General features: G+C 42.8%; 3 protein-coding genes, 1 long non-coding RNA gene and 5 pseudogenes across 22 annotated transcripts; 4 read left to right on the top strand and 5 right to left on the bottom strand.

The window, feature by feature from the left end:
- The first annotated feature begins 77,736 nt into the window (after nucleotides 1–77,736).
- Nucleotides 77,737–78,675, top strand: OR5AN1G (olfactory receptor family 5 subfamily AN member 1G). The gene is given in 1 exon segment (NM_001391202.1): nucleotides 77,737–78,675. A coding segment is annotated over 1 exon segment (939 nt).
- A 31,535-nt stretch (nucleotides 78,676–110,210) lies between these two features.
- Nucleotides 110,211–111,689, top strand: LOC138916658 (olfactory receptor 5A1-like; annotated as a pseudogene).
- Nucleotides 111,690–116,688: 4,999 nt separating this feature from the next.
- Nucleotides 116,689–126,752, top strand: LOC138916660 (src substrate cortactin-like). Of its 4 annotated transcripts, none has more exons than XR_011423962.1 (6): nucleotides 116,689–116,869; nucleotides 118,714–118,824; nucleotides 120,347–120,457; nucleotides 120,991–121,101; nucleotides 123,456–124,970; nucleotides 125,115–125,234. XR_011423962.1 is itself a non-coding variant. In XM_070229725.1 (6 exons), the coding sequence occupies exons 1-6, from the start codon at nucleotides 116,704–116,706 to the stop codon at nucleotides 125,220–125,222; spliced, it is 663 nt and encodes a 220-aa protein (XP_070085826.1). In that variant the 5' UTR covers nucleotides 116,689–116,703; the 3' UTR covers nucleotides 125,223–126,752. The 4 variants fall into 4 exon arrangements, 3 of the variants coding, with proteins under 3 accessions (XP_070085826.1, XP_070085825.1, XP_070085827.1); XM_070229725.1 differs by having other exon boundaries at nucleotides 123,456–123,511; nucleotides 125,115–126,752; XM_070229724.1 differs by lacking the exon at nucleotides 125,115–125,234 and having other exon boundaries at nucleotides 121,992–123,572.
- Nucleotides 126,753–126,897: 145 nt separating this feature from the next.
- LOC138916657 (liprin-alpha-1-like) lies at nucleotides 126,898–229,068 on the top strand. 16 transcript variants are annotated; one of them, XM_070229723.1, is made up of 30 exons: nucleotides 126,898–127,288; nucleotides 127,622–127,691; nucleotides 167,980–168,081; nucleotides 168,423–168,587; nucleotides 169,232–169,306; nucleotides 169,667–169,768; nucleotides 169,997–170,218; nucleotides 171,894–172,040; nucleotides 173,429–173,563; nucleotides 174,733–174,807; nucleotides 175,187–175,270; nucleotides 177,213–177,344; nucleotides 178,652–178,714; nucleotides 179,771–179,850; nucleotides 183,799–183,934; nucleotides 187,074–187,297; nucleotides 189,968–190,199; nucleotides 195,392–195,543; nucleotides 196,531–196,703; nucleotides 197,097–197,190; nucleotides 203,235–203,316; nucleotides 203,424–203,624; nucleotides 205,252–205,314; nucleotides 205,815–205,841; nucleotides 210,728–210,903; nucleotides 210,991–211,088; nucleotides 221,979–222,154; nucleotides 223,121–223,189; nucleotides 224,081–224,246; nucleotides 226,704–229,068. In XM_070229723.1, the coding sequence occupies exons 1-30, from the start codon at nucleotides 127,122–127,124 to the stop codon at nucleotides 226,760–226,762; spliced, it is 3,747 nt and encodes a 1,248-aa protein (XP_070085824.1). In that variant the 5' UTR covers nucleotides 126,898–127,121; the 3' UTR covers nucleotides 226,763–229,068. The 16 variants fall into 16 exon arrangements, 12 of the variants coding, with proteins under 12 accessions (XP_070085824.1, XP_070085815.1, XP_070085817.1 ...); XR_011423961.1 differs by lacking the exons at nucleotides 174,733–174,807; nucleotides 205,252–205,314; nucleotides 205,815–205,841 and adding an exon at nucleotides 206,354–206,508 and having other exon boundaries at nucleotides 169,994–170,218; nucleotides 226,704–226,771; nucleotides 227,687–229,068; XR_011423960.1 differs by lacking the exons at nucleotides 174,733–174,807; nucleotides 205,252–205,314; nucleotides 205,815–205,841 and adding an exon at nucleotides 221,097–221,198 and having other exon boundaries at nucleotides 127,125–127,288; nucleotides 226,704–226,771; nucleotides 227,687–229,068.
- On the bottom strand, nucleotides 190,335–192,402 carry LOC138916661 (uncharacterized). The gene is made up of 2 exons (XR_011423963.1): nucleotides 192,221–192,402; nucleotides 190,335–190,964 (listed from the first exon to the last, which is right to left on the bottom strand). It is a non-coding gene; the product is annotated as an uncharacterized lncRNA (long non-coding RNA).
- Nucleotides 229,069–235,098: 6,030 nt separating the features above from the next.
- LOC138916659 (olfactory receptor 4D11-like) lies at nucleotides 235,099–236,030 on the bottom strand (annotated as a pseudogene).
- A 6,795-nt stretch (nucleotides 236,031–242,825) lies between these two features.
- LOC138916492 (olfactory receptor 4D9-like) lies at nucleotides 242,826–243,570 on the bottom strand (annotated as a pseudogene).
- A 34,052-nt stretch (nucleotides 243,571–277,622) lies between these two features.
- Nucleotides 277,623–278,557, bottom strand: LOC138916840 (olfactory receptor 4D9-like; annotated as a pseudogene).
- An 8,166-nt stretch (nucleotides 278,558–286,723) lies between these two features.
- LOC138916491 (olfactory receptor 4D11-like) lies at nucleotides 286,724–287,552 on the bottom strand (annotated as a pseudogene).
- Between the last annotated feature and the right edge of the window lie 806 nt (nucleotides 287,553–288,358).

Here is a 288,358-nt window from a genome sequence, read left to right as displayed (position 1 = left end):
ATGGATTGTTGCTATGCTGGGAAGAATATAGCAGACGTCAATATGCCTAAAGGTTCTACCTGTAAAATGGGGACAATTTCTCATCTGCTAACTTTTCATGGTAATTGAGCCAAATCACACCTATGCAATGTAACTATATGAAGTATAAAATGCTGTATAAACACTAATGTAATACGTAAGTAAATTAGTCCATAAACTCTTGCCTGAAAAATATCTCTTTTCAAATTTTCCTGAAATTCTCCTGGTTGTGCTCTGGCTTTCCATGGTACCCCCCGACATTAGCTGGCTCTGCTGCACCCTGGTAAAACTTAAGGCCTTGTAATCCCTGGGACTTTCAGATCTATGGGCTTCCGACGCTGCCTCCCAAGACACATCACACCAGCCTTAATTTCTGAGGTCTCTTGGAAGCTACCATGGAGCATGTCCCAGGCCACCTATGCCCAGAAATTGATGACTTTGATTTCTTTCCAGCCTCTGAGAATCTCCCCAAATCTTAACCTCAAAAGTGTGCCTTCTTTCTACCATTATGTTTTCCCATCTCTTTTTCACAATTCACTACACAAGGAGTCTCGAGGAGTAAGTTGGAGGAAATAACAATGTTATTTTTAAATATGCCACACCAGTCTTTCCCCTCCCCTTGCCTCTTGTCTCCTCCCCTCCCATCTCCTTTCCTCTACTTCCTTTCTCATTCTCATTATCTTTTTCTGTCTTTGTACTTTTGTTTCTATCTCTCTCTTTTTGTGTCTCTCCCTGTCACACACTCTTTCTCTTTCTCTCACTTTCTCTATTCATGAATAAGACGATAAAGTATACATTAGTAAATTATTTTCAATTTAACATATTTAATTTTGCACATCATTTTATTTTTATTCAAATATATATGAATGCTTAATATTTGAAAATAAATAAAAGACATTTTAAAAATCCTAGAGAAAAGAAGCATCTATGTGTCTTTGTATGTTCTTGGCATTTCTGTACATATACTATCTATCAAAACCTGTACTCACAAAACAGAGAGTTTTATCTAAGTGAGTCTAATCATGGAAAAAGGCTTTGTAAACTGAATTCAGTGTTTATGATGTTGCCTCAAACAGATCACATGGTCATAGTAGCTAAACATAATGGCACCAGGAATCAAGAAAACCAGATTTTAATTTCTGCTTTTTACATAGATATTCTTGTGACATACAAGAGGTCACTTAAATATTCTAAACCCTGTCTTCATTATAGGGGAAATAATACCTGCACAAATATTGTTCCTAGTGAAGTAAATTGTTTGTCCTCTTTACCATCCTCTTGACAGCCGCTTTGATCTCCTTGCTACTCAGACTATAGATAAGAGGATTTGACGTGGGGATAAGGGTAAGATAGAATACTCACAGTACCTTGTCCTGCTTTTCAGAGTGTCTAGGGCTAGGATGCAGGTACACAGAGAAGCCTGTGCCGTAGAAGACTGTTACACCTGCCAGGTGGGAGGCAAAGGTATTGAAGGCCTTGGCAATAGATTTTATGGAGGATATTAACAGGGTGGAAGCTGCAATGGGTGGAAACCATGGATTAAGAGGATAAAGAGAAAAGAACCAAGGGCAGTAAAACAACTAGCAGAATATCAGTCTTTTGGATGATGAAAGGATTGGAGTGAGGCAAGGAAATAATTTGAGCTATATCACAGAAGAAATGTGGAATTTTATTGAGTCCACAGTAGTAGATATGAAAGCTAGGGCCTGTTTGAACTAAGCTACTAGGGAAAGCACTGCCATAGGCCCCAGGAACCATCTTCTGACAAAGGCCAGAATCTATGATAGCTGAGTACTGCAGAGGCCTACTGATAGCAACATATCTGTCATAGCTCATCATGGTTAAGGAGAAGGACTCAGTGAGACATATCCAGCACCCAGTAAAATACTGGGTGGCACAAACAATGAAGGAAATCCTTTTTTCACCCTTCAAGACGTCTCAAAGCATCCTTGGTTTGGTGGAAGAAGAATAGCAGATGTCTATAAATGACAGGAAACCGAGAATAAAGTATATAGATGTGCGCAGGTGGGAGTCCATCCTGATTAGGATGATGAGACCCAGGTTCCAGACGAGGGTCACAAGGTAGATCCCCAAGAAGACTGGAAAGAGGGTAATCAATGTTTCTCATGTACAATCAGCAACCTTAACTGAAAAAATCCTCTATGATTAATATTGCCATTCTCTGTGGGAACAGAATGAGCAATAGGCATCATTAGTACATTATCCCCTAAAATATCTTAATTTCCTGTTTTCCCATTCCAGAGTTTACACATATATGAGAATTGGAAATAGACTACATTAGGAAAATAGTGCCATTTCTCAATATGGTGAAAAAAGAATGATTCTTCTAAGGTTTGGCTCTGATATAAATTCAGTGCTTGAGGAAGTCCCCAAATCATGCTGGACCTCATATGCAAGATGAGATTGGTGAAGTAGGTACTCTTTGAAATCTCCTTGGGAACTAATATTCCATTAATCTCTAATGAGGGAAGGTGGACAATTCTGTAACTCTCTTTCTACTTTCATAAACCCTGGATAAATATAGGAGCAATGTAGTGGGATCATGGGAAGAGTTACACACCCAGAGCAGCTTGGAAATGGATATGACTTACCCAAGTTAACGACACTAGGAAGGCTCCTGAGAAGTTAGAAAAGACAGGGTTGTAATAACCATTATGCTCTCTTCGTTAAAAGGGCAGATTTTTTTTTTTTGAGGAAGATTAGCCCTGAGCTAACTACTGCCAATCCTCCTCTTTTTGCTGAAGAAAACTGGCCCTGAGCTAACACCCATGCCCATCTTCCTCTATACATGGGACACCTACCACAGCATGGCTTTTGCCAAGTGGTGCCATGTCCACACCCGGGATTGAGCTGGCGAACCCCGGGCCACCGAGAAGAGAACGTGTGAACTTAACCACTGCGCCACCAGGCTGGCCCCAGGTGCAGATTCTTATTTCCTCAAATCAGATATTCTTACGAGTTAAATTTTCTAGGACAATGATCCTTGATCTTATTTGTGTCAATGATACTTTAGAAATCTTTTGGAAACTCTGGACCTTCTACCAAGGAAACTGGAACCACTTACCGCCTTTCTATATGGTTTTATTGGATTCTCAATCACTGTCAATTCTATTCATAGTTCCTAGGCTAAAGAATTCTCCTATAAAGTGGAGTGACTTGAAGTCAAGTAAGGGTTAGGATGTTTAGGCAATGCACATGGAGATTAGAAAGCTGAGGCAAGATTTCTGGAAGTTCTTTCTCTTTTTATCACTGGAGCTAGTCTAGGGAAGGAAAACACTAAGTATTCAGGACAAATCATAAATAACCAAAATAATATTTTGCATCTGGCACTGTATGACATCTGTAAGATACTAAAGCTGCCACCTCTTCAGGTGGTCATTAGATCATCTCCCAACACAAAAACATTTTGTTCAGATGAACTCAAATAAGAAAGTAAATCATGAAATGCTATGAAAGGTAGAAACTAGATGCCAAATGTAGTCTAGGAGTTGTCTATATGAATAAAAGTGAAGTCTTGGAGATTTCCCAGAGAAAGGCTGTGACATTACTGAAATAAACTGTGTCTATGAACTACAAATATTTGTCAGCATTAGCCCTCCAGAGTGTCTTCCTTTTCCTCAACCATTTCTAGCCTCCTAGGTCCAAAAGAAAGAATAAAAATGGAAAATCCCTTTAGAAGCATAAAGCTATAGCCAGAGAAGTAGGTAGAAGGGTGCAATTCCCAAAATCATATCTAGACTACTCAGCCAGGTAATACATGCTGAACAGCAAGGGGTATTGAAGGGTCATAGTTCCTGCTGTCTGCACTCAGGATTTCAGCAGAAAGTTTACTCATGTGCCTCTAGGAGTACTAAAACCACACCTCTCCACACTCTGAAGCTGGATCCTTGGTACTTGTCTGAGGGCACAGTGAGAGTAAATCTGGTAAACTGAGTGCTCTGAGCAAAACAGACCAGGATCTGTGGGCAAGGGAGAAATCACAAACATGAGCTGTAGTGCCACATTCTGGAAAAAGGAAAAGACATTTTAGCTAGCAGATCTGGTTTCTGGTAAGAACCAGAGAAAATGCAATAGCTTATGAATACTGCCAGAAGAGAGAGCAAGAAGAGTTGAGTATGTGTACCCACATAAAGGCAGAGACATTCCCAGCTATAACCCTACTAACAATAGTATACTCCATCTAAAGGGAACTAGTAAAGGTTTAAGGAGATGTCTGTCTCTTCAAATGCTGAAGCAGCAATACAAACCTGTAAGAAACATCAAATATTAAGAAAACATTCCTCACCTAAAAATAACAAGAATTCTCCAAGAACCAAGTTGAAAGGCAAAGAATTATGTGATCTAGCCAATAAAGAGTTTAAAACAGCCATTTCAAAAACACTTAATGAACTACAAGAAAAGTCAGAAAAAAAATTCAATGAGATCAGGGAAAAAAGAACACAACGAGATATTTACCAAAGAGATAGAAATTATAGAAAAGAACCAAATAGAAATTCCAGAGCTAAACAATTCAATGAATGAAATGAACAATGCAATAGAGAGCATCCTCAGTAGAGTAGAGCCAATGGAAGATAGATGAGTGAGCTAGAGGACAGGAAGTTTGAAATAACCCAGTGAGAGCCAACCAAAGAAAAAAGAATGAAAAAGAACAAAGATAACCTACATTATCTATGGGTTAATTGAAGCTCAGAAGGAAAATAGATGGAGAAGGGGGAACAAAATGTATTTGTTTTGAGGAAGATTAGCCCTGAGCTAACTGCTGTCAATCCTCCTCTTTTTGCTGAGGAAGCCTGGCCCTGAGCTAACATCCACACCCATCTTCCTCTACTTTATATGTGGGACGCCTACCACAGCGTGGCTTGCCAAGTGGTGCCATGTCCGCACCCGGGATCCAAACTGGCCAACCCCGGGCTGCTGAAGTGGAATGTGGGCACTTAACTGCTGCGCTACTGGTCCAGCCCTGCAAAATGTATTTAATGAATAATCCTGAGAACTTCCGAAACCTGAGGAGATATTTAAACATCCAACTTCATAAAGCTAACATATCATCCTATTATATCATGCCAAAGCACCTTCTCCATACACTTTATATTAAAAATGTCAAAAACAAAGAAAATGAGAATACTAGAAATAATCAAGGTCAAAAGATTATATCCTACAAATGAATCCCCTTTAAGCTTTCAGCAATTTTCTCAGCAGACATTCTACAAGCCAGGAGAGAGTGAATGACGTGTTCATTGTTGAAGGATAAAATGGCCAGCCAAGAATACTCTCTCTCACAAAGTTGTACTTCAAATATGAAAGAGAAATAAAGACTTTCCTAGAAACACAAAAGCTGAGGTTGTTCATCACCACAAGACCTGCCTGGCAGGAAATACTAAAAGGAGTTATTTAAGCTGAAAGAAAAAGACACTAATCAGGGACATGAAAACATACGAAAGTATAGAAAAGAGTGATAAAGGTAAATATACAGTTACATATAACAACCCCTAATTCTGTAATAGCATGGTGTGTTAATCACTTCACTATAGTATAAAAGTGAAAAGTGAAGAGTATTAAAAATAATTATAGCTACTATAATTTGTTCAAGAATATACAATATAAAGGTAAAAAATTACATAAAAATATAAAAGATGAGAGTAAAACAGTACAGTTTTTTTTTATGAGGAAGATTCACCCTGAACTAACATCTGTTGCCAATCTTGCTCTTTTGTTGTTTGGGGAAGATTAGCCCTAAGGTAATATGTATGCCAATATTCCTACATTTCTGCCCGACATTCAGGGCACTGAGGCAGAGCATGATGAACTTAACCACTATACCAGGGTGCTGGCCCCAAAAGGGGACAGCTTTTGTAGACAATTGAAGTTAAGCTGGTATCAGCATAAAATGGACTGTTTTCTCTATGAGATGTTTATGCAAACCTCATGGTAACCACAAAGCAAAAATTGAGAGTAGATTCAAAAAGTGGAAGAAAGAGGAAACAGAGCATACCACCTCAAAAAATCACCATTGTACAAATGTAGGCAGAAACAGATGAAAAAAAGAAAGAAGGGAATTAAAAGACAACCAGAAAGCAGTGAATAAGATGGCATTAGAAAGTTCTCGTGAATGAGTAATCACTGTAAATGTAAATGGATTGAATTCAGCAACAAAAGGCAGAGGACTGGGGATGCATAGAAAAACAAGACCACCTACAAGAGAATCACTATAGCTTTAGGGCACACATAAGTTCAAAGTAAAGGAATGGAAAAGATATTCCATGAAAGTAGAAACAAGAACAAAGCAGACATTTTATATCAGACAAAATAGACATTAAGCAAAATATGGAAATAGGAGACAAAGAAGTTCATTATATAGTGATAATGGGGTCAATTCATAAGAAGATAAAATAAGTGTAAATATAAGAACACCAAAAATCAGAGCACATAAATATATTAAGCAAATACTCACAGATCTGAAGGGAGAAATAGGTAACAATACAATAACCGTAAGGACTTTAATAGTCCACTTTCAGCAATGGATACATCATCCAGACAGAAAATTAACAAGGAAATGTTGGACTTGAAACATACATTAGACCAAATGGACCTAACAGACATTTATGGAACACTGCCTTCAATAGCAGTAGAATACACATTCTCCTCAAGAGTAAACAAAAATTTCCAGGATAGATTATACAACAGGACACAGAAGATTCTTACAAAATTTAAGATCAAAATAATACAAAGTACCTGTTTTGACAAAATAGGTGAAACTAGAAATCCACAAGAGGAAAGCTGGAAAACCTAAAAATATGTGGAAAGTAAACAACACACTCCTGAACAACAAATGAGTCAAATCAGAAATCAAAGGAGAAAAGAACAAATTAAGCTCAAAATGAGTAGAAGGAAGGAAATAACAAAGAGCAGAGCAGAAATAAATGAAATGGAGAGCAGAAAAACAACAGAAAAAAATCGACAAAGAGCTGGGTTCTTTGAAAAGATAAACAAAACTGACAAACCTTCAGCTAGACTAAGAATAAAAGTTAGAAGACTCAACTAAATGAAACCAGAAATGAAAGAGGAGACATCACAAGTGATAGTACAGAAATATATAAGATCATAAGAGACTACTATGAGGAATCATATGCCAACAAATTGAATAATCTAGGAGAAATTAATGATTTACTCCAAATAGACGTCCTATTAAGACTGAATCAGGGGCAGATGTCATCAAGATGGCGGCATAGGCAGACTCTGAACTCATCTCCTCCCATGAACAGAACCAGGTTACAATCATTTTTGGAAAAATTACCCTGGATAGAAAACTGAAAACTGGATAAAAAGAACCCTCACAACAAGGGACAGTCCTGACTAAGGCAGAAGGGGCAGAAATTCCTGCTGGAGAGGAAAAAAGCCACCTTCAGAAGCAGCAGAGTTTCTCATCCAGCCAGGCAGAAGGCACCCTAAGGTAGGCAGCCCTCCCTGGAAGAGTGATGTCTGGAGCGGGGGCCTGATACTGCTATAAGCATCCTTCAGACTCAGCACAACTGAGATGAGGGTCTTACTATCTGGCTTTGCCGGATATTAACTGCCGCAGGGAATACCCCCAGAAAAGCTATTGGATGAAAGCTGAAAAGACCCAGGTCTTAAGGGGCCCATGCACAAACTCACTCTTCTCAGCAACCTAAAATCACCAGAGAGAAGGGTGACAGACCTTTGGTGAAAAGAGACTCACCTGGTGGGCTTTGGAGGCATCTCAGTGAGAGGAGAAATCTCTCCAGATACTGAGACATTAGTGGTGGCCATTGTTGTCACCTATAAGTATCAGAGATACTTAAGAGTTAAATTATCTAAGGCCATGATCCATGATATTCTTTGGGTCAGTGATACTTTTGAAATCTCTTGTAAACTTTGGGACCTCTTCCCAGCAAAATGCAACCGCTTTCCACCTTCACGAATGGCTTATTGGATTCTTAATCACCCGCAATTCTATTCATGGTTCCTAGATTCAAGATTTATCCTACAAAATAGAGTGACTTGAACTCATGTAAGTGTTAAGACGCTTAGGCAATGGACATGGCGATTATGAAACTGAGGCTGCATTTCTGGAAGTTCTCTCTCTTTTTCTCATTGGGGCCAGTCCAAGGAAGACAATCACTAAGTCTTCAAGACAAAGGGTAAATAACCAAAGCAATATTTTTGCATCAGGCATTGTGTCTCCTCTTCTAGATGCAATAGCTGTCATCTCTTCAAATGGTTGTTACAACATCTCCCAACACAAACACTTTTTCATTCAGATGAACTCAAACTAAAAAAAATATCCTTGGAAGCCATGAAAGTAGAAAATAAGTGTGAAAATTAACCTGGGAATTGTGTATGGGTAAAACTAAAAGTCTTAGAAATTTCCCTGGAGAAAGGCTGTGACATTAATGGAATAATCCCTGTCTAAGAACTACAAAAGATTTGTCACCATTAGCCATGGAGAATATCCTCCTTCTCCCCAGCCATTTCCCAGCCTCCTAGTTTCAAAAATATATGAAAGAGAAAATCCCCATAGAAGCGTAAGGATATAGCCTGAGAAGGAATGTAGAAATTCCCAGAAATTCCCAAAATCAGATCAGTCATTGCTTCATAGTGCACTCTTTTGAGAATAACTCTGAAGGAATGAAGAGATGAATTAGAAAAGAATATTAAGCTGTTTGCCATCAACATGGAAGGAGAACTAGTCACAGACAGACTACGTATTTATCATCCCACACTTTGATGTGGTTCTGTCCACAATGAGACTGAATGGAGGGAGAATTTTGTGAGAACAGAGCAGGAAATTCCATTCTTTATCATCACTGCCATCATCATTATAATAAACAATCATGGCAACGAAAAGATTTATTGAGTAGCTACAATATATACTGAATTCTACTCATGGAAATATTCCCAGGTTTCTTTAACGTCTATTTGTTTGGTATGGTAAGCTTAAGCATGCTGTGATGTCTGCTAAACACAGAGAGTACTCTAAAAATTGCCTCTATATGTCTATTATATGCCCATGGAATTCCAGTTAGATGTATGTTGAATCTTCTAGCTCTACCCTGTACATCACTGAAACATCCATTATTTGTGTTTATCTACTTTGTTTTGTTTAATTTTTCAGATCCTTCTTGCAGTAAATCAGAAGTTGTGCTAATTGGGTGTTTAACTCACACATTGAATTTCAAATTTCAATCATAATATTTTGTTTTTTCTCTAATATTCTTTTTGTTCTTTTCCCAAATATTCAGTTTTGATAGTCTCAATGTTTTTCATAATTTCTATAGTATCTTTTACTTAAACATATTCAACATGCTTGTTGAAATTATTATTATTTAATGATGTAAATGCATAGTTTTGCAAGTCTGACTCTCTAATTTAATGTTATTGCTTACTCTTACTCGAGGTGCCCTGTTTGTGTGTTTAGTGATTATTTTTATCTTAAGTTCATGTTTCTTTAAAAGTTATCTATGGGAACCACTGACACTTGAGTTTAAAATTTGTTTCTTCAGTAATGATTTATATTATATTGTGAGATGCCTTGGGGGCGGAACCAGCCCACAATCCCTTTAAACAAAAATTTTGATTTTTTTTAAGTGTCAAAATAGTGAAAATATTTAGGCTGCATATTTACAGATGCAGATATATAAAAATAAAAACTACCAGAGGAATGAATTACATCAGTGTCATTGCGATGAAAGACAGTCCTCCTTTTTGTCCCCCTTTTGTAGCAATGAATTGAACATCCATCCATGAACAAAAGAGCTTTTGTGGTATCTAGCATGATATGCCAAGGGATGTGGAAGGAATCTCGCCCCACGGGTGCATCCAATAATAGGCAGACACACCCTAGCATGGGCTACAGAGCCAGCAGGAGACAGAAAAATAGCCCCAACCCGTCTTGGTCAGAGTCCTGTAAAGCCTGCAGAGGGCTGACTTGAGCAGACACCCATGAAGGAGAGAGACTTTGTGGAAGTCCAGTCTTCCTGAGAAGGTATTCCAGTGTACTGCTGGAGTAGAAAAATAGGTGTGAGATTGGTCACAGTGGAGACAGTGAAAGGAGCTTTCCTAGCACCAACCACTTCAAGGTACACTGCAGAAGCTGAAGCATTTAGCAGTGGCAAACTCTTCTGGTGAGGAAAAAGATCAGTGAGTTAGTACCCACCTACCCCAGGGGTGCTGGAGGCAGCTAGAAAATCCATTTCTCTCTAGAAGTACAGAGATTACTGTGGTGAGTTGACCATGACTAGAAAAAGAAGGGAGATCAGGAAAGAGGCAGTTGAGAATATTAAAGGGGCACACAGGCTCAGGATTTCAGGAGGAAGTCCATCCATGAGCATTGAGGAGTAGCTCACCAGAGAATCTCCCCACCAGGTCCACCAGAGCCCTCAACTTCCCAGTGCTAAACAAACACCTCTTACCCCTCTGCAACTGGCTCCTTATGCACATTCCTGAGTGTAGCAATAAGAGCAAATCTGGTAAACTGAGTCTCAGAAAAACAGACCTGGTCTGTGGACAAGGCAGAAACACAAATGTGAGCTCTAGTGCCACCTTCTGTAAAATGGAAACAAAGGGTTCCAGGAGCCAGCATGGTGAGTGACATAAACCAGAGGAGACACAATAGCTTAAGAAGGCACAGCAAAGGAAACCATCAACAAAATGAAAAGACAACCTAACAACTGGGAGAAGATATTTGCAAACCATATATCTGATAAGGGGTTAATATCCAAAGTATACAAAGAACTCATACAGCTCAACTGCAAAAAGACCAACAGCCCAATTAAAAAACAGGCAAAAGATCTGAACAGAGATTTCTCAAAAGAAGATATACGGATGGCCAACAGGCATATGAAAAGATGCTCAACATCATTAGCTATCAGGGAAATGCAAATCAAAACTACAATGAGGTATCACCTCACCCCGGTCAGAATGGCTATAACTAACAAGACAGGAAACAACAAATGTTGGAGAGGGTGTGGAGAGAAGGGAACCCTAGTACGCTGCTGGTGGGAGCACAAACTTGTGCAACCACTATGGAGAGCAGTATGGAGTTTCCTCAGAAAATTAAGAATAGATCTACCATATGATCTAGCTGTCCCACTGCTGGGTATTTATCCGAAGAACTTGAAAACACAAAGGCATAAAGATACCTTCACCCCTATGTTCACTGCAGCATTACTCACAATAGCCAAGACTTGGAAGCAACTTATGTGCCCATCAAGGGACGAATGGATAAAGAAGATGTGGTATTTATACACGATGGACTACCACTCAGCCATAAGAAATGATGAAATACGGCCATTTGTGACAACATGGATGGGACTTGAGGGGATTATGCTGAGAGAAATTAGTCAGAGGGAGAAAGTCAAATAACATATGATCTCACTCATAAGTAGAAGATAAGAACAACGACAAACAAACACATAGAAGTGGAGACAGGAGTGGTGGTTACCAGAGAGGAAAAGGGGGGAGGGCAAAAGGGGTGATTAGGCTCACATGTGAGGGGATGGACTATAATTAGCTTTTGGGTGGTGAACATGATGTAAGTTACGCAGAATTTGAAATATATTATGATGTACATCTGAAAGCTATATAATATTATAATCCAATGTTACTGCAATTAAAAAAATAGATATGAAAAATTTTAGATACTTAATTTAAAAAGTAGACAGTACTTTCTTTAAAAAAGCCATGTTGAAAAGCGTATTAAAAAAATCACTATTTATTTGAAAAAAATAAAAGAATTCAGCCACAAGAGGGAGCAAGCAGAGTGGAGCATGTGTACCCATACAAAGGCAGAGAAAACTCCAGACCCCTTACTTAAACTACTCATGAAACTTAACTCGAAGTGAATTAAAGATTTAAACATAGACATAAAACCATAAAACTCTTAGAATGAAACCTAGAGGAAAAACTTGTTGACATTGACCTTGGCAATGAGTTTTTGGATATGACATCAAAAGCACAAGTAACATCAGCAAAAATCAACAAGCGGGACTACATCAAACTAAAATGCTTCTACACAGCAAAAGAAATAATCAAAAAAAATTAAAGGCAACCTACAGAATGGGAGAAAATATTTGCCATCCATACATAGGATAAGGGTTTATAATCCCATGTATTTAAAGAACTCACACAACTCAGTAACAAATATCAAAAATTTGATGTAAAGAAATGGGCAGTAGAACTAACTAGACATTTTTCCAAAGAAGACATTCAATGTCCAAAAGGAACACAAAAATATACTCAATATCACTAATCATTAGGGGAATGCAAATCAAAATCACAATGAGATATCTTCTCACACCTGTTAGAATGGCTATCATCAAGAAGACGAGAGAGAACAAGTTTGGCAAGGATGTGGAGATAAAGGATCCCTCATTCACTATCATGGGATTACAAATTACTTCAGCCACTATGGAAAAAAGTAAGAAGTTTCCTCAAAAAAATAACAATAGAATAACAATATTGTCCAGCAATTCCACTTCTGGCTATTTGTCCAAATGAAATGAAAAAAGGATATCAAAAAGATATTGCACTCCTATGTTTCTTGCAACATTATTCACAATGGCCAAGATATGGAAACAGCCAAAATATCTGTCAATGAATGAATGGATAAAGACGATGTTATACACACATACACACACGGTGGAATATCAGTGAGTCACGAGAAAGAAGAAAATCCTGCTATTTGCAGCAACATGGATGGATCTTGAGGGCATTACATTAAGTGAGATAAGTCAGATAGAGTAAACAAGGCTGTATAATATCACTTATATGCGGGTTCTAAAACAGTCAAGTTCATAAAAACAGCAAACAAAATGGTGCTTATCAGAGACTGGGGATGCAGGAATTGGAGATATTTTGTTTAACGGTACAAACTTGCAACTCCCAGATAAATCCTACAGATCTAATGCCAAGCATAGTGATTATAGACTACAATACTCTGTTATAAACTTCAATATTCATAAGAATAGATCTATTTCCATTATTGAGGTAACATTGGTTTATAGCATTATATAAATTGCAAATGTACATCACTATATTTCAAAATCTGTACAGGCTGGATCTTAATTGTTCCAACCACAAAAAAAGAAATCTACCTATGTGACATGACAGAACTGTTAGCTAATGCTAGCATGGTAAGCATATTGCAATATGTAAAAGTTTCAAATCAACACGCTGACTCTCTTAAACTTACACACTGTGATATGTGAATTTTATCTCAATAAAAATAAATTTTACAAAAAGAATTATCAGGGAAGGCTTTTTTACTTTTTTTTTAAGAGTGGCAGCTGAGGTAACAGCTGTTGCCAGTCTTCTTTTTTTTTTTTTCTTCTCCCAAAGACCCTCAGAATATAGTTTTATATTCTAGTTGTGAGTGCCTCTGGTTGTGTTGTGTGGGATGCTGCCCCAGCATGGCCTGACGAGTAGTGCCATGTCCGCGCCTGTGATCTGAACCTGCAAAACCCCGGGTGGTCAGAAGTGCAGTGCACAAACTTAACCACTCAGCCACAGGGTCAGCCCCAAGGCTTTTTTACTTTTTGTCTTTCTTTCACAATAAAGCTGAGAGAGGTGTGCATATCACTATCTCATTTTGAGTGTAGGTTTTTCCTAGTTTGACAACTGAGAATGTTACCCTTTGAGAGTTCATGTTTTCAGCGGCAGTGGGGGAATGAGTTGTTGTCTCTAAGCGAATCTCACACATTGTCTTTTTCTCCTACCCTTCATACATTGGCTTATTAAAACCCAGGACTGAGCATACCAGAGATTAATAGATACTCATGGGAAAATAATGGCCCCATCTTACTGCCCTCTGAAGTTTGTGCTTTTTCTTGTCATTTGAGTACGTTGATAAATTTATTTGCTTTCTCACTGGCTTCTGCATGAAAAAGCATATTTTATCTACTGTTAGTAATTTCTTTGAACATATGATCCACCATATTACCAGAAACACTTTTACAAAGAATACTTCTATGAAGTTTTGGTTACTCTAGCTTATCACTGGCCATTTGTTTTTCTAAAACCCCAAGCTACTTGATTTGCTTTTTTTTTTTTTTTTTTGGCTTCTAAAGTGATTGCATTTGCCTGAAAATTAAGGTGTGGTATTAGTTAGCTAATATTTATTGAGTGTGTACTATGTTCCAAGAGCTATTCTGAATACTTTCATGTTTTATCATATTTTAATTTTCAACAACTTTATGAGGTATGTGTTCTTACTAGTCCCATTTTTCAGATGAAGAGACTGTGGGTCAGAGTAGTAAATAGCTGAAGGTGACACAACTCACAAAGGGCAGAACTGGGATTCAAACCCAGGCAATGTAGCTCCAAAGCCACATCTTAAATATCTGCACTGAACTGCACATCAAAATGTGTTCATTGCTGCATTAATCTTATTTCTAAACACTGTAAAGCACTATCTTTGTGTTTTGGATGATGTAAATCATCCAATAAGGAGCCTACAGCCCAGGAAGACAGGTGATAAATGGACCCATAGAGACATAATGTAAAACAAGAGATGATGTGTGGCATGAGAAAGATGGAGATAAATTCTTGTGGGTGATCACCAGCTGGATGTGGTAAGAAGTCAGAGACCAGGGAAGGCCCATACATATTCTTTGACATACCTCTCTTCTTTAAGATATTTCATCAATAATCCTTCCTAATATTTACACAGTTGACTTTGGAAAAATTCAACATATTTATAGGACAGGAAACAAAATATGCAGAGCTTTATTTATCAGGAAATATGACAGGGTCAGTCTCAGAAGACCAAGTATTACAGTTTTTCTTGACGGGTGGTCCTCCAATTCCTCAAGACCCAAAATGTTCATCAAAGATGCATTGAAATCACTCAATTTGGGAGTCTTCTGTAGACTGCTCAAATGTGACTTTTATATGGAACAAACCAAGTAGCATAGGCCCCTCAAAAATTACCCACAACTTTTCCTTTGGGCCTGTGTTTTCTCCTTTTAAATATTAATCAAAGGTGTCAGAGGTTTTCCAGCTCCCCATTTTGTACCACAGTATATTGACACAGCCTACATATTTAGATCTCCCTCTACAGAATGCTTTTCAGGCTAAATGAGTTGCAATGGAAGAGGGACTCATAAAACTTAGACTTCAAGGACAATGATATTGAGCTATTTGTAAAACTATGAAATTTTTCCCGGGTCCCAGGCCCTCACATTCCTCAGAGCAGAGCCCCTAATGACTCACCTAAGAGTTCTGTAAAGCTTTACTCTCCTCTGTTCTAACTCTTTCTTCTTTGTGGTTTACCCAAGTATTCAGAAATAGCCAAAAAATATTTCAGCTTCCAGCTTCTGAGAGTATCCCACTCTATCAGAATTCTGAGATGAGTTCATGATTTTTATTAGTAATGTTTTGCTCACTCAGCCTCCCTCAGAAATGATCTAGCTGTGGGAGAAGAGGACCTTGAAAGCTTATGAGGCTTCTTTCACATCTAAGAGAGGACTTTGGAGCACAGATCCCAACAATGAAGGAGCAATTAAAATCATGCAAGCTGTAAATAACCTCCGTCCTGGGTGATAGAGGGGAGACCAACTCTCTTAATTGGTCCCTTGTTTATTTTCCAAGTTCTTCCTTCGGCATGCTCATCTTTTGAGACATTTTTATGTCAAGGAAAGCTCCATTCACCCTGGAAGGATAATGGGGATAATTTAAAAAACACTTCCAACCTTGTTCTCTATAAAATAAATTATGTCATCAAAGCATATGGACAATCATCAGAAACCTCTATCTGGGAAAGACACCAAGAAGTGGTGAATCTCCAACAATGCTGAGTCAGACCCTGCAATAGAGGGAATCTCAGCTCTCTACCTTCTTATTTTGGACCAGTTTTTTGTTTTCTTTTACTTTTGTTTTGTTTTGGTTTTTTACCTTTAGATGGGACCCAAGCATGGGTCACATTCAGGAAGACCTTCCAGAAGTTTGGAGTAGGGAAGAAGAAACAGAAATTGATCTCTTCTTCTCTTCCATGGCTCCATCTTCTTATTTTAAAGGAAGAAATAAGTAGAAGAGAGAAAATGAGAGGAGACAACAATTGTATGAAGAATGGTAGAGACAAGGAGGAAAAGAGGAAGAACTGGGCAAAGAGCATAAGGAACTTTGAAAAGAGAAATAACATTCAGTCTTCCCAAAACATGCACCAAAAAGGAACTCTTGCATCTCCCTCCACCCTACTTTGCTATCATCTCTCACCAAATGTACAAGAAGCAATTCTTTATTTGGGGTGTTTTTTAAAAAATTTATTTTATTGGGGTCACATTGGTTGATAACATTATATAAATTTCATTTTTACATCATTGTATTTTGATTTCTGTATAGACTACATTTTCTTCCCCACCAGAAGGCTAGCTCACCATATTTATGTGCCCCTTTACCCCTTTCTCTCTTCCCCTCTGTTAACCACCTATCTGTTCTCCATATCTATGTGTTTGTTTGGTTATCTTCCACATATGAGTGAAGTCATACAGAAATTGCCTTTCTATTTCTGACTTATTTCACTTAGCATAATACCCTCAAGACCTACCCATGTTGTCAGACATGGCACAATATCATCTTTTTATGACTGAGTAGTATTCCATTATTTATATATCTCTATGTGTGTGTGTGTGTATATATATATATGTACACACACACCACATCTTCTTTATACATTCATTCACTGAGAGAAGCAATTCTTGTTTTGCACCCAAGACACTAAACCCTTGTCCTCTGGTCCTCAAGGTCTGAGTTTTCCTTCTCCATATGCTACATGGAAAGAATAACTTAGGGGAGATAGAAGAGGCCATGCTATGGAGAATGTCAAGCAGTCAGTGACAATATGTTAGAAAATAAGGTCTGTTCATGCTTCTAATATGTCTTTAGTATCTTGTCAAATCCCCATCCAACCTTCCTTTTTAAATTTTTCACTTAGCTGTATGTAACAGCTAATAGAAAATATTTTTGTAATAATATTTAGCTTTTTACTTAATATTTCCTTCCTCCTATCTCTGACCATTCCTCTCTTTCAGTCAGGCAAGTTGTTATGTTCTCAAGCCTCAGAGAAAGGATGTGACAGCAAAAAGAATTTGAAACAGAGATCATGTGCCCAAAAACATGAGTGAGTCTCCAGAATGGCTTTGAGATACCACAACTATCAAATAAGTTTAGACACACCAAGAACAGAAGAGCCATACCAAAAGATGGTTAGGGCCTGTTTTGGCAGACAGAAACTTCGGAAAATGTTTTCATGGAGGTCCAGGGAGACAGCCACTGGGCACTTAGGGCTTGAGCTCTACAGAATTTCCTGTGCCAGAGTATAGGATGGGAATAACAGAACAATTCCCATTCAACTAAGACCGTTCACGAGTAGCAGAGTCACCAGACCTAACAGTCTTTAGGATGCGGATAAATGGAATTCAGCAGTAACCCAATTATGATTTGACATCTTGGGATCTGTTGAGGCAATAGATATCTCAGGAGATGCTGCTGTGGAGAGAGATCAAGAGCCCAATAGCTCCTTTGCCCTGACATCATTCAGTCCTCTAGAACTTAGACACAAATGTAGGGAAAAGACAGAAGGACTCACAAATTGACTAAGTTTCTTCCCAGTGAAGAAATAGAGAGCGCAAAGTAGAAATTGTGTTATGGAAAGTTAATGAAAATAGTGTTTCCTGAATACCTGAATTTGTAGATTGATTGTCAAAATCTTGTGCCTGCAGTGTAAGTGTTACTTTCTGGCATGTGTATTTTAATGAGCCAACTGGCTATATCTCACTGTATTTAACTATTCTTTTCACGTAACATAGAAGTTGTTTCCAAGTTTTCAATGAAAGTTTTTGAATATATTTACTCTGAAGCATTTCTAACAGCTGAGGGTGATAGGCAGCCTTGAAGATCGTCTCCAATGACCCTGGCCTTCTGGTCTTCATGGGCTTGTGCAGAACCCTCCTACATTTAGTAGGCCTAACCCATGTAAGAAGTATATTACCCTCCTTCCATCAAACAGCACCAAATTGCCAGCAATGCGAGGCATCTATTTTAGAAGTAGATCCTCCCACCTTGATCTAGCTTCAGAGGACTCCAGCCCTGACCAACTACTTGAGTGCAACCTCATCAGACCTCTTAAGCCAGAACCACACAGCCAAGTTGCACTTGAATTTCTGACCCACAAAAACTATAAAAGGTAATAAATATCCATTTTTGTTTGAAGCCACAAAGTTTTGTACCAATTTGTTGTACAAAAATAGGCAAATAATATACAAATAATAGAGAACACATTCAAAAAATCACATTTTTGTTATTCTTGGTATATATTACAAAATGATTTTCAGTAGGAATCTTTCATCTTTTATGACAGAAAAAGTATGAAACTGGTCAAACAATCAAGTGAATCTGTTAGCTCATAGAACAGAAGTAATCAGAGAAAATTTGATCCAGTGGCTGAAACAATATTATAAATGTCCAGTTTTTTCTTTTTTGTTTAATATGCTGTGGAGACTAATTGTTCTATCCTATGGATAATTTCTCTTATGGTAGAAAAATTGTATAAATTCTAGAGATCACAGTCTTACTTCACACCATCTAAAAGAAGAGAGTATCTCTTCTGGTAGCTTCCACAGAAGAGAAAAAGATTTTCTTTCCCAGAAGCCCCAGCAATCATCTTCTTGCATCTTTCTTGAATTAATTTGTTCATATCCCTCACTTCTACCCTAAGCTAGTTGCAATAGCTATTGGATATTTTCTAATTGTCTTAAACCAATCTGGGTTCAACCCTGAAACCCAGAGTTGAGACGAATCTACTGAAACAATGATGTTTAACAACAGAAAAATCATCCTCTCCATATATATATTTCAGTATATTTCTCAGAGAAAGAATGATTATGAATGTTAGAGAGCAACAAATAAGCCACCACTTTTTGTAATTTAACTATTAATGTAATAAATTATACATAGTTATAAACAGTTCCATACATATATGCAATATATGTGTAACAAATATTTATAATGGAAATATATTTATAATGGAAATTTTTGTATTTTGTATAAAAGTATATTTATAAAAATTTGAAATCTGTATGATTTCACCTGGAAGTGGAAGATAAAAACCATAACAACCAACAAAATCATAGAAATAGATATTACAGTGGTGATTACCAGAGGTGATGGGATTTGGGGGGAGGGTGAAAAAAGTAAAGGGCACACGTGTATAGTGATAGATGGTAATTAGTCTTTGGGTGGGGAACATGATGTTTTCTACATAGAAATCAAAATATCATGGTGTACACCTAAAATTGATATAATGATGTAAATCAATGTTACCTCAATAAAAAAAATAGAAGCAAAATAAAAAAGAATCCAATGACTCTTCAAGGATAATATGTAAATGTAATTATATCTTTTTTACATTAGTTTATTCAAGTCTGAGAAATCTGGTAAATCAACAGTCAGTGTTGTTAGGCATCTTGATCTATTTTTTAACTATACCACAAGGACCACAACTTTATGTCTTACTTCAGACAGTGAAAACTGGTCAGAGTTGAGAACCCTGCCTATCCCACTATCTATTATCACTCCTGGCCCTTGAGGTTTCCCAGAAAATACGAGCATTAAAGTCACTCAAACCATTCTACTCCATCCATTATATCACCCCAAACAATCGTAAATCTCTAGGACTTAAAATGTTGAACACAAACAGTAGGAAGGAATGTAGACAAGTTTTCCATATTTCCTCTTTGTCCCTGCAATACTGAATATCCAGTAACTCTATTATTATAATGAACTCTCACACAAGTCTTCTTACCTAACATGTTCAGATGCTTTAAATATCAGAAATTATTTGGTAGTGTGATCCCATTGTCTATGTTAACCAAGGACAAACTTTCTAGATTGAATGGAGGATAGAAAGAGAGGTTTGGATTTCATAATATCAGAAACTGCTATTGGCTGTGACATGGATTTTTAATATCATTTCCCAGCAGAAATTCCAACTGGACACTAGATGCAAGAAACTAATTCCTCAGAATCATAAATAAATGGCACTGAGTGGAACAGATGCTTCATTGATTCCTTTTATCATTTAAATCACCTCATTCCTTAGACCAAAGCTGGTGGAGACTAGGATGTAACCAAAAACTTATTAGATGATTAGCTTTGAAAGAGACCTTAGACAAATGTTAGCTATCTCAGACTGGTCTTCCATGAGGCACAACCAGGCCAACTCTATAGCTTTGTTTCTCTCTAAAGGCACACCCCCTCTCTCTGTTCATTCCCATTCTGTTCAGAAACACAGACCATACATTGGTCACCAACATGTTTAGATAATGCTGCATCAAAATATTTGGGAGACAAAGTTAGTACACCCCCAGGGGCCTATGTCGATTATCTCTCCTTCAATGCCAGAGGCCTGCAATTGGACAGAGGTCAATCTCAGTAGCAAAAAGAAGCAACAAGTTTTTAAACTTTAATGTTTCACAAATACTTTCAGAAAAAATAATAAATGATGAGGCCACTCCTCATGTAAGATGAAAGTAATGAACCTCCAGGACCTAAAGTTATAGTGTTTGTGTGGCATTGAGTCACCTATTGTTCTATTTCCTCATATTATCTGTGTTAAATTAAGCCTTCTTTGCCCAAAGGCAATATGAGTTTTGTTATAGTGCAGTAGTGTGCATACTTTTGTGGATTAAAGTGATTCTGACAAGATAAATTGGTCAGAAATCTTATACTCCGTGACTTCAGGAACACTCTTCATTGCAAACCTCTTCAAGGTGTCTTTGATTTCCTTGTTCCTCAGACTGTGAATCAAGGATTCAACATGCGAATCACCACAGAGTAGAAGACTGATGCAAATCTATCAAAGCTGGGGGAGCTACTAGAGCTGGAACTCAAATAGAAAAAGATATTTGAGGGCTAGAAGAGGGTCACTGCTGTAAGGTGAGAAGAATAGGTGTTGAAAGTTTTGGACAGTACTGTAGCTGAAGTGTTCTTCATAATGTAGATGACAATATAGCCATAAGATATCATAATAGCTACGGCATTTATTATCCCAAAGATCATTGCTAATATAGCAGTCATGAGTTGTACAAAGAAAGTGTTAGTGCAAGACAGGACTAACACTTGGGGCATGTCACAGAAGACGTAGTTGGTGACATTAGGCTCACAGAAGTGGAGCTGAAGCATGACACACAATTGGGATATAGAACCAGAGAGTCCATCCATATAGGACCTCAGTACCATCCAAACACAGAGGGTGGGTGAGTAGATGATTGAATAGAAAAGTGGTCTACAAAAGCAGCATATTGGTCATAAGCCATAGCTGTCATGAGACAAGACTCACTTAGTCCCATGGTTGAGAAGGCAGAGTCATGAATAACACAACCCACAAAGGTGATAGTTTGCTGCTCCTGGAAGAAGTTAGAGAGCATCTTGGGAACTGTGGAGGTCACATATAGATATCATTAAGGGCAGAATACTGAAGAAGAAGTACGTGGGTGTGTGGAGGTGGGAGTCCATCCTTACTAAGAGGATGAGGCACAGGTATCACATTAGACTCATAACCTAGGTCAACAGGAATACAACAGAGAACGCTACTATGATTTCAGGGAAATCCAAGAATCTCAAGAGGATGAAAGGGTTGATATCTGTAATATTTCCTCCACAAACCATTGACTTGGTGTTTCTAAAATCAGAAAATAGACAATATTCAGGTAAATTGGTAGCTTTACAATTTTCATTCATGCCATTTTTTTCCCTCCATTCATCAGCGGAAAGGGGGAAATACTTCACCGTGCTGATGGAAAGACCCCAGTTTTTCATATTGAATATCAAAAAGTACCTGCCTTGTGCTACAGGTTCTCAATTATTTCATGAGGTCATGAAAATTAAAAATTATATTTGAAGATTTACTGATAACTATTCCAAAGGGAAGCTATTACAACTAACTATTGACCCCAATTCTTTTCTCAATTTTAGGATATTTTGTGTCTTAGTAAACAGAAAGTACTGTGGTTAAGGGTTCAGACCTTAGAGTTTTCATTCCTAGTGACATCATCAAGACAGCAAAATAAGTTGTTCTTGACTTCAGTCAGCTTTACCAGAACAACTGGTAACTATTCATAGAAAAGATATCGTGGTGAAAATCCTAAATGTGCTTATGAAGCTGAAGCATCCCCATGGACCATGTAAAATGAGAAGGACCACACTAGAACAGTAGAGGAGTAGCAGCACTCTGACCCTATTGCCCTGCCCCCTGCTCACACAGTGCCAAAACAAAAGGACTCCCCTTGTCCTATGGTTTCTTCCAAAAATGAAACAACCTAGAAGAAATAGGTAAATTACTAGAAACATACAACATAGAAAACTGAATCATGAAGAAATAGAAAACCTGAAGAAACCAATAACAAGTAAGGAGATCAAATCAGTAATTGAAGCCTCCCAACAAAGAAAAGCCCAGGACCAGATGGTTGCATGGGAATTCTACCAAGTATTTAGAGAAGAATTAACACTAATCCTTCTCAAACTCTTCCAAAACGTTCAAGGGGAAGAAGCATTTCCAAACTCATTTTATAAGTCCAGCATTGATACCAAAGCCAGATAAGGACACTACAAGAAAAGAAAACTATAGGTCAATATCCCTGATGAATACAGATTTTAAAATTTTCATCAAAATACTAACAAGTAAATTACTCAGCTCATCAGCATATGAAAAGGATCATACACCATGGTCAAGTACGGTTCTTTCCTAGAATGCAAGAATAGTTCAATATACAAAAATTAACAAATGTAATACATCATATTAATAGAATGAAATATAAAAATCATATAATCCTCAATAAATGAACAAAGATCATTTGACAAAATTCAACACCATTCGTGATAAAAACTCTCAATAAATTAGGTATAGAAGGAGCCAACCTCAACATACTAAAGCTCATATATAACAGGCTGATACCCAATAACATACTCAATGGTGAATAGTTGAAAGTTTTTTTGAAAGATCAAGAAGAAGACAAAGGTGACCATTCTCCTCATTCCCATTCAAAATAGTAATAGACCCCAGCCACTGCAGTCAAGTCAAAGAAAAATAATATAAGGCATCAAAGTTGTGGAAGAAAAGAATTGAAATTGTGTCTATTTGCAGATGACATGATTTTATTTGTAGAGAACTCTAAAAATGTCACCAAAAAACTGTTAGACCTAATCGATGAAATTAGTAAAGTTTCAGGATACAAAATAAGCATTCTATATACTTACACAAATTCTAGGAAAATGAAATAAAGAAAATCCTATTTACAATAGTATCAAAAACAGTAAAATACTTAGTAGTAGATTTAACCAAGAAGGTGAAAGGTCTCTTCACTGAACCCTATAAGACATCAACAAAAGAAATTGAAAAAAAATACAAGTAAATGGAAAGGTATCCCATGTTCATGGACTAGAAGAATTAATATTGGTGAAATGCCCATACTATCAAAAGCCATCATATATCCAATGCAATTTCTATCAAGATTGCAATGATATTTTTCACAGAAATAGAATAAACAATCCTAAAATTTGTATGGAACCACAAAAGAAGTTGAATAGACAAAGCAATCCTGAGAAAGAAGAATAAAGCTGGCCAAGAGATATTACCTTTCCTGATTTCAAACTATATTACAAAACTAGAGTAATCAAAATCATATGATACTGGCATAGAAACTGATACATAGACCAATGGAACAGAATCAAGAGCCCAGAAATAAAATTGTGCATATATGGTCAACTAACATTTGACAGGAGATCCTAAAATACTCAATAGAAAAAACACAGTCACTTCAATAAATGGTACTGGGAAAATTGGATATTCACCTGTAAAAGAATGAAACTGGATCCCATTCCCACCACCACCCCCCCACCAAAAAAAAAAAAAAAAACTCAAAATGAATTAAAGACTTAAATGTGAGACTTGTAACCATAACACCCCTAGAATAAAACATAGGGAAAAAATGAACATGGATTGGGTATGATTTTTTGGATATCACATCTAAACCACAAGCCAAAATAATCAAAAGTAAACAAGAGAGATTATATCAAACTAAAAGGCTTCTGCATGGCAAAAGAAGTGCTAAACAAAATGAAAAAGCATCCTACCTAATGAGAGAAATTATTTGTAAATCACCTATCTGACAGGGTCTTAATATCCAAAATATATAAGGAACCCATACAACTCGATAACAAGAAAATAAATAATCCAATTAAAATTTTGGCATGGAATCTAATTAGATATTTTTCCAAAGAAGACATCCAAAATACCAACACATACATGAAAATGTGCTTAACATCACTAATCATCAGGGAATTGCAAATCAAACTCAATAAGATATCAACTCACACCTGTTAGAGTGGCTATCATCAAAAAGACAAGAGATAATAACTGCAGGTGAGAATGTGGAGAAAACAGAACCATGTTTACTGTTGTGAGAATGTAAATTGGTGTGGTTACTATGGAAACCATAGTTTCCTAAAAAAATTTAAAACAGACCTGTCATATAATCCAGCAATTCCATACCTGGGTATATATCCAAAGGAAATGTAATCACCAAAATATATGTGCACTCTCATGTTCATTGCAGTATTATTTATAATAGGCAAGACATTGAAACAATCTAAGTGTCCGTTGACAAATGAATGAAGAAATCATACTATAAATATATAAATAATATGAATAACAAGTATACGTATAAATATGTATAAATAACATAAATTATATGTTTAACAATGGGATATTATTCAGGCTTTAAAAAAAGAAGGAAATCCTGGCATTCGTGATAATCTGGACAGACCTTGAGGACATTATGTTAAGTTAGGTCAGTCAGACAGAAAAAGACAAATACTGCATGATCTCTCTGTATATGGAATCTAAAAAAGCCTAACTCAGAAACAAGGATCAGATTTGTGGTTGTCACAGGCAGGGGCCAGAAAGTGGGGGAAATAGGTGAAGATGGTCAAAATGTAAAATTTTCCAGTTATAAGATAAATTCTGGTAGTGTAATATACAGCATGATGACTATAGTTAACGATATTCTATTGTATATTTGAAAGTCAGTAAGAAAGTAGATCTCAAAAGTTTTCGTCACAAAGAAGAATACTGTAATGGTGTGAGATGATGGATGTTAACTAATCTTATTGGAGTAACCATTTGACAATATGTACATATATAAAATCATTACGTTGTACACCTTAAACTTATACAATGTTATATGTCTATTATATCTCAATAAAGCTGAAGAAAAGAGTTTCAGTTCTGATGTTCTCTCACTCTATGAACCTGTCTCAGTGGCTTATACCCACTAGGTTCGATTTACTCCTAACAGATTTAGGGCACCAAGAGCCCCTGAAACAGAAGGTTAATGGGAGGGTTATATGAGGAGATCCATGCCAACACTCAGCACAGTCTGGTACACATTAATTGTTTAATAGATGTTGGATATTATTATCAGTGATTGCTTACAGATAACCACAAATAACAGCTGTACTCATGAATAGGAATGCCATGGGTACTAGAGTTTTATTGATTAATTTGGGGAAACTTCTGAGACATCATCAGCCCTGCAGACAGTCAGGCATCATTACCTCTGGGCAGCTGTAGATTCAGACCTAGTGTCCAGGCAAGTCAAACCACCTGGAGTCATATAGACAGAAACCACATAAAAGATTTTCTATGCAGTTTGCTTGAATTCAGGTACACTTGGATCAATTGACAGCCAGCATCAAGCTATGATGAGACGATGTCAAGAAAGAGTCAAAGTAGCTATTTCAATTCCCTAAAACAACGAAGATATATTTCATATATTTGTTGATACGGTCAGCAAGTTAGAGCTCACTAAGAGATTCAGAACAGATAACACCTATTGGCTCCATACCCAAACTGATCTTCCTTGAGAGGAAAGAGTAAATCAATGATAATGGCCAATAAAATTGTGAAAAAGATTAATAATTAGAAAGATTTGGACTTTCAGATGTTCAAAAGCATTATAAACATTGATAATTGATTATTCTTGTAAAAATAGACGTGTCAAAAGAACAAATACAATTTAAAAAATAAATTGAAATACTGATAAGAATTAAATAGATGATAAATTTAGTATTTTCAACTGATAGAAAAGAATAAACTCTTCCCTAAAGGGTCTATGAGACCTAGCTTACTATAAATAAAAAGCGTTAGAGGAATCAATACATACACAGGTACATAATCTTGGGATGGGAATGCAATTTCTGAAATATAACATCAAGTAAGAAACCATAAGAGACAAAATATGATATAACAACTTAAACTTGATTATGGCTGAAAACCCGCTTATATAAAACACTTTTGAAATACGATTGATGAACTGGGAAACCTAGTCACAAAATATATGAATGCCAATGTGGCAATGCCTTTAATATAAAAAGCGTAAATCAATAAGGGATAGGCACTCATGTATACTGCTGATGTTTGCAAAACATGGTTCTACCTTTCTAGAGGAAAACAATTACTTTATATAATCAATCTCTCTCTCTCACAGACACACACACACATACACACAAACACACACACACACATCATGTGAACCAATTACAATTGACAAATGTAATAAGGGGTATGATTTTGATTTTCTTCTTTATTTTTATCTGTATTTTTATTTTCTACAACTCCTATATTTATAATAAAAAGTTATTAAGATATAGAAATCCTTAATAGTTAGCACAGTGAGAGAGAAAGAGGGAGAGAGAAAGGGAGAAGGAAAATAATGGAGAGAGAATGAAAGAGGGAGAATGACAGAGAGAATAGATTGTCAGACTTTCCTTACATTTACTCACTGGCTGTGTGATCCTAAGCAAGTTATTAACCTTTCTGTGTCTCAGTGGAGTCATCTATAAATGGGGCTAATAATATTTACCACTTCATATGGTTGTTTCAGGAACTGAATGACACAAAGGGTTTAAAATAGTAAGGGCTCAATAAATGTTAGCAATTATCATTCCTTTCTGTGAAAGAAAAATAAGGCAGAACTAATACTATAGCATCAAGGAGCTCTTCATAAAATTCTTTGCTAAATTAGATGCTCTCTAAGCTAAGATTCAAGAATATCGGTTATATGATTACATTTATCTCTATCTTGTATTATTCCGTTATCTTCCAGTCAGCAGGATTGTAAACACATGGTGCTATTGTTCATGTTCCACCACCACCAGGTCCTCTTGAATTGATGATACTCTATTATAACAGTATATGGGCTAGTGGAGATGTTTTCCTATTTAGTGATAAGCATCTCATATACTAACATTTATATAACTCAGTAAATATATGCTGAAGATGTTCGTGAACGGTTCTTTCACCCAGCTTTGGAGGAGAAACTGAAAATATATGATTTTCGTTTCATTTCAATTATGGTTTTATGAATGTTGAAATCTTTCTGTTTACTCTTAGAATAGAGTGCTGTCTATATAATTCATCACGTTTTATCCAAGATGAATTCAATTCAATGAAAATATTTTGAAAATATAAATTCACGCACAACATCCCTGAAACAACAAAATAATTGATCAATTCAATGAAAGTGAATCAAGCTTTTGATCAATTGGTTGCACTAAAATTCACTTTTTTGTTACATTCTGTTAACAGAGTCAGCCGTAACTAAATGTATTCCATGTACCTCATCATTCCCAGAAAAAATGTGATGAGTCGTGGATTGTTTAACTTGTTCATGAGAAAAGTTATCCTAAAAATGTATGTTTTTAAAATTTGATAAGCCAGAAGAAAAACAAAATAAAATCTGAATATACTTACTCTCTTTGATTATCTTTTTGCATGTGTTTGCCATCTCCCAAGACAGTTTGTAGAGGAAAAGATAACTGAGGTAAATATTGGTTGGCGATATTGCTGTGGAGATACAGTTAATCAAAACCTTTTCCAATCTGATCTTCTAAGGACATGGCCATTTGCAAGTTTGTGCAGGGTAGAAAATCAGGTTAAGAAATCAATCAGGTTGAGGAAGCCAGGAATGTTGCTGAATGAATAACAGCATAGTAAAAGAAGGATAAAAGGAACAGTTAGATCAACACTGCCTGTGCTTGCAGCGAGGCATCTCTGATTTCTGTGTCACCCGTGCTCCGGACCACCAGGGTTTTCAAAGATGACAATGCACAACTATATGGATTATTTCAAAAGATCAATAGATTTGTACATGAGTACTTTATTATATAATTATGAAATGACCAGCTTGGCTTTGCTGCTCAGAAATAATGAATAAAAGGTGTATACTGAAATGGAAATCAAATTAATTATTATTATATGAAAGCAGAATTCTCAAGGGAAAAATTAAATTAAAAGAGTCATGGAATGGCTGAAGTTGGGAAGCACAGGCAAGTCGGTTTTACCTTAGTTAATTCCCCTGAAATTCAACAAATTATTATTTTTGATTCAGAGCACAATTATTAATTTCTACAATCTATTAGGCTTTATAGGTTTTGTCTCATTAGATTCTAGATGATTCTATTATCCCCAATTTACAAAATAAAAACAGAAATTAACAGACTTCAAGATCATATACTTAAGAAATTGGGAACTAGAATTAGACATCTATGCCTCACCACAGAGTAATACCTGAAATTTCAGTTTAGAAAATATTCTTTTCACTGAAGTTCAAAGAGTTTGAGTAAGGGGAAAGAGAACCTAAGGAAGACCCCTAAGCGAAGGGTGTAGAAATGAGAGAGAGGGAAAAGTTAAAGTCTAGGAGAGACTGAGAACCATAACCCTTGTGCTGTGTAGGTCCTAAAGGAAGAGTAACATAGATATAGAGATACACAGAATCCACTGTTCTCTATAAATCTTCCCTTATGAGCTTGGCCTAGATCCCACATGAAGACGGAGTTCTTGCTAAAGATTGAAATTGCTTATTTCTTTTCCAAAGGAATTTTTCAGGTGGGCCCTTGCACTCCAAGATGTGCACTTTTGGCCATGTGATTGGCTTTCCACTCACCCCCAGAGAGATGCCCACAACTAGAGATCCTCTTAAATGAGTTATTAGGTCAGAGGTGAAAGGAGAAAAGACAATCAGGGAGAAAACTCTCCAGGTACTTGCTCTCTGGAGTCACGGTTGTCATGGAGTTTTTTCCATGCTAGTTTCACACCCTACTTTGCCATGTCCCTTCTGATTCAATTCCTCACTTCATCACGGTCCTATTATGGTCTCATGATTATAGTTTTTCTTTTAATGAACTTGGAGTCATTTGAGCTGGAAAGGACCTAGAAACCATCTAGTCAAATGCGATCAATTTCCAGGTGAGGACCTGAAGCCAGTGGAGCTAAGAGATTTGCCCAAGATGACACAGCTGGTTGGCAATATAGACTGACAACAATAAATTAGATATGTGGGCACTTACCAGTTTACAAAGTACTTTCATTTCAGATATGTACATACATACATTTTCTCAAATACCTGACCTGAGTCAGTAATCAAAGCAGCCCTTCGAAGCAGACATGGCATGATTTCCTAAACATAAGTGAGGAAATCAAGGAAATAGGGAAGAAATAAAACTAATTCGTGACAGGGGGATGAGTTACCATGGTTACAACCATGGGCATTGGTATCAGCCAGTCTGGGATGAATACCAGCTTTCCACTTGTAGGTTGTATGAACTTGAGCAAATTAACCTCTCCAAACCTCAGTACTATCACCTATAAAATGGGGCTGATAATAGTAGATACATCTCAGAGTAAATTTTCATAGAAAGAATCAAATTAGTTAACAGTTATCCAGCACTTACCACAGTATGTAGTACAAACGATGACTTCTATTATCAGAAGGTGTAATTCATGTGTTCTGAATTGGAGTTCTTTCCAACATATTATGCTGCATTACTAATCCTTCATTAAAAATATCTACTTAAGATAATCCCCATAAACTTTTGTGTTTTGTTTTTGAAAAATGGAGCTCACCTATCCTGCAATTCCTAGGAATACAGAGATATTTTCAGAAGGTCTCCTTCTTGGTTTGACCTAGTTCAGCTAATCTTACTTTTAGGGAGAAAAGGATGGATGGGGAAATAAATTATTTCTTTGATTGAACATTCACTAATTGGTTAGCAGTTACATATTCCCTCTGATAAGAACTATACTAATTTAATCTTTTAAACTGAATAGATTCTTAAGATAGTTTAAAGATATAACAGCAAAAGTATAGAATTTGGGTTCCAAGGCTAAGCATTGGAAGACGTGCTTCTGGCCTATAGGAACCACTTATAATCCACACATGAAAATTTGTGAGACTCACCGTGGATTGTTGCCACCCTGGGAAGAATGTGGCAGACCTCAATATGCCCAAAGTTTCAATCTGTGAAATGGGAATAACTGCTCATCTGCCAACTCACATGGCAATAGAAATAAATCACATCTGTACAATGTAACCATATGAAGTATAAAGTGTTGTGTAAATACTAATGTAATATGTATGACATATAGTACACAAACTTGTCTGAAAAAAAATATCTATCTAAATTTTCTTTAAATTCTCTTGATTGGAATCTGAGTCTCTAAGTCAGCTGGCTCTGCTGCTCCCTGATCAAACTTAAGGCCCTGGAATCCCTGGGAGGTTCATATCTCTGGGACTTTGACGCTGTCTCCCAAGACACATCACAACAGCCTTAATTTCTGAAGTCTTGCTTTGACTCTGGGAAGCAACCATGGAGCATGCTTCAGGTGAACTACGTCAATAAATTGATAACTTTGACTTCTTTCTAGCCTCTGAGAATCTCCCCAACTCTTGACCATAAAAGGGCCCTTTCTTCCTACCATTCCTCTTTCCCACCTCTTTTTCACAAGCCACTACACAAGAAGTTCTCCAGGAGTAAGATGGAGGGGATAGAAACATTATTTGGGAATACACCAGACCAGTCTTTCTCCCTCTCCTCTCCTGTTGTCTCCTCTCCTCCCTTCTCCTTCCCTCTGTTTCCTTTCTCACTATCATTCTCTCTCTCTATCCTTCTTTTTCTTTCTCTCTCTCTGTCCATGAATAAGATGATAAAGTGTGCATTTGTAAATTATTTTTAATTTTCACATATTTGTAAATTATTTTTAATTTCCACATATTTAATTTTATACATTATTTTATATTATATTTATTGAAATATACAAATGCTTAATGGTTGAAAATAAACAAAAGACGTATTAAAAATCGTAGAGGAAAAAACAGTCTATGTGGCTTCCTAGGGTCTTGACATTTCTGTACATAAAATATCTATTAGATTCTCTGTTCTTAAAACGTAGGGTTTTATGTACCTGGGTCTAATCATACAATCAGGTTTATAAAGTAAATTCAATGTTGGTGACACTGTCTCGAACAGATCACCTGGTGGTGGTAGCTAAGAATAATGACAGGAGGAATCAAAGAGCAATGATTTCACTTCTTCTTTCTACCTAGAAAGAAGACCTGTGACCTACAAAAAGTCAAATACATATTCTAAACTTTGTCTTCATTATAGGAGAAATAGCACCTGCATAAATATTGCTCTTAGTGAGATAAATGTGTTGTCCTCTTTACCACCCTTTTGAGGGCCTCTTTGATTTCCTTGTTCCTCAAACTATAGATAAGAGGATTTAACATGGGGATAAGGATAACATAGAACACTGAAAACACCTTGTTCTGATTCTTGGAGTGGCTAGAGCTAGGATTCAGGTACATAAAGAGGCCTGTACCATAGAAGATTGTCACAACTGCCAGGTGGGAGGCACAAGTATTGAATGCCTTGGCACTACCTTTGGCAGAGGATAGTTTCAGAATAGAAACTGCAATAAAACCATAAGATAAGAGGATAAAAAGAAAAGACCCGAATCCAGTAAAAAATGCTACCAGAAAAATAATCATGTGGATGATAAAGGGATTGGTGCAAGACAAGGAAATAATCTGGATTATGTCACAGAAGAAATTTAGAATGATATTGGGCCCACAAAAGTGGAGATGAAAACTAGGGACTGTTTGAACTGAACTACAAGGAAACCACTCCCATAGGCCCCAGCAACCATCTTCTGACAGAGGCCAGGAGCCATGATGGCTGAGTACTGCAGAGGCCTACCAATAGCAACATATCTGTCATAGGCCATGGCAGCCAAGAGACAGCACTCAGCCTGACCCATCCAGCACCCAACAAAATATTGGGCGGCACAGGCAGTGAAGGAAATTGTTTTTTCATCTTTTAAGAAGTCTGAAAGCATCCTTGGGCTGGTAGAAGAAGAATAGCAGATGTCTAAAAATGACAGGAAACTGAGAAAAAAGTACATAGGTGTGTGCAGGTGGGAGTCCACCCTGATTAGGATGATAAGACCCAGATTCCAGACTAGGGTCATAAGGTAGATCCCTAGGAAGATTGGGAAGAGGACAAGCTGCCACTCTTTTTCATCTGAGAGTCCCAGGAGAATAAACATGGACGCAGAAGTGTAATTTCTATCCCCTTCCATGGACATGCTTGGTGCCATCTGCTGAGAAAATGATTAGAAATGGAAATAAATTCATTCTCAAAAAATAAAAACAAACATTTTTTTCTGTTCACACAGCTGACTAAATATCAATCTTAAATCCTCAATGTTGAGTTAATATAGTCTTAAATGTGAAATTACAAGCCTTAACTGAAAAATTCCCTTGGATATTGTCATTTTCTTAGGGGACAAAAGGGAGTAAATGGACATTATTTTTACATTATCCTCTAAAATCTTAATTTCATGTCTTAACATTCCAGAGTTTACAAATATATGAGAATTGGAACTAGACCAAATTATAAAAACTGTCGTCTCTCAATATGGGGAAACAAAGATTCTGCTCGGTTGGATCCACTATTAATCAGTCCTTTCAGAAGACCCTGAACCATGCTGGGTGTCATCTGTCAAATAAGGATGCTGGAGTAGGTGCTCTGTAAAATCTCCTTTGGAACCAACGTTCAATTAATCTGCCATCAGGGAGGGTGGACGATTTCGTAACTGCCTTTCTACTTTTATACAGCCTTCAGAGATATAAAAGTAACGTAATTAAATGATGGAAAGAGTCACACACCAAGATATAGATTGGAAATGGGTGTGACTTAACCAACCTCATGACTCTAGGAAGGCTCCTGAGAAGTTAGATAAGACAAGGTTGAAAGAGCCATTATGTTCCTTTCCTTACAGTTGCAGCATTTTCCTTTCCTCAAATCAGGGGTATTATAAGTTAAGTTATCTAAGACAGTGATTCTTGATGTTCTTTCCATCAATGATACTTTTGAAAATCTGTTGGAAACTCTAGAACCTCTACCCAGCAAACTGCAACCACTTGTCACCTTTGCATATGGTTCTATTAGATTCTTAAATCATCCTGGAGTTTATTCATGGTTCCTAGCTTCAAGACTTCTCCTACAAAGTAGAGTGACTTGAACTCAAGTAAAGGTTAAGATGTTTAGTTAATGGACGTTCTTATTATCAAACTAAGGCAGAATTTCTGGAGATTCTTTCTGTTTTCCTCTTTGGAACTAGTCCAGAGAAAGAAGGCACTAAGTCTTCAGTCCAAACAGTAAATAAGCCAAAGATTATTTCTGCATCAGATACTATATGCCCTCATCAAGATGAAATAGCTGTTCTCTCTCCAGATGGTCATTAGAACATCTCCCAAAAAGGTATTTAAATTAATATGACTCAAACTAGAAAGAAAATCATGGGAAGGTATGAAAGGTAGAAAATGTATGTCAGAGATGGCCTGGGAGTTGTATATGGGTAAAAGTAGATGTCTTGGAAATTTCCCTGGAGACAGGCTGTGACCTTAATGGAATAACCTATGTCTATCAACTACAAATATTTGCCAGCATTAGACTTCCTGAATGTCTTCCTTTTCTACAATCATTTCCAAGCCTTCTAGTTCCAAAAATGAATGCGAATAGAAAATCCCCATAGACGCATAAGGCTACAGCCTGAGAAGTAAAGTAGAAGCATTCATTTCTCAAAATCAGATCAGTCATTGCTCCGTGTTGCACTGCTTTAAGAGTATTCTGAAGAAATGAAGTTATTAATTAGAAAAGAAATACAAGACTTGCCATCAATATGGAAGGAGAAATGGTAGCAGACATGCTGCACAGTCACGCACCATGTAACAACATTTTGGTCAATGAAAGATCACAGATACAACATTGATCCCATAATATTAGTGCCATATAACATAGGTGTGCTGTAGGCATAACATGTATGTTTGTCTAGGTACACTCTATGATGTTTAGACAAAGACAAAATAGCCTAACAAGGCATGTATAAATGTATCCTTGTAATTAAGTGATGCATGAATGTATTAACATTCCCAGACTTGAATGTGGTTCTGTCCATAGTGAAACTGAATGGAGGGAGAATTTTGTGACAACAGAGCAGAAAATTACATTCTTCATCACTGTTACCATCATCATCATAACTAACAATCAGGACAGCAAAAAGATTTATTGTGGAGCTACAACTTATACTGTTCTTCCTCTACTCATGGACATATTCAAAGCTTCCTGTAATGCCTAGTTGTTCAATATGGTAACCTTAAGCCTCATGTGCTGTCTACCAAACACAAATAATACTCTGAAAATTGCCCACATATTTTTATTATATGCCTCTGGAACCCCAATTAAATGTATGTCACTGAATCTCCTTGCTCTATCCTCCACATCACTAAAACATCCGTTATTTGTATTTCTCTATTGTCTTCCGTATAATTTTTACAGACCTCTTTTCCAACAAATTTATTCTAACATGAATTGTGCTAATTGGCTGTTTAACTTATCCACTTAATTTCAAATTTCCATCATAATATTTTATTTTCTCTCTGGAGTTCCCATTTAGTTCTTTTCCCAAATGGTCACCTTTGACAGCCTCTTATTCTTTCATCATACTCTCCAAGCATCTGGTATTTAAACATATTAAACATATTTACTTCTCATTAATAACTAATGATTTAAATATATAGTTTTGCAAATCTGATTCTATAGTTAGATGTCATAGCTGACTCTTAGTCAAGATGCCTTGTATATTTCTGTGCTTAGTGAATTTTTTTTAACTTAAGTTCATGTTCTTTAAAAATTTGTCTGTGGGAATCTTTGATGCTTGTGTTTAAAATATGTTCTTTCAGAAATGATTTATATTATTTCTGGAAGATACCTTGAGGGCAACACCAACACAGACTCCCTTTAAACAAGAATTTTGACTTTGTGTCTTTTGGTGTCAGAACAGTGAAAGATTCAGGCTGCATATCTATGTAAGTCAAAGTATGAGACTAAAAATTATCAGGGGAAGGAGGAACGTTAGCATCTTAGCTGTAAAAGACAGTCTTCCTTTATGTCCCACTTTTGTAACAGTGAATTGGACGTTCATCCATGAACAAAAACACCTTGTGGGAGTTGTGGCATCCAGGACCAAAAACCAAGGGAGCCAGGAGGAATCTTGCCCACCTGTGTATCTGGTAACAGGCAGACAGACATCAGAATGGGCTACAGGGCCAGCAGGAGACAGTGAACTTAACCCAAGCCACCTGGGTTATGATTGGTTAAGCCTGGAAAGTGCTGACTTTGGCTGACACCCATGAAAGAGAGAGACTTTATGGAAGCCTAGCCTTCCTGAGAGGGGACTATAGCACATTATTGGAGGAGAAAAAAAATATGAGTTGGTCACAGCAGAGAAGGTGAGAGGAGCATTCCCAGCACCACCTGCTCAAGGCAACAACGTACAGACTGAAGATTTCAGCAGTGGTGAACTATCCCACAGGGAAAAAGAGCCACAAGTGAGTGCCCAGCTACCATTGCAGTGCTGGAAGCATCTGGAGAAACCTAAGTCTTCCCAGAAGTACCTAGTGTACTGAGACAGGTAGTCAGTGATTGGAGGAAGAGGGAAGAGCAGGAAAGAAACAGTTGAGAATATTAAAGAGCTTTAAAGTGGCATAGTTTCTTCCTCCTGACTCAGGATTTCAACAGAAAGTCCACCCATGAGGCTCCAGGAGTACCTCACTCAAGAATCTCCCCACCAGGTCGGTGGGAACCCCTAAGTTGCCAGTGCTAAACCCACACTTCTCCCCACTCTGCAACTGACTTCTTTTGTATATTTCCAAGGGCAGCAGCAACAACAAATCTGGTAAACTGAGTGATCTAGGAAAAATAAACTTGAGTATGTGGGCAAGGGAAAAAAGACATACATGAACTGTAGTGCCAGCTTCTAGAAAACAAAAAAGAGTCTTCCAGTAGCCAAATTGGCGATTGGTAACAACCAGGGAAGACACAATAGCTTAAGAATTCTGCCACAAGTGAGAGCAATAAGAGTGGAGCACATTTACCCATATAAATGCAGAGAAAACCTCAGATATAACACCACCAATAACAGGATACCCCATCTGAAGGCAACTAGCAAAGATTTGAAGAGGTGTTTTCTATTTCAAGTGCAAAAGCAGCAACCAGAAGCTATAAGAAACATGAAATATCAAGGGAACATGTCATCATGTAAAGTTCACAAAAATCGCCAACAACAGAATTTTAGAAGCACAGAATTTTGTGACTAAGCGAATAAAGAATTCAAAATAGCTTTTCGAAGAATCTCAATGAAAGAAAATAAAAGGCAAAAGAAGATAAGATAAGGAAATAAAGACACAAAATGAGATATATAACAAGGAAATAAAAATTATAAAAAAGAACAAACAAATTCTGGAGATGAATAATTCAATGAATGAAACGAAAAATACAATAGAGAGCATCTTCAGTAGAGTAGAGAACCCGGAAGACAGGAAAGTGAGCTAGAGGGTAAGACGTTTGAATTAACGCAGTCAAAGCCAAGGAAACAAAACAGAAGGAAAAAGAGCAAAGAAAGCCTACGTGATCTATGGGATTTCATCAAAACAAAATTAGAAGAATTGAGGTTCAAAAGGAACAAAGAGGGAGAAGGGGGCAGAAAATTAATTTAGGGAATAATACTACAGACTTCCAAAACCTGGAGAGACTTAGACAGGTAAGCTCACAATCACAGATCACCCTATGTTCTCATTTCAAAAGACGTTCTCCAAGACAAATCAAAATAAAACTGTTAAAGATCAAAGACAAAGAGAGAATCCTAAAAGCAACAAGGGAAGAAAAGATTGTACCTTCAAGGGAATCTCATTAGCTATCAGCAGTTTTCTCAACAGACATCCTATAGGCCAGGACAGAGGGGAACGGTATATTCAGTGTTGAAAGAAAAACTGCCAGCCAAGAATACTCTATCCCACAAAGTTATACTTCAGATACGATGGAGAAATAAAGACTTTCCCATAAAACAAAAGCTGAGATTATTCATCACCACTAATCCTGCCTTAAAAAAGTTTTTCCCATTGAAATAAAAAGACACCAACCAGCAACATGAAAACATACAAAAGCAAGTAGCATAGCATAAAGGTAGGTATATAGGCAGGCACAAAAAACTCTGATTCTGTAATAGGATGGTGTGTTAACCACTTAATTCTAGTATAAAGTTTAAAAATGATGAGTATTAAAATGTTTATAGCTAGAATAATTTGTTAAAGAATACTTGATGTAAAAAAAGGTAAATAACGACATAAAAATATAAAAGAGAGGAGTAAAGGGGTACAGCTTTTGTAGAAAATTTAAGTTGCTATCAGTTTAAAATGCAGTGTTTTCTTTATAAGATGTTTATGTAACGCACATGGTAATCACAAAGAAAAGGCCTAGAGTAGATTCACAAAAAGACAAGAGGAAACACAGCATACCACCAAAGATACAAAGTCAGGCACACACAAGGAAAAAAGAGACAATGGAAATACAAAACAATCAGAAAACAATGACTAAGATGGCATTAGTAAGTGCTTATATATCAAAAGTAACTCTACATGTAAATGGATTGAATTCACCAATCAAAAGGCAGAGTCCTGGATAGATAAAAACAAGACCCAACTATATGCTGCCTACAAGAGATTCACTACAGCTTTAAGGACAGCCACAGGCTCAAAGTGAAGGAATGGAAAAAGATATTTCATGCAAGTGGAAACCAAAAGAAAGCAGGAACAGCTATCTATATCAGACAAAATAAATTTTAAGCCAAATATGGAAACAAAGAAGGTAACTATATAACAGTAAAGGGGCCAATTCATCAAGAAAACATAATAAATGTAAATATACATGCATCCCAAATCAGAGCACCTAAGTATATTAAGCAAATACTAACAGATCTGAAGAAGGAAATAGAGAGCAACACAATAATAGTGGGAGAACTTAGTATTCCACTTTCAGCAGTGGATAGATCATCCAGGAAAAAATCAACACAGAAATGTTAGACTTGCATCCTATTAGACCAAATGGACTTAACAGACATTTATACAACATTTCATCTAATAGCAGCAGAATATATATTCTCCTTAAGTGCACATGGAACATTTCCAGGATAGATCATATGACAGGATACAAACATATTTTAAAATTCTTAAGCCTGAAATCATACCAAGTATCTTTTCTGACCACATTGGTATGAAACTAGAAATCAACTTAGGGAAAGCTGGAAATTTTACAAATATTTTCGTGTACAGAAAATATACCAAAAAAACCCCCTGAACAACCAATAAGTCAAATAAGAAATCAAAAGAGAAATCAACAACTATCTTAAAACAAATAAAAATAGAAATATAACACACCAAAACCAATACCATCGTAAAAAAAATCAGTTCTGAGAAGGAAGTTTATAGCAATAAATTCATATATTAAGACTATAGAAGAATCTCAATAAAAACCTAACATTACACCTCAAGGAATGAGAAAAAAAGAACAAATTAAGACCAAAGTGAGTAGAAGGAAGGAAACAAGAATGATCAGAATGAAAATAAATGAATTAGAGACCAAAAAACAATAAGAATAATCAATGAAGTTAAGAGGTAGTTTTCAAAAAATAAACTATTCTGACAAATCTTTAGATAGGCTAAGAAAAAAGTATACTGAAATAAAATCAGAAATGAAAGGGGAGACATTACAAGTGATATTACAAAACTACATAAGATCATAAGAGACTACTATGAACAACTATATGCCAATAAATTGGATAATCTATAAGAAATGGATAACTTCCTAGAAATATGCAAGTTATCAAGATTGAATCAAGAAGAAATAGAAAATCTGAACAGAAAAAAGATGAGTAAGGAGATGAAATCAGCAATCAAAAACCTCTTGATACAGAAACCCTCAGAACAAGATGGCTTCTCTGGCAAATTCTGCCAAATTAATGCCAATCCTTCTTGAACACTTTCAAAAAATTGAACAGGAAGGAATAGTTCCCATCACATTTTAGGAGGCCACTATTACACTCACACCAAAGCTATGACCAAGTGGGATTTATCCTTGGAGAGGAAGAAGGTTCAAGATGTCCAATTTAATAAATGTGATACACCACATTTAGAGAATGAAAGATAAAAATCATATGATCATCTCAATAGATGCAGAAAAAGCATTGAACAAAATATCACATCCTTTCATGATTAAAACCCTCAAAAATTAGATATACAAGGAACATACCTCAACATAATGAAGGCCGTATAAAACAAACACACATCTAACACTATGCTCAATGGTGAACAACAAAGTTTTTCCTCTGTTAGGAACAAGACAATGGTGCTCGCTCCCACTACTCTTATTCAATTTAGTACTAAAAGTCTTAAATAGAGTAAACAGGCTAGATAAAGAAATATAAGACATCCAAATTGAGAAGGAAGAATTAAAATTGTCGTTATTTTCAGAGGATATAAACTTGGATGTAGAAAATCCTAAAGACTCAACCACAAAAGGGTTGGAAGTAATCAACCAATGCAGTAAATTTGCGGGATATAAAATCACTGTTCAGAACTCAGTTGTGCTCCACGAGCACGAAATTTCATTCCATTTGTTTCTATCTTCCTTGAATTATTTCAACACTGTGTTATAGTTTTCTGTGTACAAGTCTTTCACTTCCTTGGTTAAATTTATTTCTACGTATTTTATTGTTATTGTTACTATTTTAAATGGAATTATATTTTTTATTTCTCTTTCTGCTAGTTCATTGTTAGTGTATAAAAAAGCAACTGATTTTTGTACATTGATTTTGTTCACTAAATTTTACTCTACTCATTGATTATTTCTAATTGTCTTTTCATGAATTTTAGGTTTTCTTATACATATAATTGTGTCAACTGCAAATAGTGATGTGTTAACTGCTTTCTTTACGATTTGGATACATTTTGTTTCATTTTCTTAACTGCTCTGGTTAGAACTTCTAATACTATTTTGAATAAGAGTGGTGAGAGCAGCATACTTGACAAACGTTTTGATATTAGCTAATTTCTCTGAAATTGAGAAAATTGTCATTTTTGATTCAGTGCTCTACTATTATCTTCTACAGCGTCTTAGGCTTTATAGATATGGTCTCACTACATTAAAGATAATCCTATTATCCCCATTTTACAAGTGAAAAACAGAAGTCAACAGAGTTCAAGACCACATAATTAAGAAATTGCAGAAGTAGAACTCAACATCCGCCTCTCACTCCAGAGTAATACCTGATATTTCAGTTTAGAGATTCCTCTTTTCACTGAAGGTCAGAGAATTTGGGTGAGGAGAAAGAGAACACAAAGAAGAACCCTAAGTGGAGGGTGTGGAAGTGAGGGAGAGGGAAGAGTTAAAGAATGGCAGATAACATAAATCTCATGAAACTTATGAGAACCATAAATCTTACTCTACCTAGGTCTTACTGGAAGAATCACATGGATGTTGAGATAGGACAGAATCCACTGTTTTCTATAAGTCTTGCCCTCTCACTTTGACCTACATCCCCCTGGATAAAGAGTTCTTGCCAAAGTTGAAATTTCTTATTTCTTTTCAAAAGAATTATTTAGGTAGGCCACACTGCACTCCAAGATGGGGACTTTTGGCCATGAAATTGGCTGTCTACTTACAGCCAAAGAAATGCCCACCACTGGGGATCCTCTCATATGTGTTCTTAGGGCAGAGGTGAAAGGAAAAAAGACAGTTACAGGGAGAAAACTCTCCAGATACTTGCTCTCCGGACTCATGAATGTCATGGAGTTTTTTCCATGCTAGTTTCATGCCCCAATTTGCCATGTCCCTTATGATTCAATTCCACACTTCCCCATGGTCCTATTATTAGCTCATGATTATAGCTTTCCTTTTAATGAACATGGAGACATTTGAGCTGGAAAGGACCTAGAGATCATCCAGTGGAATACCATCATTTTCAAGGTGACTACCTGAGGCCAGTGCAGTTAATAGATTTGCCAAAGATGACACAGGTGACTGACAATACAACTTGATAACAAAAATTAGATGTTTGGACACTTCCCTGTTTACAAACCGCTTTCATTTTAGATACATATATTTTCTCAACTCCCTGACTTGAATCAATAACAGCAGCCATGTGAGGCAGACATGGCATGATTTGCTACACGTAAGTGAGGAAATTGAAGCAATAAGGAATACGATAAAAGCAACTCAAGACAGAGTCACAGATCATCACGGTTAATACCATGGGCATTGGTATTAGCTAATCTGGGTTGAATTCCACCTTTCTATTTCTTGGTTATGTGACCTTGAGCAAATTAACCTCTTCAAGCCTCACTATTGTCACCTGTAAAATGGGCTCATAGTATCAGCTATTCATAGAGTAGCTCTTCATAGAATCAAATTAGATAATGCTTATAAGGCAGTTATCAGAGAGTGAAGCACACAGCATGCCTTCTATTAAAATAGGTATAATATATTTACACTGAATTGGAGTTCTTTCTGACATATTATGCTGTATTACTAATCCTTCATTAAAAATATCCACTTCGATCATTCTCACAAACTTTTGCTTTTTGTTTTTTTGTGTTTTTTTTTTTAAATGGAACTCATCTACCCTGCCATTATTAGGGATACATAGATGTTTTAGGAAGTTCCCACTCATGGTTTGATGTCCTTCAGGTAACCTCACTTTTAGGGAGAAAGGTATTGATGGGTTAATGACTTAATTATTTGATTTAAAACTCGATAATTGGTTAGTAGTTATTTATTCACTCTGATAAGAACTTTAAAAATTTAATGTTTTAACCTGCATAGATTCTTAAGATAGATTTAAATATGTAACACCAAAAGTGTAGAAGTTGGGCGCAGGGACAAGCAATGAAGGACATGTTTCCTGTCAGTAAGAACCATTTATGTTCCACACATGACACTTTGTGAACTCAAAGATGGATTGTTGCTACCCTGGAAGGAACGTGGCAGAACAAAATATGCCCAAAGGTTCTATCTGTGACATGGAGATAATTTCTCACCTGCAAACCGCACATGGTAGTAGAAAAAAATCACATCTATACAATGTAACTAATTAAGTGTAAAGAGTTGTGTAAATAATAATGTAACATGTACGAAGTTTAGCCTACAACCTCTTGTCTGAAGAAAAATCTCTCTTTAAAATTTTCTTTAAATTCTCTTAGTTGGACTCTCCAAGGCTGGTGGCTCTGCTTCTCCCTGGTCATACTGAAGGCCCTGGAGTTCCTGTGAAGCTCCCATCTCTGGGACTCAGGCTCTGCCTCCCTAAACATACCATAACAGCCTTCGTTTCTTAGTCTTGCATGATCTTTGGAAGCTACCAAGAAGCTTGCTCTAGGCTACCTATGACCAGAAATTGATGCCTTTGACTTCTTTCTAGCCTCTGAGACTCTCCCCAACTCTTGACCTTAAAATTGCCCCTTCTGGGAGCCAGCCCAGTGGCATAATGCTTAAGTTCTGTGCATTCTACATTGCAGCCCAGGTTCACGTGTTTGGATCCTGGGCATGGGCATACCGCTCATCAGCTGTTCTGAGGCGGCAGCCCACACACAAAATAGAGAAAGACTGGCACAGATGTTAGCTCAGGACTAATCTTCCTCAAGCAAAAAATGAAGAAGGCTGGTAATGAATGTTAGATCAGGGTGAATCTTCTTCAGGAAAAAAAAAAAAAGCCCCTTCTTTCTACCATTCCTTTCTCCCAACTGTTTTTCACAATTTACTTCACAAGAAATTTCGAAGAGTAATATAAATGGAACAAGATTATTTGGAAATAAAGCCAGACCAATTCTTCTCCCTCTCCTCTCCTTTTGTCTACTCTCCTGCCTTAACCTTCCAGCCTCTCTCTTTCCCTCTCTTCCCTTTCTCTCTCCTCTCTTTCTCTCTGTGTATGTGTCCCTCTCTGTTTCTTTTTCTCTTTCCAGCTTTCTCTTTCTGTATCACTCTCTCTAATGCTGACTTTCTCTCTCTCTGTTTAGAATTAAGATGATAAAGTATTCACTTTAAATTATTTTTAACTTTCACACATAAAAATTTATACATTATTTTATTTTCCTTTTATAGAAATATAAATAATGCTGAAAAATTGAAAATAAAAGCAATCATAAAAACTGTAGAGGAAAGAATCATGTGCATGACTTCCTAGGTCTTGTCATTTGTCTGCAATAGTGATAACAGCTATTGGAAGCTGTGTTCTCAAAAGAAAGCTTTTCATCTACTTGGGTCTAACAAACTGATTTCCATGTTGATGACATTGCCTCAGACAGATCACTTGCTGGTGGAAGCTAAATATAATGGCAACAGAAATCAAGGAGTCAGGTTTTCACTTCTCTATACTTAGTCTTGTGACCTACAAAAGTTTACTTGAATGTTCTTACCACTGTTTTCCTTCTTAGGGTAACACCTGCTCAAATATGTTCTTACTGAAGTAAATGTTTTGCCCTCTTTATCACCCTCTTGAGGGCCTCTTTGATCTCCTTGTTCCTCAGACTATAGATAAGAGGGTTTAACATGGGGATAAGGATAACATAGAACACTGACAGAACCTTGTCTTGTTTCTCAGAGTGACCAGAGTTAGGATGCATGTACACTGAGAGGCCTGTTCCGTAGAAGATTGTCACAACTACCAAGTGGGAGGCACAGGTATTGAAGGCCTTGGCACTACCTTTTACGGAGGATATTTTCAGGATGGAAGCTGCAATGAAACTATAGGATAAGAGAATAACAAGAAAAGAACCGAACCCAATAAAAAAAGCTACCAGAAAAAGAATCATTTGGCTGATGAAGGGATTGGAGCAAGACAAGGATATGATGTGGGTTATGTCACAGAAGAAATTTGGAATGATATTGGGCCCACAGTAGTAGAGATGAAAGCAAGGGATTGTTTCCGCTAAGCTACTAAGGAAACCACTCCCACAGGCCCCAGCAACCATCTTCTGACAGAGGCCAGGAGCCATGACTGCTGAGTACTGCAGAGGCCTACCAATAGCAACATATCTGTCAAAGGCCATGGCAGCCAAGAGACAGCACTCCGTCAGACACATCCAGGATGCAACAAAATACTGGGTGGCACAGGCAATGAATGAAATCATTTTTTTCTCTTTTAGGAAGTCTGAAAGCATCCTTGGGCTGGTGGAAGAAGAATAGCAGATGTCTATAAATGACAGGAAACTGAGAATAAAGTATGTAGATGTGCGCAGGTGGGAGTCCACCCTGATTAGGATGATGAGACCCAGGTTCCAGAGGAGGGTCACAAGGTAGATCCCCAAGAAGACTGGAAAAGTGGCGGCTTATTTGTTGCTCTCTAACATTCATAATCATTCTTTCTCTGAGAAATATACTGAAATATATATATATACGGAGAGGATGATTTTTCTGTTGTTAAACATCATTGTTTCAGTAGATTCGTCCCAACTCTGGGTTTCAGGGTTGAACCCAGATTGGTTTAAGACAATTAGAAAATATCCAATAGCTATTGCAACTAGCTTAGGGTAGAAGTGAGGGATATGAACAAATTAATGCAAGAAAGATGCAAGAAGATGTTTTCTGGGGCTTCTGGGAAAGAAAATCTTTTTCTCTTCTGTGGAAGCTACCAGAAGAGATACTCTCTTCTTTTAGATGGTGTGAAGTAAGACTGTGATCTCTAGAATTTATACAATTTTTCTACCATAAGAGAAATTATCCATAGGATAGAACAATTAGTCTCCACAGCATATTAAACAAAAAAGAAAAAACTGGATATTTATAATATTGTTTCAGCCACTGGATCAAATTTTCTCTGATTACTTCTGTTCTATGAGCTAACAGATTCACTTGATTGTTTGACCAGTTTCATACTTTTTCTGTCATAAAAGATGAAAGATTCCTACTGAAAATCATTTTGTAATATATACCAAGAATAACAAAAATGTGATTTTTTGAATGTGTTCTCTATTATTTGTATATTATTTGCCTATTTTTGTACAAGAAATTGGTAGAAAACTTTGTGGCTTCAAACAAAAATAGATATTTATTACCTTTTATAGTTTTTGTGGGTCAGAAATTCAAGTGCAACTTGGCTGTGTGGTTCTGGCTTAAGAGGTCTGATGAGGTTGCACTCAAGTAGTTGGTCAGGGCTGGAGTCCTCTGAAGCTAGATCAAGGTGGGAGGATCTACTTCTAAAATAGACGCCTCACATTGCTGGCAATTTGGTGCTGTTTGATGGAAGGAGGGTAATATGCTTCTTACATGGGTTAGGCCTATTAAATGTAGGAGGGTTCTGCACAAGCCCATGAAGACCAGAAGGCCAGGGTCATTGGAGACGATCTTCAAGGCTGCCTATCACCCTCAGCTGTTAGAAATGCTTCAGAGTAAATATATTCAAAAACTTTCATTGAAAACTTGGAAACAACTTCTATGCTACATGAAAAGAATAGTTAAATACAGTGAGATATAGCCAGTTGGCTCATTAAAATACACATGCCAGAAAGTAACACTTACACTGCAGGCACAAGATTTTGACAATCAATCTACAAATTCAGATATTCAGGAAACACTATTTTCATTAACTTTCCATAACACAATTTCTACTTTGCGCTCTCTATTTCTTCACTGGGAAGAAACTTAGTCAATTTGTGAGTCCTTCTGTCTTTTCCCTACGTTTGTGTCTAAGTTCTAGAGGACTGAATGATGTCAGGGCAAAGGAGCTATTGGGCTCTTGATCTCTCTCCACAGCAGCATCTCCTGAGATATCTATTGCCTCAACAGATCCCAAGATGTCAAATCATAATTGGGTTACTGCTGAATTCCATTGCTCCGCATCCTAAAGACTGTTAGGTCTGGTGACTCTGCTACTCGTGAACGGTCTTAGTTGAATGGGAATTGTTCTGTTATTCCCATCCTATACTCTGGCACAGGAAATTCTGTAGAGCTCAAGCCCTAAGTGCCCAGTGGCTGTCTCCCTGGACCTCCATGAAAACATTTTCCGAAGTTTCTGTCTGCCAAAACAGGCCCTAACCATCTTTTGGTATGGCTCTTCTGTTCTTGGTGTGTCTAAACTTATTTGATAGTTGTGGTATCTCAAAGCCATTCTGGAGACTCACTCATGTTTTTGGGCACATGATCTCTGTTTCAAATTCTTTTTGCTGTCACATCCTTTCTCTGAGGCTTGAGAACATAACAACTTGCCTGACTGAAAGAGAGGAATGGTCAGAGATAGGAGGAAGGAAATATTAAGTAAAAAGCTAAATATTATTACAAAAATATTTTCCATTAGCTGTTACATACAGCTAAGTGAAAAATTTAAAAAGGAAGGTTGGATGGGGATTTGACAAGATACTAAAGACATATTAGAAGCATGAACAGACCTTATTTTCTAACATATTGTCACTGACTGCTTGACATTCTCCATAGCATGGCCTCTTCTATCTCCCCTAAGTTATTCTTTCCATGTAGCATATGGAGAAGGAAAACTCAGACCTTGAGGACCAGAGGACAAGGGTTTAGTGTCTTGGGTGCAAAACAAGAATTGCTTCTCTCAGTGAATGAATGTATAAAGAAGATGTGGTGTGTGTGTACATATATATATATACACACACACACACATAGAGATATATAAATAATGGAATACTACTCAGTCATAAAAAGATGATATTGTGCCATGTCTGACAACATGGGTAGGTCTTGAGGGTATTATGCTAAGTGAAATAAGTCAGAAATAGAAAGGCAATTTCTGTATGACTTCACTCATATGTGGAAGATAACCAAACAAACACATAGATATGGAGAACAGATAGGTGGTTAACAGAGGGGAAGAGAGAAAGGGGTAAAGGGGCACATAAATATGGTGAGCTAGCCTTCTGGTGGGGAAGAAAATGTAGTCTATACAGAAATCAAAATACAATGATGTAAAAATGAAATTTATATAATGTTATCAACCAATGTGACCCCAATAAAATAAATTTTTTAAAAAACACCCCAAATAAAGAATTGCTTCTTGTACATTTGGTGAGAGATGATAGCAAAGTAGGGTGGAGGGAGATGCAAGAGTTCCTTTTTGGTGCATGTTTTGGGAAGACTGAATGTTATTTCTCTTTTCAAAGTTCCTTATGCTCTTTGCCCAGTTCTTCCTCTTTTCCTCCTTGTCTCTACCATTCTTCATACAATTGTTGTCTCCTCTCATTTTCTCTCTTCTACTTATTTCTTCCTTTAAAATAAGAAGATGGAGCCATGGAAGAGAAGAAGAGATCAATTTCTGTTTCTTCTTCCCTACTCCAAACTTCTGGAAGGTCTTCCTGAATGTGACCCATGCTTGGGTCCCATCTAAAGGTAAAAAACCAAAACAAAACAAAAGTAAAAGAAAACAAAAAACTGGTCCAAAATAAGAAGGTAGAGAGCTGAGATTCCCTCTATTGCAGGGTCTGACTCAGCATTGTTGGAGATTCACCACTTCTTGGTGTCTTTCCCAGATAGAGGTTTCTGATGATTGTCCATATGCTTTGATGACATAATTTATTTTATAGAGAACAAGGTTGGAAGTGTTTTTTAAATTATCCCCATTATCCTTCCAGGGTGAATGGAGCTTTCCTTGACATAAAAATGTCTCAAAAGATGAGCATGCCGAAGGAAGAACTTGGAAAATAAACAAGGGACCAATTAAGAGAGTTGGTCTCCCCTCTATCACCCAGGACGGAGGTTATTTACAGCTTGCATGATTTTAATTGCTCCTTCATTGTTGGGATCTGTGCTCCAAAGTCCTCTCTTAGATGTGAAAGAAGCCTCATAAGCTTTCAAGGTCCTCTTCTCCCACAGCTAGATCATTTCTGAGGGAGGCTGAGTGAGCAAAACATTACTAATAAAAATCATGAACTCATCTCAGAATTCTGATAGAGTGGGATACTCTCAGAAGCTGGAAGCTGAAATATTTTTTGGCTATTTCTGAATACTTGGGTAAACCACAAAGAAGAAAGAGTTAGAACAGAGGAGAGTAAAGCTTTACAGAACTCTTAGGTGAGTCATTAGGGGCTCTGCTCTGAGGAATGTGAGGGCCTGGGACCCGGGAAAAATTTCATAGTTTTACAAATAGCTCAATATCATTGTCCTTGAAGTCTAAGTTTTATGAGTCCCTCTTCCATTGCAACTCATTTAGCCTGAAAAGCATTCTGTAGAGGGAGATCTAAATATGTAGGCTGTGTCAATATACTTTGGTACAAAATGGGGAGCTGGAAAACCTCTGACACCTTTGATTAATGTTTAAAAGGAGAAAACACAGGCCCAAAGGAAAAGTTGTGGGTAATTTTTGAGGGGCCTATGCTACTTGGTTTGTTCCATATAAAAGTCACATTTGAGCAGTCTACAGAAGACTCCCAAATTGAGTGATTTCAGTGCATCTTTGATGAACATTTTGGGTCTTGAGGAATTGGAGGACCACCCATCAAGAAAAACTGTAATACTTGGTCTTCTGAGACTGACCCTGTCCATATTTCCTGATAAATAAAGCTCTGCATATTTTGTTTCCTGTCCTATAAATATGTTGAATTTTTCCAAAGTCAACTGTGTAAATATTAGGAAGGATTATTGATGAAATATCTTAAAGAAGAGAGGTATGTCAAAGAATATGTATGGGCCTTCCCTGGTCTCTGACTTCTTACCACATCCAGCTGGTGATCACCCACAAGAATTTATCTCCATCTTTCTCATGCCACACATCATCTCTTGTTTTACATTATGTCTCTGTGGGTCCATTTATCACCTGTCTTCCTGGGCTGTAGGCTCCTTATTGGATGATTTACATCATCCAAAACACAAAGATAGTGCTTTACAGTGTTTAGAAATAAGATTAATGCAGCAATGAACACATGTTGATGTGCAGTTCAGTGCAGATATTTAAGATGTGGCTTTGGAGCTATATTGCCTGGGTTTGAATCCCAGTTCTGCCCTTTGTGAGTTGTGTGACCTTCAGCTATTTACTACTCTGACCCACAGTCTCTTCATCTGAAAAATGGGACTAGTAAGAACACATACCTCATAAAGTTGTTGAAAATTAAAATATGATAAAACGTGAAAGTATTCAGAATAGCTCTTGGAACATAGTACACACTCAATAAATATTAGCTAACTAATACCACACCTTAATTTTCAGGCAAATGCAATCACTTTAGAAGCCAAAAAAAAAAAAAAAAAAGCAAATCAAGTAGCTTGGGGTTTTAGAAAAACAAATGGCCAGTGATAAGCTAGAGTAACCCAAACTTCATAGAAGTATTCTTTGTAAAAGTGTTTCTGGTAATATGGTGGATCATATGTTCAAAGAAATTACTAACAGTAGATAAAATATGCTTTTTCATGCAGAAGCCAGTGAGAAAGCAAATAAATTTATCAACGTACTCAAATGACAAGAAAAAGCACAAACTTCAGAGGGCAGTAAGATGGGGCCATTATTTTCCCATGAGTATCTATTAATCTCTGGTATGCTCAGTCCTGGGTTTTAATAAGCCAATGTATGAAGGGTAGGAGAAAAAGACAATGTGTGAGATTCGCTTAGAGACAACAACTCATTCCCCCACTGCCGCTGAAAACATGGACTCTCAAAGGGTAACATTCTCAGTTGTCAAACTAGGAAAAACCTACACTCAAAATGAGATAGTGATATGCACACCTCTCTCAGCTTTATTGTGAAAGAAAGACAAAAAGTAAAAAAGCCTTGGGGCTGACCCTGTGGCTGAGTGGTTAAGTTTGTGCACTGCACTTCTGACGACCCAGGGTTTTGCAGGTTCAGATCACAGGCGCGGACATGGCACTACTCGTCAGGCCATGCTGGGGCAGCATCCCACACAACGCAACCAGAGGCACTCACAACTAGAATATAAAACTATATTCTGAGGGTCTTTGGGAGAAGAAAAAGAAAAGAAGATTGGCAACAGCTGTTACCTCAGCTGCCACTCTTAAAAAAAAAGTAAAAAAGCCTTCCCTGATAATTCTTTTTGTAAAATTTATTTTTATTGAGATAAAATTCACATATCACAGTGTGTAAGTTTAAGAGAGTCAGCGTGTTGATTTGAAACTTTTACATATTGCAATATGCTTACCATGCTAGCATTAGCTAACACTTCTGTCATGTCACATAGGTAGATTTCTTTTTTTGTGGTTGGAACAATTAAGATCCAGCCTGTACAGATTTTGAAATATAGTGATGTACATTTGCAATTTATATAATGCTATAAACCAATGTTACCTCAATAATGGAAATAGATCTATTCTTATGAATATTGAAGTTTATAACAGAGTATTGTAGTCTATAATCACTATGCTTGGCATTAGATCTGTAGGATTTATCTGGGAGTTGCAAGTTTGTACCGTTAAACAAAATATCTCCAATTCCTGCATCCCCAGTCTCTGATAAGCACCATTTTGTTTGCTGTTTTTATGAACTTGGCTGTTTTAGAACCTGCATATAAGTGATATTATACAGCCTTGTCTTACTCTATCTGACTTATCTCACTTAATGTAATGCCCTCAAGATCCATCCATGTTGCTGCAAATGGCAGGATTTTCTTCTTTCTCGTGACTCACTGATATTCCACCGTGTGTGTATGTGGGTATAACATCGTCTTTATCCATTCATTCATTGACAGATATTTTGGCTGTTTCCATATCTTGGCCATTGTGAATAATGTTGCAAGAAACATAGGAGTGCAATATCTTTTTGATATCCTTTTTTCATTTCATTTGGACAAATAGCCAGAAGTGGAATTGCTGGACAATATTGTTATTCTATTGTTATTTTTTTGAGGAAACTTCTTACTTTTTTCCATAGTGGCTGAAGTAATTTGTAATCCCATGATAGTGAATGAGGGATCCTTTATCTCCACATCCTTGCCAAACTTGTTCTCTCTCGTCTTCTTGATGATAGCCATTCTAACAGGTGTGAGAAGATATCTCATTGTGATTTTGATTTGCATTCCCCTAATGATTAGTGATATTGAGTATATTTTTGTGTTCCTTTTGGACATTGAATGTCTTCTTTGGAAAAATGTCTAGTTAGTTCTACTGCCCATTTCTTTACATCAAATTTTTGATATTTGTTACTGAGTTGTGTGAGTTCTTTAAATACATGGGATTATAAACCCTTATCCTATGTATGGATGGCAAATATTTTCTCCCATTCTGTAGGTTGCCTTTAATTTTTTTTGATTATTTCTTTTGCTGTGTAGAAGCATTTTAGTTTGATGTAGTCCCGCTTGTTGATTTTTGCTGATGTTACTTGTGCTTTTGATGTCACATCCAAAAACTCATTGCCAAGGTCAATGTCAACAAGTTTTTCCTCTAGGTTTCATTCTAAGAGTTTTATGGTTTTATGTCTATGTTTAAATCTTTAATTCACTTCGAGTTAAGTTTCATGAGTAGTTTAAGTAAGGGGTCTGGAGTTTTCTCTGCCTTTGTATGGGTACACATGCTCCACTCTGCTTGCTCCCTCTTGTGGCTGAATTCTTTTATTTTTTTCAAATAAATAGTGATTTTTTTAATACGCTTTTCAACATGGCTTTTTTAAAGAAAGTACTGTCTACTTTTTAAATTAAGTATCTAAAATTTTTCATATCTATTTTTTTAATTGCAGTAACATTGGATTATAACATTACATAGCTTTCAGATGTACATCATAATATATTTCAAATTCTGCATAACTTACATCATGTTCACCACCCAAAAGCTAATTATAGTCCATCCCCTCACATGTGAGCCTCATCACCCCTTTTGCCCTCCCCCCTTTTCCTCTCTGGTAACCACCACTCCTGTCTCCACTTCTATGTGTTTGTTTGTCGTTGTTCTTATCTTCTACTTATGAGTGAGATCATATGTTATTTGACTTTCTCCCTCTGACTAATTTCACTCAGCATAATCCCCTCAAGTCCCATCCATGTTGTCACAAATGGCCGTATTTCATCATTTCTTATGGCTGAGTAGTATTCCATTGTGTATAAATACCACATCTTCTTTATCCATTCGTCCCTTGATGGGCACATAAGTTGCTTCCAAGTCTTGGCTATTGTGAGTAATGCTGCAGTGAACATAGGGGTGAAGGTATCTTTATGCCTTTGTGTTTTCAAGTTCTTCGGATAAATACCCAGCAGTGGGACAGCTAGATCATATGGTAGATCTATTCTTAATTTTCTGAGGAAACTCCATACTGCTCTCCATAGTGGCTGCACAAGTTTGTGCTCCCACCAGCAGCGTACCAGGGTTCCCTTCTCTCCACACCCTCTCCAACATTTGTTGTTTCCTGTCTTGTTAGTTATAGCCATTCTGACTGGAGTGAGGTGACACCTCACTGTAGTTTTGATTTGCATTTCCCTGATAGCTAATGATGTTGAGCATCTTTTCATATGCCTGTTGGCCATCCGTATATCTTCTTTTGAGAAATCTCTGTTCAGATCTTTTGCCTGTTTTTTAATTGGGCTGTTGGTCTTTTTGCAGTTGAGCTGTATGAGTTCTTTGTATACTTTGGATATTAACCCCTTACCAGATATATGGTTTGCAAATATCTTCTCCCAGTTGTTAGGTTGTCTTTTCATTTTGTTGATGGTTTCCTTTGCTGCGCCTTCTTAAGCTATTGTGTCTCCTCTGGTTTATGTCACTCACCATGCTGGCTCCTGGAACCCTTTGTTTCCATTTTACAGAAGGTGGCACTAGAGCTCACATTTGTGTTTCTGCCTTGTCCACAGACCAGGTCTGTTTTTCTGAGACTCAGTTTACCAGATTTGCTCTTATTGCTACACTCAGGAATGTGCATAAGGAGCCAGTTGCAGAGGGGTAAGAGGTGTTTGTTTAGCACTGGGAGGTTGAGGGCTCTGGTGGACCTGGTGCGGAGATTCTCTGGTGAGCTACTCCTCAATGCTCATGGATGGACTTCCTCCTGAAATCCTGAGCCTGTGTGCCCCTTTAATATTCTCAACTGCCTCTTTCCTGATCTCCCTTCTTTTTCTAGTCATGGTCTACTCACCACAGTAATCTCTGTACTTCTAGAGAGAAATGGATTTTCTAGCTGCCTCCAGCACCCCTGGGGTAGGTGGGTACTAACTCACTGATCTTTTTCCTCACCAGAAGAGTTTGCCACTGCTAAATGCTTCAACTTCTGCAGTGTACCTTGAAGTGGTTGGTGCTAGGAAAGCTCCTTTCACTGTCTCCACTGTGACCAATCTCACACCTATTTTTCTACTCCAGCAGTACACTGGAATACCTTCTCAGGAAGACTGGACTTCCACAAAGTCTCTCTCCTTCATGGGTGTCTGCTCAAATCAGCCCTCTCCATGCTTTACAGGACTCTGACCAAGACGGGTTGGGGCTATTTTTCTATCTCCTGCTGGCTCTGTAGCCCATGCTAGGGTGTGTCTGCCTATTATTGGATGCACCGGTGGGGTGAGATTCCTTCCACATCCCTTGGCATATCATGCTAGATACCACAAAAGCTCTTTTGTTCATGGATGGATGTTCAATTCATTGTTACAAAAGGGGAACAAAAAGGAGGACTGTCTTTCATCACAATGACACTGATGTAATTCATTCCTCTGGTAGTTTTTATTTTTATATATCTGCATCTGTAAATATGCAGCCTAAATATTTTCACTATTTTGACACTAAAAAAAAAAAATCAAAATTTTTGTTTAAAGGGATTGTGGGCTGGTTCCGCCCCCAAGGCATCTCACGATATAATATAAATCGTTACTGAAGAAACAAATTTTAAACTCAAGTGTCAGTGGTTCCCATAGATAACTTTTAAAGAAACGTGAACTTAAGATAAAAATAATCACTAAACACACAAACAGGGCACCTCGAGTAAGAGTAAGCAGTAACATTAAATTAGAGAGTCAGACTTGCAAAACTATGCATTTACATCATTAAATAATAATAATTTCAACAAGCATGTTGAATATGTTTAAGTAAAAGATACTATAGAAATTATGAAAAACATTGAGACTATCAAAACTGAATATTTGGGAAAAGAACAAAAAGAATATTAGAGAAAAAACAAAATATTATGATTGAAATTTGAAATTCAATGTGTGAGTTAAACACCCAATTAGCACAACTTCTGATTTACTGCAAGAAGGATCTGAAAAATTAAACAAAACAAAGTAGATGAACACAAATAATGGATGTTTCAGTGATGTAGAGGGTAGAGCTGGAAGATTCAACATACATCTAACTGGAATTCCATGGGCATATAATAGACATATAGAGGCAATTTTTAGAGTACTCTCTGTGTTTAGCAGACATCACAGCATGCTTAAGGTTACCATACCAAACAAATAGATGTTAAAGAAACCTGGGAATATTTCCATGAGTAGAATTCAGTACATATTGTAGCTACTCGATAAATCTTTTCGTTGCCATGATTGTTTATTACAATGATGATGGCAGTGATGATAAAGAATGGAATTTCCTGCTCTGTTCTCACAAAATTCTCCCTCCATTCAGTCTCATTGTGGACAGAACCACATCAAAGTGTCTGATGATAAATACGTAGTCTGTCTGTGACTAGTTCTCCTTCCATGTTGATGGCAAACAGCTTAATATTCTTTTCTAATTCATCTCTTCATTCCTTCAGAGTTATTCTCAAAAGAGTGCACTATGAATCAATGACTGATCTTATTTTGGGAATTTCTGGGAATTTCTACATTCCTTCTCAGGCTATATCCTTACGCTTCTATGGGGATTTTCTCTTTCATATATTTTTGAAACTAGGAGGCTGGGAAATGGCTGGGGAGAAGGAAGATATTCTCCATGGCTAATGGTGACAAATCTTTTGTAGTTCTTAGACAGGGATTATTCCATTAATGTCACAGCCTTTCTCCAGGGAAATTTCTAAGACTTTTACTTTTACCCATACACAATTCCCAGGTTAATTTTCACACTTATTTTCTACTTTCATGGCTTCCAAGGATATTTTTTTTAGTTTGAGTTCATCTGAATGAAAAAGTGTTTGTGTTGGGAGATGTTGTAACAACCATTTGAAGAGATGACAGCTATTGCATCTAGAAGAGGAGACACAATGCCTGATGCAAAAATATTGCTTTGGTTATTTACCCTTTGTCTTGAAGACTTAGTGATTGTCTTCCTTGGACTGGCCCCAATGAGAAAAAGAGAGAGAACTTCCAGAAATGCAGCCTCAGTTTCATAATCCCCATGTCCATTGCCTAAGCGTCTTAACACTTACATGAGTTCAAGTCACTCTATTTTGTAGGATAAATCTTGAATCTAGGAACCATGAATAGAATTGCGGGTGATTAAGAATCCAATAAGCCATTCGTGAAGGTGGAAAGCGGTTGCATTTTGCTGGGAAGAGGTCCCAAAGTTTACAAGAGATTTCAAAAGTATCACTGACCCAAAGAATATCATGGATCATGGCCTTAGATAATTTAACTCTTAAGTATCTCTGATACTTATAGGTGACAACAATGGCCACCACTAATGTCTCAGTATCTGGAGAGATTTCTTCTCTCACTGAGATGCCTCCAGAGCCCACCAGGTGAGTCTCTTTTCACCAAAGGTCTGTCACCCTTCTCTCTGGTGATTTTAGGTTGCTGAGAAGAGTGAGTTTGTGCATGGGCCCCTTAAGACCTGGGTCTTTTCAGCTTTCATCCAATAGCTTTTCTGGGGGTATTCCCTGCGGCAGTTAATATCCGGCAAAGCCAGATGGTAAGACCCTCATCTCAGTTGTGCTGAGTCTGAAGGATGCTTATAGCAGTATCAGGCCCCCGCTCCAGACATCACTCTTCCAGGGAGGGCTGCCTACCTTAGGGTGCCTTCTGCCTGGCTGGATGAGAAACTCTGCTGCTTCTGAAGGTGGCTTTTTTCCTCTCCAGCAGGAATTTCTGCCCCTTCTGCCTTAGTCAGGACTGTCCCTTGTTGTGAGGGTTCTTTTTATCCAGTTTTCAGTTTTCTATCCAGGGTAATTTTTCCAAAAATGATTGTAACCTGGTTCTGTTCATGGGAGGAGATGAGTTCAGAGTCTGCCTATGCCGCCATCTTGATGACATCTGCCCCTGATTCAGTCTTAATAGGACGTCTATTTGGAGTAAATCATTAATTTCTCCTAGATTATTCAATTTGTTGGCATATGATCCCTCATAGTAGTCTCTTATGATCTTATATATTTCTGTACTATCACTTGTGATGTCTCCTCTTTCATTTCTGGTTTCATTTAGTTGAGTCTTCTAACTTTTATTCTTAGTCTAGCTGAAGGTTTGTCAGTTTTGTTTATCTTTTCAAAAAACCCAGCTCTTTGTCGATTTTTTTCTATTGTTTTTCTGCTCTCCATTTCATTTATTTCTGCTCTGCTCTTTGTTATTTCCTTCCTTCTACTCATTTTGAGCTTAATTTGTTCTTTTCTCCTTTGATTTCTGATTTGACTCATTTGTTGTTCAGGAGTGTGTTGTTTACTTTCCACATATTTTTAGGTTTTCCAGCTTTCCTCTTGTGGATTTCTAGTTTCACCTATTTTGTCAAAACAGGTACTTTGTATTATTTTGATCTTAAATTTTGTAAGAATCTTCTGTGTCCTGTTGTATAATCTATCCTGGAAATTTTTGTTTACTCTTGAGGAGAATGTGTATTCTACTGCATTGAAGGCAGTGTTCCATAAATGTCTGCTAGGTCCATTTGGTCTAATGTATGTTTCAAGTCCAACATTTCCTTGTTAATTTTCTGTCTGGATGATGTATCCATTGCTGAAAGTGGACTATTAAAGTCCTTACGGTTATCGTATTGTTACCTATTTCTCCCTTCAGATCTGTGAGTATTTGCTTAATATATTTATGTGCTCTGATTTTTGGTGTTTTTATATTTACACTTATTATATCTTCTTATGAATTGACCCCATTATCACTATATAATGAACTTCTTTGTCTCCTATTTCCATATTTTGCTTAATGTCTATTTTGTCTGATATAAAATGTCTGCTTTGTTCTTGTTTCTACTTGCATGGAATATCTTTTCCTTTCCTTTACTTTGAACTTATGTGTGCCCTAAAGCTATAGTGATTCTCTTGTAGGTGGCATATAGTTGGGTCTTGTTTTTCTATGCATCCCCAGTCCTCTGCCTTTTGTTGCTGAATTCAATCCATTTACATTTACAGTGATTACTCATTCACGAGAACTTTCTAATGCCATCTTATTCACTGCTTTCTGGTTGTCTTTTAATTCCCTTCTTTCTTTTTTTCATCTGTGTCTGCCTACATTTGTACAATGGTGATTTTTTGAGGTGGTATGCTCTGTTTCCTCTTTCTTCCACTTTTTGAATCTACTCTCAATTTTTGCTTTGTGGTTACCATGAGGTTTGCATAAACATCTCATAGAGAAAACAGTCCATTTTATGCTGATACCAGCTTAACTTCAATTGTCTACAAAAGCTGTCCCCTTTTGGGGCCAGCACCCTGGTGTAGTGGTTAAGTTCATCATGCTCTGCCTCAGTGCCCTGAATGTCGGGCAGAAATGTAGGAATATTGGCATAGATATTACCTTAGGACTAATCTTCCTCAAACAACAAAAGAGGAAGATTGGCAGCAGATGTTAGTTCAGGGTGAATCTTCCTTATAAAAAAAACTGTACTGTTTTACTCTCATCTTTTATATTTTTATGTAATTTTTTACCTTTATATTGTATATTCTTGAACAAATTATAGTAGCTATAATTATTTTTAATACTCTTCACTTTTCACTTTTATACTATAGTGAAGTGATTAACACACCATGCTATTACAGAATTAGGGGTTGTTATATGTAACTGTATATTTACCTTTATCACTCTTTTCTATACTTTCGTATGTTTTCATGTCCCTGATTAGTGTCTTTTTCTTTCAGCTTAAATAACTCCTTTTAGTATTTCCTGCCAGGCAGGTCTTGTGGTGATGAACAACCTCAGCTTTTGTGTTTCTAGGAAAGTCTTTATTTCTCTTTCATATTTGAAGTACAACTTTGTGAGAGAGAGTATTCTTGGCTGGCCATTTTATCCTTCAACAATGAACATGTCATTCACTCTCTCCTGGCTTGTAGAATGTCTGCTGAGAAAATTGCTGAAAGCTTAAAGGGGATTCATTTGTAGGATATAATCTTTTGACCTTGATTATTTCTAGTATTCTCATTTTCTTTGTTTTTGACATTTTTAATATAAAGTGTATGGAGAAGGTGCTTTGGCATGATATAATAGGATGATCTGTTACCTTTATGAAGTTGGATGTTTAAATATCTCCTCAGGTTTTGGAAGTTCTCAGGATTATTCATTAAATACATTTTGCAGGGCTGGACCAGTAGCGCAGCAGTTAAGTGCCCACATTCCACTTCGGCAGCCCGGGGTTGGCCAGTTTGGATCCCGGGTGCGGACATGGCACCACTTGGCAAGCCACGCTGTGGTAGGCGTCCCACATATAAAGTAGAGGAAGATGGGTGTGGATGTTAGCTCAGGGCCAGGCTTCCTCAGCAAAAAGAGGAGGATTGACAGCAGTTAGCTCAGGGCTAATCTTCCTCAAAACAAATACATTTTGTTCCCCCTTCTCCATCTGTTTTCCTTCTGAGCTTCAATTATCCCATAGATAATGTAGGTTATCTTTGTTCTTTTTCATTCTTTTTTCTTTGGTTGGCTCTCACTGGGTTATTTCAAACTTCCTGTCCTCTAGCTCACTCATCTGTCTTCCATTGGCTCTACTCTACTGAGGATGCTCTCTATTGCATTGTTCATTTCATTCATTGAATTGTTTAGCTCTGGAATTTCTATTTGGTTCTTTTCTATAATTTCTATCTCTTTGGTAAATATCTCGTTGTGTTCTTTTTTTCCCTGATCTCATTGAATTTTTTTTCTGACTTTTCTTGTAGTTCATTAAGTGTTTTTGAAATGGCTGTTTAAAACTCTTTATCAGCTAGATCACATAATTCTTTGCCTTTCAACTTGGTTCTTGGAGAATTCTTGTTATTTTTAGGTGAGGAATGTTTTCTTAATATTTGATGTTTCTTACAGGTTTGTATTGCTGCTTCAGCATTTGAAGAGGCAGACATCTCCTTAAATCTTTACTAGTTCCCTTTAGATGGAGTATACTATTGTTAGTAGGGTTATAGCTGGGAATGTCTCTGCCTTTATGTGGGTACACATACTCAACTCTTCTTGCTCTCTCTTCTGGCAGTATTCATAAGCTATTGCATTTTCTCTGGTTCTTACCAGAAACCAGATCTGCTAGCTAAAATGTCTTTTCCTTTTTCCAGAATGTGGCACTACAGCTCATGTTTGTGATTTCTCCCTTGCCCACAGATCCTGGTCTGTTTTGCTCAGAGCACTCAGTTTACCAGATTTACTCTCACTGTGCCCTCAGACAAGTACCAAGGATCCAGCTTCAGAGTGTGGAGAGGTGTGGTTTTAGTACTCCTAGAGGCATATGAGTAAACTTTCTGCTGAAATCCTGAGTGCAGACAGCAGGAACTATGACCCTTCAATACCCCTTGCTGTTCAGCATGTATTACCTGGCTGAGTAGTCTAGATATGATTTTGGGAATTGAACCCTTCTACCTACTTCTCTGGCTATAGCTTTATGCTTCTAAAGGGATTTTCCATTTTTATTCTTTCTTTTGGACCTAGGAGGCTAGAAATGGTTGAGGAAAAGGAAGACACTCTGGAGGGCTAATGCTGACAAATATTTGTAGTTCATAGACACAGTTTATTTCAGTAATGTCACAGCCTTTCTCTGGGAAATCTCCAAGACTTCACTTTTATTCATATAGACAACTCCTAGACTACATTTGGCATCTAGTTTCTACCTTTCATAGCATTTCATGATTTACTTTCTTATTTGAGTTCATCTGAACAAAATGTTTTTGTGTTGGGAGATGATCTAATGACCACCTGAAGAGGTGACAGCTTTAGTATCTTACAGATGTCGTACAGTGCCAGATGCAAAATATTATTTTGGTTATTTATGATTTGTCCTGAATACTTAGTGTTTTCCTTCCCTAGACTAGCTCCAGTGATAAAAAGAGAAAGAACTTCCAGAAATCTTGCCTCAGCTTTCTAATCTCCATGTGCATTGCCTAAACATCCTAACCCTTACTTGACTTCAAGTCACTCAACTTTATAGGAGAATTCTTTAGCCTAGGAACTATGAATAGAATTGACAGTGATTGAGAATCCAATAAAACCATATAGAAAGGCAGTAAGTGGTTCCAGTTTCCTTGGTAGAAGGTCCAGAGTTTCCAAAAGATTTCTAAAGTATCATTGACACGAATAAGATCAAGGATCATTGTCCTAGAAAATTTAACTCGTAAGAATATCTGATTTGAGGAAATAAGAATCTGCACCTGGGGCCAGCCTGGTGGCGCAGTGGTTAAGTTCACACGTTCTGCTTCTCGGTGGCCCGGGGTTCGCCAGCTCAATCCCGGGTGTGGACATGGCACCACTTGGCAAAAGCCATGCTGTGGTAGACGTCCCATGTATAGAGTAAGATGGGCATGGGTGTTAGCTCAGGGCCAGTTTTCTTCAGCAAAAAGAGGAGGATTGGCAGTAGTTAGCTCAGGGCTAATCTTCCCCCCCAAAAAAAGAATCTGCACTTTTAACGAAGAGAGCATAATGGTTATTACAACCCTGTCTTTTCTAACTTCTCAGGAGCCTTCCTAGTGTCGTTAACTTGGGTAAGTCATATCCATTTCCAAGCTGCTCTGGGTGTGTAACTCTTCCCATGATCCCATTACATTGCTCCTATATTTATCCAGGGTTTATGAAAGTAGAAAGAGAGTTACAGAATTGTCCACCTTCCCTCATTAGAGATTAATGGAATATTAGTTCCCAAGGAGATTTCAAAGAGTACCTACTTCACCAATCTCATCTTGCATATGAGGTCCAGCATGATTTGGGGACTTCCTCAAGCACTGAATTTATATCAGAGCCAAACCTTAGAAGAATCATTCTTTTTCACCATATTGAGAAATGGCACTATTTTCCTAATGTAGTCTATTTCCAATTCTCATATATGTGTAAACTCTGGAATGGGAAAACAGGAAATTAAGATATTTTAGGGGATAATGTACTAATGATGCCTATTGCTCATTCTGTTCCCACAGAGAATGGCAATATTAATCATAGAGGATTTTTTCAGTTAAGGTTGCTGATTGTACATGAGAAACATTGATTACCCTCTTTCCAGTCTTCTTGGGGATCTACCTTGTGACCCTCATCTGGAACCTGGGTCTCATCATCCTAATCAGGATGGACTCCCACCTGCGCACATCTACATACTTTATTCTCGGTTTCCTGTCATTTATAGACATCTGCTATTCTTCTTCCACCAAACCAAGGATGCTTTGAGACGTCTTAAAGGGTGAAAAAATGATTTCCTTCATTGTTTGTGCCACCCAGTATTTTACTGGGTGCTGGATATGTCTCACTGAGTCCTTCTCCTTAACCATGATGAGCTATGACAGATATGTTGCTATCAGTAGGCCTCTGCAGTACTCAGCTATCATAGATTCTGGCCTTTGTCAGAAGATGGTTCCTGGGGCCTATGGCAGTGCTTTCCCTAGTAGCTTAGTTCAAACAGTCCCTAGCTTTCATATCTACTACTGTGGACTCAATAAAATTCCACATTTCTTCTGTGATATAGCTCAAATTATTTCCTTGCCTCACTCCAATCCTTTCATCATCCAAAAGACTGATATTCTGCTAGTTGTTTTACTGCCCTTGGTTCTTTTCTCTTTATCCTCTTAATCCATGGTTTCCACCCATTGCAGCTTCCACCCTGAAAATGTCCTCCATAAAATCTATTGCCAAGGCCTTCAATACCTTTGCCTCCCACCTGGCAGGTGTAACAGTCTTCTACAGCACAGGCTTCTCTGTGTACCTGCATCCTAGCCCTAGACACTCTGAAAAGCAGGACAAGGTACTGTGAGTATTCTATCCTACCCTTATCCCCACGTCAAATCCTCTTATCTATAGTCTGAGTAGCAAGGAGATCAAAGCGGCTGTCAAGAGGATGTTAAAGTGGACAAACAATTTACTTCACTATGAACAATATTTGTGCAGGTATTATTTCCCCTATAATGAAGACAGGGTTTAGAATATTTAAGTGACCTCTTGTATGTCACAAGAATATCTATGTAAAAAGCAGAAATTAAAATCTGGTTTTCTTGATTCCTGGTGCCATTATGTTTAGCTACTATGACCATGTGATCTGTTTGAGGCAACATCATAAACACTGAATTCAGTTTACAAAGCCTTTTTCCATGATTAGACTCACTTAGATAAAACTCTCTGTTTTGTGAGTACAGGTTTTGATAGATAGTATATGTAGAGAAATGCCAAGAGCATACAAAGACACATAGATGCTTCTTTTCTCTAGGATTTTTAAAATGTCTTTTATTTATTTTCAAATATTAAGCATTCATATATATTTGAATAAAAATAAAATGATGTGCAAAATTAAATATGTTAAATTGAAAATAATTTACTAATGTATACTTTATCGTCTTATTCATGAATAGAGAAAGTGAGAGAAAGAGAAAGAGTGTGTGACAGGGAGAGACACAAAAAGAGAGAGATAGAAACAAAAGTACAAAGACAGAAAGAGATAATGAGAATGAGAAAGGAAGTAGAGGAAAGGAGATGGGAGGGGAGGAGACAAGAGGCAAGGGGAGGGGAAAGACTGGTGTGGCATATTTAAAAATAACATTGTTATTTCCTCCAGCTTACTCCTCGAGACTCCTTGTGTAGTGAATTGTGAAAAAGAGATGGGAAAACATAATGGTAGAAAGAAGGCACACTTTTGAGGTTAAGATTTGGGGAGATTCTCAGAGGCTGGAAAGAAATCAAAGTCATCAATTTCTGGGCATAGGTGGCCTGGGACATGCTCCATGGTAGCTTCCAAGAGACCTCAGAAATTAAGGCTGGTGTGATGTGTCTTGGGAGGCAGCGTTGGAAGCCCATAGATCTGAAAGTCCCAGGGATTACAAGGCCTTAAGTTTTACCAGGGTGCAGCAGAGCCAGCTAATGTCGGGGGGTACCATGGAAAGCCAGAGCACAACCAGGAGAATTTCAGGAAAATTTGAAAAGAGACATTTTTCAGGCAAGAGTTTATGGACTAATTTACTTACATATTACATTAGTGTTTATACAGCATTTTATACTTCATATAGTTACATTGCATAGGTGTGATTTGGCTCAATTACCATGAAAAGCTAGCAGATGAGAAATTGTCCCCATTTTACAGGTAGAACCTTTAGGCATATTGACGTCTGCTATATTCTTCCCAGCATAGCAACAATCCATCTTGAGTTTCACAAAGCATGATTTGTGGAACACAGATGGGTTATTACTGACCAGAGACATGACTACCATTGCTTGCCAGTGGTATGCAGATTCTATACAGTTTTTAATCAGGGGGAACATATGACTCCAAACCAAATAGAAAGTGTTAAATCAAATTAACTCATTGCCGCATCCATGCCTTTCTCTCTAAAATTAAAATTGCCTGAAGTAGATCAAACTGTGATTGGGACTTTCCTAAAGCATTGCTGTATCCCTAGTAATGGCAGGGTAGATGTTTCCATCTTAAAAAAAAATACAAAAAACAAGAAAAAAAAGTTTTCAGGAATCAACTTAAGTAGATATTTTTAATAAAGGATTAGTAATGCAGCATAATATGTTGGAAAGAACTCCAATTCAGAACACATAAATTAAATCTACTGTTAATAGAAGGCATTCTCTGTACTTCACACTCTTATAAGAGCTTTGTAATCATTATATAATTCGATTCACAGTATGAAAATCTATCTGTGAAACAACTACTACTGTCGACACCACTTTAAAGGTGATAACAAAGAGATTTAAAGAGTTTAATTTGCTCAAGTTCACACAAACAGCATTTGGAAACCTGGAATTCTACCCATACTGGCTAATACCAATGCCCATGGTATTAACTACAATGATACGTGGCTATGCCATAAATTAGTTTTATTGGATTCTTATTGCTTCAATTTCCTCACTTATGCACATGGAATCATGCCATGTTGACCTCGTAGGATTGCTGTGATAATTGATTCAGGTCAGGTGGTTGAGGACATGTATGTATCTAAAATAGAAGTGGTTTGTAAACAGGGAAGGGTCCACATATCTAATTTATTGCTATCATGCCATATTAGCACCCAGGTGTGTCATATTGGGCAAATCTCTTAGCTTCACTGGCTTTGGGTAGTCACCTGGAAGTTGATGTTATTGGACTAGATGATCTCTAGGTCCATTGCTGTTCAAATGACTCCAAGTTTTATAAAAGAAAAGCTGTAATTACGAGATCATGATTTTTTGAGGAATCTACATACTTTTTTCCATAGTGGCTGCACCAGTTTGCACTCTCACCAGCAATGTTTGAGAGTTTCCTTTTCTCCAAATCCTCTCCAACACTTGCTATTTCCCGTCTTGTTAAATATAGCCATTCTGACAGGTATGAGGTGATATCTTGTTGTAGTTTTGATTTGTATTTCCCTGATAATTAGTGATGTTGAATATCTTTTCATGTGCCTGTTGGCTATCTGTATAACTTATTTGCAGAAATGTCTGTTCAGATTTTTTGCCCATTTTTTAATTGGGTTGTTGGATTTTTTTGTTGTTGAGATGCATGAGTTCTTTATATATTTTGGATATTAACCCCTTATCAGATATATGGTTTGCAAACATATTCTCCCAATTATTAGGTTGTCTTTTCATCTTGTTGATGATTTCTTCTGCTGTGCAGAAGCTTTTTAGTTTGATGTAGTCCCATCTGTTTATTGTTTCCCTTGCCTGGTAAGACACGGTACTTGAAAATATGCTGCTAAGACCAATGTCAAAGAGTGTATTGCCTATCTTTTATTCTAGAAGTTTAATGGTTCCAGATCTTACATTCAAATCTTTAATCCATTTAGAGTTAATTTTTGTGTATGGTGTAAGATAGTGGGCTATTTTCATTCTTTTGCATGTGGCTGTCCAGTTTTCCAAACACCACTTATTGAAGAGACTTTCCTTTCTCCATTGTATGTTTTTGGTCCCCTTGTGAAAAATTAGCTGCTCATAGGGGCCAGCCCGTAGACGTGTGGGTTTATTTCTGAGTTCTCGATTCTGTTGCATTGATGTGTGTGTCTGTTTTTGTGCCAGTACCGTGCTGTTTTGGTTACTATAGCTTTGTAGCATATTTTGAAAACAGAGAGTGTGATACTTCCAGGTTTTTTCCTTTTTCTCAGGATTCCTCTGGCTGTTTGGAGTCTTTTTTGTTCCATATAAATTTCAGGATTCTTTGTTCTTTTTCTGTTTAAAATGTCTTTGGAACTTTGATAGGAATTGCATTGATCTGTATACTGCTTTAGGAAGTATAGACATTTTAACTACATTAATTCTTCCAATCCAAGAGCATGGAATATCTTTCCATTTCTTTGTGTCCTATTTCTTTCAACAATATTTTATAGTTTTCAGTCTACAAGTCTTTCACCTCTTTGGTTAAGTTTATTCCTAGGTATTTTATTCTTTTTGTTGCACTTGTAAATGGGATTGCATTCTTAATTTCTCTTTATGCTACTTGGTTGTTAATGTATAGAAACCCAACTGATTTTTGTATGTTGATTTTGTATTCTGCAACTTTAGTGTATTCATTTATTGTTTCTAAAGTTTTTTGTGCAATTATTTAGGGTTTTCTATATATAAAATAATGTCATGTGAAAATAGTGACAGTTTCACTTCTTTCTTTCCAATTTGCATCCATTTTATTTCTGTTTCTTGCCTGATTGCACTGGCTAGAACTTCCACTGCTATGTTAAATGAAAGTGGCAAAAGTGGGCATCCTTCTCTGGTTCCTGTTCTTAGAGGAATAGTTTTCAGTTTTTCTGCATTGAGAATTATATTAGCTGAGAGATTTTCATATATGGCCTTTATGATGTTGAGATACTTTCCTTCTATACCCATTTTATTTAGAATTTTTATCATAAATAGATACTGTATCTTGTCAAATCCTTTCTCTGTATCTATTGAGATAGTCATATGGTTTTTATTCTTCCTTTTGTCTATATGGTGTATCACATTGATTGATTTGTGGAGGTTGAACCATCCCTGCATCCCTGGAATAAATCCCACTTGGTCTTTTTGATGAATTGTATTCAATTTGCTGGCATTTTATTGAATATTTTTGCATCAATATTCATCAGTGATACTGGCCTGTAATTTTGCTTTTCCGTGTTGTCCTTGTCTTGTTTTGTTATCAGGATAATATTGGCTTCCAGAATGAGTTAGGAAGCTTTCATTCCTCTTGACTTTTTTGGAAGAGTTTGAGAAGACTAGGTATTAAATCTTCATTGAGTGTTTGGTCAAATTCACTAGGGAAGCCATATAGTCTTGGACTTTTGTTTTTGGGGAGGTTTTTGATTACTGTTTTGATCTCCTTACTGGTGATTAGTCTATTCAAATTTCTATTTTTTCTTGATTACATTTTGGAAGGTTGTATGATTCTGAGAATTTGTCCATTTCTTCTAGATTATCCAATTTATTGGCATATAGCTTTTCATAGTATTCTCTTATAATCTTTTGTATTTCTGAGGTGTCCATTGCAATTTCTCCTCTTTCGCTTCTGATTTTTTTTTATTTGAGCCTTCTGTCTTTTTTATCTTGTTGAGTCTTTCTAAAGTTTTGTCCATTTTATTTATCTTTTCAAAGAAACAGCTCTTGGTTACATCAGTTTTTTCTATTGTTTTTGTTGTCTCTATTTGATTTGTTTCTGCTCTGATTTTTATTCTTTCCTTTCTTCTGCTGATTTGGGGCTTGGTTCATTCTTCTTTTTGCAGTTCCTTTAAGTATACTGTTAGATTGTTTATTTGAGATTCTTCTTGTTTGTTGAGGTAGGCCTGTATTGTTGTAAACTTCCCTGTTAGAACCACTTTTGCTGTATCCCATGAATTTTGGCATGTCCTATTTTCATTTTCATTTCTCTCCAGGTATTTTTTGATCTCTCCTTTGATTTCTTCATTGACCTAATCATTGTTCAGTAACCTTTTGTTTAATCTCCACATATTTGTGGCTCTTCCGATTTGCATTCTGTAGTTGATTTCTAGTTTCATACAGTTGTGGCCAGAGAAGATGCTTTGTGTAATTTCCATCTTCTTAAATTTATTGAGACTTGTTTTGTGGCTTAATATGTGATCTACCCAGGAGAATGTTTCATGTGCATTTGAGAAGAATGTGTATTCTGCAGCTTTTGTTTGGAATGTTCTATATATATCTACTAAGTCCATCTGGTCTAACATGTCATTTAAGGCTAATGTTTCCTTATTGATCTTCTGTTTGGATGATATACCCATTGGTGGAGTGTTAAGTGGAGTGTTACAGTCCCTTGCTATTATTATGTTATTGCCTATTTCTCCTTTTATGTCTGTTAATAATGGCTTTATATATTTAGGTGTTTCGATGTTGGGTGAATAGATAATTAGAAGTGTTATATCATCTTATTGGATTGTTCCTTTTGTGATTATGCAGTGCCCTTCTTTGCCTCTTGTTAACAGTTTTGTTTTACAGTGCATTTTTTTCTGATACAAATATTTCTACCACAGCCTTCTTTTCATTGTCATTGCATGGAGATTCTTTTTCCATCCTTTCACTTTCAGCTTGTGAGTGTCTTTAGGTCTGAAGTGTGTCTCTTGTGTGTAGCATATATATAGATCTTCTTATTCTTGTTCAGTTGGCCACCTTATGCCTTTTTATTAGAACATTTAGCTTATGAATATTTAATGTATCTATTGATAAGAGTGTACTTATTGCCATTTTCTAACTTTTTTTCTGAATGTTTTAATTGTTTTTCTCTGTTCCTTTCTTCTTCTCTTGAATCTTCCCCTGTGGTTCAATGTCTTTCTTGAGCATTATGTTTCAGTTCCTTTCTCTCTTTTTTGTGTATTTATTATAGGTTTCTGGTTTGTGATTATGATGAGGTTCACATACAGTCACCTATGTATATAGCAATCTATATTAAGTTGATGAACCCTTTAGTTTGACCTCTTGCTGAAAATGCTACTCTTTTCTTCCTCTCTTCCCATATTTTATGTTTTTGACATCCTAATCTCTTTTCTTTTTGCATGTGTATCTGTTACCTTCATCATGGAAATAGATAACTGTAGTACTTTTGTCTCATGTCCTTTTGATTGATCTGCTATCTCTATTGTATATTTGCCATTACAAGTGATTTGACTCCTGTAAAATTTCTGCTGAGAAGAAAGCCAATAGTCTTATGTGGTTTCCTTTGTATGTAACTTGTTGTCTTTCTCTTGCAGCTTTTAGGACTGTCTCTTTATCTTTAATTCTTAACATTTTAATTATAATGTGTCTTGGTGTGGAACTCTTTCAGTTTACCTTGTTTGGTGTTCTCTGTGCTTCCTGTACCTGGATGTCTATTTCTTTCCTTAGGTTAGGAAAGTTTTCAGCTATAATTTTTTCAAATAGATTCTCTCCCACTTTTTCTTTCTCTTCTCCTTCTGGCACAAATATAATATGGATATTAGTGTGCTTGCTGTTGTCCCAGAAGTCCCTTAGACTGTCCTAGTTCTTTTTAATTCTTTTTTTCTTTTATGTTCAGCTCGAGTGATTTTCTCTACTCTTTCACCCAGCTCATTGATCTATTCTTATGTATCACCTACTCTGCTATTGAGTCCCTCTAATGAATTTTTCATTTCCAGTATTGTATTCTTCACATCTGATTGATTATTTTTTATATTTTCCAATTCTTTGTTGAAGTTCTCACTGAGTTCATCCCTTCTTCTCCCAAGATCAGTGAGCACCCTTATGACTATTAGTTTGTACTCTTTGTCAGGTAGATTGTTTATGTCTGTTTCATTTAGCTCTTTTTCTGGGTTTTGTCCTTTTCCCTTATTTGGAACATATTCCTTTGTCTCCTCATTTTGCTTCTTTCTCTGTGCTTATATCTATGTATTAGGTAGGTCACCTACATCTCCCAATCTTAGACAGGCGGCTTTATTTAAGAGATGCCTTGAGGTCCATCAGTCTTTTTTCCCTCTTGTGACTAGTTCCAAATGTTTCAGGAGTGTCCCCTGTGGGGGCTACATGTGTTCTGTTGTGGCAGGGTTGCTCTTGCTGCAGGTGCCTGGGGAGGCTAGGCTGTCCCCCTGGCTGGCTGGTTGTAAGGTTCAGTTTCATGTTGCTGCTATGGTCACCTTAGTCAGTTTATCAAGTGTGGGGAGCCCCAGAACAGTTGATTGAAACGTCTCATATCATGTCCCTATTGCACTTTTTCTGTTAAGTGAGTAGATCCCCTTGTGTGGCTGGTTGCTAGACTGAGGGACTGACAACAGCTATAGGCCTATGACTTGCAAGGCTATTGCCAGCTCTCTCAGGATTGCAGCTGAGTTGGGCCAGCCCCAGGCATGGGAGCATCCAATTTATTCAGGCTTTGGAAGATGGGGCCGATCCCCTATGTGGTTGTTTGATAAGCACAAGTCTGCTGCAGCTGACAAAATCCACCACCCACAGGGCCACATACATCATCAACACAGTCTTGCCATGTGCGCATGCCCCCACCCACTTAAGTGGACACAGTTGCATCACTGCAGAGGCTCCACACACTCTGCCAATGCAGACCTGCTCCACATGCATGCCCTGCCCCACAGAGATAGACCCACTCACCTGGCAGCAGAGGTTCCAAGCACCCCACATCTGTGGAACCACAAGTTGTCCAAGGGTTTGCTGTTAGATGGTGCCAGTCCCAAGGGCACGCTGTCTGTCCTGGCTGAACTGGATTAAATCAGTGCTCTAGTGGGGGGGGGGATGGCGCAGACCCCTGTGCTAACAGGCCAGAGGAAGAATTCCAATGGCATTTGGCAGCTTCTGTGTCAGCTTGCCTGTACTAGATCATAATAATGCCCACTGCCAATGTCTCAGTCCCTGTGGATGTCTCACTTCTCAGTGAGATCCACCCAGAGCCTATCAAGTGATTCTCTTTTCACCAAAGGACTGTACACTTTTCTTTCTGGTGATTTTAGGTTGCTTTCCAAAATGGGTGAATTTGCACATGGGCTCTTTAAGAGTAGGCTTTTGTTCCCCTTATGTCTGATAGCTTTTGGGGGGTATTCCTTATTGTAGTTAATAGCCAGCAAAGCCAAAAATTATGACACCTATCTCATTTGTGTTGAATCTAAAAGTTGCTTATGGCAGTAATCTTCCCCTACTCAGACAGCCCAATCGTCCAGAAATGGCTTCGTACCTTAGGATCACTCCCTCCCAGCTGAGAAGTGTCATAGCTTGAAGGTGGCTTTTTTCTCTCCAGTAAGGAATTTCTACCTCTTCTAGCTCTGCCAGCACTGTCCCTTGTTGCCAGTGTTCTTTTTATTCACTTTTCGGTGATCTCCAAGAGGTAATTGTTCCAAGAGTAGTTGTAAATTTGTTGTGTCCATGGGAGGGGGGGAGTTTAGAGTCCACCTACACCTCAATCTTGATGCCTTCTTCCCAGTAATGCAGCATAATATGTGGAAAAGAACTCCAATTTAGAACACAAAATTAAACCTATTAATAGAAGGCATACTGTGTACTACACAGTCTCAATGCTTTATAAGCATTTAACTAATTTGATTCTCTGTATGACAAACTACTCTATCAAGGAGCTACTACTATCAGCCTTATTTTATAGGTGAAAATTCTGAGGCTTGAAGAGCTTAATTTGCTGAAGTTCACACAATCAGCTAGTGGAAAACTGGCATTCAAACCAGATTGGCTGATATCAATGCCCATGGTTGTAACCATGATAAGTTATGATTTTGTAATAAAGAAGTTCTACTGTATTCCTTATTGACTTGTTTTCCTCACTTGTGCATAGGAAATCAGCCCTATCTGCCTCACACTGCTGCTGTGATGATTGATTTAGGTCAGCTATTTGAGAAAGTGTACTTAAAATGAAAGTACTCTGTAAACAAGTAAGTGTCTACATATCTAATTTATTGTTATCAGGCTGTATCATCAACCAGATGTGTCATCTTGGGGAAATCTCTTAGCTCCACTGGCTTCAGATCCTCACCAGGAAATTCACGGTATTGGACTAGATGATCTCTAGGTGCTTTCCTACTTCAGTGACTCCAACTGTATTAAAAGAAAAGCTATAATCATGAGATCATAATAGGACCATGGGTAAGTGGGGAATTTAATCAGAAGGGACATGAGAAAGTGGGACATGAAATTATCAGGAAAAGAACTCTATGTCTCAAGAGAGCAAGTGCATGGAGAGTTTTCTCCCTGTAATTGTCTTTTCTCCTTTCACCTCTGTCCTAATAACATATTTAAGAGGACTCCAGATATGCGCATCTCTTTGGCTGTGAGTGGACAGCCAATTTCATGGCCAAAATCACACATCTTGGAGTGTAATAGGGTCCAGTTGTAAAATTCCTTTGGAAAAGAAATAAGCAATTTCAACCTTTGGCAAGAAGCTTGTCTTCCTGGAGGATCTGGGTCAAGGTCAGAGAGCAAGATTTATAGAAAACAGTGAATTCTATGCTATCTCAATTGCTGTGTGATTCTTCTAGTAGGAAGAGGAAGTACATGAAGCATGGGTTATGGTCCTCAATCTCATTCATTCTTCAACTCTCCCCTCTTTCTCACTTCCACACCCTGCACTTATATCTCTTCTGCAGGTTTTCTTTCACCTTACCCAAATTCTATGGTATACAGTGAAAAGAATAATTTCTAAACTAAACTGTCAGGCATGGATGTTGAGTACTGGTTCTCAATTTCCTAAGTGTATGATCTCAAACGCTGTTAATTTCTGTTTTTCACCTGTAAATTGGGGATAATAGAATCACCTATAATATAATGAGACAATATGTATAAAGGCTAACACATTGTAGATATTAATAATTGAGCACTGAATCAAAATAATAACTTGCTGAATTTCAGGATTAACTAAGATAAAATATGCTTGTCTGTGTTTCCCAACTTTATACAGTCCACTGCCTTTTTTAAAATTTTTATTTTATTTTTTTTGAGGAAGATTAGCCCTGAGCTAACATCTGCTGCCAATCCACCTCTTTTTTCCTGAGAAAGACTGGCCCTGAGCTAACATCCGTCTCCATCTTCCTGTACTTTATATGTGGGGCAGCTGCCTCAGCATGGCTTGATGAGCGGTCCCATGTCTGCACCTGGGAACCAAACCAGCAAACCCCAGGCCACCAAAGCGGAATGTGCAAAATTAACTGCTTAATATCTACAATGTGTTAACCTTTATAGATATTGTCTCATTATATTATAGATGATTCTATTCTCCCCAATTTACAGTTTATCAATTGTATTTATATAAGTAGGTTTTTCACCCATAGCCAAGTTTAAATTGTTGTATCATATTTTTTTCTCATAGTTTCTGGCTTCATGTTATAGTTTAGAAATTTCTTTCCCATCCTAAGATTATATAAATGCATATCTATTAATCCCTCTAATGCTTTTTACTGATAGTGAGCCAGGTTTAAGCGATCACTTCGGGCAGAGATTATCCTTTTTCTATCAGTTTAAAATACTACCTATATCGTATGTTAAATTCTTACCAATGTTAAAATTTACTTGTTAAATTCTATTTCTTCTTTTGACATGTCTATTTTTACAAGAATAAGGAATTGTTAATGTTTATATTATTTTTTAAAGTCTGAATCTCCAAGTCTTTTTAATTATTAATCTTTTTTCAAAATTTCCTTGGTCATTAATATTGATTTACTCTTTCAACTCAAGGAAGATCACTTTGGATATGGAACATAGCCAGTTGTTGTTATCTGCTATGAATCTATTAGTGAGCTATAACACACTGAATGTATCAACAAACATATGAAATATACTTTTGTTGTATTTGGGAATTGAAACAGTTGCTTTGACTCTTTCTCGACATCAATGCTCATCATAGCTTGATGATGGTTATCTGTTGACTCAAGTGTACATGAACTGAAGCAAACTAAACAGAAGATCATTTCTGTGATTTGTATCTTTATGACTTCAGGTGGTTTGATTTGTCTGGATGCTAGGTCTGAATCTACACCTGCCCAGAAGTAATGATGCCTAGCTGTCTACAGAGCTGATGATGTCTCAGGAATTTCCCCAAGTTAACCCATAAATTCTAGCACCCCTGGCATTCCTTTTTACAGGTACAGCTGTCATTCATAGTTATCTGTAAGTAATCAATGATAGTAATAGCCAACATCTATTGAACAATTAATGTGTCCTGGATTGTGTGCTGAGCAGTGTCATGAATTTCCTCATAAAACCCTCCCATTAACCTTACAGTTAAGGGGCTCTTGTCCTCACTTTGTTATGAGTAAATCATTTCTAGTGTGTTAAAACCACCAGGGTAAGTTCAGAGCATGAGAGAGTATCAAAACTAAAATTATTTTTTTCCATTTGTATTGATATACGGTTGATATACAACATTGTATAAGTTCAAGGTGTACAACATAATTTACTATATATATATATATAATAAAATGATCACCACAGTAAGATTAATCTTCATCACCTCACATAATTACAGTATTCTTCCTTGTGATGAGAACTTTGAGATCTAGTCTCTTAGCAACTTTTAAATATATGATACAGTATTGTTAACTATACTCATCATGCTGTACATTATATTCACAGATCTTATTTACCTTATAACTGGAAATGTTTTACTTTCTGACCACCTTCACCCAATTCCCCTACCTTCCACTCCTTGCCTCTGGCAACCACAAATCTGATCTTTGTTTCTATGAGTTTGTTTCGTTTTAGATTCCACATACAGTGAGACCATAATGTGCTTGCCTTTCTCTGTCTGATTGATCTTACTTAGCATAATATCCTGATGGTCTATCCATATTGTCACAAATTCCAGGATATCCTTCTTTTTTATGCCTGAACAATATTCCTTTATGATACATCCTATTATTTATGTTATTTATACATGTGTTATTTATATTTATAAATATATAATTTGACTTTTTATCCATTTATCTGTTGGTGGTTGCTTAGATTGTTTCAATACTCTGGCTATAATAAATAATCCTGCAATGAACATTGGGATACAGGTTTGTTTTAGGGGCAGTGATACCATTTCCTTTGTATATATATATATATCTCCAAGATATGGAATTGCTGGATCATATGGTAGGTCTATTTTTAATTTTTTGAAAAAGCTCTATACTGTTTTCCATAGTCACTATACCAATTTAAATTCTCATAGCAGTGCACGTTTCCCTTTTCTCCACATTCTGGCCAGGAGTTGTTGTCTCCTTTTTGATTATAGCCATTCTAACAGTTGTGAGTTGGTATCTTACTGCGATTTTGATTTGAAATTCCCTGATGATTATGATGTTGAGCACATATTTATGTACCTGTTGGCATTTTATATGTCTTCTTTGGAAAAATATCTATTCTGGTCCTATGAAAAATTTGAATTGGATTATTTATTTTCTTGCTACGGAGTTGTATGTGTTCCTATATATTTTAGATATTAACTCCTTATCAGAGATGTGATGTGCTAATATTTTCTGCTATTCTGTTGGTTACCTTTTCATTTTGCTTATCATTTTCTTTGCTGTGCAGAAGCCTGTTAGTTTGATATAATCCATCTTATGTATTTATTTATTTAATTATTTAATTTCACTTGTGCTTTAGGTGTGATATCCAAAACATCATTTCCAATCCATGTTCAGAAGTTTTTTCCCTATGTTTTCCTCAAGGAGTCTTATGATTACAGGTCTTAAACTTAAGTCTTCATTCATTTTGAGTTTTTTTTTGTGAGTGATGTAAGATCAGGGTCTAGTTTCATTCTTTTGCATGTGAATATCCAATTTTCCCATCATCATTTATTGAAGAAACTGTTTTTTTCCATTGAGTATTTTAGGCTCTCTTGTCAAATGTTAGTTGACCATATATACACAGTTTTATTTCTGGGGTCTTGATCCTGTTCCATTGGTCTTTGTGTCTGTTTCTATGCCAGTGGCATACTGTTTTTATTTCTATGGCTTTGTAGCATAGTTTGAAACATTTGCCAGCTTTATTCTTCTTTCTCAAGATTGCTTTGTCTATACGAAGTCTTTTGTGGTTCTACAGGGATTTTAGGATTGTTTGTTCTATTTCTGTGAAAAATGCCATTGGAATTTTGATAGAGATTGCATTGAGTCTATTGGCAGATTTGTGTAGCATAGACTTTTTAATAATATTAATTCTTCCAATCCATGTACATGGGATACCTTTCAATTTACTTGTACCTTTTTCAATTTCTTTGGTCAGTGACTTATAGTATTCAGTGAAGAGATCTTTCACCTTCCTGTTTAATTTTTTTCTACACATCTTATTGTTTTTGATGCTATTGTAAATGGGATTGGTTCTTTATGTCTTTTTCAGACAATTTGTGTTAGTATATAGAATGCTTATTTTGTATCCCAGGACTTTAGTGAATTATTTGATTAGATCTAACAGTTTTTAGTGAAGATTTTAGGATTTTCTATACGTAAAATCATGTCATCTGCAAATAGACACAATTTCAATCTTTTATTTCCATTTATGAGGCTTTATTATTATTATTTTGACTTTATTGTGTTGGCTAGGGCTTATTGTCGTGTTTTAGGAATAAAGAGAATGGCCATCTTTGTCTTCTTCCTGGTCTTAGAAAAAAATCTTACAACCATTTACCATTGAGTATGATCTTAGATGTCACTTTGTTAAATATGGCCTTTATTAAGTTCGATTTAGTTCCTTTTATACCTAATTTATTGAGAATTTTTATCAGGAATGTATGTTGAATTTTGTCAAATGCTTTTTGTGCATCTATGGAGAATTATATGATTTTTATATTTCATTTTATTAACGTGACTATCACTTTTGTTAATTTTTGTATACTAAACCATCTGTGCATCCTCAGAATGAATCCTACTTGATAGTGGAGTATGATCCTTTTAGTATGCTGCTGAATTCTGTTTGTTAGGATTTTTTTTTGAAAATTTAGAATCTGTATTCAACAGGTCAGGGACATTGACCTGCAGTTTTCTTTTCTTCTAATGTCCTTATCTGGCTTTGGTATCAGTGCTGGCAGGGGGAGGGACCATGGAGTCAGAGTGTAGCTGTTCCTCTAACTTTCTAACAGGATTCTTCTCATTCTCTGTGGCCCATGGGGATATTTCAGCCTCATCCCCGTGTTCTAGGATTTTCAAAATGATGTGTTGTTACGAGTCGTTGCTAGTTTTTTCTGGCAAGAGTGACAAAGTGCATGACCTATTTTGCCATCTTGATGACGTCATTCAGAATAAAAACTCTAAAGTCTGAACCCTTAACCACAGTACTATGCTGTTTCCTAAGATGCAAAATATCCTACAATTGATACAGTAGTTGGGGCTAATATTTGTACCAGCCTCCCTTAGGAATAGTTCATATGAAGACTTCCCTAAGAAGACTTACTTCATAACTTTATTGGGCATACATGCTATCCCCCAAGAAAATATCAGGATTATAAATTATGATATAATTTTCCAGGCCATGTTGAAGGTGTTGTATTAAATATATTTGTAAAAAGTTTGAGAAGTTATTATAAACAGGGTAATTTTTCTTATGTGTAAAAGAAGAAAATTTTAAAAATCTACCTGGATGAGATCTTGGAGAGAAGAGCTATTTCAAGTTTATTCTGGAATGATGCCAGTTTTACCTCACTATTATTAAGCAGCAGTTATGTATTGAATTTTCAAAATTCCTATAAAATCTTACAGTTTTACAATGATCTCTCTCATATAATTATAGAGTTTCTATTGCTTTTTAGAAAATTTTTAAAATATTTAATATTTCATCTCCACATACCCATGTACTTCTTCCTCCATAATGTGTCGTTCATTGATATCTGCTACGTGACCTCCACAGCCCCCAAGATACTCTCCAACTTCTTCCAGGAGTAGCAAACTATCACCCTTGTGGGTTGTGCTGTTCAATACTTCACCCTTCCAAACGTGGGACTGAGTGAGTCTTGTCTCATGACAGCCATGGTTTATGATTGATATGCTGCCATTTGTAACCCACTTCTCTATTCATCCATCATGTCACCCACTCTGTGTGTTCAGATGGTTCTGGGGTCCTATATTAAATATTTAATTTAATAAATATTTAATATTTTTAAAATATGTCTTTTAATTTTTCTGAGACCTCATCAGGTAATTGGGAACCTGAAACACTGAGAAGGTCCTATTTGGCACTTAGATGGAAACTGTAGTCTTTCTTCTAGGACGGTAAAGCGTTTTCCATTTTTCAGTGCTCAGTGAAGGGAAGAAAATGGCAGATGTGAGAATTATAATGTTGTCATTTCACGTGAGTCAGTAATGCATTCTTTTGACTCTTTTCTCATTTTAGGAGCACCAAGCCAATGACTCAAGGAGGAAATATTACAGCTATCACCCATTTCCTCCTCTTGGGATTCTCAGATTTCCCCGGAATCAGAGCAGTGCTCTTCGTTGTATTCCTGTTGGTGTACATTATGACTCTGATTTGGAACCTGTGTCTCATCATCTTAATAAGGATGGATTTCCATCTCCACACACCCATGTACTTCTTCCTCCATAATCTGTCCTTCATTGATATCTGCTACGTGACCTCCACAGTCCCCAAGATGCTCTCCAACTTTTTCCAGGAGCAGCAAACCATCACCCTTGTGGGTTGTGCTGTTCAATACTTCATCTTTTCAACCATGGGACCGAGTGAGTCTTGTCTCATGACAGCCATGGCTTATGATCGATATGCTGCCATTTGTAACCCACTTCTCTATTCATCCATCATGTCACCCACTCTGTGTGTTCAAATGGTGCTTGGGTCCTATATGGCAGGATTCTCTGGTTCTATATCCCAATTGTGTGCCATGCTTCAGCTCCAATTCTGTGGGCCTAATGTCATCAACCACTTCTTCTGTGACATGCCCCAACTGTTAGTCCTGTCCTGCACTGACACTTTCTTTGTACAACTCATGACTGCGGTATTAATAGTGATCTTTGGGATAATAAATGTCTCAATTATCATGATATCTTATGGCTGTATTGTCATCTCCATTATGAAGATCACTTCAGCTAAAGGCAGGTCCAAGGCTTTCAGCACCTGTGCTTCTCACCTGACAGCAGTGACCCTCTTCTATTCCTCAAGTATCTTTGTCTACTTGAGTTCCAGCTCTGGCGGTTCCTCCAGCTTTGACAGATTTGCATCAGTCTTCTACACTGTGGTGATTCCCATGTTGAATCCCTTGATTTATAGTCTGAGGAACAAAGAAATCAAAGACGCCTTGAAGAGGTTGCAAAAGAAGGGAAAGTATTGCTGAGGTCACAGATTATGAGATTTTTGACATATTTATCCTATCAGAATCACCTTAACCCAGAATAATATGCACAAGAATGCACTATAACAAAATTCATACTGCCTTTGGAAAAAGAAGACTTAATTTGACACAAATAATATGCCAAAATGGACCAATAGGTGACTCAATGCCATGCAAACACAATATCTTTAAGTCCTAGAGGTTCATGAACATCAGCTTACATGAGGAGTAGATTGATCATTTATTTATATATCAATCTTTCCATCATTTATGAAACATCAGGTTTAAAAACTTGTTGCTTCCTTTAGTTTCTGAGATTGAACCCTGCCCAATTGCAGGACTCTGACATGAAAGGAAAGGTAACAGACAGAGGTCCTCTTGGATATAGAAACTTTGTCACTCAAATATTTTGATGCAGCAGCATGACTAAGACACAGAAGTGACCAATGTTTGTTGTGTTTCTGACCAGAATAGGAAGGAACAAAGAGAAAGGATGTGACTTTGGACAGAAACAATCCTGTGCAATTGGTCTGGTTGTGCCTACTGCAAAGACCAATCTTACCTAGCTAGTGTTTGTCTAAGGCCTCTTTCAATGCTAATCATCTAATAAATTTTTGATTACATCCTAGTCTATACCACCTATAGTCTAAGGAAGGAGGAGGTGATTTGAATCATAAAAGGAATGGAAGGAAGTATCTTGTCCCTTCAATGCCATTTATTTATGAATCTGATGAGTTAATTTTTTGCACATAGTGTCCAGTGGGGATTTCTGATGGGAGATGATATTCAAAATCCATGTCACAGCCAATAGCAATTTCTGATATTGTGGGACTCAACTCTCCCTTTTTCTCCCCCATCCAATCTGGAAAATTTACCCTTGGTTCACATAGCCAATGGGATCACACTACCAAATCATTTTTCATATCTCAAACATCTGAAACTATTTGGTGTGAGAATACATGTGACAGCTCATCATAATAACAGAATTACTGAATATTCAGTATTGCAAAGACAAAGAGCAAATATGGAAAATTGATATACTTTCTTTCCTATCATTTTGTTCAACATTTTATGTCTTAGAGATTTATGGTTTTTTGGGGTGATATTATAGATGAAGTAGAATGGTTTGTGTTACTCTAATGCTGATATTTCCAGCAGACTTCAAGGGCCAGGAAAGGAGATAGATGGTGGTACAAGCAAGGTTCTCAACTCTGAACAGTTTTTGCTGTGTGAAGTAGGAGAGAAAGTTGTGGTCAGGTTAAAAAAAAGATGTGTAGCAACACTGAATGTTGACTTTCGAGATTGCTCTGACTTGAACAAACTGGTACAAAACATGTCATTACATTTACATATTATTCTTAGAGTTTCATTGAATTCTTATTTTTGGCTTGTTATTATTTTTTTTTTTGAGGTAATGCTGATTTAGAACATTATATCAATTTCAGGTATACATCATTACATTTCAAATTATATGTAGACTACATCATGTTCACCCCCCAAAGAATAGTTACCATTTGTCATTGTACTCATGTGCCCTTTTACTCTTTTCACCCCTTGCCCCACAACCCATCCCCTTTGGTAACAGCTGATCTAATCTGTATTTCCCTGTGTTTGTTTATTGTTGTTACTGCTTGTATCTTCCACTTATGAGTGAAATCTTACGATATTTGACTTTCTCTGTCTGACTTTTTGCTTACATAATATAGTCAAGGTCCATCCATCTTGTCGCAAATGGTAAAATTTCATCTTCTTTAATAGCTGAGTAGTGTTCCATTGTGTATATATGCTGCATCTTCTTTATCCATTCATCCACTGATGGGCACTTAGGTTGCTTCTGTCTTGGCTTTTGTGTATAATGCTGCAATGAACATATGGGTGCATATATCTTTTTGAATTAGTGTTCTTATGTTCTTTGGATACATACCCGGGATTGGACTAGTTGGATCATATGGTATTTCTATTTTTAATTATTTGAGAAGTCTCTATACTGTTTTCCATAATGGCTGTACCAGTTTGCATTTCCACTCGCAATGTATGAGGTTCCCTTTTCTCCACATCCTCTCCAACATTTGTTATTTTTGTCTTGGTAATTATAGATAGTGTGACAGGAGTAAGGTGATATCTTACTGTAGTTTTGATTTGCATTTCCCTTATGATTAGTGATATTGAACATCATTTCATATACCTGTTGGTCATCCATATATCCTCTTTGAAAAAAATGTCCGTTCATATCCTCTGCACATTATTTGATTAGCTTGTTTGTATTTTTGTTGTTGAGTTGTATGCATTCTTTTATATATTTTGCATATTACCCTCTTGTCTCATACATGATTTGCAAATATTGTATCCAAGTTGGTGAGTTGTATGTGTTCTTTTGCATATTTTGCAGATTACCCCCTTGTCTCATACATGATTTGCAAATATTTTCTCCCAGTTGGTGAGTTATATTTTCCTTTTGTTGGTAATTTCTTTGCAATGCAGTTTTTCAGTCTGATCAGTCCCATTTGTTTATTCTTGCTTTTGTCTCCTTTGCCCGAGTAGACATGGTATTCAAAAAGGCACTGCTAATACCGATTTCAAAGAGCTTACTGCCTATATTTTCCTCTAGGACTTTTATGGTTTTAGGTCTTGTATCGAAGCCTTTAATCCATTTTGAGTTAATGTTTGGATATGGTGTAATATGATGGCCTGCTTACATTCCTTTGCATTTTGTTGTCCAGCTTTTCAAATGCAATTCATTGAAGAGACTTTATGTTCTCCATTGCACATTCTTTACTCCTTTGTTGAAGATTAGCTGTCCATAGTTGTGTGGTTTTATTTCTGGGCCCTCAATTCTCTTCCATTGATCTGTGTATCTGTTTTTGTGCCAATACCATGCTCTTTTGATTACTAGCTTTGCAATACATTTTGAATTCAGTGAGTGTGATACCTCTGACTTTGTTCTTTTTTCTTAGGATTGCATTGGCTATTTAGGGTCCTTTCTTGTTCAATATAGATTTTAGGATTATTTACTCTATTCCCATGAGGAGTGTCATTGGGTTTCTGATTGGAATTGCAATGAATTTGTAGATTGCTTTAGGTAATATGGATATTTTTACTATGTTTACTCTTCCACTCAAAGTACATGGAATATCTTTCCATTTCTTTATATCTTCTTTGATTTCTTTCAATAATGTCTTATAGTTTTCAGCGTATTAGTCTTTTACTTCCTGGGTTAAATTTATTCCTAGATATTTTATTGCTATTGTAGTCTTGATTTTTCTTTCTGACAGTTCACTGTTAGCATATTGAAATGTGACTGATTTTTCTATGTTGATGTTTTGCCCTGCAACTTTATTGTATTTGTTGATTGTTTTTTACAGATTCTTGGTGGATTTGCTAGGATTTTCTATATATTGATTTATGTCATCAGCAAATAATGACAGTTTTGCACCTTGCTCTCCAATTTGCATGTTTTTTATTATTTTTTCTTACCTAATTGCTCTGGCCAAAACTTCCATTAATATGTTGAATGAGTGGCAAGAGTGCGCATCCTTTTCCTGTTACTGTCCTCTGAGAAATAGCTTTGAGTTTTTCACCATTAACTATGGTGATAGCTATGGGTATGTCATATATGGCCTTTAGTATGTTGAGTTATTTTCCTTCTATACCCATTTTATTCATAGTTTTTTTTTATTATAAATGTATTTTGAATCTTGTCAAATGCTATCTCTGCATCTACTGAGATGATCATGTGATTCTTGTTCTTCTTTGTTTATATGGTGTATCACATTAATTGATTTTCAGATGTTGACCCATCCCTGTGTCCCTGGAATAAATCTCACTTGATAGTGGTGTATGATCCTTCCAATGTATTGTTGTATTTGATTTGCTAACATTTGTTCAGGAGATTTGCATCTATGTTCATCAGCAATATTGGCCTGTAATGTTCCCTTTTTTGTTTTCCTTGTCTGATTTTGGAATCAGAATAATTTTGGCCTCATAAAATGAGCTAGGATACATCCTGTCTTCTTCAAGTTTTTGGAAGAGTTTGAGGATAGGTATTAAATCTTGTTTCAATGTTTGGTAGAATTCACCAGTAGAACTTCCCTGTCTTGGACTTTTGTTCCTTGGGAGATTTTTTATTACTGTTTCAATCTCTTTATTTGTGATTGCTCTATTCAGATTCTCTATTTCTTCTTTATTCAGTTTTAGGAGGCTACATGTTTCTAAGAATGTATTCCTTTCTTCTAGATTACCCTGTTTTGTGGGCATATAGCTTTTCATAGTATTCTCTTATAATCTGTATTTCTGTGGTGTCCATCGGAATTTCTCCACTTTTATTTCTGATTTTATTTATTTGAGCCTTCTGTCTATTTTCCTTACTGAGTCTGGATAAGGGTTTATTAATTCTGTTTAACTTTTCAAAGAACCAGATCTTAGTTTCATTGATCCTTTCTATTGATTTTTTAGTCTCTATTTCATTTATTTCTGCTCTGATTTTTATTATTTCCTTCCTTCTACTGACTTTGGGCTTCATTTGTTCTTTTCCTACTTCTTTTAGGTATAGTTTGAAATTATTTATTTTATATTTTTCATGTTTCTTGAAATAAGCTTGTAGTTATGTAAACTTCCCTCTTAGTATTGCTTTCACAGCATCCCATAAGGTTTGGTACACTGTGTTTTACTGTCATTTCTCCTGAGGTATTTTTTGATTTCTTCATTGATTCAACAGTTATTCAGTAGCATGTTGCTTGTTTCCACATATTTGTGACTTCTGGCCTTTTTTGTAGTTGATTTCTAATTTCATAGCATTGTGGTCAGAAAAGGCTTTTGATACAATTTAATTCTTCTTAAAGTCACTGAGGCTTGCTTTGTTTTCCAACATATGGTCTATCTTTGAGAATATTCCATATGCACTTGAGAAAAATGTGTATTCTGCTGTTTTTGAATGGGATGTTCTATATAAATCTATTAAGTCCATATGACCTAGAGTTTCATTTGAGGCCATTGTTTCCTTGTTGACTTTCTGTCTGGATGACCTATCCAATGAAATAAGTGGAGTGTTAAGATCCTCTACCATTCCTGTGTTGCTGTCAAGTTCTCCCTTTCAGACTGTTAACAGTTGCTTTATGTACTTTGGTGCTCCTTCGTTAAGTGCATTTATGTTAAAAAGGGTTATGTATTCTTGGTGGAATGTCCCTTTTATCATTATATTATCCCAATCTTTGTCTTTTGTTATATTTTTTGTCTTGATGTTTGTTTTGTCTGATATAAGAATGACTCTGTCCACTTTATTTTGCTTGCCATTTGTTTGGCGTATCATCTTCCATCCCTTCACACTGAGTCTATGTTTGTCTTTAGAGCTGAGATGTGTTTCCTGGAGACACCATATTGTTGGGTCTTCTTTTGTAATCCATCCAGCCACTCTGCATTTTTTGATTGGTGAATCAATTCATTTTCATTTAGAGGGATTATTGCCTTATGAGGGCTTACTGCTGTCATTTTATCTTTTGTTTTTGTTTTCTGGTTGTTTTATGTTTAAGTTGTTTCTTTTTACTTGTATTTCTCTCTGCCGTTTCAGTTTGGTGCTTTTCTGTGATGTTTTTCTCAGTTTCCTCTTTATTTCTGAATTGTGACTCTGATTTTTTGTTTTGTGGTTACCATGAGATTTGTATAAAAGATCTCATAATTGAGATAGTACTTTTTCTGATAGCCTCTTATCTCTATTAGCCTATGCAGGTTCAGCCCTTTTCCTCTTGCCTTCCTATGTTTTTTTTTGTCATGAGTTATTCTTTTCTGTGTTGTGAGTTTGTGACCAAATTGAAGTATCGATAGTTGTTTTTTGATGCTTTCTTTCCCTTTATTTTTTGTGTTATAATTGTTTATACAAACCTATTCTGATATAGAACTGCAATATTTTGATTCTTTCTCTCTATTTATCTCTTTGCACAAAGCTTTGTATAATTTTTCCTTTTCGTTTCAGGTAGGAGGGTCCCTTTCATCATTTCTTCTACAATAGGCCTAGTGATGATGAACTCCCTCAGATCTTGTTTGGGAAATTTTTATTTTCCTATCATATCTGAAGGATAATTTTGCTGGACAGAGTATTCTTGGCAGATAGTTTTTGTCTTTCAGTATTTTGAATATATCATTCCACTCTTTCCTAGCCTGTAGGATTTCTACTTGTAAATTTGCTGAAAGCCTGATAAATATTCCTTTGTAGGTTATTTTCTTCTGTCTTGTGGCCCTTAATATTTTTTCTTTGTCATTGAATTTTGACAGCTTTGGTATTATATGCCTTGGGTAAGATCTTTTTGCCTTGATGTAATTAGGAGTTCTATTGGTTTCAAGTAATTGTAAGTCCAGTTACTTCCTCAGGTTTGTGAAGATCTCAGCTACTGTTCTTTTGAATAAGCTCTCTTCTCCTTTTCCCCTCTCTTCTCCTCCTGGGATATCTATTATCCTTATGTTACTTTTCCTAATTGAGTCAGATATTTCTTGAAGAATTTCTTCACTTTTTAAAATCTTCATTCTCTCTCTTCCTCCACCTGAATCAATTCTAAGTTTCTATCTTTGAGGTCACTAATTCTCCCCTCCATATGTTCTGCTCTATCTTTAATGCTTTCTTACTTATTTTTAATCTCATAATTGTGTTCTTCATCTCCAACATTTGTTTGTTTTTTGTTTATTTTTTTAATCCTGAGCTCATTGAACGATATTTCTGAGTTTTCTTGTAACTCATTGATTTACTGTGGAAGAGCTATTGTGAATTCTCTTTCAGTTAGATTATATTCTTCTGTGACTTCAAATTTGGTTTCTGGAGAGTTTTCCTTCTCATTCTCTTGTACCATGTTACTGTAGTTATTCACAGTATTTGGTGAGTTAAGTCTCTGCTGGGGCACTTGTGATAGTACTACCATTCTTAATTGGGTATAGCTTTGATTACTTTGGTTTTGATCTGCTTCTTATTGTATTTGAGATCCTACACTTTCCATCCTGGGGTCTGTTCCCTGGATTACTGATACCAAGGGAGGAGGAGGGTGTTGCTACTCTGGTTCCATTGCCTCCTGAGGGTCCAGGCCACCTGCCTTCAGTTGTATATAGGTATGGATCTGTTATTTTTCCTGCGATGCTGTGTAGGGGATCTTCTGTTGGTCAATGGTATTCCAATGGTTTGTAACTTAGAAAGGAAAGACAAAGAGAATAACTTACTCTGCCATGATGATGATGTCATTGCATTTCATTTACTTTTATTTTACAATTACAATTGGGGGCAACTCACCATTAATTTCTTATCCTTTTGTTTTTTGATATTCAGCTTGTGTCTGTTTTCAAAATAAAAACAAAATTTCAATCAAAATATATTTGATATACAAGTGTTAAATTAAATTCTACAACATGTTGATTTGATATGTTTATATATTGTGATATTATTGCATTTGTAGTGATAATTAGCACCTCTATCACGTCACATAATTATCATGTCTAATATGTGTTTGGAATAATTAAGATCTAATCTCTTAAGTTAGAATATTATAAGGCAATATTGTTGTCTATAGTCACTGTACTTTTCATTAGATCTCTAGGACGTATTTACTACTAGTTGCAAATTTGTACCCTTAAACAACTTTTCTCATATTCCCCCACAACCAAGGCCCTGGTATCCACTATTTTCCTCTTTGTTTTTACAAGTTTAGCTTTTTTAGATTCCACATATAAGTGATATCATATAGGGTTTATCTTTCTCTGTGTGTGTTCTCTCTCTTAGTAAAATGTACTCAGTCTTTCAATGTTGTCTCAAATGGAAGGATTTCCTTCTTTTTCATAGCAGAATAATAATGCATTGTGTGTGTGTGTGTGTGTGTGTGTATCACTTCTTCTTTATCCATTCATCCATTGATGGGCACTTACAGTGATTCCATATTTCAGCTATTGCAAATAATGGTGCAATAAACATGGGAGTGCAAATATATTTATGATATCCTATTTTCCTCTCCTTTGGGTATATATTCAGAAGTAGGATTGATGGATAATCTTTTAGTTCTATTTCTTAATTTTTTGAGGAACCTCTTTATTGTTTTCCTTAGTGAATGAACCAATTGACATTCCTATCAACAGTGTACAAGGGTTCCCTTTTCTCCATATCTTCACCAACAGTTGTTATCTCTTCTCTTCTTGATGATAGCCATTCTAACAGGTGTGGTGATATCTCATTGTGGTTTTGATTTGCATTTCCCTGATGATTAGTGATGACAAACATCTTTTCATGCACCTGTTGACCATTTGAATGTCCTGAGCATGTTTCTTTAAAGTTGTGTTTGATGATATCTTTTCTCCACCCTCAAAGGGTAGCCTGCCTCTTCTAGGAGTTGTTATGAGTTCAGAGTAGGATATGGAGGAGACTTGCTTCAATAAAACTTTCTGTGACATTATCTACCTGTCTGTTTTGGGTTCTTAAGAAAGAGGGGAAGATTAGTTCACAGCACACTCTTAGTTATCTTGGCTTCTATCACTTACACTTACCAGAACCCTCAATATTCCAGTATCTGAATAATTCCTGGTAGATTGTATGCCCCTAATCAATATTTGTCAAATGAATTAACCTTGTGTCTTAGCACAAATCTTAACATTTTGGTTCTTACTAAGTCAGTAAGTACGGTACAATAATTCAAGAACCAACCTTCAACAAAGTTTCTGAAAGTGTTTAACAAAAATAAAATGAATAATTCACATTACAGATAAGTTCTCAGTAGACTTCTTCTGAGAGAAACATGGAGATCATGACTATTTAAATATTAGACTATATTATATTGTGACAATATGCTTTACTTTTTTGTTTTAAAAATAACTGACCTATGAGGTCATCCCGGTGGCACAGCAGTTAAGTGCCCACATTCCACTTTGGTGCCCTGGGGTTCGCTGGTTCAGATCCTGGGTGCTGACATGGCACCACGTGGCATGCCCTACTGTGGTAGGCATCCCACATATGAAGTAGAGGAAGATGGGCATGGATGTTAGATCAGGGCCAGTCTTCCTCAGCAAAAAGAGGAGGATTGGCAGCAGTTAGCTCAGGGCTAGCTTCCTCAAAAAAAATAAAAAATAAAAATAACTGACCTTTTATAGTAAAATTAATCAAAATTGTGATTCAACAAAACTGTTTTTCAGATCTATTAAAATATATAAGCAAAATTATTTATTTTTGACTTTATTCATGGGATACAGAATTTCTCAGTTTTTCAGTCAACCCTGACATACTGCAATTTAAGTTTTAAAACTATGGCCTAATTATAGTTTCTGAATGACAGCAAAATGTGCTTTTATCATATATTAAATAACATACATTTTTATATGTATATATATTTATTACTCAGATTTAAGGCCTTAGGGACATTAGAAAATATGATAGTGAATAATCAGTAGGTTATAGACAGTAGTAAGATAATAGCATAAGCTAATTACATTTTTATGAGTAGATAAGATAAATAGAAATTAGGATGAAAATAAATATGATTAAAAATATATAAACATAAATACAAAAAGTTTCATATCAAAGGTAATAAAGGGAAGTTAAATCAATTTTTCTACCTAATGAAATATCAGTAAAAAATAAATGTTGAAATAATTTAAATATTACAGTATATGAATGCCGGGGACAATACAATGAGCAATAATATGTTGTAACTTATTTCTGGTGGAAATATTAAATGGTTTAAGAAATTTGAAAATGTGGTTGTGATATTTGGTTAAACCTTGTGGGCTGAATCCAAATGTTTGTCTTGCTCATTCTTGGAGGCCACCTAAAATGATAATAAAAGTTTTTTAGAAAAAACCTATAAAGTCATGAAGATATGGATAACAGGAAATGTGACAACAAAGGTTGGAAACTACGAGGCAGATTTATGAAGAATAACCAACTCAGATTCTAGAAATCAGGAAGCCATGGGTCCTGGGGAGAGTGGAGAGCAAAAAACAAGAAGCAGCAAGTTGTTTCCCCTTGTAAGACCTCAATAAGGATCAGTAATTGAAGGCATTATGGACCTGCACAGTGAGTGGGGCTTAAAACTGGATATTTGGTTGAAAAAAATCTGCTAAGAACAATTAGACTACTAGACAAGGCCTTCCCCCGCTTTTGCATCCAAGAAACTCCTGTCCCTCCCTCCTAATCCTTCCCTTGCTCTAACAGAAGACTGAAGGTTTATTCTCTGGAGAATTGAACCAAGAAGTATGGGCTTAGAGTCATCACACATATCTAAGGGGGGATGCTAAAAACAGAGGAATTAAGATAATAAACGCACAGTGAAAAAGGAGATTCTCCCTGCTTGAGCCTCTCCTTCCACCACACACCTACTGCATTCACTCATTCAACTCTCAGAACACTCCCAGCTGGGATGATTTCTCTTTGGCAGGAGACTGGAGAATTCCTTTCTGGAGAAAGACCCGCCCAAGATAAAATATATATCTCCTGATGCTTAAAGCTGGGGCCCATCAAAGCAATTGTGAAGTCCTCCCCAGATTGCCCAGCAGAAACCCCACCAGAGGACAATATCTGGCCAGAAAAACCATGCTTGAAATGTTGCTTTTTAGTGCCTCACTTTGCAATGGGAAAGGACAGCAAAGAACAACCACACAGAGGCTCTAAAATAAACAAAGAGTAATAAAAGGAAAAGAATTCAGAGGACACAAAGGTGATGCAGGGAGCATTAGGGTATTTAAAAAACTAAAACTCCAAAATTAAAACACTCAGTTAAAGAAGATATTGTGGAAGAAATTGGACATTTATTTATAATATTGTTTGAGCCACAGGATCAAATTTTCTCTGACGACTTCAATTTTATGAGCTAATGGATTCACTTGATTGTTTTAACCAGTTTCAGTTCTTTCCTTTTGTCATTAAACATGAAAGATTCCTAATTCTGAAAAAAATGCTATAATTTATACCAAGAATCACAAAAATGTGACTCTCCTTGAGTAACTGGTCTCTTCCTGTAGTATATTAGTTATCTATTGATGCACAACAAATTACTACCAAACTTTGTGGTTTCAAACAAAAATATTCATTTATTACCTCATATATTTTCTGTGGGTCAGAAATTCAGGGGCAACCTGGCTGTGTAATTCTGGCTTAGGGAGCCTCATGTGGTTCCATACTAGTAGATGGTCAAAGCTGAAGTCCTTTGAAGCTAGATCAAGGCTGAAAGATCCACTTCCAAAGTAGATCTCTCACATAGCTGTCAAGTTGGAGCTGGCTTATGACAGGAGACCAATATTCTTGGTTACATGGGATAGCCCCATTAAATATTGTAGGGTTAGACACAAGCCTATGAATACCAGGAAGCTAGGGTCATTGGGAACCATTTGGGAGGGACTCAGATGGTAGAAATGCTTCAGAGTAGATATATTCAAAAATATTCATTGACAACTTGGAAATAACCCATATGCTACATGAAGAAAAAGGTTAAATACATTAGGATATAATGAATTGATCTATTATAATACACATGAAGGAAAATAATACTTATGATGCATGTGACAGGTTTTGAAAATCAATCTACAAAATCAGGAATTCAAGAAATACAATTTTCATTATGTTTCCATCACACTATTCCTACTTTGCACTCTTCTTATTTCTCCTCTGTGAAAAAAGCTTAGTCAATTAAAGGATCGTTTCTTCTTTTCTCTACATTTGTGTCTAAGTTCTAGAGGGCTGAATGATACCACAGCAACAGGGGAATCGGGTCCTTGACTTCCCTCCATAGCAGCATCTTGTGAAATATGTTACCTCAACAGATCCTCAGCTGTCAAATCACAAATGAATTGCTACTGAATTCCATTTATCCTCATCCTAAAGACTTGTAAGATCTGATGATTCTGCTGCTCACAGCGAGTCTTGGTTAAATGGGAATTGTTCTGCTGCTCCCATCTTTGACTACGGCACAGAAAATTCTGTAGAGTGTAAGCCCTCAGTGCCCAGTTGCTATCTCCCTGGACTCCCATGACCACATTTTCTTAAGTTTTGGCCTGCCAACTCAGGCCCTAAAAATCTTTTGGTTAGGGTCCCTCTGTTTTTGGTGTCTCTAAACTTATTTGATAGTTGTGCTGTCTCTAAGCCATTCTGAGACTTACTTATGTTTTTGGCCACATCATCTCTGCTTCGATTTCTTTTCGCTGCCACATCCCTTCTCTGAAGGTTGAGAACCTAATAACTTACGTACTTGAGAAAAAGGAATGATCAGAGATGTGGGGAAGGAAATGTTAGGTGAAATATTATACATACTTTACCCCATTATCCCTCTTTTCCTCCCTGTCTCTGCCATTCTCCATAAAATAATTTTCTTCTTCTCTCATTCTCACTCTTCTACTCACTTCTTCCTTCAAAACAAGCAGTCAAAGCCATGGGAGAGAAGAAGAGAATCATTTATGTTTCTACTTCCATACTCCAAATCTCTGGAAGGTCTTTCTGAATATAACCCTCCCAAGAAGTCCCATCTAAAAGTAAAAACAAAAACAAAGGTCCAAAACAAGAAAGTAGAGAGCTGAGATTCCCTATACCACAGAGAGTCTGACTCAGCATTGCTGGAGGTTCACTACTTCCTGGCATGTTTCCCAGACAGAGGTCTCTGATGATTGTTCCTATGCTTTGGGCGTAGGATGGAAGTGATCTCTAAATGAACTCCATGATTCTTCCAGGGTGAATGGAGGGTTCCTTGACATAAACATGTCTCAAAATTTGAACACCCTGAAGCAAGATCTCGGAGCCTAAAAAAGGAACCCATTAACAGAGTTGGTCTCCCCTCTATCACCCAGGAGGGAGGTTATTTACAGCTTGCATGATTTTAATTGCTCCTTTTTTATTGCAAGCTGTGTTCCCAAGTCCTCTCTTAGATGTGAGAGAAACCTCATAAGCTTTTAAGGTCCTCTTCTCCCACAGCTGGATCATTCTTGAGGGAGGCTGAGTGAGTCAAACCTTACTAACAAAAGACCATGCGCTCATCTCAGAGTAGTGATGGAGTAGGATACTCACAGAACCTGGAAGTTGAACTATGTGTGGGCTCTTTCTGAATACCTGGGTACACCACACACAATAAAAAGAAGAGTAAATCTTTACAGCACTCTTATGTAAGTAATTAGGGACTCTGCTCTAAGGAATATGAAGGCCTAGGACCCAGGAAGAATCTCAAAGGTTTGCAAACAACTCAATATCATTGTACTTCAAGTCTAATTTTTATAAGGAGTCTTCTTCTACGGTGGCTCATTTAGCCTGAAAAGACAAATCTGTAGAGGGATGATCTAAATTTATAGGCTGTGTCAATACACTTTGGCATAAAATGGGGAGCTGGAACCCCTCTGAGACTATTGTTCATATTTAAAAGGAGAAAACAAAGAGCCAGAAGAAAAGGTGTGGGTAATTATTGAGAGGCCTATACTTCCTGATTTGTTCCACTAACAAGTCAAATTTGAGCATTCTACAGAAGTCTCCCTAACTGAGTGGACTCAGTTCAACTTTGATGAACAGGTCAGTTCTTGAGGAAGTGAGGGACCACCAGCTGAGAATAAATGCAATGCTTGGTTTTCTGACAGTGATCCTGCCCATATTGTTCCTGATAAACAAAGCTCTTCAGATTTTGTTTCCTGCTCTACAAATATGGTGAACTTTTCCAAAGTCAGCTAACTAAATATTAGGAAGGATTATTGATGAAATATCTTAAAGAAGCAGAGCTTGTCAAATGGGCCACTTTTTAATAGTCTCCTTCCATTTCCTTTGTTTTTTTTTTAATTTACTAAGCAGAGTAAAATGGAGGTCAGTATGTGGAGGGGGACTATCTGATGTCAGAAATGACTTGAGAAAAATTGAAGGAAGAGAATCCACATAAGCTTTATCCTAAGATAAACTTTATCCAAAACAAAAGGTAGAAAGCTTAGCAGTCCTTAATAAAGAAGAGGAAACTAAAAATAAGGTTTAATTAGAAATGATAGAATCTGGGCTGGTTGAGAAAAGCAATGTGGCAATTAAAAGGTGCTCTGGGATAAAGAATAGCATCACTAGTCTGACATAGTTCTCTGTGTGTGGTACAATTGGCCTCGGTAATTTTATCTTAGACATCTGTGGGTACAAGCTTTGCAGTGTTCACCATCTAAACCTGAGATTTCCCTTTCTGGCAGTTATACCAGCACGTATTGCAAAACATTTTAATATCCCCTTATTTCTTCTTCCTGAAAGAAGATAAATTCTCCTTCAGTTTATCTCACTGACTTGGCAAGCAGTCACCATTACAGCCTTTCTGTTCATTTCCTGAAAGTGCATCTATGTGAAAAGATGTGGTGATCATGTTATTGAAAGCATGCTCAATTACGTTTTCATTGCCCTGTCCATTTTTATAATAATGCATCTGAAATGGTGTCTGTCATTCTAGAGATCTTTTGTGAGAAATTCTTGCAATGACTATGCGGGGGCATTCCCCCATCTCTAATCTCTTGCCCACATCCTGTCAGTGATCACCTACAAGAATTTCTCTCTGTCTTTCCCATGCCACACATCATCTCTCGTTTTGTGCGATGTCTCTATGGGTACATTTCTCATCTCTCTTCCTGGGCTATAAGCTCCGTATTGGATCGTTTACATCATCCAACGCACCAAGTATAGTCCTTTACACTCTCCAGTGTTTAGAAACAAGATTAATGCAGCAATTAACATATTTTAGTGTGCAGTTTTAGTGCAGATATTTAAAACGTGGCTCTGGAGTTAGACTGCCTGGATTTGAATCCCAGTTTGGCCTTTCATGGGTTGTGTGTCCTTTAAGTTCTTTGCTGCTCTGACCCAAGGTCTTCTCATTTGTAAAATGGCAATAACAAGTGCACATATCTCATAAATTTTAGTTGAAAACTAAAATAAGATAAAACATAGAAGTATTCAGAATAGCACCTGGAACATAGTACATACCCAATAAATATTAGCTACCTAAAAATATACTTGATCTTCTGGCAAATTCAATCCTATTAGAAGCAGAAAAAAATGAAGCAAATCAAGTAGCTTTGCGTTTTAGAAAAAAAATGGCCAGGAGTAAGCTGCAGTATTCAACTCTTTCACAGAAATATTATTTGTAAAGGTGTTACTGTTAGTACTGTGGACTATATATTCAAGGAAACTAGTAATGCCAGATAAAATTTAAAAGAATTTTTTAAAGGCTGAGTCAGTGAGAAAGCAAATAAACTTATAAAGATTCAGAAATGAGGAGAAAAAGCACAAACCTCAGAGGCAGTGAGCTGGGGCCAGTATTTTCCCCAGAGGATCTGCTAATCTCTGGTCGCCTCATTGTGGGTTTCAATGAGCAAATATCTAAGAGTTAGGAGAAAAAGACAATGTGTGAGATGGACTTAGAGACAACACCCTTTCCCCTCAATGCCACTGAAAACAGGGACTCTCCAGGAGTGACATTCTCAGACGGCAAACTATTAGAAAAAAGAAAAAACTATGCACAAAATGAGACAGTGATAAGCACACCTCCCTCAGCTTTAGTTTGAGAGAAAGAGAAAAAGCAAAAGAGTCTTCCTTGATAATTCTGTTTTTAAAATTTATTTTTATTGAGATAATATTGACATATGACATTGTGTAAGTTTAAGGTGTTTGATGTGTCGATACATTTACATATTGCAATGCACTTACCACTCTAGCATTAGCTAACACCTCTATCATATCACATAATTATATTTATTATTTTGTGGTGGGGACAATTAAGATCTAGCCTATACAGATTTTGAAATATACTGATGTACCTCTGAAATTTATATAATGTTATAAACCAATGTCACCTCAATAAATAAATAAATATCTAGTGTCTTAGGAACTTTGAAGTTTAAGATAGAATATTGCTGTCTGTAATCACTATACTGTGCATTAGATCTCTAGGATTTATCTGAAAGTTAAAAGTTTGTACCATTAAACAACATATCTCCAATTCCCTTAGCCCCCAGTCTCTAGTAACTTCCATTCCATTTGTTTTTACAAGTTCGGCATTTTTAGAATCCACATGTTACTATCATATAGTTCTGTCTTACTCTGTCTGACTTATCTCACTTAGTGTAATGCCCTCACTGTCCATCCATGTTGCTGCAAATGGCAGAATTTCCTTCTTTCTCTTGTCTGAGTAATATTCCACTGTGTGTGTGTGTGTGTGTGTAACATCTTCTTTATCTATTAATGCATTGACAGACACTTAGGTTGTTTCCATATCATGGCTATTGTGAATAATGTTGCAATAAACATGAGAATGAAGAGATCTTTTTGATATCCTTTTTTCATTTCCTTTGGATATATACCCAGAAGTAGAATTACTGGATCATATGATAGTTATATTCTTAATTTTTTGAGGAATCTCCATACTTTTTTCCTTAGTGGCTGGACCAGTTTACATTCCCAAGGCAACACATGCGAGTTCCCTTATCTCCACATTCTCGCCAACACTTGTTCTCTCTTGTCTTCTTGATGACGACCATTCTAACAGGTGTGACGTCATATCTCATGGTTTTCATTTTCATTTCTCTGATGATTAGTGATATCAACCATCTTTTATGTTCCTTTCGGCAGTTGAATGTCTTCTATAGAAAGAATGTCTATTTATTTTCAATGTCATTTTTAATCAGATTATTTGTTATTAAGTTGTATGAGTTCTTTAAATATAGAATATAAGAAGCCCTTATCTGATATATGGATTGCAAATATTTTCTTCCATTCTGTTGGCTGCATTTAATTTTTTTGATTGTTTCTTTTGCTCTGTAGAAGCTTTTTAGTTTGATCTAGTCCCACTTGTTGATTTTTGCATGTGTTTCTTGTGCTTTTGGTGTCATACAGAAAAAAATCATTGCAAGATCAACGTCAAGGAGTTTTCCTCTATTTTTTCTTCTATTTTATGGTTTTAGGTCTTATGTTTAAATCTTTAGTTCATTGCAGGTTAAGTTTTGTGAGTTTTGTGAGTAAGGGATCTAGAGTTTGCTCTGCCTTTCTTTGGGTACTCCTGGTTCACTCTTCTTGTTCCCTCTTGTGGCTGAATTCTTAAGTTATTGTGTCTTTGGTTGTTACCACTCACTAGGCTGGCTACTGGAAACCTCTTTTCTGTTCCAGAAGGTGGTGCTCTAGCTCATGTTTGCAGTTTCTCCCTTGTACAAAGGCCAGTTCTGTTTTTCTGAGAGCAGTCTGTTTGCCAGATTCAGGAATGTGCACAAGGAGCCAGTTGCAGAGTGGAGAGAAGTGTGGGTTTGGCACTGGAGTTTTGGGCATTCCTGTGGATGTGGTGGGGTAATCCTCTGGTGAGGTACTCCTGGGGCCTCATGGGAGGACTTCCTGCTGAAATCATGAGCCCTTGCATTCCTCTAATTCTCTCTGATATTCCTATCTGCCTTATAACCTGATCTCCCTTCTCCCTCTGCTCATGGTCTATCTGCCTCAGTAGTCTAAGTATCTCTAGAGAGCAAGGAATTCCTAGCTGCATCCATATTTGGGGAAAGGAACCCTTTTACCTTATTTATCAGGCTATACCTTATGCTTCTATAAGGATTTTCTCTTTTCATTCATCTTTGGAACAAGGAGAATGGGAAATGTTGAGGAAGTAGGAAGAAGTTCGGGATGCCTAATGCTGACCAATGATTGCAGCTCATAGACAAAGTTTATTCCATTAAAGACACAGCCCTTTTCCAGGGAAATCTCCATGACTTCTACTATTACCCATATACATGACTGCCAGGCTACATTTGACATCTGTTTTCTACTTTTCATGGCTTCCCATGGTTTGCTTTCTATTTTGAGATTATCTGAATAAAAATGTGTTTTTGATGGGAGATGTTCTGTGACCATCTGGAAAGATGACAGCTATAACATCTTGAAGAAGGCTTACCGTGCCTGGTGAAAAATATTCTTTGGTTATTTAGCATTTGGCCTGAAGGCCTAGTGCTTTCCTTCCCTGGACTGGCTCCAAAGAACAGAAAGAGAAAGAACTTCCAGAAACCCTGCCTAAGTTTCCCATCCCTGTGTCCATTGCCTAAGCATCGTAACCTTTTCATGATTCAAGTCACTCTACTTTGTAGGAGAAACCTTGAACATAAGAACAATGAATAGAACCAAGGGTGATTGAGAATCCAATAAAACCATATGCAAAAGTGATAAGAGGTTGCAGTTTGCTGGGTAGAGGGTCCAGAGTTTCCAATAGACTTTTGAAAGTATCATTGACCAAAGAAGATCAAGAATCACTGTCTTAGACAGTTTAATTCATAAGTATCTCTGATTAGAGGAAATAAAAATCTGTACCTGCAAGGATGGGTGGATAACGGCTCTTACAACTTGATCTTTTCTAGCTCCTCAGGAGCCTTCTTGGTGTCATTAAGTTGGGTAAGTCACATCCATTTCTAAGCTGTGTCTTGGCGTGTGACTCTTTCTACCATTTCATTATATTTTTCTTATATCTCTCTTGGCTTTGTGAAAGCAGAAAGGCAGTTACAGAACTTTCCACCCTCCCTGATTACAAATTAATTGAGTATTAGTTCCCAAGGGGATTTTAAAGAGCACCTACTTCACCATCCTCATTTAATGGTCCAGCATAACTCAGGGGCTTTTTCAAGCACTTAATTAATTTCAGAGCCATGACTGATCAGATTCTTTCTCTTTTACCATATAAAGAGATGAGAGTATTTTCCTTAACTACTTTGTTTCCAATCCTCATACGTTCGTAAACTATGGATTGGGAAAATATGAAATTAAGGCATTTTAGAAGATAATGTACTAATGATGTCCGTTTATTGTCTTTGTCCCCAAAGAGAATTACAGTATTTACGCAAGAGAATTTTTTAAGTTGAGTTTGGTAATTATAAATGGAAGACACTGATTAACTCAAAGTTGATGATTAAGATATATATGTAGCCAGCTGCAGAGTGGAAAGAAATTAAGAGTATTTCTTTTTGTCTTTTGAAAATGAAATAATTTCCTTCTCCCATCTTTTTCCCTGCAGATGGTACCAACCAGGTCCATGGAAGGAGATAGAAATCAACCTCTGCAGTCGTGTTTGTTCTCCTGGGACTCTTAGATGAAAAAAGGTGAAGTTTATCCTCTCTCCACTCTTCCTAGGGATCTACCTTGTGATCCTAATTTGGAAACTGGGTCTCATCATCCTAATCAGGATGGACTCCCATCTGCACACACCCACGTACATTTTTCTCAGTTTCCTGTCCTTTACAGACATCTGTTCTTCTTCTTCCACCAGCCCAAGGATGCTTTCGGACTTCTTAAAAGATACAAAAAATGATTTTGCTCATTTCCTGTGCCACCCAGTATTTTGTTGAGTCCTAGATTTGTCTGACTGAATGCTGCCTCTTGGCTGCCATGGCCTATGACAGATATGTTGCTATTGGTAGGCCTCTGCAGTACTCAGCCATCATGGGTCCCAGCCTCTGTCAGAAGATGGTTGCTGGGGCCTATGGAAGTGGCTTCCTTGCTGTCATCGCTATTACTATGCCACTTGGTTTCATCTCTGTTACCATGGGCCCAATATCAGTTCAAATTTCTTCCTTGACATAATCCAAATTATTTTCTTGTCTTGTTCTAATCCCTTCATCAGCCATACCATTCTTTTTCTCGTATGTATTTTTGTTGGGTTCAGTTCTTTCTTAGTTATCAGCTTATCCTATGTTTTCGTTTCACCTTCCATTCTGAAAATATCTTCTGTCAAAGGTAGTGCCAAAGCTTGCAATACCTGTGCCTCTCACCTGGTAGTTGTGACAATCTTCTATGGCACAAGCCTCTCTGTGTGCCTACTTCCCAGCTCTAGCCACTCCAACAAGCAGGACAACGTGCTGTTAGTGTTCTATGTTATCTTTATACCCATGTTAAATCCTCTTATCTATAGTTTGAGGAAAAGGGCTTTCAAAGAGGCCCTGAAGAGGGTGGTAAAGAGGCTAATACATTTACCTCAGTGAGAACAATATTTTTGCAGCTGTTATTTCCCCTATGAGGAACACAAGAGTAAGAATACGTGTGACCCTTTGTAGGTCACAAGAATAGCTAGGTAGAGAGGTGGAATGAAAACCTGGCTCCTTGATTCCTGGTGCCATTATGTTTAGCTGTCACCATCAAGTGATCTATTTGAGGCAGTGTCACCACCATTGAATTCAGTTTATAAAGCGTGTATCCATGATTAGACCCAGGTCGATAAAACCCTACACTTTGAGAATAGAAGTTCTGATATATATTTCATGTAGAGAAATGATAAGAATCTAGGAAGCCACACAGACAGTTCTTTCCTCATTGATTTTTTCTTTTATATATTTTCAATTGTTGAGAATTTATTTGTACTTCAAGAAAATTTTTAAAAAGAATGTATAAAATTGCATATGTGAATGTTAAAAATAATTTAAAAGTGAATACTTTATCTTATTAATTCCAAAGAGAGTGAGAGAAATCCAGTGTGAGATAGATGGCACAGAATCAGAAAATTGGAAAGAGGGAGAAAAACAGAGAGAGAGAGAGAGCAGAAAAAATGGGTACAGAGGGAAGGGGAGGGGAAGGAGGAGAAAGCAGGAGAGGAAACTAAAGGAAAAGAGAAAAAAACAGTGTTCTGGCTTTATTCCCAAATAACATTGTTCCTTCTATCTTATTCCTTGAAACTCCTTGTGAATTGAATTGTGAAAAACAGATGGGAGAAAGGAATGGTAGAAAGAAGGGGCAATTTTAAGGTCAAGAGTTGGGGAGATTCTCACAGGCTAGAAAGAAGTCAAAGTCATCAATTTCCGGGCATACGTGGCCTGAAGCATGTTCTGTGGTAGCCTCCCAGAGACCATGCCAGACTCAGAAATGAAGGCTGTCATGGTATGTCTAGGAAGGCAGAGTCTGAATCTCAGAGATCTAAGCGCATGGAATTTCAAGGCCTTAAGTTGACCAGAGAGCAGCAGAGCAACCAGATGTGGGGTACCATGGAGACTCAGGGTCCAACTGGTATAATTTAAAGAAAATTTTGAAAAGAGATGTTTTCTCATGCATGAGTTGTGGACTAAGCTTTACATATATTATGTTACTATTTACACAATATTTTACACTTTACATAGTTACATTGCATAGGTTTGATTTTTTTCTCTTACCATGTTCAGTTGGCAGGGGATAAATTAGACCCATTTACAGATAAAACCTTTGGTCATATTGAGGTCTGCCACATTCTTCCCAGGGTAGCAACAATTCTTCTTGAAGCTCACAAAGTGTCATGTATGGAACAAAATGGTTCTTACTAACCAGAAACATTTCTACTGCTACTTGTCCATGGTGCCAAATTTCTGTACATTTGATGGTATAGCTTTAAAACTATCTTAAGAATCTGTTCCTTTTAAAATATTAATTTTTTACAGTTCTTATCAGAGTGACTATACAACTACTGACCAATTAGCAAGTGTTAAACTGAATAATTAACTCCTTATCCCATCCATCCTTTTCTCTCTAGAAGTAGGATTAGCAGAAGCAGATCAAATCATGAATGAGAACTTCCTAAATCAGGTATTTCCCTAGTAATGGCAGGGTAGATGAGCTCCATCTTAAAAAAAAAGGAAAAACAAAACCCAAAAAACAAAACCAAAATTTTGTGGGAATCATCTTAAGCAGATATTTTTAATGAAGGATTAGTAATGCAGCATAATATGTTGTAAAGAACTCCAATTCAGAACACATGAATTAAACCTACTTTTAATAGAAGGCATGCCACGTACTTCACACTCTCAGTGCTTTATAAGGATTATCTAATTGATTCTACGAAGAACTACTCTATAAAGTAGCTGATACTATAAGCCCATTTTATGGGTGATATTAATGGAGCTTGAAGAGGTTAACTTGCTCAAGGTCACACAACCAGGAAATGGAAAGCTGGAATTCAAACCAGATTAGCTGATACTAATGTCCATGGTATTAACCATGATGATCTGTGGCTCTGTCAAGAATTAGTTTTACTGTATTCCTTATTACTTCAATATCCTTACTTATGCCTAGGAACCATGCAATATCTGTCTCATAGGGCTGCTGTGATAATTAGCTCAGGTCACGGAGTGAGAAAAAATATATATCTAAAATGGAAGGCTTTGTAAACAGGGAAGTGTCCACATATCTAATTTATTGTTATCAAGCAGTATTCTCAGTTAGCTGTGTCATCTTTGGCAAATCTCTTAGCTCCTCTGGCTTCTAGCTCCTCACCTTGAAAATGATGATGGTATTAGACTAGAAGATGTCCAGGTCCTTTCCATGTCAAATGCCTCCAAGGTTGTTAAAAGAAATGTTATAATCACAAGACCATAATAGGACCATGAGGAAGTGGGGAATTGAATCAGAAGGGACATGGCAAAGTGGGGCATGAAATTAGATGGAGTAAAATTCCATGACAACCATGACCCAAGAGAATAAGCACCTGGAGTGTTTTCTCCCTCATTGTCTTTTCTCTTTTCACCTCTGCCCTAATAACACATTTAAGAAATACCCATCCAGTTGTGAGTGTTTCTTTGGCTGTGAATGGACAGCCAATTTCATGGCCTAAAGCACCAATCTTGGAGTGCAGTAGGGCCCACCTGAATAGATCTTTTGAAAGCAAATGAGCAATTTCAAGTTTGGCAAGAGCTCTGTTATCCTGGGGGATGTAGGTCAAGGTGAGAGGGCAAGATTTATAGAAAAGAGTGGATTCCGTGTTATCTCAATATCCAAGTGATTCTTCCAGTAAAACCTATGTGGAGTAAGATTTGTGGTCCTCATACATTTTATGAGGTTTATGCTCTCTTCTCTTCTTTATCTCTTTCCTCTCCCTCACTTCCACACCCTCCACTTAGGGCTTTTCCTGGGGTTCTCTTTCTCCCTACCCAAATTCTCTCACCTTCAGTGAAAAGAATAATCTCTAATCTAAAATGTCAATATTACTATGGAGTGAGGGGTGGATGATGTTGAGTTCTAGTTCTGCAATTTCCTAATGATGTGGTCTTTAACTCAGTTAACTTGTGTTTTTCACTTGTAAAATGAGAGAAATAGAAACATTTAGAATCTAATGAGACAATTTCTATAAAGCCCAGCACACTCTAGAAATTAATAATAAAGCATTGAATGAAAAATAATAATTTGCTGAATTCCAGGGGATTTAACTAATATCAAAACATCTTTGTCTAAGTATGGCCCTCTCATCACTCTTATTCAACACAGTACTGGAAGTTCTAAGCAGAGAGATTAAGCAATAAAAAGAAATAAAAAGTAACAAAATTGGAAGAGAAGGAGTAAAACTGTCACTATCTGCAGTTGACATGATTTTATACTTAGAAAGCCATAAAGAATCCATCAAAAAACTATCAGAAATAATAAGCGAATACAATAAAGTTTCAGGGTACAAAGTCAATATACAAAAATCAGTTGTTTTTTTTTTAAAGGCAAAGATCATACCCATTTCATTTATTTAGTTTTTTAAAGATTGACACCTGAGCTAACATCTGTTGCCAATCTTCTTTTCTTCTTCTTGTCCCTAAAGTCCACAGTGTATAGTTGTATATTCTAAGTGTAGGTCGTTTTGGTTGTGCTATGTGGGACACCACCTCAGCATGGTCTGACGAGTGTTGCCACGTATGCATCCAGGATCCAAACCGGAGAAACCCTGGGCCGCTGAAGCAGAGCACGTAAACTTAACCACACAGCCACGGGGCCAGCTCCAGTTGGTTTTCTATATACTAACAATGAACCAGCAGAAAGAGCAATCAAAAATAAAATCCCATTTATAATCACAATAAAAACAACAAAATGCCTAGAAATAAATTTCACCAAGGAGATGAAAGACCTGCACACTGAAAACAGTTAGGGATTGTTGAAAGAAACTGAAGACAGAAAGAAATGAAATGATATTTCATGCTCATGGATCACAACTGATTTCTGAATGTTGACTTTTTGTTCTGGAACTTTATCAAATTCATTTATTACTTTCAACACAGTTTTGGTTGAATCTTTAGGATTTTCTGTCTACAAGCTCATAACATCTGCAAGTAATGCTAATTTTATTTCTTATTTCCCCATTTGTATGTCTTATATCTCTTTATCTAGCCTTTTTGCTCTAGCTAAGATTTTCAGTCGCTATGTTGAATAAGAGTGGTGAGAGTGAGAACCCTTGTCTTGTTCCTAATGTTAGAGGGAAAGCTTTGTTTTTCACCGTTGACTATAATATTACCTCTGGGTTTGTTTTATATGTTCTTTGTTATGTTGAGGAACATTCCCTCTAGATCCAATTTTGCAGGGTTTTAATCATGAAAGGATATTGTACTTTGTCAAATGCTTTTTCTGCATCTATTGAGATGATCATGTTTTTCACCTTTCATTCTACTAATGTGGTGTATCACATTTATTGATTTGTTCATTGAACTTTCTTCCTTTCCTAGGATAAATCCCACTTGTTCGTGGTGTATAATCCTTTTACTGTGTTGTTGAATTTGGTTTCCTAATATTTTGTTGAGAATTTTTGCATCTCTTTCAAGATGGATATTGGTCTGTAGTTTTCTTTTCCTGTGTGCTGTTCTTGTTTTCTTTTCTTGTGTGTTTATCTGGCTTTGGTGTCAGAGTAATACTTTCAATTCCAAAATGCAATAGGAAGCATTCCTTCCTGTTCAATTTTTTGAAAATGTTTGAGAAGGATTGTCATTAATACTTTTTTAACGTTTGGTAGAGTTTGCCAAAGAAGCCATCTGGTTCTGGGGATTTCTGTGTTAGGAGGTTTTCAATTACTGATTCAATTTCCTTACTTGATTTTTTTCTATTTAGATTTTCTGATTCTTCCTGATTCAATCTTGACCGTTTGTATATTTCTCGGAAGTTATTCATTTCTTCTAGATTATCCAATTTGCTGGGCTGTAATTGTTCATAGCAGTCTCTTTTAATCTTATGTATTTTTTACTATCGCTTGTAATGTCTCCCCTTCCATTTCTGATTTTATTTATTGGAGTCTCCTGTCTTTTATTGTTAGTGTAGCTAAAGATTTGTCAATATAGTTTATCTTTTAGAAAACTAGCCCTTAATGTCATTTATTATTTCTATTGTTTTTCTGGTCTCTATTTAGTTTATTTCTAGCCTGGTCTTTGTTATTTCCTTCCTTCTATTCACTTTGGTCTTTGTTCTTCTTTTCTCATTCCTTGAAGTGTAAGGTTAGGTTGTTATTTGAGATCCTTCTGTATTCTTAATGTATGCATTTATTGCTGTAAACTTCCTTCTCAGAACTGCTTTTGTACCATAGTATTGGTTTTGGTGTATTCTATTTCCATTGTTATATGTTTCAAGATGTTTTTTGATTTCTCAGCTGCGCATTGATTTTTCAGTAGTGTGCTGTTTAGTTTTCACATATTTGTTCATTTCTCAGCTTTCTGCTAATGGATTTCTAGTTTCATGCCAATGTGGTCAGAAATGATACTTGGTATGATTTAAATCTTAAATTTTCTAAAACACATTTTGTGTCCTCTCATGTGATCTATCCTGGAAATGTTTTCTGTGCACTTTAGGAGAATGTGTGCTCTGCTGCTATTGGATGGAATGTTCTATAAATGTCTGTTATATCCATTTGGTCTAACGTGATTCAAGTTGAACATTTTTGTGGGAATTTCCTCTCTGGATCATCTATCCATTTCTGAAAATGGAGTATTAAAGTCCCCTACTATTGTTGTATTGTTGTCTATTTCACCCTTTGTATCTGCTAATATTTGGTTAATATATTTAGGTGCTCTGATTTTGGGTGCATATATATTTACATTTATTATGTCTTCCTGATGAATTGACCCCTTTGTTATTATGTAATGACCTTCTTTGTCTCTTGTTTCAATATTTGGCTTAAAGTCTATTTTATCTGATATAAATATAGCTATTCCTGCCTTCTTTTGTTTTCCACTTGCATGAAATATCTTTTTCCATTCTTCCACTTTGAGCCTATGGGTCTCATGAAAGCTTAGTGAGCCTCTTGTAGGCAGCATATAGTTGGGTCTTGATTTTTCATCTATCTAGGACTCTGCCCTTTTTTTTGGTGAATTCAATTCATTTACATCTATTGTAATTATTGATATGTAAGCACTTACTAATGCCATCTTGTTCATTGCTATCCAGTTGTTTGTATTTCCATTGTTTCCTTTTTTCTTGTGTGCACCTACCTTTGCACATGTGTTTTTTTCCATGGTGGTAGGCTCTGTTTCCCCTTTCTTATCTTTCGTGAACCTAGTCTAGATTTTCACTAGGTGATTACAATGAGGGTTGTATAGAAATCTCATAAGGAAAACAGTCCATTTTAAGCTCATAGCAGCTTGACTTCCATTTTCTACAAAAACTGGACCCTTCTACTCTTCTGTTTTACATTGTTATGTTATTTTTGCCTCTTTTTATATTCTGTATTCTTTAGCAAATTATAGTAGCTATAATTATATAATACTCCTCACTTTTAGTCTTTATACTACAATTTAGTGGTTAGCACACCATCCTATTACAGAATTAGTCTTTTCAGTCTGCCTTTATATTTACCTTTATCACTGTGCTGTATTCTTTTGTATGTTTTCATGTTGCTGATTAGTGTCTTTTCACTTCAGCTCAAAAAACTCCTTTCAGCAGTTTTTAGAAGGAAGATGTAGTGGTGATGAACAATCTCAGCTTTTGTTTTTCTGGGAAACTCTTTACTTTCCCTTCATATATGAAGTATAACTTTGCCTGATAGAGTATTCTTGACTGGCAGTTTATTCTTTCAACACTAAGTATGTCATTTCACTTTGTCCTGGTCTGTGGGATGTGGCTGAGAAAACTCCTGGTAACTTAATGGGGGTTCCTCTGTAGGTTACCATCATTTTTCCCTAGTTGCTTTTGGGATTTTGTGTTTATCTTTGATTTTTAAAAGTTTAATTATAATATGTCTTGGAGAAAGTCTTTTGGCATGAAATAATTGGGTGGTCTATAAGCTTTGTGAGCTTGGCTGTCCAAGTGTCTCCGGGTTTGAGAAGTCTGTAGTATTATTCCCTAAATAAATTTTCATCTGCCTTCTTCCTCTTTTTTCCTTTCAAACTTCAATTCTTTTAATTTTGTTTTGATGAAATCCCATAGATTGTATAGGCTTTCTTTGCTCTATTGTCTTTCTTTTTTTCTTTGCCTTGCTCTGACTGGGTTATTTCAAACTTCTTGTCTTCTAGCTCACTTATTTGTCTTCAGTTTTCTTTACTGCAAATGCTCTTTATTGCATTTTTCATTTCATTCATTGAATTCTTCAGTGCCAGAAATTGTTTCTTTTTTATAGTTTTGGTTTATTTAGTACATATATATATATATGTGTGTGTGTGTGTGTGTGTGTGTGTGTATCATTTTGTTCATTTTTTTCTCCTAACCTCATTATTGTCTTTTTAGTTACCTTGTAGTTCATTGAGATTCTTCAAAAAGCTATTTTGAATTCTTTATTAGCTTGGTCACAAAATTATGTACCTTTAAACTTCTGAAATTGGAGATTATGGTCATCTTTAGGTGACAACATATTTCCTTGATATTTCATATTTCTTGTAGGTTTTGGTTGCTGCTTTTACATTTGAATTTAAAAAGACCTCCTAAAATCTTTACTAATTGCCTTCCTATGGGGTTTACTGTCACTGGTGGTGTTATATCTGAGATTTTCTCTGACTTTATATGGGTGAATGTGCTCCACTCTGCTTGCTACCATGGTTGGCAGAATTTTTAGGCTATTGTGTCTTCCTCGTTACAATTCACGAGGATGGCTACTGGAAACCTCTTATTTGTTTTCTCAAAGCTAGTGCTATAGCTCATGTTTGTGTGTTCTCTCTTGCGATAGACCCAGGTTTATTTTTCTGAGACCACCCAGTTTACCAGCTTTGTTGTCACTGCTTCCCTTAGAAATATTCACAAGAAGCCAGTTGCAGAGTGGGGAGAGGTGTGGGTTTGGCACTGGGGCCTTGTGGTTCCCACTGATCTGGGGGGGAGATTCTTGGGTGAGGTACTCCTGGAGGCTCACGGAGGATTTCAGCTGAAATCCTGAGTGCAGTAGGCAGGAACTATGCTCATTTAATGTCTTTTGATATTATCATTTGTTTATTTCCTGATCTTCCCCCTCCCTCCATCACCAACTACCTGTCTCAGTGCGCTAGGTTCTTTTTAGAGACACAGATTTCTCCAGCTGTGTCCAACACTGTGGCTGGGCACTCACTCACTGTTCTTTTCCCCTGTGGCATAGTTCACCACCGTTGAATATTTCAGACTGTGCATTGTTGCCTTGAATGAGTGGTCCTTGGAATGCTCCTCTCACCTTCCCCACTGTGACCAACTCATGCTTCTTTTCTGTTCCAATAGTTCACTGTACTCCACTCTCAAGAAGGCTGGGGTTCCACAAAGTCTCTCTCATTCATGGGTGTCTGCCAAAGACAGCACTCTCCAGACTTTACCTGATCATAACCCAGATGGACTTAGGTAGGTTCACTGACTCCTGCTGGCTCTGCAGCCCATTCTGAGGTCTGTTTGATTATGGGATACACAGGTAGGCAAGATTTTTCCTGGGTCCCTTGGTCTATGGCCCTGGATACCACAACTCCCACAGGGTGTTTTTGCTCAAGAATGGATGTCTAATTCATTCTTACAAAAGTGGGACAAAAAGAAGGACTGTCTTTTACTGCTAAGATGCTAACATTCCTCCTTCCTCTGATAATTTTTAATCTCATACACTTACTCATGTAGATATGCAGCTTATATCTTTGACTATTGTGACACCAAAAGACACCAAGTCAAAATTTTTGTTTAAAGGGATTCTGTGTTGGTGTTGCCCCTGAGGTATCTGACAGAAATAATATAAAGCATGTCTGAAGGAAGACATTTTAAACTCAAGCCTCAGTGATTCCCACAGATAAATTTTTTTTAAATGCTAAATTAAGATAAAAAAAATCACTAAGCAGACAAAAATACAAGATACCTTGCTAAGAGTCAGCTATAACATCAAACTATAAAATCAGATTTGCAAAACTATGTAGTTAAATTATTAGATATTAATAAGAAATAAATATGTTTAATATGTTTAAATAATGGATGCTATGGAAAGTATGATGAAAGAATAAGAGACTATCAAAGATGACCACTCAGGAAAAGAACAAAATGAAACCCTTAGAGAGAAAACAAAATATTATCACTGAAATGTGAAATTAAACAGATGCATTAAACAACCAGTTAGCAAAACTTATGATAGAATAAATTATCTGGAAGAGAGATCTGTAAAAATTAAACAGAACACAGGAGAGAAATACAAATAATGGATGTTTGAGTGAAGTGGAGGGTAGAGCAAGAAGATTCAATGACAGACATTTAATTGTGGTTCCAGAGGCATATACTAGAAATATAAAGACAATTTCAGAATATTACCTGTGTTTGATAGATAGCACATCAGGCTTAAGTTTACCTTATTGAATGAATGGACATTAGAGGAAGCTGTGAATACCTCCGTGAGTAGAAGATGAACAGAATATATCGTAGATGTAAAATCAATCTTTTTGTTGTCATGATTGTTGGTTAAGATGATGACTGTGATGATGATGAAGAATGCAGTTTTCTGCTCTGTTCTCACAAAATTCTCTTTCTATTCAGTCTCACTGTGGACAGAACCACACCTAAGTCTGGCACGATCAATACACTCATGCATCACTTAATTGTGGGGAAACATTGAGCAATGAATCATTAGTCAATTTCGTTTTTGTCTGAACATCATAGACTGTACCTCCACAAACCTACTTAGTATACCTACTACACACCTATGCTATATAGTACTAGTCTCATAGGATCACCATCATTTATGCGGTCTGTTGGTGACTGAAATGTTGTTACGTGGCACATGACTGTACATATTCTGTCTGCTCCCATTTTTCCTTCCACATTGATCTCAAATCTTGCATTTATTTTCTAATTAGTAACTTCCTTCCTTCAGAATACTTTTCAAAAGAGTTCACCATGAAGCAAAGACAGATCTAATTTTGGGAAATGAACCCGTCTGCCTCACTTCTCAGACTACAGCCTTATGCTTCAATGGGGATTTTCTCATATTGTTCATTTTTGGTCCTAGAAGGCTGGGAAATGATTGGCGAAAAGAAAGTCATTCTGGATGGCTAATACTGACAAGTATTTGTAGTTTATAGACATAGTTTATTCCACTAATGTTGCAGTCTTTCTCCAGGGAAATTACCAAGACTTCTGCTTTACGCAAACACAAAACTCTCAGCTACATGTGACATATATTTTCTAGGTTTCATGGCTTCCCATGATTTTCTTTCTAGTTTGAGTTCATCTGAATAAAAATATACTTGTGCTGGAGATGTTCTAATGACCACCTGAAGAGATGACAGCTATTGCATCTTGAAGAGGGCATGCAGTGTCTTATGCAAAAATATTATTTTGGTTATTTACTGTTTGGCCTGAAGACTTAGTGCTTAACTTCTCTGGACTGGCTCCAAGGAGAAAAAGAGAAAGGACTTCCAGAAATCCTGCCTCAGTTTTCTAATCCCCATATCCCTTGCCTAAGCATCCTCATCCTTACATGAGTTCAAATCACTCTACTTCTACAGAAGTCTTGAATCTAGGAACCATGAATAGACTTGAGGGTGACAGAGAATCCAATAAAACCATATGCAGAGGTGATAAGTGGCTGCAGTTTCCTGGGTACAGGGTTCAGACTTTGTAACAGATTTTCAAATGTATCACTGACTCAAAGAAGATCAAGAGTCGCTGTCTTAGATAATTTAACTTATAAGTATCTCTGATTTGAAGAAAGAAAAAGCTGCACCTGCAAAGAAAGGAGCATAATGGCTCTTTCAAACTTATCTTATCTAACTTCTCAGGTGCTTTCCTAGAATCATTAAGTTGTTCAACTCACATCCATTTCCAAACTATATCTTGTCTCTGACTCTTCCCACTATTCTATGGCATTATTTTTAGATCTCAGATGGTTTTATGAAAACAGAAAGGCAGTTACAAGATAGTCCACCCTCCCTGATTACAGTTTAGTGGAATCTTGGTTCCAAAGATTCTATTTATTTATTTATTTATTTTCTGAGGAAGATTTGCCTTGAGCTAACATCCATTTCCAATATTTCCCCTTTTTTTCTTTTTATGTGGGCTGTACCACAGCATGGCCTCTAACAGAAGAATGGTGTAGGTCAGTGTCTAGGATTCAAACCCAGGTACCCTAAGTGAAGGGCACTGAATGTAACCGCTAGGCCTCTAGGGCTCGCCCCCGAAGGAGATTTTAAAAGACATGTACTCCAGCATCCTCATTTGGTGTATGAAGCCTCATGATTCAGGGACTTCTTCAAGCACTGATTAACATCAGAGCCATGTGTGAGGAGAATTTTTGTTTCACCATATCGAGAGATAGCAGTTTTCACCAGTTTTGTCTATTTCTGATTCTCATATATTTGTGAATTCTAGGAAGTTAAAACATGAAATTAAGACATTTCAGAGGATAATGTACTCATAATGCCAATTTACTGTCTTTTGTCGCCAAAGAGAATGAGAATGTTTATTGAAGGGAATTGTTCATTTAAGTTTAGTAATCATGCGTGGAAGACAGATTAACTCAACATGATGATTTAAGTTGTATATTTAGTCAGCTGCATGACTGGAAAAAGACGAAGAATACTTGTTTTTGTTTTTTGAGAATGAAATAATTTCCATCTGTCATCTTTTTGTCAGTAGATGACACTAACCATGTCCATGGAAAGGAATAGAAATGAGACTTCTGTGTCCACGTTTGTTCTCCTGGGACTTTCAGATGAAAAAGAGGTGCAGCGTGTACTATTCCCAGTCTTTCTAGGGATCTACCTTATGACTCTAATCTGGAACCTGGGTCTTATCATCGTAATCAGGATGAACTCCCACCTGCACACGCCTATGTACTTTTTTCTCAGTTTCCTATCATTTTTAGACATCTGTTATTCTTCTTCAAATAGCCCAAGAATGCTTTCAGACTTCTTAAAAGATGAAAAAAACATTTCCTTCATTGCCTGTGCCACCCAGTATTTTATTGGGTGCTGGATGGGTCAGGCTGAATGCTGCATCTTGGCCACCATGGCCTATGACAGATTTGTTGGTATCGGTAGGCCTCTGCAGTACTCGAGCATCATGGCTCCTGGCCTCTGTCATAAGTTGATTGCTGGGGCCTATGGGAGTGGTTTCCTTGGTAGCTTAGTTCAAACAGTTTCTTGCTTTCGTCTCTACTACTGTGGGCCCAATATCATTCCAAATTTCTACTGTGATGTAACCCAGATCATTTCTTTGTCTTGTTCTGATTCCTACATCAGCCAAATGATTCTGTCTCTCGAATCTATTCTTGTTGGGTTTGGTTCCTTCTTGGTAATCATCTTATCTCATGCAATCACTGTAGCTTCCATCCTGAAACTATCTTCCATCAAAGGTAGTGCCAAGGTCTTCAATACCTGTGCCTCCCACCTAGTAGTTGTGACAATCTTCTATAGCACAAGCCTCTTTATGTACCTGCATCCTAACTCTAGCCACTCCAAGAAGCAAAACAAGGTGCTGTCAGTGTTCTATGTTATCCTAATCCCCATGTTAAACCCCGTTATCTATAGTTTCAGGAACAAGGAGATCAAAGAGGCCCTCAAGAGGATGACAAAGAGAGTAACACATTTATCTCCATAAAAACAATATTTGGGCAGGTGTTATTTCCCCTATAAGGAAAATAGAGATAAGAACATGTAAGAACTTTTTGTAGGTCATACAACAGCTAGATAGAGAGAAGTGAAAAACTCACTTCTTGATTCCTGGTGCCATCATATTTAGCTCACACTACCAAGCGATCAGTTTGAGGCAGTGTTATGAACATTGAATCTAGTTTAAAAGGTTTGTTCCCAGGATTATACCCACGTAGGTAAACCCCATATTTTGAGAACAGAGGTTCTGATAGACATTATATGCAGAGATAGACAAGAACCTAGGAATCCACACAGTCTTTCTCCTATGATTTTTAAAATGTCTTTTATTCATTTTCAACTGTTAAGCTTTTATATGTATTTCAATAAAATAAAATAATGTATAAAATCAAGTTGTGAAACTTAAAAATTATTTTAAAATGAGTACTTTTAATCTCCACCTCAAAGAGGGAGAGAGAGTGAGTATGAGAGGGAGGGACACAGAAAGAGAGAGATAGAAAGACTGAAGGAAAGACAGAGAAAGATAAAATATGACAGGAGAGGAGAAGAAGAAAGATTGATCTGGCTTTATTCCCAAATAAGCTTGTTCCTTCCATCTTACTCATTGAGCCTCCTTGTGAAGCGAATTTTGAAAAAGGTATGGGTGAAAGGAATGGTAGAAAGAAGGGGCACAATAAGGTCAAGAGTTAGAGAGATTCTCAGAGGCTAGAAAGAAGTCAAAGTCATCAACTTCTGGTCATAGTTGGCCTGTAGCCTGCTCTATGGTAGCTTACCAGAGACCATGCAAGACCTCAGAAATGCAGGCTGTCATGGTGTGTCTAGGGAGACAGGATCTGAGTCCCAGAGATCTGAGTCTCCCAAATATTCCTGGACCTTAAGTTTGACCAGGGAGCAGCAAAGCCAGTTTACTTGGGGGTATGATGTAGACTCCAGTCCAACTAAGAGAATTTAAAGAACATTTAAATGGACATATACTTTTAGAGGAGAATTTTTTTACTTTTTACTTTTTTAAAGATTGGAACCTAAGCTAACAACTGTTGCCAATCTATATTTTATTCTTTCTGCTTTTTTCCCCAAATCCCCCCAGTACATAGTTGTATATTTCAGTTGTGGGTCCTTCCAGTTGTGGCACGTGGGACGCCACCTCAACGTGGCCTGATGAGTGGTGCCACGTCCATGCCCAGGATCCAAACCAGCAAAAGCCTGGGCTGCCACATCGGAGTGCACAAACTTAACCACTCGGCCAGAGGGCTGGCCCCTAGAGGAGAATTTAAATAGTAAGCTTCACATATATTACATTAGTATTTATACAATACTCTACACTTCATATAGTTAAATTGCATGGATGTGATTTTTTTCTATTACCATATGAAGTTGGCAGTTGAGAAATTATCCACATTTTACAGATAGAAGCTTTGAGCATATTGAGGTCTTCCATGTTCTTCCCAGAGTAGCCACAATTCATCTTAAGTCTCACAAAATTTAATTTGTGGAGCATAGATGCTTCTTATTGACCAGAAACATGCTCTCCATGGTTTGAATGGGTGCCCTAATTCTATACTTTTGGTGTTATATTTTTAAAAACATCTTAAGAATCTGTTCAATTTAAAAGATTAATCTATTACAGTTCTTACTTGTGGGAATATCTGACTACTAACCTATTAGGAAGAGTTAAATTAAATAATTAACTCATTGCCCCACCCACCACTCTCTCTCTAGAATTAATATTAACTGAAATAGAGCAAACCAAGAATGAGACCTTCCTAAAACATCTCTGTTTCCCTAGTAATGGCAGGGTAGATGATCTCCACCAAAAAAAAAAAAAAAAAAAAGACAAGAAACGTTTGTGAGAATGATCTTAAACAGATATTTTTTAATGAAGGATTAGTAATGCAGCATAATATGTTGTAAAGAACTCCAATTCAGAACACACAAATTAAGCCTGCTATTAATGGGAGGCATGCTGTGTACCTCACAGGCTAAGTGCTTTATGAGCATTATCTGATTTGATTCTATGAAAAACTGCTGTATGAAGTAGCTACTATTATTAGCCCCATTTAATAGGTGATATATACTTAGGCTTGGAGAGGTTAATTTGCTCAAGGTCACACAACCAATAAATGGAAAGCTGGAATTCCACCCAGATTGGCTGACACCAATGCCCATGGTATTAACCACAATAAGTCATGGCTCTATCATGAATTAGTTTTATTGTATTCCTTTTTGCTGTGATTTCCTCACTTATGCATAGTAAATCACACCATGTATGCCTCATAGGACTGCTGAGATGATTGATTCAGGTTAGGTATTTGAGAAAGTGCATGTATGTATTTGTCTAAAATGAAAGTGCTTTGTAAAAGTGTCCACATATCTAATTTACTGTTGTCAGGTTATATTACCAGCCAGCTGTGTCATCTTGGGCAAATCTCTTAGATCCACTGGCTTCTAGTCCCCACCTGGAAATTAATGGTATTGAAACAGATGATCACTAGGTCCTTTCCACCACAAATGATTCCAAGTTCATTAAAAGAAAAGCTATAATCATGAGATCATAGTAGGACCATGAGGAAGTGTGGAATTGAATTAGAAGGGACATGGCAAAGTGGGGCATGAAAAATTAGCAGGGGAATAATTCCATGGTAAACATGACTCCAGAGAGCAAGAGCCTGGGGAGTTTTCTCCCTCTAACTCTTTTCCCTTTTAAGTGGGAAGTGTTTCTTAAAATATGTTTTACTTTACTTTTTAAAAAAGATTTTTTTTCCTTTTTCTCCCCAAAGACCCCCCCCAGTGCATATTTGTATATTTTTCGTTGTGGGTCCTTCTAGTTGCGGCATGTGGGACACTGCCTCAGCGTGGTTTGATCAGCAGTGCCATGTCCGCACCCAGGATTCGAACCAACGAAACGCTGGGCCGCCTGCAGCGGAGCGTGAGAACTTAACCACTCGGCCACGGGGCCAGCCCCTACTTTATTTTTTTTAATTGCGGCAACATTGGTTTATAACAAGTGGGAAGTGTTTTGTTTTGCTTTTTCTCTTCCTCCCTCGGTGTGGGGCCCTGCCCGTCTTCCTGTTCTGCACTCGCCTCCAAGCTCTCTGTATTGGGGTGGGCCAGACACCTGTAACAAATTGACTGCGCAGATCATGTCTTAAACACAGGATTTCATTTCCATCTCATGCAACAGGCCAGGGTGTATGTTCCCGGTCAGACAGAGGAGGAGGAGGGGATGGTAAGGAAGATCTGTTCCGTTCAGTCTCGCAGGGACCCAGGCTAGTGGGGGCTCTGCCGTCTCCAGCACATGGCTTCCAAGGTCTACCTGTCACCTTAATGTGGCTGGCTGAATAACGGCCCCCGAGAATGTCCATTCGGCAATCATCAGAACACGTGAACATTACCTTATATGGAAAAAGGGACTCTGGAGATTCTCCTGGATTATCCGGTTGGGTCCTGAGTGTGATCACAAGGTCCCCACAACAGGGAGGCAGTGAGAGATTCCACCACAGAGAGGAACTAGATGTGACAACAGAAGCCTGAGTCTCAGTGACTCGAGCAAGAGGCCCCGAGGCACGGAATGCAGGTACAGGTGGCCTTCAGAAGCTGGAAGGGGCAGCGGGCTCTTCCTTGGGGTCCCTCTTTGGCCTTGACTTTGGCCCAACGAAACTGATTTCAGACTTCCGGCCTCCAGAACTGTAAGTATCTGCATTTTTTCAGCCACAACCTTGGTTGTAATTCGTCTCAGCAGCAACGGGCACGGATCCATCTTTGCCGTCATCCCAACCTATGGTAAGGGGGAAGCCGTGCGGGCGTTTTTACGGGCCAGAAAGCGGTGCATATCCTCCTCTCTGATGTTCCATTGTGAGATCCTGGCTATGTGGCCGCACCCGTCACCTAGAGAAGCTGGGAGATGTGGAGCTGGGCAGCCAGAGGCCCAGTGAGTCCAGAAGGAGGGCAGGGGATCCACTCTCTGCCACACCGAGTTATCCCGCCCTGCGTGGTGGTGTGGATGCCACAGGGGCTGGCCCGCTCGGGTCCTGTGTGGGCTGGGCAGGTTGTCCTCACTGCATTTGCCTTTTCGGCTCCTTGGACCAGGGTGGGCGCCCCGGGCCCAGCAGGCCTACAGCCTCAGCCCCCCACGTCACATTTCTATTCACTTCCGGTCCACAGAGACATTCAACCTGTTTTTGAGCACGGCTAAACCTTTTCGCTTTCCAAATTTGACGTTGTATCTGTCATGCTACTTGGCCAGCCAGTCTCTGCCAGACACTCTCCTGACACGGTGTGTCAAAGGGGAGACGGGCGCCGCCTTTTGCCTTTTCGCCGGATGTGACTCTGAAGCAGTCTGTTCTCCATAGAGATGGATCTGGGTGTCACAAATGGCTCACGCCACCCTCCCGCTGAAAGCCCCAGTGAGCTCTGGCTGTCCTCATCTGGGAAACGGGAGCAACAATACCCACCTCACAGAGAGAAAGTAATGAGTGGCTGCTTGCGGGGGCTGGGGGGGGGAGCGAAGCACAGGGGTTGACTGCTAACAAGGTGGGCTTCTTTGGGGGGGATGAAAATGTTCTAAAATTAGGTCGTGGTGATGGTTACACCACCCTGTGACTATATTAAAAACCACAGAATTGTACACGAGTGTATTATATTTTATGCAAATTACATCTCAATAAGATGCTCTTAAAAATAATTTTCAACTCATAAAGCTGTTTCCAGGGAAAAATGAACCATCCTGTATTAAAAGGATTACCTTGTATCCACAATCGCTATGTGGCCAGCTGGTCTGGGCCACACACTCTCCTGAGGGGCAGAAGCCACGTGGCCCGCAGGCTGCCTCCCCAGTGTTAGTTCCCCTCCTTCCAGTTCTGACTTCCTCATTAAGCCTACAAACCCCTCATTCTTCCCAGTCACTCAGTCAAGAAACCGCCTTCTGGGGGCCGGCCCGGTGGCGCAGCAGTTAAGTTCGCACATTGTGCTTCGGAGGCCTGGGGTTTGCTGGTTCGGATCCCGGGTGCGGACATGGCACCGCTTGGCATGCCATGCTGTGGCAAGCATCCCACATATAAAGTAGAGGAAGACGGGCACGGATGTGAGCTCAGGGCCAGTCTTCCTCAGCAAAAAGAGGAGGATTGGTGGCAGATGTTAGCTCAGGGCTAATCTTTCTCAAAAAAGAGAAAAGAAACCTCCTTCTGGAGCCTTCGCTCCGTACATTGACTCTGCGTGTAGGAACAGACTGTTTCCACGCGTGCTTTGCAGGCTCGCACCCCGGCGGAGCTCGGCCCGCGCTGCCCGCGCACGCGCGCGAGGGAGGCGGCCGGGCGAGGGGCGCGACGTGCCGGGGAGGGGCGGGGCCTCGTCGGGACCCGGATGAGGCCCCGCCCCCGCCCGAGGAACCGGAAGTGGAGCAGGGCGCCTGGGAGCGGCGGGCGCGGAGCGGCAGGGGCCGGGGCCGGGGCCGGGGCCGGGGCCGGGGCCGGGGCCGGGGCCGGAGCCGGAGTCGGAGTCGAGTGGGTCCGGACGGAGCCAGGCGGCGGTGAGCGAGCGCGGCTTCCGCCGGGCGGGGGGGGCCGGCCCCTCCGCGGCGCTCCTGGGGCGCCCCCGGGCCCAGAAAAGGGAAGGAAGCGGCGGCCGCAGCGGTCTAGCCGCTCTTCCGCTCGCGGTTTCGGGTCGGCCGCGGGGGGAGCGCGGGCGAGGCTTCCCCAGGCCGGGGAGCCGGGGCCGGGGGCCGAGGGGTGGGGGCCGGGGGGCCGCGGGGTGAGGGGCGGGGCGCCGAGCGGTGGGGAGGGCCTGGTGTCGGGGAGGAAGGGGCAGTTCTGAGGTTTAGGGGTCCGAAGGAGAGGGGCCGGGGCTGCAGGGAGGAAGGGGAGGAGAGGGCCAGACGGGGAGGGGGTCTGGGGTCTGGGGTCTGGGGTCTGAGAGGGTGCCCGGGACCCGGGGGCTAGGAGAAGAGAGAGTGGAGGGTCCGAGGGTGGGAGGGGGGCGAGGTGCGAGAGAGGCCATGCTGGGAGGGGGTGTGATCCGGGGGGAGGGGCTCAGGGCCCAGGGGTTTAGGGGAGGGGCGTGGAGGGCCGAGGGGAAGGGGCTGGGGTCCAAGCGGGGCGAGGTAGGAGAGGGGCCCTGCGGGGAGGGGTCCGGGATCGGGGGCGACGGGATCAGGGCCCTGGGGTTTAGGGGAAGGGGATGGAGGGCCGACGGGGAGGGGTTTGGGTCCAAGCGGGGCGAGGTAGGAGTGGGGCCCTGCGGGGAAGGACCGAGAGGGGCCGGGGTCTCCCTGGCGCCCGGGCGGGGCCGTCACAGCCGCGGCTCCTGCGGCCAGGCCCGCACCTACAGGGAGGTTTAGCAATCAGGTCACTGGAAATGCAGCGACACGCGCAGCTGCAGACGGCCGAGAGGCTCTAAATTTGGAGCCATCCCTCTTCTGGCTGTGTTGGAAATCAGCAGAAAGGTGCTTCTGGGTTTTTGGTTCCTCTGTTGGAATCGCCTGAGTGTGGCACCAGGAACTTGATCTCCGCGGGCGGCCTCCCTGGAGCGGGTGCGGGGCTTCCTCCGCCCGCGGTCTGTGGACGTGTCGGGCCTGGGGGCGGGGGTGGGATGGGGGGGGTTCCGTTTCCCTCTGATCACAGCGCTGGCGGCATCCCCACTGAGTGCGCCCTCCCCGGGCGCTCCGCTTGGCGCGGGGCTGCCTGGGCCCCGCGGCGCTCTGCCTGGCTAATCCCCCAGGCCCTGACCGCGGGATTCAGCGGGGCGCCGGCTGGCGGCTGGCGAGGGCTGAGATCCCAGGGCTGTGGGTCCGTGGGCCCCCCTGCCCGTGGCTGAGCGCGGCTGAGCCCCTGGCGCAGTCCTGACTCTCCTCTGGTTGGAAAAGTGCTCCCAGATGCTCAGGGAGCCGGGCAGAGTCCTAGAGGCAACTTTCAGACCCGCTGGAAGAAGGAGCCAAAGGGATGCAGAGTTGGTTTTGATCCTCTGCCCCCCAGGAACTGGAAGTTACCCCCACCCCGTTCCCGCCCCACAGCTGACTTGTAGTGGAAGCATCTTGTTAGACTTATTCTTGAAACACTTTTGAGTGTATGTAAGTGGTGATTCAGACCTTTGCTCGCTGCCGTGCAGTCGGTGCTCAGAAAGTGTCTGAACGGTGAACTTCCGAGGTGGGAACGCAGTTCACATCTGCCATCAGGAACGAAGTGCCCCTAACAGGTGAAAGGGACGCTGTAGACTGAGTCGAGCGTCACGCGTGGGTGATAGTGGGTTGCTCGTGTGTTTTAGAATGTGTGCTTGATCTCTTGCTGAGTCACACCGCGAGTCGTTTCTGTTCTGGTTCAACCAAGCGCCGGGTTAGCTCATATCTGCTCCCATGCCGACTGCTGCGTGTCTCCACAGACTACTCCAGCGGCTTCGGCGGCAAGTATGGCGTGCAGGCCGACCGGGTGGACAAGAGCGCCGTGGGCTTCGACTACCAGGGCAAGACGGAGAAGCACGAGTCGCAGAAAGGTCCGCCCGGGCGGCGCCCCGCAGCCGGTCCACCGCGCGGCCTGCCCCCTCGCCGCTGCTTCCCACACGCTTACAGACATGCGCACTGGGGCGTTTCCCCTGTGTACGGCGGGTCACGTTATAGTTACACGGTTTTTTAACTCAAACGTTTGGCCGTTGTTGTTCCGTTCAGGTCAGCGTAGGGGTCTGTCGCGTTTTTGGTGACTGCTCAGTCCTTGTGGTGGGAAGATCCCGTAGTCTACGTAACCATTCCTCTGTGGAATGTACAAGTTAGGTTGTTTTCAATTTTCGATGTTACAAGTCGACTGCATGAGTATTCTTATCCCTGTGTCTTATGTACCTAAGTGGTTATTCAAGAGTAAATTCCTAGAAATATAATTGGGTCAGAGAACACTGAATTAAAATTTCGATAGATTGCCAGATTGTCCTCAGAAGCCGTGCTGGCCTCCTTTGCTGTGGCGGCCTCGCGGGTCACTTACTGCCGTCACCCAGCGAGGGCTGTAGGTGGAGGGCGTTAGATTCAGCCCCTCCTGCAGAGGCCACGAACGGTTGGTTCTCCTCATTGTTTTGTTTGGCCTGTACATTTAGATTTTTTAAAACGATTGCCAACATATAAAAACTGAGAGCTCACGTATTTAAAAAAATCCCAGGTTTCTTTAAAGAACAAAACCAAAACCCAGCACTGGAAACCCCACTGGCTTGGCGTTTCTGCGAGGAGCTGGCCGTGGGCCAGCCCAGTGTCCCTTTGCCGCAGGCGTCACTTCCGTTACAGCAGGTGGCCTGCGGCACGGGGTCGCTGTCACTGCCTTCTCTCCCTCCCTCCTTGGAGCAGACCTGTGCTCCTCTGCCCCACGCGCACCCAGTTCCTCAGGACCTGCTGCTGGATGCCTTGCAGTCTGCACTGACTTTCTCCCCAAGAGGCCTCTGGGGCAGAGGAAATGCCACTCTGGGAGGTCGGGGGCACAGCCCCAAGTGCCTGGGCAGGCAGGCTCCTCGGCAGCCCCAGGCCTTTGCGGAATGGGTTTGCTCCGCGCGCTCGTGCGTTGACGTGCCCACGATGGAGTCCTCCTTTAGTGCAGAGGGAACCATTCCACTGGCGTTTCTGGAGGGCGTGTGTTTCTGGAGGGCGTTCCAGGTTTATCCTGTCTTTGCAGGCACCCCTGCATGCCTCTCCTTGTGCTGGTCCATGAAGCAGAGGGACCCATTAAAAGCCGGCTGCTCGGCTCGTGCTGATCCAGAAGCTTTGTAATAAACTGTTACTCCATGCTGTCTTTTGGAATGAAGGAAAGATGCTACAGTTATAAATCTGCTGTCTTTATAGGACTCTTCCTAGTCCTGTTATTACATATGAGCAAGACTTTTAGGTATTTTCTGTATCAGTGATCTTATAGTGAGCTTAAAAGATTTTTGGTTTATATTTTTTTTAATTGAGTGTTAAAAGTACTTTCTTGAAGCCTGCTGGAATCCACAGCTTGCTCGCTGGTTGTGTTGCTGGCCTGTAAACTGCTTTCCTTGTTTTTAGATTACTCCGAAGGCTTCGGTGGCAAGTACGGTATCGACAAGGACAAGGTGGATAAAAGTGCCGTCGGCTTTGAGTATCAAGGCAAAACGGAGAAGCACGAGTCCCAGACAGGTGCCTGCATCTTACCAGCTCTCCAGCCGGTGACCGTTAACGGGACGGGTGGTAACCAGAGCAGCAGGCAGAGACGGAGCGTAACCAGCAGCCCTTAATACGGACATCTCTCAGTTAAGCAGCCAGCTTTAAAACAGCAAAGCAGAAACACAGCTGTTACATGAGAGATCGACTCTTGCCAGTTGTTTTGGCTCTGACACCCCAGCAGTGCCGCTTGTGCTAATAGTGTCGCGTGTGTAAGTGGTGGGACTGTGGGGCTCCGGTTGCTGCTTAAGCTGCATCGCTTGGCGCTGCTTCTGTGGGGTCCCGTCTGCGTTTATTCGGAACGCTGGGATTACAGATGGGGTCAGTTTCCAGACGCTGTATGAGGAGGGCCTCTTGATGAGTGTTACCTAAAGTTTTACCGAAGATCTGAGAGAGAAGGGATGAATTGAGCGAATTGTGTGTATTGACGTGCATTGAAAAACATGTTTTCTCTCTGTTGCCCGGGCTATCCGTTAATACCAGTTTGTGTCCTTTTTCTAATCCATTAGACTACGTGAAAGGGTTTGACGGAAAATTTGGTGTGCAGACAGACAGACAAGACAAATGTGCTCTTGGCCGGGATCACCAGGAGAAATTGCAGCTGCACGAATCCCAAAAAGGTACCTTCATTTTGAATCTCCTACTTGGGATCGTTTCCCGAGTTTATTTCCCTTCCCAGGTCCGTCACTGTGCTGTGTTTTTGCCGTGTCTCTGTAGCAGTGGTGTTGTGTCTTCAGTGTGGGAGGTTGTCGTAGCCCTCCCGTGATTTGAGACAGCCCTTCAGCTAGAGGAGTGAGGAACCCCCGTCCCCTCCCACGGGAGGGCTCCCGCGAGAAGGCCCCATGTCACTGGGCTTCTGGAGCGCCGGTCACTGCCTGCAGCAGCTCTGGGAATGCTGTTTTCTGCCCTCAGCGGGCGGCCAGAGGGCCGACAGCGATCCAGTCCATGAATTGGTGCTGATAAAGCGTGCTGTAGGCTGTGGAAGGGGATGCCTCCTCTCTGCCCGGGAGTGTGTGCTTTCCACGACAGAACCATGTCCCTGGGAAAGTAGCACGTGGGGACGGGAGACCTCTGAGTGAGCCCCAGACTCACCCCGTCCTTTCAGCCAGCACAGATGGAGGTGGGGCTGGTACGCGTTGCCGTGCAGTAACCTCGTGTATAACGTGTCTCTTTCTTCACATGCGCAGAGATGCGTTCTCTTGTCTGCAGCGTGGGTAGGACCTAGAAAGAAACCTCAAAGCATGGAGTGGCTTTCCCGAATTACTTGAAATACATTTCCTAACCCGGTCTCTGATCTTGGCTGGAGTGTTAAGAGTTTGAGTTTGCCCTCTAACCTTTGAGCCCAGTTTTGACTGTTGCTGAGCCTGCGAGCTGGCTCTGCAGCCCCTGAGCCTGGCAGAGCTTTTCCTTTCTCTAAACGATGTACTTGATTCTTGCCCATGCTCCCACGATTCTAACCGAACTGTGTTTCCTCTCTCGGTTTTCTTCACTGTTGCTTGTGGGTTTCCAGGTTATAAGACTGGTTTCGGAGGCAGATTTGGTGTTCAGCCCGAGAGGCAGGACTCCTGTGCTGTGGGGTTTGATTACAAGGAGAGGCTGGCCAAGCACGAGTCCCAGCAAGGCACCGTTGCTCACCACCCCCCGCCCCCGCCTCCCCTCCAGTGCGGCCACTTCTAGCACAGACTTCCAGCCTCAGCCTTGCCAGCACCCTCTGTGCCCTCGAGGGGCACTCGGGCGTTGAAACCCAGGTGTATGCTGGAGCCATGGTCGCCTGCACTCCTCCCACCCCCATTCACTTGTTCCCTGGCACCATGGGGTTTGTGCTTGGCAAGACATGGCCGTAGTTTGCAGGGTGTGTTGCCCTAAACCCATAACGTGGCTCCATCCTGGAGCGGGGTGTCCCTGGTCTCCCAGCAGCCTTCTGCTGGAGCTCTTGCTGTTGACCGTGACTTACCTACTGAGTAAGCCACCTGACTGCCTCTGAGACGGGGAGAACCATGTTTAGTTCAGCCAGAGGCGCGGGTCACCGGGGGGCAGGGGCAGGGGCAGCCGTGTTCTGTGTGGTCTCTGTTTCATCGTGGTGGTGTTTTTTTGACCAGGGGTGGGAGGTGTTTTTCGTTTGTTTTGGTTTTTTTGACGACACCACCTGCGTATAACTTCCCCACACAGAGCTAAACGGTATGTACAGGAAGCTAAGAAGACACAGGAAATTTCTAGGTGTATCTGTTGGGAGTCCACACGGTGAACACATTTCTCCTTAGAGCAGTTATTTAATTGCTGTCCAAATTCGGACTTGGCCGTTAGAACCTGGACACACGAGCGGAAGACAAGGACGGTCCTCCTTGCCAGGGCAGAGCGTAGGCTCCGTCCCCTGGTTGGGAACACACGGCCGTGTTCAGGCGAGGGACGGCGGACGCACCTGATCCGGTGCTGATCCGGCAGCCTGCGCGGAGACGGCCTTGGCTCTGCGTGGCCTTAAGGCCGTGTGACGGTGTGACTGTCACGGAGATCTGTGTTGCTACGTCCTAAGAGTTGGCTGGTAGAATTTCCCCATGGAATTTTTTTTTTTCTTTTAAAAAGCAAGAAAACAGCTGCCTCGAGCCTCTGCCTAGTCCTAGTAGGGAGGGAGCGGTGCCAGGTGGAGGACTGTGCTGTTGGAGTGGCACGCTGCCCCGCGCCTGTGCTGGGCCCTCGGCTCACTGCCTGCCAGCCCACACGGCACCCTCTGTCCCTCAGGAGAGCGCGGGATGCATGCGCACACCCCTTTTCTGCTTCTCCCCCGCCTGTGTGCTGAACACCACAGGTAGAAACCAACTCAGCTTGCAAGTGAGGACCGCGCGGGGTGCGGTTCTGGTCTCTTTCTGCTCGGGGTGCGTCTTCTTGGGCTGTTTCTGGATCTGTTTGCATGCCTCTGCCCCGGGCACCTCGCTGGTCCTCAGCCTAAGTGTAAGTGTTGTGTTGTGCCACTTTGCAGACTATTCCAAAGGATTCGGCGGAAAGTACGGGGTCCAGAAGGACCGGATGGACAAGGTAAGGATTCCAGATCCAGGCCTGAGTGTCTTCTGCTGCCGTGTTCGGGAATTTAGGAGGTCCGGGAATTCGTGGAGCTCTTGGTGTGTCAGCGCACGGCTCCGTGGATGGTCTGGGGTGGGGTGTGGCTCAGGTTTTCAGAAGCACGAACGTTTAAGTCGGGCACGTGTCATCACTGATGGTGCCGATTGCTGACCTGTATGCCAGGCCTCGTCTACCGGTCACGGACATCCTCTCCGGTACCCCACATGGTCGTGCTGTGGGGGAGAGACTGTCCCTGTCCCCTTTTGCATTTGGGGGTCCCTGGCCAGGCAGGCTCAGTGCTTGGCCTCAGCATAGCAGCAAGTGGCGGGGCCACCTTTGGAAGCCAGGCATTAGGCTCTGGGGCCAACACGAGACCCTTGAGGACGTGTGGCTGTTTGAATCCAAAGTAGTTAGCGGTAAACCGGCTGGAAATTGAGCTCCTTGGTCACACTGTCCATGTCAGGAGCTCAGTAGGCACGCATGGCGGCGGCGGCTCTGGGAGCGCGCGGGTCTAGAACATCTGTATCATGGTTCATGGTGGAAGGTCCACGGGACAGGGACCGTCTAGAGGCAGGTCCTGCCCACAGCACCGCCTCCCACGGGTGTCCCGGGGGAACACGCTTGTTTCTCACTGGGGACTTTGTCACACGGTGTCGGATCTCTGAGAGTCAGTCTTAAGTGTATCAGACGGCCGTTTTTCTAGCGTACGGTCCAGCCATAGCAGAGTCTACACTTAGAGCAGGTGTGGAGTTGTCCACACGAGGACACGTGTGGCTTGTATCTCCTGAGCAAAGACGGAGGCCGTCCTGCCTGGTCCTGTGCCCGGCCTGTGGTCAAGGAGAGCAGGGCCAGTCCTCACGGAGTTCTGCTGCTGTCAGGCTCACAGCTGACCACACAGAGGCCGTCACCCAGGGGCTCCACCACGTGACCACGCATGGGCCCTGGGAGCATGTGGCAGGCCCAGGGCTCAGGCTGAGGGGCCAGAAGGGTCCTGGGGAAGTGAGAGGCTGGGCTCAGCTTTGACGGGTGGAGCATGCCGGGAAGATGGGCCAGGAGCCTGGAGAGCAGGGGCATAGCGTGTGTGCGGGGGTGGGGGTGACGCCGCAAAGACTGTTAGGGTCTCACTGCAGAGGAGGGCCGAGGGGTGAGGAGCTGGGAGGGACCATCTCGGGGAGCCCTGCAGACTACGTACGTCAGGTTTCGTTCTTCATCAGATGAGTCCTGAGTGGCCCTCGAAGGGTTTGGCAGGCAAGTGACACCAACGGGATCTGCGTTGAGAAGACCCTGGTCACAGTGTGGAAGTGGATTGCGGAGAAGCAGCGAGGCTGTGGCCCTAGTTAGGAGGTGGCTTCAGCGGTGTGAGCAGGGTGCGGTGCTGGCTCGGGCAGGGGCTCGTGGCAGAGGGAGAGCGGCACTGACCTCAGCGAGGCGGGAGGTAAAGCCCCCGGCTTTAAGGGCTGACAGGGGCAGGCAGGACTGCCCCAGGTGGGCGGTGGGCCTCTGCTGAGCTGGGGCGCCTGGGAGGAGCAGGGGTGGGTAGCTGAGTCGGCTGTGGGTGTGTCCGGGGTGGGCTACCCAGCAGGGCAGGTGGACGAGAGTGCGGCTGGACCAGAGGCAGACGGCCACTGCACAGATGTGGACGGAGCCGGGGTCAAGTCGGAGGCGAGGAGAGCCTGCAGAGTGGTGAGCGGGCCCAGGGACACACCTGGGGATGGCAGCAGTCAGGCTGGTAGAGGAGACTGGGAAGTGCACCCAGCAAGGTGGGGGGAGCCCACAGGGTCTGGTGGTGCTGGTCTGAGGGTAAACAGCTTTGGGGCAGGGGGGTCACCTGTGCCCAGCAGTGCTGCTGGTGGGGGCGACGTCTGGGCGAGCAACGTGGTAGCCCCGGGAGTCCTGGTGAGGGCATTGTTGTGGGTGTTGGGGGGCAGGTTGGGGGAAGCTGGCCTGCAGGGACCCGCACCGTGTGGGGAGGGTCAGTCGTAGAGTCGGCAAGCTTGGGCCCGCTCCGCCCACTGTGGTCCTGTGAGCTGGGCAGCGGTCAGCCGAGGGGATGGTTCTGTTTAAGATGGAAGAGACCAGAACGTGTAGGGGAGCCCAGGCCGTAGACAGGCATGTGGAGGGAGACCGTGAGGTGGTGCTGGTGGAGAATGTGGGGTCACTGAGACGCAGCCGTGGACGGTAGAGGCTGACGAGGGGGCCTGCGACCGAGGCAGCGTGGTGGCTTGGCGCAGAGGTTGGGTGAGCCTGTGTCTGACGGTGACTGTGGTTCCTGTTGGTGGTGTGACGGCGTCCGTGTTGTGCGGTTGGCGGCCTGAGGCTTAGGAAGGTGAGGGAGCTGCGCGGGGTCCCAGTGAGCTGCGTGTGGAGGGATTCGGGTGTGAAGTCCCTATAGGGGATGGAAACGGGTTGAGGGGTGTCCAGCAGGTGGGACCTGGGAGAGGTCGTGACCTTGAGTTGCCAGGCTGGACCGAGGGGAGGGAGGAGCAGGCGCCGCGTAGAGGAGGGCGGTGAGAGGGAGAAGCTTCTAGTCGGCAAGCGGGTCTTGGTGATGGGGGCGTGCTGTGGAGGAGGTCGGGCGCGGTGTGGTGGGGACGCTGCAAGTGAGAATGAGAGGTTGGGGGCCGTGTTTGCTGGAAGCCCCCAGGTGACGGCAGAGAACTGGCTCTGGGCAGCGTGCTGGAGAACTGGCTGGGCTGGGCAGATGGGGGCGACAGGAGGGGCCCATGGGGAGGGTGCTGACGCCCCTACCCCTGAAGCCACAGGGCAGGCAGGAGCCTGATGGGACATCCGGAGGTGGGGGGCAGGGCAGGGAGTGAGTGTGAGAAGAGATTGTTCTGGAGAGAGGTGGCAGAGGCCCGGTCTGGTGGGCGGGTGGTCTGGGAAGGGAGAGCGCTTGGTCAGGGCAGCTGAGCGGTCGCACTCGGAGAGGGGGGCAGGGGGGCCAGGGTGGCCTGGGTGCCGGGCTCTCAGGCTGGCTGTGGCTGGGCATGGCAGACGGGTGGGCGGACAGCCGTGCTCTGGCCGAGCGGGGTGGCTGTGGAGGGAGAACGGGGCTCTGGGGGAGGGTGGGGGCCTGGCCCGTGAGTGCGGCACTCCGCGCAGGGCTCAGCCTGTGCCTGGACGGGAGGGAGCTGCCACTCACAGTCACCCTCAGACAGTGCCCGCTAACTTCAGGTCCACGTCCTCGGGGCCCTGCTCCCCTGATTTGTGTCAGGAAGGCAGTGACTGTCGCACGCCCCAGGTGTGTCACTGGGAAGTGGTTGCTCACGAAGAAACTGAGGATGGCCCGTGGTTCCCAGAGCCTGTCTGCATCAGTGTCTGCGTCAGCATCAGCCTTGAAGGAGCAGCTGTCGCTCAAAGTGTCGTCTGACAGAAATGGGCCCCCGTACTCACGCTTGTGGGGGATGTGGACGGTCAGGCCAGGCGAGGCTTGTGGCACTGTGTCCCCTCCCGGGGCGAGGGCTAGTGCAGAACCCGCACCTGGTTTCTGATTGCGCAGGTGTAGATATGCTTTTGGGTTTTTTCCTACTCTTTTTTTTTGGAGCAGTTTTAGCAAATTTGAGAGGATGGTACAGAGATTTCCCATATGCCCCCCGCCCCCACCATGCACAACCTCCGCCACCATCAGCATCCTCCGCCAGCTGGGACGTTGGGTACAGTCCGCGAGCCTGCGCTGACAGGTCGTCGTCACCAGAGTCCACGGTTGACTTTAGCGTCCACTCTTGGTGCTGGACGTTCTGTGGCTTTGCACACGTGCGTAAGGACATGTGTCCCTCTTGCACTGCCCTACAGAGTATTTTCACTGCCCTAGAAATCCTCTGTGCTCCGCCTGTCCATCCCTCCTCACGCGTGTACTTTTTCTTCTCACGCTGACCCACGTCGTCACCAGCAAGTGTGTGTCGTAACCCTTTTCATGCCTCGGTTAACTTGCAGAACAGAGAAGGAGATACGAAAGCTTTGGGCTCCCCGGTGGGCTCTTTGGGAAGGTCGAGGGCAGGCTTTGCCGTCTGGGTGAGGTGGCAGCCGTCACGGGGTGTGAGGAGCAGAGAACAGTGCCTTCCTGATGTTCCTTTCCTGTCTCGGTAGAATGCTTCAACCCTTGAGGATGTCGCCAAGGTGGCCTCCACGTATCAGAAGACTGTCCCGGTCGAAGCAGGTGAGTCCTGGCGGACCCCCTACCGGCACTGTGGTTTTTCCAGGAGGAAATTCCACGCTCTTTGGTTGTCCCAGGAAAATGCTCAGGGCAAAGGGTAGTTGGGGGGCTGGCCCAGTAGCACAGCAGTTGAGTTCGCACGTTCTGCTTCGGCAGCCTGGGGTTTGCTGGTTCAGATCCCGGGTGCAGACATGGCACCACTTGGCAAGCCATGCTGTGGCAGGCGTCCCACATATAAAGTGGAGGAAGATGGGCACGGATGTGCGCTCAGGGCCAGTCTTCCTCAGCAAAACGAGGAGGATTGGTGGCCGATGTTAGCTCAGGGCTAATCTTCCTCAAAAAAAAGGGTAGTTGGCAGAATGTGCACCGGGAGCAGATGGAGCATGAGTGGAGAGATGGAGCTGAATGGGGAGCAGAGTCGTTTCTGTGTATTTTCAGGAAAGAAATTGACTTGCCTTTTGAGGGAAGATCCTCTTTATTCCTGCAGAGGGTCAGAGGCAGCTTTCCCACACTGCGTGTTGTGCTCTCCGGCCGTGGGGATCTGCTTTGGTGGGTGCCTCCCAAAGTAGAGCTGGGTTAACTGCACGTGTGCGAGGGCCCTTCTCGCTGCTGGAACCGCGTTCTGGGAGGGTCCTGTGGCACCTGCTGCTCAGACACGCTCGCTGGTGCCCCTGGATGCGGTCGGCCCTGGCTGTGACCCGAGGGATGTGTTGTAGCGCCTGTGCGTGAGCTGGAGTAGGCACTCTCTCCTTCGCTCCTTCTCCTCCTTGGGCCTGGTGCAGGCTGCCGCAGTCTGTCCTTTCAGGTGATTGCTCGTGTGAGGGCCTCTTCTAGTCCAGGGGTCTGCAGCCTGGGTCTGCTGCCTTTTCCTGTGAGTGTTTGTAGTGTTTCCCACCAGAGAAGGTAGGAGCGGGAGCCTGGGAGGTGAGCCGGAGGGGTGGGCTCCTCCTTCCTCAACCTGTCCTAGGGGGGCTGGTGTCTGAAGGCTCAGGTCCCTACGTTCTCGCCTACCAACTGGGCGACCCGTGACAGATGAGCTCGCTGTTCTGTGCCTCATGTTCTGGTCCATGAAATGGGGGTGGAGACACTCATCATGACTCTTTTTGGGGTAGTGACGAGGTAGAGTCTGAAGTCATGCATGCAACATTGATAAACCGTAAAGGTGTGTTTAACTCTGTGGACGTTCTGCCCGAAATCATGGGGGGGAATGTTGAGAACGTGGATAATCGAGGAAATTAACATGCAATAGACAGAAAATGCCGACGCGGAGGACGTGAGTTAAATAAGCCCTGCTGTCTTACCACGTGCGGCGAAGTCGGAATAAGAGCCAGTTTTACGGTTACCATTTACTATTCCTTAATTGCTGGAAAACTTTTAGACATGTCTCCTTCAAGTTTTTAGTAAGCTGCTTGTAAGTTAGCTTTCTTTCATTGCAGATCACACGCTCACAGACTACAAGGCATTTTTTCCTGCTATCTTGGTCTTCTTTTCAAATAGTGCCCTCCTCATTTTTTGCCTTAGAAGTTTGACCCCTGCTATCTAAGTCGCCTCAGCATCCACAAGATGCAGAAGGGATGGGCTGCTTGAGAAGAAGAAAACTTTTGATCATCGTCACCTAACCTCTCTCCTTTTGAGGTTCTCCTGCTGTCTCTTCGGGTGTGTTGTCCTTCTCTGTCCCCAGCCCCTGCCACCCGTCTGCTCTCTTCCTCCTCCCCAGTGAGAGCGAGTCTCCGTCGGCACAGTACTGCTCCCAGCAGAACCCCCTGGGCTGTGGAAGGGCGCTGGAGCACTCGGCTCCCCGACAGCACATGTCTTCTGAGTGCTCCCTCCTGGCAGGCGAGGAGAGTTTGACTTGGGTCCCGTACGCCTGACTCTCAGATCCTGGAAGCCCGCCTCTGGGAAGGAGTCTGCCTATACCCTGCCACCTTTGAGAGGGGCTGTCCTAGAGCCCGTGGCCTGGAGACATGTTTCTAGAAGTGATTCATAGACGAATCCGTGGCCCTGTGCCTCTGCAGTTCCCGGTCTCTCTGCAAGCCCACCTTCAGCCCGGCCGCCCAGCCCAGGCACAGCCCCTTCGAGGAGGCGCTCTGCTGCCTCAAGTACTTGTGGGTGCATCCAAGTGACTTGTGGTGCTGGGACTCTCCTGGGGGGTGGGGAGGAGAGGGCTCAGATTCCACTTCTGCCCCTCGCCGGCATGCGTCCCTGGGTGTGTGACTTACCCTCTCCGGGAGCTCAGTCTCCTCGTCTGAAACCTGGAGAAAAATCCAGCCTTCCAGCTGGCAGAACTCGTTCCTGTAGCTGCTGGATCAAATGACCACAAGTTTAGTGGCTTAAAACAACACTCATTTCCTGTCTCTAGTGCTGGAGGGCAGAAGTCCTAACAGGTCAGCAGGGCTGCGTCCGTTCTGGAGGCTGGAGAGGACGACGTTCCCTGGCCTTCTCCAGTTTCTGGGGCCGTCCGCGTTGCACCCTCTGCTTTGCTCTCTCTCTCACATGGCTGTCCCCCTCTTGTAAGACCCCGTGATGACATGGGCCAACCCAGATAATCCCGGATTGTCTCCCATCTCAGATGCCTAACTTCGTCGCATCTGCGGTCCCTTCTGCCCTGTGAGGTCACGTGTTCACAGCATCTGGGGCCTGGGATGTCAGCTTGTTTAGGGGCCGTATTCTGTCCATGACAGTCCTCGCTCTGAGCCCCAAAGATTCATGTCCGTACTACGTGCAGAATACATTCTGTCCATTTTAAAAGTCTGAGTTGGGTTTGGGTGGGACGGGGGTTGTAGCTGGGTAGTGGTACTGTTGCCTTGCCGACTGCACAGTGAGTAAATCCTGTGGCTTATGTGGTGGCAGCAGGAGTATTACGGGCCACCGAGGTCCTAGTTCTTGAGAATACTTGACTGACTGCGTGACCTTCACTTCAGAGCAAACTTCCCTTAAGACCTGCTGGTGTTCGGTCTCCGTGCTTGGTCCTCTCTGCTCTTTCTGCCGGAGCCGTGTTGCCGCGGAGGCGGCCTGGTGACCCAGAGTGTCCTAGGCGTGTTCTGAGTGCTGCGTGTCTGTCGATCACAGGAGCAGGCCAGAGCCGGGAAGCAGACCCCGCCCGCGTCCCCTGCTCCTCAGCCGGCACAGGAGAGGCCGCCTTCGAGCCCCGTCTATGAGGTGGGTCTTCCGTTGTTTGTGAGTGAGTCTCTGGCTTCTTGAAGCCATCCCTCCTGGGGCAGTGCCGCCACCGCGGACGGCGTGGGCTCCCTCCTCAGCTCTGCTAGGTGCCCATCCACAGAGGGCGGCTTGGCGAGCAGCCTCCTGGTGCTGGGGGACGCTCCCGGGCACACGGCCTGCTTCTCACCGAGAATGGCCGTCCTCACTGGGCTCCTGGACGAGGCCCCCTTGCTCAGCCAGCCCGCAGCCCCCCAGTGGGGTCTCCGAACACCGAGTGGATGGCTTCTGGTCCGAAGCTCACGTGGTCATGCTGCATTTGCGCTGACCCCGCTCTTCTAGAATCCGCATCCGGCGGCACCCAGCTGCCTCTCCCGCGTGGCCTCGCTTCACTGGAGCCCTCTGCAGCTCTCCCCTCCCTCAGCCCCTCTTGAACGTGTCTGCTCCAGAGCCTCTGTCCTTGGCCCTTTCTCCTCAGTTGTGTCGTCAGTGCCTAGTGCCTGCCTGTGTCCCCAGGGCCTGCTAACACGGATCCCCATGCTCTCTCCTGATCTGAGTTACTGAGCTGCCTGCCTCAGCTCTCCTTCGCTCCGTCACGGGGTCTCCGCATCTCCCTCTCTCGGGAGCACCCCTGCCACCACTGTCCATGGCCATACCCGGCTGAGCCCCGAATTCCATCCCTTCTCTGGCCCTGCGGCCACTGTCCTGGTTCCCACACCCGTCTTCTCTCCCTGGACATTAGCCCTCAAAGATCATTGAGTCGCAGGGGATGAGAACTAACTCATATCAGCTGAGGCATAAAGGGACGAGGATGCGCGGAGAGCTGTGGGCCAGGGCAGCAGGCCTGGCCTCAGGTCCACAGTCTCATCACCACCAGGGTCATCTCCTTGTGTTGCTGTTCCCTCTGTGTGGCGGCCGTGTCCTTCTGGACTTCTGGGCGGGTGTGTTGGATGTGGCCTTATAATTCGTAATCCAATGGAAAACGGGGACCTTGAGCCACCCCCCCCATCATGTTCCACTACTGGCCCGTCACTGAGCAGTTGGTTCTTGAGAAGGCCAAGATGGCATGCTGTCCCTGGCAGGGATGGGAGGTGGGTCCTAGATCAGCAGCCCTGCTGGAACCCTGTGCTGGGTGGGGCAGAGGTGGCATTGCTGGAAGATAGGAGAATAGGGTGTTGCCAGTGTGGGATGCCCGCCGTAGCGCCCACCTGCTCACGGTGCCCCCACATGACTAAGCTGAGGGTACGGGCAGCCAGCTCGTGCCCCCACACCATGGCCTGGCCTTTAATCCTCCAGTCCGTTGCCTTTGAATCCAGGGGGACCTTGCCAAAAGGAGCCTCTGGCTCTGTCCCTCCCTCTTTAACCCTTGAGTGACTCCTGGTACCTGGCCTGGAGGTGGAGTGCCCTCTCTGTGGCCTTCATAGCACCTCTCCCAGGCAGCATGCACTGTGCTGCTCACCCTCCATCGAGAGCTGGTGCCTGAGCGCCGGCCCTTCCTGGAGCTTCTCCCCATGCCCCGCCGCCTCTGGCTCCCGAGGGCGCCTTCAGGAGAACCCTCGTTGGAAACACTGGTGAAAGCCACCGTTGATGATCAGGAGTTCAGGACTTGGGTTCGAGCTTGGAAGTCCCGGTGCTTGTGACCAGGGAGTTGGTGATTTCCTCCTGCACGTGACCTGGTGCTCCCTCCCTCCCGCCCCTCCGCCAGAGGACTTGGTTAGGACAGAACCCGGCCGTCCGCGGCCTTGCCAGCTCTGGCCGTGTGATGGGGTGACATTGTGAAGCTGCTGGGTGGCCGTCGGAGGGCTGGGACCTGAAAAAGAAACAGGCCAGACCTGCCCCAGGCGACAGCCTGAGAAGCGCTCAGCTCGTGACAGCCGTGCGGGTTCCAGTTCCTGCAGGATTTGCGGGCGCTGGGGGGCGGTGAGGATGGGGGTTATTCAGGAAGAAGTGCCACGTGGTCCCTCTGAACACACTTAGCACGGTTAGAATCGAAGCCGTCTGCACACGTCGGCAGGTGTTGCCTCCTCTTCGTGTCCATTTGCTCGGTCTCAGCTGGACTGAGAAGTGGTCCGTGTGTTTCCCTTGGCCGTGGCAGCGACCCGCCCGGCCCGTGTGAACTGTCTCCCTGGCTCTTCCCCAGGATGCGGCTCCGTTCAAGGCCGAGCCGAGCTACAGAGGCCCCGTGAGCGAGCCGGAACCCGTGTACAGCACCGAGGCCGCCGACTACCAGGACGCCGATAGCCAGCAGGGTCTGGCCCATGCCCCAGAGGCCGTCTATGAAAGCACGGAGGCCCAGGGCCACTATCCTGCAGGTACGGGGGGGCCCCTGTGGTGTTCCCCGGGCAGAGGGTGCCCCTGTTAAGTTGCCCTGTGAAACTCGCCTTCTCCGATGACTGATCTGCCCCCCGCTGTGTGGTGCCTTCTGACCTGTCGTCTTAAGCCATTTCTCGCTAAATGTGTATTTCCCATGGGTTTCATCATATATTTCCAATTTCCTAATGAAATTTAGTGGACAAATAGGATGGATTTCACAGAGAAAATATTTTTACACACTACCTTTATTAGAACACCTGTGTTTTGTAAATCCAATCTGTTTTAGGGGGTGGAAGACTGGAGGTTGACCCCTTTGGAACTTTGTCCTTGGCGGATGAGAGTTACAAAGCTTAGAGTCACACTGAACTTGTTAGTCCCGGTGTGTTGGCGTTGGGACCAGGGTGTCAGAGCCTTTCCTTCGGGAGCTGAGTGAGGGTGTCACGGCAGGTGAAGGAGGAAAGCGGCACCTAGGAAAGTGGAGGGTACGTGGGTTCCGGGGGCCTCTGGGCTGTCTTGGTGCCGTTTTACTTGCTCGTAACAGGTGCCTCTGTGGTGCTTTCAGGTGGACCGAGTGGGTGCACACTTATACTCTCGTGATGGGTCTGCAGCACTTAGTTAGGAGATGAGTAATGACAAGCTTAATGCGCTTCTTGGCTTAGTCAGTCCTTCTGAAAGATTGATTAGCCAAACATTTGGGTTTCCTTTTTAACAACTAATTCGCGCTATGCAGGGCTATAATGCTCCTTCTCTGTTGGGTTAGAGAATCATTAAGTTTTTTGTCCTCTGAATCTTATAAATTACCAAGTTCGTTTAGGTCAAATTTTATTACCACAGCTTAGAAGGATTGGCCAAATTATGTTTTACTGGGATTTTCATGTATTTATCTTTTCAGTAGTTTTGTTTGTTTGGTTTTGTAATTGTGTTTGTTTTCATGTAATTTGGGGTACTTACACTGAAGTGTGTGTCAGATACCGCACATTTGATAAGGTGGTTTTTGAGAGAATGGGCTCAGGGGCCCTCGCAGGGAAGGGACAGGAGTGTGTGCAGTCCAGTGTGGAGCGGCGGAGGCCATCGCACCGGCGGAGGAGCCGGTCGCTCAGTGGTTTGTTTCCAGCCACTGCTCAGTGTTGTAGCCTGGAAATGCCTCGCCAGGTGGAGAAGGCGGTGACGTCAGCGGTCCCTGAGCCCAGCGTTTCAGAAACGCAGGAACCACTGAGTGAACACTTTCAGGACCCTTCCGATTCCTGGCGTTTGTCTCATGTTTCGTGGCTAATACGGTGACCAGAGAGGCGTGTGCTTAACTAAATGCATTTGTCTTCCTGGCACATTATGTCGGCACGTAATGCTGTACTTATAAAAGATTTAGCTGTAGCATACATCAGAGAATTTCCCCAAGCGTAAGTGTGCACCTCAGTGACTTTTTCACTAAGTGAACACACTCTCGTAACTACCGCCTACATTAAGGAGTGAAACATGGCCAAGCTTCCCAGAAGCCCCCTCCTCCCCACTCCCAGGAACTGTCCCCCAAAGCCGGCAGTGGTCTTGGCTTTCCACCATTGATGACTTTCCCGTGTGCTTGGCTGTCTAAGTGAAATAAAGTTATACGTACATTTGGTTTCTTGGTTCTTTCATTCAGTAGTATCTTTGTGGGATCCACTCGCGTTGTCTCGTAGCTTTGTTCTTTCTTGTCTGCTGCCCAGGAAGCCAGTCTCTGAATTTACCGTCATTTATTCTTTCTGCCATTCTTGGGTATTCTGGATGTTCCTAGTTCAGACCAACGCCGCCCTGCGTATTCGTGCTTGTTTCTTTGGTGCAGGTGTGTATGCGTTTCTGTTGGTGTTCACAGGAGTGGCACTGCAGAGGGCCAGGGTCTGCGTCTGTCCAGCCTGGGTAGACACTGCCCAAAGTGGCGGTGCTGCCGCCAGCCGTGTGTGAGCCGTCCGCCGTTCCCCAGCGCTTGGTGTCGTCAGCTCGTTCGTTGCGGCTGTCCGGTGGGCACCGAGTGGAGGAGGCTCAGTGTGCTGTGGGCTGGCCGCTGCCCGGTGGCCGGGGACGCGCAGAAGCAGACTCTTTGTGTGTGTCTGTTGGCGGTTTCGAGATCCTCTCTTGTGACTGCTTGTCCTTTGCCCGTTTTTCGATTGGGTTTTCTGTGTTGTTTCTTACTGAGTTGAAGGAGTTCTTTTCATATGTTCTGAGTACAAGTTATATATTCTGAGTACATGTGTGTGTGGCAGGTTTTTTTACATTCTTGTGTATGTTTGCCACTTCGCTCTCGGTGGTGTCTTGATAAGCAGAAGTTTTAATTGTAATCTAGCCCGATGGATCAGTCTTTTCAGTAATGTTGAATGCTCTTTGTGTTCATTGGAAGATAGTATCACAAAGATCATGAAGATATTATCCTGTAAAAGCTTTATGATTTTATCTTTCACATTTAGACCTGTAATCCATCTGAAAGTGATTTTTGTTTATGGTGTGAGATAACGGCCAAGGTTCCTTTTTTTTCCTTAAGTGTATGCTATACAGTTGACCGAGAATAATTTATTAAACAGACTCTCCTCTCCCCAGTGCACTACAGTGTCGTCTGTGTCATCAGGCAAGTGACCGTAAATATACGGGCCTGGATCTAGACTCCGCTCTGCCCCGTTGGTCTTTCTGTCGTCTTTGCACAAGCAGCACACTGTGTAAATTGCTGTAGATTTAGCCTGTCCTGGCATCTGGTAATTTGAGTCCCCCAGCCTCGTTCTTGTGCAAGGCTAGCTGGGCTAATCTTCACCCTTTACATCCTCGGTTAAAATGTAGAGTCTGCGTGGCCGCCTCTCCCCGGAAAACGTGCTCTGATTTTCACTGAGATTGCGTTTCATCTGTAGACTAGCGTGGGGAGAAATGACAGCTTCTTAATATTGGTCTTACAGGGGCCCACGCGGTGTGCGGCGGTTAAGTTTGCGCTCTGCTTTGGCGGCCCAGGGTTTGCAGGTTTGGATCCCGGCTGTGGACCTGCGCACCACTTATCAAGCCGTGCTGTGGCAGGCGTCCCACGTATAAAGTGGAGGAAGATGGGCATGGACGTTAGCTCAGGGCCAGTCTTCCTCAGCCAAAAGAGGAGGATTGGCAGCAGATGTTAGCTCAGGGCTAGTCTTCCTCGGAGGGAAAAAACATGGGTTTTAAAATCCATGAACACAATATAGCCTTCTATTTATTTAGCTCTTCTTTAATTTGTCTTAATAGTATACAGTTTTCTGTATATATATCGTCTACATGTTTAATTACATTTATTCATAGATATTTCACATTTCTTACTTTATTATAAATTATATTATGTAATTGTTTATTACTGTTATATAGTGATAGAATTGATTTCTGCGTATTCACTTGCTAAATCCATTTATTTCTAATAGTAATTCTTCTTGTATTTTGTAGGTGTTCACAAGTATGTCTGCAAGAGACAGTTTCTTTTCTTTTTTGTTTCCAAGTGCTGTACTCGTTTTTCTTTTTCTTGCCTCGCTGGCCTGGCTGGGACCTCCAGCACAGTGCTGAGTAGAAGTGGTGAGGGTAGGGATCCTCGTCTCCCTCCCAGTGTCAGAGGGAAGGCTTTCGGTATCTCACTGTTATATCTGATGTTGGCTGTAGCTTTTCCATAAATATTTTTATCGAAATATCCAAATTCTCCTCTATTAGTTTGCTAAGTGTTTTTTTAAATCATGAATTAAATTATTAAATTTTCTTAAGTGCATTTTCTGCATCTTTTGAGACAATCCAGTTTTTTTCCTTTTATGTGGTGATTTACCTTTTAGTTTGCAATTCTAGAAGAATCCCAACCTGACCTTGATGTATTCTGCTTTCCCCGGATTTTGTTTGTTAATATTTTAAGATTGTTGCGTCTGTGTTTGTGAGAGCTTGGTCTGTAACTTTGCTGTCTTGTGTTGTCCTTGTTAGGTTTGGCTCATGCTCGTCTCCTAACACAAGGTGGAAAGCGTTCCTTGTTGATTCCCAGAAGAGCCCCTGTGAGACTGGTGTTTTCTTCCTTGCAGTTTTGGAAGAATTGACCAGCAAAACCAGCTGGTGTAAGGTTTTCTTTGTGAGAAGGCTTTTAGTTTCAGATTCAGTTATTCACGTGGAAATAGGATTTTTCTGATTTTATATTTCTTCTTGTGTCTGTTTGGGTAAGATGCTCTTTTTTCCTAGGAATTTGTTCAGGCCACCCAAACTTTCCGATTGTTAAGTGTAATATGGTTCATAATATCCTTATTTTGTGCAAGATCTCCTGTAATATCCCCTTTTAAAAATTTTTGATATTGGTAATTTGTCCTTTTCTCTTTTTCTTCATCGGTCTTGCTAGAGTCTTATGAATTGTAGTAGCCCTTTCAAAGGACAGCTTTTGGCTTTATTGATTTTTTTCTGTTTAGTATTTGTTCTCTATTTTGTTAATTTATGCTTTTTTCCTTCCATTTGCTTTGTGTTCTGTTTGCTGTTCTTTTTTCTAGTTTCTTGAGATAGATGCTTAACTGATTTTGGCTCTTTCGTCTTTTCCAGTCTATGTATGTGAGGCTCCAGCTGGCCCTGTAAGTGCACCTTTAGCTGCATCCCGCAAGTTCTGAAAGCCAGATTTTCGTTCTCTCTTGTGTGAAAACATGTTCTGATGTTCATCGTGGTATCTTTTTTTACTCATAAAGTTTTTAAAGAATTATGTCACTTGACTTCCCAATGTTTGTGGGGATTCTCTGGTTAGCTTTTTGTTGGTTTCTACCTTCCTTGCATGAAGATCCCTGTCTTGGTCTTTTGGGGCTGCTATGATCAGATGCATAGACTAACTGGTTTATGAACAACAGAAGTTTATTTCGTATCGTTCTGGAGGCTGTGAAGTCCCGGATCAAGACACCGGCAGATTCCGTGGCTGGTGAGGGGCCGCTTCCTGGTTCTTAGACGGCCAGCCTCTCACTGTCCTCACATGGCGGAGGGGGCGAGGGAGCTCTCTCAACTCCAGACTAATCACCTCGCAGAGTCCCCGCCTCCTGATACCATCACCTTGGGGCTGACGAATTTTAGGGGGACGTAAACTGTCAGTCTGTTGTAATCTCTACGTACACCCTGCATTATTTCAACGTTTTGAAATGAGTCGAGCTTTCCTAATGGCCCAGCGTACATTCATTTTTGTTAAACGTTCCTTGGGCCCTTGAAAATGTTATTTATCGGTGAGAATGCAGTGTTGTATGTATACCAGTTAGATCAAGTTTGTTAATCATATAATTTAGATTCTAGTAGCCACATTACATAAAGTAAAAAGAAATAGGTGAAATTAATTTTGATAATGTATTTTATTTAACCTAAATATCCAAAATATTATAATTTCAATGTGTAATCAACATGAAAAGACTACTGAAATATTTTGCCTTCTTTTTGTTGTGATAAGTCTTTAAAATCGGGTGTGCATTCTTGCAACACGTCTCAATTTGAAGTAGGCACATTTCAGGTACTTAATAGCTGCATGTGACTGTTTACTGGGCAGCCCAGTTCTACACTGTTACTTTTTTTTTTTTGAGGAAGATTAGCCCTGAGCTAACATCTACCGTCAGTCCTCCTCTTTTTGCTGAAGAAGGCTGGCCCTGAGCTAACACCTGTGCCCGTCTCCCTCTACTTTATACGTGGGGCGCCTGCCACAGCATGGCTTGATGAGCGGTGTGTAGGTCTGCAGCCAGGATCTGAACCGCCGAACCCCAGGCCACCGAAGTGGGACGTGGGAACTTGACTGCTGCGCCACTGGGCCGACCCCTACACCCGTACCTTTTTTGGGTCTGTTTTTTCTATCAGTTACTGAGAGATGTGTCTTAAAGCCTCCCACTGTGATGTTGGCTTTGGTTGTTTCTCCTTTTCTATTTCTATCAATGTTTCTGTCTTTTGAGATCGTGTTGTGGGGTGCATTCAGATTTAGCGTTTTTATCTTCTTGGTGGATTGCACTTTATCATTGTGAAATGCTCCTCGTTAGTCAGGCTTCTTGCTGTCGAGGCTGCTTTATTTGATAGTGATCTTTGCCACATCGGTGTTCTCTTAGGTAGCGTTGGCCTGGGGATGTTTTGCTTTCACCTGTCTGTGATCTTGTATTTTTAAGCGTGCCTCTGTGGAGAGTATACAGCTAGTTTGATTTTAATCAATTTGACGATTTTTATCTTTTAATTAGAGCGTTTGCTCCATTTAAATATAATTGCTGGTACTTTGGTTTGTAGGTACCATGTTACTATCTGTTCTCTGTTTGTTCCACCTGTGCTGTGCTGTGTTTCTCTCTGGCCTTCTGTTAGACGTATCGTGGTGTTTAGTTCGGTACTTCTCTCTTAGGTTGTTGGCTGTGTACATTCCTAGATACAGGGTGCATTTTACATTTGAGCCTTATTTACTGCTTTTACTACCTCCTGACACTGCTGTTTCCTTTGACACTTGAACTGCACTGAACTCCCTCCCGCCTCCTGTGTCATTATCATACTTTTGAATTTTAGATACATTTTTGGCATTATCCTCGTTTTGCACAGTTAGTGCTTATGAAGGTTGATTCTCGTAGTGACCCTTTCTGTTGCTCTTCACTCCTTGTTTTTTCGTATTTCTGTCAGAGACTACTTTTCCCTGAAGAACTGCTTTCATAATCCTTTTAGTTCACGCCTGTGGGCAATGAGTTGTCTCATTCTTGTTTCCTGAAAAGTCTATATTTTGTCTTCACTTTTGAAGTGAAAAGTCTATATTTTGTCTTGACTTTCTATTGGGTATAGGATTCCAGGTTGGTGGTTATTTTCTTTCGGCATTTTATAGATGCCAATCCATTGTCGTCTGGCTTCCTTCCCTGTCCTTAAAAAGTCAGCTCTCAGTGTTCCTGTTGTCCCACTGAAGGTGGTGCCTTTTTTCGTCTGGCTCCTTTTGACACTTTGTTCTTGCCTTAGGCACACTCCGAAGGACTGCTGAAAACCAAAGTGTGGTTTTCTTTGTTGAGTCAATGGCTTGATTCCTTCATCAATTTCAGACAAGTTTTGACCATTGTCTGTAGATGTTTCTTACTCCCTGTTCTGTCTTTCCTCACTTTGGGAGTCCCCATTTATATGGACATTAGACCTTTTACCGTGTCCTAAATGTCTTTTGGGCTCCTTCTGTATTTTCCAGACTTTTTTCTTGTGACTTCTATCTGGCTGTTTTTTACTGACCTGTCTTCTGGTTCACTGATCCTCTCTTCAGTTGTGTTCAACCTGAGCTTAAACCCATAGATTGGGTTCTTAATTTCACTTACCCTATTTTTCAGTTCTAGAATCTGTTTTGATTCTTTGGTGAAAATTTTCATTTTGTCAAGTCTATTTTTGACCAGTTGAAGTTTGCATCTGATAACTACACTGTATGGGTCACCTCAGGGTCTGTTTCTATTTCTGTTTTCCTTTTTTCTCTTGGTCCTGTTTGTTGTTATTTTTCTAAGTGAACCTTGGGCGTTATGGATGAAAACCTGTGGAGACTCTAGGTGATGCTGTCTTCCCTCAGCGCTTCCTCTGACACACACCCAGAGGACAGACACTCTCCGTTCAGCCAGCTTCTGAGCGACTCTAGGCTGGATTCGGTCTTTGTAAGCCTCAGTCCTTATAAGCTGCCTTCATCTGCCCTCTCACCCAGTGTGTAGCCCCCGGGTCTCCATCTGAAAGCCTGAAGTGTTTCCCGGGGCCCCTCCTCCTTGGCAGGTCCTGAAGCCCAATTTTTGTCACCTGAAGACAATGAGATTCCTGAAGGCTCAGCCTGTCAGGCAGTTTTTGCACAGTGCTGGGCTCATTTTCTCTGCCTCCCTTTTCTCAGAGATCTTGGCGCCTTAAGTCCCGTCTGATTTGTCAGGCCTGTATTTGAATTTCTGTCTTCCCAGCCCCATGGAACTCTCCAGAGCTCTGTTAGCCAGTACTTTCTGCTTGGCTTTCTGCTGTTTTCTTCCCAGCTTATTGGTGCATTTCCCCAAATCCCTGAGGAACACCTGATCGTCCCATGCCCTGAGGGAGAGAGTGGCTCTCGGAATGTTAGACTGGCCTCAGTGGGCTGCCCTTTTGTTTGGAATCTTTGCCCCTCCAGTTGGCTGCCTCTGTATCTCCTTGATGCCTTCAAACAGTCTTAAAAGTGTATCCAGCTTTTCTAGTTGTTGGTGAGTGGATCTCCTGCAGGCTGTTCGTGTATGTAGCTGGACGTGGGCAAACAAATCGGTGTTCCCTCTCCATCTGAAGCAAGATGTCAGAGTCCTAGTAAGTATAGTGATCGTTATTGTTATGAGAGCAACCTAAACCCACTAGTCCTTGCTTAGTACCCCCTGTTCTTTTTCTATTCAGCATCCCGTTTGCCCTGGCCCAGCCACATACACAGGGAAAGACGGAGCAGGTGGCCCACCCCACCAGGACACACAGGCAGCACCTCCGCTCCTGGCTCCTCTCTCAGCTGCTGCGCGGACGCTCCATCCTGGCGCTGCTCCCTCCTCTTCCCCTTGCCCTGAGCCAGCCCAGGGCAGGCTCTGTGATGACAGGCTGGCAGTGGCAGAGGAGAAGGCTTAAGAGTTGGAAGGGGTTAAGTGACATTCTGTGAATTGATCACATGTGAGTCTTCACTTTGAGTGTTTAAACAAATTACTGCTTTTAAGCTTCCCTCCGGTTTCATTTTAAAGTTGAAAATGCAGATTTTGTTCTTGAAATCTAGTGCAGTGATTTTACGGTGTTTTTGAAAGCACCGAATGAGATTTTAATAAGACGTCTCACTCAGAGAGCTCCAGTATGTAAGACTGAGAAAAGAGAATCTATTTGGGTTGAATTGTGGGTGGGACCCCAGTTGTGGGTCCCCCAGAGTCCACCAATGCCTGAGACGGGGCGTGTCTGTAGGACTCAGAACGCCCTCGGGAGTCAGGTCTTAAAGCCACGACCTCGTGACGCCTGAGTCGACCTGTGTCGGGTGTGTTGGTTGTCAGAGCACAGGTCGAGGCTAAACTGGTAGCGGTATGAGGTGTGCTGGGGGCTGGAAAGGAAGAAGGTGCAGGTGCAGCCCGGTCGGCAGGAGGAGAAAGGACGAAAGATGATGCGGGGGACAGCTCGGGTGGTTGGGGTGACAGACGAAGGTGCAGACACTGGGCAGTGTCTGGGGTGTTCTGGTTGTCACAGCTAGGGGCAGGGGTGCTCCTACACATTCTGCAGTGTGGCCCCCACAACGAGGAGTTACTACTATTCAGGAAGCAGGTGCCAAGTGGAGAGGCTCTGGTGGAGGAACCCAGGCTTCTCCCGGGGACTGCTCTAATCTCCAGTGGGGTGTGGCGCGCCCCTGTCGTTTCATCCTGAGTGCTCTTAGCAAGGCTTCCTCAAGCCCTTGCTGGGCTTAAGCTGGTGAGTAAATGAGGGAGAATTGACCTCGTAGTCCGCATGAGGTGAGACTAGCTCAGTGACTGCTGACTGAGGGTCCATTCTAGACGTCCCCTTCAGTTTAGATAGTGCCCCTCTGGTGGCCGTTACTGACTGCTGCTCTTGTAGGAGGAGGTGGCAGACCCCCCAGAAAATCAGGCTTATTTCTGTTGTGTTTGGTTTATGAAACAGTTAAATATATCCCTTCAAAGTAGTATTGGACTATTTGCATCTTCTCTCTTTTCTACACACTCAACTTGCCATCTCTTTGAAAGCAGCCCTGCCTTCTTTTCTTTTTTGAGGAAGATTAGCCCTGAGCTAACTACTGCCAGTCCTCCTGTTTTTGCTGAGGAAGACTGGCCCTGAGCTAACATCCATGCCCATCTTCCTCTACTTTATATGTGGGATGCCTACCACAGCATGGCATGCCAAGCGGTGCCATGTCCGCACCCGGGTTCCGAACTGGCGAACCCTGGGCCGCAGAGAAGCGGAACGTGCAAACCTAAGTGCCGTGCCACGGGGCTGGCCCCGCCTTCTTTTTTTCTTTTTGTGAATCCTCTTCTTTTTGCTGAGGAAGACTGGCCCTGAGCTAACATCCGTGCCCATAATTCCTCTGTTTTATGTGTGGGATGCCTGCCGCAGCCTGGCCTGACAAGTGGTGTGCAGGTCCGCCCTCGGGGTCCGAACCAGCAAACCCCACGCCGCCCAAGTGAAGAGTGTGAACTTAACCACTGTGCCACCGGGCCGGCCCCCAGCTCTACCTTCTTGTCTTCCTGTTTCTGTCCCTTTAATCGTCTGCAGGAGCCAGCGCCACCCCCAGCCCCTCTGTGACTATATCTGGTTCCGGGTTCCAGGTTCCGTGCTCCTGGGAGACAGTGGTGGAGGCACACAGGATCGCAGTCCTCAGAGAGCTGACAGAGCGGATCCTTTCTCACGATCAGTACAGGTTGTGAGTGCACCCTGACAGGAGGAAGTAGTTAAGAGGAAAGACACGACCCGGTGTGTGGGCAGGCCGCCTGTGTGCACACCGTGGTCCAGCAAAGGCCTTTCGGAGGGCTCACGTTTGAGCCAAGATCTGAAGCTGAGCGGAGCCAGCCTGAGTGCTTTCCCGGTGCTGGGCCTGCTGGGGCCAAGGCCAGGGGCAAGGAACAACTTGGCCGCGTCAGGCCATGAAGCTGTTGCGGAGGTTCCTGGACCGGAGGCGGAGGGAAAAGACGAACAAGGTGAGGGGGACCAGGGAGTTGGGAGTCAGGTGGAGCCTTCCCCAGCAGAGCTGGGATTTTTGTTTTGTTTTTAAGGACTTCTGAGGGCCCGAGGGTATTGTGGCTTCTCAGGAAGGGGTTGAGGTGATTTGGGTGGGTTTTTATGACGCTGGTGCTGTGTGGAGAATGGGTTGAGCTGGAGGCAAGAACGGATGGGGAGTAGGAACCGTTGGTCCAAGAAGGCACTCCTGATGCCTGGGTTGAGCTGTGAAGTTAGTGCTTTGGGCCAGCACTAAAGTCCCCTTCACATCGCCCACCCCACAGAGCGCAGAGCAGTGTGCATGTGTATGATGTTGCAGAGCTAGAGAATGTTTCAGTGGCGGGTGTGTAACGGCTGTGTGTGTACGCCTGTCACGTGCACAGCACTGTGTTCAGATACTTCCCGAGTGCCTGTTACGGGGCAGGCACTGTTCTAGGTGCCGAAGAGTCAGGATGTAGTAAGGGGCGCATAACCCAGGTATGTTTCAGTTGTGCAAGGAGAGCTGGAGGACGGAAGGGCTGTGTGGGTTCAGCTGGAGCAGGTGAAATGTGTGGACGGTGCGGTGGCTGCAGCCGTGGCTGTTTTGTCCTGGGTGTCTGTGCAGGCGGACTTGGGGAGGCCGTGATCCCTGTACTTTCAGCCACGCCCTCTGCTCTGTCTCGCAGAGACCTGCCTCAGCGCCACGCTCTCTACCTCCGTTTGGGCGGTCTTTGGGTTCCTTCAGTTCAACATCGGCCACAACCATCCTTTGCCCTCGTCTGTCCCTCCTCCTGTGAGCAGTGTGGCCTCCCCCCAGCCAGGGGCTCAGAAACCGGGGAGCCCGCTTCGCCTCTTCCTCAGCCTGCAGTCTGCAGGTCCTGAGGCGTGTGCCTGTCCTGTCGGAGCCCGCCTCTGAGGTGCACTGGCGAGAGCTGGACCGTTTTTTCCATCAGGGTGATTCGAGGAGCGGTTGGCTCCCGTGGCCTCTCCCGCCCCGGCCCCCTGTGGTCTGGCACCCGCCGCGCTGAGCTGTGGGCAGTTCCTCACATGCAGATGTGTTGTTTTCTGGAAACTTCTTTGTAAATATGCTGTTCTCAGAGAAGGCGGTCTTTTTTACTCACCCTGTGTTCTGCTTGCTGATTCTTCGTGCTAACGACTGCTAAGTAATTTGATAACTAACTCTTTTGGAGAACCAGTTTCGCCCTGTGAATAAAGATCTTCAAAAGTGCTCGTATTCTGCCCGAGCAGTTTTACTTCTGCTCCAGAAATGGTTGCTTTCTGGAGGGGACTTTCGGCATAAGGATGTTCACCATAACAACTTAGCGTGTTTACATCCTTTATTCCTGAGCAAGTTAGAAAAGTAATAGATGCCAGCATCTATTTATTTTTAGAAACCATTTAAAGCATAAATAATGTGTAATTCCCACTTCATGGGTTTAACATCTCTCGCTTTTGCCTCCCAGCCTCACCTCCTTCCCCCTGGTTTTAGCATCACCTCGGGAGGGACATGAGTTCCTGTGGGCCCGTTCTTGTGGTTGGAGGTGGGGCAGCGGGCCCTGGCTGTGACTGCAGACCACGCTGGACTCTCCCGGAGCTTCCTCGGGCGTCTGCAGAGGGCCACAGACAGGGAGCCCATTCCCAGCGACCTTCCTGGTCAGCTGGGGCCTTCTAGTAGTCGGAGTGCCTATTGGTGTTCCTGCCCGAACCGGGTCCTGTACTGGAGGTTGCGAAGTGGTGATTTTTCTGACTCAATCCTCCTTCATTTGTTAGCTGCTCCTCTTCAGTAAGGAGCATCCCTTTCTGTTCTCTTTCTCTCTCTCAGTTGCTGTGGCCCCTTGCATTTGTATTTATTCAGTGTATCGCAGTGAGTTAGCATCATTATTCCTTTGGATACTCAGATTGTCCCCTCAGCTGGGCTCCTGTGTCCTTTCGCCAGGGCCCTATTAGTCTTTGAATGCTCCGTTGTTTCCTGACACAGAATTTGTCGCAGACCCACTTTGTGTTTCTCCTGCCTCAGATCTGCAGTCGTTCCTCTGAGGAGCCCTGGTTCCTTTTGGTGGGGAAATGCTGTTTAGAAATCAGTATCTGGGGGCTCGGTGTGCTCACTGTCACAGAGGTTCACATCTAGGTTCTTTTCAGGACAGAGCTGGAGAAAAATCTTGACAAAAAGAAAAACCTGGATTTCATATTGGTATTTCCTTTACAAATTAAACCTAGTTTTTTCCCCTTAATTTCTTTCTTTCTTTTTTTCTTTTTTCTTTTTTCTGCTTGATCTCCCCCAACCCCCCGATACATAGTTGTATATCTCAGTTGCAGGTCCTTCTAGTTGTGGCACGTGGGATGCCGCCTCAGCGTGGCCTGACGAGCAGTGCCATGTCTGCTCCCAGGATCCGAACCCGCGAAACCCTGGGCCCCCGAAGCGGAGCGCATGAACTTAACCACTCGACCCCGGGGCCGGCCCTTATTTTATACTTCTTGTCTTACACTGACAGTTTTGATTTCTAATGATATTAGCCTTAATTTTTTTATCCTATGATACACATAAAATAGTTTAAACCTTTTAATATCGTATTGTTATAATCATCCTGTTGAGTGAAGTTTTAGAGTTTCTTTGTAGTTCTTTTGGATCTTAGAATAAACCTATCTTAAGAATACATAGCTAGAATAATGGGTTTCAAAGCAATGTGAAGTAACATAACCGCACAACATTTGATAAACAGTTGGAGTGCCCGTTGGTGTTCCTGCCCAAATCGGGCCTTCTGTTGGAAGTTGCAAAGTTCATTTGTTTCTGCTGCTTCTTAAGTTTAGGGTTTACATTGTTCTTCTGGAGTTAATTTTTCTTCAAATACATAAAGCTTTTACGTGATTCAAAAACGAGAAGTATAGAAAAAGGCATAGTCGGAAGTCTTGCTCCTCCCGTCCCTGTCCCACTCACGCCTTCTAGGTGGGGGACCACGGTCCGGTTTGCCTGAGGGTAGGCCTGGGTTTTGCCTCTTATCCTCAGGCAATTAGCAGTCGTGCCCCTTTCACTCTCAGAAATGAAGCATAGGGAAAGCCTTGTCGGCGCTTGCTAATGCTCATGAGAGAGCGGACAAAATGTTTCCACTTGGTAGGTTTTTCCCTGTGGCTGGAAGGAAGCTCTTGGCCGAGCTCTGCTGACTTGGATCGCGGTTCGCTGGGCAGGGAAGGTCCACCGAGGGAGTTCTTTGTGGCTTCCAGAGGCTCTTTCTTATTCTGAGGAGGAAATTTCCTCTTTCTCTGAAAATAATCTGGGAGCTTGAAGCATATCTTGCATTTCCAAGTTTTTCTGCTTTGCAAATGGGTAATTATCCCTCCTGCCTATGTATTTTTAAACCTTTGCCAGTAGTAATATGGAAATTGATTTCGTGTAGCGCCATGCTGAAGAAGACTAATCAATGTCTCTGAGCCCTTAACATCTCTGGAAATCCCGGGGTGCTGCTAAGAAGCTAGGACACACTCTTGCTCCCGCCTTAAAAATAGTTCATGGGGAGAACGTGAGTGACAGGTGAGGTCGCGATAGCCTGCGCGCCCTGCAATAGAAACAGCTGTGGCAGGGCAAGGGTATTTTGAAGAGTCTTGAGTATTAATTCTAGGATAGTCTGATGTGTTATTTTCATGCAAATGAAAATATGAAAGACTTCATTTTTGACTGAGTGTGAAATGCAGTTGATGCACAGAGTTAAAGAAGTCCCGTATAGAATTTTACTTGGCTGTTTTGTGGCTCAGCTCCTGTAGCTCCCGCAGAGATACACACGGAAGGGAGACCGTCAGCCAGCTGGCGTCTCCTTCTTCGTGCTGTTTGAAGGCGCTTTACGCAACGTGCTGAGTGCCTGTCCCTCCTCCGGCGGACAGACTGACTGCAGAGGACAGTGGCAGCAGGTGTGTGGGTGTGTGCCGCCCTGTCTCCTGTGCTGCCGTCCGTCTCTGTAGGTAGACCCCCGGTCTCCCTCGGTCCCGGTGGGCAAGGCTCGGAGGAAGCAGCCTGGTGGGCAGTCGGCGGACTCGCGCCCCATCCTCGCCGAGTTCCCTGCGTCAGTTACCTCGTCTCTGAGCCTTCGGAGTTCTCATCCGTCAGTTAGGGACGGTAACTGTCGGTTTTGCTTCAGCAAATATTGATTGTCTGCCGTGTGTTAGGCACTGTCTGTCCAAGGGCTGGGTAGACAGATGTTTGGGGGATTAAATGAGATAATAGCCAGCATTTATTGCTTCTAAGCCTCTTTCTGTGAGTTATCTCCCTGAGTCTCATAACAGTACTGTAGAGCATTCTTTCTACTATAAATAGTGCTGGAAGGCAGGGGACTGTTCCGCAGCCCGTCTGACAGTGAAGGAATTGAGGCACGGAGAGGTTTGGGAGCCCCTTCAGAGGCTGGTAGTGAATGAGTGTGGAGATTGGTTATGGTGAAGAGTGCTTCCCTCTGACTCCCACAGTTAACCGTGACCAATAGGGAAAAAAGGAGAATGACGAAGAAAAAGTGCAAACGGTATGCAAATGTGTGGTGGACGGAGTGACAGTCTCTCTCCACCCCGTATGTCCACAGTGTGGGGTATTTTATCTGAAAGGCGGTGGTGTTTTTACTGTGCGTTCATACTTTTCGTAGAGAAAGATGGGTGAAGTTCTACATTGTGAGAATACAAGTAATGAGTAAAATAAACTTGCTGAGTCAGGGGGCTTAGCGACAAGCTGCCTGGTGATCCGTGCAGAGAAATAAATTATTCTAAGGCCTTTGGTTCCCCGCGTCGATGGGAGGGTAGGAGAAGAGCTCTGGAGGCCCCCCCGGGTGTGTTGCGGTCCAGTGCTGCCCCCCTGCCGCATCCTCACCAGGCGTGCCTCGGTCCAGTGCTGCCCCCCTGCCGCATCCACACCAGGCATGCCTTGGTCCAGTGCTGCCCCCCTGCCGCATCCTGAGCTGGCGTACCTCGGTCCAGTGCTGCCCCCCCTGCCGCATCCTCACCAGGCGTGCCTCGGTCCAGTGCTGCCCCCCTGCCGCATCCACACCAGGCGTGTCTCGGTCCAGTGCTGCCCCCCTGCCGCATCCTTGCCCGGCGGGGCCCGCGATTAAAGGATGCCTCTGCACACTGCTCGCTTCTTGTCTCAAGTCTGAGATTGGCAGGCCTGGGGCCATCCTGCGCTGCCCCAAATGCAGGAGAGGCCGGGAGAGTAAGTGCCTGGGGCTCTCAGCTCCTCTGGCCCGGTGCTGTTCCCAGGCCTGGGGAGGGGCTCAGAGGCCAGGCAGCCAAAACAGGTGACAAATTGTGACAGCGTGCCTGAAATCACTGCAGCTGTGCCTCTGCAGCTGGAGAAGGCAGTTTAGTGTTACTTACATGGCAGCTGGAACGCTCCTCCTGGCTGGGATTATCGGGGCCAACTGCCGCCTCCCCCTCCCCTGCCCTGACTTCCCCGAGAAGGGAAGAGAACACGTGTTAAATAAACCCGGGGATTAGGGATTTGGAGTTATATACCGCCCCCCCCCCGTTTGTTACTTTTATTCTCCTTCCTGATGATCTTGACTCCATTTCTGTGAGAAAGTTTCACAAACTGGACAGCGTGTCTTTTTGATGTGTGTATGGTGGGTGCCTGACAGTCACCAGAGTGGGAGAAAGGCCCATGCAGGACAAAGTAGTAGGTGGTTAGAATAAAGGGTTTAAGTTGGAGAGAATGTGCATTCCGAGGTTGTTTTCTTGTGCAAACCATAGAAATAGTTGTTCCTAACGAAGTTTGACGATGAACTAAGAGATTGTGTGGAAGCATATTCCTGATTATAGGTTCTGCGTAGTTTGTACAAACCCTTAACGTCCAGTTCGTTCCCCTTCATGTTCCCCAACTGTGTCCACAGGGCTGGGCGCTGCGGGAAGGGAGCTGTTTCCAGCAGACCTGGAAGCGTTAATACAGTAGCCGCTCTTTCCGCGGCTTCCAGGCTGCGAGCCCGTGCCCCCGCCTGGCCTGGAAACCCACGAGCTGTGGAGGGCAGGGCGTCGCTGCCCACCGTGTCTGGGACTCGGGATGCGGGTTTCTCTGTGCTTTGAAACGCTGCCGGTGTTCCTTCAGTTGTAAATTCGTCTGAAGAGCCTCTGGTGGGAAGTTTTATAGTAATGCCGTGTAAAGAGATAGTGACACACGTAGTGCTAATTTGCAGTAACTTTAAGCATTGCCAGTAATTTAATTTCCAGGGAGCTCCTGAACCGCCTGTGCTCGGGTCTCCGTGGTTCTGTTTGCTGCGCTCGCTGGCGGGCATTAGGTTCGTTCCAGTTGGAAAACCTCTGCGGGAAGGACGGAGGGAAAGGAAGCACTTGCTGTCCACACATTCTTGGGTAATTATTTTCATTTGAACGAAAGTTTTGTGCCACTGACTAGGAAATACGTTAAATCCTAGCCCTCTGCTCCCTCTGCTCTAGTCGTCATCTTGGAGATTCCTTCGTCTCTGTGGGGTCACCCGTCCCCTTTTTGAAGATGATCGCCACGTTTCTGTCTGGAGCTCCACATTTGGGATGCTCCTGCATGCCCAGCCCCGAGTTTTGCCGTATCCCTTAGAAGGCCCGTAGACGTCCTGCTGTGTCTCAGTCCAGGGTCCTGCTCCGCCTTCCTCCTTGGTCAGCCTCGAGTCTCCCCGCCTCCCTCCCCACTTCATGCGCCTCCTCTGCCCTTCCTCGCTCATCCTGCAGGGCCAGTCCGCAGCTCTGTCCGGTGTTTTCTGCTCTCACGTCGTTTCTGTTTTCCTTTGTGCTCTGGTGCGCTAGCTTGGGCCGTTCGTGGGGCCTTGGTGTCTACATGAGGTGGCTTTGCTTGTGCTTTCTTCCTTTCCAGGCCACCTAGCTCCCAGGGTAACCCAGACCTCTGGCATGAGAAGGTTTTGGCAGGGCCTATCCATGGCAGCAGGTGTTTGGCAGTTTGGCATTCATGGCTCCGTGTTCTGGCTTTATTCACCTTTCCCACATCTTTCCCTCTGTAAATGCCCCTTCACTCTGCCCAACCAGTCTTCTCACTCTGCTCCCCTTCCCTGACGCCTCGTCCTGCGCGATTCCCTGCTCGGGTACTGCCTCTCCCTCTCCTCGCTTTCATCAGACCCCAGCTGCCTCTCCAGGCCGAGGTCACCCCTGTGAGGTCTGCTCGGACCAACTCCGATTCCTACTGGGATTCAGAGTCGCTCCCATCTCTAGGAGATGACAGATTGGGTGCTTGGGGCTGGTTTTACTGTGATTCCTTTTATCTTTTCTCCAGTTTTTCAAAATGCCACCAGCTTTAAGAAAAACGCAGATGAAAGAGTAGGATCAAGGTCATTCTTGAGGGGGCAAAAGAAATCACAAAAAGATCTCCTGTGGGGCGTGTGGCCAGCCTCTTTCTCCCCATGGGATGATGGCGGTGGGCTTGCTGGGTGAGCGTGGAACAGTCTGCTTTTTCACTGACTGCTGAGTGGCTTCCTCTTCTTTCCCACCCTCCCCTCCTCCTCTACCTCCCCCTCCACACCCGTGTCAAATCTTGGATCCTCTGCTTACTAACTTTCTGATCTTGGCCAAGATATTTCACTTCTGAGACCGTTTTGTCGTCTGTAAAGTAGAGATACTATTTATTTCCCAATATTATAGGCAGATTTAGTGAGAACTAAAATAAAGCATCCACCGCTGTACCCTGCAGAAGATGGGCCTTCATTAGATGCGAGGTGTCTGTCTGCAGACCCCGTAACCCCGACTCGGGTGACTGGGAGGGCGTACAGCCTGCGGGGGCTTGGTTTGGGTGCTCACCGTGGGATCTCCCCCTGAAGATGACATCGTCTTGAGCTCTGAGTCCCGAGCTGCTTATCAGCCAAGTGACCTTTGTAGGTCACTAACCTGCCCGGGCCTGTCTTCCAGTCTGTGAAGTGAGCTCATTATGTATGCCTTCCTGTCGTATGTGACATCTACTTTTATGTGATAAATATTGGAAAATATTTTGAAAACCAGTCAAGCATTAAGCACGTATAAAGTTATTACAATGAATATTTGTGTCTTAGGAGTACTTAGCATCGTGCCTCCCAACTTTTTTGTTCAGTAAATTGTCCAGATTAATAGGGCTGCTCCTTCTCCAGCTGGTATTGCTGTCTCCTGAGCTTGCTGGAGCCTCGAGAGGAAATCCCTAATAAAGTAGCTTCCGTTCCAGTTTTGTACTTAGACCTTTGGTTCTTTCTGAGACGCCCTTCTTGTTAAGTTAGAGGGTAGGTAAAACTGGTTATAATATAAGGCTCGCGTGAGACTGGTTTGCAAGACGTGAATACACGGAGCCATGACAGTTTAAGAAGGTTACAACGCGGTAATATTCACAGTCAACGTAGTCGTTGCTGGTTCAGATCCACGGGGACCTGTTGTTTGAACACTGCATTGTTCGCCCGGGCTGGGGATTTTGAAACAGTGAGGGGAGCAGTTCTTTCCCTCAAGCAGACTCGTGTGAGTGTGGTGCTGCATGGAAGGGACAGGTGCTCTCTTTCTCAGGGGCCGGCGGAGCCTGTACAGAGCGGCAGGGTTGAGCTCCGGCTGCGACGTCATGTTGGGCATGCGGGAGGCGCGGGGCTGGGGCGGCATTGGGAAGGAGGAGCTGCCACGGGCCCGCGAGCACGAGCAGAGGGCGCAGTTTGGGCCGGCTGGGCGGGCCTGCTGCGTGTCGGGTGGTTTGCTGCGGAGGGGTGTGGTGTGCCAGGCACGCCGGGTGGGAGGAGAAGGGTCGACAGAGGAACAGAAAGGCACCGAGGGTGTGAGCTCACGGCAGGGCGGTCCCCGAGGGCTGGAGTCAGTTCTCCGAGAGCGCTCTGGTGGGGCAGCGTGATGGGGGCCCTGCAGGTGCCGAGAGGCCGCCTTTGTTGACGCTGCACCCTTACCTGAGATCCGCCAGCCAGCTGTGTGTGCTCCGGGGGCCGTTGTCACTCCTGCTGTGGACACTGCAGGAGAGGGGGTCGACAGCGTCTTCGGGCTCACCTGTCCTCACTACTGTCAGCCGAGGCTGCGTGGCCTTGCACGCCGCAGCTGCTGTGTTTCTTTGACTTGTTAGCAGGCGGGGAGGAGCTGCTGTCAGTGTAGCCTCAGGTAGCCGTAGGTGCTCCTTCTGAACTTGTGTTTCTGCTGACCCGGCGTGATGGAGCCGCGGGAGGAATCCCGCATGGAGAACTTTCAGGCACGGCTGATGTCGAGACCCCTGCCTCAGCCCGAGATGCCCTTCTATCCCGTGTGTCCAAAACGCTCGTCAGAGACGGAAAGGAGAGCAGGCTGCTCGCTTGTCCTCGGTGTCCTGTGCGCTCAGCTGGAGCTTCGAGGTGTGGTCTCCCCGTATGTGTTGCAGTGCTGGCCCAGCTTCTCCGTGCTCGTTCCCTGCCTGCCTTGGGAATTGCGGGTGGCTCTAGGGCAGTGAGGTGCAGTGTGTGGGGACCCAGTTGCCGTCAGAGTGGGGCTGTTGAATAGTACCCGCGGGGGTCTTGTTTGACATTTCTGTTCCCGTCAGTAGTGGAGTCTCAAAGTGTGACAGAGCAGGTCCTGTCTTAGATCCCTTTCTGTGCCGTTGTGCTCGTGGTACCTATGAAGGCCTAGGGGGTGGTGTCCAAACGCTCTTCCACATCTCGGACGTCCTCATGTAATAAAGGTCATGAAATAACTTCACAGAGTGCTTCATCACACGCAAAAGAGTGGATTGTGGCTTTCTTTGCAGAATTGAAGTGCTAGTGTGAACTACTGACAAGCCTGAAAAATGCTAAAATAGTAACTGAATCGGGGAAACCTTGCTCACACCCTAGGACTTTTCAGGAGAATTGCTAACCTGTGAACTCTAAAGCTGTTCCTGAGAGGGGCTGGGGAGACCAGTATGACGTCATTTTACTCGAGGAGCGGGGGCGTTAATCAGGTTACTGTCCTCCCCTCTCAGGTTCAGGATGCCTGGAACACTGGCACCCTCCATCACTTCCATGCCTTTATTGGCTCCGTGTTTTGGTGGAGCCATCATTGCCGGGAGGGATACCACCACATGCTAAGGCGGGACCACCAGTGGTTCTGGAACGTGGCGGAGTTTGAGTGACGGAGCAGTGACTCGCAGGTGGAGCGTCCTAACGGAGGGACTCCCTCGTGGTAGATGGTGTCAGATGAGTCTCCAAGGGCTCACTAAAAGATGAGCTGCTGTTGTCAAGCAAGGAAGACTAGGAAACATAGTTTAAGGGTCTCGCGGAGATGTTTTAAAGCCTGGTGATGTAAGTGCAGAGTAAGCATGTTCGATGTGGTAACTTAGCGTGCAGCTGGCAGGAACACTTTTGTCTGCCTGTTTACTGTAATAAATTTGTGGGGCTGAGTCGGAGTCAGAGTTGGCTGGTGCTCTACTTTCCTGGAAGGGTGTGTTAACGTGGCCAAGCTTTCGGGCAGCGTCTTCGTAGGGAAATGGGGGGCTGGCCCCTTGAAGTCGCCTTGTGTTTAGGCACACAGACTATGTATGTGATGTTTACATAAGCTTCATAACTGGGGTGTCAAGCTGAATAATCACAGGTTTGTGATTCTTTCTACTGTTATGTAATAGCGTAATATTTTAATCTGTCCTTTATTGCCATGGGAGGTTAAAAAAGGCAAAGATTTGGGGCCAGCCCCCTGGTGTGGTTAAGTTCGGTGCACTGCACTTCAGTGGCCTGGGTTTCGGGTTTGGCACCTGGGCACAGACCTACTCCACTCGTCAGCCATGCTGTGCCAGCAACCCACATGCCAAGTAGAGGAAAATTGGCAACAGATGTTAGCTCGGGGGCAGTCTTCCTGGCCAAAAAGAAGGGGCAAAGATTCTACATAGAGAAATTGCAGTGAAATAAAACATTATTTTTGCAAATAATGTTTTATCTTCTAAAAAGTAGTAAGACAGTCCTCACTTTGCATGGGACTATAAAAATGACCATGCAGCTGGCCCGCTACAAAGCAATCTTAATCATTGATGGAGACGATTGTGTTTGTGATTGTTACGTTTTTTTCAAGACATTGCAAACTCTCTTAAATTATAAATGTATGAGGAAATGACAAAGACAGTAAAACTAATCTTTATTTAGTACACTGCAATTTATAACATTAGAAACGTTGAGAATTAAATTCCATAGGTCTTTGAGCCAGCAGGTCCATTTCTGGGTCTGTCCCTCAGAGCAATCCAGTACCTCCTTTTTGTACATAATTTTAAAAAATCAGTACAATATCCTAATTATAAAATAAAGTAAATTTAAAAAGTTAGTTTACGGTGAAACATTTCATTCTGTAAATGTTTGGGCACGACTGCACCGAAGACGCAAGTCAGATGTTTGTACCTTCTGCTGATGAATGAGTTTAAGAGAAGATGATCAGAAGCCATTCCATAGAAAAATAGAGAAATGTGAAAGAAGAGGTGGCCACTCCATAAAAGTGTGTTAGGATAAGTAAACACAGACCAATCTCAATTGTATTTGATCCGAGAAAAATGAATAACCGTGACTGAAATAAGGACAAGGTGCCGTTCGTATCACAGATTGTCAAGTAGAGACCTGGGCAAGTACAACAGTCTCGCATACGAGCTGAGCCTTCTTTGCAGGTGAAATGTCAGAAGAGTTCCCTTGGTCATGAGAGGGCCAGGGGAGTGACGGAGGGTCACGAAGAACATATTGCCTCTGGAACTCTCACCAAATGCCCAGGCATGCGTTCAGTCCCTGTCATATGAGAAGATTTTGGAGACCCCTATTTGATGGGCGACAGGGAATGGAAGATGGATCCAAAAAAGAAAGTGGGCCCTAAAGTTTAATAACACACCAGGGTGGCAGAGCTACAGGAAACAGGTGTTTCATAAGCTGCTGGCCCAGGAGGAATAATTTAGCAGTAGCTATTAAAATTGCAGCTGACCTTTGACTCAGAAGTTCTAAGGTTTTATCCTGCAGATGCACTTGGCACACGTGCAGAATGATACATGTACAAGGTTATTTGTTGCCATGCTGTTTGTCAGAGCTAAAGATCGGAAGCACAGTCGTAAGTGTCCATCAGTAGGAGAAGAATAAATACGTTACGGCTTTTGTGTCAGTGCGGCTGTGAGAGGAGGAGGACGCTGCGAGCCGGCCCTCCTCAGGCCGTGTCCCTGCTGGAGAGGCACTAGAGAGAATGCGTGTCTCACTGGATTCTCCGCGCGTCGAACCTCGGGATAAACGGGGAGCGTCTGCCTTCAGCTGCCTGCCGAGTTGAAGAGCCACCAGGGCTGGAAGGGAGGCCTCCATGGATACCTTTATTACCATTTGTAAAAAACAAAGTTTTAAAAGTTGGTGTGAAAAAAAGCTCTGTCCTGAGCATCCTTCCATTGCTGCCGCTATCCCTGTTTTGTAAAAGTTTGTGATGGCCAAAACATCTCCGTGGAAATGTGGATTTTACGCTGCTCCTAATGATGGCTTTAGGCTGTTAAGGTCAGGCAGGCAGTTTCTGGTCTCATACTTTAAAGACAGTTTCTTTATGATTCAGTGGTTTTTTGGCACGTGCATAGATCTATGAAAGGAAGTATTCGAAAATGAAAACTATTTTATACTCCAGTAAGCACGAGCAGCGCCAAAAATCACATACTTGCTTTACTGGAAAGTTTGAAACATGGTGTGAATATAAACTGGACATTAATATGCTTCATATTGTGTTTTCATTTTATTATTATCTAGTGTTGTTAATTTATCTGAAACTCTTTAAGGTAGTCGTCTTTTGTAAAAAAGTAATGTTTAAAAAAAAACCTACCTAGAAGATTCCAGAAGGCACTCATTCCTATTTGAATAAATATTTCTGCCCTTGATTTTTTATTTCATTGGTTTGATTCTCCCCTGCCGCTCAGGCTCCGTTTGAAAAATTTAATCAGAATGTTTTTGCCTGTGAGTATTTCGCTGTTATTATGCACTGAAATGTTATGCTTCTGAAATATACTTTCACACTAATATTTCAGATTGTTTTGAAATATACGTGTGCATTCATATTTCACATTGTCTTGACTAATTGTGAGACGTTATTTGTGTTTAAATACAACATGCTTGTAACAACCGAAAACATTTTGGTTTACTATTTAGCAGAAAGGTAAAAATACGTGAAGCAAATCTTATACTCACTGCCCATGAGTAAATCCCCATTTTTGCTTAAAAGCAGATGCCTTCCAAAGAAGAAAGGAGTGATGGCTAACATAGCTAGAAATTTAAATTGGAAATGAGGAACAAAAATGGAACAATTCGGGGCTGGCCCCATGGCCGAGTGGTTAAGTCTGTGCGCTCTGCTGCAGGCGGCCCAGTGTTTCGTCAGTTCGAATCCTGGGCACGGACATGGCACTGCTCATCAAACCACGCTGAGGCAGCGTCCCACGTGCTACAACTAGAAGGACCCACAACGAAGAATATACAACTATGTACTGGGGGGCTTTGGGGAGAAAAAGGAAAAAATAAAATCTTTAAAAAAAAAAAGAAAGGAATAATTCACTCATTGCCATTGTAAAGAAATGTGTCTACCCATGTGTACACCCGAGAGAAAGCATAGCATAAATCCACATGAAAACTTGTGCAGGAACGTTCATAGCAGCATTATTCGTGATCGCTAGGAAGTGGAAGCAACCCACATGTTCATCAGCGAATGAAGGGATAAACAAAACATGGTCCATCCATGCGGTCGAATGTTATTCAGCCATAAAAGTGAACAAGGCCCTGACACACGCTACGATGTGGATGAACCTTAAATATGTGATGCTGACTGAAAGACACCAGACACGAAAGGACAGATATTGTGTGATTTCATTTATACGAAACGTCCAGAACAGGCGAGTCCGTGGACTCAGCGGATTTGTGGCTGCCAGGGGCTGGGGGGGAGGTAATGGGGAGTGACTGCTAATGGATCAGCTTTTGGGGCGTGACCAAAATGTTCTGGAATTACTGGTGATGGTAACACAACATTGTGAATATGCTGAAAATCACTGAATTGTACTCTTGAAAATGGTTAAGATGGTGAATTTTATGTTAGTGACTTTTGTCGTAGTAAAAAATCTCGAAAAGAAAAGAAAAGCAGTGTGGTCCCATTTTTTCTGAATTTGAGTGATGTGGATTGAAAATAGTGTTATAAAATAGTCACATCAGGGGCCGGCCCACGGCCGAGTGGTTAAGTTCCCGCGTTCTGCTGCGGTGGCCCGGGGCTTCACTGGTTCGGATCCTGGGCATGGACATGGCACCACTTGTCAGGCCACACCGAGGCAGTGTCCCACATGCCACAACTAGAAGGACCCACAACTAGGAGATACAACTATGTACTGGGGGGATTTGGGGAGAAAAAGCAGAAAGAAAAAAGGGAAGAAGAAGATTGGCAGCAGTTGTTAGCTCAGGTGCCAGTCTTGGGGGGAAAAGAAATTCACATCAGTGTTTCAATTACTGTGAGGTAATGCAGTTCTCTCAAAAGTAAAAAAAGTTAAGATGTCAAAAATGATCAAATGTCAGAGTGGGCAGACCAAGTTGTGAGTTGTGTTTGTGTTATTGCCGCCTGGCAGTGCCCCTGCAGCCGGTGGACAGACCGCATCCTACAGAGATGCTCAGGTTTGGCTCTAAAGGATGCTCGTTTGGAATTAGACTCCCACACAATGCATCCTCCCTAGTTGCCAAGCCAACAGTTAGGAAAGAGGCACAGGATGGTTTTTTTCCATAAACTTTATTTTTTAGAGCCATTTTGGGCTTACAGCAAAATTGAGGGGGAGATACAGAGGTTTCCCGTATACCTCCTGCCCCCCACTCCCCCAGCCTCCCCTACTGTCCACACCCCCCACCAGCGTGGCACATTGGTTACAGTCCTTGAACCTACGTTGATGCATCGTCACCACCCAGAGTCCACGGTTGACGTCAGGGTTCGCTCTTGGTGCTGGACCTGCTGTGGGCTGAACACGTGTGTAAGGACCTGTGTCCACCATTATAGGTCATCCGGAGTAGTTTCACTGCCCTGAAATCCCGTGCTCCCCCTGTGCATCCTTCCCTTCCCCCAGCCCTGGCCATCACTGATCTTTCGAGCATCTCCATAGTTTTCCCTTTTCCAGAATGTCATATAGTTGGAATCATACAGTATGTGATTCTTTCACCAAGATTAGCTTCTTTCACCAAGGAATGTGCATTTAAGATTCCTCGGTATCTTTTCACGGCTTAATAGCTCCTTCTTATTAGTGCTGAATAGTACTCCATTGTCTGGGTGGACCATAGTTCATCCACTCACCCACTGAGGGACTTCTTGGTTGCTTCCAGGTTTTGGCAATCATGGGTAAATGTGTAACCATCTGGCACAGTGTATTTTTGACCTGGTCCATACGTACATTAAAAAAAAAAACGCTAAGGTAGTTTTTTTCTCCTCCAGATGGAAGTCACGTTCGGTTTTTGGCAGAACAGGTTTGAGCTGCTGTTGGGAGCAGTGGCTGCTCAGCACTTAGCAGAGACGAGTTTTGGAAGACGAGAGCAGACCCCGGGGCCGACAGCTGGCGAAGGGTCCAGCGCAGGGAGAGCGGAGGGCTGGGTGGCGCTCAGGTTTGCTGATCTTGGAGAGCAGTAGGTCGGTGAGTGGCAGGGAGAGGGGGCAGACAGCGAGAACCTGGGCGGGCATGAGCACGGGGACGTGGGGCGGAGTGCAGACCGCCTCTGAAGTGCGGTGGCGAAGGTAATGGGAGGTGACAGGGCGGGCTGGAAAGCCAGCCAGTGGTCCCTGTTGGAAGAAGGTGAGTGTACGTGTGATCGTTTTCCCCATGATGGGTGGGAATGCTTCTGTTAAGAGCTGAGCTAACGTTTGAAGGTACTTAAGTGACATCCGTTTTAGCAATATTGCAAAAATCAGCCCGTCAGAACCCTGTTAGCCACCTGCTCCTGGTGGAAACGCCCGGAGATGCTGTGGAAGGAGCTCGGCGGGGCCAGGTGGCGGCTGTCGCCTGTGTTTGAGGGCTGACAGTGAGGCCTTTCAGCGGAGTGGCTCATTTCCAGCGTCCTCATTTGATGTCACACTTGTGGCCGTGGTAGAACGTAGATATTGCTCCCCATATTTTTAGATGAGTGGTCAAGATGGAGAACTAAGTGACCAGTCCAAGGTCATAAAGGTCAGTTGTTTCCCAGCATGGCTACTGAATTCCCCTGGGAAGCCTTTAAAAATACATATTCCAGGTTCCACCCCAGAAATGTTGATTCAGTAGGCTGAGGCCTAGGAGTCTGTATTTTCATCAGCTGCACAGGTGGTTTTTAGGCAGCTGGTCTGGACAGCACGGTTCCCTGTGCCGCCTGCAAACCTCTGAGGTGGACGGGTGTTTTGTTCTGCAGCACACGGCCCTTAGGCCGTGAACTGAGCAGGGCGAGTGGTGGCCAGGGGAAGACCGGCCGATTCACAGACCTGAGGCAGAGGGCACAGCCGAGGCACAGACGTGTTCTAGGAACTGTAGATGAGTTGGGACTGACATGCCGAGTAGGAGACACAGAGTGATGAGGGAGGAGGCTGGAGAGAGAGGCAGGGTCAGAGCTGCGGGAGCTGACTTCTGGAACCACCCCTCCAGACCAAGGAGACCTGGTGGCCTAGGCAGAGCAGGAGGCAGCGAGGACCCTCCAGAAGATCCAGGTAGGAGGCAGAATTAGTACCCAGCAGCTGGTTAATGTGGGGGGAGAGGAAGTGGGTGATGTGACGTCCGGGAGTCTGGCTTGGACAACTGCCTGGGTGGGTCCTCTGCTGAGTTGAGTGAGGGCCTGGGAGGAGTTGGGGGCTGGGTCAGGGAGGAGGGTGATGAACTCCGTTTGGGGAAGGTGGTTTAAGCGTCCAAGTAGAGATGTCTGACGGGCAGTTGGACAGTTGCCGGGGTGGGGGCTTAAAGCCTTGGACACAGGACACAGTTGTGGAGAGTGAACAGGGCACCCAGGAACCTTTTGTTCAGCAGTTACGAGATGAGCAGGGAAAAGGACGAGGGGAAGAGAAGGGGAAGGTGGGATCGCATGCTCCCTGACGGTGGTTGGCGAGGTCAGCGAGCACGAAGCCTGCCTGGGGTTAGCGCAGGCGAGGGGATTGCTGTGTCTGAGCCAGAGCGCTTTCAGGGCAGCAGCGGGGCCTGAGGCCAGGTTGCAGAGAGCAAGAACAGGATTCAGGATTGGGGTGTGGTGGCTGAGGGGGCAGGTGTTTCTGAACAAGTTCTGTGTCCACGTGGACAGTCCATATTCTGGTCGCGTCCTGTGCTCTAGCATGGTTTTGGGAGACAAAAAGAGAAGGGAGGATTGGTCTTTTTTTTGTTTGTTTTTAAATACAAGGCAAGTACATAGTTAAAAATTTAAAAAGGAATATAAATTAAAAACGAAGTCTCGCTTCAGCCCCCTTTCCCAGTCCCGGTGGGTAACCTGCATTAGCTGTTTGCTGGGTGTCCGTCTCTGTGTTATCTTAAAGACGTAAAAAATACGCATGGTGTGTGTTTGCTGTGAACCAAGTTGAGATGACGCTGAAATACTGTGCTGTACTGTCTTTTTTGGTTCGGATTATACAGTCTCTGCTATGAATCCCTAAATGCTGAGCAGCAGCATAAATTGTGTCAGTATCCATTTCTTAAAGAGAAACCGACAAGAAAAGAAATTAGATGTATTGGGACTTTGTAACTGCTTATGCATTTTACTCTGTTGCTTGCAAATGACATTCAGTGACTGAAAATCCCGTGCTGTTGCCTTAAAAGTGGCTTTCCACAAGTCTAGTGAGCTGACGGTCAGCTTTTCCAAGGGCGTAAAGTTTGCTGTCTTCTGACTGTGCCTCTTCTCCCGTCGTTAGATGCGACATGAACAGACAGTTAGACATAGTCTGTTAACAGGAATAGATAGTTGTAATAACCTTTCTAAGCACACTTTTAATCAAGATGCTGGAGTTTTGAAACATATGATTTGCTGACTCGTAAATAAACTTCCAATTTCCCTTATTTCACAATTTGACATGCTTTAAAACCTAAGGCTGAAGCGGGTAGCTTCTGCTGGCACAAGATAATCTGTCAGTTCTGCAAGTCAGTTTTTCAGGGGTTCGTTTGGTGTGCTAACAGTTAGACCCTGTTTCTATTTGTTTATTACCCTCCCTGTCCCCACACCAAGAGGACGGGTACTTTTTGCCGCCACTGAAGCTTCGCTCCTGTTTCAGCAGGTTAGCGAAAATAATGAAGAGTAGCTAAAACATAAAACGAAAGTACTGATGGAGATGCTAGAGAGTGAAAGATGCTGAAGCGCAGCGTGGGATGGCCGAGTGAAGAATTTGGGGGAGGGCGGGGGGGGGCAGGACTCACGTGGGGCTGGGGGAGTGGGAAGGGCGGCTGCTTCCAGCCCAGAGTCCTGCAGTTGCTGGGAGCTACTGGAATGACTGGGAAGAAAGAATGTTCTTTGCTTTCGGAGCTAAATGTTGCATCTGATCCATAGGACGTAACTTAAAATTGGTCTCATGGCGGATTTTGATAAATAATGTCTGGTTTGCATAATCTGGACCTGTTATCCAGATCTGAACCTTTTGTCCAGAAATGCTAAATGTCAGCATTTTTGAGCGTTATGTGAAACCAAGTTCTTGAGCTGGTGTTAATGGCTGTTACCTTCCCTGTTCTCAATCCTAGAAAGTGTCAAACGGAAATGCAAATCTGTATTGCTCAGACTTATACTTTAAATGAAAGTATCCCAGTGATTATTGGATCTGTTCAGTTTCAGAGATACTTTAATTATAGTAAATAGAATGACACTTTAGACTAGTAGTATATGTGGCTTACAGTATTTTTTAGAGCAACGTTTTTTTTCTAAAGAGGAAAAAGGTAGATGCTGACAATTAGATTCCTGTGATGGTAATAGGGGAGATCATTTACTGCACATATTTGGGGTTTGTTCAGCCTGTGCTAGTTTTTTCTGCAATAGTGATACACAGTGCACATATGAACGTGCTTCTGGAGTCTTAAACTTTGGAATTTCCTGTCTAATGTGTATCTAAACTCCTAAGTTTAAATTTGCTTTGATGCTTTTTCAGTTGTCGAATTCTTTTGAGCCAAGGGAAAAGGTTTTCCTTTAAGGAGTAAAAATAATTGTCAAGTTCTGTAAATGTGTTTTCTACCATGGCCAAAGCAGTGTGTCACAGATTTCTTTTGAGATATAACCCAGCGATGGGAATGAAGCATATTCTCTTTACAGGTGAACGAAGACAGTCTGGGCTGTTAGGAAGAACTTAGGGGAACTGCATGAAAGAGACAGAGGCTTGCCCGGGGAGGGGGGCGGGAGGAGGTCACGGGAAAGCGAGGTGACAGGCATCCAGCATAGGGGCTCGATGGGAGCGCAAGTGGGCTCCGGGGCGGAGCTCCCTCTTTCCAGGCGGTGTGAGTCCGTGTAGGAGCCAGCTCCTCGTCCCGGTGCGCAGGGGAGCTTCGACGCACCCCCTGAAGCGTCCAGTGTCCACCTTGTTGTGCTTCGACTAGGCGTTTCATTTAAAGGTGGCGAAATTTGTCCATGACAGCTAGTAAGACTTAAAAATAAAACGCTGATACTCAACCCTCCTGGGACTGCAGGTCCCCTGCCACTTGTCATGGTCCCTCGCCCTTCTCCCCTCTCCCTTCTTCCTCACCCCCCTGAAATCCCATGGTCCGTTATCATCACAGCCTTGCACGCCCTGCCCCTCCCTCGCCTCTTTCACTTCACTGTACTCACCGGCAGAAGCCTGCACCCAGTAAGTGCGTTCTCCGTCCGCTGTCGTGACCAGTGACCGGAAGTGGACCCGCATGCCGCCACAGTCACGTGACTGTCAAACAGCGACTCTTCTCTTCTAGGTGGCTGTTTTCTTCCTTCCCCTTTCCCCTCCCCAGCGCTCCTCACCCACCCTGAAACTTAACGCCAAGTCCTCTGTTTTCTCAGTGAAATTGGAAGAAATCAGAAGAGGTCTTGCGTAAACTCTCACCACATGTCTACCTATTTACCTGGATCTGTGCCCGTGTATTCGGCTGCCCTTCCTCTTACTGTGGGCGAACTGTGTGCACCCAGGAAAGGCCACCTCTGCACTTGGCCGCTTGGCCCGATCTGCTCGCGCTTACTCAGGGGAGTTACTCTGTCAGTCCCACCGCTCCCCTGGCTTCCTGCCAGTCAGCACGCACACTGTCTCGTCCTCCAGAAGGTCTTTCTAAACCCATGTCTGCTGCAGCCCCTGCCCTGTTTCTCTTCCCCCTCTACCGCCCAGTTCCTCAAAGGAGTTTTCGCTTCTCCTCCTGCTCTCTAGTGACCTCAGCCCAGTCAGGCTTTCGGCCCTGCCGCTGCGCCAGAACTGCTGTTCTCACGGTCACCGCTGACCTGCCTTTCAGCAGATCCACCTATCAGTGATCGGTCAGCCAGCATCAGAGATAGGGCTGATTCCTGCTGGGAGCGCTGGATTCCGGCATGTCCTCCTGCCCACTGCCCGCTCCCAGTCTGCTTTGTTGATGCCCCTCATCTCCCAGCCGTCCAATGTTAGGTTGTCACAGGGCTGGAACCTCATCTCTTCTTGTCTGCACTCAGTGCCTTGTCCATTTGCGTGGAATGCAATTGCTATCCCGTCTTGGCCAACGTTCCCGAGAACTCCAGACAGGGAATTGCAGCTCTGCACTGGGTATCTCACTCCGCGTGAGTGTCTGATGCTATCTCAAATGGAGCAGTCCACACTGGACTTCCGCCCCTCTCTTCAGAACGTGCTCTTCCCATGCTCGTTCCCTTCTCAGAACGTAGTGACTCTGTCCCTCCCTTGCTCCTGCCGGAATCCTTGGCATGGTCTTGGGCCTTTCTTCCTCTCAGATCTGTTGGGTCTGTCAGCACATCCTGTTGGCTCTCCTCCAGGGCATCTTCGGAGCCCACCAACTTCTCTTACAGTGCGCTCGCTCACCTGGTCTTGCCTGCGTCATTGCAATACCTGCCTGGTCCCTCCACTTCTGGCCTCACCCTCTTACCAGCTCTTCTGAACACAGCATCTCCCTTGAGGGAGTGTGTGTCAGGCTTCAAGGCACATTGAATGACTTCTTTTAGTGTTCCCGGAGTTTCTTTCTGTTTGCAGGCCTGCGGTGGAATACTGAAGTACAGAGTCGTCCGTGTTCTTTAGCCAGTCTTGTGCTCTCAGGAGCAGCCTTTTCTCCAAGGGCACCGTGTGTGTGTAAATTGTGATAAAATATACAGACCATATGGAGTAAAGCGATTCGTTTCAGCAGGGGAAAGGATGACTTGAGTAACTATTGGTGTTGAAACTGTTGTCTATCCATTTGAACTAAAATAAAGTTAAACCTTAATTTTGTACAATGAAAACGTATATACCTACCATTTTAACCAGTTTATTGAGTAGCTGGATGATTTCAGTGAAGCCTGTGTCTGTGGCCCCCGGCTGTGCTCCTGGGGGGGGCGGGGAGGTGCGGCTCTGGACAGGCCCCCAGTCGCCCTGGGCGGTAGTGGCAGTGGTAGGGGCCCTCTTCCCCTCTGTCCCTGACCCACCCAGCTGTTAACTCCACTAATTGCCAGCCAATTGCTCTAGTTCCAGCAGTGCCCTGGGGCATAAATTCCCCTACACACGAACCCAGTCAAATCCTGCCTCCTTTCTAGGAGTTGTCTCCAGGTCAGAGTTTGGTATTTGCCCTGACCCCAGGAGGGTTCCTCCCAGCTCCCCGAAGCTCCAGTTCCCTCCTGCACACCAGCGGGGTACCGTCTGGGCTGTGTCTTGGGAAAGCCGGTCATCTCCTCCCAGCTGCCCAGCTGCCTGTCACCTGACCCCCACTGTTCTTGAGAGCGCCCTTAGGCTTAAACTTCACCCGTGGAGTCAGCTCCTTTTGGACGAGATTAGGAGCTCTCTTACTGCCTCCCCCCGCCCCCCCACCGGAAAATCTCTGAACTAGGGCTCTGGAGCCTGGTGCGGACAATGGCAGGCTCCTCTGAGTGACACCTGTGCTCTAGGAGCTGAGCACTGGCAGGGGTGGGCAGCAGCCTGGGGTCTCTGCAGCCTTGGAACCACTGCCTCAGAGAGCGAGGGCGGGGATGATCAGGGCCAGGATTCTCAGCACGCGCCACCCAAGGTGTGGCGTGAGCCTCTATTCCTTGAGTGGAAGTTGGGCAGAACCTGGGAGCCCGCACATCTCCACCATGCTTCCCTCTGCGCCAGGTAGCTGGGGGCCCAGGTGGGAAATGCTGCTGTCCTGCCCCTCCCAGGAAGAAGTCCTTCTGATGGGGGCGAGGGGACGGGAAGCCTGTGTTCTTGGCTGCAGCCTCTAGATTGGAGTCTCTACCTCCTGGAGCTGGGGTGGGGGAGGGAGCAGTCTTGGTGCAGAAGCCGCAGACTCGTCCCTTTCCACGGAATCTTCATAGATTTTCTTGAATAGATGTTTCTTCATTTGTTATTTGCCCTTAGGACCAGGTCAGAGGCTTTGAATAGTTGTTTTTTTGGTTTTGGGGGAAGATTAGCCCTAGGCTAACTACTGCCAGTCCTCCTCTTTTTCGCTGAGGAAGCCTGGCCCTGAGCTAACATCCATGCCCATCTTCCTCTGCTTTATATGTGGGACACCTACCACAGCATGGCATGCCAGGCGGTGCCATGGCCGCACCCGGGATCTGAACCGGCGAACCCCGGGCTGCTGAAGCGGAACGTGTGAACTTAACTGCTGTGCCACCGGGCCGGCCCCACGAATAGTTGTTTTGATCTATTAATCTCACGAGTTTCACTGGGGAGCAGGTCAGCAGAGCTCCTCATGCTGTCAGGCTGGAAGTTGATCACCCACAGTCATAGACTCTTGAAGAAGAAATTAGATAAAATGGGCGTTAGCTGACTATATCCACAAAAATGTTCACGTGTCCTTCAAGATCTCTGTAAACTGTCTCCATCCCCATCCCCTTCTATTTGTTACCCTTGAGATAACAGCATTCGAGAAAAAAATAAATGTTTTCACTTTACTCTTTTCCATTGTGGAATGTAACAATATGGCTTGCTTCCTTTCATCCCCCAGGGGTAAGTATTTCAGTTCTGCATCATGGCTCAAATAGGCTTTTGTGGGCTAGCCTTATAAAGTCAAATTCTAATTGACCACAGATGGTAATGCTGACTTTGAGTTGCAAATGATTAATTTAGGAATGAGCTTTACGCCACCTGTTTGTCAATTGATTTTCTAGAATTACCTCAATCAGCCTCTTTTCGTATTTTGACTGGCAGCTGGATTATTTGTTAGGTGAACCTTTATCCGTTCCTTTGTCCAGTAAAGAGAAAACTCTTAAAATGTTGAGAAACGTTGGCAGTTGGCAGATAATTTTAATTATTTCAGAGGAGTTTTGCTCCATTGAAAAACTGACAGGAGAATGTGAGTCCTTTCCTTTCTCCCCAGCTTAATGACATCGTGTTTGTGTGAGGGTGCTCAGTGTTGCAGTTAGAAGTGACCCACGGTTGACAAGGGGAGTGCCTGGCACCTCTCCTCTCAGTGATGTCGTCAAGGAACTTTTTCCCCTTAGCTAACGAAATGTCTTCTTTTTTTTTTTTCTTTCTGCTTTATCTCCCCAAATCCCCCCCGACCCCGTACATAGTTGTATGTCTTAGTTGCAGGTCCTTCTAGTGGTGGCACGTGGGCCGCCGCCTCAGCGTGGCCTGATGAGCGGTACCATGTCCGCGCCCAGGATCCGAACCAGTGAAACCCTGGGCCGCCACAGCGGAGTGCGCGAACTTAACCGCTTGGCCACGGGGCCGGCCCCAGAAATAAGTCTTCTTAAACTTCCCCTTCCTACCAAAGGCTTACCGGCATTTGTGAAAAGTCCACATTAGGGAGTTGGCTTTGAGTAATTACTTGGCCAATCCGTTAGCGTTGGAGTGCCATCAGCCTTTTCCTGGGGATGCTCTTCCCCAGGGGAGAATCCGCGTAGAGCAGGAGGCTGGGCACAGGGCGGCGGCCTTCGGGGCCTCTTTACTCTCCGGTGGCTCCAGGTCACCGGGGTGCGAGTCGTTTAAAGATGTCTGTGTCCACTTGGTGTCAGGATTCCTGCTCAGGAACGTGTCGAGGGCTTCTCTGGGTCTGAGGAGGTGGGCTTGGAGTCCCTTCTTCCTCCGCTGTGCGTGTGCCCAGGTGCAGGGGTGGAGGGAGGGTGGCGTCTGAGTTACGGAGTCTGCGCGGTCTTGGGCTGGTGGCTCGACCCCCCACGGAGGTCCCTTAGAGCCTCCGGCTGGGGTTGCCTGTGTGAGGACTGGGGTGGCTTGCTGGGAGTCTGTCCTTAAAAGATCTCTTTCCCCCCTTATTTTCTAGGAGTATGCAGCACTCATTAAAGACCTCAGTGCGTGCAGGGAACAGCTCCTTGAGAGGGAGGAAGAAATTGCCGAAATGAAGGCCGAAAGAAACAACACCAGGGTCAGTAGGTGCCGGAACTTGAGCCTCTGGGCCACTATCAGTCACTCTGGCTGGCTTTAAACTCGAAAGACGTCCACTCTACCTGGTTTCAAACACATTTTCGACATTTTCCCACGACTTAACTGTGATCGATCAGTTCAGCGTTCTCATACTTTTCTTGAAATTCATAGTTAAGAATTAGTATTTTGATCCATTTGAGGAGGAATTTCTCTAACTTTCTACTGGATTGAAGGCATTCACACTGGTTCAGCATGAGATGGAAAGGATTGATTTGCCCCGAATCCCAATGTGCAATTGAAGGTGTTGTTTAAACTTGCGTCTGTGTTGGCCTTTTCTCCCAGCTGCTGTTGGAGCACTTAGAGTACCTCGTCTCCAGGCACGAGCCGTCCCTGAGGATGACGGTGGTGAAGAGGCAGGCGCAGTCCCCCGCCGGCGTGTCCAGTGAGGTGGAAGTGCTGAAGGCGCTGAAATTTTTGTTCCAGCACCACAAAGCTCTGGATGAGAAGGTACCGGCGGCCCCGGGGCCAGCCTTGGGCTGCGCGCTGTGCGCCCGGCGGGCGTTGTGCGTGTGCAGCTTCAGTTTACTCTTAGTACCTTCTGGAATTCTTCTCAACAAAGTTCTTCTATAAGAAGACAGTTCTATATGGTTAAAAAGTATTAGTTGGCAGAAATGTTTTAGATTTTTGTTTGTTGTTTTTTCCTTTTTCTCCCCAAAGCCCCCGGTACACAGTTGTGTATTCTTCGTTGTGGGTCCTTCTAGTTGTGGCATGTGGGACGCTGCCTCAGCGTGGTCTGATGAGCAGTGCCATGTCCGTGCCCAGGATTCGAACCGACGAAACACTGGGCCGCCTGCAGCGGAGCGCGCGAACTTAACCACTCGGCCACGGGGCCAGCCCCTGACATAAATGTTTTAAAATTTATTATATCCTGTTTATAGATTTGCTGTTAAGAAGTGGGTAATGTAATTTATTTAGGGAGAAGATTTTTCTCAAACTTAAAATTTAAAGCTGTTAAAAGCAAGTTTCCATGACGGTAACATCAATGAGAGACGTTCCAGGTGTTCTGTGTTATATTCTGCTAGTGATAGGGTCACTGTCCGCGAAGGCTTGGAGAAGTGTGCACCCACACACTCCACCCCTGCTGTTTTCAGGTGAGAGAGCGGTTACGAGTAGCACTTGAAAGATGTAGTTTGTTGGAAGAAGAATTAGGAGCCACACACGAGGAGGTAAGCTTGCTAAATCATTGTGTGCTTGGAATTGAGGGCTGTTAATTTTTACTTCTTAATTTTGAAAAAAGTATGATGCCTTAGTGGTGGATATCGGATGTTCTTTATCTTTCTGAATCTGGGTCATGTGAATGACTCGTAAACTAGACTTTTATTTCCAAGTTGCAAAAGTCTCTTAAGTACCCGGTTGGCCGGGAGATAATAAACTCTGTTTTGATAACCTGGTTCCCCTCAGGGTGGGTGACACCACCATGTGTTTTCTTTTTGTGTTATGGTTACAGTTTATAGTTATGTTTTTCCAAAAGAAGTTTGCTATCTTTCCTTATTTCTTTGCTCTTATCCAATTTTTTTTGGTTTTAGCTAATGATTCTTAAGGAACAGAATAATCAGAAAAAAACACTCAAAGATGGGGTGCTTGACGTAAACCGCAAACAAGAAAATACACGGAGCACTAATGGAAAGGCAAGTCCGTGGGCTTTCTCTTTGTCGTCTCCTAGTTCCATCTGCCCGCAGTGTGCGTGCAGCACTGTTTCACAACTGTTGTCGAGCCCCGCTTCGAGCTTGAGTGTCGTGAGCGCTGTGCCATCCAGCAGGTCTCGTAAATCAGCTTTGGTTTTACCTTCCTCCTGGAAGTCCTTTACTTCCTAGCTCACCAAACAAGCCTATTTAAGGATTTTTTTCCCCCAGCAGCGATCTTCCAATGGTTCCTTAAGCCACGAGGAGGACCTTGCTAAAGTCATCGAGCTCCAGGAAGTCATAGATAAGCAGTCGAGAGAGCAGAGGCAGATGAAGGAGCGTCTGGCCGCCCTTTCCAGTCACGTCACGGAGCTGGAGGAAGACCTGGACACCGCTAGGAAAGCTCTCATCAAATCTGAGGAAATGAACACCAAGTTGCAGCGGGACGTCCGCGAAGTGAGTGGTGGTGGAGACGGCGCTGCCCTGGAGTCCCAGGGCTGGGCGGTTTGGGTTTGATCCTCGCTCATCTTGTCCCTCACGCTCCCAGCTCCCTCCAGCCTTTGGGTTACTGTATAAGTGACGGCCAAACAGAACAGCACTGTGAGGCTGTGGTAGGCGCCTCCCCATCTCTGTGGTGAGGCCTCCTTTCCCTGAGGTCTTCGGAGCTGGAGGACCCCCGGTCCAGCTGGTCTGTTAGCCTGGTGGCCGCGGCTCCCCGCCGTGCTGCAGTGTGGCTGTAGTGCCCTGGTCTGTGGGTCCCTCACGTCCACGGCTTCCAGGCTGTCTGAATTTATTCTTCGTTATGCTCAGGTTTCCTTCTTGCTTAAGGGGAATGTTGGTTTCGGTTGTCTGCTTGTTCCCTGAAAGTGATGTGAGCGTGATCTGCTGAGCGTTAAGGGCGCGTTCCTGGCAGTCTTCCGGCGCTCTGACCTTCTGCTCTGCGAAGGGATGGGTGACGGTATTGAATGTCAGAGGTCGGACCACAGCGAGAGTGGAATTGGCTCACACTGTGCCGTGAGGAGCGTGCTGGAACAATATGCAGAAATAGACTCGTTTCCGGCACATGTTTCTGCACGTAGAATTATTTACGAGAATCTGTCTAACCATCATTATAAGAGCAAATGAGGGCTGGATACTTTCTCTGGTGCTTCCTCCTGTCACTGCAGCCCGTCCTTTGTAAACAAACAGAAAACACGCACGCGCACCCCTGCGAGACCATCTCAGAGAGCCTGTCGGGAAGACCCTTCAGACCTTTTCACGTGGGTGCGGAGCAGCCGCACTGCCCCTTCAGCAACTCGGTGTGAGCAGTTTTCTGTAGGAATTTAAAACAAAGAAAAAGACTACATTTATTACAGAACTTGTTTAGTTATATTGTTCTTTGGCAGCAGGAGGAGATTATTTATGTGGCGGAGTTTAATATGCAGAGGATTTCGAACTTCTTTAAGACCCGTCACTTTGAATATTAAGACGTGGCTAACGTGAGTTCCTTAGTAAACAAAGAGGGACCTGAAATGGACTTTTAGGTTGGGGGACAGGAATGGCGCTATCAGAAAGTTCTGGTCCTGGTTTCAGTGTTCGATACTGTGTAATAGAATTTTGCTGCTGAATGAGGCATCAGAAGGTTGCATCCAATTAAATTGAACTTTGACTTCTGTTCCCATTTGTTAATGTTATTGCTTTAATTTTGTGGTAATTGCATGAGATTTCATCCAACTTCTAGCCAAGAAAATGAGCCTAGTGTCTCAGCATCGTGTCCTTGAGGGGCTTCGCCCCGTCCTGCAGGAGCGCACTTGCATCGTGAGGCACACAGAGGTCGTGTCTTCATTGTCAAGACCTTCACCTCCTGGGATTCTTGCAAGATTGGGCTATTTTATTGTCCATTTTTCTGGGTAATCTTATGTAGAAAAGGATAAGCTTCGTAAACTGAGTGGCCAAACATAGTAGGTGAATATTTATGAATATTTATGATATTTGAGATAGGTACATTGCCATTCACCTTGAAGGAAACTGGCATCTCTATCAACTGAATTCTGAGGACACTAATTTTATATTTGATTTCAAAATTAGAGTTTAGTCCAGTTTTTTCTCTCTTTAGCATTCACCTTTTTTCCGTCTGAAACACCTAATGTAGGCCATGGCCCAAAAGGAAGACATGGAAGAGAGAATCACTGCTCTGGAGAAGCGCTACCTCGTGGCGCAGCGGGAGGCCACCTCTGTGCACGACCTCAACGACAAACTCGAAAACGAAATCGCGCACAAAGACTCCGTGCATCGCCAGGTAGGGGATCTTACAGAGCTCTGTCTGGCTTTCGCTGAATAATTACTAAGGCAGTTAAAGGCCTTTTTCCTGTGACTTCCATGTTGGAAACCAAGGCCCAATGTAAAGTTTTTGTAATCTTAGACTACTGTGTTCAAAAGGGTGAATGACTTCAACTGGCCAGTTTTAATTACTTAGGATTTGATTTAACCGTTTTATGGAACTGCACTCCTTGCTTCTTTCTCCTGTTTTGTTTTGTTTTAAGTGAATGTTAATCTGTTGCTTGTTAGCGTTTTTACCAAAGGAGCAGAGTGGCAGAGAGCTGCAAGGCAGTGGCTGCTTGTTAACAGCTGGGTCAGTGTAATACATGGCGCGTTTAGAAATGCAGCCAGCAGGGAGAGTCTGCCCCTCCTGCGGTTTGCTGAGCCACGCTTGCTCCTGTTTCTCTGTAGCCCCAGAGAATCGAGTTAACCAGAAAACCCCAATCCAGCTTCTTGAAAATAAAGTGAGTTCATCTGGTATATCATAAAGTATATCATTAAACCCAAAATAAAAATAAAACATAAAATACTAGGAAGCCATTAACAATTTTATTGTGGAATACTGTTTGAGAGCTTGGGAGTTGTTCACAGGGATGACTTTAAAGGGCAGACCACAAAATACTGTGGACAGTGTGACGCGTTTTCCAAAGGTTTTCAAGTGTAATATATTGTCTGTATGTCTACGGAGATACGTGCACACAGGAAGAGGAGAAAGCTGCTTAGGAGCAAATGTCCGCCTCTCAGGAACCTGAACTTACAGATGATTTTTAAAATTTTCTTTTTTTAAGAAGTTCTTGTCTAAGTTTCCCACATTGAAGTTTTTTTTTAGAGTAGGAGGACTTTTTAAAAGAACAATGATACATTTACAAAAATAGCTTGACTAGCTTTTCCTTAGGCCGACTCTTCGAAGGTCTCTGTTTCAAAGGAGAAGGCCATCTTTTGGCTTACCTGCCCCTGGCAGTTGGCTGGAAGTAGTGTTACCTTCAAATCATGGGTCTGGTTATTTTTTAAAAAGGGTTAATGACTCTTCTTCCTTAACTTGTCACTAAGAATGAGCAAGCTTCCACAGAAAATGGGTTTTCTTTCATGTATAGGAACTTTGTTTTTTGTTTTTTGTTTTTTTTTTAAGAAAAAAGACTTCTTCAAAGATATTTAGGTAAAGCAAATACTTTGGCAGAGGCGCTTTGCACATTGAAATCAAGCCCAAACAGTGGAAGACGAGGTTCACTCTGAAGTGCCTGCCAGCACAGTGCTGCTTCTGTCAGAGCTGGTTTAGGAGATGTCTGCGTTTAGAGTTTTCCTCAGTTTGTCAATATGGAGAGGGCCAGAAGATTTGGTCCATTTTGATGCTCTGCTCTCGTTTCGTAGACTGAGGATAAGAACCGCCGGTTACAAGAGCGCCTGGAGTTGGCGGAGCAGAAGCTGCAGCAGACCTTGCGGAAAGCGGAGACGCTCCCCGAGGTGGAAGCGGAGCTGGCCCAGAGGGTGGCCGCGCTCTCCAAGGTGCCGCCTTGGGTTCCCTTCTGGGGCCAATGTCGGGATTTTGATCTTGAGATGATTTCCCTGTGTGCCTTGTTTACCTTTTGTTCTTATGTCGGTGCACCTCCGCCCACGAAAGAGCTCAGATTGGTTCTTAGTCTTGCGTTGTCTGAGGTTGGACCGCTTTTTAAATGTCCAGTGTGAGCCTCCTCTTTTGTTATCCCTGAACTAATTTCTCTCCAGTTTTGTCAGGTGTGTGCTGTTCATCCCCAGGCTGCTTGATCTAAGAGTCACTGCTGCTTAGAGTTAGTCAGCAACTCAAAGTGTAGGATGGAAGCTTTGTGTAGAAGGATAGACTTGGTCCCAGAAATCGGAAAACACCATTCTCATTTGTTTTACTTTTTCTTTTTTTTTTGCTAAGCAAGAGTCACCCTGAGCTAACGTCTGTTGCCAGTCTTCCCCTTTTTTGTATGTGAGCTGCTGTCACAGCATGGCCACTGGCAGATGAGTGGTATAGGTTTGCTCCTTGGAATTGAACTCGGGCTGCCCAAGCGGAGCACAGTGAACTTAACCACCAGGCCACCAGGGCTAGCCCTGCCATTTTCTTTTAAAGACAATGAAAATAAATTTGTAATAAACAAATTTTTAAGCAATTTATTCATTCATCTGTTCAACAAATGTTGACTAGGCGTATGCAAGACACGCGCCCTGCCCTCTCTATCCACAGGTGACTAGGCACCTTCAGAATGATGTTGTAGGTACTAGAAGCAGGTGGCCCGTACGGGAGGAGGAAGCACGTGATGACAGAGAGCCCAGCCTCCCTGGGCCTAGGGAAGGCTTAGCCTCCAGTGCCCGTGGGAGTCAGCCAGGCAGAGAAGCGGCCCCGGGCCAGGGGGCCTCCTGGCAGAGGCCTGTGTGGGCGCCTCCGTCAGTGGTTTCATGTCGCCTGGTTCGAGCTTAGTGAGCTGCTGGGGAGGGCACCCGTGGGAAAAGGGCAGGACAGGCACAGGCTGCTGCTGGTGAAAACTCGCCTTGGGTGGGTCAGATGCTGTCGAGTGCGCACAGGCCTCCCTCAGAGCAAGTTCACTGCTAACAGCTGTCGCAGAACCGCTTCTCTTCCTTCGTGATCTGTGTTTAAAGTGTCGGTTTCTTCTCTCCCCTGTCGTCTCTCCTGTCCCTGGTTGGCCTTATAGTCTGACCCTTTGTCTTCTGGAATGTCTGCTGCTAAGGAAGCTAAACTGTTCGAACTTACTTCCCAGCTCAGGAAGGTAGAACGTGTGCATTGCTCTCACTCGCGCTTGCTGCTTCCTGCTTTCCCTGCTGACTAACCAAACGCGGTGTGAGGGTGGGGAGCATACGATCCACTGAAATTGGGCACGGGGTCAGGGAAGCACATTTCTCTCACCACATTTGTCACCAACACCAGTCCTGCCTCAGCGTCACCAACGTGAGAGGATTAACCGCTTCCCAGATGAGCACGTGAAGCCACGTAGGCTGTGTTGGGAGATGTAAGGAGACGCTTTCCGTCTCACGTGGTTGACAGTGGTGCACGCAGAGCATGTTCCGCTGGCTGCCGCCGCAGTGGCGTACAGCATGCTGCCAGGGAAGCGGAGACCCTGGTTGAACTTACACTGTGTTTGCTGACAGGCCGAGGAGAGACACGGCAACATTGAGGAGAGGCTGCGCCAGATGGAGGCACAGTTGGAGGAGAAGAATCAAGAGCTGCAGCCGGTACGTGTCCAGGCACAAGGCCGAGCGCCGAGCCCGGTGCGGGGGGACGCGCTCAGGCAGGGGAAAGCGACACCTCGTGATTCCACTTGTCCCGACGCGGACACCGGTCCCTTCTCCATCCTGTCATGTGTGTTTCGTTTGTGGCCTCATGTACGAGTCGTCTGCTGACAGGTGCATCCACCCCGGGGACAGTCATGCCAGCACTGCAGCAGGGGAAGAGCTTGGTGCCCGTAGGCCCTGCAGGGAGGTGGGTCCCCAGCCCGAGGAGGCCGCTTGCTTCTCTGACCAGCCCTGCTCCAGGCGCCCCTGAAACCTGAGATGCTGGCCTGGGGTCCCCGTGAAACTTAGAGTGAGGCGTGTTGTCCTAGATGACAGGTCCACTTGCTTAGGATATGGCACTGAAAGCCCAAATTCAGGTCACGGGCCTGACTGTCTCCCAAAGTACCAAAGTATGACTGCAGACACACAGGTGTGTGCAGAGGTGGGTATTGGCGAGGAAGAGGAGACTGTGACTGAGCTGTGAGCTGTGAAGAGAGTGTGCAGTGGAGGCTCGTGTCAGTTGAATCCTGAGAGAGTTTTCCCTGAGGAGTTGGTCAGGTGTCAGTGTGGAGCATCCAGGCAATGGAGCGAGTGGCCGTCCTGCGTCCGGCTGGCACCCAACCTTACGACACCAATTCAAGGCCGTCAGATTTTATTTTCACCAGAAGCCCGTATTCTTGGGCGTGGACCGCAGACTTTCAAACATTCTGACTCCCTTCAGAAGATTGTATCTTAGTCCTCTGCCTGCCCCCCATACGCACACGCGTAGCTCTTAGGCAGAGATTTTTATCCGTTTGGGGATGCACTTCCTTACTTTCAGAACTGTTGATAGAATTTGGAAGGACCAGTGTTGAGATAGGGGTGCCATTAATAAGTAAGGCAATTCCAAGTAAACGTTTAAGTTGCTTTGCTTTAAAAATATTTGAACACCGGTGCCTTATTGTGTGGTGTGCTGGGTCTCTCCAGATGGTGGTAGCTGCTGTGTGTTGGGCATGATTCTGAGAGCCTTCTGTTTGATTTGACCGTGACCCATGAGAAAAGGGAGATGCTGGCACCCGTGGTGGTCAGCTGAGGACGCTGAAGCACGGAGGGCTTGACTGTGTTGGCGATTCCCTGTGGGCTGCTCCTCCAGGCAGCGTGGCTTGAGCGCAGGTCTCAGCCCCCGAGCCATGCTGCCCTCTGCCCGGGAGCTGCCCACCGGCCCGGGGGACTCACCCTGACAGGTGCCGCCTGTTAGCCCTTCCTGTCCCCTCCACGTGCCCTTTGTCTTTGTTCAGAATAAGGGGTGAAAGCAAGCTTTTTAAGCCATGAAATTGATGATAGTTTTATAAAACACAGACTTAGCGACTTTATTTTTAAGTTTTAAAATTACTCGTGATTATTTGTAATTTTTCAACATAAACGTTCATTACGAAAAATTCAAGTGATGTAGGAGTATAAAGAACAGGTGAAAGTCTCTGTCTCCACTGTTTTTTCCCCAGATGAATTTCTTTACCTTTTGCTTTGTGAGTTGAGTTCATTTTTTCTCCTGAATCCAGACGCAAGCTTCTGTTTACATGGGCAGATTCCTCCACTGGTGTGTGGATAAGCTGATCCCCTTGAAACTCTGCTGTGTCTGGGTGTAAATCTGCTCCTGGAGCCCACCCGACAGTCAGGGATGGGTGACGTTGCTGAGGCCCCGTGAGGGCCTCGTTTAAGGAGCAGTGGACGTTCTCATTAACGCTCTCGCAGACTTGGCCCTGCCTTTCTCTGCGCCTGTGAGGCAGTCCTGGTCATCGTGTAGACGTCCACTGATGGCGGAGGGCCGGAACAGCCCAGGGATGGCGGCACGGGTGACTCCACGGTGGGGGAAACGATCCTGCCTTTGCTCGCAGTGGCCAGGTTTTTGTTTCTCCTGTTCCAGGCAAGGCAGAGAGAGAAGATGAACGAGGAGCATAACAAACGCCTGTCCGACACCGTCGACAAGCTTCTGTCAGAGTCTGATGAGAGGCTCCAGCTTCATCTTAAAGAGAGGCTGGCTGCCCTGGAAGACAAGGTGGGATGTCACACACCTCACCGAAGGTTTCCTATCCTTTACAGAGAGATCGCCCATGTTCTGCTCCCCAGGAATGCTGCATAATGGTGGTTAACAGCCATTACAGGAAGTAGAAATGACTCCGTAAGGAGGAAAAAGTGCCAACTGTTAACCGCTCGCTGAATTAACTTCTCGTTTGTTATGTTCTTGCCCAATTTGTGTGTATGGAAGCTTGTTTACCATTCTTATTCTCTAGAGCAGGAGTTGGCAAACTGTTTCTATAAAGGGCCAGATAGTAAAAATTTTAGGCTTTTACGAATTATGAGTGATTGAGCAAAATAATTTCATGCCTACTAATAATGAGCATGAAAGCAGCCGCTGGTGACATGTGAGTGAGTGACTGTGTTCCAGTAGAACTTTGTTGACAGGGACAGGCCCTCGCTTGCCAGCCCCTGCACTGGAATCTTTTGCTGGGCCCAGCCCTCACCCCTTCGTTGCTCCTGCGTCGGAAGTTAATTTCTGTCTCGTTTATAAACATAACGGTGTAGGAGAATGGTGTAAAATAAAGGCTTGGATCAACTGAAAGTGTTCCAGCTCCTCCCTCTCTCCCTCCATTCGGTTTGGAAAACGTCTGAGCAGGACTCATGCTCCTCTCATCATGGGGACACTTCAGCCATCCCCAGGGTGAAGGAGAGCCCTAGAATTTGTCAGAGAAGCTCTCATGGGCGACAGTTGCATTGGGCCTTGGCACGACCTGTCCCGACTGCACGGGTGTCCCTAAAGATAACGGCCAGAGCCTGCCCTGAGGTGGGCACCGTGGTCACGCTCATTCGAGAGAGACCAGTGGTCATTACTAATGACGTGACGTTCCTGTTGCACAGAGCCCGTCAGGAAAGGCGTTATCAGAGACCACACAGGGCGCTTCCCCCTTTCCTCCTTGATCAGTGGGCCAACCTTAAGGGCAGAATACTTTTACCTTAGATTTAAACTGTACATTTGAAACTTATGTCAGGTTTCCCAAGTGACCGATGAATTGTAAAATCTAAAAGCTACTATAAACCAGTTTAACGGATGCAGATAGGCCTACACTATGGGCTTGACATGCTTACTTAGAAAAATCCATCACGGAGATAGTAGGTTCTGTATTTAAAAATTATCATGAGAAGTTGCGATGGTCTCACTGTTGCATTTCACTCTAATACTGCTCATGAGTACGTTCACGTGGCCTCTTTTCCGTGGTACTTTATTGTCTTAGACAGAAATGTAGCCATACTATTATGTGGAACGTTTTCAAGAATCAACACTAAAGGACTCTTCATCTTTTGCAGAATTCTCTATTACGAGAAGTTGAAAATGCAAAAAAGCAGTTAGAAGAAACGCAACATGATAAGGTACTTAAATCTCTAAATCATTGAGAAATCCGTGAATTGAGCGAGTTCACTGTTGCTATAACTACTACAGACGTTGGGTGAAGTGGGGTCAAACTTTCCTGCTGTAAGATTTATGGCACTCCTAGAGTTGTGCGTGAATGCGTTTGTGTTGGCGGTGGATGTTAAGTCTGGCAGCGGGTAGGGATCAGAGTTCTGAGTCCTTTCTGGGTTCATTTGGAAGCTAAAACCTTAGCACAAACCTGTCCTCTAGAACTGTGCTGTGCAACAGAAATGTAATGGGAGCCACATGTATAATCTAAAATTTTCTAGTAGCCACATTTAAAAGTGTAATATGAAACAGGTGAAATTAGTTTTACTTAACCTGATAGAGTCAAATGTTATTTTATCATGTCATTAATATAAAAGCTAATGAGCTGCTTTACATTCATTTTTTCATAGTGGGTCTTTGAAACCCGCTGTGTGCTTTATAGTTACAGGACATCTCAGTTTGGACCAGCCCCATTCAGGTGCTCAATGGCCACGTGTGGCGAGTGGCTGCTGTATGGGACAGCATAGATCTAGAAGGTTATAGGTGACTTAAAAAGTTTTTTGTCAGTTTTCCTTACTGTTTTGACGTGTACAAAAATGAGATTGGACGTACAAATGAACAAATGATTCATGAATGAATGAATGTGTGCTCGATGTGAGACAAAGACAATACAGAAAGGAAAAAGACAACACAGGGAAGTCTGTGCAGTAGAAGGTGAGTATTGTTCGCCTCTCCCACCCCAAATCTCTCTACAGAATTAATAATTGTTAATGACTCGGTGTTTCGCCTCTAAAAACTTCTCTTTGACTAAGACATGACTTTTTATGCATCAGGGTTTATAAAGCTAATTTGGTGGTCTGAGTGTTTATGTTTACTATAGGACTCTCGGAGAAAACGTTCTCAGAACTAAAATACTTGATATTTATAACTGCTAATTTAACCTATTATGGTTATGTTCAACATTTGATGCAAATAATTTTAAATCCTGAAGGAGACAGCTGCAGTATGTGTCATTTGCTGTTTTGTAGGATCAGCTCGTACTGGACATCGAAGCCTTGAGGGCTGAGCTGGACCAAGCGAGGCTGAGAGGGGCGTCCCTTCACCACGGGTACGGCACTCACGTGTTCACAGACACTCTCCAGCACCTGCTGTGTGTGTACGGGGCGCTCACAGACGTGCTCCGGCATCTGCCGTGTGTGTACAGGCCACTCACGTGCTCACAGACGTGCTCTGGCACCTGCCGTGTGTGTACGGGCCACACATGCGCTCACAGACACTCTCCAGCACCTGCCGTGTGTGTACAGGGTGCTCGCACACTCACAGACGCACTCCAGCACCTGCTGTGTGTGTACAGGGCGCTCACACCCTCACAGACACTCTCCAGCACCTGCTGTGTGTGTCCGGGGCGCTCACAGACATGCTCCGGCACCTGCCATGTGTGTACAGGGCACTCATGCGCTCACAGACACGCTCCAGCACCTGCCCTGTGTGTACAGGGTGCTCGCACACTCACAGACACATTCCAGCACCTGCTGTGTGTGTACAGGGCGCTCACAGACATGCTCCAGCACCTGCCGTGTGTGTACAGGGCGCTCACGTGCTCACAGACATGCTCCGGCACCTGCCATGTATGTACAGGGCGCTCACATGCTCACAGACGCACTCCAGCACCTGCCGTGTGTGTATAGGGCGCTCACATGCTCACAGGCGCACTCTGGCACGTGCCCTGTGTGTACAGGGTGCTCACGCGCTCACAGACACACTCCAGCACCTGCCATGTGTGTGCAGGGTGCTCACGTGCTCACAGACGTGCTCTGGCACCTGCTGTGTGTGTACGGGGTGCTCAGACATGTTCAAGCGCCTGTCGTATGTGTATAGGGCGCTCACACCCTCACAGACGCACTCCAGCACCTGCCGTGTGTGTACAGGGCACTCACATGCTCACAGGCGCACTCTGGCACGTGCCATATGTGTACAGGGTGCTCACGTGCTCACAGACACGCTCCAGCACCTGCTGTGTGTGTACGGGGAGCTCACGCACTCACAGACACGCTCCAGCCCCTGCCGTGTGTGTACAGGAACACATGCAGGCCACAGGGGCAGCCAACTGAACACACTGCCTGGCCTGAGCTCAGGGAGCCTGGGGCTTCAGAGCAGGCCGGAGGGCAGAGGACAGCATCATCCTGAAGGTTAGGTTCTGGTACCTTGGAGGTTCCCGTCACGTCCTTGACTCAACTCAGAACCGCAGGAGGAGGTGGGGCTGGGGACGATTGATTAGTGTCGGGCATATGAGTCTGAGGCACCCGACAGAGTGTGGGCGTGATGGTGTCGGGATCGGAGGACAGAGCCCAGGGTGCCAGAGGAAGCCCCGTCCACCTGGGAGTGACGGTCGCATCCTCGAGGTGAAAGAGAAGGCCGCGGAGAGCCTGCGCTGCTGGAGCGGGAGGATGCCCTGATGTTCGCGTGTCTGGTGCGGCGCTTGGAGTCTGTATGTTTTGAAGAGGCTGAGAGTTAACGGCGTGGCGCTCGCAGATCTTTCGAGGCGTGACCGGGCCGGCTGCTGCGGGAGTGAGCCCCCTGGCTCGGCGTGAATCTACCAAGTTGCCCGGCATCCTGAGTTTTTCTTCCTCACCGTGGTAGAGGCGGTAATTCTCATTTAGGTGATTTACTTCTTTGTAGAAAATGGTCATCAAGTGAGAGTTACGCTTTAGCAAAAGTTATCGAAGCGCTTACCTGGTGGCAGTGACTGAAACACAGGAGACGGGCCCCTGCCTCCAACACGACTCAGGAGGAAGCTCCGAACCTCTGCAGGTGTTCCGGCATTTGCCAAGTTAGGACATCCTGAAGGTTTAGGGTATCTTGCGGCTGTCCCTGCCTAACCCACTCCTAGAAACTAGAGGAGAAATCAGCGAGGACAGAGAGGCAGAGCCAGAAGCTTCCCCTGACGCCGAACCCGCTGGAAGGTGGAGTTTCGAGGAGGAGAGTGTGCGCTTCAGAGAGCGAGGTGCAGAGGAGGACCAGTGCAGGGAACAGGCACTTGCTTTCTGCTTCAGGTCCTCGCTGGTGGAAGGCTCGTGTCGTTAGAGCGCTGCAGGCGGGCCCGCTGCTCGGGATTGCAGGCGTGTATGCGAGGAGGCTCTCACAGGCACGTGGGTGAAGAGGAAGTGGACACGGGTGTGTCACTCTTGTGGAAGTCGAGTCCTGAAGGGAAGGGAGCCGGTGTAGGAGCTTGAGGGGGTGGCAGAGCTGGGGGCAGTTTTTCCGATGGAGACGTCTTGACATGTTTGCCGGTCCCAGGTGTGATGTTAGAGGTGAAAGACAAGGAGAGAAAGGAGCTCTTTGCTCTGGTAGTGCAGAGGTGGCAGGAGGGGATGGCCAAGGTCACCTGGGGCGGAGTGGTCTGAAGACAGTGGGCAGGAGAGGCTGCATGCGGAGGGAAGGGCTTTGTTTCAGGGAGGCAAGGCTAGAGCTGCATGTCAAGTGGCCTAGAAGAGAGGTGGTTGGGAGCTGTAGAAACGGGGGGAAGACCAATCACAGTAGGCGTGGAAGGGCCTTGGGTGGACTGAGGAGAAGGGGTCTGGCAGGCAGGGCAGGCTCAGCTCATTTGGTGTGACTCCACGGTGAGATCGGTCATCTTGTTTTTGTGATCTTCTCCATGAGAAAAGGTAGTCTAGCTTGAGGAGTGGAAAAGCACGGTGATGGGTGGCCTTCCGTAAACAGATTGGCCATATAGAAGAGAGGCTTCAGCAAGTGATCAGCTGCAGGGTGGTGGCGGGTCGGGAGGCAGGTAAGCCTGGGAAGGGGTGTCAGAATCGGGAAGCATTTGTGCTTCCCGAACCATCCAGAGGTACACGCAGGATTTCAGGTGCATCGCTTTCATCTGCCGTTGAACCGTCTCACGGCCCCAGAGCAGTTGGGCTGGAAGTCACCCTGAGGGAGAGTGAGAGTGTCGTGAGGAGTAAGGGGTAGAGGAAGTAGGGCTGGGTGTGCTCCAAGGGGAATTCCAGACTTGGAGATCTTCGAACAGGCAGTAAATCTCGTGTAATGCTACAAGAAGGTATTTCTTTAAAAAGATGTCGAGAGGTGTGTACCAAAAGTAGATGAGTTGGCATGTCAGCCTGGCCCTGTCCACGATCGGGTGGGGAGGCTCGAGGGGTCCCCTGTCTAACTGGCTTTAATCAGATGAATGGACTCTGTCTTCTCAGATCGTAAGGCCTCCTGAAAATGAAGGCAGCCAGCCTTCTTTCCGGAGAACAGGGAGGCCCTCGGTGGCGGGCCAGGACTGAGGTGTGGCTGGGGTGCCCACGGTCAGGGCTGAGCGCTGGGCTGGGCTGCGCCCTCCTCGCCTCTGCTCACCAGTTCCTCTCCAGGGCCTCCTAGTGACTCTCTTGAGCGTCTCCCTCGCGGGTGCTCAGGGCCCCAGTCACTGGTTCAGGGGACTGTTTTAGCCAGGCGTGTTGATTGTCTGTCAGTCTGATTGCACGCAGTCTCTGCTTTTGGTTCGGAATCCTCAAAGCGTCCTGCCCAGCCCGGTTCATACCAGCCCGAGCTGTGGTCAGAAGGGCTTCTGCAGCCGCTCCCTCCGAGGGGCCTGTGGGAGCGCTTCAGACAGTGCCACGCAGAGAGAGGAGTGTCGGTGTCCACCAGCCTCACACTGCGGAGCCTGGCACAAATGGGAGAGTGACTGTGGAAGGCCGCAGGTCGGGGTGGGGGTGCTTCCTGGTGGGTCGAGGAGAAGGTCGAGCAGAGGCAGGGCTGAGCACCCCTCTGCGGGCCCTGACATGGGTGACGGATGCCTCTTCCACGGCCCAGACAGCTGGACCCCATCCTCTCATCTCCAGGTCTGCAGTGGCAGCATTGGCTTTCCTAGGTATGGAGTGTCCCCGCTGGCGGGGCTGAAAGGCTCAATGCTGGCGGGAGCGAGGACAGAGGTGCCCTCCTTGGAGTCCTTTTTCTGTGAAATTACGTGTTTTCCAAATTGACAGCTTCTGGCTTGACTAACAAACTTAGTTCGCTTTTCTTATCTAATAATGACCTTTTGTTTTCCATATTTCAGCCGACCCCACTTGGGCAGTGTCTCGGATTTCAGGTTCCCTGTGGCAGACGGTCCCGCAGACGCCTCCAGCAGCAGCGCGGTGTTGCGGCGCCCCCAGAAAGGCCGCGTGGCAGCCCTGCGGGATGAGCCGTCCAAGGCAAGGGCCTCCGTCCTCGCCGCCCGCGAGCTGCCGGCCCTCGGGCGTGTCTCCTGCTCGTCCCGTGACTTTGAGACTTTGGGGATTCCAATGGTCATAGGTCGCCTTCTCTCTTCCCCTCCCCCCATTTTCCTTTTTCTGGCTAAGAGTTTCGTTTTAGGCATGCTTTTTTCTGAAGAACAAGTTCTGATAGAATATGACCTACTCTTAAGTGCAACGTAATGTAATTAGTATGGTTTGGAAGCAGCGATAAGCGTGAATGAATGCGTGTATCCGTCATCTTTTAGTGAGAAGAATTCACATCGGGAAGTTTAAATACCTTCCTACTTGTGTCTGTTTAACAGCACGTCTTTATCTACTTCTGCGTATTTTTATTTACAGCACCCGTATTCAGTGCACACCTGGTTTGGGCCAGGCGTCATTATAGACTAGGGCTCCAGCAGTGAATACAGGCAGAGAAGATGCCCGCACCGCCAGGGCGCACGTTCTAGTGAGGAGCCAGCGTGCGTGAGAAGTACAGTACGGGCCGTGTGTCAGTTTCCTCTCACTGCGGTCACGGGCTGCTGCGAGCTCAGTGGCCTAAAGCAAGGAGCACTTAGAGTTCACAGGTTCCGTGGGCTCGGGGCTGTGAGCAGGACAGTTCGGGCTCAGTTCTCCTGAGGTTGCAGCCGTCCGGATTCTCGCCTGGGGCTGAAGAGTGCACTTCCAGGCTCACTCGCCTGGCTCTGCCTGGCCCCTCTCTGGGGGCTGCTTGAGTGTCCTGGAAAGGTGCCCGCCAGCTTTGCTCCGGGCTCATTCTGAGAGAGAGCCAGGAGAAAGCCCCAGAGCCTCTGAGGCCCTGGTCTGGAGGCAGCACGCCTTCACCTGGGCTGCACTCGGTGCGTCAGAGTGAGTTAGCGAGTTCTGCCCTCACTGTGGGCCAAGGGAGGAGTGTTAGAGAAGTGTGGACGTATATTTAAACCACCACAGGGTTTCCGATGGTCATAAGCAGGGAAAGGAAACCCGGGGTACCCTGAGCTGTAGGAGGGGAATGATAGTTTTAAGTAGGGTAGCCAGTGAGGTCTCACAGGGACGGTGACATTTGAGCCAAGGAAGGGAAGGACCCATTTGGAGATATTAGAAGGTCATGCCAACACGATGTGCTGATGGGTTGAATATAGAGTATGAGACAAAGAGGCGAGTGAGGCCCCCGAGGGCCCGTGCTTGAGCAGCTGGAGGCTGGAGGCTGTCTCCTGCGATGAGGAAGACTGCGGGGCAGGGGAGACGAGTGGAGCCTGGCCCTGATCAGGTCGACAGCCCTATCTGCTGTCCAGGTGGACGTGTCAGGTAGGCAGTTGGATATTCTGGCCTGGAACCCAAGAGAGAAGTCTGGACTAGAGATAAAGATGTGGGGGTCATGACCATACAGATGGTGTTTAAAGGTGTAAGATGAGATCAAGTCCAAAGTGGGTGCCTGTTGATAGAGAGGAGCTTCCAGGATAGAGCCGTGGGCCCCTCCAAAATTGAGAGGTTGGGGAGACTGAGAAAGGACCGGCAGGAGACTAAAGAGTGACAAGGAGGTAGGCAGAAACCCTGGACAACGGGGCCTGCAGCCGAGTGAGCGAGATGCTCAGGGAAGAGGGAAGAGCAGCAGGCCTGGGCCTGCCGATGGGCCAGACGAGAGGGCGGTGGAGGTCAGTGGCGGACTTCTTAAGGTGGGCGCTTTGATCCTGGAGCAGCTCTGTGGGAGGGGAGGTGAGCAGGAGGAGAGGAGGTGGAGGCGGAGTCGAGGCGGCTCTGGAGACCTTTTACTCATCGGGACGAAGTGCAGTGGTGGCTGGAAAGAGACGTGGCATCCAGGTTCCGTGGTTCTGGTGTGTTATCTGAAGGAGGGAGAAGGGCGCAAACCTTCTCAGGCTGATGGGTGTGGGCCAGTAGAGAATCGATTACCCCGAGAGAGGGAGGGAGCACAGCAGGCGAGCCTGGAGTCAGCCAGAGAGGGTGCGCCTCGTGCCCAGAGGTGGGGCTGGCCTGGGTGGGGGCCCAGGTACCTGGCCGCGACCTCAGATCTTGGGAGGGGAGGTGGAGTGCATGGGTAAAGGCCCGGGGGACGGGGAGATAAGCCAGCAGGGCATCTCAAGTCTTGTGGTTGCTCTAATGTCGTGTCAGTGAAGTGGGAGGCAGGGCCCTGGGCTCAGTGAGGACGGGAGAGGAAGAGATGGAGGCTTCGAGAGAGGGGCTGAGACAGCCGCACGGGATGGGTCACGTGGCCCCGGCGCGCATGCCTTCTCTGTGCGCGTTCTGATTGCACACGGTACCCCTCCATCACGCGAGACAGGAGTTGGCTCGGCACAGAGGAGCCTTTTCTCCGAGAGCCTCAGTTCTCTAGAGACCGTGGTCCGCCAGCTCGCTCTTCCCTGGGTGTTGAGACGAGTGCGTCCGACGGCTGCCCTGCTGTCTCCTTCTGCCCCTGCCTGCTGCTGTCTGTGCTCGTCCACACCGGGCTCAGAAGAGGGAGGATTGGGGAACTCCAGTGAGGTGTGTTACTCGATAACACTAGTACAGTGGTGTGGCAACTGCAGTGAACACAGCTGCCGTGGATCTAGTGAACTTTTTACTTCCCATTAGCGTGGCTGATCGTGCCATGTTTTTGTGTGTGTGGTTTTTGTTTTTGTTTTTGCTGAGGAAGATTAGCCCTGAGCTAACGTCTGTGCCGGTCTTCCTCTGTTTTATATGTGGTTCGCTGCTACAGCGTGGCCAACTAGCAGTGTAGGTCCAAACCCGTGGATTCAGGCCACCGAGGCAGAGTGCACCGAACTTAACCACTATGCCACAGGGCCGGCCCCCCCATGGTGTATTTTTCTAATTTTCAGTTTTTGTTTGCACTCGGTCTTGTCACCATTGTGAATAACGTCATGGAAATGCCTTGTGTCCACAGTGAGATGTGACTGTTACCAGGCAGTCTAAGTAATTGACTGTCCTGCCCCTGAAATACTGCCTGCTTAATACGTGTCAGCAACTTACAAGCATGGCCTATTTTTCCAAAATCTTTTGGGCTTCTATTTAAAAGATATTTAAGTTTCTGCTAGGTTTACTGTAAGTTGCTGTAACTTGGTTGTTATTTTCCATCTTTGCTGAGATTTGATTTTCTTGTTTCTAGGTACAGACTCTTAATGAACAGGATTGGGAACGTGCCCAACAAGCGAGTGTCCTGGCCAACGTGGCGCAGGCCTTCGAGAGTGATGTGGACGCGTCCGACGGCGAAGACGACAGGGACACCATCTTCAGCCCAGCTGGCCTCTTGTCCCCCAGTGGGCAGGCCGATGCCCAGACGCTGGCCATGATGCTTCAGGAGCAGCTGGACGCCATCAACAAGGAGATCAGGTACGTGGGCTTGTGCATAGCACCACAGACACCATGCATGTCTCTAAAGAATTGTATGCTACCTAGGACAGTCTGGAAGAAATACCGTGGACGTATTCTACACGTCCCATGATAGTAAAACTTTGTTCAATCCTGTTTTAATAGTTTTAAGTTCTGAGGTTGCCCTTGATTGGAAAGTTCAGTTGACCGGGCGTTCTCGCCACAGTTGTGGTGTGGGTACACTTGTGTAAGATCTTGCAGAAGGGTGAAAGGGGTTCGGTCCGTTCCCCCACGAGCTGATGACACAGCTGGAGAGCGTTGCCGGGGAGCTCAGTGTCCACCTGTGCCACTCTGGATCCCAGGCCGGGTTCCAGAGACGGGCGGGGTGCAGAGAGCTGAGCGCACATCGGAGGAGGCCTCCCTGCTCCGAAGTGCAGAGGGGAGCTGTGGTGTGGGGCAGGGCACCATGGAGAGCCAGGAGGGAGGTGGACTGGCCTGGCGCCCTTGTGGGTAAGAAGCAGGACTCTTTTCACGGGCAGTGCCAGGTGGCGGGTGACTTACGAGGAGAAACGCCAGAGTTCAGTCCACTGGCAAGCGAAGGTGAAACATGCAGTAGGAAGCGGGAGGGAGAGTTTCCTGCCCCCCTCCAGCCTGAGTGTCCCCCAACTCTGAACCCTGCGGGGGGCAGGGAGCTGGGGCAGCGTCCACCTGCCGCTTGTGCCTCCTCCAGCGCTGAGGAGGGCCCTCTTGTGTGTCTTTCAGAGCCTCACGTTTTCAGGTGTGTCACCCAACCACCTGGAACAGAAAGCCGAGGTTTTCAGATTGGCAAATTCCCACTCCTACTTGCGTTTTCCTCTATTAAACTAATAGAATGTGAAAATTGGTTCATTACAAGACAGTGGTCAGGGGCAGGCCCCATGGCCGAGTGGTTAAGTTCACGCGCTCCGCTTTGGCGGCCCTGGATTTCACCAATTTGGATCCTGGGTGCTGACACAGCACCGCTCTTCAGGCCATGTTGAGGCGGCATCCCACATAGCACAACCAGAGGCACTCACAACTAGAATCCAGCACTATGTACTGGGGGCTTTGGGGAGAAGAAGAAGAAGAAAGAAGGCGACGATTGGCAACAGTTGTTAGCTCAGGCGCCAATCTTTAAAAAAAAAAAAAAGACAGTGGTCAAAGAATGGTTTGAATCTTAACCTCGTCAGTGTTTCAGAGGTGTTTTCTTTCGAAAGCCTCTTAGCAGTTATAACAGTGAATTTACACGACAAAGGGCCGACTGTGGGGTGCAATCCAAAGACTTGCCAGTCCGAGGGGGGGCTGTCCCCGTGGCCGAGTGGTTAAGTTCCTGAGCTCCGCTGCAGGCGGCCCGGTGTTTCGTTGGTTCGGATCCTGGGCGCAGACATGGCACTGCTCATCAAGCCAAAGACTTGCCCGTCCGAGGGGGGATTAAGAGGCCTTAGGTCTGGGGTGCAGGGTGACAGGGAGCCCAAGATCTGCCCTGTCAGGCCTGAGGCAGCCGTGGTCCGGTCCTGCATGCACACAGAGACCAGCCGTGTGCCGGTGACCCTGCGGGAGGTCCGGGCAGAGTTGCTGCCAACATTTTGTTCTTGTCAAGCTGACACAGACGCCAAGTGCCAGTTCCTGCGCAGAGCCTGCGGGAGGGAAGGAGGGGCAGAACTAACTCCAGGGAGAGCTGTAGGCTCTGCAAGGAAGGGGTGTGCGGCCTGCAGTCTGCCTCCGTAAACCACGGTTCGTGTGCTGTGTTCAACCCCGCAGAGCCCGGAAGACTGCCTTTCCCCATCGCTGTGGGAAACGCGAAAGGATTATAAACGTCAGCTTTTATTTTTCACAGTGTATTGCTAAGTAAAATGGGTTCTTCTTTATGTAGCAAGTTGACCTGATATAAATGGTAAATTCTGTCCACTGCCTTGGTATCAGTAACAGAAAGTACTTTCAGAATATATAAGTAGAACTTTAATTGGACAGGTTACTGCAAGGTTACTACTAATTTAATATTAGAGTAATGATTTGCATAGTCAAATATTAAAACTGCTGTTTAAGCATCCACTATACATTAGGAGAGAAGAGCTTTAATTATGAATTTCCAAATTAATGCAGCATGGTTGACGTGAATTCATTCAGATGAGGCTGGTGGAGAATTCTGTCAAATAATACAAACAAAATACTTTTGTTCGAACTCAACCTTTAAAAAAAAAAAATCAATGTTTTCGTCTAGTCTAGAGACTTAAGTGTTTGGAAACTCCTGATTGCTTTGTAAATTGATTTTTTGATTATATCAGAGTTCCCAGTTTCCAGTCAAAAAAACCGATAGGTAAATGTGCAGCTGTGCCCTGAGAAGTGGGAATGTCGGAGCTGTAAAATTCAAACATCTCGTTGTGTAGTAAGAGAGTTGCCAACTAGCCCCTCCAGACTTGTGGGGTACTTAAATAAAATCAAACGCGAGTGATCAGAGATAGTTGGTAAGACTCAGTGGAAGGTGTACTTTGTGCTGTTCCGAAGCCGAGTGTGTTAAAGAGAGAAAAAGTAGAACGTTTTTGCTGAAGTGTTAATTGTTGGAGCAACTGTCATTGGAGTTTCCTTACAGTAATGCAAGCACCGATTTTTTCATCTGAACCCGTTAATCTGTCTGCTAATGAAGGAAGGATGACTGTTTTGTTTTTACTTTAGGTTGATACAGGAAGAAAAGGAAAACACAGAGCAGCGGGCGGAGGAGATTGAGAGTCGAGTTGGCAGTGGGAGTTTTGGCAATCTTCGTCGTTTTAGATCAGTGAGCTCCATTCCCCTCTACCCTGCCTCCTCGCTCGCCGGCTCCTCTCCTCCGAACAGTGGCCGGTCCACCCCGCGAAGGATTCCGCACAGCCCAGCTCCGGAGGTGGACAGACTAGGTATCATGACTCTGGTAAGGATTTGTCTTTTCTTGTGCTGTCTCCCCTCGCCCCCGACACACCTGATTTAAGTCTTGGACACCACGAATATGCTTTATTTTTAACCCGGAAGAAAATCAGGTGCATTTGTTATGCTCAGAGGTTTGAGATTTTTAAAACCAACTCATATTTAATCATTCAACAATAGCATGGTGACAAATTAATTTTAATATTGGGGTGATGCCTGAACTCCAGAGAAGTTTTCACTTGTTCAGCTCTGAGCGTGGTCAGCTCTGCAGGGTTCGGCAGCTAGGGGGATATTTTTGTTTTCCAGCAATAGACAGTGTAACAAAAGTAAATACAGCAGCCATCGTAACATATAGGAAAATGTGCAGAGAGAGTCAGTGCTGTCTGTCTGTACGTTCGGGATGCCTGACTGGAGGGTACAGAATATGCCGTCAAAAACAAAACTGAAGAAAAAGCTAAATCGGTCCTCTTAATAATGCCCTCGGTGGCATGCTTGGCACCGGTTCTGCAGGTGAATCCAGGGTGGCGTGAGTGAGAGCGCGCTGCCGCTTGGCCTCCCCGGGAAGCGCGGGGCTGCGTTCGTGCGCAGCCTCTGGAAGTGCAGGGACCGCGACAGCGTGCTGCTCTAAAGAATAGTGCCTAGCTTTCTCACGTGTTTAGTCTGGGTTTTGTGAATGCATGAAATCATGTTGACAGCGTTCTGCTTTCTCACTGCGCTTCCGTTCTCATTTCTTCTGCTACCACCCATTTTCGTTTTTAGTTGCGTTGTTAGCCTGCGTGTAATTAAATGAACCGTGAATCGCTTTAGTAGCGTCCGAAGTGGTAACTAGTCCATTTCGCGGTGTTTTGACATAGTATTTTTATAATTTACATCGTTAGCTCATTAGCTGATATTTTAAGCTCTTTGACAATTTCATGCTTATTTCCTTTCAGAGAATTTGTAAAAACAGTTCTGTTTTTCTTTTTCCTTGTTTTTGTAGTTGTGTGTGCCGGCTGACGCTGTGTCTGCTTCCGTGTTTAGTTTTGATTTCCTGTGTCATCCTTCTGTTTATTTTGTCACTGTTAGTCCAGGCCTCAGCCCGCGCTGTGACACCCCCTCCACGGGGTGCTCAGGGAACCGCCACAGTGGGGGCCATGGTGTGTGTGTGGGGGCCACTGGGGCTCATTAGTGGGGTTTCTGCGTTATCTTCGTTTCTCATGAAATAGTGTCTTTTTCCCTCAGTAGTGATACGTTTTTACTGCTGTGTCACTGTACAACAGATGTGGATACAGGCATGATATCGCTGGATCAGAGTGCTTTTATTCAAACTGTGTAGGGTTTGTGTAATTCAGAAATGAAATCTTTTATATATACAGAGATAATCCGCCAAGTATAGAATTAACGGAAACTTGACACAAACAGTATACCTTTTGGTTTTGATGCTTATATTCAAGACTGTAAATTTCATCAACTTGTTGGACATAAACAATTAATGCCTTTAATAGACTATTTTTTAAATTCACATATCTCATAGGAATCATAGAATGTGAAGATTCCACCTGCTATTCTGCTAGCTTTTATCCTTACGTATTTTCACAGGGTACCCTGCTTTAATCAAAAAATTTATGTTTGAGAAATTTTAAATCAATTTCTAGGTAAGAATTTTATATGAATGACCAATAGGTGATTAATAACTAAAAGTAGGTTTGTTCAGTTTTATAGTAAGTCTTGCAATAACTTCCTCGTCAACTAAATTGATGTTTAGAGACATGTTTTTCATTAGGGCAAACTAAGTTCTAGAGAAGTTTGGCTTAGAATAGACAACTGTTAGGGCCCTTTGTTCTATAAAATGCCGTATTTTAATAAATTGTATATGTTGTAATAGAATTTTATCTCCCTGAGTAACGATTTATAGTGTTTCTCTAGTAAATCTTGAGTAACTTACTGTTTAAATTTCATGGTGAAAAAGATGTTCCATTTCCAGTTACGTTTTCTCTGAATCTCAGCTCGCTTATATCTGTCTTGTCATTCTCTTTTTAATATATTTACCTGTACTGATCCTTGAATTTTTAACTTCAGAGTATGCAGTAAATCTGGTTTCTCTTCATTTCTTTGCATGCGTCCGTCAGCCTAGTGATTTAAGGAAACATCATAGAAAGGTCAAGTGTTTAGTAATTTAACATACCTTTGTTTCTCTGAAGTATTGACGGGCACCTATCATTTGGCATGAATGAGCCCTGTGAATCACTGACATTTAAATGGACATGTTGACACTCACCTGGCATGTCACAAATGACGATTGTCCTGTTGGAGACAGGTCACTGGTGGTTTGCATAGAATGCTGGGACAGGCGTAAGGGTGTGCCTTTCTTCCACTCATTTGCCTTCTCATCGTTGCATGCTTATTTATAATGGCTATACTATTTTTTCAATGAGAAATTACTGAAGCAGAGCCACAGATTTTAGTTTGGGGAAAAACTAATTTTAATAAGCATAGCTAGAAGGGCCGGCCTGGTGGCGCGGCACTTAAGTTCGCATGTTCTGCTCCTCGGCAGCCCGGGGTTCGCCGGTTCGGATCCCGGGTGTGGACCTGGCGCCCCTTTGCGAAAGTCATACTGTGGGAGGTGTCCCACATATAAAGTAGAGCAAGATGGGCACGGATGTGAGCTCAGGGCCAGTCTTCCTCAGCAAAAATAGGAAGATTGGCAGTAGTTAGCTCAGGGCTAATCTTCCTCAAAAAAAAAAAAAAACATAGCTAGCTGTCATGAGCTCTTACTGTATGCCAGGCCCTGTGCTGAGTGCTCTACGAGTCTGCTCTCTCGTCCTCATGGACTTCCGGTGAGATGCAGGTTACTGTCGTTATCCCCATGGACAGATGTGGAACGGAGGCTCAGAGAGGCCACGTGCTGTGCCTAGGGGCACACAGTTAGGGAACGCTGCAGTGTGGACTGGTCTGATTTCAAAACCAGGACACTGAGTCGCTTCCCCCACGGCCTGACTTCTCTGCAGATTCTCTCACCTCCTCACTCGTCCCTGACAGCGGGGGCCAGCGGGCCTCTTCTCCTTATAGATAGTCGTGAATCGGGCCTCCCTGTTCTTGGAGGACGTGCACGCACTGGGGAGCAGATCTGTTGACCAGAATGCCTTCCTCCTAACCTTCACGCCATGTGCCTAGCCTGCACCCCGACCCAGAAGCTGCCTGATCCTGCGCTGGTAGGCCGCCCTTCGGATGCTCGGGCAGCTGTCCTCTGACCGCAGCGCTTAGAGCACATGAGCTGGGCGGCAGCCGTGGGAGCCCTCCGCTGCGCAGAGCACCGTGGCGATTCAGCGAAACGCAGGCTCAAGTCCCCGCTGTCAGTGATGATTTGTGACCCGGGTGTGCTGCTCGCCCTCTCTGCGCCTTGGTTTGCCCTCCTGTTTAAGTGAAGACAACGACAGAAGCGCGCTCCTCGGGGTGGCCGCAGACGGTGCCCGTCCGTGCACGATCTGCAAGGAGCTGAGAGCTTATAACCGGCCCCGCGGCGCACAGCACGCCCTCAGTCCCGCCGACTCGCATCCGTGTTTCCCTCGGTGGGAAGGATTTCTCAGGGAAGGAAGGAGCGTGTTGATTGACGTCCAGGCAGGACAGCCTGACCCTGTTGCTCACGGCACTGTGGGCTGGCTGGCTGGCTCCTTCGAGGGCCTTGCTGTGGGGCTGTGGTGAGGATGAAAGGCAGGAGTGCAGGCATGGTGCAGACACGGGCGGCGTGGGCCGCGCACTGTCCTCCTCCTCAGCGTCCCTGGCGTACGCCGCCGTGACCCCCCAGCTGTCGGGGAGCTTCGTTCCAGTCAGCTCTGAAAGAGCGTGCAGGCCCCAGCCTGGCGGGCCCCGGGCTGGGCAGGGCCCCTCACCACGGGGGCGCAACGGGAGCAGCCACCGGCCAGGGCGGGCCGCTCCTCCTGAGCTCTGTCTCCGCTGAGGACAGTGAACTCAGTCCCGTGGACTGCTCCCTGTCCTGTTCTTTTTTGTTTTTTATAGGTGATTGTTTTAACCTCAGTTTGAAATCTCTCCCTGTTTCAGTTTCGTATTGATAGTTTCTAGCCGTCGTAGCCTTTGGTTGTCTGCAGATTGTAATTTGAAATCAGGAGAGCATGCGGAATCTATCCAGCTACGGCTTAAGGTTCTATCTTAAATGAGTTCGACTCCGTTTTGCACTAAGCCCCTTGGTTGTCACTGAGCCGCTGTGGGGCTGCAGTGGAGCGACACTCTACACAGTCGCATTAAAAAAGCCCAAGTTGGCTGCTCAGGTCTTGCTGTTTGTACAAACGCCTGCCACGCACGTTTTGAGGACTCCAGCCCTGCCTTCACCACGGAGCCACATGGATCAGTAAGACCTGCCGGAGTTAACGTTTTCCCCACCGCCTCCTTCCTGTCCTCACGTTCCCCGACACGGGAAAACTGGCAGTCTGAAGGAGAGGATCTTCCAGTGGAAGGCCAGGACTGCTTTGAGCCGGCTTAAACAAATTGCTTTTAAACCGCGTAGAAAGACCTCAGTTTATAGCATCTGTTCTGCACGCTGAGACGTATGAGACAGACAGGCGTGTCTGGGATGCAGGAGTTAGATCCCTTTTCACTTTTCCACTTGTTACAGAGTCCAGGAAGGTGCATCCCTACTCAAAATGATAGCGGATCATGGTACAAGCTATTTCTCTTTTTCTCCCAAAACAAAAAGTTCTGGACAGTTTACCCAAGAGGTTTCTGCCCTCTCTGGTGTTTCTTCTGAATGCATCAGGAGATAAACACGTTCGTCTTCAGCTCCTCATCAGGGACAGTGAGTGCCGTGTGTGCTGTGTGAGGACGAGGTTTTGGGCGTGGTTCAGATCTCGGTGCCCTTCAGTGGCTGTCCTCGTGGTGGCCTAGGATCCTAGGGCGGGCGGGCCCTCGGGCTGCGCGCCAGGAGGCTCAGGAGGAGGAGTGCCCGTGTGCCCTGCCCGGGTCTCTGCGCTCGTTCTGGTGCTCGTAGGCCAGGAGTCGGGCTCTGCTCTGTGCTCCTGCTCCTGATAAGTAAGACGGTCCTTTAACGTGGCGTTGGGCTAGAACGAGGCTGGTTGTACTCAGCAGAAAGCATAGCTCGTGGATTTCCACATAAGTTTATGGTTATAATTTAAAGCCTATGTGTTGTGGGGTTTTTTTGGTCACAGTGTGTTGTTCACTAATTTTACACTGGTCTCAACCCCTCAGTTGCCAGCCTCCCTAGAAGAGGTACGAGACGACAAGACGACAATAAAATGTGAAACCTCGCCCCCGCCCTCCCCGCGGTCCCTTCGGCTGGACAGGCTGCACAAAGGGGCGCTGCACACGGTCGGCCACGAGGACCTCAGGGACTTACGGAAGTAAGGAGGGCAGCGTCCCACCCTAGCCCGGCTCCAAACAGACCGCCTTCTCATGCTCAGCTTTCAGAAATCCATTGCTCTCTTCTTGGGGAAAAAAGTCAGAATGATGACTTTAAAGAAATACGGGTTAATTGAGTTGAGTTGATTTAGATGATGCCCTCGGGCTGCCCTGGGAGCTCAGGTGAGCCCAGCAGAAGATGCTGTCTGTTTGGGCGACGTGAGTTTAGAAAGAGAGTTCAGTGGTAGCAGCAATCTTAGAAAGCCTTCATTTCTTCAGAGTCTGCAAATTGACTCTTGTGAGAACTTTCTCTTCTTGTGGAGCATTTGCTAAGCATGTGGCGTGTTCTGAGCGTTGCTCTGCAGGACCGTCCGTGTCCCGCCGCTCGGATGCGCTCTCTGCCTCTGAGCTGTGGAGAGCCCCACCTCGTCCCCAGCGCTCCAAGCGCCTCCCCACAGGGACCATGAGAGCCAGTGGGTGACTAGTGTACTCCTATGTCAAACTACCACGGGCTGTGCTTTTGTCCCGCCCTGGCAGCCCTCGGTGGCGGGTGCAGGTGTCCATCCTCGCCGCCTCTGCAGTAGGCCCTGTGGCTCTTGTTTCGCGGCAGGGACGGTGGCACTGGGGAGGTTGCTGGGGCGCTGGGGTCAGGCCTCCAGTTGGGAGAGCATCTTCACAGCCGAGGGGCGGCCCTCAGGTGGGCTCATGGTGCTCTCTGCCTTCCATGGTTCGGACTGGAAGCCTTCTCAGAAGGAGAGCTCCGGCTCAGAGCCTCAGCTCCTCAGAAACGGTTCTCCGTGGTGGGATGGCTGGGAGCCTTCGTTTCTACACGCGATGCATTTTGCGAAGGAGACATGCCTGGAGGAGACTTGGAATGCTCGTGTAGTTGGAAGAGCAAGTATTAAAAGCGTGGAGTGTTCTAGTGCCTGTGAATGGAACGTTGTGTTGGGACGAGGGCGCTCATTAAAGATCGTTTTCTGTCCCCAAAGCTCCACAGGCTCACAGGACGGCCCCGTGAGCAACCCCAGCAGTAGTAATAGTGGCCAGGACTCGCTCCACAAAGCCCCCAAGAAGAAGGGCATCAAGTCCTCCATCGGCCGCCTGTTTGGCAAGAAAGAAAAGGGCCGACCTGGACATGCCGGCAAGGAGTCATTAGGACAAGGTGGGTGGCTTCCAGCAAACATTCTTAACCCTTAGGATGGAGGCGGGGGGCCTGCCGTGTGTGTGCCTACTGTGTGCCCCCGGTTGTTCCCACGGGCGGTCTGTCGAAGACGCTGGGCGTTCTCAGGGAGTGAAAGCTCAGGAGGCGTATGTTTTCTCTGGGACACATGCGACCCAGAGAGCCACGGTGGACGTTCTTTGGCCCTGAACAACCTGGCGTCCCAGACAGAAAGGGCTCACTGTCTCTCGAGCATTCTCGTGCCTTGGTTGCCTAGTCAGAAACTTAGCCCTTAGAGGTGTTCTTTGCCTGCAAGTGCTCTTCCACCTGTTTCTGAACTCACCTAATGCGGCCGTGTTGATTTCTCTCGCTGTTTCAACCACTGGGCCCTCACAGCTGGCGTTTCGGAGACCGAAAACTCAGCTCAGGATGCCTTGGGACTCAGCAAACTGGGAGGACAGGCGGAGAAAAACCGGAAACTTCAAAAAAAGTAAGCTTTTCGTTATTCGTCCATCTCACTGAACACTTCTCAGTTGTGCCTGATTTTTAACTAACGTTTATTTAATAAATGTAGTATCTATTTATGTGTCTATATTACCTTCTGAAAGGTTAACCTAAAGCTTTTAACAGACTGTGCTTCCTGGGGGGCTGAGAGCCTCTGCTCAGGAAGGGGGAGAGGACTCAGGGGAGGCTCCCGTCCCCCGGAGAGCTGTCTGATGAGGAGGGCTCCCCGCCAGGCGTGGGGCCCCGAGTCCGGCTCCGGTGCGTCAGCTCTGGGGGAGGGGCCGCTTAGCCTTGCTGCACTCCCGGTTTCCTCCTCTAAGATGGGAGTGCAGCGGTACGCGCCTCACACGGCTTTGTGAGTGTTAGACACGCATCTGTCGCTACATAAACACACGTAAAGCACTGGCACCAGTGCCAGCCATCCTAAAATAGGGAGAACTGAGTGTGTAATTGCAGCCACCGCTCCGACTTGATCACCAGCATTCAGAGTTTGCCGTGCGGGCTATGATCTGTCAGGAAATATTCGCTGTGTTGCCCCTTTTTTCCTCCTCCGGTAGATTTTGTATTTTTATCTTCAATAGACTCGTGATTTTGTGGTCTGTTTATTAAATTTTGATTCCGATTTGTCTTGACTCTGAAAATAGGTGATAGCAAGGTGATCATTTTCTGCAAAGGTGCTGAGACGCTGCGATGCCCCGGGGTAGGAGCATGGAGGAATAGTGTGTGCGTGTTTCTCTGGCTTCGTTCTGATCGGGAGCAGGTTGTGTGTTGGTTGACCGTATGTCAACCAGAATTAAGTAGATGAACGAGGTAGGGAGAGACAGTATCCCAGTGAACTGGCGACTGAAAACTGAAACTGAACCACCCTCTACAACAGAAGGGGCAGTTAGCAGTCCCAGAGGGAAGCGCTGACCTTGAGAATGGGCAAGACGGGCGAGAGCCAGTGGTCAGATGGCAAAGCTGGTCCTTGCGACAGGCTGACGATTGGTAGGTTCTGTGGTCAGTCTGACGATAGGAAAGGTCGTCTAGCCACTCAAGTACCCTGAGACAGCCTCATTGGTGTGGCACCCGGGCCTACAGTGCGCCCCGAGGACCACGCTGGGGCCCGGGGACCCTCTCCCCTAGAGGCCACGTGCCTTTAGCTGTAGAGTTGCCGGTTGGGTTCCCTTTTGTGAACCCTGCCTCGTTTTCGTTCTCTTCTCAGAATCGTACTAATCTTCTTGACTGGCCCACTGCTGGTCTTATTTCAGGCGAAGTGCCGTTGTTTCTGTTATTGCTCACCATGCCCTAGGAATACTCAGTCTTTCAGGTCCCCGTGAATGGAAATCCGCAGACACCATTGAACAGCAAAACGTGCTTTGAACGTTGCTGTCTTTGAACTGTATAAAAATGTTTTAAAGTAACTTGGGTAATTGCCATTTGCCTTTGTGAAACGTATCCCAGCCAGGCCTTTTGCCTCCTGGAGCCATGCCAGGAAAAATGTGTCCCTTAGATTTTGCTGACGTGTTCTAGTGCACACGCTTGCACATGCTGGAATAAAATCCGTAAGGTTTGTGGCAGTGCGCCTCGGTCCTCGTCCCCAGAAGTTCATGGTTCCTGTAGGGTCACAAACTATTCAAATTGGCCCAAGTTTGGGTCACCCTTGTTTTCTAAATTTATTTTGTCATTCGCAGGAGGTATGCTTGAGCACTTGGCTGTGTGGAGACAGCCTTTATTGTTTGTCCCGGCGCGTGACTCCGTTTGCCGCTGCGTGGGGAGCGTGTGTGGTGGTGGGTGGTAGGCAGGTTTCTCTGGAGCTCCGGGTTCCCCGTGATGGCATTGGCTCTGCACTTCTGTGTCACCATAGCTGTAACTGTCTAGGGGCAGGCCGTTCTCTGAACTCTGTGGTCGTGCACGGCAAGTTCTAGGATGTACTAGTAAGTTACTAGGGAAAAATTCAAAGTATGGAGGTTATTTGTCTGACTACAGTGGGTAATTTTAGTTCTGTCAGTTAACCAGAAATAAAATTGACTTTAGGAAAAATGCTTTATTTATAATTGTGGGAAAATGTTTGAGTTATCCGGAAAAAGTATTATTGGAATACAGTTTTACGTTTATGGCATTATAGAGGTAAGAATCAAAATACGGTCCTCAGAAATATTTCTTTTTATTACCTCAAAAGTGTGCCTTTAGCTGCCAAAGTCACACAGCCAAACACATCCACTTTTAGAGAGTTTTCAAGAACCTGGTGACTTCGGTGGAGAGCTCACTTTCAGGTTTTGTCAAAGTTACATAAAAGAGAGTGGTGGGCGCGTTCGGTGCTGGACATGCTTAATGAATCCGTGGAGGGTACCGCTGGCGTGAAATCAGCATCACTGTGTTCGTCCGCTTGGCGGTGCTCCCACAGCGTTGCCGGGCGTCCCTGGTGCTGTCTGAACTCCGTCGCCTTAAGTAACCTGGTGTTCTAATGCTCTCTTTCCCGTTTCTCCCTGGTTGACTCTAGTGTGGTCACAGGGTAAGTTGAGGCGGAGGGTGTGCTGTGCTGAGCGTGTGTTACAGCCTGTGGCGTTGGCGGTCACCAGCCTCAGGCTCTGAACTGAGGTTCCGGGAGAGTCGTGCTGCTTTGCTGAGAGCTGTGCCGGGTCCCCTCACCCTGGCCGCCCCCACCCCCAGCCTCTGACAGCGAGCTGCACCCCATGGCGGGAGTAGTGCTTTGCGTGGGCCGTAGAGCCGTGTTTGTGACATGAGCCCAGCAGGTGTTGGTGCAAGGTGCCATGGTACTGAACGTGTCAGCCTCAGAGAAACGAGGTGCGTGTGTCGCTTGGATGGTACACCTTATCTGGGGTCTGGTCAGCAAAGCCCACACCGCTTCTCGTTATGAAAGATAACTTCATCATCGTGTCCTGTTCTAGTTATAAAACACACGCCGTCACTCACGGGTTACATGACGTTTGTCTCATCCGTGTGCCTGTTCCCCAGGGGATTTAGCATATTTCTGAATGTCTTTCTCCTCTGACTCTAATGTTAAGGCTGGGAAGCATGGCACATCAGTTTCCTGGTATAGAGGTATTTAAAAAATCGCCCTTGGGGTCTAGAATGATCTTCGAGGGAGGAGGTCAAGTCCCAGCCAAGCAGCCGCGAGTTGCTGGCTGACTATCGCAGGCCCAGCGCTCCTCCCTTTACCCCGCAGGGACGGCAGCCCCGCCCTTGTTTCTCGAGTAGCTCTCTGTAAATGGAGATCGCAGATCCTAAGGGTGGACAAAGCGATGACAGAGATTGCAGTATCTCCAAGCAGAGGAGGGAAATACGTAACAACAGAAACCAGACGAGTCTTCTGTTTGCTCTGGACAGTGGTTTGGGGCCGTAGAATCTGGGCACACAGAATACACCTCATTGCCCCAGGATATCAGCTTCTGCCTCAGCCTCTGCAGAACAGAGGTGGGTGCCTCGGGTAGACTTAGGATGCAGAGAAACACACGGCACTTGAGAGGCCCGCCGCCTTCGATCTCTCGGGTTTCAGGCCTTGGAGCGAAGGGCCAGTAGAAGACGACCTCGTGCCCTGGCGGTTAGCTGTCGCGAGGACTCAGCAGCTATCGTGGTGATCTCTGGTTGCGGTGAAGTCGAACCACACGGGTGGTTCTGTTGATTCTTAGAAAGTGCTCTGATGAGTAGTCACAAACGAAGGAGAGCGGCCGTCTGCCTGAGGCCGTTCTCAGTGGCCAGCAGGGAAAGGCAGTTCCTAGACCGAGCAAGAAGGGAGCGTATTTGTTCGAGAAACCGAGCTCCAGAGAGGGCAGGAGTGGCGCTGGCCCCGGCGTCTCCAGTCTGGTCTCCGCATCCTGTGCTCACCCTACCCTGCACAGCTTCCAGGGGCGCTGCCCTCTCCTCTCCCACGGGCAGGGGCCTTCTTCACGTGACAGAACAGTCACCCCCAGAGAAGAAGGGGGTGCTGGTGTTCCTGCCTGGGGTGATAACGCAGGGATCTGGCTCCGTGTGGGGTCTTCAAGGTCACCAACTAGCCTGATAGGGGAGGGAGCTGGAAGCAGACAGAGACCTGGGCCGGCCGCCCAGCTGGGGTCTCCTCTGTCCTCGCGCTCACTTCTCGCGTCTCTCTCGGCGGCATCTAAGAGATGCATCGTTCTCCCTCCATTGCCTTATCGCCCTTTCAGCAGGGCGCTGGGCCTGCACTGTGAAACCCAGAAGTAATCCATACTAGAGAAAGCTGTTGATAAAAGCCAACGACCATTGCAGGTGAAGTCAGAAGGGTGTGCACCAGTCCCCAGATGATGGAATTACCAGACTATTTTTAACCCTATGTTCCTGTGTACAGTGAGTGTCTGTTTCATATGAAAAACGAACTCTCTGCCAAGTGCCCCGGACTCAGTACCTGTTTAGTTCACTTCAGAGTGTGGGGATCGGAAAGCCCTGTTGGCCCGGCACCAGTGCCATCCCCGCCCCTCCGCCGGGCCAGGCGGGCAGGACTTGGGCCTTGACCGTGCTGTCAGGGTTCAGGTCTTTCCCTGCTCTGTCTGCCGAGGAGGTGTTTGTCTTGCTCGTATGGCTCCTATGGCTCACAGACATGTTTACATAAGATAGAGCCACTGTCCTTGAGGAGAACTTGTCCCCAGGAAACACAAAGTGGCACTTAATTCAGCACACTGGCGGTCGGTCCCGCCCAGCGAGGCCCTCCTCCCCCCTCCATCCAGCATTGGCCTCCTGTGTCAGGGGGACGGCAGTTCCAGTGGACTTGGCTGCTTTTTTATTTATGAGTAGCTTTGCTTATTTGAACTAGAGAAGTTTGCCCCTTGTTAACTCTACTTGAGCTATTAAGATATTTGTTGCATCCTCTGGTCGAATTATCCTGGATAGTTACAATATCTGTTATTCCCCAGAAGCCTAAGGGTGACTTAAGGAACACTTACTTGAGATCCTGTGTGAAACGTTTTGAGCTTTAATTGTCCGTAGACTTCATAGTCTTAAGAAAAGTCTAATAGCATTTCAATATGTTGAAGAGCTGTTATGTATCTTTAGAAGTAAAAGATTCGACGACGTGTTCTGTAGAAATGATTATGGAAAATGACTTGGGGTGTCGGGGCGCGTGCGGTGAGCAGCCCCGTCTCCTCTCCGAGGCTCTCCCTGTCAAAGTGATAGGGTGTCTTAGAAAGGCTTGGAGGTAAACAGCACAAAGCAGTAAGATAAGATTCGTGAAGCTTCTTTGTTCTCTCTTACATAGCCATGTTCCCAGTAGACAGAATCATTTGCAAAGATGGTAATGTGGTAAAGTTCCAGTTCGCCTATTTGAAAATCAGGCCTACAGAATATTTCTGATCTCACGAGGGCCCTGGGACTCCTCCCTGCCTCCTGCCCCACGGTAGCTGTCAGCGCAGGGCATCTTAGGCTCACACTCCGTCTGGGGTCCTGGTAGAAACTGTCCGGGTTGAAATTTTCTGGATTTGAAGCCTGTGGGTTAAACCACAGAATGACCCAATGTCTGAATTTAGCAAGTACCTAGTTAGCTAACTAGCAACGTGGAAGAGAAACAGCCAAAATCCAGTCCACTACTTGCTTGCTACAGTAGACCATTCCTAGTGTTAAAAATCCACATTGTTCTCGGTGTTGGTGGTGTGAACGCTGAACGTTTGTGAAGCTCCCACAGAGGCAGGCTTCTCTGTTCAGACCCGGTCTAGTTTCCTCTTTCTCCATATTTTCCCTCATCGTTTAGAAAGAGAAGAGCGAGTATGTTTTCGCTTGAATGTCCTACCTTGGATACAAAGGCTCTGCTGGGTTTTTTTAAAGTGGGTAATAACTCTTTAATTCTGCGAGGAGATGATTCTACAGAGAACCTTGTCGAGTCCGTCAGCATTTCATTGTTCAGGAGTTCTTCCTGACATGTACCAAACTACCGTTAAGTGGATGGTTTAGAAGATGAAAGGAAAATAATGAGATATGTGCTACTATGCTTGTGAAAGTGTATAGAGCGAGTACTCTGCTAACTTGCTTCCTGTATGCGTGTGATCGAGTCTTTCACTGTGACTGTCTGGTTATTTGTAGGCATGAGTTGCTCGAGGAAGCCCGGAGACAAGGTTTACCTTTTGCACAATGGGATGGGCCAACTGTTGGCGTCTGGCTGGAGGTATAGTCGTCTTTCGATCCTGGATCAAGTATGTGACTCATGTGAACGTGTTAATCCATTTCACACACTGTGCATAACCTTCTGGCCTTAACATTTCCTGTCTCTAGCTCTGGGTTGGGTTGCCAGCCTGGTATGTGGCCGCCTGCCGAGCCAACGTGAAAAGTGGGGCTATCATGTCCACCCTGTCAGACACGGAGATCCAGCGCAAGATCGGCATCAGCAACCCTCTGCACAGGCTGAAGCTGAGGCTGGCCATTCAGGCGATCACGTCCCTCACGAGTCCGTCAGCCCCTCCTACGTCAAGAACGGTGCGTCTCCCTGAAAGCAGTTTATCCCCTCCTGACGTTGCTTCTCCAAGTCTTCGTAAACACACCCAGGGCTCCGGTTTAAAATTTCAGCCTGCAGAAACGTCACAGCTTCTAACGGGTGAAAACTGAGTGGTTAAAAATACTTTATTGAATGCTTTTTTTAACAGCCTGGCTTCAGTGGCTGCATTGTAACATAGAAGTAGGAGTTTCTGAAAACAACAGTAGCGATCACAAATTTAAACATAAATTCATCAAAAGTGAAGGGAAAAAAGCCTCGATCCCCAGTTGCGCTATAAGCAGTGTTTTACTCTAATGTGACGTTGGGCCCCTCGGTGCTTCCATTTTTGGCACTGAGGGCCCTGGGAGCTCAGGGTTCTGAGCAGTCCATTAGCCTGCGTGTGCGCACGCACCAGGCATTACCTGTGCTCATCCGGTTTGCTCCCCGTGGGGAGACCTCGAACGTCCTTAAAGAGGGTCCTCCTATTTGAAACGTTAAAAACTAATCTAATGAAAACATTAGCGGTTACTGGGAGATAAGGGCAGGCCAACGCCTCATTTCTAAAGTGCAGACTCTTTTCATTGGCCCAGTGCCCACTCTCTGCTTTTAGCTTTTGGTTTACTCTCGAGAGAAAAACCCTGATTAAGAAACCAAGAGCCTCACAGGCATACTTCTCTGAGTAGCAGGTCAGGGCCCGATTCAGGCCTCGGTTCCTTTGCACAAAAAGTGTTAAGAGCCTTTTTTGTTTGTTTGTTTGATTTTGTCTCTTAGTAAAGAGTTGTGGTAGCGACAGTCAGCCTGTGTTCTCACCTGTCGCACAGACAGCTCTTCTCCCAGTGGAAAGTTTTGTCGCAGTATCCGATCTGGTCCCTGTTCCCCCATCATTTCACATGAGAGTGGCCTTTCTGCAAGTGAAGGCGCTGGGGTGGTTTTCCCCAAGTTTTTATCAACTGTCTTGAGAAAGCTCGCGTCCTGCGAGCTGAGGTTAACGGCCAGTGGTGAAGAGCCCGTCCCCCGGGAAGCTCTGCGTTGAGAGCCGCGGGGCCTGGCTGTCCGCAGCTGCAGTGACGGGGACGGGACGTGGGGCCGGTGTTCCGGTACAGTTGCGATTGGGCCTTCTTTTGGACACACTCAGTCCTGCTCCCTGCCTCTTGAGCCCCCCGGCGAGGTTGTGCAGGCCGAGAGGCCCCATCCTGGGAGCGCCTGCCCCGAGCCGTCTCCCCCAGTCCGGAGCTCGGCTGCGTGGGCTTCCTGGGCTGAGGCCCTTTCCCATGGGGCGGGTTGATGGGCACTGGAGAATTACTCACACTTTGAGAGGCGCAAAATGTGTTTTCTTCTCCTTATATTTCACATACCTCAGGGGGTGAGCAGGGCAGATCCAGCTCTAGGAATCATGGGCTCTTCTCGTGTGGCTGACCACACAGCATTAATTAGGTGTGGTCACTCTTTAAGAAGGGCGAGCTGGTCGATGTTCTCTCCTTTTCTACGTGGGCATCTCAAATGAGAAGAGGGGGAGACGGGCCTCGCCTCCCCTGCTCCTCCTGTGTGCCCGTGGCTCACGTGTCTGCCACCTTCCTCTCTGTCACTGCTTCCCTCGCCCTGGATGTGGTGGTCCCTGGGTCACCGGAGACCACAGGAAATGTCTGGTTAACGCATGAGGAGATGGAAACACTCGTGGCCTCGCCACAAACGGTCAGTCCCGCCCCGAGCCTGTCCTCCTCCCAGGGCACCCCACTTACAAGCGGCACCATTCCCGGCCTTTTTGTGGGAAACAGAAAGGTCATTTTACACTCAGTTGTTCCTGATAAGTATTTCCGCTAGGTATTAGTCAAATGTATAAAATAGGATCCGTATTTTGTCTTATTTTCGATTTTTCCAGGAACTTTACATTGGTAGGCCCTCTCTCTTTAGAGTAGGTTGAATTCACACCTCCTTTAGGGAGAGGCCTCGGCCGAACACTCCATTTTGAGGGTCTGGCCCATTTTCTCCCTCACTGAGTGTGCTTGCCGGGGGGGCCTCGGCTCCTGCATGAGAAGCTGGGATTGTTGTTTTGCATGCGTTTTGCATGATACCTTGATTTCTCGAACTTTCCCCTCCGTCTCGCTGCACATTCTGAAGTTGATCTGCTTGCCTTACTAAGCTCACCGATACTAACAGCTGTGTTCTTTTCATTCCTAACCACGTAACATCAGGAGGATGAGGAGGGAAGCTGGGCTCAGGTTGGAGACTTTCTATACTATATTCTTCACTATATGTACAGCAACAAAAAGAATTGGCGTATGAAAACTCGTAATTTACTTTTCTTGACATTTTTAACATCTTAACTTTTTCAGAATATTGTTAACGATTTGAAAGCATTAGGCGGAAGCAGAGCGTAGAGTTAAAGAGCACGTCTCATGGACAATTTTGAACCTCTCTTCCGTGGGGCCGTGGTGTCAGTTCTGGTTAGCGTAGACGGCTCTGTGTAGCGGACCGGCTTCTGGACGCGGTCCTGGGGCTTCGGCGGCTCCTGACATTGCGGATTTAAGTACCCGCTTGGGTAACTTAACCGCAAGGTCTGCCGGTGGGAAAACTGAATTCTGAGAACTTTCCAGCACAGGAGTTGCTGTGGAGACGTCACGTCCGGGTCTTCGTGTTGGTGTTTTACTAAGTGCTGATCAAAAGGCTTTCTTACTAATGGAATTCTCAGAAATTAAGCCTCTTCTTGCTTAATGTACTTTTCCGTTTTCAGCTCCCCAGCTCTTCAGCTCACAAAAAGCTGCCACACGTGTCTTGCAGCCTTCCTCTGAGACAGCTCGACTAACACAGCGGTGTCCCTGCCTGTGACCCCACCAGCGTTGCTGTGTGACATGCCGCACTTTAGAGGGACCCGCACAGCCGCGCGGTGTAAGCAGGCGGCGTCTCCAGAGGCTCTTGCTGAGGGCGGAGCGCTCAGGGTCCTCACGGGATCGTTGGTTGTCTGAAAAGAATCAGGATAGTTTCAAATCAGAATTTTCCTGAGTACAAGTTGTTGGTTGAAATGCCAGTTTCCCTCTGTTTGTATTCCCAACATAAAGCCAATTCTCTCTCTCTTTGTAACAAAAGAAGAGAGAAGCTATAATATGATGGTGTGAGCCCTCTGCTCCTGATTTGGGCCTTCTGTGCTGCTACGCCAGATAAATATCCTCATTAATGATTTAACCTGGTCAGCTACCTCTTTACAAGGCCACTGATGACCATCAGTGAATTAAAAAGGGTGCATTTTGTAATTACTTAAATGTCGGTGTATTTCACACTAGGAAGCAGAACTTTGTCAGCACTTGAGTAGGAAATTCCCTGTGTCTGGGGCACGAGGTATAAATTAAATAAGCGGAATGTTTGCTCTCTGCAGTAGAAATACAAACACGGGTGAGCTGTGCCCGCGGCAGCAGAGTTAGCCAACACTCAGTGTTCCTAGTAAGCAAGAGCTGCTCTCGCTGTCGCCTCCCCTAGATGAGAGGAGTGAAGAGGCTTCCTGGGCTCTGTGAGGCCGCCCGGTCTGCTGAGGGCCGCGGTCACACAGTGTTCCTCTCCTGTGCCCTTACCTCGTGGCCAGCTCTGAAGCCGAGAGGACGTTCAAGGTTTCCTCGGGCCCTCGGGAAGAAAGCATCAAGGTGTGGTGAGAGCCGTGGGTGCCTTCATTTAGCAAGTGGCACATGTGGGCTGTCTGTGGGAGGCTGTGCTGCTTGCTGCAGACACAGGAGTGAGCGGGACAGCCACAGTCCCTGCCGCCGGCCCTCACAGTTTACAGAGATCACAGAAGTGTGTTTGTGATCATTTCAGTGGTGGATTAGCAGGCCCTGGGCAGTGGCTGCCTCTTCTGGCCCAGGTGTTGTCCGATGATGGAGATCCGTGTCAAGGGCTTTTTCAGAAGGCTCTGATGGCGGCCCGGGAGATGGAGGGCTCCCTGGACTGGGCCTGATCCTCAGTCGCTGACCTACGTTATCTGACGCTGACCACTTAAGAAGTGTGACTAGAGTGTATGATGAGTAAACAAAAAGGAGGAGGGTTCCGCTTCCATGGAATTCTCTTATTTAGAAATCTTTGCGTTGTGTGCCCATTTAAGAATACGTAATCACAGGCAAGGAAATGAGACCAGATGCTCATGCGTAAGTCTCAGGCATATGAGATGAGAGTAAGGTTTGAAAGAGTGAAAAACATGACAGTGTGATGATTTCCCGAAAATGTTTGATGTTTTTCCCACTCATGGTTGCTTAGAGAAAATAGTGAAAATGTTTTTTTCTGTTTGAATTTGAGCATTCTTGTTGGAGTGTGAGTCATTTCTTCCAGCTTGGTTGGTGTAAGTGATAAATTAGACCAGAGGCCGTGTTTTCAAGGCAGAGAACGGTGGTAGTTGAGAGGGACTGTGTCCAGGGATTCCGTGATGGGACTGCAGAAGGCCTGCGGGCGCAGCTGGTCTCGGACAGAGGGGCAGCGAGTGCCTTTTTTGGATATGTCTGTAGATACATATAATGTGTGTGCTTATTTCTCATTGTACAAAGCTTGGCTGTGTTCTGTTAGATTTATCCCTAAGGATTTCATGACTTTGATGACATTGTGAATGGCATTTTGTAAATTTCAGTTTCCAGTTCACTTCTAGTATTTAGAAGCACAGCTCGTGTTTGTGTCCTGGCCTTGTGTCCTGCCGCTTTGCTAAGCTCGCTGTAGTTCTCACAGCCAGTTTGTAGGTGCATTTTCTATGTTGCTAATCAGGTCATCTGCAAATAAAGACAGGTTTTTTTTTTCCAATTCCTATGCTTTTGATTTCTTTTTCTTGCCTTGTTACCGTGGCTAGGAGTTCCACCGCAGCGCTGAATAAAATTAGTGAGAGCAGACCCTTTGTTCCTGATCTCAGGAAGAATACATTGTCTTTCTACCGTTAAGTGTGATGTCAGCCCTGTGTTTGCTGTAGATGCCCCTTATCAGGTTGAGGCCGTTTTCTTCCATTGCTAGATTGCTGAGATTTCCATAAATGAATGATGAATTTTGTCAAATGCCTTTTCTGCATCTTTTGAGATGATATAGTGGTATTTCTTTTGAATCCATTGATAGGATGAATGTCATTGATTTTTCAAGTGTTGACCCAACCTTATGTTCGTAGGATGAACCTCACTTGTCGTGATAGCTTATTCTTTTAATTTATTATTGATTTAATTTGCTCATATTTTGTCGAGGAATTTTGCATCTGTGTCTATGAGAGATACTGGTCTGTAGTTTTCTTGTAATGTGTTTGTCTGGTTTTGGTATCAGGATAGTGCTGGCTTCATAGGATGAGTTAGGCATTTCTTCTCCATTTTTTTGGAATAATAGTGTAGAATTGTTATTTTTTCCATAAATATTTGGTAAGATTCACCAGTGAAGACATTTAAGGTAAAGATTTTATGTGTATGTGAGAGAAAGTTTATAACTGCAAATTTGAGTCCTGATAAGATACAACTTATCTCTTTCTTATGAGTTGCTCTCATAGATGATGTCTTTTGCCCATTTTATCTAAGTTGCTTACAGTTGTTCACAGTTTTCCCTTTCAGTGTCTATGTCCTATAGTGTGTCCCCTCTTTCATTCTTGATATTGGTAATGTACGTCTTTTCTTTTTTCTTAGTCACTCTGTCTAGGGCTTAGTCAATTTTACTGATCTTTATGAAGAACCAGATTTTAGTTTCATAGTTTTATTTTTCTTGTTTCTGTTTCATTGATTTCTGCTCTTTTATTTTCTTCCTTCTGCTTGCTGTGGATTTCATTTGTTCTTCTTTTTCAAGTTTTTTAAGGTAGAATCTTACATTGTTGTTTTGAGACCTTCCTTCATTTACGACATAAGTGTTTAATACTATAAATTTCCCTCAAGACACTGCTTTAGCCATGTCCTACAATTTTTGAATAGATTGTGTTTCACTTTCATTCAGTTAGAAATATTTTCCCATTTCTCTTGTTTTCTTCTTTGGCACATGGGTTATTTAGCCGTATGCTAATTTCCAAATACTTGAGAATTTTCTAGATATCTTTTTATTATTGATTTCTAATTTAATTCTGTTGAGCTCAGAGAACATAGTTTGTATGATTTCAGTCCCTTTAGATCTGTTGAGATTTGTCTTGGAGAATCCCATACGCACTTGAAATGAACGTATTCTGCTATTATTGGGTGGGGTGTTCCACGAAACGTCACTTAGGTCAAGCTGGTCAATAGTGTTGTTTAAGGCTTCTGGATCCTTACTGAGGGGGTCTGTCTGCCTGTTTTGGCTTCTTTGTTCAATCAGTGACTGAGTCAGAGGAGGGTTGAGGTCTTGTGACTGTAACTGTGGATTTTTCTGTTTCTCCTTTCAGTTCTGTCAGTTGTTGTCTTGCTTCTCTCTTCTTTTAAAACTATTTTTCGGTTCACTTTTTTTTTAAGATTTTATTTTTCCTTTTTCTCCCCAAAGTCCCCTGGTATGTAATTGTATGTTTTTAGTTGTGGGTCCTTCTAGTTGGGGCATGTGGGACGCCACCTCAACATGGCTTGATGAGCAGTGTCATATCCAGGCCCAGGATGCAAACCGGTGAAACCCTGGGCTGCTGAAGCGGAGTGTGCCAACGTAACCACTCAGCCACGGGGCTGGCCCCTTCAGTTCACTTTTTACACGGATTTTGAAATTAACAGATTTTTTGTTGAGGAAATTTGGAAAACAAAGTGTTAAAATTAAAACCAGCCACAGATATTTTTGTGTACAGTTGGATTGATCCTTCAAACTTGTTCATGAGTCGTGATCATTCTTTGTTGTTATAGTATTATACACAAAAATTACTTCAGAAAGATCATGTGTTATCAGCTACATTTTTATTGTGGTTGGGGAAATAGGTTAAATTTATAAACACGAATGAGTCATAGGTTTTCAGTGGTATAATACCTTCTGTTAAAATTCTACTGACAAATTTAAAAGGTAGTACATAGGAGATCAAATTATTTTGAAATGATAAAGAACAGTGTTGTCATTCATTTAAGCTTTAAGGATATGTAATAGGTTAAAAATCCAGTTTAAAGATTATTTAAACTGCCCTTGTGACCTCTTGGGTGTTCTTTTTCCTGAACTGATCGTACTTGCTTGTTGAAAGCAGACGCTCGCCTACGGGGACATGAACCATGATTGGATCGGGAACGAGTGGCTGCCCAGCCTGGGCCTCCCGCAATACCGCAGCTACTTCATGGAGTGCCTGGTGGACGCGCGCATGCTGGCCTATCTCACCAAGAAGGACCTGCGCGGGCAGCTGAAGATGGCGGACAGCTTCCACAGGTCAGTCGTTGCACACAGTTCCTGCTCGTTGGCTAGGAGGCTTTTGACTGTTTCCATCTGTAATTTTGTTTTTTTTTTTGTAAATAGAAAGAGCTTCCAGTGTGGAATTATGTGCCTGCGAAGGCTGAATTATGACCGAAAAGAACTGGAAAGAAAAAGAGAAGAAAGCCAGAATGAAATAAAAGGCTAGTACATTACGTTTAATTGATTTAGCGTATTTCTGCTTCCCAGTCTATTAGCAGCCTAAGTGATTTCCTAGTTTCTTTAAATTAAAAAAAATATTTTTTTTATTGTGGTCATAATAGTTTATAGCATTGTGAAATTTCAGTTGTACATTAATATTTGTCAGACACCATGTGAGTGTGCCGCTTCGCCCCTTGTGGCCACCTTCCACACCCCTTGCCCCTTGTAACCACTAAATTGTTCTCTTTGTCCGTAAGTTTGATTATCTTCTACATAGGAGTGAAATCATCCAGTGTTTGTCTTTCTCCATTTGGCTTATTTCGCTTCACAGGATGCCCTCAAGGTCCATCCATGTGGTTGCGAATGGGACGATTACATCTTTTTTTTTATGGCTGAGTAGTATTCCATTGTGTATTTATATACCCCATACTCTTTATCCAATCATCCGTCGATGGGCACTTGGGCTGCTTCCACATCTTAGCTATTGTGAATAATGCTGCCATGAACATGGGGTACATAAGTCTCTTTGAATTGTGGATTTCAGTTTTTTTTGATAAATACCCAGTAGTGGGTTAGCTGGGTTGTATGGAATTTCTATTTTTAATTTTTTGAGAAATCTCCGTACTGTTTTCTGCAGTGGCTGCACCAGTTTGCATTCCCACCAGCAGTGGATGAGGGTTCCCTTTTCTCTACAACCTCTCCAACGCTTGTTGTTTTTTGTCTTGGTGATTATAGCCATTCTAATGGGTGTAAGATATCTAAGTGTAGTTTTTTGCTTTTTAGGTTTTTTTTTAAAGACGGGCACCTGAGCTAACATCTGTTGCCAATCTTTTTTTTCTTTTTTCCCCTTCTTCTTCTCCCCAAAGCCTGCCAGTACATAGTTGTATCCTCCAGTTGCACGTCCTTCTGTCTGTGCTATGTGGGGTGCCACCTCAGCATGGCTTGATGAGCGGTGCCATATCTCCACCCAGGATCTGAACCAGCGAAACCCTGGGCCTCTAAAGCGGGGCATGCGAACTTAACCACTCGGCCACGGCCCCGGCCCCTAAATGTAGTTTTGATTTGCATTTCCCTGATGGTTAGTGATGTTGAGCATCTTTTCATGTGCCTATTGGCCATCCAGCTATCTTCTTTGGAAAAATGTCTGTTCGTATCCTCTGCCTACTTTTTGATTGGGTTGTTTGTTTTTTTTGTTGTTCATTTGTGTGAGTTGTTTCTATATTATGGAGATTAACTCCTTGTCGGATATATGATTTGCAAATATTTTCTCCCATTTGGTGGGTTGTTTTTTCATTTTAATCTTGATTTCCTTTGACTTCCAGAAGCTCTTTAGTCTGATGAAGTCCCACTTGTTTCTTTTTTTCTTTTGTTTTCCTTGTCTGGGTAGACATGGTATTCAGTAAGATCCTTTTAAGTGTGATGTCAAAGAGTGGACTGCCTGTATTTTCTTCCAGAAGTTTTATGGTTTCAGCTCTTACCTTCAAGTCTCTGGTCCATTTTGAGTCTATTTTTGTGTATGGAGAAAGGTAGTGGTCTACTTTCGTTGTTTTGCATGTGGCTGTCCAGTTTTCCCAGCACCATTTATTGAAGAGGCTTTCCTTTCTCCATTGTATATTCTTAGCTCCTTTGCCGAAGATTAGCTGTCTGTAGATGTGTGGTTTTATTTCTGGGCTTTCGGTTCTCTTCCATTGATCTGTGTGCCTGTTTTTCTACCAGTACCATGCTGTTTTGATCACTATGGGTCTGTAGTACGTTTTGAAGTCAGGCACTGTGATGCTCCAGCTTTGTTGTTCTTTCTCAGGATTGCTTTGGCTATTCAGGGTCTTTTGTTGACCCATGTGAATTTTAAGATTCTTTGTTCTATGAAGAATGTCATTGGGATTCTGATTGGGATTCCAGTGAATCTATAGATTGCTTTAGGTAGAATGGACTTTTTTTTTTTCTTTTAGGAAGATCAGCCCTGAGCTAACTACTGCCAATCCTCTTCTTTTTGCTGAGAAAGACTGGCCCTGAGCTAACATCCATGCCCATCTTCCTCTACTTTGTATGTGGGACGCCTTCCACAGCATGGCTTTTGCCAAGCAGTGCCCCGTCCGCACCCAGGATCCGAACCGGTGGACCCCGGGCTGCTGAGAAGCAGAACGTGCGCACTTAACCGCTGCACCACCGGGCCGGCCCCTAGAATGGACATTTTAACTATGCTTATTCTTCCAAATCCATGTGCATGGAATATCTTCCCATTTCTTTTGTCATTATTGATTTCTTTCAGTGATGTCTTATAGTTTTCCTTGTATAGATCTTTTTATTTTTTATTTTTTTATCGCAGTAACATTTGATTATAACATTATATAACTTTCAGATGTACATCATAGCATGTTTCAAATTCTATGTAGATTCCATCATGTTCACCACCCAAAGACTAATTACAAGCCATCACCACACACGTGTGCTTAATCACCCCTTTCACCCTCCCCCTATTAAATTTATTCCTGGGTATTTTTTTTTTCATGTTGTGAGATTTTTTACTTTATTTTATTTTTTAAAAAAATTTTTATTGAGTTAATGATAGGTTACAATCTTGTGAAATTTCAGTTATGTATTATTGTCTGTCAGTCGTGTTGTAGGTGCAACCCTTCACCCTTTGTGCCCACCCCCCACCCCCCCTTCCCCTGGTAGCCACTAATCTGTTCTCTTTGCCCACAGGTTTAAATTCCTCATAGGAGTGGAGTCACACAGAGATTGTCTTGTCTATCTGTCTTATTTCACTTAACATAATTCCCTCAAGGTCCATCCATGTTGTTGCAAATGGGACGATTTTGTTCTTTTTTACGGCTGAGTAGTATTCCATTGTATATATGTACCACATCTTCTTTATCCAGTCATCTGTTGATGGGCACTTAGGTTGCTTCCATGTCTTGGCTATTGTAAATAATGCTGCAGTGAACATTGGGGTGCATAGGACTTTTGGAATTGCTGACTTCAAGCTCTTTGGATAGATACCCAGTAGTGGGATGGCTGGATCGTATGGTAGTTCTATTTTTAATTTTTTGAGGAATCTCCATGCTGTTTTCCATAGTGGCTGCACCAGTTTGCATTCCCGCCAGCAGTGTATGAGGGTTCCTTTTTCTCCACAACCTCTCCAACATTTATCACTATTTGTTTCAGTTATTTTTGTCACTCTAATGGGTGTAAGGTAATATCTTAGTGTAGTTTTGATTTGCACTTCCCTGATGATCAGCGATGATGAGCGTCTTTTCATGTGCCTATTGGCCATCCGTATATCTTCTTGGGAGAAATGTCTGTTCATGTCTCCTGTCCATTTTTTGATCGGGTTGTTTAATTTTTTGTTGTTGAGTTGTGTGAGTTCTTCATCTGTTATGGATATTAAGCCTTTGTCAGATGTATTACTTGGAAATGTTTTTTCCCAGTTAGTGGGTTGTTTTTTTGGTTTCACTCCTGTTTTCCCTTGCCTTGAAGAACCGCTTTTGTCTGTTGAAGTCCCATTTGTTTATTCTTTCTGTTGTTTCCCTTCTCTGAGAAGACATGGTGTCCGAAAAGATCCCTTTAATACTGATGTCAAAGAGTGTACTTCCTATATTTTCTTCTAGAAGCCTTATGGTTTCAGGTCTTACCTTTAGGTCTTTGATCCATTTTGAGTTCATTTTGGTGAATGGTGAAAAAGAATGGTCCAATTTTCATTCTTTTACATGTGGCTTTCCAGTTTTCCCAGCGCCGTTTGTTGAAGAGACTTTCTTTTCTCCATTGTAGGCCCTCAGCTCCTTTGTTGAAGATTAGCTGTCCATAGATGTGTGGTTTTATTTCTGCGCTTTCAGTTCTGTTCCATGGATCTGTGCACCTGTTTTTGTACCAGTACCATGCTGTTTTGATTAGTGTAGCTTTGTGGTATGTTTTGAAGTCAGGGATTGTGATGCCTCCAGCTTTGTTCTTCTTTCTCAGGATTGCTTTAGCAATTCAGGGTCTTTTGTTGTCCCATATGAATTTTAGGATTCTTTGTTCTATTTCTGTAAAGATGTCATTGGGATTCTGATTGGGATGGCGTTGAATCTGTAGATTGCTTTAGGTAGAGTGGATATTTTAACTGTGTTTATTCTTCCAATCCATGTGCATGGAATGTCTTTCCATCTCTTTATGTCGTCATCCATTTCTTTCAGAAAAGCCTTGTAATTTTCATTGTATAGGTCTTTCACTTCCTTAGTTAAATTCACCCTGAGGTATGTTCTTTTTGTTGCGATTATGAATGGTATTGTGTTCTTGAGTTCTTTTTCTGTTAGTTTGTTATTAGAGTATAGAAATGCTACTGATTTATGTAAATTGATTTTATATCCTGCCACTTTGCTGTAGTTGTTGATTACTTCTAAAAGTTTTCCAATGGATTCTTTGGGGTTTTCTATGTATAAGATCACGTCGTCTGCAAATAGCGAGAGTTTCACTTCTTCCGCCCCTATTTGGATTCCTTTTATTCCTTTTTCTTGCCTGATTGCTCTGGCCAGGACCTCCAGTACTATGCTGAATAAGAGTGGTGATAGAGGGCATCCTTGTCTCGTTCCGGTTCTCAGGGGGATGGTGCTCAGTTTTTGCCCATTGAGTACGATGTTGGCTGTGGGTTTGTCATCTATGGCCTTTATTGTGTTGAGGTAGTTCCCGTCTATCCCCATTTTGTTGAGTTTTTGTCATAAATGGCTGTTGGATCTTGTCAAATGCTTTCTCTGCATCTATTGAGATGATCATGTGGTTTTTATTCCTCAGTTTGTTGATGTGGTGTATCACATTGATTTGCGGATGCTGAACCATCCCTGTGTCCCTGGTATGAATCCCACCTGATCATGATGTAGGATCCTTTTGATGAATTACTGTATTCTGGTTGCCAAAATTTTGTTGAGAATTTTTGCATCTGTGTTCATCAGCGATATTGGCCTGTAGTTCTTTTTCGTGCTGTCCTTGTCAGGCTTTGGTATCAGCATGATGTTGGCCTCGTAGAATGTGTTAGGAAGTGTTCCATCCTCCCTAATTTTTTGGAATAGCTTGAAAAGGATAGGTATTAAATCCTCTCTGAAAGTTTGGTAAAATTCCCCAGGAAAGCCATCTGGTCCTGGGGGTTTATTCTTTGGGTGCTTTTGATGGCTGTTTCAGTCTCTTTGCTTGTGACTGGTCTGTTCAGATTGTCTCCTCCTTCTTGAGTGAGCTTTGGGAGATTGTAGGAGTCCAAGAATTTATCCATTTCCTGTAGGTTATCCATTTTGCTGGCATATAGTTTTTGCGTAGTATTCTCTTATAATCCATTGTATTTCTGTGGAGTCTGTTGTTATTTCTCCTCTTTCATTTCTGATTTTGTTGATTTGAGCTTTCTCTCTTTTTTTCTTTGTAAGTCTGGCTAGGAGTTTGTCAATTTTATTTACCTTCTCAAAGAACAAGCTCTTTGTTTCATTAATCCTTTCTACTGCCTTTTTTGTTTCAATACCATTTATTTCTGCTCTGATTTTTATTATTTCTCTCCTTCTGCTGACTTTTGGCTTTGTTTGTTCTTCTTTCTCTAATTCAGTTAGGTGTAGTTTAAGATTGCTGATTTTCTGGTTTGTTAAGATGTCCCTGAATGGCGATGAATTTTCCTCTTAATAGAGCTTTTGCTGCATCCCATATGAGTTGGTATAGCATGCTATCATTTTCATTTGTCTCCAGGTATTTTTGGATTTCTTCTTTAATTTCTTCCATGATCCATTGCTTGTTCAATAGCGTATTGTTTAGTCTCCACATCCTTGTGCCTTTCTCAGCTTCTTCCTTGTAATTAATTTCTAGCCTTATAACATTATGATCAGAGAAGATGCTCGTTATTATTTCAATTTTTTTAAATTTGTAGAGGCTTGCCTTGTTTCCCAACCTATGGTCTATCCTTGAGAATGTTCCATGCACGCTTGAGAAGAATGTGTATTCTGCTGTTTTTGGATGAAGCATTCTATATGTATCTATGAAGTCCCACTGTTTTAGCTTTTCGTTTAGCTCCACTGTTTCTCTGTTGATTTCCTGTCTGGATGATCTATCCATTGATGTGAGTGTGGTGTTGAGGTCCCCTACTATTTTTGTGTTATTTTTGATATCTTCTTTTAGGTTTGTTAATAGTTACTTTATGAACTTTGGTGCTCCTGTGTTGGGGGCATAGATATTTATAAGCGTTATTTCTTCTTGATGAAGTGTCCCTCTGATCATTATATATTGGCCCTCTATGTCTCTCTTTACCTGCCTTATCTTGAAGTCTGTTTTGTCTGATATAAGCATTGCGACCCCTGCTTTCTTTTGTTTGCTATTGGCTTGGAGTGTTGTCTTCCACCCCTTCACTCTGAGCCTGTGTTTGTCCTTGGAGCTGAGGTGTGTTTCCTGGAGGCAACAAATTGTTGGATCTCGTTCTTTAATCTATTTTGCCACTCTGTGTCTTTTTATTGGCGAGTTCAATCCGTTTACGTTGAGGGTGAGTATTGATGCATGAGGGCTGAATGCTGTCATTCTGTTGCTCGTTTTCCGGTTTTCCTGTGTCTCCTTTGTTTCTTGTCCTGTGTGTTTTAGCCTACCCATTGACTTCTGCAGTTTCTTAGGCTGGGTTTCTTAGATTTTTCCTTATTTATGTTTTATGTTTCTGTTCTGTTTTTCAGTTTAGTGGCTACCCTGAAGTTTGTATTCAGAATCTCGTGTATAACATAGTCCATTTTCTGGTGGTCTCTTACTTCCTTAGCCTAGATTGTTTCAGTCCCTTTCCTCCTCCCCTCCGAAATTATTATTTTCATCTCTTATTCCAACTTGTGTTGTGAGTTTGTGGTTAGAGTGATAAGATTATCTTTGCTTTGGTGATTTCCTTCCCTTTATCCTAATGCTATAGTTGAATATTTGCTATCCTATTTAGCTTCTGTCTATTTGTCTCCCTACTCTGTGTTTTGTGACCCCTTACTCCCTTTTTTTCTTTTTTCAGGTATGAGAGCCTTCTTGAGGATTTCTTGTAGTGAAGGTCCTGTGACTACGAAGTCCCTTAGCTTTTGTTTGTCTGGAAAAGATTTAATTTCTCCCTCCTATCTGAAGGATATTTTTCCTGGATAGAGTATTCTTGGCTGAAGATTTTTATCCTTTAAATATGTCACTCCAATCTCTCCTAGCTTGTAAGGTTTCTGTCGAGAAATCCGCTGAAGGTCTGATAGGGGTTCCTTTGTAGGTTCTTTTCTTCTGCCTTGCTGCCCTGAGTATTCTTTCTCTGTCCTTCATTTTTGCCATTTTTACTACTATGTACCTTGCAGTAGGTCTTTTTACATTGACAAATGTAGGAGATCTGAAAGCTTCCTCCACACACATTTCTCTCTCAATCCCTAGATTTGGGAAGTTCTCTTCTCTGATTTCGTTGAGCACACTTTCTGCTCCATTTTCCTTTTCCACGCCCTCAGGAATTCCGATGATTCTTAAGTTGCATTTTCTCATTGAGTCAGCTATTTCTCTGAGCTTTTCTCCAGTTTTTTTAATTCTTAGTTGTCTTTCTTCCTCTGTCTGGAGCCATTCAGCCTGTCTTTGATTATGCTAGTTTGCTCCTCTATGGTGTCTACACGGGCATTCAGGGAATCTGTATTCTGTTTTATCTGGTCCATTGAGTTTTTCGTCTCTAGTGTTTCTAATTGATTCTTCTTTATAATTTCAATCTCTTTTGTGAAGTAACTCCAGAACTTGTTGACTTGTTTCTCTATATTTCCCTTTACCTCATTGAGTATTTTGAGGATAGCTATTTTGAACTCCTCTTCACTTACTTTACCCATTTCCAAGCCCTCAGGACATAATTCTGTGTTTTTATTGTTTTCCTTTTGGACTGGAACTTTTATAAATTGCTGGATGGTAGAGGAGAGGTTTTTGCGCATGATGCTGTTATTTGGTTGCAGGTACAGCCTGTCGCCACTAGATGGGGGTCGAGAGCCTTGGTTCTGAGCCCTGCGCCTTCAGCCACGATGGTGGCGCCCAGCATGGGTTGAGGGAGGAGGGACACTTTCTCTCATGCCGACCTGGATTGGCACAGCTCTCGCTCTCTGGTCTCCCAGGGCCCTGGCTTGCTGGGGTTCCCCCACGCGAAAGCTGTCCCCTGTTAGAGGGTTTCCGGTGCTCCAGCGGTGGGAGTCCTGCACAATCTCCCAATGCACGGCCCCTCCCCTGCTCCTTCTCACACCCACGGCAGCGATCCCAGTCTCTAGGGGAGGGAGCGAAGACCCCGTTCCAGCTCCTCCGAGGGCGGCTCCAGCCTCTCCGCCTTCCGTCGTTTGGCTGCTGTGGGTCTGTGAGGATTTCTGTTATTGGGATTTTTTTTTTTTTGGTTGGAAAGCAGTTGCTCTTTTTACTTGTAATTTGGAGGGGAGAGAGTCCTGGGTGAGCTCACGCTGCCATGTTGCTGACGTCACCCCTATTTCTAGATATTTTATTCTCTTTGTTGCGATTGTAAATGGTATTCTATTCTTGAGTTCTCGTTCTGTTAGTTTGTTATTAGAGTAGAGAAATGCAACTGATTTTTGTAAGTAGACTTTGTATCCTGCAACTTTGCTGTAGATGTTTATTTCTAATAGTTTTCCCATGGCTTCTTTTTTTTTTTTTTTTTAAAGATTGGCACCTAGGCTAACAACTGTTGCCAATCTTTTTTTTTTTTTTTTTTCTGCTTTATTTCCCAAACCCCCCTGGTACATAGCTGCATATCTTAGTTGCATGTCTTTCTAGTTGTGGGATGTGGGACGCCGTCTCAACGTGGCCTGATGAGCGGTGCCATGTCCGTGCCCAGGATCCGAACCCTGGGCTGCCTCAGCGGAGCGCGTGAACTTAGCCACTCAGCCACCGAGCCGGCCCCGCCATGGCTTCTTTAGGGTTTTCTCTATATAAAATCATGTCGTCTGCAAACAGTGAGAGTTACACTTCTTCACTGCCAATTTGGATTCCTTTTCTTTCTTTTTCTTGCCTAATTGCTCTGGCCCAAACCTGCAGTACTATGTTCAGTAAGAGTGGTGGGAGTGGGCTCCCTTGTCTTGTTCCTGTTCTCAGGGGGATGGCGCTCAGTTTTTCCCCGTTGAGTATGATGCTGGCTGTGGGTTAGTGATTTCCCATTTTTAAAAATATTAGGAAATTTGTTAAGTGGAGAAAACTAGTCTGGCATCCTTACAGAGGAGGGAGGGTTGGAGATGAGTGCTTTGAAGACCCTCCTCTCATGGCCTGGTGGTTCAAGTCTGGCCCCCAGCACTCAGCGGCCCAGGTTCGCTCCCTGGCCGCAGCACCACAGCACCTGTCTGTGTGTGGCTGTGCTGTGGGGCAGCTCGTGACTTACCACCAGGGTGCGCCACCACGCCCTGCAGCTCTGGGAGGAAGCACGGTCCTCCTCTGAGGCACAGCACCTGTGCCTGCTTTCTTGTGCTTACGTCAGTCTGCGCGAACCGTCTCAAGGGGAACACTCCTCCTGTGACTTGTTCTGACGTGTGTACTCCTTCACTCAGAAATGCCACCCCGTGCCACACTGCTGGGTAACAGCAGGGCACAGACGGGCAGGACTCTGCTATCGGCTCACTGGACTCCAGTGTGGCGATTCTGCTCTAGCCACTTATCAGAGGGCTTCAGGAGCACAGATGGAGCCCTGTGGCTCTGCCTCCAGGGCTCAGGGGGCAGCACAGAGGCGCTGGTTCAGCTGGGCCTTGGAGGTGGAGGAGGAGCTCCTTAGCAGGGGACGATGGCAGAGGCGGCTCAGTGAGAGCGCAGGTGGGGAGATGCAATGGGAGCCTCTCACCCGGCATGCCTCGAAAGCATCGACTACAATAGTCTGCTTTTAAGTAAGACGTTAACGATTAAGCTCAAAGTAAAATCTCCCAGAATTTTCAGAATAAAGAAATCACTAACAACAGTCATAATAATAGGTAAGACTTAAGAACTCGAAGCACTTTCAGAGGTTAATTGTTTAATCCTTCCCACAACCCCGTGCGTGTGAGTGCTGTCTTCTTCCCCAGGTTTTACAGAGAAAGAAACTGAAGACAAAACTGGTTGAGGACACAGCCCGTTTAAAGGATAGTCTGGTCATGATTGAGCTAATGTGAATCACAAGAAAAACCGTAAGCCAGCTTTTATACTATATATATATACACACTTTATACTATATATGTAGTGCATATATTTTATACTATATAAATAGTGTTTGTGTGTGTATAGTATAAAAGGGCATTGGAAATAAAATGGGTAAATCAGTTTTGTCTGTTTTCTGTATCTGTTTTAAATCTTTTTATAGTTGACAAAAGTTGTCTTTGGAAGTGATTGGTGAGCATCCGGAGATATTTTCATGGAGTGGCTATTTTTAGATCTCTACTAGAGCGAATTTAATAATGGATCACTTCGTGTGGTGTAAGATCTTCCCCCCAGTCTCTGATATGCTGGAGAGCATCTTTAAGTTTCTCTCTTTTTAAAATGAGACAACAAAAAAGGCTTCAAGGAAACAAGCTTCAAGATTACAAATGAGAGATTTGTGTTGAATCGAGCAGGGCGCCAACTCCTTCTCTGACGAAAAGAAAGTGTTTCAGAAACTCTGAAGGCTGTAGAGGAAGCGCGCTCGTGCCTGGTGGGCATTCAGCTTCTTCTCTGTCCTTCTGGTTTCTGACCCTGGATCCTCCTCATTTTCTGTTCTCTGGAAAATAAATGTCCGTAAGAACTTCATTGCTCTTGGGTTCTTTGGCAGCATGAGTTCTAGTGGGACAGTTTCCCTTTGATGGAGGAGGGCTGAGGCGTGACCTCTAAATGCAGCAGCGGTTGCCTGCCCACCTTCTGTGTGCTGTTACAGGTGTGCATGATGAAGGCAGCTTTGTGCAGACGCCGTTCTAATTGTTTCTGTTCACCTGTAGACGTGCTTGTGTGGAGCAACGATCGAGTGATTTGCTGGATCGTCTCAATTGGTCTTAAAGAATATGCAAACAATCTGGTGGAGAGTGGCGTTCACGGTGCACTTGTGGCCTTAGATGAAACCTTCGATTTCAGCGCACTGGCGCTCTTGTTACGGATCCCTAAGCAGAACACACAGGTATGCTGCAGAGCCGGCCCGGCTCTCACTCAGCGTTCAGTCAGGTCTCCTGATGGAGACGTCTAGCTGGTTAACTGAGTGGACACAAAACTTCACAGTACCTCAGACAACTATCCCTAATCCACAAAATACTGGTTCCAAACCAGCAATGCTTAATTCTTCATTAGTTTTGCCTGTCCTTCCATTTTCTGTTGTCAGCATGAGAGTCTTGCGATTAAAAAAAAAGGGGAAACTTCGTTCAAGTCCATATGCTCGTAGGAGTGACGACGTGTATTTAGTTCTTACGTGGAAAGAGAAATGCTCATAGGTACACCGATGGAGATTCTGTTAATTTTGTTTCTATTGCCCTGTGTGATTCTTTTTGACACACGGGCTCACCTGAGAATCAGGAAATTTATTCTTCTTCTACAGAAGATTGTATGTCTTTTGCCGATACCCCCCATCCCCCCACCAGCACCAACCCACAGAGCACACTTTCGTAGATAGTCTGCCAGCGGTCATGGGTCCCTTTCCCTGAAAGCCCATCCATGGGCTCCGCAGGAATCCCCTAATTTAAAATGTGGTTGTGGGGGCCAGCCGGGTGTTGCAGTGGTTAAGTGCGCACGTTCTGCTTCTCGGCAGCCCGGGGTTCGCCGGTTCGGATCCCGGGTGCAGACGTGGAAGCACTTGGCAAGCCATGCTGTGGCAGCGTCCCACATATAAAATAGAGGAAGATGGGCATGGATTCTAGCTCAGGGCCAGTCTTCCTCAGCAAAAAAGAGGAGGATTGGCAGCTGGTGTTAGCTCAGTGCTAATCTTCCTCAAATAAATTAATTAATTCAATTAAATTAAATGCTGTCCTGGCTCAAGGTGTTTATAGCCTGAGCTTTTTAAAAGTCTTGATTTGAAAAACAGTTGTGATATGCTAACGTCCTCCAGATTAGATTAATGAAGCTTTGCGGTATTGTTGTTTTGTTATGATTTCAGGCTCGCGCTGTCTTGGAACGAGAATTTAACAACCTTTTGGTCATGGGGACGGACAGAAGGTTTGATGAAGTGAGTTTTCAGCCTAATGAATTTTATTTAAATTTGCATTCAGTGTGAATTATTTGTTTATACGCACGTGAGCCCTGTCGGCAGTCTCTCTTCTAAGTGTGGAGATGATTTTACCTCCTGAGCTAAGCTTTGCTCTCAAAAATGTGTTAAATGAGATAGTAAGAAACTCGTATTTTCAGTCTGAGGTTTTCTGTTTTTAAAATATTTGCTATTTAAGTTTTGATAGCCCTCAAAAATGTTGTTCCCATCAACATTGGTGGCAGCCGAGGCATGGCGTCCATGGGCTATGTTTGGGGACCGCTGGATGTCTGACCCCAATCCAGAGTCCCTGTGCTTTGGAGAAACCTGTTAGAAGGAGATTAGAGAAACTCAACATGTTAATTTCCCCTCACACAGTCGTGACTGGTTTGTTCCCACACTGTTTTTATTCTTTCCTTTGTTGCCCCTTAAGAAAACGTGAGTTTGCCTGGTGACTAGGAGGACAGCTAAAGGAGCGCTTGCTGGCTCTTCCCCGGCTCTAAGGCAGAACTGCTTACAGCTTGGAAACTATTTTAAGACAAATAGAAATGTATTATCTTATACGGCAAGAAGATGATTTCTCCAAGATAAGAAAGGAAACAGGGTGATGAACAGGAGGCACATGCACCTGGCCGGCCCAGGGCCGTCCTCATCGATGCCCAGTGAGGGCCCCACATAGTGTTACTGGGCCCGTCACTCTCAGAAGTTCCCGGTGGGGACAGTAGATCCTGTGGTTATCAGGAACGGGTTAAATAGGTGTGAACAAACATGCAGTGACGAGTTCAGCAGTCAGGTTCAAGGCTGGTAACTTGACTGTCTATTTTTGTCCTTTATTTTAAAATCAGTCTTGTTTTCTGTCCTTTAATTTCCCAGGACCATGATAAAAGCTTTAGGAGAGCACCTTCTTGGAGAAAAAAATTTAGACCAAAGGATGTTCGTGGCTTAGCTGCTGGGTCCGCAGAGACTCTCCCCGCCAACTTCCGGGTCACGTCCTCTCTGTCCTCACCCTCCATGCAGCCGAAGAAGACGCAGCTGGACGGTAGGTGTGCAGGGGCGGCCAGCCGCTGTGGGCGGCATGAGCAGCTTTGTGGCTGGAATGTTAACCGTGATCCAGAATGGCCTCTTGATTGTGTTACAAGGCATTGAGTACTGGTGCATGCCCAGGTTAAGTGTTTTAAAATGAATCCTAACATCTGTGCATAACAGTTTAACAATAATGTAGGTTTTTTAGAGTCTTGTCTGGTTGAATCTTAGCATATCCTTCCAACTAATAAAGCTGAGCGTCGCGTGTGTTCTCGGCGTGCTGAGTGGACGTCCTGTAGCCTGTGTGTGTGGCAGGCAGCCCTGGAAGGCTCCGCCGGAAGGTGGTGCAGCAGCTCTCGGGCCACGCCGGGTGCTCCCGGGACGTCTCTCCACCTGGAGAGGTGACTGAGTCCATCTTAGAGAACACAGTTTCCCCCTCTGTGAGCCTTCCCTTTCCTCTCTCCACCCCTGCTGGCGTTGGTCCCTGTCACTGCGCACCATAAGGACGGAGAGGAGGAAGAAGGTGAGCCTGGGCAGGTCGTCACTGGAGCGCGGTGGGCCGTGGGAGCGCACGAGCCTTGCAGTCAGGGTTCCAGATGGAGCTTGCGGTTTTCCCTTTGACCGCCGCTCCGCTTGGAGGACACGGCTGATGACAAGTTGGTCGCGCTTTACTGACAGACCTCTCAGCTCTGACCGCGGCCCCCACGATGACAGGATCAAGGGCAGATGGCCTCGGTGGACCCTGGCTCTGCCACTGAGGAGGGGCACAGCCTCGAGCACTGTGCCTCAGTCTCCCCGTCTGTAGGGCCGTCGTCGTACAGCCGTGTCCTCTTCAGCGGCTGTGGCAGTGAAACGGCTGCTCCTTGTCAGGCTCGTAGGAGGCGTCTGCGGGTCCTGGTCCCGTGTGGTGCTGGCCGCTGGGGCCATTGTAGCCACACTCCCGTTACGAAGGACTTCGTTCTCCTCTCTGTGGCCCATGGATCGGCTGGGAAAGGAAGCGCTTTTAAAAATTGTCCTGAGTTGGCTTTTACAAGTTTCCCTGTTCTTAGCCCTTCCCGTATGTAGGTTTGTGAGTTTGGCTCTCACTTGCTTATATCAAAATGAGAGAAAAGCGCGTGTGTGTAAAGCCTTCGCTCAGCCGGACGCTTGGTGAGATGGCCCCCAGGGCAGCACTGCTGCGGGAAGCCTGCATCTCTCTGCAGAGCTCAGTGATCTGGTTAATGGGGCAAGAGTAGCAGTGTCTTCAGTAGCATTCTTATTCCAAGGAGCATGAGGTAATTTGTATAACTCTAACGGTAACTCGGCCCTCCACTTATTGAATAGGCTGACGGAGCGCCTTCTGATTTTCTTCACAGCTTCGTGCCCAGTTTCCTCAGACTCAGTCACACTTCCCGTGTTCAGTATTGATGGCGACATTGAGATTAGAGTTCAGATAAATTAAAAATAAGCCTAGAGAGAGGTGTAGGGAATATATTACATGGAAGACGGCTGTTGACCCTTGTAGGAAAACTGAGGCCCAACCCCGGGAGAGTGGACTGCTCAATGCCTTCTTAAATAAGGGGCATCGGGGAAGCTGCAGCTGGCCTCCTGGGACCTCAGGGTCAGGGTTTGGAAAGATGACCCATGCTCACCGACAGTGCCGGCTGTCGTGCCATCTCTTCTGGAACCACGGCACATTCTTGATAAAACGTGTTCCTGCTGGACCCGTGGGAACACAAACTGTGTAACTGGCAGTCGGGAATATCTGCTCCAGGTGTTTGCACATTTTCTGTCCAGGTTGCAAGGGAGAGGCGGGGCTCACCTCTTGGGCCGTGCCGTGTGTTTCTCGACAGGAACAAGGCCTCAGTGGTACACATCACTTCCGGCAGAAACTGAGACTGGGTTTTAGTGTTCTTAGATGAGTCATTGTCCTCTACCCACCCCCTGCAGCCAGGCCCTGGGGAGGAGTGCCCTGGATGCTCCCTCAGACAGGCGCGGAGGGCAGGTGGCCCGAGGGCGCGTCTCCCGTCAGGCCAGGCCTGCGTTTGACTCCGGTCACCTGCACCCCGTGGTGTCTAGCGCTGCCCCGGGTTATCTACCTCACACCGGCCTTGGGGATATCACGTTTAGGCCCCGAAGAAAAGTCTAGTTGCTCTGCAAATCTAGAGAGTTTCAGGAGAAACAAAGTTACCAGGTGAAGTAGTTGTCACTTACACAGAGGACATCACGAAGTGTGTATCATCTGAGGCGTCCTTGCTGTCGTGAGATTAGCTGCCAGTGGCTCCCAGGGCTGCTGGGGGCTGAAGAGAACCCCCTCCTGGCGACGCTTAGGTTCTCTTTCCCTGGCTCGTCCGCTCCCATCTAGCAGTTTCCCTGGGAGCCCTCAGTAGGTGTTGTTGTAGGTGTGCAGATGTGTGTGTACGTGTGCCCCGTGTAACGTCTGAAGACTAACCGCACACTGTGTTTGCACGCTTCCTCCCCGGTGTCGGAGCAGGCAGCGTGTCGGGAGCGCAGAGGCTGGACGCCGCCACGGTCAGGACTTACTCCTGCTGAAGCCCCGTGGTGAGTAGAGGGCTCCGCGTGCCCGGAGGCCGCAGAGGCGGCCGGGTGACCGCACGGGGGCGCTGCCTGGCCCGGAGAGCCCGTTTCCGTTCCTGCAGGCCTTTAGGAACACGCATGCAAGCCCGGCTGCACCCGTTACGTGGTTCTGGTGTTCTGTATGCTCACAGTTGGTCACAGAGGGGTTCGTGTATCCTCATTTGTTAAGGAAAAAAGTGTATTTGCATTTTTTCCTTAAAACTGAAAGTGCTGGACTCTTTTCAGTATCTGCTAATGTCTTTTGGGGGTGGGGAGGCAGGAGAGCAGCGCGTGGCAGGAGCTCACCGGCTCAGCTCTTGGCTGGCGACCACCCGTGGTTGAGAGCGCCCGGCACGGCGGCTCTCCGCCTTGACCCTGGCATCCGCGCTGGTGTCGCTCCCAGGTCAGCGGCGCCCACTGGCTTTCTTAGAAATACACGGTCTTGAATGAGCCGCACCCCGCACGGCCAGGTTTCCTGGGGCCATGCTGTCGTGCGACCCTGAGGGCCTGGCGGGTGGTTTTAAACACACAGCTGCGTTGCCATCGCAGGGGTGCAGTTACGAGCAGCCCGCTCGCGCTGAAGGGGTGACGTGGGGCTGGGAGCCCAGCCCCTGCTCGTGGCGCCAGGGCCGGGGGCTCTGTTCCGCTCTCCACTTTTCACGTCTCCGCCAGAAGGTTTGATTGGTTTCCTAATCTTTTTAATTGGTAACTTTTAGACATACGCCAAAAGGAAGTCAGCAAGGAATTTTCTCATTGATACGCGTACTCCTTGACGTTTCATCTCAGTTCTCAAGCAGCTACAGCGCAAGGGGCAGGGAGGCAGGGCTGGGCCTCAGGACGCAGGTGCGCGCCGGGCGGCCCGTCCTGAGGCTGATTGTCCTGTTTGTGCTTCCTTTCCAGTTTACCCACACTACTTCTACAGATGACCGTGCAGCGCTCGGGACCAGGCGAAGACGGCCTTTCAGAATTCAGTGGATCTGCAATCTGTTGATACTTGTTATATGGACCCTAAGATATTTTATTACAGAGTTTTTAATTAGTGAAAAATTCACGAATACCATAGAGAAAATATTTTAGAATTTAATGTTTCTTATATTTATGTAAACATGACTTCATTTATATAGTTAGTTACTTTTTCATGTATATCCAGGTTATAAATATCCTTTCAAATCGATTCTGTTCTTCTATCTAATTTTAGTCTTTCAAACGAATGTACTGTAATGCTTGTATGTATAAATCCTATGAAAAGATACAGGGCTTTTGTAAATTATGCATTTATTGTAATTATCATTAATTTTTTAATAATAATCGGCGAGAGAGAAGAGGATTTTACTGCATTTGCATTTGTAAGATCATCATGACATGGTGCGCGTTATCCTGACAAATGTGACCAGCTCTACAACAATCATTTTGAAACAAGCAGACTTAATTTCAAGCAATTGCGTTTTAATGACTGACCTTACTCTACTTTTTCTAGCAAGAAATGCTTTATTCTGCAGCGTGAACAGACTGAAAGTACCTGGTGTTAAATATGAGCTTCTGATAAAATTTGGGCTGAAGGGGCCGTCAGAACTGTGAGCATCTCTGGTGGCTCTCAGTAGCTTGCAGAGCTCGTCCCTGGAGACCCGCACGGCTTGTCCTCAGCGCCCGGCACGAGCCCCAGCCGGGAGCACTTCTCTCGGCCGCAGGAAGGGCTGGGGGGCTCTCCGGGCTCTGCCCCGAAGGGCGGACGCGGGCCCCCGCCCCGCTGCTCTTTGAGGACCAAGCAGGAAGCACCGCGCTCCACAGGGACGCCCGTGCCGGAAGAGGAAGGCGCGGGCTCCCTGAAACCAGGAAACCACGCAGTGTGACTCTACTAAAGGCCTTATTTTTTCTTATGTAAATCATCTTTTTACATTTGTTTGTAAACATGTTGAAAGGAGGGACCTATTGGTACATTTTTAGCTTTTGGCGATATAGCCGTTTTGGACTGTCTAAGTAGCAGATGTAACTTTTCCTTTTTAAATGGCACATTAAAGAGCCAGCAGGAAATGTGTTCCCACCACGGTGCATTATTTATTATACAGCTCATTTTGTCGGTGGACGGTTTACATTCGGTTTCTGCTTTTAACTTCCTTGTACGATTCATTCGTTGTTACATTCTGTTTTCTGTTAATCTTTTGTGAACCTCCTGATTATGTAACAAAGTATGTACAGTCTCCTTTTGAACTATTTTTATCACAGTATTATTTATTGCTTTCTTTCAATAAAGTACTGAGGCGTTTTCCACTGCCAATAAAGGATACTGAGAATAAGCTGTCATTCTGTGACAAATCGGCCGCAGCTGGCTCATCTCCGGCTCCAGGCTGATTCAGTGGCGGCAGTGTGGTCGAGTGGACTTTCTTGGGTAGAAATCAGTTGACAGAATGAAAAAGCTGGGGATGGAAGCACAGGATGGGGGCGTCCCCGCCAGGAAGCCCAGGGGCTTCCCGCCTCGGCCCCCGAGGCCCAGACCCTCTCTCGCTGAGACCTGGGGGACCAGGCCCGGGCAGCCTGGCGCTCAGAGGCACCGCAGGCCACAGGGAGGCGCGGAGGCGCGTCAGTCCATGCGCGCACTGGGGCCCTGCTCTCCTGCTGCTCCCGCCCTGGGCTGTGTCCTTCCGGTTCCCAGGGAGCCTGGTCTCGGAGCGCTCAGACGGAGTCCTGAGTCATGAAGCAGTCCGGCGCGAGAGGGGAGGGACGCGCCGACGGGCCCGGGCAGGCAGGCAGGCAGGACGCGCCCGGCTGCAGGGCGGCAAGGCGCGGCGCTCGTGGCTGGCAGCGCCAGGCCCAGGGCACCCGATGCCTCAGCCCCTAGGTGCTGTCACCCGCCCTCCCCCCACCGCAGTATTGTCATCAGGTCTGGGGGTGCGCGATGCCCAGGCCGACCCCATGCCTCGCGCTGTGTTGGGTGGGCGCTGCTGACTGTCGCCTCGGTTTTCCTTTTCCTGTTCTGCTGTCCTTCCAGGGCTGACGGCCGCCTCTCCTGAGTGACGTGTTTTCTTTATTCGGGTGAATACATTCCAGCTGGTGTCCGTCAGGGCACAGCGATCCGGTGGTTTGGTGTTCTCTTGAGAGCCTGTGCTGGCTGGTTTTCCAGTTTTGTTGGGGGCAGCCTTTTCTTGGCATTTCCTCGTTCTTGGGTTCACTTAAGCGTGAGACTCAAAAGCACATAGCGCTTCCCTGCTTTTTCACCCACCAGTCCGTTTGCCTGACCAAAGCCGGGCAAGCCTTGGGTAGCCTGAAGCTTCTGGAAGCAGACCAGGTCATCATTGACTCTTTAAGTTGCAGGTGTTTGATTAAAACTTCATTCGGTGGTTCCGTTTACGCCTTTAACAAAAGGTCAGCTCAGAACGACCCAGAGCGCACAGGCCGGTGTTGCAGTAGCTCTGCTGTGCTAGGCGCACTCTGCTGTGCTAGGCACACTCTCAGCCACGCCTCCCGGGTCTGCTCGCCCCACACGCAGTGTCCCAGGGCTCGCCCGCAGTCGGCGGGGATGGGAGCCATTCGCAAGCCAGGTGTGGCCACACTGAAGACTCTCTGGACCCTTCCCACCGCTAGAACTCTGTCGAGCCTCCTTTAGCCTCATAATTGCTGCCCTTAAGTTTCTCTTTTCAAGTCTCACATCATGCACTTTAAGGTAATTGTGGGTTTGGGGTTTTCTTTGCTCTTTTGCTGGCTAAGTCCTGTGCTCATGGGGATGGGCTCCCCAGGGTCTGGGGAGGAGCGTGTCTCCCGTGTATTTCCGGCAGGTGGATAGCGAGGTGGGCGTCCGGGTGCTGTGGCTGCTGTCCTAACCACCGACATGTCATCGAGTGCATTCCCAAATAGCTCAGAGGCTTCTGTTTCTGACATTTCCTTAGCTTAACTCCTCGGTGAGGAGGAGTAGCCAGTGGTTTTGCAACCGTGTGTCCTTGACTCAGTGGGGCACCTTTTGGAGTCCTGTTGTTTGAGGCCAGCACTGCGTGCGCCCCCTCCACCTGGCACACGCCGAGGGCACACCCAGTGCAGGGAGGAGCAGGGCTGGCGTGGAGGATCCATCCTTCGCCTCTTCCCGCTTTCAGTGCTTGTTGGCCTCCTGGGCTGTGAGCCGGGTCTCCCGTCTCTGCCTCTGTCTTCACGTGGCCCCACCCTATGTCTTATCTTCTGTCTCTTACGAGGACACTTGTCACTGGCCCACCTAGGTCATCTGGGATGGTCTCACCTCAAGACGCTTCACTTAGTTACACCTACAAAGACCCCTTTCCCAAATAAACTCACGTTCACAGGATCCTGCGATTTGCACACAGACACATGCTTGTGGGGCCCCCGTTCACCCCATTCCACCTTTCGACATTCTGGAGAAGAGCTGCCCTGCCCGGGAGATACCTGGATGGATAGACCTGGCTCTACCCCAAGGGACCCACCCCCCAGTGGGAACATGGTGAGCCGAGAGAGGGAGCCGTGACGCCCGGGCTCCTACATAACACGTGCTTAATGTGGCCTCTCGATTCCTCCAGTGTGGACTTTGCCTCTTGGCATCTCCTTCTGGGGGATGAGAATTTCAGCTTTCCCGCACCTCCCTTTCTCCTCCCCAGCTCCCAGCAGAGCTGAATCCGTGTTCACTGTTGCCGTGAGGAAGGCTGGAGGTGTTATTCATTGCTGGGCCAAGTGGGTTACTATGATTACTACCGAGGGCACGTGTTGTGTGCCCAGTATTTACAGATGAAATGACCGTGTCTGGGATTTGCTTGACAATAATCTTGGCGGAGGGGTAGGTCAGGATATGGGTCAAACCAAATTGACCGTGTGGGTTGATAGTTGTTGAAGGTGGGTGATGGATTCATGAGGGTTTATCATAGTATTCTCTTTTTGCATTTGTGTGACATTTTCTATAATAATATTTTAATAGTTATTTTAGGGAGACCCTCTGTGTTTTAAACCCTCAGTCTTTAGATGTCTGGAAAAATTGCTTCTTGGTCCTCACTTTGGAATGTAATTTACCCAAGTTTTGAACATTAACTGCAGCCCACCCATTTTACACCACAACTCAGCATGCACACACTACGTTTCATCCATTCTATCGTGACTCCTTTGTGACATTTTGGTGTCTTTGAAGTCAGGATGTGTCTTACAAACGATGGCATCTTAGACTTGATGAACTATGGCGTACAAGAAAACTTCACGTGGGCTGCAGCTTCTCTGCTGCTCCTCCCACTGACAGGTGGGGTCTCATCCCCTGCAGCCTGGCCGGCCTCAGTGACTTGGTTGACCAAATGAATGTGGCAGATGTGTGTTAAAGAAAGTGTGTTAAACCACACCAAGGACTGTGCTGTCTTCCTTCTAACCAAAATTGCTTTGCTTAGGGGGCTGGGAAATAAAGCTTAAATAAAAGGGTAGTGAGGGAAAAATCAAATCTTTGTGGCTACTGTCAGGGCCGCTGTTAGAGACTGAATGGTGTAGATTTATATGTCCAATTTCTGTTGAATGCAATATATTCATTGAGGCTATACAATTATCTTAATCTACATCTCTATGATCCACAGCTCCCTTAGAATCTAGGAAGGTAGCACAGTGACAGCTGTTGATATTCATCAGGTTAATTACTTCAGAATAATTTTATGTTATCGGGTTCACGGGTACCCAGAGATGTTGATCATTGAAATATTCGATTCAGGGAACAATGTAAGAAAGGGTAGTCTGAAAGCTATGTGTGTGTGTCCAGAGCCAGTCAACCTTTCCATGGCTATTAGGAACAGAGCTTAAAAATAATAAAAGCTGATTTAATTGGAACAAATGCAACCCAGCTTTAGATTTTATGTCATCCAGAGTAATGATAATGTTTATGTAATCAGATGTAATTCTTTCTCCTTCTCCTGAAATATTGAATCAGATTGTGTTGTGTGTTTAAACATGGCTTGAGAAAGTCTCAGGGACAGTGATGTGGCAGGAGTTCTTTGGTCCTTGGTCTCCTGGGATTATGCCTCTGAGATACAATCAGTGATTCAGTCCCCATAGATCTTTGGTGCCATCCAATTCTGACATAGTGATGAAACTCTGATTTGAGTGATTCACAAGAGATAGGAAGGACAGAAAAGGACAAATTGGCATGAAATAGACTGTAAGGTGGTTTGTGGCATGCATTTTTCATAGGCAATTTCACATAGAAAAGCTTAGAGACTCGTGACCAGTGCTACCTGAGCAAAGGTAGCAGGACCTTATGAACGGTGACTTGACAAATGTGAGTTATTCTTAGAATTTTCATGTTAGGGGAAGTAGGTCAATATGGTAAACATTTAGAATTTATAGACCAGGTGACAAGAAATGGCAATGAACCAGTTAGTTAATCAATGCTTATAGTGCCATTCCAGATCCAAAGTGGGACATAAGTAAAGTTTGTCCTCAACGCTCAGTATCCTTTGGCTAACTCTACTTGGGCTCTTCTCTGTCCTGGGTGATCTGACTTCTTGTTCTGATCCCTTATCCCTGCCAGAAAAGCCAAGGGTTTATATTTGATCCATTACTTTCTTTTAATATGAAACTATCCAATGCATTATGTCAACAGCTTCAGGATGACTTTTTAAGCTATAAAAATAACCAGCAAAGCTATAGTCATGTTTTAATGACAGAAAGCTAGGAATTTGTTTTTTTCCTAGATTGACACCTGAGCTAAAACTGTTGCCATATTTTTTTTTTGTTCTTCTCCCCAAAGCCCCCCAGTACACAGTTGTAGGTTCTAGTTGTGAGTGCCTCTGGTTGTGAAATGTGGGACTCCGCCTCACCATGGCCTGACGAGTGATGCCACGTCTGCATCCAGGATCTGAACCAGTTAATCCCTGGGCTGCTGAAGCAGAGCACACGAACTTAACCACTTGGCCATGGCGCTGGCCCAAGAAAGCTGGAAATTTTAAGATGAAAAATGCTTTGAATTCAATGTATATTCCTATGTTTTGCTACCCCATCAGTTTTTTCCAATAATGAGGAGTAGTGGCCCTGTAGTAGGAGAGTGTAACAGATCATTGGGGGTTGGGGTTAGGGTTCAGGTCAGAATGTGCATAATGTAGAGCAATTTGGATGGTATTAATAATGATATTTGCCTTTCACTGAGAATTTACTATCTGCCAGGCATTGTATGTTTCACATATACCATCTCATTTTAACCCTGACAACAACTCCATGAGATGGATATTATAAGTACCTTTTTATAAGTGACATATGACCTGTGAAGACATGAAATAATTTGCTCAAGATCACACAGTTGAGGGATGGCAGAGATAGGATTTGGACCCAAGGCCGTATGACTCTGAGGTTAGAGCATTCAGCTATAATGGTTTACTTTTACCATGCTTTCCCAGACAAAAACACTACCTTTTACTTCTTCACAAACACCAACAAATTGAAGACTGGATTGTTTAGAGTTTTATCTTCTTTAACCCTTCCTCTCTCTCTCTCAGGAAGTGGGAAGTGAAAAGAGTGTAAATTCTCAATGGAGAACCCAGTCTGAGATTGGCCCTGGTAAGGCTGGACTAGAAGATCAGTTCTTGAATAATGAGAATGGCTTGCTCGTTGTGTAGGATTTCTGAGGTTCTGCCTTTGTCTAAACTTATCACAAGAATGTGAATCTGGCACGTGCAGTTCTGCATAAGATAAATCCCTGTAGGCCATTATGGGAAGTCTTTCAAAGCTTCTTCGTTCCTTACAGGAATCCAGGAGGACAACAATTGTGTGCCTTTGAGGTTCTCAAGAGGTCACAAGCCCATGTGGTGTTCAACTAAGCAAAAAAAAGTCTTAATCTGTGATGGGCCATTTGTCCCCATATACGGGTGCTGCATTTGCAGTGATCATGAAATCTTTCTAGAACAGGATTACAGTTTGGCATAGACAGGTCCAGTAATGTAATACATTACATCCAAATGGTTTAAGAGCAATCAATTGGGTATCTGAAGACTTATCTCTGTGATTAAGTGGATATGAGTTCTTGAGCAAATCACTCCAACTCTAGGCTTCTGTGTACTTACCTCTGGAAAAGGAGTTGGATTTAATCAATCTCTTCACCTGTGATGTAGTTGTCCTGACACATTGTTACTTTGTTCTTTGAATGGAAATACATCAATCAGCTCAATCCTGTAGCACTAGTTACTTTATGCTTACCAGAAGCTAGGGTTACCAGCAACCTATTAACTTACTAGAAAAATAAATTGTTACCTAGTACGTGTAGTTGGTTTATTGATAATATATTTGAGTATATAAATAGGACTCTGTGGGAAAAATGATGAAAGGAGTCCTTGGTGATGAAGAGGTTGGAAACTCTTATTCTATTCCACCACAGAAGGCATGAGTCTTCTCTTCAGTCTCTTCATGGCTGACTTCATTTCTTGGTTCCTCAGAGTGTAGATCAAGGGGTTCATCAGAGGGGAGATGACAGTGAAGGTGACAGAGATGGCTTTACCTGTGGGGAGGGCAGTGAAGGGCCGGGCATAGACATAGATGCAGGGCACAAAGTGCAGGGTCACCACCGTGATGTGTGAGGTGCAGGTGGAGATGGCTTTCCTCCTGCCCTCCCCTGCCTGAGACCTCAGCATCATTAGGATGACTGTGTAGGACACAAGCAGGAAGATAAACCACAGGGTACTCACTAAGCCATTGTTGGAAATCATCAGGAGCTCAAGTGCAGAGGTGTCTGTACAGGCGAGTTTGAGGACATGGGGGACATCACAGTAGAAGCTGTCAAGAACATTGGGTCCACAGAAAGGGAGGGGCAGCAATAGGGAAATTTGCATGATGGAGTGGACAAAGCCCCCCACCCAGGAAGCCAAAATGAGGGCAGTGCATCGCCCCCTACTCATGATGGTGACATAATGCAGGGGCTTGGAGATGGCTATGTAGCGATCAAATGCCATCACAGAGAGAGAGAAAATATCCGCTCCACCGAGGAGGTGGAAGAAGAACGTTTGTGTCATGCAGCTAGTATAGGATATGGTCTTTATCTTTGACAGAAGGTCTACCAGGATCTTTGGAGCGGTGATGGAGGAGAAGCAGATGTCAAGGATGGCTAGATTGCGGAGCAGGAAGTACATGGGGGTGTGAAGGCGAGGCTCACAGGTCACAGTGACCATGATGAGGAGGTTTCCCAGCAGAGTTGTCATGTACACAAAACACAGAAAAAGAAATAAGACCAAACTGAGATCTTGGGACTAAGTCCTAGAAATATAAATTCTTTTACCCTGGTGCCATTTCCCAACTCCATTGAATCATGTTTCTTCTTCTTTGTGTAGCTTGGAAAAAATTAAAAGTGTTATTTCAGAAAGGGTTTACTCCCCCTTAATAGATTCAGGTTTACAGTTGGGTATTAGGTCGGAAGACTAGTGAGGCATTATCACCACATGAAGACTCTTTCCAAGGTTATTGTTAACACATCCTACATGCCATCTTATTCCATAAGCATGCAGTTAATTATTGTTTTCTTCTGTAAATTATATGTATTTTAGAAAATGCATAAAAGTAATGTTCTCAGAATAGAAGTTGTAAGTATCCAAGATAAAAAGGTGAATAGTAAATAATCAGAAAGGGAATATTTTGGCACAAGGGATACAAAAATGGATGCAGTTTGGTGTGTAAATAAGACAATGCCTATTTGGTACAACTGGGGTCCTTTGAGGTTTTACACAAATGTGGGTTTTTTTCCAGACTGGGTGCTCCATTTAAATGCTTTAAGAACTCCTATCTGCAAAATGATTGTCTTTGGACTGAATTTCACAGAAGCACTCCTCCCGTTTTTAGGTCACAGATTTAATGCTATGAAAAATCAGATAATTTTAAAGCTGTAAAATTCTTCTTTATCATTCTATTTTTCCTTAAGGGGATTTATTTGTTTCTTTCTTTAATATACTTTAGGTACCAAAACCCCTGGATGTTGAATAACTCCTCAGCTATGAAAGAAAAGTGGTAACTCAGAGCTTCTCTTCTGTTCACTGGTCAAATTTCTTTCCTAAAAGCTATTTTTTTTTTATTGCGCTATCATTGACATACGATAGACTCATGTGTTTGACGTGTACACTTTGATAAGTTCTGACATACGCATATACCCATGCAATCATCAATATGTTTAAGATAGTTAATTAATATGTCTTAATATATATTAAGATATAATAAGATATAAGTTAATTAATATATGTATCACTCCAAAAGTGTCCTTGTGACTCTGTAATATGTCCCCTCTGCCCCCTTTCTTCAGGCAACCACTGATCTGCATTCTGTCACTATCCATTAGTTTGCATTTTCTAAAATTTTCTATAAATGGAATCCTAAAAAGTGTACATTCTCTTTTTGTCTGGCTTGTTTCACTTACAAAATACATCCACGTTTTGTGTGTACCAATATTTTGTTCCCTTTTATTGTACGGATGTGCCACATTTTGTTTATCAATTCACTTGTTGATGAACATTTGGGTTGTTTCTAGTTTTTGGCTATTACACATAAAGCTGCTATGAATATTCTTGTATAGGTCTTCATGTAGATACATGTTTCCATTTCTCTTAGGTAAGTACCTAGGAATGGAACGGCTGCAACTCTTAAAATTCAATAAGAAAACCAACCACCCAATTAAAAAAAAGGGACAAATGGTTTGAACAGATACTTCAACGAGAAGATATAGGTTTAGCAATTAAGCATATGAAAAGATGCTCAATGTCATTTATCAGTGGGGAAATGTAAATGAAAGCTATAGTGAGATAACAGTGCACATTTATTAAAATGGCTAAAATAAGAGAGAAGGGGTTAATATCCAAAATATACAAAGAACTCAAACATCTCAACAACATAAAATCAACAACCCAATTTAAAAATGGGCAAAAGATCTGAACAGAGATTTCTCCAAAGAAGACATACAGATGGCCAACAGGCGCGTGAAAGGACGTTCAACATCATTAGCTATCAGGGAAATGCAAATTAAAATTACAATGAGATATCCCCTCTCTCCGGTCAGAATGCCTATAATTAACAAGACAGGAAACAAGTGTTGGAGAGGATGTGGAGAGAAGGGAACCCTCGTACACTGCTGGTGGGAGTGCAAACTGGTGCAGCCACTGTGGAAAGCAACATGGAGCATCCTCAGAAAATTAAGAATAGATCTACCGTATGATCCAGCTATCCCACTGCTGGGTATTTATCCAAAGATCTTGAAAAAACAAATGCATAAAGATACATGCACCCCTGTGTTCATTGTAGCATTATTCACAATAGCCAAGACTTGCAAGCAACCTAGGTGCCCATCAAGGGAAGAATGGATAAAGAAGATGTGGTGTATATTCATAATGGAATACTACTCAGCCATAAGAAATGATGCAATCCGGCCATTTGTGACAACATGGATGAACCTTGAGGTTATTATGCTGAGTGGAATAAGTCAGAGGGAGAAAGTCAGATACCGTATGATCTCACTCATAAGTAGAAGATAAAAACAACGACAAACAAACACATAGCAACAGAGATTGGATTGGTGGTTACCACAGAGGAAGAGGGGAGAGGGGAGGGTAAAAGGGATGATTTAGGCTCACATGTGTGGTGATGGATTATGATTAGTTTTTGGGTGGTGAACATGATGTAATCTACACAGTCTTCGAAATATGTTACGATGTACATCTGAAAGCTATATAATGTTATGATCCAGTGTTACTGCAATAAAAAAAAGAAGATTGACATATCAGAGTTGACAAAAATGTAGAGGAACTGTAACTCTGGTGGGAATGTGCAATGATGCAGCCACTTTTTATTATTATTATTATTTTTTATTGAGTCATGGATAGGTTACAATCTTGTGAAATTTCAATTGTACATTAATGTTTGTCAGTCATGTTGAGAGACCAGAGAAGTCAAGTGCTGGTCTCTGCAGTGAGAGCCATCTGGGCTCAAGTCCTGGCTTTGTCCCTGTGTGACTTGGGTAAGTGAGAGACCTCATGGAGTCTCCACTTCATCTGTGGAATGGGGATTATAGTAATACCCACCTCACAGGGAAGTTATCAGGATTAGGTGAATTAACATACATAGAGTCTCAACATACATGACTGGTTATCTGTTATGATTAGTACTATGTTGGGTAACCTTAACATGGGAGGCTCATCAGGAAATGGAGTGTGTTGAACCAAATAGTAGCTGAGCTATCAATTCTGACTAGTTAAAGTGGGGAAATAATCACCAGAAAACACCAACTCAATATAGTTACTAAAGATATTGAGGAGGTCTTACCTACTTATGATATCCTTCCACAGGGACTATGGAATTGTAAATAGTAGACTATGGTCTACACAGAAGGGTAGAAGGTACAGTACCTCAGACCCCGAGTCAGTACTGTTTGTCAGAGAGGAATAGGTCCTACATTCACAAGATACTTTTGGTAATTCAGACAACATCCTCTGCCTTCTGCTCCATGTTTCTGCTATTTTTACTCCATCTATTTAACAAATATTGATAGAAAGTTGGCAGAGTTCTAGGTTATTTGAGAGAAATGAATATAATCCAAAACCAGTGGAGAAAGAACTGAAATTTAATAATATGACATTGATGGGGACCGTCTAAAGACAGATGAGGTGTGTGTGAGAAAAGGGTGATTTCTCTCCAAGAGGCTCAGAGGAAGCTGCATGGAGGAGGTGACATTTCTGTTTGGGGCACATGGGAGTGGAGAGAATGGGAGATCTGGCTTTAGGGGACCAGTTGAATATATAACAGTTGCTGATGAGTGGGAAGTTTGGCTGGAAAGAAGGGATCCAAATATGTAGGCACGGAAAGACATGCAAAAGAAAATCGTTGTTACAAAATTTTTATTTTTTGATAAATCTAAGGGAGGGTATGTAGGTGTTCACTGTATTATTCTTTCAACTTTTTTGAAATATTTTATTTTCTTTCTAGTTTTGAATTTAGAAAAACCTCTGTAGATTTCAGTTTCAAGAGATCCATCTATAGGAAGTAAGCCTGAGAAAAATCTCTTGTTTGTGCAATTCAAAGGATCCTGGAAAAAAAGAGCTTCCTCTGCCTACTTCCAAACTAAACTCATTTCTATGACTCTCCTTTCACAATATCTTCTTTGTTCATATTTCTTAGCTGTGCTGTCTGCCACTGATAGTTCACCCTGGAATGCAGCATCTTGTGTATATATTTCATTATTTTTAGTCAAAGTGTATTTATGAATCTTACAATTCCATCTAGATTTCATTTTTTCTCACTCTTCTCTTCTCACACTTATTCATCGACACCCAGACACCATAGTCATTCACACTCATGTAGAGTTATGTGTCTTACCTAAAATTTCCAACCTCCTTCTCAAACATCTTGAATAATGTTCACACGAACCTTGGGAGTCATTCAGCTTCAGGAAATTTTGTTAAATACCCCTCTGAAGGCCAGTGATTTCAGTGGCTTCCTGTCTATCTTTACGTGGAAAAAGGCAGACTCAGGGAATAATATTTCCTTGGCTCTTCCACACTGATTCACAGTGTTCCATCATATGTACCAATTTGTCAATCCCAGAACTAGTGTGAGAATTATCAGAGGGCATATAATTGGATGTGGCTGTGGAAAAATTCTACTGATGGAGAGGTGGTTTCAGTGGGAGTAATCAAGATGTGACTCAGGCACATGTCCTTAGGAACACACTTTTTGTGTAGGATCTAAAAGTTTTTAGCAGTGACAAAGATTCTCCCCTTGACCAAACTCTACTCAGACTCCCCTGAACTTTTCAACTAGGCCTCCACTTTGAGACCTCCATGCTTGTCTCTGCATTGTCCAATTTTAGCAAGAATTCTGCTAATTCAGTTTAGCCAAAATCCCCCAACCTCCATGTTGATCACCCTCAGTATCTTATCAGGTTCCTCACCATTCTCCATCCCCCAAGTGATATTTGATCACCCTGGCCTGCCTTCAGCAAGAATCCTGTTAGGTCAGCTTACCAGAATTCTACCTTACCTCTTAGTAGATTTTCTATTGGGACATAAATGCCTATTCTTAGGGATTCTGCACAACTTCCTTAGCAGTTTCACCCACGTAGGGTAATTCCTGAAGTGTGACACACATGTATTGGAAGGAGCCATTGGACCTGAAAGGATTATGTAGACGAGAGTGAAGAAGCTCTCAATGGGCAGATGAAGAAAGTGGGTGATGGAGTTCTCACAGGACACACATGTCACCAGGAAATCCACGCTGGATCCATCAGCAACTCCTACTTGCTCGACTTTCAGAGTTTTTCACCATTCTCACCACCTCCACTGTTACTACCCTAAGTCATGTCTTCATTATTTCTTTCATGGGACTATTGTTGTAGCCTCTTAATTGGTCTCCCTGTTTTTGTCCTCACCTCTCTTCATTCTATTTGTAACAGGAGCCCCTGCAATTCTGTTAAAACATGCATCACTATTCTGCTCTTCAAAGCCCTTCAGATGCATCTCATGTTATTTAGAGTGAAAGTCATAATCCTCACAATGTCTAAAAGGTCCTAAGACCTGGTCCCGTGGCCTCATTATCTCTCTGACTTCAATCATTACCTGGCTCCTCCTTGCTTCCTCTCATCTTCTTATGAAGGCCTGGGCACAGCCCCACCTGAGGACCTTTGCATGTCTGATTTTTGAACTGACATTTGTACTGCGACATGAACATTCTTCTTATTTCAAAAATTTTAAGATCTAGGATCTACCTTCAGAAAGAAGAGGCCAAAAAGAAAACCTCCCAACAGCTGTAAATGGCAGAAAAATAAACAAATAAAAACCAAACTCATATTGAATAATGTTTTTCACTTCATACCAACATTTTTTAATGTATATGTGTAATCTGAAGCAGCTTCACAAGTTTCTGTCATTTTTAGCTAGTCATGTTAACAGACAATAATAATAAATCCATTGTTTTCTTACCCTTATTCTCCAATGATTTGAGGAACAGAAATGAGTGAGAGGCAATATCCATTCACTGAGATTTTCAATTCAACCATCTTTTGAATGTTTTCTCTGTTTCAGTTGCTGTGCCAGGTGCCGGAGGTAGAATAAAGAAAGCATAGTGCTACTGGGAGAGATAGGAGGAAGGAGGACAGGGAATTGGAAACAAGGTCCTGAGTGCAGTGCTTGAGCTGAGCCCCAGTCGCTGAGGCAATGTGGTGGAAATGTGGCCAGTAGGTGTGGGGTTCAGAGGAAGGTCAGGGTAATGACCTACACGAGGTCACAGAACCCGTAGTTATTGGGGTCCACATTCTAACTCAAACTGTGCTAGCTCCAAGGCACCTGCACTCAACCACTGGAGTTGAGGCTTTAGATGAAAAATCATCAGGTAATAGTTATTTAATTTATTCATATCAGAAAGTCAGAGGAGGAACTTAATTTGAGTGTGTTTACTTCATTAAAATGACATTATTTCGTGAAAGACCTTAGTAATCCAATGCCCAAGCTTTGTTATGTTTCTAATATGTGTCTCAGCCCCTTTCCTGGCAACATGAATATAGTGGAGATGTCTGAGTATGTATATATTTGCTTTTTCTTATTGTTAATTTTATTTAGACAATTGGAGATTTCCATGTTGTTGTAAGTAATAACCAAAGGTGGTCCCACCTTAATCCATTTTCCCCCAATGATCATTTCACAATCTATATGTATATCAAAACATCAAGTTGTACATCTGAAATAAACATTTGTATTTCTCAATTATAAGCAATAGAGCTGAACGAACCCCCACAACAATTCCAATGTGATAAAATTGTCTGAGTGCATACAGATTCATTTTTCTTTATTTCTTCCAAGGCTGTATTGCATAAGCATTATGCAACTCTCCAGCTAACAATTTGATTTCTCTTTTGCAACATGAAATGTATCTTTTTACATTATTACTGCATGCCAATCAGAATCTTTGGAAGTCATGTGTATCTTAGTAGATATATCAAAATTATTTAGAAATCCTTTAGTCAATCTGGTTTATTTGATGGCCAATCATTTTAATAGGTGGTGAGAAGGAGTTAGCAAACAGTCTACACCCTCTCAGAAGGTATAAATCTTCTTTTCAGTTTCCTGATGGCTCACTTCATCTCCTGGTTCCTCAGAGTGTAGATCAAGGGGTTCAACAGAGGGGAGATGACGGTGAAGGTGACAGAGATGGGCTTATCCATGGGGAGAGCACTGAAGGGCCGGGTATAGACATAGATGCAGGGCACAAAGTGCAGGGTTACCACAGTGATGTGTGAGGTGCATGTGGAGATGGCCTTCCTCCTGCTCTCCCCTGCCTGAGACCTCAGCATCATTAGGATGACTGTGTAGGACACAAGCAGGAAGATAAACCACAATGTGGTGAGCAGTCCACTATTGGAAATCATCAGTAGCTCAAGCACAAAAATGTCAGTACGGGCTAGTTTGAGGATCTGGGGGACATCACAGTAGAAAGTGTCAAGAACATTGGGTCCACAGAAGGGGAGGGGCAGCAACAGGGAAATCTGCACGATGCAGTGGACAAAGCCCCCCAGCCAGCAGGCTACAATGAGGGCAGTGCATCGCCCTCTGCTCATGATGGTCACGTAGTGCAGGGGCTTGGAGATGGCCACATAGTGATCAAATGCCGTCACCGACAAAGAACATACATCCACCCTCCCAACAAGGTGGAAGAAAAACATCTGGGTGGAGCAGCCATTGAAGGAGATGGTGTTTCTCTGTGACAGAATGTCCACCAGAACCCTTGGGAGCTGTGATGGAGGAAAAGCAGATACCGGTAAGAGATAAATTACGGAGCAAAAAATACATGGGGGTTGAAGGCACGATTCCCAGGTCATGGTGACCATGATGAGATTTCCCAGCAGAGTTGTCACATACACCCACAATAGGAAAAGTAGAAGACCAAGTTCAGTTCTTGATTCTGGGTTTGGTCAAGGAAAACACATTCTTTTACCCTGGTGCAGTTTTTCAGCTCCATTGAGTCATCTTTCTCTCACTTTTGTTTCAAGCTACTTCATATCATACTTGGCTATTTATTTTGTTTCCTTCCTAAGCACTAAGAACGCAATTCAGATTGTTCCTCCTGTGGTTGTGGTGTTTGCAATTTGTTGAGTTCTCCCAGTTTTTAAGATTATGATCAGTTTCATGATCAAATCAAAGTATCACATGAAATGTCATTGAATAATTGTTTTCCTATTAATCTATTTTTGAAAAGAATATCATTTATGTCTAGTAGTCACATTGGCCTAGCATATTTTATTTAATTAATTTATTTTGGTTTTAAAATTTTATTATTATTTTTTATTTCATGCAAATTTATTGAATGTCAGGAATTTTCTGAAGCACTATATAGAAAGATAAGGAAGACATGTCTCCAGCCATTGAGAACTTATTGTTGACAAATTGAATATTCATATTAGCAAATATTCTGGTGGCTTCAAGAGGTCTTGTTTTTCTGAATAAAAGGATCTCATTCAGTTTCTTATTGCAATCTTGCTGTGACATGAGTCAGTTTCCTTGCTGTTGGCTGTTTTACATTGAATTTCTTAAAATTGCAGAATTATTCCATGTAGGTAACTCATCATTGTGATTTCTTTATACTAAACAGATTATTTGATTAATAATTATTTTAAAATATTTACAATTTATGATTGGGAAACACATTGAAACAATATGTGAATCCTAATCTCAAAGAATATCTTTACTTTCTTTTATTGAGATCAAAATACTTAAACATGGGACCTACCCTTTTAACAAATTTTTAAGTACACAATACGGTATAGCTACAATGTTGTACAGCAATTCTCTAGAGCTTGTTCATCTTGCATAATGCGATGTCATCCTTGATGTGATCTTGCTTGAGTGTCAGGGAGAGAATAAAGATAGTGACCTACTTTTGAGAGGTGGTTCATACTGTACCAACCACACTCTCCTCTGTGTTTTTCCCTTTGTGGATCTAAGCTAAGAGAGTGGAGGAATCCCATAGGAGGGAGAGACAATGGTATCATTAGAATAATGCCGCCACCTTTTTTTTGTGAAGAAGATTGCCCTCAGGTAACATCTGTTGCCAAGTGGAACACGCGAACTTAACCACTACAGCACTGGACTGGCCCCAATAACGCCTATTTTCAAGAATCTGTTGTTGATCATTCTTAGGAAATTTTACAATTATTATTTGCTCCTCTTTGTTCTTAGTGCACACCTCCTGCAATTTCAAATGTATGTGGATAAGTTGGACCACATTGTCAAAGGGTTTGCAGCCTAAGACAAGCAGATGATTTGTATAAATTGATGGACATAATGCAGGATAAAATGTGAAATGTGTCATGAGAAAAGTAGAGGTAGATTTGGGGGGATAGGAGATATCATGATTTCCAGCAGTAACACAGGCTACTAGTTTTTGAGGATTTACTATGTTTGAAGACTTATGAACGCTGATTTATTCAATTTTCCCCACAATCCTTTAGTGAGTATTATTAATGTTATACTTGTGTTCTTATGGAATGTATGATGAATATATACTTGGCTGAAAGGAAGGAAGTGATGGAAATAGAGTGGAATAAACTGTTTTTGTCTCCCTTCAATCTTACATGTATAGGGTCTAATTTTGCAGAACAAGGATGTTTGACAATGTTGCCTGAAGACAAGAATTTGGCAGAAAGGGGCTCTGGAAACCCAATATACATTGACCTTGTTTTGAGGTGGACTCACCAATAAGCAGCTCAAAGGATGTAACAAATGCATGATGCCTTCTCTCCCACTGAGTGGAACACATTTCTGAATCTCTCTTACCACTTCATCTCTCTTCCAAACAGTTAACACCCACCTTTGCTGTTTCTGTCACTGAGAAGATCATTTGGCTCTGAAGCATTTAATATACCTGGAAAATATCAAAGTCAAACTATTTATACATAATCAATAAAGACATCTCAATTTCACTATCCATAACCTTTACATTAGCTAAAAGCTCAACGTCTTTACCTAATCCTTTGATCCTGAAACTCCAACTACAAACAGTAAGTTATTGGGTACAGAGCAGAACAGAACACTGGTGACTTTAATTCTTGAAAACTTTGTTTCTGAAGACACAGCCTCTTGGAAGACTAAATATCCGAGTGTCTTAACTCCCCTTTCAGGAGAGAAAGGGCAGATTCAAAGAATCACATCTTCAAGAATTTCCACTGTATCCCTGTCTTACGTGCAAATCCCTCAGTTTGAGGCTTAATATAAGACCTACAAAGGGAGTGTTACTGGACAAGGAAGTGGAAGTCGGTGCCTGATTCTGCTGTTGGTGATGAAGTTTCAGTGGGAGTTATTAAGAAGCTACTGAGACATGCTCATGTGTAAACTCACATACCCGCACACAGACGGACACATTTTGGTTGGTGTCCAAATTACTTAGAAGGAGTAGAGGAAATCTTTCTGTTTATCTATAGCTCAATCATAACTATTTTAAAACGTGCCATATACTGTGCCCAAGGGACTACTAAGGGTCCAATTTTCATCACTCGTAAAGCTCAGAGGACACTATATAGAAATGAGTTTCAATTTGATTGTCAAACACCTAGAAGAGAACTGGACCTCAAATCCTTTGCTCCTAGTCCAATTTCTAATTATACGCAGAATTGTAATAGTCTCATGATGTTGCTATAAGTCTCCATATGTAGAGACACAGGACAGTTGATGTTTGAGGAAGGCAATTTTTTCCTGTTTTCCAACACTCTATTCATATGAGATCTCTCAATTTGGATTACTGCAAGCTAAGTTACTTTAGTAAAACTGTCTACAATATTACAATAGTTGCTCATGATTAACTCAGATTATTGAATGGGTTGTTCTTATGTAGAACTCACCTCCACTGTTTCCAGAATGCTGATGGGTTTGGATTTACCTGCTTTTCCACTTTGTTTTAGTACATTAAACTAGTCTACACAGATTAAAAATCGCATGAGATGGGTAATTCTTTTTTTATTCCCCAGCTTTACTGAGATAGAATTGACATGTATCATTATGGGTGTTTAAGGTCTACAATGGTTGATTTGATACATTTATATGTTGCAAATGATTATCATTGTAGTGTTAGCTTGCTCCTTCATCTCCTCACAGAATTACCACTTTTTTTGTGTCTGGTGAGATCATTTAAGATATACTCTCTTAGCAACTTTCAAGTATCGTTATAGTATTGTTAACTATAATCACCATCTGTACATTAGATCTCCAGCACTTACTCATCTTATAACTGGGAGTTTGTATGCTTTCACCAATATCTCCTCATTTTGCCCAGCCCCCAGCACCTGGTAACCACCATTCTACTCTCCGTTTCTATGAGTTTAGCGTTTTAGCTTCCAAATATATATGAGATAATACAGTATTTGTCTTTCTCTGTCTGACTTACTTCACTCATGCCCTCGACGTCTGTCTCAAATGGCAGGATTTTCTTCTTCTTTGTGACCGATAATATTCCATCGTATATACATACCACGTCTTTATCCATTTATCCATCGATGGATGCTTAGACTGTTTCCATATCTTGGATAATGTGAATAATGTTACAATGAACATGAAAGTGCCAATACCTCTTTTAAGATCCTGATTTCATTTCCTTTGGATAAATAACCAGAGAAGGGATTGCTGGCTCATATGATAGTTTTAATTTTAATTTTCTGAGGAACCTTTATACTGTTTTCCGTAGTGGCTTTTCCATTTCACTTTCCCACCAACAGTGCACAAGGGTTTCCTTTTCTCCACATCTTTGCTAATGCTTATTATTTCTTGTCTTTTTGATGATAGCCCTTCTTACAGGTATTAAGTAATATCTTACAGTGGTTTTGATTTGCATTTCTCTGATGCTTAGTGATGTTGAGCACCTTTCCATATAACTGTTGAGCATTTATATGTCTTGTTTGGAACAATATCTATTCAGGTCCTCTGTCCATTTTTATATCGAATTGTTTGTCCTTTTGCTTTGAGTTCTTTACATATTTTGGATATTAACCTCTTATCTGGATATATCATTTGCAGATAGTTTGTCCTATTCTGTAGGTTGTCTTTTCATTTGTTGATTGCTTTTGCTGTACAGAAGATTTTTAGTCTGATGTAGTCCCAACGAAATGTTTATTAATTTTTCTTTTGTTGCTTGTGCTTTGGTGTCATGTCCAAAAACTTGTTGCCAAGACTAACGTCTAGGAAACTTGTCACTATTGTTTCTTCCAGGAGTTTTATGATTTCAGGTCTTATACTTTTTTTTTAATTTTTAAAAGTTTTTAAAAATTTTTATTTTTTTTGGATGTACATCATATCTCAAATTCTGGATACATTACATCGTGCTCACCACCCGAACACTAATCACAGTGCATCCCCTCACATGTGACCCTAATCACCCCTTTTGCCCTCCCCCCTCCCCCCTTCCCCAATGGTAACCACCAGTCCAATCTCCAATGCTATGTGGGGTTGTTTTTTGTCGTTTTTATCTTCTCCTTATGAGTGAGATCATATGGTATTTGACTTTCTCCCTCTGACTTATTTCACTCAGCATAGTACCCTCAAGGTCCATCCATGTTGTCACAAATGGCTGGATTTCGTCATTTCTTATGGCTGAGTGGTAGTCCATCGTGTATAAATACCACATCTTTATCCATTCGTCCCTTGATGGGCACCTAGGTTGCTTCCAAGCCTTGGCTATTGTGTATAATGCCGCAATGAACATAGGGGTGCATGTATCTTTATGCTTTTGTGTTTTCAAGTTCTTTGGATAAATACCCAGCAGTGGAATAGCTGGATCCTATGGTAGATCTATCCTTAATTTTCTGAGGATACTCCAAACTGCTTTCCATAGTGGCTGCACCAGTTTGCACTGCCACCAGCAGTGAACAAGGGTTCCCTTCTCTCCACACCCTCTCCAACATTTGTTGTTTCCTGTCTTGTTAATTATAGCCATTCTGACCAGAGTGAGGTGATACCTCATTCAGGTCTTATACTTAAATCTTTAATCCATTCCAAGTTCATTTTTGTGAGTGGTGTAAGATAGGAGCTTGATTTCTTTATTATGCATGTTATCAAGTTTTTACCTGTATCATTTGTTGAAGACAGTATTCTTTTCCCATTGTATATTCTTGGCTTCTTTGTTGATAAATAATTGTATATGCATGGGTTTATTTCTGAGCTTGTGATTCTGTTCCATTGGTCTATATGTCTGTTTTTATGCCAGTACTATATTGTTTTGATTATTATGTCTTTGTAGCATGTAGTTTGAAATCATAAGTGTGATGCCTCCAGCTTTGTTCTTCTTTCACAGGATTACTTTGGCTATTAGTTGTCTTTTGTGATACCACACAAATTTTAGGATTATTTTTCCATTTCTGTGAAAAATGCCATTGGAATTTTGATATGGATTGCATTGAACCTGTAGATCTCTGGGTATTGTGGACACTTTACAATATTAATTCTTCTCACCCATGAGCATGGAATATATTTCCATTTGTTTGTTTCTTCTTCAGTTTCTTTCATCAATGTCTTATGGTTTTCAGTGAACAGATCTTTCACCTTGTTGCTTATGTTGGTTATATTTCTTACTCTTTGACGCAATTGTAAATTGAATTGTTTTCCTTTTTTAAATTGGTTTTAAACTTATGGTATTTCTACATATTTCACTTATTTTGATTTTTAATTTTTTAAATTATGGTAACATTGGCTTATAACAGTATATAAATTTCAGGGATACATCATTATGTGTTTTGATTTCTGCGTAGATTACAACATGTTCACCGCCCAACGACTAATTACAATCCATCACCACATACATGTGCCTAATTTCCCCTTTCGCCCTCCTCACTCTCCACTTCCCCTCTGGTAACCAGCAATCCAATCTCTCATTCTATGTGTTTGTTATTGTTTTTATATTTGACTTATGAGTGAGATCGCATGGTATTTGACTTTCTCCCTTTGACTTGTTTCACTTAGCATAATACCCTCAAGGTCCATCCATGTTGTCACAGATGGCCGGATTTCATTGTTTCTTGTGGCTGAGTAGTATTTCATTGTGTATACATACCACATCTTCTTTATCCATTCATCCTTTTATGGGCACCTTGGATGCTTCCAAGTCTTAACTATTGTGAATAATGCTGCGATGAACATAGGAGTGCATGTATCTTTATGCATTCATGTTTTCGTGTTCTTTGGATAAATACCCAGCTGTAGAATGGCTTGATCATATGGTAGATCCATTTTTAATTTTTTGAGGAATCTCCATACTGTTTTCCCTAGTGGCTCCACCAGTTTGCACTCCCACCAGCACTGTATGAGGGTTTCCTCCTCTCCACATCCTCTCCAACACTTGTTGTTTCCTGTCTTGTTAATTATAGCCATTCTGATTGGAGTGAGGTGATATCTCATGCTCATATTGATTTGCGTTTCCCTGATATTTAATAACATTAAACATCCTTTCATGCACCTGTTGGCCATCTGTATATCTTCTTTGGAGAAATCTCTGTTCAGATCTTTTGCACATTTTTAAATTGGGTTCATAGATTTTTGGTCTTGAGATGTATGAGTTCTTTATATATTTTGGATATTAACACCCTAACAGATATAGGGTATGCAAGTATCTTCTCCCACTTGTTAGGTTGTCTTTTACTTTCATTGATGGTTTCCTTTGCTGTATAGAAGGTTTTCAGTTTGACGTAGTCCCAGTTGTTTATTTTTTCTATTGTTTCCCTTGCCTGGTCAGACATAGTACTTGGAAATACGCTGCTAAGACTGATGTCAGAGAGCGTACTGTTCATGTTTTCTTCCAGAAGTTTCATGGTTTAAGGTCTTGTATTCAAGTCTTTAATCCATTTTGAGTTAATTTTTGTGTTTGGTGTAAGATAGTGGTCTACCTTGGTTCTTTTGTGTCTGTGCACTTTTTCCAACACCATTTATTGAAGACACTTTCCTTGCTCCATTGCATGTTCTTGGCTCCCTTGTTGAAAATTAGCTGTCTGTACATGTGTGGGTTTATTTTTGGGTTCTCAATTCTGTTCCATTGATCTGTGTGTCTGTGTTTGTGCCAGTACCATGCTGTTTTGGTGACTATAGCTTGGTAGCATATTTTGAAATCAGGGGGTGTGATACCTCCAGCTTTGTTCTTTTTTCCTCAGGATTCCTTTGGCTATTCAGGGTTTTTGTTGTTCTATATAAATTTCAGGATTCCTTGTTCTATTTCTGTGAAAAATGTTGTTGGAACTTTGATACAGATGACTTTGAATCTGTAGATTACTTTAGGATGTATAGACATTTTAACTATGTTAATTCTCCCAATCCAAGAGCATGGAATATCTTTCCATTTCTTTGTGTCCTCAATTTCTGTCAACAATGTTTTATAGTTTTCAGAGTACAAATCTTTCACCTCTTTGGTTAAGTTTATTCCTAGATATTTTATTCTTTTCATTGCAATTGTAAGTGGGATTGCATTCTTTTTTCTTTTTCTTTTTTTTTTTTTTTTGCTTTGATCTATATTTTGGTTTAACATGGACGGTTTTATTTTATTTTCATTTATTTATTTTAAAAATTTTTTTCTCATTTATTTGTTTATTTTTGGGTGTGCATCATAATATATTTCGAATTCTGTGTAGATTACATCATGTTCACCACCTGAGAACTAATTATAGTCCATCCCCTCACATGTGAGCTTAATCACCCCTTTTGGCCTTCCTCCTCCCCTCTTCCCCTATGGTAACCACCAATCCAATCTCCGATGGTATGTGTTTGTTTGTCGTTGTTTTTATCTTCTATTTATGAGTGAGATCATATGGTATTTGACTTTCTCCCTTGGACTTATTTTACTCAGCATAATACCCTCAAGGTCCATCCATGTTGCCACAAATGACTGGATTTCATCATTTCTTATGGCTGAGTAGTAGTCCATTGTGTATAAATACCACATCTTCTTTATCCGACATGGATGGTTTTAAATAATACAGACTGACTTGAGTGCAAACATCAGATATACAGTTGGGAAAAAGAAATAATTGAATCAAATACTAAGATTCCCAATTACAAGTTCTGGTTATTTGACATATATTTGGGGGGAAAAGTGAAGTTTAGACATATTTGTACTAACAATATCCACTTCTGTGTAAATTTTATTACAAATAATGAAGTCAGAGAATTAGAGATTTATAAAAATAGTGTCCAATAACAATGTTTCTTTGTGCTGCATAGTAAATAGAGCCCCAGCCAGATAGTGGAGGTCACTTTAAAACCAGGACAGTCTTTTCTGATTCTGTTAAATTCAAATCCCCACACATTTTGAGGTAGCACACCTTGCCCAGAAATCATAAGAGATGTGAATTCTTCACCAATAAAATATATAATGGCTAGCTTAGAGCTAATTGACTTGACCAGGATGTTACTTTCTCATTTTTTAAGAAATTTCCCTGCATGTTTTATAAATTATTATGTACAAATTTTAAAAAATAGTGGATGTGGCATGGTTGATAAGCCCTTAAAGGAAGTTTTACTGTCTGCATTCAGCCTTTGAGGCCCATATATAGACCCATAATAGGACAAGAGGTTGAATTCTTCAAAAAGTAATTACAGCTTCTTTCTTTTATTTTCCATTTATGATAAAAGCTCTCAATAAAATGAGTATAGAAGGAAAATACCTCAACATAATAAAGGCCATATGTGACAAACCCACAACCAACATCAGACTCAATGGACAAAAACTGAAAGCCATCCCTCTGAGGACAGGAACAAGACAAGGGTGCCCACTTTCACCACTCCTATTCAACGTAGTACTGGAGGTGTTGGCCAAAGCAATTTGGCAGGAAAAAGAAATAAAAGGAATCCAAATAGGCAATGAAGAAGTAAAACTCTTGCTGCTTGCAGACGACGTGGTCTTATATATAGAAAACCCCAAAGAATCCATAGGAAAACTATGAGAAACAATCAACAACTACAGCAAAGTTGCAGGATATAAAATCAACATACATAAATCAGTAGCATTTCTATACACTAACAATAAACTAACAGAAAAAGAACTCAAGAACTCAATCCCATTCACAATCACAACAGAAAGAATAAAATACCTTGGGATAAATTTAACCAAGGAAGTGAAAGATTTATACAATGAAAACTACAAGACTTTCTTGAAAGAAATTGATGACGACATAAAGAGATGGAAAGACATTCCACGCACATGGATTGGAAGAATAAACATAGTTAAAATGTCCATACTACCTAAAGCAGTCTACAGATTCAATGCTGTCCCAATCAGAATCCCAATGACGTTCTTTACAGAAATTGAACAAAGAATCCTAAAATTCATATGGGGCAACAAAAGACCCCGAATTGCTAAAGCAATCCTGAGTAAGAAAAACAAAGCCGGAGGCATCGCAATCCCTGACTTCAGAACATACTACAAAGCTACAGTGATCAAAACAGCATGGTACTCGTACAAAAACAGGTGCACAGATCAATGGAACAGAATCGAAAGCCCAGAAATAAAACCACACATCTATGGACAGCTAATCTTTGACAAAGGAGCTGAGGGCCTATAATGCAGAAAAGAAAGTCTCTTTAACAAATGGTGCTGGGAAAACTGGACAGCCACATGTAAAAGATTGGAAATTGACCATTCTTTTTCACCATTCACAAAAAGAAACTCAAAATGGATCAAAGACCTAAAGATTAGGCCTGAAACAATAAGTCTTCTAGAAGAGAATATAGGCAGTACGCTCTTTGACATCAGTTTCAAAAGAATCTTTTCGGACACCATAACTCCTCAGATGAGTTTTCTTATTAAAAAGTTTTCTTATTAAGGTTATGATAGATTACAACCTTGTGAGATTTCAGTTGTACATTATTGTTTGTCAGTCATATTGTGGGTTCACCCCTTCACCCTTTGTGCCCTCCCCCCACCTCCTCTTTCCCCTGGTAACCACTAATCTGTTCTCTTTGTCTACATGTTTAACTTCCACATATGAGTGGAGTCATACAGAGATTGTCTTTCTCTATCTGGCTTATTTGGCTTAACATAACACCCTCAAGCTCCATCCATGTTGTTGTGAATGGGATGATTTTATCCTTTTTTATGCCTGAGCAGTATTTCATTGTGTATATATATCATATCTTCTTTATCCAATCATCAGTTGATGGACAACTTAGGTTGCTTCCACATCTTGGCTATTGTAAATAATGCTGCGGTGAACATAGGGGTGCATGGGACTTTTGGAATTATTGATTTCAGGTTCTTTGGGTAGATATCCAGTAATGGGATGGCTGGATCATATGGTATTTCTATTTTTAATTTTTTGAGAAATCTCCATACTGTTTTCCCTAGTGGCTGGACCAGTCTGCATTCCCACCAGTAGTGTATGAGGGTTCCTTTTTCTCCACAATCTCTCCAACATTCGCCACTTTTTGTTTTGGTTATTTTTGCCATTCTAATGGGTGTACAGTGATATCTTAGTGTAGTTTTGATTTGCATTTTCCTGATGATTAGTGATGATGAGCATCTTTTCATGTGTCTATTGGCCATCAGTATATCTTCTTTGGAGAAATGTCTATGCATGTCCCCTGCCCATTTTTTTTATCGGGTTGTTTTATTTTTTGTTGTTGAGTTGTGTGAGCTCTTTATATAGTATAGAGATTGACCCTTTCTCGGATATATGACTTGCAAATATTTTTTCCCAATTGGTGGGTTTTTTTTTGTTTCAATCATGTTTTCCCTTGGCTTGAAGAAGGTCTTTAGTCTGATGAAGTCCCATTTGTTTATTCTTTCTATTGTTTCCCTCATCTGAGGAGTTATGGTGTCCAAAAAGATTCTTTTGAAACTGATGTCAAAGAGCGTACTGCCTATATTCTCTTCTAGAAGACTTATTGTTTCAGGCGTAATCTTTAGGTCTTTGATCCATTTTGAGTTTCTTTTTGTGAATGGTGAAAAAGAATGGTCAATTTCCAATCTTTTACATGTGGCTGTCCAGTTTTCCCAGCACCATTTGTTAAAGAGACTTTCTTTTCTGCATTATAGGCCCTCAGCTCCTTTGTCAAAGATTAGCTGTCCATAGATGTGTGGTTTTATTTCTGGGCTTTCGATTCTGTTCCATTGATCTGTGCACCTGTTTTTGTACGAGTACCATGCTGTTTTGATCACTGTAGCTTTGTAGTATGTTCTGAAGTCAGGGATTGCGATGCCTCCAGCTTTGCTCTTTTTTCTGAGGATTGCTTTAGCAATTCGGGGTCTTTTGTTGCCCCATATGAATTTTAGGATTCTTTGTTCTATTTCTGTAAAGAACGTCTTTGGGATTCTGCTTGGGATAGTGTTGAATCTGTAGATTGCCTTAGGTAGTATGGACATTTTAACTATGTTTATTCTTCCAATCCATGTGCGTGGAATGTCTTTCCATCTCTTTATGTGGTCATCAATTTCCTTCAGGAAAGTCTTGTAGTTTTTTTTGTTGTATAGGTCTTTCACTTCCTTGGTTAAATTTACCCCAAGCTATTTTATTCTTTTTTTGTGATTGTGAATGGTATTGTGTTCTTGAGTTCTTTTTCTGTTAGTCTGTTGTTAGAGTATAGAAATGCAAATGATTTATGTATGTTGATTCTATACCCTGCAACTTTGTTGTAGCTGTTGATTATTTCTAACAGTTTTCCTATGGATTCTTTTGGGTTTTCTGTATATAAGATCATGTCGTCTGCAAACAGTGAGAGTTTCACTTTTTTGTTGCCTATTTGGATTCCTTTTAGTTCTTTTTCCTGCCTAATTGCTGTGGCCGAAACCTCCAGTACTACGTTGAATAGGAGTGATGAGAGTGGGCATCCTTGTCTTGTCCCTGTTCTCAGAGGGATGGCTTTCAGTTTTTGTCCATTGAGTATGATGTTGGCTGTGGGTTTGTCATATATGGCCTTTATTATGTTAAGGTACTTTCCTTCTATATCCATTTTATTGAGAGTTTTCATCATAAATGGATATTAGGTCTTGTCAAAAGCTTTCTCTGCATCTATTGAGATGATCTCGTGGTTTTTGTTTCTCATTTTGTTAATGTAGTGTATCACGTTGATTGACTTGCGCATGTTGAACCACCCCTGTGTCCCTGGTATAAATCCCTCTCGATCATGGTGTATGATCTTTTTAATGTATTGCTGTATTCGGTTTGCCAGAATTTTGTGGAGGATTTTTGCGTCTATGCTCATCAGTGATATTGGCCTCTAGTTTTCCTGCTTTGTGTTGTCCTTGTCTGGTTTTTGGGATCAGGGTGATGTTGGCTTCATAGAATACGTTAGGAAGTGACCCATCTTCCCCAATTTTCTGGAATAGTTTGAGAAGGATAGGTATTAAATCATCTTTGAATGTTTGGTAGAATTCTCCAGAGAAGCCATGTGGTCCTGGACTCTTATTTTTGGGGAGGATTTTGATTACTGTTTCAATTTCTTTACTTGTGATTCTTCTATTCATATTCTGTATTTCTTCCTGCTTCAGTTTTGGAAGGTTGTAGGAGTCTAAGAATTTATCCATTTCTTCTAGGTTGTCCAATTTGTTGGCGTATAGTTTTTCATAGGATTCTCTTATTATTTTTTGTATTTCTGTGGTATCCGTTGTGATTTCTCCTCTTTCATTTGTAATTTTATTCATTTGAGTCCTCTCTGTTTTTTCTTAGTGAGCCTGGCTAAGGGTTTGTCAATTTTGTTTATTTTTTCAAAGAACCAACTCTTTGTTTCATTGATCCTTTCTCCTGTCTTTTTTGTTTCAATTTCATTTATTTCTGCTCTAATTTTTGTTATTTCCCTCCTTCTACTGACTTTGGGCTTTATTTGTTCTTCTTTTTCTAATTCTGTTAGGTGTCGTTTGAGATTGCTTATAGAGATTTTTCTTGTTTATGGAGGTGAGCCTGCATTGCAATGAATTTTCCTCTTAGGACCACTTTTGCTGCATCCTAAATGAGTTGGTATGGTGTGTCTCCATTTTCATTTGTCTGAGAAAATATTTGATTTCTTCTTCAATTTCTTCAATGATCCATTGGTTGTTCAGTAGCATGTGGTTTAATCTCCACATTTTTGTCCCTTCCCCAGCTTTATTCTTGTAGTTGATTTCTAGTTTCATAGCATTATTGTCAGAAAAGATGCTTGATATTATTTCAACCCTCTTGAATTTGTTGAGGCTTGCCTTATTCCCTAAGATATGGTGTATCCTTGAGAATGTTCCATGCACACTTGAGAAGAATGTGTAACCTGCTGTTTGTGCATGGAGTGTTCTATATATATCTATTAAGTCTGTCTGCTCTAGTTTTTCATTTAATTCTACAATTTCCTTGTTGACGTTGTGTGTGGATGACCTATCCATTGGTGTTAGTGGGGTGTTGAGGTCACCTACTATTATTGTATTGTTGTTGATATCTCCTTTTAGTTTGGTTAATAGTTGCTTTACATACTTTGGTGCTCCTGTGTTGGGTGCATATATATTGATAAGTGTTATGTCTTCTTGGTGGAGTGTCCCTTTTATCATTATAAACTGCCCCTCTTTGTCTCGCTTTATCTGTTTTGCTTTGAAGTTTACTTTGTCTGATATAAGTATGGCAACAATTGCTTTCTTATGTTCATTATTAGCTTGGAGATTCATCTTCCATCCCTTCACTCTGAGTCTGTGTTTGTCTTTGGGGCTGAGGTGTGTTTCCTGGATGCAGCATATTGTTGGGTCTTGTTCTTTAATCCATCCTGCCACTCTGTGTCTTTTTTTTTTATTTATTTATATTTTTTTTATTAACGTTATGATAGATTACAACCTTGTGAGATTTCAGTTGTACATTATTGTTAGTCATGTTGTGGGTACACCTCTTCCCCCTTTGTGCCCTCCCCCCACCCCCCCCTTTTCCCTGGTAACCACCAATCAGATCTCCTTGTCAATATGTTAACTTCCACCTATGAGTGGAGTCATATAGAGTTCGTCTTTCTCTGACTGGCTTATTTTGCTTAACATAATACCCTCGAGGTCCATCCACGTTGCTGCAAATGGGCCAATTTTGTCCTTTTTTATGGCTGAGTAGTATTCCATTGTGTATATATACCATATCTTCTTTATCCAATCATCAGTTTCTGGGCATGAAGGTTGGTTCCACGTCTTGGCTATTGTAAATAATGCTGCAATGAACCTAGGGGTGCAAGGGACTCTTGGGATTTCTGATTTCAGGTTCTTAGGATAGATACCCATTAATGGGATGGCTGGGTCATAGGGTATTTCTATTTTTAACCTTTTGAGAAATCTCCATACTGTTTTCCATAGTGGCTGTACCAGTTTGCACTCCCACCAACAGTGTATGAGGGTTCCTTTTTCTCCACAACCTCTGCAACATTTGTCGCTCTTGGTTTTGGATGTTTTTGCCAATCTAACGGGTGTAAGGTGATATCTTAGTGTAGTTTTGATTTGCATTTCCCTGATGATTAGCGATGATGAACATCTTTTCATGTGTCTATTGGCCATATTTATATCTTCTTTTGAGAAATGTCTGTTCATGTCCTCTGCCCATTTTTTGATCGGGTTGTTTGTTTTTTTGTTGTTAAGCTGTGCGAGTTCTTTGTATATTATGGAGATTAACCCTTTGTCGGATAAGTGGCTTGTAAATATTTTTTCCCAATTAGTGAGCTGTTTTTTTGTTTCAATCCTGTTTTCCCTTGCCTTAAAGAAGCTCTTTAGTCTGATGAAGTCCCATTTGTTTATTCTTTCTATTGTTTCCCTCAACTGAGGAGTTATAGTCTCCGAAAAGATTCTTTTGAAACTGATGTCAAAGAGTGTACTACCTATATTCTCTTCTAGAAGACTTATTGTTTCAGGCCTAATCTTTAGGTCTTTGATCCATTTTGAGTTTATTTTAGTGTGTGCCACTCTGTGTCTTTTGATTGGAGAGTTCAATCCATTTACATTTAGAGTGATTATTGAAATGTGGGGTCCTAATGCTGCCATTTTATTGCTTGTTTTCTGGTTCTCTTGCATTTCCTTTGTTTCTCGTCCCAAGATTTTTGTACTACCAATTCTGGTAAGAAATTTTCTATATTTTATTGGCAATTTATGTCTTTATTCTTGTTATTTGTTTAGTGGTTACCATGTGGTTTGTAAAAAACATCTCATAGATGAGACAGTCCATTTTCTCATAGCCTCTTATTTCCTTAGATTAAGCCATTCCATCCCTTTCCTCTCCCCTTCTAGGTTATAATTGTCAGATTTTTTTCTTCCTTCTTGTCTTCTGAGTTTGTGGTTAAAATGACAACATTATATTTATTCTTGGTGTTTCCCTTCCTTTTATCTTTAATATTATACTTAGCATTTGCTAACCTGTTCTAATGGAGAGCTGCAACTTTCTTACTTTAACTTTCTATTTATCTCCTTTGCTCTGGGTTTTGTAACCCATTTCCTTTTCTTGTTTTTTTCAGGTATTAGGGTCTTCCTGAGCATTTCTTGTAGGGGGGTCTTATGGCAATGAACTCCCTTAACTTTTGTTTACCTGGGTAAGTTTTTATTTCTCCATCATATTTGAAGGATATTTTCACTAGAGTATTCTTGGCTGCAAGTTTTTGTCCTTCAGAGTTTCCAATATATCATTCCATTCTCTTCTAGCCTGTAAGGTATCTGCTGAGAAATCTGCTGACAGCCTTATGGGGGTTTCTTTGTAGGTTATTTTTTTCTGCCTTGCTGCCCTTAATATTTTCTCTTTGTCGTTGACTTTTGCAAACTTCACTACTATATGCCTTGGGGTTGGTCTTTTTACAGTGATAAAGTTTGGAGATCTATTAGCTTCTGTCACATGGAGTCCCATCTCTCTCCCCAGATTTGGGAATTTCTCAGCCATTGTCTCTTTGAACAGGTGCTCTGCCCCCTTTTCCTTCTCTTCTCCCTCTGGGATACCTATAATCCTTATGTTGCATTTCCTAATTGAGTTGGATATTTCTCAGAGAGTTTCTTCATTTCTTTTTAGTCTTAGTTCTCTCTCCTCCTCTATCTGCAGCATTTCTATATTCCTATCCTCCAAATTGCTAATTCTGTCTTCTATATTATTGACCCTATTGTTCAGACAGTCCAGATTTTTCTTAATCTCCTCCATTGTATTCTTCATCTCCAACATTTCTGATTGATTCTTCTTTATAGTATCAAGTTCTTTTGCGACATAGCTCCTGAACTCGTTGATTTGTCTATCTGTACTCTCTTTTAACTCATTGAGTTTTTTAATGAAGGCTATTTTGAATTCATTGTCCTTTAGGTTGTAGATTTCAGTCTCTTTGGGATTGTTTTCTGGATACTTGTCATTTTCCTTCTGTTCTGGAGATTTAGTATATTTTTTCATACTGCTTGATGGCATGGATTTGTGCCTCTGCATAGAGATAGAGTTTTCTTACTGCTTCCACTTGCTTCTACTGGTGGGGTGGGGGGAGGGAACACAGCTGTTTAATCTGCACTAACCAGGATCCCTGTCAGCTGTTCCTGACTGAGCCTGGGCCCCTCCTCATTATTGTAGTGGCCCTGTGGGGTCTTTCATCAACTGTGGGGACAATCGCAAGGGGGCCTTGGGTTGCTGGTGCCTACTCTCACAGACCGCCTAGACACATTCCCTCCTTTGGGTCTGCAGTGGTGTTATGCTCTTTCTCAGTGACCGGGAGCAGGTTCACCTAGAATTGCAGCTCTACCACTGTCAGGTCCCGCAAGATCTCACTTGTCCACTATGGACCACAGTAGAGCTATGGGTATCTACTGCAGTCTGTGGTTATCTCACCCAGCTGTGCCACTTCTGCCCCAGGGCCTTCCAGCCTTGTGAGTGCCAGGCATGGCCTCTCCACTAAGGCTAAGCAGAGGCCTTCCCTGTGGCTGCTTTGGGACTGTGGATTTTCCTCTCAGACAAGGGAGTAGTCAGGCTGGGGCTCCAAATTGTCACCACCCACTCGTGCAGTCCTGCTGGGTCTCCCTTGCCCCCTCCAGGCTGCAGCAGGGCTGTGTGTATTAAATACAGCTGACAGTTGCTCAGCCAGCAGAGCCCCTTTGTGCCCCAGGGCCTCCAAGCCTTCTGATTGCTGGGCAGGGCCTCTCCACTAATGCTGAGCAGAGGCTTTCCCTGAAGCTGCTGTGAGACTGTGAATTTTCCCCCTGGACCAAGAAGCAGTCTCACTGGGGCTCCAACTTGTCACCATCCACTTGCACCATCCCACTGGGTCTCCCTTGCCTCCTTGGGGCTGCAGCAGGGCTTTGTGTGTTGGATGTCCCTTGTCTCCTCAGGGCTGCAGCAGGGCTTTGTGTGTTAGATGCGGCTGGTGGGTTGCTCAGCTGCCAAGCCTCTTTTGCCCCAGGGCCTCCCAGAGGTCTGATTGCTAAGGCCCAGTAGAGGCTCTCCCTGCGGCTGCTGTGGGACCATGGATTTTACCACTGGGCTAAGGAGCAATTGCAGGGGTCTTGGGGCTATAGTCACCTGTTTCCACAGTTGTGCTGCTGATGCACATGCATGCCCACCCCTGGTACTGTGGCGATGCTATGAGCTTGTCAGCCAGTAGAGATTTGCTTGCAGGTACAAGGCTGTCTAGGAGTCAGAGAGTTTTCACCTGTCTCCACATCCTCCTGGGGGGAAGTCTGTCCACCTTCTGATGTATAGCAGTGCTGATCTCTCAGGTGTCCTTAGGTGCTGTGTGGATATTCTTTGCTGACTGATAAATGTCCAATTAGTTGTAGATTTGAAGGGGGAGAGACAAAGAAAACTGCTCACCTCGCCATGTTGCTGACGTCACTCTGGGATTGTATTCTTAATTTCCCTTCATGCTACTTTGTTGATAGTGTACAGAAACCCATCTGATTTTTGTATGTTCATTTTGTATCCTGCTTTGACCATATTCATTTATTATTTATAAAAGTTTTTTAGTGGATTCTTTAGGGTTTTCTATAAATAAAATCATGTCATCTGCAAATATTGACAGTTTCGCTTCTTTATTTCCAATTTTACTCCCTTTTATTTATTTTTCTTGCCTGATTGCTCTGGGCTAGGACTTCCAATACTATGTTAAGTAAGAGTGGTGAAAGTGGGCATCCTTGTCTGATTCCCATTCTTTGAGGGATAGCTTTCAGTTTTTCTCCATGAAGAATGACATTACCTGTGGCTCTGTCATATATGGCCCTTATTATGTTGAGGTACTTTCGTTCTATACTCAGTTTATTCAGAATTTTTATCATAAATGGATGCTGTATCTTGTCAAATGCTTTCTCTGCATCTATTGAGATGCTCATGTGATTTTTATTCCTCATTTTGTTAATGTGGTGTATCACGATGATTGATTTGTGGATGTTGAACCAACTCTGCATCCCTGGAGTAAATCCCACTTCATCATGGTGTATGATCTTTTAAAAATATTGTTGTATTCGATTCGCTGGTATTTTGGTAAGGAGTTTTGCATCGATGTTCATCAGTGATATTGGCCTGTAATTTCATTTTTTTGTGTTGTCTCTGTCTTGTTTTTGCATCATGGTAATGCTGGCTTCATTGAATGACTTAAGTAGTTTACCCTCCTCTTCAATATTTTGGAAGAGTTTGAGAAGGATAGGCATTAATTCTTCTTTGAATGTTTGCTAGAATTCACCAGGGAAACCATCTGGTCCTGAACTTTTATTTTTTGGGAGGTTTTTGATCACTGTTGATCTCCTTACTGGTTATTTTAAAATTCAAATTCTCTATTTCTTCTTGATTCCTTTTGGAAGGTGTATGATTTTAAGAATTTGTGTATTTCTTCTAGATTATACAATATATTGGTGTATAGCTTTTCATAGTATTCTCTTATAATCTTGTAATTCTGAGGTGTCTCTTGTAATTTCTCCTCTTTCATTTCTGATTTTATTTATTTGAGCCTCCTCTCTTTTGTTCTAGGTGAGTCCAGCTAAAGATTTGTCCATTTTGTTTATCTTTCCAAAGAACCAGCTTTTGGTTACACTCATTTTTTCTATTTTTTTTTTTTTGGTCTCTATTTCATTGATTTCTACTCTGATTTTTCTTATTTCCTTCCTTCTGCCAATTTTGGCCTGTGTTTGTTCTTCTTCTTCCAGTTCCTTCAGGTGCACTGTTAAACTGTTTATTTGGGATTTTTCTTGTTTGCTGAGGTAGGCCTGTATTGCTATAAACTTCCCTCTTAGAACTGGTTTTGCTGTATCCAATAGATTTTGGCATGTCATATTTTCATTTTCATTTTTCTCCAGGTACTTTTTGATTTCTCCTTTGATTCGTTCATTGACCCAGTTGTTGTTCAATAGCATTTTCTTTAATCTCCACATATTTGTCACTTTTCTCATTTTCTTCCTGTAGTTGATTTCTAGTTTCATAGCTTTGTAGTCAGAAAAGATGCTTGGTATTATTTTGATCTTCTTATATTTGTTGAGACTTGTTTAGTCCCCTAATATGTGATCAATCCTAGAGAATGTTCCATGTGCATTTGAAAAGAATATGTATTCTGCGGTTTTTGAATGGAACGTTCGCTATATATTCACTAAGTCCATCTGGTATAATGCGTTCTTTAAGGCCAATGTTTCCTTGTTGACCTTCCGTTTGAATGATCTAGCCATTGGTGTAAGTGGAGTGTCATTGTCCTATTATTGTGTTACTGTCTATTTCTCCTTTTATGTCTGTTAATAATTACTTTATGTATTTAGGTGCCCCTTATTGGATGCGTAGATATTTACAAGTGTTATAACCTCTTGTTGGGTTGTTCCCTTTATTGTTATGTAGTGCCCTTCTTTGTCTCTTATTACAGTGTTTGTGTCTGATATAAGTTTTGCTACCTCAACTTTATTTTTTGCCATTTGCATGGAGTATCTTTTTCCATCCCTTCACTTTCAGTATTTGAGTGTCTTTAAGTCTGAAGTGTGTCTCTTGTATGCATACATATAGGTCTTGGTTTTTATCCAATTGGCCACTCTATGCCTTTTGATTGGAGCATTTAGTCCATTGACATTTAAAGTAGCTATTGATAAATGTGTACTTATTGCCATTTTGTTACTTTTTTCTGGGTGTTTTAGTAGTTCTTCTCTGTTCACTACGTTCTCTCTTTCTCTCTTCCCTTGTGGTTTGATGGCTTTCTTTATTATTATGTTCGAGTTTCTTTCTCAATGTTTTCTTGTCTTTATTACACTTTTCTGGTTTGCGATTACCAGGAGGTTTCATATATAACAGTTTACGTATATAGCAATCTATATTGAGTTGATGGTCTCTTTAGTTTGACCTCTTTCTCAAAGCTCTACTCTTTTACTCGTCTCCTCCCACATTTGAAGTTCTTGATATCATGTCTAACCTCCTATTTTGTGTGTGTGTATCCATTACCCTTTTATCATTGATTAGGTAATTTTAGTACTTTTGTCTTTTGACCTTCATATTATCTTCATAGGTGATTGATCTGCCACCTTTACTGGATTTTTGCCTTTACCAGTGATTTTGTTGCCTCTTTTAAAAACAATAATTTGGTTATTCCTATTTGTGGCCTTCTCTCTCCCACTTAAATAAGTCCCTTGAACATTTCTTGTAGAACTGGTTTCTTTGTCATAAACTCCTTCAATTTTTCCTTGTCAGGGAAACTCTTTATCTCTCCTTCCATTCTGAATGATAACCTTGCCAGGTAGAGCATTCTTGGCTGTAGGTTTTTTCTTTCCAGCACTTTAAATATATCATGCCACTCCCTTCTAGCCTGTAAGGTTTCTGCTGAGAAGTCAGCTGATAGCCTTATGAGGTGTCCTTTGTATGTCACTTGTTGCCTTTCTCTTGCAGCTTTTAGGATTCTCTCCTTATCTCTAATTTTAGACATTTTAATTGTAATGTGTCTTAGTGTAGGCCTCTTTGGGTTTACCTTTTTTGATGCTCTCTGTGCTTCCTCTACTTGGATGTCTCTTTCCCTCCTAAGGTTAGGAAAGTTTTCAGCTATTATTTCTTCAGATCGATTCTCTGCCCCTGTATCTGTCTTCCTCTTCTGGGACACCTATAATATGAATGTTAGTGTGCTTGATGTTATCCCAGAGTTTGAAATTGTTTCCTTAATTTCTTTTTCTGAAAGTTTGTTGTTAGTGTATAGGAATGACGTTTTTTTGTCTGTGTGATTCACAGTTTTGCTACATTGTGACTATATGTGGATTACTCTTTATGTATTCTCTCATGGTATGTTTTGAATCTAATTTGTATTTTTCATCTATTGTGGAAATTTCTCAGTTGTATCTCATAAAGCAGTGTTTCTTCCTTATTCTTAGAAATTTCTTCTTCTGGAACTCATGTCAGATGTATTATTTATTAAATTTGTTCGTTGTCTTCTCCGTGTGTCGTAGCCACCTTTCTTGTGTATTCTATCCATTTGTCTATATGTTTTCCATTTCAGGGAGTTCCTTCGGTTCATTATAGTTTTCATTTCCATTTTTTTTAATTTTTATTTTTTTCGGATGTACATCCTATTTCTGTATACATTACATCATGCTCACCACCCGAACACTAATTATAGTGCATCCCCTCACATGTGACCCTAATCACCCCTTTTGCCCTCCCCCCTCCCCCCTTCCCCAGTGGTAACCACCAGTCCAACCACCAATGCTATGTGGATTTTTTTTGTCGTTTTTATCTTCTCCTTATGAGTGAGATCATATGGTATTTGACTTTCTCCCTCTGACTTATTTCACTCAGCATAATACCCTCAAGGTCCATCCATGTTGTCAGAAATGGCTGGATGTCATCATTTCTTATGGCTGAGTGGTAGTCCATCGTGTATAAATACCACATCTTCTTTATCCATTCGTCCCTTGATGGGCACCTAGGTTGCTTCCAAGCCTTGGCTATTGTGTATAATGCCGCAATGAACATAGGGGTGCATGTATCTTTATGCTTTTGTGTTTTCAAGTTCTTTGGATAAATACCCAGCAGTGGAATAGCTGGATCCTATGGTAGATCTATCCTTAATTTTCTGAGGATACTCCAAACTGCTTTCTATAGTGGCTGCACCAGTTTGCACTGCCACCAGCAGTGAACAAGGGTTCCCTTCTCTCCACACCCTCTCCAACATTTGTTGTTTCCTGTCTTATTAATTATAGCCATTTTGACCGGAGTGAGGTGATACCTCATTGTAGTTTTGATTTGCATTTCCCTGATAGCTAATGATGTTGAGCATCTTTTCATATGCCTGTTGGCCATCTGTATATCTTCTTTGGAGAAATCTCTGTTCAGATCTTTGCCCATTTTCTAATTGGATTGTTGGTTTTTTTGTTGTTGAGCTGTATTAGTTCTTTGTATATTTTGGATATTAACTCCTTATCTGATATGTGGTTTGCAAATATCTTCTCCCAATTGTTAGGTTGTCTTTTCGTTTTGTTGATGGTTTCCTTTGCTGTGCAGAAGCTTTTTAGTTTGATGTAGTCCCATTTGTTCATTTTTTCTTTTGTTTCCCTTGCCCGGTCAGACATGGGACTTGAAAATATGCTGCTCAGACCAATGTCATAGAGCATACTGCCTATGTTTTCTTCTAGAAGTCTCATGGTTTCGGGTCTTACATTCAATTCTTTAATCCATTTTGAGTTGATTTTTGTGCATGGTGTAAGGGAATGGTCTACTTTCATTCTTTTGCATGTGGCTGTCCAGTTTTCCCAACACCATTTATTGAAGAGACTCTCCTTTCTTCATTGTATGCTCTTGGCTCCCTTGTCGAATATTTGCTGTCCATAAACATGTGGGTTTACTTCTGGGCTCTCAATTTTGTTCCTTTGATCTATGTGTCTGTTTTGTTCCAGTACCGTGCTGTTTTGTTTACTATGGCTTTGTAGTATAATTTGAAATCAGGGAGTGTGATACCTCCAGCTTTGTTCTTTTTTCTCAGGAATCCTTTGGCTATTCAGGGTCTTTTGTTGTTCCGTACAAATTTTAGGATTCTTTGTTCTATTTCTTTAAAAAATGTTGTTGGAACTGTTGAGGGATTGCGTTGAATCTATAGATTGCTTTAGGAAGTATGGACATTTTAACAATGTTAATTCTTCCAATCCAAGAGCACGGAATGTCTTTCCATTTCTTTGTGTCTTCTTCGATTTCTTTCAACAATGTCTTATAGTTTTCAGTGTACAGGTCTTTCACCTCTTTTGTTAAGTATATTCCTAGGTATTTTATTCTTTTTGTTGCAATTGTAAATGGGATTGTATTCTTAATTTCTCTTTCTGTTACTTCTTTGTTAGTGTATAGAAACGCAATGGATTTTTGTACATTGATTTTGTATCCCGCAACTTGACTGTAATCCTTTATTATTTCTAAAAGTTTTTTAGTGGACTCTTTAGGGTTTTCTAGATATAAAATCGTGTCATCTGCAAAGAGTGACGGTTTCACTTCTTCTTTTCCTATGTAGATCCCTTTTATTTCTTTTTCTTGCCTGATTGCTCTGGCTAGGACTTCCAATACTATGTTAAATAAGAGTGGTGACAGTGGGCATCCTTGTCTGGTTCCTGTTCTTAGAGGGATAGCTTTCAGTTTTTCTCCATTGAGAATGATATTTGTGGTGGGTTTGTCATATATGGCCTTTATTATGTTGAGGTATTTCCCTTCTATACCCATTTTATTTAGAGTTTTTATCATAAATGGATGCTGTATCTTGTCAAATGCTTTCTCTGCATCTATTGAGATGATCATGTGATTTTTATTCTTTATTTTGTTAATGTGGTGTATCACGTTGATAGATTTGCAGATGTTGAACCATCCCTGCATCCCCGGAATGAAACCCACTTGATCATGATGTATGATCTTTTTAATGTATTGTTGTATTCGATTTGCTAGTATTTTGTTGAGGATTTTTGCATCGATGTTCATCAGTGATATTGGCCTGTAATTTAGATGTTCTGTTTTGCTCTTTATATAAATCTCCTTTGTTTCCTTATTATCCTGCTTCTTGCTCATGTTTTTAAAGTATCTACTTTAATTTTTTTCTTTTCACTCCTATATTTATATTATATTCTGTATTTGAGTACTCCAGTACTCAAACTCCTTGAGAGTCTGATTGTGTTTTTGTTGTCTCTTTCGATTTTTCCTAATAATTGCTTGTTTTGGCACGGTTTTTGTCATTGTGAATTATGAATTTATGCACAACTATTTATGTGGAAAGTTTGGAAAGCTTGGGTTTAGTGTGCATTCCTTCTAAGAGGGCAAATATTTGTTTCTTTTGGGCATAACAGGGCATTACTAACCCTGCATCACTCTTAGTTAATTTTTCTTTTTGGGGCTTCCCATTCCATGTAGGCATTACAAACTTGAATCCCAAACTCATGTCAAAGTTTTGAATTCTTAGAAGTGATTATCTTTATTCCATTCAAAGCCTGGACTGAGGGATAGAAGTTTTACTGCTATCTTCTTTGTTGGTAGGTGGATTTATTTCCAGTTTACCCTCTCACTGATGGAGGTGTATTCAATTCTCTGGTTTCCCGCATTAAATCTACCTTTGGTTCTGAGTCCTTCCCTTCATTTCCTGTGAATTTTGACATGCACTTAAGTTAATATTTGCTATAAGCACTTCTAATGTGAGTGCATGTTTAAATCAAGACTTTATTTCATGGATATGTGGCCTTTCATATTGTCTGAAACAGCTCTATCACATTTTCTCCATGGTTATTGATGGTGGATAGGAAACTAAGGATGTATGTAATTTGACTTAGTATGTGACCACCTTTCTGAATTCTTTTATTATTTTCTATAATTTTTCAGTGAAATTTCCTTGTATTATTTTGGATACGTACCCTCAATAATGGAGGATAATGGATTTTTTTCCTCCAGCTTTCAAAAATTTATATACTTTCTCATTTTTTTCTTGTGTTTTAGTATTTTAAGGGAATTCAAGTTTAAAGATTAATATTAATGGTGATAATGGCCATCCATGTTTAGTTATAGATGGCAATGGAAATTATTTTAATGTTAATCATTAGGTATAATATTTGTTATGTTGTTCTTGCTTATATATATTGTTTCAAATAATGCACTTTTTCTCTAGTTCCTGGCTTCTAAGGTGTTTCGTTTCCTAGGAATTTGGGTTGACTTGTATAGAGTATTTTCTGCATCATTGAGATAATCCTACTGTTTCTCCTCTTAATCTGTTATTTTACTGAATTGGATTTCTCTTTGAGTTTCTGGAAAACGTTACTTGATCATGATTTTTCATTGTTTTAATTCATTGTTGTGTAATTTACTAATGTTTTGTGAGAACTTACAACTATGTTCAAAGATGTAATTGGTGTGTATACATATATCAGATATGTAACAGTATTACATACATTATGGGCTATTATCTAATTCATGGATAGAATTATGCTGTCCTTATAGAATGAGTTAAGAAGCTTTTAAAATCCATAAGCAAATTGGGAGTTACTGGCTCCTGAAATATTTATTGGAAATCACCCACAAAACAATTCGGACCTGGTGCCTTTTCAAAGAGTCTATTTTTGACAACCTTTTCAATTCATCTACAATTATTGATCTATTAAGATTTTTTTTCCTTTCTTTGAGCCACTTGGTAATGTATATATTCCATGAAAACTATATGCTCTATTCCAGTCTGTCAGTTTGTTTGTTTGTTTGTTTTTTTGCTGAGGAAGATTCACTGTGAACTAATGTCTGTTGCCAATCTTCCACTTTTTGCTTGAGGAAGATTTGCACTGAGCTAACATCTGTGCCAATCTTCTATTTTGTATATGGGCCACTGCCACCGCATAGCTGCAGACAACTGGTGTAGGTCTGTGCTCAGGAAATGAATCTGGACTCCCAAAGTGGAGCAGGCTGAATGAAATCACTAGGGCATGGGAGTGGCTCCCATCCTGTCAATTTTTAAAATTATATTTCAATGGATGTCTTTATTTCTTTCTCTTGATAGGTTGCAAGTCCACAGAGTGCACTTATTTTTATGTTCAACCAGAAAAATGTAACTCTTGAATGTACCTGGATCTTTGGGAAACAAAAGGAGGGTTTCTAGAAGGGAGTATCTTATCAGGTTGGCATAAGATGAATATCTCCATGGCTTCCAAAGTGACAAACTGTTGCAGTAGCATCTTTGGTCCCCTAAAGTGAGGAAAACTAGGAGTTTTACACTTTCTTTTAATATCAAGACAATGATGAACTGCATGTAAATAATGTGATGTTATCTACGATTAGAATTTGATTATATAAAGTCTCTTTTCTACTTGTGAGTTGATGGCAGTCTTCTGTATTCCTAAAACCTGTTGTTGAAAAAATAAAACTTGTTTGCTTTTTATCTGTCTCTCTTTGGAAAAGTGTTTGAGTGCGTGTGTTTTTGTGTGCATACGTGAGTGTGACAGGGACAGATTATCTCATACAGTCACGCATGGCTTAACCACGGGGAAGTGTTCTGAGAAATGCATTGTTAGGCAATTTTGTAATTGTGTGAACATCATAGAATGTACTTACACAAACCTGGATGATACAGCATGCTATACACCTCGGCTATGTGGTAGTAATCTTATGGGACCACTGTTGTCAATGAGGCCCAAATTGACCGAGATGTTGTTATCCGGTGCATGACTCTATTTTTAAAAACTGAATTTCTAAGTTCAAAGATAAACCTTTCTTTCTTTCACATTTTAATGTCCCTGAAATTGAGATATGTCTTACAAGCAATGAGTACATGTAATATGGTAGTGCTTCATTTTTACTACTTAGCTGTTATTAAAGTGGCAAATGCATTTTACAGCACTTGACATTTTCAGTTCCACTATGCTAAGTATATTCGCTATCCAAAACACTTGAAATTCAATCTCTGGGTCTGTTTTCATAAAGTGTAGGGGCATCGAATGGTCTTCCTGTTCATCAGTTACAAGTGGAATTTCAGATAGTGTTAAATTAGATCTTTACTTTAGATTCAAATGTCTATTCCATCCTATACAGAGTTCAAAAAGTGGTGACAGGTTGGGTCTGGCTTCTCTAGCTGATTGCTCTTTATTTGAGATTTGTGCATGGGTGTGGTGCTCATTCTTAGGTTCTTGGGTGAAGCCTATGACCACCCTCCCTTGGTTGGTCCCTCTCACACCCATGACCCATTTTCCTTGCATCTGTCTTTCTCTTCTTTTCCTGTTTTAGCCCCAACAGCCTCTTCATCTCCAACTGAAGCATTAGCCTTGTATTAGTTTCCTATTTCTGCTGTAACAAAATTACCACACTTGGTGGCTTAAAACATCACAAATTCATTATCCTACAATTCTGCAGGTCAGAAGTCTAACATGGTTCTTTCTGGGCTAAAATTAAGGTGTCAGCAGGTTGCATTCCTTTTTGAAGGGTCTACAGCAGAATCCATTTTCTTACTTTTTCTAGCTCCTAGAGTCTGGCCCCATTCCTTGGCTTGTAGAACCTTCCATCTTTAAAGCCAGCCATGTCAAGTCAAGTACTCCTCACATTGCCTTAGTGTGACTTCCTCTTCTGTCTACCTCTTCCACTTTTAAGGACCCTTGTGATTACACTGGGCCCACCCAGATAGTCGAGGATAATCTCCCTATTTAAAGGTCACCTCATTAACAACCTTAATTCCATTTGCAAACTCAATTTCCCTTCCTTTTAACATAGTACGCTCACAGATTCTGGGGATCAAGATGTGAATATCTTTGTTGGGGGATTATTCTGCCTGCTACAATCCCCTCTTATTCAGTGTCCATATTTGTTGCCAGTCATTCTGAAGTCTCTAAACTCTGAATGCTGGAAGATTTTTAGAAAGCCATTTGGTGGTAAAATCTGATCTGACCTGAATTAATTTTGTGGCAAAATCAGATCTGAATTAATGTGAGACCATGCCTAGATTTTATTAATTGCACTTAGTGTCAATATTCATACAGTTTCCTGAAGAAGTATTATGTTGTTTGGGTATCATGTGCTCCCCATGGGAGAAATGATATAATATACAATACATGCACTGTTTTATCTTTCTAAAACCTAAGAAATTTTAAATTCTCAAACCTATTTGTTTACAATAAGTGAAAATAAGAGAACATGGTCTTGTATTATTAGTATTATTATTGTAATTATTAGACTATAGTTACATTTCAATGACTCTGTTTACTTAGACTTACTACATCCCATGCTCCAGAAGGAGGAAAGTGGAAATAAATCCCATCCTCCTCTATATGATTACCATTCATTTCAAGTGTCTGTCTGGACATACTCAGAGCACTAGGTTTTTAAAACTGTGATTGAATTTGTATGTTCATTTGCCATGAATATCGCAAAACATCCATTTGTCCTAGGATGTTCCTATTCTATTGTGTACCTCAGTCTCAACAAAAGTTTTTGGATCTAATACTTGATTTGGTGATCTCAAACAGACCCACATAGAGGCTAAAGTCTTCCGTATAATAACAGACACTCTGATTCAATCATTTCCTTTTCCTTTGGCTTCCTTGTGGAGGTATCTGTGCAAGAGATACAGTCAATTTTAAGTACTAAATCCAAGATTAAGTAGATTTTGGTATCATTTCTAACATACATTCATTTCCTTCCATTCTACAGATTCAACCAACACTTCCTTCTAGATTCTTACATGTCAGGCACTCTTCCAGACACTGGTGATATAGAGGAGAATTAGATCTACTCTGAAATTTTATGGGGTATTTTCATATACCATTGTAAGGGAAATGACAAAATAGTGCACATACGAAAAATACAATTATTTATTGGATTGGACATAGCCTTTTCTTTCTTCAACTAGTGGAACTAATTCATACCTGAGGCAGTGGTATGAACAGAAGGACCTGTAGTTCTAGATTGTGGACATTGCTGTAGTTATACATGGGACAAACAAAGTCCAACTATAGAAGTCCCAGTTCACATCCAATTTGGACAAAGTCACAGGGAGTGAAAGGCAATGGAGATCCTTAAAAGTTAAGACTCTTTACACATACTGAATGGTTGTGGGGGTTTGTGCCAGTGTATTTTATAAGGGAGTTGATTAAAAAGAAGCTGCAAAGTTGCTTTTACAACAGAAGTAATAGAGAAGAAGGTTTACAGTGTTTAGTATGTAAGTATATACTTAATAAGTAGACATAGGGTAACTATTACTGAAGTGGGAACTAGCTGCTAGATCCCTACAATGTTGAGATAGATGTCCCAGCTGCCTACTGGTTGTCTGCACATCACAGTGCTATGCTTTACGCCATTGCATGGACACCCAAGAACTTCTGCTCTATTTCACATTTGTGCCCTTCTTGCTTTCAATTACTCTTCAAGGACTATGTTCAATCTACTTAACTTCCTGAAGGTGTTCCTTCTCAATGATAGTGTTCCAGGTTTCCTATCCTTTGTGTCTGTGCCATCCTGTTATACTTGATTGTCTATGCATTGTCCTGCCACACTGCCCCATGAGAATCAGCATCTCAGCCCCAGATCTGGTAGAAGAATCACCAAACGGAATATATTTTCATGGAATTGTTGAACTTGAATAGCCAAACTTTCCATTTGTGATGAAGCTTCCTTGAATGTTATTGAAAAGTCAAAGATGCACTAGAAGATGTGTGCAGACATGCATGTTTTGGTTTTGAAATTCTGCTAGTGTAGAGGAGAAGATGAATCCTCATGGACCTTGTGCTTAAAGCCCAGATATCTTTGCTTGAAGGGCTTACAGGGGACAAACAAGAGTCTGTCTCCTTAGGAGGTAGGAACTGAGGGAAAATGAATACAGCTCCCAGTGTGGCAGCCCATTCCATTTTATTTCTAGGTAGATTGAGTACTTATGTCCTATTAAGATATGTAAGCAGAAGCATCATAAAGACTGAGAAATGCATTTGCTCTTGTTTTCCATCAAGCTGCTCACATGAGGAGGAGATATAAGCAGACAAATGATGTGTCGGTACCATTCACTCATCAAGTATTTAATTGTGACATATTTACTGAGCACCTCCATGTTCTAGACCCTCTGGTTCCAGAGATCCTAAAAGCAAAGAATTCCATTTTCCCCCTTGTCTCACTCCCAATGTCATTTTTGAAACCTTGTCTCACCATAGGTCTATGGATATTCTCACTTGCATATATTGCACACTTGTAACTTAAAATGTCTAAAATCGATTTGAGCATTGTTATCAAGAACTAAATACTTCTCTTAGCTGATACTATCATTCTTCTTGTCACAAGGGCTCAGTATATCTGAATTATCTTTGAGACTCTCACTTACCCCTTATTTCTTTTTCTTAGTCTTTTGTAACCCTTCCTGAATAAATAACTTTTAGGCTTATTTCATGATTTTCAATGATTGCTCATAGTTTACTTCTAGAAATTTGCAGTTCCTCCCTGATATTAACGAAGTTGTGCAATTCCTTCCTCTTGTGTGTAGAGTGGACTTAGTGACTTGCTTCTTAAGGGAATATCAAAAAAGTGATAGGATGTTAGTTCCAAGATGAGGCTATAAAAGACTGACTTCTATCTAGTTGACACACTCTCCTTTGCTTTGATTGCTCCCTCTGATGAAGTAAGCTGCCATGTTGGAGAGACCCATAGGACTAGGGCCTGAGGAAGGCCTTCAGCCAACAGCCAGTAAGGAACTGAGCCCTCCGTCCAATAGCTTGTGGTTCTGGCCAACAGTCATGTGAGTGAGCTTGGAAGTGGATCCTTCCCCAGTTGAACTTTCATATGAGACTGCAGCTCCCAGGTGACACCTTGACATAGCCATGTGAGAGACTCTGAAGCAGAAGATTTAGCTAGGTCTTGACTGATTCCCATCCCACACAAACTGTGACTTAAGGAATGTGTGTTGTTTTAAGTGACTGTGTTATGGGTTAATATGTTACACAGAAATAGATTACTAATAGTTGTCTTTATTGCACAAGAGCATTGTTGGTAACATTCCCTTTCTGACTTGAAATGTCAGTCATGCCTCAACAATATCAACAACAAAACTCTGCATATCCCTCCAGGGCAGAGTTTTGTGGCTGAAACTTCATGAATGCTTAAATATATTTTCTGTTTTGCTGACTATCCTAGAGTCCTAGAAATTAAGCTTCAACAACCTGAACCTTCTGGAATTTCTCAAACAAGTCCAGAATGGCAGGATCACTCCTAAACCAGCCAGTTTGTGTATGTAGATACATTTATCTGCTTATGAAAAATGTTGTGGAGGTTTAAAACCAGCCTTCTTTATATAGTAAAAAATCAGATGGTAGGACCAAGTATATATGACCTGTGTAGAATAAGCTAGAATAAGTTTAATATCTAATAATTCCAAAGAAAATGTCTCCACCTTGAGAAAGAGATAGATTAATCCAAATAATTAATTGGTGTCATGTTGAAAGAGAAGTAAATTTAATGGTGTTGTCCTGAATTCCATTGCTTTCCATCTCTGTGTGTGATGAGGTTGTTTTGCACGTGTAAACAGTCCAAGGCAACTTCCTGGGTGGATTTTGCTGGGTTTCTATCATTTGCAGGGTCCTACAGTTGAGAACATAAACTCTGATTGCATATATCTTTGGTTACTTAAAATTCTGCCCATTCACAAAGGTTTTTCTCAAGGTCAAGTCAACAGAAATATAAGAAAGAGGAATCATTGTGAAAAGTAGGTAGGATCTGAAGAACAATGATGCCAGAGCAAAGAGGGAGCCAGGCAGTAAATAGTCATTTGGTCTGCAGATGGATACAGCTGAAGACAAACCTATGTCTTTGTTCAATTCTACGCTTGGGCAAGTAAGTCTCATATTAGATAATAATTCAGAAAATGTTTGGGTGATGGGCAAAAAATAGAACACATGGAGGAGCAATCAACAAAGAAGATGGTATTTATCTCTATAGGAGCTTCTGGATGATTAGATGTTTGTTTACAACTAGCCTTTAGAAAGTATGAGGCTAAGTGAGCGTTGTCTTCTTGACCAGTCCTCTTTGGACACTCTCCTCCAGTGTTCTATGTTTTGGATCCTGACCTTCTAGCCTATTATCATGCTATTTCCAGGCTTACTTTGATCACCATTCCATCCTTTCTATTAAATTTTCTTTCCTCTTATCTCCTTCATTTCAGTTTGGTTCTCTGTGAATCCAAATGGTCCAGTAGCACTTCCAGCAAATATTTCTAGGTATTAAGAGAATCCTTTTAGAGATAAAGTCTTAGTCCTTCTCATCTAATCCAATTGTGATTTCTTAATAATGTGTTATATGTATGGAAGAAATCGCTGGAGTTCATCAGTTTTCATGTTCTCCTCTTTTTACTGGGGACAGAGCAGGATCACATTCTCCAAACTCCCTTGCAGTCAGTTGAGGCCATAGGACTATGAGCTGGCCAGTGGATGTGGTCAAAAGTGATACACATTACTTTCATGACTGGCCCATAACCATCCCTCTCTTTACCTCATAATTCTTAATCCTCTCTCTTTTTCCTGTTTTTGTGGATGAATGGAAAGCATTGTGAGGCTCTGGAGAGAAGTGGAGCCAAAGATGGAAGAAACAGAAGCCTGTTTCTCTAAATGAATGTGTGGCACAACTCTTACTGTAGACCAGCATTGGCCTGTGACATGAGAATTAAATAAACTTTTACTGTGGTTAACTACTTCTGTTTTGAACTTTTCTGTCATGGTGTTTAGGTGTCTGATTAATACCTGAGTGACAGCTTTTATGGCTTGAGCTTTATTATAATGGGAGATATTGTACAGTAAAGTCAATAGATCCCAGCAAAATACCAAATGGAGTTATAGATTAACCTTCTCCTAGCACCATTCTCATTCCATTCATTTCATAGAGACTAGCAAATTCTCAGATTCACTGATTAAAGCCTCATGCTTTCTATTATCCTGTCTTTACCTTCTAATGGATTGAATGGGAAGTGTAAGGAAGTTGTGAGGTCTCTGTGTGAAGAAACAATGAGGACCACAAAAGAGAAATGTTAATCATGTGATGTGATGTGATGAAGGTGGTAGCTAATGCTATGGGAGTAATAATATAGTAATATATAAGTTTATCATATCAACATGATTTACACCTTAAACTTACATGATGTTACATGTCAATTATATCTCAACAAACCTGGAAAAAAAACTCCCAAGAAACAAAAAAACAGAAACAATGAGACATTTGGGCCTATCCAGTCTGTGATTGGGATAATTCTGCTCTCTAATGGGGAGTCAGTTGCTTCCCATGGGAGTGCTTAGCATCTGTGTTTGCTTAAGCCTTTCATGAATCCAGGTGAGCTGTCCAAAGCCTCTACTCATCAGTGTTAATTTTTCCTGAATACTCCCAATTACAGCATTACCTCCTTCTGCCAGGAGGAAACCATGGCCTTGGAGTGATTTGGGGATCCTCTGTCCCTAGTAGAAATCACAGATTTGCATTGCTCAGGAGACCACAGACGGAGTTTTTCCTTCCAATCGTCAAATACTGGTATTGACTCCAGGAGTGTACTACTTCGTGGCTAAAACGAGCTCACTGTTGCATGAACGTGGCACACTCTTACATCAGTCTTTCCCTCCACAAATACTGACTTCTTTGCCTAGACTGTCCCTTTCTATCTTTTTCCCCTTGAAAAGGTCTCCTCACTGTCGAATGTCCTTTGAAGCTCTCAAGTAAAGTGCCTACAATATTTCCACTGCACTTTGTCCATATCCTCTTATAGCATCTTGGAGTGTGCCTGTAGGACAGTGACTATCTTTAATCTTTCTGCAGCAGTCTGAATCCCACCTCTGCCAAGCACATAATACATACTCTGTAAATATATGTGGAATGAATAATTGAAAGCGAGTAGTGGAAGACATAATGGGTCTCACCTTAAAGCGGTATCACCCATGGGTCCCCAGTACGTACTATAGGACCAGCCTCTTTTAGGAACCATGGTATCCATAGATGCCCCTTTCTTCTTGGCATTAAGGTGATCTCTGGACATTTTGAGGAAGTGAAATTTAATATCTATCTTTAAATTTCAGTGTTAGCACATCCTCATAGAATTTAAATCTTTTCTGAATGCCATAGTCGTTTCTTTAGTTTCCTCATGGCTGACTTCATTTCCTGATTTCTCAGGGTGTAGATCATAGGATTGAGCAAAGGAGAGATGACAGTGAAGGTGACAGAAATGGCAGTATCTGTGGGGAGGGCAGTGAAGGGCCGGGCATAGACATAGATGCAGGGCACAAAGTGCAGGGTCACCACAGTGATGTGAAGGTGCAGGTGGAGATGGCTTTCCTCCTGCCCTCTCCAGTATGAGATCTCAGCATCCTCAGGATGACTGTGTAGGATATGAGGAGAAAGAAGAATATAAACCAACTGACCAATCCATTATTAGAGATCATCAGGAGCTCCAGAGTGAAGGTGTCAGTGCAGGCGAGTTTGAGCACCTGGGGGACATCACAGTAGAAAGTGGCAAGAACATTGGGTCCACAGAAGGGGAGGGGCAGCAATAGGGAAATTTGCACGATGGAGTGGACAAAGCCCCCCACCCAGGAGGCCACAACCAGGCTAGTGCATCGTCCCCTGTTCATGATGGTCGTATAATGGAGGGGTTTTGAGATGGCTATGTAGCGATCAAATGCCATCACAGAGAGAGAAAAAACATCCGCACCTCCCAGAAGGTGGAAGAAGAACATTTGAGTGACACAGCCACTGAAGGAGATGGTTTTTCTCTCTGACAGAAGATCAGCTAGGACCTTAGGCGCTGTGATGGAGGAAAAGCAGATGTCAAGAACAGATAGATTGCGGAGCAGGAAGTACATGGGAGTGTGAAGGTGAGCTTCGCAGGTAACTGTAACCATGATGAGGAGGTTTCCCATCAGAGTTGTCATGTACACCAAAAACAGGAAGACAAATAAGACCCAGCTCAGTTCTCGAGACTGGGTAATTCCCAGGAAAATAAATTCTTTCACTGTGGTATAATTTCCCTGCTCCATTGGGTCCCAGATCCTTTTTGAAGTATATCTCTGGAAGAAATAAAAGTGCAGTTAAAGAAAGTTTTATGAAATCTACTGTTGTCTTTCTGTCACTTGTGTCTGATGCTTTCCTGGGGAGGAAGTTCATCTTTTATGTATGTGGCCGTGCCTGCAATTCTGTGCCACCAGTGGAAGAGGACCCAGGTTTTTGACTCAGTCATCCAAACAGGTAGGTTCTATCACTGTGGCCACTGAAACACAGGTGACAGATCCGTGAAGCTATTCAATTGTACTTTTAATACAAAATATGACAGTTATTAAAAAATAAGCATGAATTTGATATGAAGAATGTTTCTTCACAAAAGACACCATTATGCGAATTAACAGACAACCTGCAAATGGGAGGATATTTACAATATGTATACTAAGAAAAGCTTCAGGTCCAAAATATGTAAAGAATATTTTACAAATCAGTAAAGAAAGATAGATGTTGAAAGAGAAAACGGCAAAGACACTAACCAAAACTTTACCAAGGAGGATATTCAAATTGCAATTCAACTTCATGAATTATCAGGGAAATGTAAATTGAAATTACAGCAAGGAACTACCACCTACATACCAAAATGGCTAAACTGAAAAAGATGAAAAATATCCCGTGATGGTGAAGACGTGGAACAACTGGAACCTCTCATAGCCTGCTGGTGGGTGTGCAAATCGGGAGAATCACTTTGCTGTCTGATTATATCTGCTAACGCCATGATCTATATCCATATCCATATCTATACCTATATCTATGTATATCTATCTAATCACCTATCTTAGAATGGATACATATATATAGTTCATTCAGTTGTACGTATTGATTTTTCTGAGGATACATCTCCGTCCTCAGAATAATCTATTTCACTCCTAGGAAGTATGTACATATGTGCATATGTCATCTCCACCAAGACGTATCCTAGAATATTCATAGCAGCACTGTTTGTAATTGCCTCAAACTGGAAATGACACAAATGCCCATCAACAGTAGAAAAGATAAATAAATTGTTAAATTCATACAATACCATAGAGCCATGGGAATGATCAATGTACGGTACATGAAACAACATAAATGTCTCATAAGCACAATGTAGAGTCTAAGCCAGGCACAACAAAGTGTGCACCCACTTATTTTGTTCACATAAAGAACAAAAAGTATACCAAACTAAAGGAAATATGAGGGAGGATTTTGAACTACTGAGAATGTTCTGTTTCTTAATCTAGGTGCTTGTTACAAAAATTTATTGCTTGTGTGAAAATTCATTGAGCTGTACACTAATGTGCATTTTTCTGTATGTTTGTATATTATCCTTCAGCAGAAAGTTAAAAATAATGAACCTGGTGATTATAACATTTTAATCTCATGTCTACAGAATGACTTTCATCCAAGTGAGGTTTAATTGACGACCCACTGCATAATGGTTACTTTTATAGTTATATACTTACAGCCTTTACCAGCTACAACTTGAGTTACCTTTTTATCTTTTTCTCACCTACAGACTTTAGGTCCTCCCGAATTCTTGTGTTAGGCAGGTTGCCCTTCTGTCCACATGTAGTGCCTTCTCAGATTCTGATTTTTGTTTCTCTATGTTTTCTTTACTTTGTTCTTTAAACCTCAGAAAAAAATCCTTAAAAGACCATGTTTCCCCAAGCAGCACTCTCATTTTTGCTGACCTGGAAGAATAAGATAAGAGCCTCCTTTCGGATTCCATGGTCATCAGTTCGGATTCATCTCAGTCTCCTCATCTTTGGTGTTTATGTTAATGGCACAGAGTGATACGAACACATGTTCAGAATAACGATTGTGGGAAATTTCAGGTCTCTAGCATCTCAGATGTAAGAATTCCCTACACTATACTTACCATGGCTAGAAGGTGGAGAAATCACCCCTAAAACACTGTTCAGTTAATCTAGAGTGTGGAAACAGATTTCAATGAATGACAGCAGCCCACTCTAGAATCTTTCTTTTGGATATTGGACTGATAAGTCAATGGTTTTCAAATCTTCTGCTGAGGAAACCACTGCAACAAGCCTCATACATTACGTTGTCACTTGTGCTCTTCTTTCCTCCTTTCTTTTCCTCCCCTGTTTCTCTTTCCTTCTTTGCTTCCTTCTTCTAGATATTTCTGTGACCGTATGAGGGTTCAGCAGAGCAACAGAATCAATAGGACATATATAGATATACAAGGTAAAATTATAATGAAGAGTTGGCTCACGTGATTATGGAAGCTGAGAAGTCCCAAGATCTGCTGTCTGCAAGTTGCAGACCCCGGAAGGCTGATGGTATAATTCAGTGCTAGTTTGATGACCTGAGAAGTAGGGAAGGCAATGTGTAAATCGCAGTCCGAGGGAAGGAGAAAATGAGATGAGATGTCCCAGCTCACGCTGTGAGGCAGGGAAAATGGGGCACATTTCTCCTTCCTCCACCTTTTGTTCTACTCAGACCCTCAGTGAATTGGATGATGTGTACCTTAATTGAGAAGGCAATTAGTCTGCTTTACTGAGTCCATCTATTCAACTGCTAATCTCATCTGGAAACACTCTCACAGACACACCCAGAAATAATGTTTAATCTGGGCGCCATGTCACCTGTCAAGTTGACACAAAATTAACCATCATAATGACATTGAGATGGTCTTTTTGAGTGAAAGGCGACTCAAACATAGATCTTTTCGTCAGGAGGTTTACAGTTAAGACAATAAGAGTGTTGCAGGTGGTGGAGTCGGCAGAAAGAAAAGGGAGGAGGTACAAAATCATGAGGATGTATATGAAAATAGCCCCATTTGGGCATACGATGTTTTTAAACTCCATCCAGGAGGTGTGCTGAACAGTATCATATCCCACACTTGCATTTTGGATACACACGTGTGGATCCTCTGGAACAGTCAGGCAATTTGGATTTTACCACCTTCCTAGTTGGTGTGGCCTTGGGCAAATCACTCCATAATTGTACCAAACTCATGAGAAATACATGGGAGTTTCACAGGGAATGGCTTAGAGTCAGTTCTCAGCCTGCATCGTTATAATTTATCTGCCACATGAAAATAATGAGACCTACCTCATACACAAGGTGCTTCTAAGGAGTAGATGAGATTGTATGTCTGTTTAGGAAACTGAAAGCAGCTGAGGATTCTTATTTTGCCAGTCTCATCAGCTCCAGGTGAGTGCTTCTTTCCTTATACATGCCAGGTTCATCTGTGGGGTTGTCTGGGACTGGTTCATCTTGCTATTGATTGTGTCGTTCAAAGCCCTCTTCTCAACACTTGAGGTAAGTGGCAAATACTCTCTCTCCTCTAGGGACTTTTTTCTTTTTCACTTATGAATTTGAGCTAAGACGTGTTCAAAAAATCAGAGTATTGTATCATACACCTCCTTAGAAACATAAATAAATTTGTGTACGCAGTTTAGATATAGTTATTTATATTACAATCCTTTATGGAAAGAAAATAGATTATAATCCTCATTTACAAATCCAATCATCTTGATATCAGGCCCCAGGGGGGTCCATGCTACTTCCAAGGTCTCAACATTATGGAAATGTTGGCAAAATAATGGAGGTTTGCTTTGCTGAAGTTTGTTTTTAGAAAACTTTTGTGGAGTGATTCTTGTACTGACTGCTTCATTTTATCTCTCCAAAACCTATAATATCCATGTGAAGTTGACATTACTGTCCTGATTTTATAGATGAGAAACTGAGACACAGAAAGATTAAGTAAGTTGCTCAAGGTTTCCCAGCTGGTAAAGCCAGGTCTCAATCCTAGATTTGTCTTATTCCAAAGACTTATGCTCTTAACTACTGCAACTATAGTTCTTCCCAGTGTTTATCAGCCCTTCCCAGAAAATGGTACAAAGAAAAAGGCTCAGAAAAATCTTTTTCAAATCAAGTTAGTCTGTGGGTGTAAGGAGCCTGCAGGTGGTGAGTGAGAGCTGTGACTGAGACTGCCTTAGTATGAGATGATGTCAGAAGTGACTCTGAAAAAAAAAAAGCAGAGTTTGAAGAAAGCAAATTTTATAGTCATTGTGGGTACCTCAACCAACTGCCTGGATCAGCTTCATAGTGCTTCAGTGGCAGGGGAAGTGAGTTCTGAGTAGCATCTCCTCAAACATAAACTCTCAAAAGTAATGGATCTGGTCTGTTCCTATGGATGCTGTCTTTTGCAAAGAGTGGGAAGGATACTTTGAAAGTATAGGATTACGCACATTGTAGTGAAACTCATGCATATAAGAGGGGGAAGGGGGCAAATGGATAGAGAAATATAATTTTATGTGTTGCAAGGTCAAAATAAGGATCACAGGAGTTCTTAAAAATCACACCAAAGAGGACCATCCTTTGGAAACAAGCTTATCAAGCATCTCGTAAGAACCTGCAAACTGAATGTTATCCCTATACTCCAGCTTCCCACTGAGGAAATGCTGCTCCTTTTTCTCTTTCCTAACATTGAAAAGCCTCTACTCTTGAATGAATCTCTAAAAATTTTAGGAACATTATTCATATTCAGTTGCACATGAGGACACAGATAAGCTAGCCATTCAAAGACCTTGCTTAAAGCCCCAAACTTCTACTTCCAGACAAGAAGCAAAGCTGGCTAGGAAGCATATAATGAATTTAGGAAGGCTTTTAGAGTGCTGTTTTTCAAGGCAATCACCCTCCTGAGAGCTGGGGATGTGAACACCTTCTCAATTGCCTTCAAATAATTTTCAACCTCAACATCATGCCAAGTAAAATACATCCCATCCCCCCGCGTCAACTGACCTTCTAATATTTTTCAAGCCACACTTCCCCACTTCCTAGTCATGAAAAACTAACCTTTTTCTTTGCTTCATTAAGAGTTTTGGTTTCAAAAGGAACATTCCACACAATGGCAGCATTTTTGACAAATAAGCCCTAACAGCTTATCAGTTTTAGAAGTTCACACACCCCAACACTAACTGACATCAGTCTTCAAGTGGGAAATTGATCCTCTTATAATGCTCCAACTGCATCTTATAAGATGTAGGCTCTGGCGAAATTCATTGTTTAATGGAAAGCCTAGCTCAAGGCTAGTGATTTTTTTTTATCTTCTTCCTTCATATGGGAAATGGCAACCTCAGGGAATCATATCATTCGACAATTCCACTTTGCCTTACCGTGACTCAGCTACGTCTATTAGTCTGTCAGCCACAAGCCTATTAAAGTAATCAGTAAAGGGAATATAGTTGCATATGGATGTGGAAGCTGAGTGACCAATTCAATGGAGTTCCTGTAGGAGTCATTAAAATGTCATCAAGCCCTCCTCCTCTCTCTCCCTCATCTCCATGTTCCATCTCACATGTACATGCAGAGGCACTAGTGCACTTTCAGTACACATATCTTTCTCTAGACAGTGCATCATCCCTCTTGGTTCAAGAAGAAAGCATTTTAAACTACACCAAGGGCTGTGCTGTCTTCCTTCTAACCAAAATTGCTTTGCTTTAATTGGCTGAGATGTAAAGCTTAATTAAAAGAGTAGTAATGGAAAAATCAAATCTTTGTGGCTACTGTCAGGGCAGCTGTCAGAGATTGATTGATGTGGATTTATATGTCCAATTTCGTTGAATGCAATGTGTTCATTGATACTACACAATTATCTTAATCTACATCTCTAAGACCCACAGCTCCCTTAGAATCTAGGAAGGTAGCCTAGTGACAGCTGTTGATATTCATCAGGTTAATTACTTCAGAATTATTTTATGTTATTGGGTTCACAGGTACCAAGAGATGTTGATCATTGAAATATTTGATTCAGGGAGCAATGTAAGAAAGGGTATTTTGAAAGCTATGTGTGTGTCCAGAGCAGCCAGTCGACTTTTCCATGGGTCTTAGCAGCAGAGCTTAAAAATAATAAAGGCTGATTTAGTTGGAAAAAATGCAGCCCACCTTTAGATTTTACACCATCCAGATCAATGATAGATGTTTTTGTAATCAGATGTAATTCTTTCCCCTTCCCCTGGATTATTGAATCAGATTGTGTTGTGTGTTTAAACGTGGCTTGAGGAAGTCTCAGGGACAGTGATGTGGCAAGGGTTCTTTGGTTCTTGGTCTCTTGGGGTTATGCTTCTGAGATACAGTTAGTGATTCAGACCCCATAGATCTTTGGTGCCATCCAATTCTGACATAGTGATAAAAATCTGATTTGAGTAAGTCACGAGACATAGGAAGGAGAGAAAAGGACACGTTGGCATGAAATAGACTATAAAGTAGTTTGTGGTATGCATTTTTCATAGGCAATTTCATATAGGAAAGCTTAGAGACTCGCGACCAGTGCTGCCTGAGCAAAGGAAGCAGGACCTTGTGAACGGTGACTCGACAAATGTGAATTATTCTTAGAATTTTCATTTTAGGGGAAGCAGGTTAATATTGTAAAAATTTAGTATTGATAGACCAGGTGACAAGCAATTGCAGTGAATTGAACCAGTTTGGCAATGAATGCTTATGGTGCCATTCCAGACCCAAAGTGGGACATAAGTAAAGTTTGTCCTCAACGCTCAGTATCCTTTGGCTAACTCTGCTTGGGCTCTTCTCTGTCCTGGGTGCTCTGACATCTTGTTCTGATCCCTTATCTCTACTCTAAAAGCCAAGGGTTTATATTTGACCCATTACCTTCTTTTAATATGAAACTCTCCTATGCTTTATCTCAACAGTTTCTGGATGACTCTTTAAGTTGTAACAATAAGAAGCAAAGCTATTGTCACATTTTAATGACCAAAAGCTGGAAATTTTAAGATGAAAGATGCTTTGAATTCAACGTACATTCCCATGTTTTCTACCCCATCAGTTTTTTCCCAATAATGAGGAGTATGGGTCCTGTAGGAGAAGAGTGTAACAGGTCGATGGGGATTAGGGTTAGGGTTGGGTCAGAATGTGCGTAATGCACAGCCATTTGGATGATATTAATAATGACATTAGCCTTTCACTGAGCATTTACTACCTGCCAGGCATTGTATGTTTCACATATACCATCTCATTTTAACCCTGACAACAACTCCATGACATGTAAATAAGTACCTTATTATAGATGACCTATGACTTCTGAAGACATAAAATAACCTGCTCAAGATTAGGCAACTGGGGGATGGCAGAGATAGGATTTGGACCCAAGGCTGTATGACTCTGAGGTTAGAGCATTCAGCTATAATGGTTTACTTTTACCATGATTTCCCAGACAAAAACACTAGCCTATACTTCTTCTTCACAAACACCAATAGATTGAAAAACAGACTGTTTAGAGTTTTATCTTCTTTAATCCTTCCTCTCTCTCTTGGGCAGTGAGAAGTGGGAAGAGTGTAAATTCTCAATGGAGAAGCCAATCTGAGATTGGTCCTGGTAAGGCTGGACTAGAAGATCAGTTTTGGAATAATGAGAATGGCTTGCTCTTTGTGTAGGATCTCTGAGGTTCTGCCTTTGTCTAAACCTACCACAAGAATGTGAATCTGGTACATGTAGTTCTGCATGACATAAATCCCTGTAGGCCATTATTGGAAATCTTTCAAGCCTTCTTCATTCCTGATAGGAATCCAGGAGGACAACCATTGTGTGCCTTTGAGGTTCTCAAGAGGTCACAAGCCCATGTAGAGTTCAACTAAGCAGAAAAAATGTCTTAATCTGTGATGGGCCATATGTCCCCATATATGTGTGCTTCAGATGCACTGATCATGAAATCTTTCTAGAACAGGATCACAGTTTGGCATAGACAGGTCCAGTAATGTAATAAATTACATCCACGTAGTTTAAGAGCAATCAATCGGGTATCTGAAGACTTATCTCTGTAATTAAGTGGATGTGGGATCTTGAGCAAATCACTCTAACTCTAGGCTTCTGTTTACTTACCTCTTGACAAGGAGATGGATTCAATCATTCTCTTCACTTGCCATATAGTTGTCCTGATTGACACATTGTTACTTTGATATTTGAATGGAAATACATCAATGAGCTCAATCCTATAACACTAGTTACTTCATGCTTACCAGAAGCTTGGGTTACCAGCAACCTATTAACTTTACTAGGAAAATAAATTGTTACCTAGTAAATGTATATTAGTTTATTGACAACATATTTGAGTATGTAAATAGAACTTGTGGGAAAAATAATGTATTTAGTCCTTGGTGATGAAGAGGTTGGAAACTCTTACTCTATTCCACCACAGAAGGCATGAGTCTTCTCTTCAGTCTCTTCATGGCTGACTTCATTTCTTGGTTCCTCAGAGTGTAGATCAAGGGGTTCATCAGAGGGGAGATGACAGTGAAGGTGACAGAGATGGCTTTATCTGTGGGGAGGGCAGTGAAGGGCCGGGCGTAGACATAGATACAGGGCACAAAGTGCAGGGTCACCACAGTGATGTGTGAGGTGCAGGTGGAGATGGCTTTCCTCCTGCCCTCCCCTGCCTGAGACCTCAGCATCATTAGGATGACTGTGTAGGACACAAGCAGGAAGATAAACCAAAGGGTAGTGACTAAGCCATTGTTGGAAATCATCACGAGCTCAAGTGCAGAGGTGTCTACAGGCGAGTTTGAGGACATGGGGGACATCACAGTAGAAGCTGTCAAGAACATTGGGTCCACAGAAAGGGAGGGGCAGCAATAGGGAAATTTGCATGATGGAGTGGACAAAGCCCCCCACCCAGGAAGCCAAAATGAGGGCAGTGCATCGCCCCCTACTCATGATGGTGACATAATGCAGGGGCTTGGAGATGGCTATGTAGCGATCAAATGCCATCACAGAGAGAGAGAAAATATCCGCTCCACCAAGCAGGTGGAAGAAAAATATTTGCATCATGCAGCTAGTATAGGATATGGTCTTTATCTTTGACAGAAGGTCTACCAGGACCTTTGGAGCGGTGTTGGAGGAGAAGCAGATGTCAAGGATGGCTAGATTGCGGAGCAGGAAGTACATGGGGGTGTGAAGGCGAGACTCACAGGTCACAGTGACCATGATGAGGAGGTTTCCCAGCAGAGTTGTCATGTACACAAAACACAGGAAAATAAATAAGACCAAACTGAGATCTTGGGACTGAGTAAGTCCTAGAAATATAAATTCTTTTACCCTGGTGCCATTTCCCAACTCCACTGAATCATATTTCTTCTTCTTCGTATTGCTTGGAAAAAATTAAAAGTGTTATTTCAGAAAGTGTTTACTTTCCATTAATAGATTCATGTTTACAGAGTCAGGTATTAGGTCAGAAAACTAGTGAGGTGTTATCAGTATATGAAGAGCCTTTCCAAGGTTATTGCTAACATGTCCTACATGACATCTCATTACACAAGCATGCATTTAGTTATTGTTTTCTTCTGTAATTTATAAGTATTTCAGAAAATGCATAAAAATAGTGATCTCAGAATATAAGTTCCAAGTATCCAAGATAAACAAGTGAATGTTAAATATTCAGAAATGGAGTATTTTGGCACAAGGGATACAAAAATGGATGCAGTTTGGTGTGTGGATAAGACAATGCCTATTAGGTACGACTGGGGTCCTTTGAGGATCCACACGAGTATGGGTTTTTTTCCAGACTGGGTGCTCCGTTTAAATACTTTAAGAACTCCTATCTGCAACATGGTTGTCCTTCAACTGAATTTCACAGAAGCACTCCTCCTTTTTTTGAATCACAAGTTTAATGGTGTGAAAAATTAGAAAATTTTAAAGCTGTAAAATTCTTCTCTATTGTTCTTATCTTCCTTAAATGGATTTCTTTGTTTCTGTCTTTACTTTAAACTACTTTAGGTACCAAAAGCCCTGGAGTTGAATAACTCCTCAGCTATGAAACAAAA

Source organism: Equus caballus, chromosome 12 (assembly GCF_041296265.1).
Source record: "Equus caballus isolate H_3958 breed thoroughbred chromosome 12, TB-T2T, whole genome shotgun sequence".
NCBI classification, from domain to species: Eukaryota; Metazoa; Chordata; class Mammalia; order Perissodactyla; family Equidae; genus Equus; species Equus caballus.
Note: the sequence above shows the minus strand (reverse complement) of the source record. Positions and strands in the feature narration are given on the sequence as shown.

What these genes read in the sequence shown, in the direction of transcription:
- LOC138916660 (XM_070229724.1), top strand. Translation starts at nt 116,704, where the DNA reads ATGAGGCCCCGCCCCCGCCCGAGGAACCGGAAGTGGAGCAGGGCGCCT. An exon ending in GAAGCACGAGTCGCAGAAAG is followed by an intron (nt 118,825 to 120,346) that starts GTCCGCCCGGGC and finishes CCTTGTTTTTAG; the next exon opens with ATTACTCCGAAGGCTTCGGT. An exon ending in GCTGCACGAATCCCAAAAAG is followed by an intron (nt 121,102 to 121,991) that starts GTACCTTCATTT and finishes GTGGGTTTCCAG; the next exon opens with GTTATAAGACTGGTTTCGGA.
- LOC138916657 (XM_070229723.1), top strand. Translation starts at nt 127,122, where the DNA reads ATGCCCCCCGCCCCCACCATGCACAACCTCCGCCACCATCAGCATCCT. An exon ending in ACAAAGCTCTGGATGAGAAG is followed by an intron (nt 168,588 to 169,231) that starts GTACCGGCGGCC and finishes TGCTGTTTTCAG; the next exon opens with GTGAGAGAGCGGTTACGAGT. An exon ending in AGAATCAAGAGCTGCAGCCG is followed by an intron (nt 175,271 to 177,212) that starts GTACGTGTCCAG and finishes CTCCTGTTCCAG; the next exon opens with GCAAGGCAGAGAGAGAAGAT.